General features: G+C 42.5%; 10 protein-coding genes across 29 annotated transcripts; 4 read left to right on the top strand and 6 right to left on the bottom strand.

Annotated features, from left to right (window-relative positions):
- Positions 1 to 11,271: 11,271 nt before the first annotated feature.
- Positions 11,272 to 23,148, top strand: LOC115174677 (elongation of very long chain fatty acids protein 4). Of its 6 annotated transcripts, none has more exons than XR_003871817.1 (8): positions 11,272 to 11,623; positions 16,178 to 16,273; positions 16,555 to 16,742; positions 18,685 to 18,765; positions 20,115 to 20,286; positions 20,483 to 20,610; positions 20,807 to 21,376; positions 21,416 to 23,148. XR_003871817.1 is itself a non-coding variant. In XM_029733450.1 (7 exons), exons 2-7 carry the CDS (start codon positions 16,207 to 16,209, stop codon positions 21,089 to 21,091), a joined length of 921 nt encoding a protein of 306 aa, XP_029589310.1. In that variant the 5' UTR covers positions 11,272 to 11,623; positions 16,178 to 16,206; the 3' UTR covers positions 21,092 to 23,148. The 6 variants fall into 6 exon arrangements, 1 of the variants encoding a protein (XP_029589310.1); XR_003871821.1 differs by having other exon boundaries at positions 20,807 to 21,776; positions 21,846 to 23,148; XR_003871819.1 differs by having other exon boundaries at positions 20,807 to 21,782; positions 21,846 to 23,148.
- A 4,579-nt stretch (positions 23,149 to 27,727) lies between these two features.
- Positions 27,728 to 32,323, top strand: LOC115174675 (protein SOGA3-like). Its single transcript, XM_029733445.1, has 8 exons — positions 27,728 to 28,501; positions 29,220 to 29,444; positions 29,688 to 29,846; positions 29,924 to 29,992; positions 30,117 to 30,386; positions 30,583 to 30,957; positions 31,145 to 31,765; positions 32,045 to 32,323. The coding sequence occupies exons 1-8, from the start codon at positions 28,355 to 28,357 to the stop codon at positions 32,153 to 32,155; spliced, it is 1,977 nt and encodes a 658-aa protein (XP_029589305.1). The 5' UTR covers positions 27,728 to 28,354; the 3' UTR covers positions 32,156 to 32,323.
- A 1,450-nt stretch (positions 32,324 to 33,773) lies between these two features.
- LOC115174676 (uncharacterized protein KIAA0408) lies at positions 33,774 to 39,970 on the top strand. Of its 2 annotated transcripts, none has more exons than XM_029733447.1 (6): positions 33,774 to 34,376; positions 36,019 to 36,329; positions 37,143 to 37,472; positions 37,908 to 37,990; positions 38,111 to 38,975; positions 39,045 to 39,970. In XM_029733447.1, the coding sequence occupies exons 2-6, from the start codon at positions 36,186 to 36,188 to the stop codon at positions 39,300 to 39,302; spliced, it is 1,680 nt and encodes a 559-aa protein (XP_029589307.1). In that variant the 5' UTR covers positions 33,774 to 34,376; positions 36,019 to 36,185; the 3' UTR covers positions 39,303 to 39,970. The 2 variants fall into 2 exon arrangements, with proteins under 2 accessions (XP_029589307.1, XP_029589306.1); XM_029733446.1 differs by having other exon boundaries at positions 37,881 to 37,990.
- Positions 39,971 to 65,079: 25,109 nt separating this feature from the next.
- On the bottom strand, positions 65,080 to 68,532 carry LOC115174673 (E3 ubiquitin-protein ligase rnf146). The gene is made up of 3 exons (XM_029733444.1): positions 68,245 to 68,532; positions 67,767 to 67,829; positions 65,080 to 67,483 (listed from the first exon to the last, which is right to left on the bottom strand). Exon 3 carries the CDS (start codon positions 67,480 to 67,482, stop codon positions 66,355 to 66,357), a length of 1,128 nt encoding a protein of 375 aa, XP_029589304.1. The 5' UTR covers position 67,483; positions 67,767 to 67,829; positions 68,245 to 68,532; the 3' UTR covers positions 65,080 to 66,354.
- An 8,832-nt stretch (positions 68,533 to 77,364) lies between these two features.
- On the bottom strand, positions 77,365 to 79,108 carry cenpw (centromere protein W). Its single transcript, XM_029733443.1, has 3 exons — positions 78,870 to 79,108; positions 78,552 to 78,665; positions 77,365 to 77,604 (listed from the first exon to the last, which is right to left on the bottom strand). Exons 1-3 carry the CDS (start codon positions 78,954 to 78,956, stop codon positions 77,578 to 77,580), a joined length of 228 nt encoding a protein of 75 aa, XP_029589303.1. The 5' UTR covers positions 78,957 to 79,108; the 3' UTR covers positions 77,365 to 77,577.
- Positions 79,109 to 81,375: 2,267 nt separating this feature from the next.
- On the bottom strand, positions 81,376 to 87,098 carry LOC115174356 (histidine triad nucleotide-binding protein 3-like). Of its 3 annotated transcripts, none has more exons than XM_029732882.1 (4): positions 86,884 to 87,098; positions 82,043 to 82,091; positions 81,752 to 81,878; positions 81,376 to 81,654 (listed from the first exon to the last, which is right to left on the bottom strand). In XM_029732882.1, the coding sequence occupies exons 1-4, from the start codon at positions 86,967 to 86,969 to the stop codon at positions 81,620 to 81,622; spliced, it is 297 nt and encodes a 98-aa protein (XP_029588742.1). In that variant the 5' UTR covers positions 86,970 to 87,098; the 3' UTR covers positions 81,376 to 81,619. The 3 variants fall into 3 exon arrangements, with proteins under 3 accessions (XP_029588742.1, XP_029588743.1, XP_029588744.1); XM_029732883.1 differs by lacking the exon at positions 86,884 to 87,098 and adding an exon at positions 86,257 to 86,278; XM_029732884.1 differs by lacking the exon at positions 86,884 to 87,098 and adding an exon at positions 83,035 to 83,272.
- Positions 87,099 to 103,154: 16,056 nt separating this feature from the next.
- Positions 103,155 to 123,973, bottom strand: LOC115174670 (nuclear receptor coactivator 7). 4 transcript variants are annotated; one of them, XM_029733436.1, is made up of 18 exons: positions 123,853 to 123,973; positions 123,283 to 123,400; positions 118,741 to 118,888; positions 117,353 to 117,516; positions 111,977 to 112,047; positions 111,589 to 111,696; positions 111,401 to 111,502; positions 111,181 to 111,306; positions 110,908 to 111,092; positions 110,289 to 110,443; positions 109,496 to 110,101; positions 109,257 to 109,419; positions 108,999 to 109,149; positions 108,673 to 108,801; positions 108,384 to 108,536; positions 108,208 to 108,303; positions 106,660 to 106,733; positions 103,155 to 105,005 (listed from the first exon to the last, which is right to left on the bottom strand). In XM_029733436.1, exons 3-18 carry the CDS (start codon positions 118,776 to 118,778, stop codon positions 104,870 to 104,872), a joined length of 2,457 nt encoding a protein of 818 aa, XP_029589296.1. In that variant the 5' UTR covers positions 118,779 to 118,888; positions 123,283 to 123,400; positions 123,853 to 123,973; the 3' UTR covers positions 103,155 to 104,869. The 4 variants fall into 4 exon arrangements, with proteins under 4 accessions (XP_029589296.1, XP_029589297.1, XP_029589299.1 ...); XM_029733437.1 differs by lacking the exon at positions 123,853 to 123,973 and adding an exon at positions 123,620 to 123,642; XM_029733439.1 differs by lacking the exon at positions 123,853 to 123,973 and having other exon boundaries at positions 110,289 to 110,410; positions 123,283 to 123,523.
- Positions 123,974 to 126,610: 2,637 nt separating this feature from the next.
- Positions 126,611 to 260,177, top strand: LOC115174669 (disheveled-associated activator of morphogenesis 1). 7 transcript variants are annotated; one of them, XM_029733430.1, is made up of 27 exons: positions 126,611 to 126,736; positions 157,379 to 157,533; positions 190,545 to 190,842; positions 204,074 to 204,163; positions 227,716 to 227,787; positions 229,343 to 229,437; positions 230,647 to 230,980; positions 231,872 to 231,982; positions 232,139 to 232,242; positions 232,350 to 232,416; positions 232,508 to 232,625; positions 233,216 to 233,354; positions 233,768 to 233,826; positions 234,515 to 234,702; positions 234,979 to 235,275; positions 235,970 to 236,077; positions 237,461 to 237,490; positions 238,073 to 238,173; positions 244,879 to 244,963; positions 245,350 to 245,456; positions 248,287 to 248,375; positions 248,511 to 248,679; positions 248,858 to 248,965; positions 253,729 to 253,789; positions 254,436 to 254,567; positions 256,315 to 256,485; positions 257,328 to 257,537. In XM_029733430.1, exons 3-27 carry the CDS (start codon positions 190,654 to 190,656, stop codon positions 257,535 to 257,537), a joined length of 3,234 nt encoding a protein of 1,077 aa, XP_029589290.1. In that variant the 5' UTR covers positions 126,611 to 126,736; positions 157,379 to 157,533; positions 190,545 to 190,653. The 7 variants fall into 7 exon arrangements, with proteins under 7 accessions (XP_029589290.1, XP_029589291.1, XP_029589289.1 ...); XM_029733431.1 differs by lacking the exon at positions 157,379 to 157,533 and adding an exon at positions 135,718 to 135,747; XM_029733429.1 differs by lacking the exon at positions 157,379 to 157,533.
- Positions 260,176 to 265,824, bottom strand: l3hypdh (trans-L-3-hydroxyproline dehydratase). 3 transcript variants are annotated; one of them, XM_029733440.1, is made up of 6 exons: positions 265,756 to 265,824; positions 262,957 to 263,428; positions 262,591 to 262,760; positions 262,346 to 262,468; positions 261,917 to 262,054; positions 260,176 to 261,412 (listed from the first exon to the last, which is right to left on the bottom strand). In XM_029733440.1, the coding sequence occupies exons 1-6, from the start codon at positions 265,786 to 265,788 to the stop codon at positions 261,287 to 261,289; spliced, it is 1,062 nt and encodes a 353-aa protein (XP_029589300.1). In that variant the 5' UTR covers positions 265,789 to 265,824; the 3' UTR covers positions 260,176 to 261,286. The 3 variants fall into 3 exon arrangements, with proteins under 3 accessions (XP_029589300.1, XP_029589302.1, XP_029589301.1); XM_029733442.1 differs by having other exon boundaries at positions 265,752 to 265,818; XM_029733441.1 differs by lacking the exon at positions 265,756 to 265,824 and adding an exon at positions 265,648 to 265,686.
- Positions 265,825 to 269,467: 3,643 nt separating this feature from the next.
- LOC115174668 (potassium channel subfamily K member 1) lies at positions 269,468 to 274,975 on the bottom strand. The gene is made up of 3 exons (XM_029733427.1): positions 274,318 to 274,975; positions 273,301 to 273,705; positions 269,468 to 271,475 (listed from the first exon to the last, which is right to left on the bottom strand). Exons 1-3 carry the CDS (start codon positions 274,652 to 274,654, stop codon positions 271,225 to 271,227), a joined length of 993 nt encoding a protein of 330 aa, XP_029589287.1. The 5' UTR covers positions 274,655 to 274,975; the 3' UTR covers positions 269,468 to 271,224.
- Between the last annotated feature and the right edge of the window lie 13,383 nt (positions 274,976 to 288,358).

Here is a 288,358-nt window from a genome sequence, read left to right as displayed (position 1 = left end):
GTCTGCCGATAAGAACGCGGTGTTTGACAGAGTCGAAAGCCTAGGCCAGGTCGATGAAGATGGCTGCACAGTAGTGTCTTTTATTGGTTATGATATCGTTTAGGACCTTGAGCGTGGCTGAGATGCACCCATGACCAGCTCGGAAACCAGATTGCATAGTGGAGAAGGTACGGTGGGATTCAAAATGGTCGGTGATCTGTTTGTTAACTTGTCTTTCGAAGATTTTAGAAAAGGCAGGGCAGGATGGATATAGGTCTAAAACAGTTTGGGTCTAGAGTGTCTCCCCCTTTGAAGAGGGGGATGAACGCGGCAGCGTTCCAATCTTTGGGTGATCTCAGGCGATACGAAAGACAGGTTGAACAGGCTAGTAATAGGGGTTGCAACAATTTCGGCGAATCATTTTAGAAAGAGAGGGTCCAGATTGTCTAGCCCAGCTGATTTGTAGGGATCCAGGTTTTGCAGCTCTTTCAGAACATCAGCCTTCTGGATTTGGGTGAAGGAGAAGGCGGGGGGGGGGCTTGGGCAAGTTGCTGCAGAGGGTGCAGAGCTGTTGGCCGGGGTAGGGGTAGCCAGGTGGAAAGCATGGCCAACCATAGAATAATGCTTATTGAAATTATCGATTATCGTAGATTTATCAGTGGTGACAGTGTTTCCTAGACTGAGTGCAGTGGGCAGCTGGGAGGAGGTGCTCTTATTCTCCATGGACTTTACAGTGTCCCAAAACTTTTTGGAATTAGTGCTACAGGATCAAAATTTCTGTTTGAAAAAGCTAGTCTTAGCTTTCCTAACTGACTGTGTATATTGGTTCCTGACTTCCCTGAAAAGGTACATATCGCGGGGGCTATTCGAACACCACAGGATGTTTTTGTGTTGGTCAAGGGCAGTCAAGTCTGGGGTGAACCAAGGGCTATATCTGTTCTTAGTTCTAAATTTTTCGAATGGGGCATGCTTATTTAAGATGGCGAGGAAAGCACTTTTAAAGAGAAACCAGACATCCTCTACTGATGGGATGAGGTCAATATCCTTCCAGGATACCCAGGCCAGGTCGATTAGAAAGGCCTGCTCGCTGCAGTGTTTTAGGGAGCGTTTGACAGTGATGAGGGGTGGTCGTTTGACCGGGACCCATCATGCACGCAGGCAATGAGGCAGTGACCGCTGAGGTTGGTCAGGATGATATCTAAGATGGTGCCCATGGTTACAGATTTAGGGTTGTACCTGGTAGGTTCCTTAATAATTTGTGTGAGATTGAGGGCATCTAGCTTAGATTGTAGGACGGCCAGGGTGTTAAGCATATCCCAGTTTAGGTCACCTAACAGTACGAACTCTGATGATAGATGGTGGGCAATCAATTCACATATGGTGTCCAGGGCACCGCTGGGGGCTGAAGGGGGTCTATAACAAGCGGCAACGGTGAGAGACTTTATAGTTAGGTAGCAACAACATTAGCTTAGTTTGCTGGTATTTTTATTTTTAATTGTTTTATTTAACCTTCATTTAACTAGGCAAGTCAGTTAAGAACAAATTCTTATTTACAATGACAGCCTACTCCGGCCAAACCCTGACGATGCTGGGCTAATTGTGCGCTAGTTGGCTTACATTAGCTATAGCCAGCACATGCCAAACAAGCTACTGCCACCTTGTGGCCTGGAGTATTTACACAAAGCAAATCGGAGGTAAAACTGGTTGGTATTCGGCCATGATTACTACAAATTTAGATAACTAACTTATCAATCTAAAAATTGTTAGCTGACATGGCTAATTGAGTGACTGTCAGTGACTTACAAAACAAGAGAAAAACTGCTGATGCACAAACAAATTTAGAACTTGCATCTTGTGTATTCTACTATTCGAACTCTCAACAGTAAGTTCAGACCCCGACTGAGTTTCTAAAAAATATTATTAAAAAATAATTTGGATCGGGAGCCCCCTAGCGGCCGCTTATACTTGGAGCCCGCCCTGGAGCAACTAACAGTCTGCTGTGATGTCTATGGTTGTCTTTTTCTGTTTGTTTGGTTTGAAGCCATTTGAAACAGTCCTTGAGCTACTGTATTTCCATAAATAGAATGTGTGGGCCAAAGTGTGGTGAGACTGCAGGTTGAACTGAACCACTCACCCTGAACTTTTCCAGAATGTTCCCCCTGAGAACGGCTTGAGATTTCTCCTGAACAGATTTTCCTATGAAACTCGTGAACCATACATTACAAATGAGAAAACCTTTTTCCACATTGAGAGAAAGAGAGTGTGTGTGTGTGTGTGTGTGTGTGTGTGTGTGTGTGTGTGTGTGTGTGTGTGTGTGTGTGTGTGTGTGTGTGTGTGTTCTGGGTAAATACTGTGGGGTCTGACAGGTATTGGGATAGCTGGTCATTGGTATGTGGGGTCTGACAGATATTGGGATAGCTGGTCATTGGGATGTGGGGTCTGACAGATATTGGGATAGCTGGTCATTGGGATGTGGGGTCTGACAGGTATTGGGATAGCTGGACATTGGGATGTGGGGTCTGACACGTATTGGGATAGCTGGTCATTGGGATGTGGGGTCTGACAGGTATTGGGATAGCTGGTCATTGGGATGTGGGGTCTGACAGGTATTGGGATAGCTGGTCATTGGAATGTGGGGTCTGACAGGTATTGGGATAGCTGGTCATTGGGAAATAGTGGTTGGTGTCTGCATGCTATGAAACCCCGACCCCATCCATAAGTCAATCCAAGTTCTTGATTATTCGTTATTGTGAAAAGACAAATGTAAGCTATCTGTAACAATGGATTCCCGGCCTAAAGAAAAGACAGAAAGATAATCGACCTGCTTGTGCAGACGACTCTGTAATCTCACTCTAGTCCTGAACTTAACCCTGTGAGCCAAGCAGCCAAACAGGAAGTGTGACAGTACGCATTAAAAGATTTATCTCCTTAACATTGACTGTGCCCTGAACCAGGGCCAGGGCTCAGTGATGTCGGGCTCTCTGTTCTCAACCCTTGGTCGAGCATGACGCTCACAATGCCAGGGATGTGGGTTTGATTCCATTGGGGGACCAGTATGGGAATAAATTATATGCACTCCCTACTGTAAGTTGCTCTGGATAAGAGCATCTGAAAAAATTACTTAAATGTAATGATCCAGGATCAGCTGTTCCTACCTTAATCAGAAACCCTGGGTCAGTTTTTTAAGAGCAAAAATTAAGCCCCAGGTTAAGTCCAGACAAGACCTTCACTTGCTGGGAAGTTTGGAAAGAATTAAAGGGACGATTCAACATAATTTGATATTGTGGAAGACTGTCTGCTATCCTCACAAACTTTTACAGATGCATAATTGAGAGCAACCTGTCGGGCTGCATCACGGCCTGGTACGTTAACTGCACTGCCCACAACCACAAGGCTCTCCAGAGGGTGGTGCGTTCTGCACAATGCATCACCGGGGGCAAACTACCTGCCCTCCAGGACACCTACAGCACCCAATGTCACAGGAAGGCCAAAAAGATCATCAAGGACAACAACCACCCGAGCAACTGCCTATTCACCCTGCTACCATCCAGAAGGCGAGGTCAGTACAGGTGCGTTAAGCTGGGACGGAGAGACTGAAAAACAGTTTCTATCTCAAGGCCATCAGACTGTCAAACAGCCATCACTAACACAAAGAGGCTGCTGCCTACATACAGACTTGAAATCATTGGCCACTTCCACAAATGGATCACTAGTCACTTTAATAATGCCACTTTAATAATGTTTACATGTCTTGCATTACTCATCTCATATGTGTACACTGTATTTTATACCATCTATTGCATCTAGCCTATGCCACTCTGTCATTGCTCATCCATATATTTATATGTACACTACCGTTCAAAAGTTTGGGGTCACTTAGAAAGTAGCTTGTTTTTTAAAGAAAAGCACATTTTTTGTCCATTAAAATAACATCAAATTGATCAGAAATACAGTGTAGACATTGTTAATGTTGTAAATGACTATCGTAGCTGGAAACAGCTGATTTTTAATGGAATATCTACATAGGTGTACAGAGGCCCATTATCAGCAACCATCACTCCTGTGTTCCAATGGCACCTTGTGTTAGCTAATCCAAGTTTATCATTTTAAAAGGCTAATTGATCATTAGAAAACCCTTCTGCAATTATTTTAGCACAGCTGACAACTGTTGTTCTGATTAAAGAAGCAATAAAACTGGCCTTCTTTAGACTAGTTTAGTATCTGGAGTATCAGCATTTGTGGGTTCGATTACAGGCTAAAAATGGCCAGAAACTCGTCAGTCTATTCTTGCTCTAAGAAATGAAGGGTATTCCATGTGAGAAATTGACAAGAAACTGAAGATCTCGTACAACCATGTGTACTACCCCCTTCACAGAACAGCGAAACAGACGCCTCACAAGTCCTCAACTGGCAGCTTCATTAAATAGTACCCGCAAAACACCAGTCTCAACGTCAACAGTGAACTGCCCTTCTGTAGGGTTGGAGGTCAAGAGACCAGGGGTGGCTGCTCCGTAGTCAAGTACCATGGTCTTGTAGTGGATGCTTCAACTGGAAGCCAGTGGAGTGTGCGGAGGTGCGGGCTGACATGGGAAAATTTGGGAAGGTTGAACAACAGGCGGGCTGCAGCATTCTGGGTAAGTTACAGGGGTTTGATGGCACAAGGGGGGAACTCAGACAACAGCGAGTTGCATTAGTCCAGACGGGAGATGACAAGTGCCTGGATTAGAACCTGTGCCCCATCCTTCATGCTTATTTGGCATGTGTTACCAGGTTAGAGAGGATTACAGGTGTCATGACAACATATAATTAGAACCATTTGAAATGGTACACCCAAAATGGCCACCAGTCCCACCACCAAAGAATATGTTGCTTTCAGTGGGAATGTACATTCTACTGGTTCTAGTTCTATGTATGACCCTACTTTGATGACGCTGGGTGGTGACCTTAATCGTAACTGGGTCGTAGGGCACTGGGTCGGTCCACGACAGAGCATCGCGGCGAGATTAATGCTAACACAATGTGACGGCGCTGAGAGGCTTAGATTACAAAAGGCGCGGGATTACCGACCGCTATACCACCGCGGCCAATGAAAAGTAATGACTGGGCACAACAAAAGTGGAGGAGCTAGAGAAGTGTAGGAATATAGATTGAAGAGAATCTTTACCCTCATAGGCTGTTGGTGAAATGCTTCTGTGCAAATCTGAGATTGTCTCAGTCCTGTTCGAAACAAAACTGTTTTACATACGAATCACCGTGAGGCACAGAGCAACTGTAAGCTTGTAAAAGAGCCTGTAATTGGGTTTCTCACAAGTGGAATTACACCGGGCAAGGACACCGCTAACGCATTACTCCCGTGTAATTGACTAACAATGGGGTTTTTACGGGTTGAGTTTGGTCGGGAAGGTTAGATAACTCCCTATTAGAGCCTATTCACTGCTGAGTCTGTGGTCTAACTAATTGTACAATAAACTGAACCCCTGAACCACAACATTTGGTTTTATGGATCTAACAGGCTAATGGCCACTGGCTTTGAGAAGGGAGCACACTATTGCTTATGAGAACCATTCGACCTCAAAGTCAAAATATTGAATAGTACTGCCTGTATGTAATCGTGACGTTTGAAACCTCAGAGTTGCTGTCTCCTGTTGAGATAATTTGTGATCTGGAACATACCACAATGGGTGGCAGACAATTTTTACAATTACAAATGGGGTGATTTCCCATGTTGCCCGTGTTTAAGTGCACTTTAATTTACGTTAACTTCATAATTACTCTGAGACCACACCATAGAGTTCACATCCCATCGTAGCACCGTTATTCAAATTGTTTAAAAAAATAATTGAATTTGGGTTGAGAGAGAGAGTGAGAGGGGGAGAGAGGAGAGAGAGAGAGAGTGGGGGGGATTGAAGAGGGAGGGTGAGAGAGATTCTTTATTCCCCACATCTGGGTATATCTGGCTGAGCCCTGAGAGAGGGTGTGGCTGTATGTCCTTACTGAGAGGTTGTTTGGGGACACCATGTTTTGTGTGTGTGTGTGTGCGTGTGCGTGTGTGTGTGTGTGTGTGTGTGTGTGTGTGTGGTGTCTGGGCGACTCAAGCTCAAATATTGCTTTAATGGGCTCTAGTAAAAAGCTCAATTATCCTCAAAAGGGCACAAGCTGTGGCCCTACACCACATCTAGAGTGCCACTTGTGAAAGAGCCATGCTACTGTATGGAGTCAGCTATTAAATAGCCCTAAAATCAATCAAATACATTTATAGTCAACAATTAAATATATATTAACTAAATCCATGATGCGGTCTAGGAAATTTCATATCAAGGCATATCAACTGTGTACTTGTCATGATACTTTGAAATAAAGCAGGACTCAACATTGGGAAATAGGCTAGTGACTACAGTGATTTACTGCTCCTTAGAGAATTATTTTAAGTGGCGCAAACATGTAGACGCATATGATAAACACCTGCAAACACAGATGTATGCATGGACGTGCCAATACAGGACACAGTCACACTCCCATACACACGTATGCACACAAAGAACCACGCACGCACACACACACATACCCCTGCATTGAGAAGGTATACATACACACACACTCAACCAAATCCCCCTAAGCCTGTAATTTCCTGGCTGCATGTGTTGAAAAAGAGGCTTGACTCAAACAGAACACATCTTTAGTGAGTTATCTTCAGCCTTATTCCTGTGAGTGCTATCATTCTCTCAGCCTCCTCACAGCTTCATCAACTCTTCCAGACACAACATGACCATGGACACACAACCACCACTAAACAACCCAGGGTGTGCGAGGGTGTGGGTGTGGGTGTGTGTTGGTGTGTTTGAAAGATATGGTTTATCCCAGCTGTTGAGTAGAGCCTGAGAAAAGTGTTGTCTCCCAGAAGACTGCAAAGTGTTTAATGATTATGTTTTTCTCCAGTAGTTAGTAATGTGTGCATGAAGAAAAAAAATCCCAGGTGCCCCCCACAATAACAGTGCCCTTCAGTGGAAAATTCCCTGTGCTGTAACCACCATTTCATAAAGTCTCCAAATGCTGGTTTGAGTGATCGCCTGCTTAGCAACCAAAACACAACAGGGCAACACTCGAGTCTCTCTGTATGACCCACTACACAGAGCATACATAACAGCTTTATGAGCAGGATATTGAGAGCTTATGAAGTGTTCACTAACTAATACCAGGATTTCATTATAGGTCATAGACCAGATGACCATTGTTATTATGTAATACAGGATACATAACAATGGGAAGTCGTTATGCCAAATGCTCCACAAAACACAATAGATCACATACAGGTAAAGGATCTTAATTTGATCATTCTAGTTGCTGAGAATTTTCCTGCACCGCAGCAAAAGCAGATGAGCTTTGTGATTTACAGAAATTCACTGAAAACCCACGCTAACACATGGTTATATTAACAGTGTTGCACTTTCCACGTAGCATACTTTTGGCCAGCTAATATAGCCTAACCACCAATGAAGCAGCATTATGCAATAAATGTTCAAATCCTGTTGCTGCAGGATTATTTTGTGACAATATAGGTCAAATTAAGATCCTACATCTGTAGACTGTGCTGTGCTGACTTGACATTTTTAACTGGGGTTGCTTCTCCTTTTACTAATGGCTAGTTTCACTCTTCACTCTTGTTATGTAATGCAACTGATGCCTGACTCAATAATTCACCAAGGTATACAGTGTACATACATGATCAACATCAGATGAAGTTGACTTTCCTATCTGGCAGTTTGAAATGCTCTGCACACCTTACAGACATATTCATGCATGACAAAACAGAGGAGAAGCCATCACACACACACTGGCTCTCTCTTAGTTACCAGGCTCTGTTTCTGTTTCTGTCCTTCATTTACCCACTTCTCCAGATTCTACCGTGCAGTTCTATGCGGCAGCCAGAATAGACATTCTGTAGACATAGCCTTAACACTGGTCAGGATTGAGATTAGGGTAGATAAAGTATTTCAGATATCTACAGTTATTCCGCTTTTGACGAAGACAGACTGATAGTTTTCGGCCAACATTTACATTCTCTGAACTCGAAGCACCCACTGGATAAATGCACTTCCAAAATATCCCTGAAATAACTGGACTCTGAACAGCTCTATATTTCAGTGAACCCTGCATTCCAGCCTATAAGAGACAGAACATACACCAGTGAATATCTACAGTAGCCATATAAACTACACCCTTTAGGATCCCATAGTACTTAATAAACCAGACTTTTTCAGCCCACTATTTGCTGCTCTCCCCAGTCTGCTGACCTCCCAGCAGGCATTTGAACAGGTGCCATGGTGCGGTTGCCATGGGTTACGGGAGCGCAGGCTTATAGTCATGACCCACCTGATTATGGGATACCTGCAGGGTCTCCTACACATACACCACATTCTGGATACACCAAGCACCAACGCTGCCAAGACCACAGGCCAACAACTGTGTGTTTATGTGTATATGCCTGCTCTGGTGTGTGTGTGTGTGTGTGTGTGTGTGTGTGTGTGTGTGTGTGTGTGTGTGTGTGTGTGTGTGTGGTCTTAGAGCCCAAACACTGCAGCCTGTGTGTATTGTATGAGAATGTGTGTTTGTTTGGGTTGGCAGCGATGCTGAGGCAGAGGCAGTTATGAAGGCTGTATATGGTCGACTGACAGTGAGAACAGGTGGACCTGTGGAACTTTGTCTTCCTTACTCTCTCACACTGATACACACACAAATAAACTCGGTCTCTCTTGCCACCTCCTTTCTGTCTCTCATATCTCTCTCCCTATCTTTCCCACTCACTCACTAACTCACTCTCACACCTGACTGGGGCATGGTCAGGTCTACATCTCTTTAATTAAGAAACATACACAAAAACACATGCACAAACACATGCACAAACTCATGCACACAAACACACACACACACACACACACACACACACACACACACACACACACACACACACACACACACACACACACACACACACACACACACACACACACATGGCTGTAGAGTCCTGCTGATGGCTCTTGTGCTTTTCCCAGTAAACAGATATGTGCATCATAGCAGGTAGCCTAGCGGATAAGAGAGTTGGCCAGTAACCAAAAGATTGCTGGTTTGAATCCATGAGCTGGCAAGGTGTAAAATCTGCCATTCTGCCCTTAATTAAGCAAGGCAGTTAACTCCCAACCAGAACTGCTCCCCGGTTGCCAATGACGTCGATTAAGGCAGCCCCCCCACACCTCTCTGATTCAGTTCGGTTGAATGCATTCCGTTGTGCAACTGACTAGGTATCCCCCTTCCCTGAGGGGAAATGAGAGAGATTTGTTCCTCAGGATCACCATACAGCACAGAAATACTGTGACCCATCATGGAGCTGCTTCCTCCTCCTCTCCTCTGGTCACCCACCTTCACAGAAGGAGGCGCAGCGTGTGTACTACTCAAATACTGCTTTGTTTACAAGCCATCAGACTGCTGAACACTTGAAGTGGTCTGACCACCTGCACTGACTCTCTGCACCTTAGCACACATGCACTCATGCACACACCCACACAGACATACACTCATCCACACACACATTCATACTACACACACATATCACACATACCTTATTATTTTTGCTAAATAGAGCACAATTCAAACACTTGCCACCCAACCTCCCTCCCCCAAAACATGTGTAAATATTGGACTATAAATTGTGCAATCCTGTATTATGCTAAAATGTTTATTCTATTCTAATGAGCCATTTACTTGATGTTCATATTCTTATATTTTATTATTTCTTATTGTTGTTGCATTGTCAAGAAGGAACTTGCAAGTAAGCATTTCGTTGTATGGTGTATACCATGTGTATCCTGTGCATACGACTAATACAACTTGAAACTAGCATAAAGTTTGGTTATCCTCAGAAGGGCACAAGCTGTGTGTGTGATGTGAATCTGTTGGATGTGTCACATTATATCACAATTAAATTGAAGACAATAATAGGTACTGTACACATGTTATGTAATATTTTCCCCTCCCTTAAATAGTGACTGAAGCAGGGCCTTGGACGTGGTTTGGACGTGGTTTGGAGAGGACAGTTGGAACATTAACATCACTAATGGAAAAGTACAAAATAACAGAGGTATAGAAATGAGAGTAAGAAAAGAAGAACTTCCTGCCTTTGGAACAGGGCTGGGCTACCGCATTTTGGGCCCTGTGGCACCAACTTACAGCAGGACCCCGAAGCACAAAAAATACAAATATAAATAGATTTTGGGGGGAAAACAGCTAACTTCCTGCATTTCAACACATTGGGCAGAGAAAAATTTGCAGTTTTTTAATGCTATTCTACACATTTTGCCATAAGGTTGAAAGAAAATGTTGCATTTTTAAAGCTAATTTCCTGCAATTCTACACATTTTGCCAATGTTTATGATGTGTTCATATGCTATCTGGGGAGCCCCTAACCTCCAGTGGTCCCCCAATCCAATTATTATTATTTTCAATCAAATAAATTCAAAGGGATCTTGGGCAAATACTTGAGAAGTATATGATATGATATATTCTGATATTAATTGAATATTCTGTTCAATAATTACCAGGCTTGGAGTGGAAAAGTTTTTTAGTTAATCTGGAGAATCACAAATAGGATTGAAAAAAATACAGCTTTAGGTTACACCAGAGAGTATGTAGGCCTACAGAAAACTCTGCTGCAACCAAATACTGTACAACCCAGCTGTACTTGTTGGGTATCAATTGATGGTGTGACACTTCCACCTAGTGACGAATTCAGAATATAGAGCAAAGTTGACCGACTCAGTAGAGTATAGGACACACTCTAAAGACAGATGGCTAAATGATTGACACCCTCTACCGGGACATTGGCACATACCCAAAAGCTATTTACAGCCGATGACCTATAGCCTATAATAGCAACAAATATTTGTTGTATAAACTCTAATTTAGTCTACCCAAATTGAAACATGAGAGCAATTAAGGAATCCCGAGGCTATGTCTGATAGAAAATGGCTCATAGCCTACGGCCTACTCTTAGTATGAATTAAAGCCAAAGCTGAATGAACAACACTAAATGAATTGCATTTTGGACATATAGCATGACCTACTAATGGGTGTCATCGAGGCCAAAAATGCATTATTGCAACAAATGCACTTATCCAGGAGGTTTCCTCACACATCGATGCGTAACAGCAGAGGTACCCATTTGTCATGCGCGTTCAAAGACTCCCCGCTTTTTCAAATCGAGTGGCTTCCGCATTCGCCTATCACTCAGCGAAGCTGAATGCGGGATACGGTGGATGTTGATTATCTCTATCATACAAAGGGGCCATCGGTCTGTCCAGTCAGTGCAGCGGCCCCTGTATTGAAATACCCGCATGCGCAGTGCCATCAGGCTGGTCGGGTATCCTAAGGATCTTAAGCGATGTGCTTGAGCAGCCAGCACGGACCTCATACATGATTTCTTTGGGATAGATTTCCGCTTGCCTTTGCATTTTTGCCAAATTTGGGGTTGATGTCTAATTGTCCGTATATCAGTGTTGGGGATCAGCGGCTATAACGGCAGAATACGGTCATTTAAAGGCGTTGGCCATCACATTGCACCGGATGTCAGTACACGCACCTAAATCTCGAGAAGGTATGTGGATATGTATTTTTCTCCATAAGGAAATGGTTAATACAGAAATGCTGAATCGTGTGCTTAGGCTATCATTCTTTAAATAGGTTATTTTGTGAACAAATTAGTACACAGCCTTGGAAAGTGTAGGCTTAGTCTTTTTTCATTAGTTATGCTTTGAGGAATTGAACCGTTCGTTACCTTCTCTTGCGTTCGTTTTCTTTATGCTAATCTGCCATCCCTTTTGGCTGAATTCATATCACCATAGTTATGTATTTTTCTAGACAATAAACTCAGACAGTGCTTAGACAATTGAATCACTTATTCACCCTTACTCTCTCCCCCGGCTCTCTCTTCCTAAGAAACAGTGAACTTATATTATGTGAGCATGCGTGACAGTAGCCCAGTGGCGGTTCAAGCTGGGACCAGTTGTACTGTTAGAGGGGCCAGTTACATTAGACGTTATTGTTGTCATATCGTTTTCTTCACTGCATTGCAGGCATTAGCAGGCAAAAGACCATGTTCATAATCATCATCGTTGCCACTGTCTAATAACGGATGTAAAAAAAAGAATGATAGCAAAACTTAGTTATGTAAAAATTATTTCATTCTCCACATTTAGGGGGCCACAAGGGGGTCCAAAATTGTTGTCACAGCCCCCCCCCCCCCCCCCCCCCCCCCCCCCAACTAACAACTTGCAGTAGCACGTTGTTAGAATATGATGAGTGGCATATAGGAAGGGACTGGATGCAGCCTATAAAATGTGTCTATAAAGTGTTTGATAAAATGTTCCCTATATGCTTTTGTATAAACTGTTAACCACATAATTTCCCATGTTCAGTCAACCACTCTTTGAAAATTCGCCATATGTGTGAACGCAAATAAGGGTCTAGTTCATAGGGGCAAGTTATCGCTTTAAATGATGCCCCTGCGAATGTGGGTCGCTCGGCGTTTGGACTTACGTCTAAGCTCGTAGAGCAATTGGATTTAAGCCTCTTGATCGCACCGCGCAAAACCTGCTGACACAAGCGTCCCGGTTCTTTGTGTGCTCTCATGCCCGTTTCCACGGGCGACCGGGCCTATTTGGGTGATTTTCTTTCTCTCTCCCATCCTCCCATTTCCTCTTCCGTTTTGAAAACGAAACTTAACCCCCATTGTCAGTGAATGTGTTTTTTTCAGGTTCCCCCAAACTCCCCAATAAGTTTTCACAAATGAATTAGACCTATTATGATCTTTAAGCCAATAAGATGATTCTAGTGTGTGGTTTACAACATGTTATAAACTGGGTGGTTCGAGCCCTGAATCTGATTGGCTGACGGCTGTGGTATATCAGACCATATACCATACGTTCCTAACCAGTTTATAATAGCAATAAGGCACCTCGGGGGGTTGGAATATATGGCTGATATACCACGGCCAAGTGCTGTGTCCAGGCACTCTGTGTTGCGTTGTGCGTAAGAACAGCCCTTAACCGTGGTATATTGGCCATGTACCACACCTCCTCGGGCCTTATTGCTTAATAATAACACTAGGCCAAATGAACACTAAGTTGCGGACATTGTCATGCTGAAACAGGAAAGGGCCTTCCCCAAACTGTTGCCAAGTTGGAAGCACAGAATCATCTAGAATGTCATTGTATGCTGTAGCGTTAAGATTTTCCTTCACTGGAACTAAGAGGCCTAACCCGAACCATGAATAACAGCCCCAGACATTATTCCTCCTCCACCAGATTTTACAGTTGGCACTATGCATTGGGACAGGTAGCATTCTCCTGGCATCCGCCAAACTTAGATTCGTCCGTCAGACTGCCAGAGGGTGAAGAGGGATTCGTCACTCCAGAGAACGTGTTTCCACTGCTCCAGAGTCCAATGGCGGCAAGCTTTCCACCACTCCAGCCGACGCTTGGCATTGCGCATGATGATCTTAGGCTTGTGTGCGGCAGCTTGGCCATGGAAACCCATTTCATGAAGCTCCCGACGAACAGTTCTTGTGTTGACATTGCTTCCAGAGACGATTTGGAACTCGGTAGTGAGTGTTGCAAAGGAGGCCAGATGATTTTTACGCGTTACACACTTCAGCACTCGCCGGTCCCGTTCTGTGAGCTTGTGGCTGAGCCGTTGTTGCTCCTAGAAGTTTCCACTTCACAATAACAGCACTTACAGCTGACCGGGGCAGGTCTAGCAGGGCACAAATTTGATGAGCTGACTTGTTGAAAAGGTGGCATCCTTTGCGGTGTCACGTTGAAAGTCACTGAGCTCTTCAGTAAGGTCATTCTACTGTCAATGTTTGACTATGGAGATTGCATGGCTGTGTGCTCGATTTTATACACCTGTCAGCAGTGAGTGTGGCTGAATTAGCCGAATCCACTAATTTGAAGGTGTGTCCACATACTTTTGTATATATAGTGCATCAACCTACGTGACATCGAAGAGAGCCAACCAGATTTCTGGTAGAGAATGTAGTGATGAGTACTAAAATGTGTACTGTATGTTGTTCTCTATGGTCTTTTATACACCCATTCAAATAAGGCTTGAGTAGCACACATTTAGGGAAAGGGGGATACCTAGTCAGTTGTCCAACTGAATGTATTCAACTGAAATGTGTCTTCCGCATTTAACCCAACCCCTCTGAATCAGAGAGGTGCGGGGGGCTGCCTTAATCGACATCCACGTCTTCGGCGCCCGGGGAACAGTGGGTTAACTGCCTTGCTCAGGGGCAGAACGACAGATTTTTACCTTGTCAGCTATTTACAAACAACTTTTAAATTCGCTTTTTATACAGAACAAAAATGTAAACGCAACATGCAACATTAGGCCCTAGTTTATGGATTTCACATGACTGGGAATACAGATATGCATATGTTGGTTACAGATACCTTCAAAAAAATGGGCCTCACAGTGGGCCTCAGGATCTGAACATTCAATTCTCTGCTAACAGCTCTGGTGGACATTCCTGCAGTCAGCATGCCAATTGCACGCTCCCTCAAAACTTGAGACATCTGTGGCATTGTGTTGTGACAAAACTGCACATTTTAAAGTGGCCTTTTATTATCCCCAGCACAAGGTGCACCTGTGTAATGATCATGCTGTTTAATCAGCTTATTGATATGCCACACCTGTCAGGTAGATGGATTATCTTGGCAAAGGAGAAATGCTCACTAACAGGGATGTAAACAAATTTCTGCACAAAATTTGAGAGGAATAAGCTTTTTGTCCGTATGGAACATTTCTGGGATCTTTACTTTCAGCTCATGAATCATGAAACCAACACTTTACATCTTGTCTTAGAACATGTGTGTGGGGGGGATGGGTAACCACAAAGACCTACTCTGTCCACACTGATCAGTTGTTTAGTCCTCTTGTAGATCTGTGCAATTAGTGTGAGGCTCGAAATAAACCCTGCACTAACAGTTTAGACCAGGGAATGTTCGTACGTATGGGTGATCCATGTCCAGAGTTTGGCAAACTCAGAGTTTGAACTTGATGTTAAAGGGATTCTTTGGGATTTGGGCCATTTTTACATCTCTAATTACAGTACGAAGGAAGTTAGAGGTAGTTTTGCGAGCCAATGCTAACTAGCGTTAGCGCAAAGACTGAAAGTCTATGGTATCTGCTAGCATACAGTACCAGTCATTCCGCTAACGCTAGTTAACAATTGCTCTAGTGCTAGTTAGCAACTTCCTTCAAACTGCATGCAGAGAAATAAAAATGGTATCCACGAGTTCATCTGACTCTGGGGAAGTAGAAAGGGCTAAAGTATCCGTTTGAAGTGATGCTCCAGAACTTTTGTATAATTTCAGCCAGTAGTTTTCAAATTGGTGCTCACGAGCCAAAACTAATCTCCATTTTTTGTGTACTACGTCATCCGTTTCATATGATATGTTAGGTCCTGCAAAATTATATATATACAGTACCAGTAAAAAGTTTAGACACACCCACTCATTCAAGGTTTTTTATTTATTTTTAGTATTTTCTACATTGTAGAATAATAGAAGACATCAAAACTATTAAATTACGCATATGGAATCATGTAGTAACTAAAAATAAGTGTTAAACAAATCAAAATATATGTTTATTTGAGATTCTTCTTTTTTGCAATTTGTATGATATGTTACAAATACAATTCGTACAATATGTTACGAATTTGTTGGGCTGCATCTTTAACTTCCTCAACATTACATTAAGGTTTTCAATTATCTAAAGGGGCTTAAGACGTCCGCATGCTTCCCAGCTGAAACAGTTTGGTAGAGTTCGTGCATATATTAGGACTACATTTTGTGACGTTTTTGTTCGTTTTGGACTTCAGTGAGGGCTTTTCCGGCTGTTCGGGCACACACATTTCTAAACCTCTTCGGTGATTGGTCAACACTAGGGATTCTTCAATAAAGTCTTTGTCATTCGACGAGAGACGACTCATTTTCATGCACATTCTTTCATAGAAAAAAAATACTGCACCAAAATTGCGTAACAATTATCTTTTCGGCAAAAACGTCAAAATTAATGACAGATTTCTTTAATTATCTTAGATTAATTTGGACTATTTTGAAGACTGGCTACTCTCTTTCTCTCACTGCAGCATAAGCAGGACCAAATCCAGACGCAGTCATGGAAGCTGTCACCCACTTTATGAATGACACGGTAGAGTTCTACAGATGGAGCCTTACTATAGCAGGTGAGTTAGTGCTGATTTCTCTCACATAGCAGGGACAGTCTGCTAATCTAACCACGCACACAAGCACAAACTCAGGTACGCATGGTTGCTTGTGTGAGTGTGTGTGTGCGCAGTACACACTATTAGAGCAATTCGGAGTACTGCAATTGAGTCTATCCTCCAGACACCATTGGTGCAACATTGTGTAGTCATACATTCAGACAGGATTCAGAGTCATACATTACATGTGTGTGTCTGTCATATGATCACTGCTGACATTAACTTTCCTGTCCCTCTCCTAGACAAACGAGTGGAGAAATGGCCGATGATGTCATCGCCCGCCCCCACCCTGGCCATCAGCTGTCTGTACTTGCTCTTCCTGTGGGTGGGGCCTAAGTACATGCAGAATCGAGAGCCTTTCGAGCTAAGGAAGACCCTCATAGTGTACAACTTCAGTATGGTGATACTCAACTTTTACATCGCCAAAGAGGTAACCAGCTCCATTCCTTTTACACCAAAAGTCAATAATGGCATGTTCCATTTATTTTCAGGTCATTGTCTATTTGGTTCCTAGGCCCTGTCCCTTCAGTGTCTACAGTTTGGAAACGGCTTCACACTGGGCACACACTGATTGAATCAACATTGTTTCCACAATTTCAACAAAATGACATTGAACCAATGTGGAATTGATGTCTGTACCCAGTAGGTTGATAGGTGATAGCAATATGACCTCTGCTTTAAGTTCATCTATTGTTCAGCAAGGTTGTGCCGTCACCGAATGGCTGATGTAGCATGCCATGTACCAACCCTGCCTGAATTCATTACTATACTCACATACCATACCTAGGACTGCACCTGTCAACCATCCACTACAGTTATACAGTTGAAGTTTACATACACCTTAGCCAAACACATTTAAACTCAGTTTCACAATTCCTGACATTTCATCCTAGTAAGAATTCCCTGTCTTAGGTCAGTTAGGATCACCACTTTATTTTAAGAATGTGAAATGTTAGAATAATAGTGGAGAGAATTATTTATTTCAGCATCACATTCTCAGTGGGTCAGAAGTTTACATACAGTCAATTAGTATTTGGTAGCATTGCCTTTACATTGTTTAACTTGGGTCAAACATTTCGGGTAGCCTTCCACAAGCTTCCCACAATAAGTTTGGTGAAGTTCGATACTTTTGTACCTGTTTCCTCCAGCATCTTCACAATTTCCTTTGCTGTTGTACTGGGATTGATTTGCACTTTTCGCACCAAAGTACGTTAATCTCTAGGAGACAGAACGCGTCTCCTCCCTGAGCGCTTATGACAGCTGCGTGGTCCCATGGTGTTTATACTTGCGTACTATCGTTTGTACAGATGAACGTGGTACCTTCAGGCGTTTGGAAACTGTTCCCAAGGATGAACCAGACTTGTGGAGGCCTACAATATTTTTTTCTGAGGTCTTGGCTGATTTCTTTTGATGTTCCCATGATGTCAAGCAAAGAGGCACTGAGTTTGAATGTAGGCCTTGAAATACATCCACAGATACACCTCCAATTGACTCAAATGATGTCAATTAGCCTATCAGAAGCTTCTAACGCCATGACATCATTTTCTGGAATTTTCCAAGCTGTGTAAAGGCACAATCAACTTAGTGTAGCTTAGTGCATGTAAACTTCTGACCCACTGGAATTGTGATATAGTGAATTATAAGTTAAATAATCTGTCTGTAAACAATTGTTGGAAAACTAGATGTCCTAACCGACTTGCCAAAACTATAGTTTATTAACAAGAAATTTGTGGAGTGGTTGAAAAACGAGTTTTAATGACTCCAATCTAAGTGTATGTAAACTTCAAACTTCAACTGTATATATATATAGTCCTTTTAGACCTGTAGACACAGAGGAAATAGGGTCTAGGGCACAACTCCAGTCCCCGACAGCTGCAGTGCTGCTGGTTTTCATTTCTCCCTGGCAATTGCTTCCACATCCCCGGCCCCCCCAAGGTGTAAATTGGTCTCTGTGGCCCTTGAGGACTGGTGGTGTGTATCCATGGTATAGAGACTTTTGTTTGGCACGCGGATCAATTAAGAAAACTCAGTCGGGGTGTTGTTACTGTTAGAATAGTAGAATACACCATTTCAAAATTGGTTATGCATTATCAGTTTTTCTCTTATGTCAGTCACTGACGGTCACTCAATTAGCCCATGTCAGCTAACAACAACATTTCTCTTAGATCCCCCAAAAGGCTAGGGGCCGGGTCTGAGTACATGTGTGGGTATGGATGTCGGTTCAGCGCAGACCCGTGAGCCACTGCGGGCCCTCATGAGGAGTTCCGATATTTATGTGGCCCCCACCCCAATCAAAGTCTAGAGGAAAGGGACTATCTCTAACATTGTGTTCGTAATGTTGTGCTGCTAACTTTGTATCTCTGTGGCCTCAGCTCCTCCTGGGTGCAAGAGCAGCGGGGTACAGCTACCTATGTCAACCTGTCAGCTACTCCAACGACGTCAACGAAGTCAGGGTGAGCAAACATGACACCCTACACTCTTTTTCTATACATTTTGTGAAAAGGCCAAGAGCTGGAGCTTGTCTGGTCATTCTGTTCATGAGCCAGCAAAGACTGGAAATATTTGCCTTCCAGCCTTCTAATTTATACAGGTTGGGTCTCCTGTATTTGAGGTGTAGAGTGAGGTCCAGCTTTAGCAGCATGTTGTTCTGTGTAAATCTAAGCAGCGGTACTGTAATCCTATTGTTAGGTTTAGTAGACTATCACTCTATTTGTGTGTGTGTGTAAGAGATAGAGAGAGGGAGAGGAGGAGAGGACAGAGGGGGCGTGACCTTTTGCATAAAGGGGAGGAGTTATTAGGTCTCACCACTTCTGAACCCACCCATAGCATGATGGCGTTACTGAGGGATATGGGTGACACTCAGGGCACTGTGGCACACAGCGTAACAATGTACATATTGCCAAAGCTTACTTTGGATATTTACAATATAAAAATAAATAAAAATGAGAATCAAAAATTGTCAACGGGACAACAGTAACAACAATAACCAACGGTCAATATAACCATACATTCAACAATAACAATAATCATACAGTTGAGGACATGTGCAGGTTTATTGGTCTGTCAGACACTGTCCCTCAACTTATGGCAGGCAGCAATGTAGTGCGCTGCCAACCCACAGCTCTCTGCGTCCTCCCCCAACAGGATGGGTAGCCTATCCTCATCAGAGAGGTCTTTAAAACCTTGAATAAGGGTTTCAAATTTGGGGAAATGACACTCTCTAATTGTTTTATATTTTTGACATTTTGTCAGGAAATGCAGCTCCGTCTCAGGTTCTGCTGTTGTGCAGTGGTTGCACAGCCTTTCCTCTACAGGGAGCCAGGTTTTCCTGTGTCTACCCTTCTCAATGGCAAGGCTGTGCTCACTGAGCCTGTACTTTGTCAAGGTTTTTCTAAGGTTTTGATCAGTAACCATGGTCAAATATTTAGCCATAGTGTACTGTCGATTTAGGGCCAGATAGCACTGCATTTTGCTTTGTGTTTGTGCTTGTGTTTCCCAATAAGCAATGTAGTTTTGTTTTGACTGTGTTGTAATTTGGTTTATTCTGATTGATTGGATGTTCTGGTCCTGAGGCTTCAGTGTGTTAGTAGTCTCTCTCTCTCTCTCTCTCTCTCTCTCTCTCTCTCTCTCTCTCTCTCTCTCTCTCTCTCTCTCTCTCTCAACCCAGTGAAATCCATAAAATCCTCTTCAATCCTCTTTAAAGCGTTTCAGGAAATTGGGAATCTTCATTGTCTTTGAGTTTTGAGTCCCTAAAACCAGATGGATTTGAGATAGCTCACTCCCTCCCTCTTCACGTTGGCAGATAGCGTCTGCTCTGTGGTGGTACTACATCTCTAAGGGAGTGGAGTATCTGGATACGGTGTTCTTCATCCTGAGGAGGAAGTTTAACCAGGTCAGCTTCCTCCATGTCTACCATCACTGCACCATGTTCATCCTCTGGTGGATCGGAATCAAGTGGGTCCCAGGAGGACAGTGTAAGTACCTAGGGGTATATTGTGTGTGTGTGTGTGTGTGTTATATATATATAGACATTTTCCCACCTGGATAATCTCCCCCCAGCACTGTCATTCTGTTCCGACAGGGGTGATGACATAACATGCTGACATACACTCCCAAGCAGCCTGTCCTGTATCCCCTCTGAACTACCTTTAACCTATATCCCCCTCACAGCGTTCTTTGGAGCAGGCATAAACTCATCCATCCATGTCCTGATGTATGGATACTATGGCCTGGCCGCTTTCGGACCCAAGATCCAGAAATTCCTCTGGTGGAAGAAATACCTGACCATCATTCAGATGGTAAGTCTCCCGGTTACTGTGGCCATAGCACAGCTGTTCAGGTAGTGTGTGATTGATACTGAAACACATCTTTGCATGTCAAAATATATTTCATTGTTTGGAGTGTGCAGTCTGACTCATTGATCAGGGATTATGTTGAGATTATGACATTCGGATTAAGCATGTCAGTTAAGCATGTGTCTTGTGTACATCACAGATCCAGTTCCACGTGACCATCGGCCATGCAGGCTACTCCCTCTACACTGGCTGCCCATTCCCCGCTTGGATGCAATGGGCCCTTATTGGCTACGCCGTCACCTTCATCATCCTATTCGGCAATTTCTACTACCAGACCTACCGGCGCACCCCACACTCCGCCCCCAAGGCGTCCAAGTCCGTCACCAACGGCATTTCCACAGCAACCAACGGCTACAACAAGTTAGAGGAGGTAGAAGAGAACGGGAAGAAGCAGCAGAAAAAGGGAAGAGCGAAGAGGGAGTGAGGAGGAAGAGGAGAGGACGGAGGGAGCCTCTGTCAAACCAATAGGAGGACCGTGGGGTGAAAGGGCAGGGGAGGTAGGGGGGTTCAGGGATGAAAGTTCAAAAGGCTGATGGGATTCCACTACACCCCTGCCCATGCAGGATGTTTTGAGGATGTGAATTGTGACCAACTTGCTGGTGAAGGTTTGTGTGTGTGTGTGTGTGTGTGTGTGGTGTGTGTGTGTGTGTATCAGGGGTTTGGTGAGGTTTGGGTATGGAGGGATAGGGGTGTGTGTGTGTGTGTGTGTGTATCAGGGGTTTGGTGAGGTTTGGGTATGGAGGGATAGGTGTGTGTGTGTGTGTGTGTGTGTGTGTGTGTGTGTGTGTGTGTGTGTGTGTGTGTGTGTGTGTGTGTGTGTGTGTGTGTGTGTATCAGGGGTTTGGTGAGGTTTGGGTATGGAGGGATAGGGGTGTGTGTGTGTGTGTGTGTGTGTGTGTGTGTGTGTGTGTGTGTGTGTGTGTGTGTGTGTGTGTGTGTGTGTGTGTATATCAGGGGTTTGGTGAGGTTTGGGTATGGAGGGATAGGGGTGTGTGTGTGTGTGTGTGTGTGTGTGTGTGTGTGTGTGTGTGTGTGTGTGTGTGTGTGTATCAGGGGTTTGGTGAGGTTTGGGTATGGAGGGATAGGGGTGTGTGTGTGTGTGTGTGTGTGTGTGTGTGTGTGTGTGTGTGTGTGTGTGTGTATCAGGGGTTTGGTGAGGTTTGGGTATGGAGGGATAGGGGTGTGTGTGTGTGTGTGTGTGTGTGTGTGTGTGTGTGTGTGTGTGTGTGTGTGTGTGTGTGTGTGTGTGTGTGTGTGTGTGTATATCAGGGGTTTGGTGAGGTTTGGGTATGGAGGTATAGGGGTGTGTGTGTGTGTGTGTGTGTGTGTATCAGGGGTTTGGTGAGGTTTGGGTATGGAGGGATAGGGGTGTGTGTGTGTGTGTGTGTGTGTGTGTGTGTGTGTGTGTGTGTGTGTGTGTGTGTGTGTGTGTGTGTATCAGGGGTTTGGGGACTTTTGGGTATGGAGGGATAGGGGTGGGAGGAGGGTGTTGATTGTCTATATAGTAGTTATTTTTTATAATATAAGAAAGTCGCTGCTCTTCGTGTAGAGTCTGTGCTCTGTCTCTTTACTTTGGGGTCCTGGTCGAAGATAGGACCATAAAAAGACCACAATCACAGAGACCACAGGGACTCAGCAGCCACAGTGTTTAAAACCAAAACTCCACCCATTTTGTACTTTTATTTGTTTAACTAAATGCTGATGTATTTTGTTGCATTGTAAATTAGATTCAATGAAATTTGTACCAAAGAGGGTTTCTTTTGCATTGGGCGATGAGTAAGCAAAATACTGGTGGGACATTATTAAGGATTAAACATGGTTTTAGGGAACAGGAGCTGTTCTCAATTCTATTTTTGTTCCTCTCTACGTGTCGCAGACACAATTGTGTCAGTACTTAAGTACCGGTCTACCTGTCTACCTGGAACACAGACTAACTGCAAGCCCCCTCTGCCATACACACCTGCCCTAACGTGTATAATATACACAAACACACACATTCCTGGAACGTGTGTCTGTGCGAGAGATTGAGGGAATGATGGGCACATTGAATGCATCGTAGTGAATCTATAGGGAGTTTGGGTGGCTAGTCATATGTGCAAGTCGTTAGTATATCATTATGGAGTTTGGGTGGGCAACATACTGTACATGGAAATTGGCTGACAAACACCTTTACTGCTAACTGAGTGTTTATCTATTTGTTTGGTTATTAAATTGGTTCTGTGCTTTGATATTGTTATTTTTGTTGTTGAGGTGGATCTCACGGATGTCCTGCGTTATTTTTCTCATTTTGTGCTGTGCAATGTAGCTACGGTGCAACTGAGAAACATGTCCAACTCAAGACAACATAAGAAGGACTGAGGGGGAAAGGGATATCTCATCTCAAAGGGCTTTAAAAAAAATACTATAGTCATTATTTTATTTAAATAAAACACATACAGCTACTGGCTGCAGGTACAACGGAAATAAAGAGGATGCCAACAACCCTAGTCTTTCTTTATGTGTATATTAGTGTCTATGTTACTGGATGGAAGTGTATCTTTATGTTTGTATGTTTTTGTCTTTTATTTAAGACAAAAAAACGAATACCTGATCAATCCAAAACTGAACCCTAATTTCCAAACGAAACCCTAAACCGTCAATATCCTCTTTCCTAACCCGAAGCCTGCTTAAAAACCCTTCTGTCACCCCAGTGGCGGTCGGCACTGTTTAAGATGAGGGAGGATGATTATTTTGTTTATCAACATGGCCTTATCTCTATTACAGCATATTGGATGACTGTCATTCATATTCCATTCACCCAGCTCAAAATCTAATTTTATTGGTCACATACACATGGTTGGTTAGCAGATGTTAATGCGAGTGTAGCGCAATGCTTGTGCTTCTAGTTCCGACAGTGCAGTAATATCTAACAAGTAATCTAATAATTCCCCAACAACTACCAAATACACACAAATCTAAAGGGGTGAATGAGAATATGTACTTATATATAAGTATATGGATGAGCGATGGCCAAGCGGCATAAGCAAGGTGCAATAGATTATATAAAATACAGTATATACAAGTGTAATGTAAGATAAGTAAACATTATTAAAGAGGCATTATTAAAAGTGGCATTGTTTAAAGTGGCCAGTGATTGGGTCTAAATGTAGGCAGCAGCCTCTCTGAGTTAGTGATTACCGTTTAACAGTCTGATGGCCTTGAGATAGAAGCTGTTTTTCAGTCTCTCGGTCCCAGCTTTGATGCACCTGTACTGACCTCGCCTTCTGGATGGTAGCAGTGTGAACAGGCAGTGGCTTGGGTGGTTGTTGTCCTTGATGATCTTTTTGGCCTTCCTGTGACATCGGGTGCTGTAGGTGTCATGGAGGGCAGGTAGTTTGCCCCAGGTGATGTAACATCGATAGGCATAGGCTACTATGTGATGCTTGAATTTCCCCTGTACCCATCATGAGGTTGCTACAACCTAGCCTATGAATTAAAGTTTACAACGTACGTGCACAGGTAGAGAGAATTTTGAATAATCAAGATGGCAGACAGTGACACATTCCACCTTGCACACTCTTGCCTGCATCTTGCTGATCTAGAGTGTAGTCATTAGTCCAACATTTGCAAACTAGAGTTTCTATTGGACAAATTCAGGTATGTTTATCCCCCTTTCGTTCCGTTTGCTTCCGTTTAAGAAACATTTTTTAACAGAATCGGTGCAATGAATACACCCCTGATCACACACAAAAACAGTTCACTTTTATAGCAACCACATACAAACAGCTCTTTGTATATATAATTACTTCTCACATCTATCTATGCTGTCTCCCCCTCGCAACTTTTCCCTTTGCTTGTGGACTTCAATGCACAACACATCAGCTGTCTGTGACCAGGCGAAAAAACCTTTCCAAGCCAAACCTTCATATCATGACCACTAACCGCACACAGCCTACATCGTTGTCACGTCATAGTCAACAAAGCTACTAGAACTAGAGCGTTAGTAAACCCGCTAAAATCATGCAGTACTTGTACAGTCTGCAGCAAGCAGTTTAGCAGTTACACCAGCGGGCCTTGGTGGCAATAACTTAATAAAACCAAAAGCTTACCTTGACTTGGAAGAGTTCCAGTGTTGAATAGCCATAGCCAGCTAGCTAACATAGCATCCCTCTCTGTTTGAGCTGGGTGTTTGTGTAGGCTAAACTAGCTAGCTGCATTTGATGCTAGCTAAGGAAGTGAAAGTGAAAAATATATATTCTTCGAAATATAGCTAGCTCTCGCTCTTTCTCGCGCTCTCTTTGTTCTCCTTTATTTTGGTAGAAATTAATTTGTCAACTACTCACCATATTTTATGCTCTGCAGTGCTAGCTAGCTGTAGCTTATGCTTTCAGTACTAAATTCATTCTCTGATCCTTTGATTGGGTGGACAACATGTCAGTTCATGCACCAAGAGCTCTGATATGTTGGAAGACGTCCTCCGGAAGTTGTCATAATTACTGTGAAAGTCTATGGAAGGAGATGAGCACCATGGGCCTCTTAGGTTTTGTATTGAAGTTAATGTACCCAGAGGAGGACAGAAGCTAACTGTCCTCCGGCTACACCATGGTGCTACCCTACAGAGAGCTGCTGAGGCTACTGTAGACCTTCATTGCAAAACAGTGGGTTTTAATCAATTATTTGGTGGAGAGAATATATTTAGTATAGGTTTATCTAAAAAGGATAACTTTTTTAATGTTTCACTCGTTCTATTTTTAGGAAATTCACTGAGGAGGATGGTCCTCCCCTTCCTCCTCTGAGGAGCCTCCACTTCTTCTCATCTCTGGCCCTGATGAGCAGGATTCCTCCACCTCTTCTCTCCTCTCCTGGCCCACCCTACCTCCCTCTCCCTCTGTCCCCTGGGTCAAGCAAATTCCTAGGAGTGACAGAGGTAGAGAGAGAGAGAGAGAGAGAGAGAGAGAGGCCTGTGTCTCTGGGGCTTGGCCAGACAGCTCTGCCCTAATCTGGGGGGGGGTAAATTGGCTTTAGCTGTAAAAGAGCTTATGCATACGTCACAAAGTGAGTTAACCCAGGAATTCAGGTCACTGTGGAAAAGAGGAGCCTTCTGTAATCTTCCTTTGGGTCGTTGACACTCACACATATGTACATACATCAAATCAAATTTTATTGGTCACTTACACATATTTAGCAGATGTCATTGCGGGTGTAGCGAGTTGCTTGTGTTCCTAGCTTGTGTTCCTACAGTCCAGTAGTATCTAACAATTCACAACAATACACACAATTCTAAAAGTAAAACAATGGAATTAAGAAATACCGGTATGCTTATACTATATACACACAGAGTTCACACACTGTCTCTTACACCCAATGCATAGACACATATGCAACATTCACACATGTTAACACACACACACAAAACTGCACATATGCAACACACACACATACTAGTCAGCTTCTGTGCCAAATGTTAACAGATACATGGAGAGGATTTTCACAAGACATCTAGTGACATCAGTGCTGACTCAATTTCCAGCCTCACTCCTAATGCTGTCACCGCCTTCCTCCTCATCTGCCTCTCTTTCATCAACACCTTTTTTCTGTTCCCCCTCCACAATCACCCTTCCTCCTATGGGAAGAAGAGGGATCTACATGAGCCGAGCTCTAAGAGGATTCCATCAGGGTCACTTAACACAGGTCACCATAACCTGTACTGCACTTGTGCTCTTAGCACTGCTCTGAACTCACACTAACTCACACTACCTCCTAACCACAGATCTAGGATCAGATTACCTACCCAATCTTAGCCTTAAACAAAAGATCTGACCCTGTATCAGTGTTGAGGGGGAAGTTCTAGCTTCATCCAAACTCACACTTGTGTAAGCTTTACACACACACCACCCATGATACTCTCATACAACCCCAGATTCAAACTGTCTGTCACCTGTCTGTCTGCCTTTGCCTGTCTGTCCAACTGTCCGTCCCTCTGTCTGTCTGTCTGTCTGTCTGTCTGTCTGTCTGTCTGTCTGTCCGTCCGTCCGTCCGTCCGTCCGTCCGTCCGTCCGTCTGTCCGTCTGTCACTCATCTCATTACCACTTATAACAACACCTTATTGTAACTAAGTTTGTTCATACAGTCAGTGTATCCTTGGCGACAACCTGTCTGCACACACAGATGATCCCTTTATGAAGGTACTGATAGGTGGATGGAGACCACCCTCCGATGGCCACAACATATCATTGCATGCACAATATGGGTTACTGAGTTCTTGAACTACTACCTAAGGCCTACTGGAGATACCTTGTAGCGGTTGGGAAAATAAGTAGAATACATTTGAAAGCAAAACAAAAACTATAGCCTATTCATTGTGTGCATGTTTTCAAGAAGTGTTGATGTAGACAGTAAAAAGGCTACAATGGGTTATTTACATTGGCCTGGAGAAAGATATTACATTGTTTGTTTCCTGGTTTGACGTTGACATCACCACGTCATGAATACTGTGTAGCTAGTCGTGCCCCTGCAGTGCCTATTGTGTCAGCATCTCTCTAGCCCTTTAGCACTGGGCTGAACCTGCACTTTCTCTCGCGGTAAGAAGCCTCATTCAAATAACACAGTGCGTTTGTTGACCATCTGTAGCCTAATATATTAACTCATGTTAGGCTATGTGCCATCTTTATTGAACAAAAGTTACAGAACTGTACAAAACTCGTTATATATAAACTATGCATGTATACATTTAATTGTATCACTTGTAGCCTATCACTAGGCTATACGTACTGAATAGTAGCCTAGCCTTGTATAGCCTAAATTAGATTCCCATTTGCCAATAAACAGAAGCCTATTGGCTTTGGGTCTTTTTCAAAGTCAATATTATTTCAATGTCATTCTGCAGACGTCATGTCCCTTTTGCATTTCAGCCAGAATTGCCATTTAAATGTTGGAATGTTGGAACTGGTTGACCATCATATTTAATTGCAACTTTTATCAACCGGATAGACCTAATATATCAAGACTTATATTATGTTTTTATTATTGCCATAACTAACAATCATACTTTGCAGTCACTTTGAGATGGGCGAGTGGAAAAGTCAAGGCTGGTGGGTGACACGACTGCCGCAAGCGGCGCTGCGGATTTTCCAGCGGCAGCAGCAGACAATAGCACAGGGAGGAGGCAGCATCGGGCTCCCTCTCCGGACAGAATCCGGGAATGCGCCTCAAAATCAGCCCCAAAATCCTCCGGCAGATCCAAAAATATAGTTTCAAAAGGAGGATCGAGGAATAAGGTAGTAAACGAGGGGCTTAGGACCGCTGTCGTGAGGGAGAAGGAGATCGAGAGATGCGACGTTGCAGCTGTTTACCCAGATGGTGCTGAAACGGATGCTGTCAATGCCAACAGGGTGGATGCTAGCAGAGAAGATACAGAGGAGATATTTCACCAGATTCTCAAACCCGTAGTTCGTCGTTAGGTGTATCCCTGCCTCAAAGGCCTGTCTTCCCAACATATTGGGTCATACCGGCTCAAGCACCGCGTGTTTGGTGAAAGGGATAACGAAGAAGCGGGGAAGTCGGTGAAAGCTTCAGCGGGCTACTGCAGGGACAGAAGCGGGGAATACGTGGGCTGCGGGCTGGGCCTTAGTCTGTGGAGCGAGGGTTGCTTGCTGACTGAACTCTGCACTTCCACCTACATAAGAAACTGAAGAGAAGCATCAGCAAGATGCACACGGCTGACAGCGCGGAGGCCGGGCCGGAGGCCGCGCCGGAACCGTCTACAGGGACCATAGAGGCGGAGTTCGTGACACAGCAAGACGAGGGCCTTGAGGACGAATTGGAGAGACTGGTGGATGAGAATGAAGATCTAAAGGTTTGGCATCACTGACATCCAATAATAGTCAATCTATACAAACACATTGTTTTTGCAGATCCAGTAACTGAACTGGTAGGCCACTTTTTGTTTGATAAGATTGAATTCAGGCCTATTCCCCAAAGTTTGGCATTACTAACATATGCTCATATATTCCAATGTAATCTTATATATATTAGCATAAGTGAAAAGGTAGGCTTATTTCGTGTTTGATGATAACACTGCAACTGACATAGTATAAATATTCCATGCATATTCCCCGAGGTTTATTATTAAGGATATACTGGAAAACTGTATGTTGATACAATGAAGCAAGCTTATTTTTTTAGCCCACTGGGTAGGCCAAGTGAACAGTTGTTATTCTTTCTGTAACATTTGCAAAGAACTGATGTAGAAATGTGCCTAGTTCCCTTGGTTTGTTATTGATGCTTGCGAAAGCTAAATGATTTAGGTAGCCCTATAGCTACAAGGCAAACCCCTCTTCCCTATTCAGAACAATGAATGGCACCATCCTGTGTTTAGCCTACTTCTATTCATTGATTGACATAATAATGAATAAGACCCTATTGATCGGTTCAGATTAGCTTGTCCCTATTCAATTACATCATCTTCAGAGGACCTAAACACTCTAACAATGCCAATAATGCTGAAGCGTGAGCCCGCGCCCCCTGTTGGCTACCAGTGCCTGATTGGCTGATCACTCATATTGATGTTCCAGATGGAGATCGAGGAGATGAGGACAGAGATGGATGAGATGCGTGACACCTTCTACGAGGAGGACACGTGCCAGCTGCAGGAAATGAGGCGCGAGCTGGAGCGAGCCAATAAGAACTGCCGGATCCTCCAGTACCGGCTGAGGAAGGCTGAGAGGAAGAAGCTGCGCTACGCCCAGACAGGAGAAATCGACGAGGAACTACTGAGGAGCCTGGAGCAGGACCTGAAGGTAGGGAGGGAGTGTGTGTGTGTGTGTGTGTGTGTGTGTGTGTGTGTGTGTGTGTGTGTGTGTGTGTGTGTGTGTGTGTGTGTGTGTGTGTGTGTGTGTGTGTGTGTGTGTGTGTGTGTGTGTGTGTGTGTCGGTAGGCTTGATGTTGAAACTAATTTTATTACTTGCTTAATGCACTGTCCATTCACCTCCATAATTAATTCAATCAACTTAAATCAATGTCCCTGATTCTGTTTAATGCAGGTAGCGAAGGATGTGTCTGTGAGACTGCACCATGAGCTGGAGAATGTGGAGGAGAAACGCACAAAGACAGAGGACGAAAACGAGAAACTGAGGCAGAAACTCATCGAGGTGGAGGTGACCAAACAGGCCCTTCAGAATGAGCTGGACAAAGTCAAGGAGGTAAGAACATTCACCCACATTATACAATCTATACAGCACATATTTTGCTGTAACACTCGTTATTCAATTCCCAACAGTCTCAGAAGAGAAGAGGAAGCAAGGAGGTTCAAAAGTCAGACAAGAAGTCTGCCCAGACCCCAACAGAGGTGAGGGATCACCATGAAATGCTTTTATAAAACAATAAAAAGTGTTTTTTCCAAACACGAGCGAGAGTTGTGTCTCCTGTACATCAGAACTGCATTATCTTCCTTCCAATTCCCCTTCTCTCAGGATGACAACGATGATCTCAAGTGCCAGCTGGCCTTCATCAAGGAAGAGGCTGTGTTGTTGAGGAAGAAGACAGCTAAGATCGACAAGGAGAAGGACCGTCTGGAGGCGGAGCTACAGAAGTACCGCTCCTTCTACGGGGACCTAGACAGCCCCCACCCCAAGGGTGAGGCCTGGGGACCCCCCACCACCCGTGAGTCCGAGCTGAAGCTGCGTCTGCGCCTGGTGGAGGAGGAGGCTAACATCCTGGGGAGGAAGATCGTGGAGCTGGAGGTGAGAGATACAGGATGTGATGCAGAGTGTTTGATGTAGGTTATGACATGAAAGAGACCAGGAAATAAGTTTGCACATGGGAACACACCTGTTCCAAGCATTTCTGCCTGTTCTGTTCAGAAGGTGCTTACAGAGAGAGGAAGATAGTGATTCATAACATAACTGACCAATCCGTCTTCATGTCATGTGTTTCCAGGTGGAGAACCGGGGTCTGAGGGCGGAGCTGGACGACCTCAGGGGTGAAGGGGAGGTAGAAGGCGGGTCCAGTGGGGGGGCTGTTGGCGGGATGGGGGCGGGCCGGGGCCATGGGGAGGCTATGACAGAGCTGAGGCAGCAGCTGCAGCTGGTGGAGGACGAGGCAGAGCTCCTGAGGAGGAACCTGGCCGACGCTGAGGATCACAACAAGAGAGTGACGGGAGAACTCAACAAGCTCAGGTTTAAGGCCGGGACCCACGAGGGAGGGGCAAGGCATGGAGGAGGGGCGGCAGGGGGAGTATGTTCGGAGAAGGCAGAGGCACTGCAGGAGGAACTGAAGACGGCCCGGCTACAGATTAATGATCTCAGTGGGAAGGTGAGTCAGTCTTCCACATTTGTTTTTCTGGTTTATTTCCGTGACCTTTAACATATATTGAAAGTCAAAATTGCTGTACAGACAATATGGTAAACAAAAAGGTATCGCTAGAATCAAAGATGAAAACAAAGATCAAACGTCATAAACATATCATGCCTCATTCAGCCAGTCCTATTCTCTCTCCCAGGTGATGCAGCTGCAGTATGAGAAGCGTGTTCTGCTCTCCAACATGCAGCGTTACGACCTGGCCTCCCACCTGGCCCTAAGGGGGGGCATCAGCCCTCGGGACAGTGATGCAGAGAGTGATGCAGGAGGGACCGGACCAAGCGGGCGCCGCGAAAGCGATGATGATGACTCCTCCTCTCGCCTCCTGCCCCCGCACCGCAAACGTGAGGGCCCAGTGGGCGGGGAGAGTGACTCGGACGAGGTGCGGAACCAAACCCGCTGCCTCACGCCTACCCGGGGTCTATATACCCCACCCCCTGAGACCGCCGCCCGCTTCCTGCCCCGCAACCTACGGGATCGCCAGCAGATGATTGACATTCGAGTGGAGGCGGAGCGTCTTGGCAGGACCATCGACCGGCTCATCGCCGACACGGCAACTATCATCGCAGAGGCACGGGTGTACGTTTCCAACAGCGACCTGTATGGGCGGGGTGAGGAGGAGGAGGAGGGCGGGAGGATCAGGGAGCATGAGCTGCTGTACAGGATCAATGCCCAGATGAAGGCCTTCAGGAAGGAGCTACAGGGCTTCATAGACAGACTGGAGGTGCCCAAACCTGAGGACAGGGAGGAGGAACCACTGTCGGTAAGTGTGTGTGTGTGTGTGTGTGTGTGTGTGTGTGTGTGTGCGTGCGCGTGCGCACGTGCGCACGTGCGCGTGCGTGCGTGCGTGCGTGCGTGTGTGTGTTTCTTAATTAAAGAGATGTAGACTTGACCATGCCTGTTTGGCTGTATCAACATAGTCTCTTCACTCGTCCGTCACCATTAAATATTCTGCTGACTTTATTCTCCTTCTTTCTCTGACCCTATTTTCCCTCTCGTTTCCCCTCTGTTGACACTCATGTTCTGTTCATCCTCTGCCCAGATGTTTCAGCCCATCATTTTACTCATCCTCATTCTAGTCTTATTCTCCTCCCACTCCTATGCCACCATCTTTAAACTTGTCTTTCTGTTTACCCTTTTCTTCGTCCTGTGATCCCGCCTCCCTCAATAGCATAGCCGCATCCTTTGTTTGTTTGTTTCTGTTATTTTTTTAAACATTTGTCGCCAAGGTCACCGAATGTACAGGAGCCTCCCTCTTCAAGCACAGGTCACAGTCACATAACAGGATATATGCTTAGGTTCAACACTGGAGACTACTTTTCCCACCACCCACCACTTCCTTCATCACCCCCAAGAAAAGGTGAGTTAGCATAACATCTGTTTTGCCCAATTCCAAAATCAAATCCTATAGCCATAGTCCCTACCTGCAAAGAAATGTTGTAGCCTATAGGTAGGCCACCATCATGTGGTAGTATATAAGAAATGTTATAGCCTATAGGTAGGCCACCATCATGTGGTAGTATATAAGAAATGTTATAGCCTATAGGTAGGCCACCATCATGTGGTAGTATATAAGAAATGTTATAGCCTATAGGTAGGCCACCATCATGTGGTAGTATATAAGAAATGTTGTAGCCTATAGGTAGGCCACCATCATGTGGTAGAATATAAGAAATGTTGTAGCCTATAGGTAGGCCACCATCATGTGGTAGAATATAAGAAATGTTGTAGCCTATAGGTAGGCCACCATCATGTGGTAGTATATAAGAAATGTTGTAGCCTATAGGTAGGACACCATCATGTGGTAGAATATAAGAAATGTTGTAGCCTATAGGTAGGCCACCATCATGTGGTAGTATATAAGAAATGTAGACCTACAATCTGATAGGGAAGGTGGAGTTTCCTCCTCATTGCTTACAAAAGTGTAAAAGATCAGATTTTAACCAAACAAGTAAATTGTGGTGATTCAGAACCATGGTCAACGACAATCAGAATTCCGATTCAGCACCTGTACAGCGAGGACAGCGACAATGCAAACGAAGAATGTTTGCCCTTAACTCAGTGTTTCCCAAACTCAATCCTCGGGACTCCAAGGGGTGCACGATTTTTGTCCTAACACTACATAGCTGATTCAAATGATAAAAGCTTGATTGATTGTTGATTATTTGAATCAGCTGTGAAGTGTTAGGGCAAAAACCAAAAAGTGCACCCGAGGACCGATTTTGTCAAACCCTGCCCTAACTATTTGATACGGACTCTGCAGAAGTCTGGGCATTCATACTTCTTGCGCTTTAATGCGGAGCTATATGGAGTCCTCTGCATTGTTACAACATTTGAGAGGCGCATGGCGTGGCTCTGGAGGCTTCGCAACTGCGTCACACCATCCATAAGACGCCTCCGACCACATTTTCAGATCAAGCATAACTTGGCTCATAGTGTGAGGATTCCCACATTCCTATCCACACCAAATATATTTTGGTTTTGAGCTATCAGATGCCTTTTGCAACACACTGTTTATGTCGACAAGTGCCCATCATGTCAGTGAACTATTTGGGTCTGAACCTAATGGGGGTCGCATGACGCGGGCGATGATATTGTGCAACCTTCATCAACAGCAATGGCAATGTCAAAATAAATAAACGGTAAAATAGTAGTGAAATTGGAGTAAAGTACCTGCCAATGCGCCAGATATAAAGTTTTTCGAGAAAAAAAACCGAATTAAAATAATGTTAGCGCAGGTGTCACATATAGGCTACATTTTGGCAATCAAAATTGTAAACAAATAAGAGTAGTTTGGAGTCACAAAACGAAATCTGCCAAGCACCCCAAAGCGGAGTGGCAACAGGAGTGCCTATTGGCTCAGAGCTCGGCAGCTGAAATAGCTATGCAAACAGTTTCCCTCTCTACATTGCTTTTTAATTATAGATAGGATGCGAGTGACGACAGTCGTCCCATCGAGACCTCAAATGCTGGAATAAATTTGACATTAAGATACTTGATCTTGGCTCCAGTGATGCGACGTAAATACGAGGTGCACTATAAAGCCTGGGTCCCTCTCTGGAACATAAGTTGTTTACCCTGAAAAAAGGTGCCTGCTCTGGACATAACCCTGCCCAGGCTTGACGAGAGAGGGCTCCTTTAAAATCCAATCCGCGGGACTTTACGTAATAGAACAGAGGCACAAAAGCGAAGATTTCGCAACAAGGGGATTGACTCGAGCCGTGGAAGCGCAGCCGCCACCGGGCAAACAGAGGGTCTGAAGAGGTTCACGGTGAATACCTTGGCTAGACTGAAATCAGGATGAAGTATCTGCCCCTGCGATATATCCTCAGCGATTAACAATACAATCGTCAAGGAGAATATTGAACAGCCAGGTAAGGCCACATGAAGAAGTTAATATTTAAATGTGTTTTATTTTATGGATATGGAGAGTTCCATTAAGTTTTGTTTTACGCATCTCTACAACTTGGGTTTCTAACAATAATTGGACATAATCATTGGACAAAGCACTTAATAAGGACAAGTAGTAAAATATAACATTGCAGATCCACTGTGGGCTTGATGTATTGGGTCACATTTCATCAACCTCTGCCTCCCCTTTGGGAGGCACCACCAAATAGGTTACATTGGGTCATGAGGGAATATATTTATCATAGGCCTATTAATATTCAAAACACACGCCATGCGTGTTTATTCTCGCTCTCGCTCTTTCTCTTTCTCTTTATCGCTCTCCAAGTTCTCGATGCATAGTTACAGGTTTGTATTATAAACATATCCGTACTCTTACATCACAATATGACTGGTTGGTGTTCGGGTACTTTCGAGGTGGTAAAAGCACATAATATATAACATTCGGTGGTAGCAAACCATCGGCCTTCTAAAATTACCTGATGTACTGTAATACATAAATAAAACGGTAGGCCTACGGAAACCCGTTTAAGCCAAGCCAATACGCGCCACTATGCAGCATTACGGCCAATTTTCGAGAGGTGAGTTGGTCATGCAGCATGCAGCCGAGTGCGAAATGAACTTATCGTTTAGCGGTGACACGGAGGGCACACATTTCCATTGTTCGCAACGTGTAACTGAAGGCGTAGAAGAAATGCGTCTTGCGGGTAACCTGTACGTGTTGAATAGTTGGGGGGTTGTATTCGACATACACCCCACTTTTGAAAAAATGGGGAATATGTCCTCATTAAAATGGTCCATGGCTGCAGATTGGAAGGTTTCCAAAGTTCCATTATAGAAAATTGGGAAGGACAGAGCGAAGCGTTGGAGCAGATAGGATAGTGACCAACAGCCAAATAGTGAGGTTGTCACCCTACACCAGGCCTTCCTTGGCATGTGTCACATAGGTATCTTAAAGGACTATGAAATATGGCTGGGAATACAGAGGGCTTGCCCAAAATGCTTTGAATCTTTCCACGAAATCCACAAAATGTATTTATTCAGATTAGATTCAGATTGTGTAATAGTCATTTGTACAGGGTTTCAGGTGTGACTGCAGGGTACAGTACAAATCTTAGGCTTCGAGCTCCAACATGCAGGACTAGTGAAATATAATAATGAAAATAGTAATAAAAACAATATAAATAGCACTATATACATAATAACAACTGGAACTGTGGCAGTGATGAATAAATAAATGACCATTGGGGTGGAGGCAGAGTATAGACTGTTGAGGGAGTGAGGTGGAATGACCATAGGGGGACAGCAGCATTACCATTGAGTGAAATACAAATAGAAAAGTACATATTTACAACTGCAACAGTGATGAATGTCATTGGGGTGGGGGTAGAGTAAAGTCTGTTGGGGGGGGGGGGGGGCAGGAGAAAGAATGTCCATGGGGGAGTAGCAGGTAAGGTAAGTGAGAGTTGAGGGTGGGGGGGTAGCAGGGAGAATGTCCATGGGGAGTAGACCCTTTGAGTCCATTTGTTTACTGGTTGACTAATGTACTCTAGTTCTCCCATGTCTTATCGTCCACAATAATCATCCCCATCCTCTCTTCCTTTGCAGTGTTCCGCTAACATTTCCACACCTTCAAGACAGAAAGACAAAAAGCTAGGAAGTTGAAAAAGAAAGGAAGTTAGGAAGTTTAAACAGAAGAAGGAAGAAGAAGTTGTGGTGGAAGAAAAGAAAGTTTGTGACAGGAAGTAAAAAGTTGCTGCAGGAAGCGGCCCAAAATGGCGGCCACAGAACTGCAGCGCGGTCTGGAGCAGGCTGGGCGGGGCTGGGGAACAGAGAAGGTGGAGCTTCTGGACAGCTTCGACTCAGAGATGCAGGAATGGGAGGACCAGCTGCAGGACATGCAGAGGAAGATAGAGGAGGTGAGTGGTCAACCACGGTCAGATGTGTTCCATCAAGGTCTAAAATAAAGTAAAACCTCATCCAAATACATGGGATAGTCCAAACATGGTCCAACATGCTCAAGCACAATTCTGACACAGTCAAACAAGATCCTAGGTAGAGTAACATTACCTGAAATGGGGTATCAGTAGTGTGAACATTTTCACTTTGAGATAGTGTCTTTCTCGTCTCGCACCCTTGGTCTTCCTTGAAGAGTGTTTAACTGGTTGTGTGTGTGTGTGTGTGTGTGTGTGTGTGTGTGTGTGTGTGTGTGTGTGTGTGTGTGTGTGTGTGTGTGTGTGTGTGTGTGTGTGTGTGTGTGTGTGTGTGTGTGTGTTATAATAATGTCGGAACCACGGCCCTTCTTCAGACCCCATGTCCCCTCTGGAGTAATGATACAGACAGATATTAACAAGCTAATTAAACTGTGATGTGCTGACAGACAGTCAGAACACTGTGAAAGATGATATTGGTGAATGCATTAAAGCTTAAAATAACGACGCAAGCACACGCTCCCTCCAACTGACATAACAAATGTGTAGATTATAAAAATAGTTGGGTTGTGTAACTATTTTGGGATGGCTATATGGATTGCGTAAACAAGGTTGACATTGTCGTACAGACTTGTTTTGTGTACATATTGTCTTGTAGCTGTATGTACGTTTAGGTTTTGGAACACGCCTAAGTTGTAAGTGTAAATAATTAGTCTAATTGGGGAATACAACTATTCCAACTTGTGTTCACGTTGTGAAAGTAGGTTTCTGACAACCATAATGTTTATGCTCCTATTTCAGCTTTACAATGAGGTGCAGGCTCGTAGAGGGGGAAATGATGTCACCATGGACAACAGCAAAAGTGATAGGATGCACCATGGCAATGGCTTCTGTGACCTGCCTGGCAGCCATAGCAACAGAACCAAGGACCACCCCAGAGCTGTTGTTGTGCCAAATCACTGTAGCAATGGTTGTAGTCATGGCCCCAGCGGTTACGGCGAACCCGTCAACCATCAGATTGGTGGCTATTATCCAAATTGCAATGGTGCGGTGGAACTTGAAGACTTGTTGCAGGATTATCTTGGACATGGTCACGGAAAGACCTGGAAGACCAACTCAGCTCTCAACAATGTGAGTAGCTACAGTAACTAAGGATTAAAGTTGATAGGCAGCCCCGTCCAAAAAAAACTATCTTTACCCTATGTCTCACCCCATTGGTGTTTGCAGATCCGAAAGAATCTGATGGGTGGAAGCAATATGGTAGAAACTCCACTTAGCTCATTGGAAGACTAGATGGGGCCACCACCATATTTATTATACCTATATTGTTCACTTCAAGTCTTCAAACATTTGAGGGGCAGGGCCTAAGCAGGGTTGTTTTCAGTAATAAACATTTAAATAGATTACATGTAACTGGCACGTGTCAATACTCCGCTGGAAAAAGCATCAGCCATGCCAGTGTGGCTGTATAGCTGAATTTGATATACTGTATCTTTGCTAGTTGCACTATTCTACATCACTGATTATTTCCCCTCCCAGGTAACCCTTGTCCCACTTCTCTCTCAGCATCTGAAGGAGATCACTAGAGGGAGCCAGGATCAGTCTGTGCACCAGGATGCGATGAAGAGGAGGCCCGTTGAGAATGAGCGGTAAGAAGGACCTCACTGATACTGAGATGACAAGATCATTTAGAGAGTAAAATCCACCTATACGATTTTGTATTTTAGTTATTTTACTCATTGAGTTATTTGCTTGTTAATCTGTTTTAGGATTGCTCAGGTGCGGTTTGCGGACGAGGAGGCTGAGAACAGGAAGAACAGAGTGTCACACAGAAAGAGTTCCCCCTGCAGGGACCTTAACAAGCCCCCTCTTAGACAGAGAGAAGGCCCTCCCGTACCCCCCCGCTCCACCTCCCAGGTGGCCTCATCTGAGCCTTCCCCAGCCCTCGACAGAAAGTCCCACCCCCCTGGGGTCCTTGTGGACAAGAAGTGTGGTAGCCCCTCGGTCCTCAGGAAGTTTGGGGCCATGCTCCAGAAGAACGAGGGGAAAACCCTCACCAACACCGGTGTGGTGACCAACCAGGTGCCTATCGAGAACAAGTGCCCCACCCCCGTCTGTCAGCGCAAAGAGCTGGGCGGCAGCAGGGTGCCTGGGCGCTTGCCTGTCCAGAAATGCCAGGCGGATTCCATCATGCTTACAGTGGAGATGGACCCCAGCAAAGAACGAGGATCTGGTGGGGCAGTGAGAGACTATAGGAGAGAGAGCCAGCTTGGTGAGGGTAGAGGCACCTCAATGGGTAGCTATGCTCACCCTAAAGGACCCCAGGCAGGGCGTCAGAGGAGGACCGAGGCCAAAGCAAGGGCCCTCGGAGGGGCAGACAGAGAGACAGACATTGGTCTTGTCCAGGGCGAGAGGGCCAGGAGGCCTGCATACCAGCCTAGGGAGCCCATACTGGACTACAGGAACTTGAGTGGGTCCCATGTTGGAGCTCAGAGGATTCAGAGGGGAGGGCCAGTTGCAGGTCAGAATAAGGACGATGGACTCATTGAGCTTCTGGATATGCTGGACATCGAGCACGAGTACAACTCCAGCCCCCGAGCCACAAAGACTGTCTACAGAAAGGACACACAGAAGGTGAGATAGGCATAGCAAACACACAAACACACAGTCTTGATCTGACCCACTCTTATCGTCTCTCTCCAGGTGAGCCCAGCCGAGTTGTCCCCAGCAACCCCGTCACTGAACTTCTCTCGTCCTGCCCGCCCAGCCAATCAACGCCCTCCATCCAGGTGGGCTAGCTGTGCTCCCACTGCCTTGATCTCTGCCCCCTCCGGTCCAATGTCCCGTGCCCCAAGCCCCTTGGCACACACCCCTAGCCCCATAGCAAGAACCCCAAGCCCCGCCCTAAAGCAGCAATCTTTCTGCTCCTATTTGCTCCACACCGAGACTGTCATCATGTGAGAGACATGTTCCCCGACCCCCTTTTAACCCCGCCTCCCCTCCCCCAAATCAACCCCACAGGACTCGGATGATATAGTCTGCCCTCTCTGGAAATACTAAAGAGTGTTCTTTCTATCCGTCTTGAAAAGAAGTGCTTGAAGAGATTTTCTATGAGATTACTTAGAATGACTTACACATATAAGAAACAAAATGGTTGACTCCTATTCAGTCTCCAGTGTTACTGTGGCCTTCCTTTCTCCTGTGCCAAACTTCTTTACTTTTTGTTTTTTTCACTTTTACTTCCCTTTCTTATATTCTTTTGTTTTCTCTTTATTTTTTATTGACGATTTTTGGATTGCTGTGTATAATGCGATACAGCATGGCCCCCTTACTTGCGAGTGCGTGTCCCTGTGTGTGTGTGTGTGTGTGTGTGTGTGTGTGTGTGTGTGTCAATCCTAATGAGTGCCATGTTGGCTTGTTTTTAAAAGCGAGTTGGCCGTGTCCTGTCACCACAGCAGCAACATGCTAACTGTCTATAGTGTGTTTTACTGTGTCATATTATCACAATAACGAATTTGAAAATGTTCACGTAACCATAGTAAGACATACAGTTATGACTATGTAATGCTTCTGCTGTCCTTTTTTCTCTCTTGATAATAAATAAACACGACAGTGCTTTAACAAACAGAGTTCGTCTATCTGTAGAAGTCTTGTTTGATGACTTATTTAATTGGTTGGGGGTGACGGGGTGTAGCTACTTTCATGTACCGACACTACAGAGATTCACTACCATGTTTACCCCATACTGAAAAAGTAATATATCGGAATATGGTTCAATAAAATAGAAATAGATTTAAGTACAGTACCAGTCAAAGTGTGGACACATCTACTCATTCCAGGGTTTTTCTTAATTTTTACTATTTTCTACAATGTAGAATGATAGTGAAGACATCAAAACTATGAAATAACACATGGAATCATGTAGTAAGTAGAAAAGGGTTAAACAAATCAACATTTATTTTGTATTTGAGATTCTTCAAGGTAGCCACCCTTCGCCTTGATGACAGCTTTGCACACTGTTCGCATTCTCTCAACAAGCTTCATGAGGTAGATACCTGGAATGCATTTCAATTAACTGTTGTGCTTTGTTAATTTGTGGAATGTCTTTCCTTCTTAATGCGTTTGAGCCAATCAGTTGTGTTGTGACAAGGTAGGGGGGGTGTACAGAAGATAGCCCTATTTGGTAAAATACCAAGTCCATATTATGGCAAGAACAATTCAAATTATCACGGCTCAGGCTAAGACCCAGTTGCAGACACAGGAGGCAGATAGTACGAGTCTCAGAGTTGATTAAAGTTCAAGGGGGAGGCAAAAGGTAAGTCTAGGCAGGAAAAGGGTCGTAATCCAAATCAGAGTCAGGCAGGTACAGGATGGCGGGCAGGGTCAGGGCAGACAGACAGACAGGTCAGAACTGGGAAGACTAAGAAAAACAAAAACTAGAGCACAGGAAACACGGGAACACGCTGGTAGGATTTGATGGGACAAGACGAACTGGAAATAGACAAACTGAAAACACAGGTATAAATACACAGGGAATAATGAGGGGAAATGGGAGACACCTGGTGGGGGGTGCAGACAAGCCCAAAGACAGGTGAAACGGATCAAGGTGTGACAACTGGCTCTCATGAGGACCGCCACAGGAAAGGAAGACCCAGAGTTACCTCTGCTGCAGAGGATAAGTTCAATAGAGTTACCAGCTGCAGAAATTGCAGCCCAAATAAATGCTTCACAGAGTTCAAGTAACAGACACATCTCAACATCAACTTTTCAGAGGAGACTGCGTGAATCAGGCCTTCATGGTCGAATTGCTGCAAAGAAACCACTACTAAAGGACACCAATAAGAAGAATAGACTTGCTTGGGCCAATAAACATGAGCAATGGACATTAGACCGGTGGAAATCTGTCCTTTTGTCTGATGAGTCCAAATTTGAGATTTTTGGTTCCAACCGCCGTGTCTTTGTGAGATGCAGAGTAGGTGAACAGATGATCTCTGCATGTGTGGTTCCCACTGTGAAGCATGGAGGAGGAGGTGTGATGGTGTTGGGGTGCTTTGCTGGTAACACAGTCTGTGATTTATTTAGGATTCAAGGCACACTTAACCAGCATAGCTACCACAGCATTCTGCAGCGATACGCCATCCCATCTGGTTTGTGCTTTGTGGGAATGGCTGTGTAAGGGCTATTTGACCAAGAGTGTGCAAAGCTGTCATCAAGGCAAAGGGTGGCTACTTTGAAGAATCTCAAATATAAAATATATTTTGATTTATTTAACACTTTGTTGGTTACTACATGATTCCATATGTGTTATTTCATAGTTTTGATGTCTTCACTATTATTCTAAAATGTGGAAAATAGTAAAAATAAAGAAAATCCCCGGAATGAGTAGGTATGTCCAAATTTTTGACTGGTACTGTATATTATTGTAATAGTTTTTTTTACACATACCTGTAGTGAAGCCGCTCAACATTTACATGACATTCAGTCAATCTAACAGACTCCCACCCAGAGTGACCCACAGAAGCAACCAGGGTCAACGCCCTGCCCAAGGGTACGTCAACAGATCTCCCGCCAAGTCAAAACAGGGACCCAAACCAGTGACCTATCGGCCACCAGCCCAAAATCTCAACCGCCAGGCCACCAACCCTCCAAGATGCCCCCACAGTTCCCTGACCGCTGTCCCTCAATCATCCAACCCCCCCCCTCCAAGCCACCAACAACCAACAAAATCAACAAAAGAGAAAAACTAAGTAAAACAACAATGTAAAAACAAAAGACATCAAGGACAACAAAAATCAAAACAGCAAGGACAACTGTATACGTTTCAGTGCATGTGTGGCACTATTTACATGTGTGTATGTGTGTGTGTCTGTGTGTGCACATGTGTGCGTTTGAATACGAGCATGTATATATTCATGTTTACACGCGTACAAGCACCTGCGCAGCATCAGCCTCAGGCAAACAGGCATTGGATGTAACAGCGTTGTCCCTCTTTCAGCACTTTAACATATGAGCTAATCTTTTCCCTTAAACTTATGTTAGTAAAATCTCAGTAAATAAAGGCCTATGGCCAAAATAATAGGGGGGTTATTTTAAGATAGTGTCTCAATCTCTCTCCTGTTACCAGGCAAGCTAACACAGACTGGGGTTGTGTGAGTGTAGACTTTTGGGGTCTCAGTATTGTTGGATGTGTTGTCATGGTCTGAGGTTCTCTCCTCATAAAACTGCATGAACAACCCCGAGGCTGTTTACCACTTTGTCTACAACTCAAGACACATTCAAGTGGGCCCTTTCTCTAACACACAAAAGGCCAAGGGAGGTAGTTACAGTGTGAAATGTCATGTTGTAGGGCTGCAGGGGCCCCACAACGCCTCAGCCGTCACCTTAACCCCCTCTGAAATGTTGCACCTCTGACTGAAATAGCAAGCGTGACGTTGTTTTGGTGCCAGAAATCTTAGCCTGCTGTCGATGGAGGTATAAATAAAGAGGAGGGGAGTGCTGCTGGTTCTCTCTCTCTTTTTCTCTCCACTTTCCTTCATTTCTCAGCGCTTGTATCTCTATCTCATCACTCTCTTTTCCCTCCCTCTCTGTCATTTATGTCTACTTCCCAGTCTCTGTTTAACCTCTACCATATCTCTGTACCAATTCTCCCACCTTGTTTATCTTTCTTCCCATTCACCCTATCCTTCACTCTCCAGTCTCCACCCCTCATGTTCTTATCTACTATCCCTATCCTCATCCTAACTCTCTCTCTGGAACTAGTTCAGTCTTTTCCTCTCCCTCTGTCTCAGAGCCCCTGTGTGTCTGACTGTGTGTAAATGAGAGGGAAGCTCACAGGCTGGCACCTTCCTGAGTTCCACACAGGGGTATTTTAACCAGGCCATCAATCTTGTGTCCTGTTTAGGCCCCCCACGGAATCAGAGCTGGCTGCTGATTTCACAACTACCCTACAGAGACAGAGAAAATACCCTGGTCACAGACAGAGGCACCTTACTTCATTCTTACAGTTTTTTTCATTCGCTTTGGTGCTATTTTCCCAAGTATGTGGTGAATCTTCAAAACTTTTAGTATAAAACTCCAAAGTGGTAACACATGTAACGCAGCCGGCCTCATTCAAAACCTCACTGTGTGTTTGTTTTGTTAGGAGACATCATTCACCACCTAACAATTGATCCAAAATACAAGTTTACATAAGTTTACATTTATTGAATCACCAAAACACTACAAAATTGTCACACCCTGATCTGTTTCACCTTTCTTTGTGATTGTCTGCAACCCCCTCCAGGTGTCGCCAATCTTCCCTATTATCCCCTGTGTATTTATATCTGTGTTCTCTGTTTGTCTGTTGCCAGTTCGTCTTGTTTGTTCAAGTCAACCAGCATTTTGTGTCTCAGCTCCTACTTTTTCCAATCTCTCTTTTCTCGCCCTCCTGGTTTTGACCCTTGCCTGTCCTGACTCCGAGCCCGCCTGCCTGACAACTCTGCCTGCCCCTGACCCTGAGTCTGCCTGCCGAGCTGTACCTTTGCTTCCCTCTGGATTACCGACCTCTGCCTTACCCTGACCCTGAGCTTGCCTGCCGCCCGGTACCATTGCCCCACCTCTGGTTTACTGACCCCTGCCTGCCTTGACCTGTCTATTACCTGCCCCTGTTGGAATATTAAACTATTGTTTATTCGATGTGGTCTGCATCTGGGTCTTACCTTCATACCTGATAGTACGAACTGGCCAAGACTGAACCAGCGGACCCGGACTAGCTGCGCAACATCGTCTCCTCCCAAGGAGCCTCCATTGGTTGACACGAGGAATTGCTTCGTGGGCTGATGGAGGGGGTCCAAATGTGAGATTTTTGGTTCCAACCGCCGTGTCTTTGTGAGATGCAGAGTATGATGAGCGGATGATCTCCGCATGTGTGGTTCCCACCGTGAAGCATAGAGGGGACACAGTCTGTGATTTATTTAGAATTCAAGCCACACTTAACCAGCATGGCTACCACAGCATTCTGCTGCAATACGTCATCCCATTTGGTTTGCGCTTAGTGAGACTACAGTATCATTTGTTTTTCAATGACCCAAACACACCTCCAGGCTGTGTAAGGGCTATTTTACTTTTTACTTTATTTTTGACTTTAGTTTATTTAGTAAATATTTTCTTAACTCTATTTCTTGAACTGCATTGTTGGTTAAGGGCTTGTAAGTACAGTGAGGGAAAAAAGTATTTGATCCCCTGCTGATTTTGTATGTTTGCCCACTGACAAAGAAATGATCAGTCTATAATTTTAATGGTAGGTTTATTTGAACAGTGAGAGACAGAATAACAACAAAAAAATCCAGAAAAACGCATGTCAAAAATGTTATAAATTGATTTTCATTTTAATGAGGGAAATAAGTATTAGGGAAAATCTAAGCCTTTGTAGTTTGCACGAGGATGTCCGTCGGGAGTTGGCCTGCAGGGACACCACCCTCACCTTTGACCAGCTGGTGGACCTCTCCATCCGGTTGGATAACCTGCTGGCTACCCGCGGACGTCCAGATCGGGGTCTGTCGATTCCATCCCCCAGCCCCACCGCTCCTACACCCATGGAGCTAGGAGGTGCTGCACTTAGGGCGACTGGAGGAGGGGCCGGTCCATGCACCATCTGTGGCCACAGAGGGCACACTGCCGGTCGGTGCAGGGAAGGTTCCTCTGGGACTCGAGGCAGCAGGCAGGGCACTCTCGTGTCACCCCAGGTGAGTCAGCACCAGGCTCACCCAGAGCCCTCTGTTGCACACATGTTTTTGTATATTCATTTTCCTGAGTTTTCCCCGCATTCCCAGCATAAGGCGCTCGTAGATTCAGGCACAGCTGGGAACTTTATTGACAGATCATTAGGGATCCCTATTATTCCAGTGGATATGCCCTTCCCAGTTCACGCCCTAGATAGTTGACCATTAGGGTCAGGGCTAATTAGGGAGGCCACCGCTCCGCTGGGCATGGTGACGCAGGAGGGTCACAAGGAGAGAATCAGTCTCTTCCTTATTGATTATCCTGCGTTTCCCGTGGTGCTGGGCCTACCCTGGTTGGCCTGTCATGACCCCACTATTTTGTGGCAACAGAGGGCTCTCACGGGGTGGTCACAAAGTGCTCAGGGAGGTGTTTAGGGGTTTCCATTGGTGCGACTACGGTGGAAAGTCCAGACCAGGTCTCCACTGTGCGCATCCCCTCTGAATATACCGATTTGGTTCTCACCTTCTGTAAGAAGAGTGCGACTCAATTACCACCCCATCGACAGGGGGATTGCGTGATAAATCTCCTGGTAGACGCAGCACTTCCCAGGAGTCACGTGTATCCCTTGTCACAGGATGAAACGGCGGCTATGGAAACGTATGTCTCCGAATCCCTGGGGCAGGGGTACATTTGGCCCTCCACTTCACTTGCCTCCTCGAGTTTCTTTTTTGTGAAGAAAAAGGATGGAGGTCTGCGACCGTGTATTGACTATTGAGGTATCAACCATATCACTGTTAGGTACAGTTACCCGCTACCTCTCATAGCCAGTGTGATTGAGTCAATGCACGGGGTGCGCTTCTTCACCAAATTGGATCTCAGGAGCGCTTACAACCGCTTACAACCTTGATGAATGCTCCATCAGTCTTCCAGGCCTTTGTAGACAAGATTTTCAGGGACTTGCACGGGCAGGATGTAGTGGTGTATATTGATGACATCCTGATATACTCCACTACACGCGCCGAGCATGTGTCCCTGGTGTGCAGGGTGCTTGGTCGACTGTTGTACGTCAAGGCTGAGAAATGTCTGTCCTTCCAACCGTCTCCTTCCTAGGGTACCGCATTTCCACTTCAGGGGTGGAGATGGAGAGTGACCACATTTCAGCCGCGGACATCGAGCGGGCGTTATGTACAGAGCCCACTCCCCTCCAATGTCCAGCTGGGCGTCTGTACGTTCCGTCTGCTGTCCACAACCATTTGATCTATTGGGCCCACATGTCACCCTCCTCTGGTCATCCGGGCATCGGTCGGACAGTGCGCTGTCTTAGTGGGAAGTACTGGTGGTCCACCTTGGCTAAGGACGTGAGGGTTTATGTTTCCTCCTGCTCGGTGTGCGCGCAATGCAAGGCCCCTGGGCACTTGCCCAGAGGGAAGTTACAACCCTTACCCATTCCACAACGGCCGTGGTCGCACCTGTTGGTGGATTTCCTGATGGATCTTCCACCCTCACAGGGTAACACCACGATCCTGGTCGTTGTGGATTGGTTTTCTAAGTCCTGCCGTCTCCTCCCTTTGCCCGGTCTCCCTACGACCCTACAGACTGCGGAGGCCCTCTTTACACATGTCTTCCAGCACTATGGGGTGTCTGAGGATGTAGTATCTGATCAAGGTCCCCAGTTCACGTCAAGGGTCTGGAGGGCGTTCATGGAACGTTATGGGGTCTCGGTCAGCCTTACCTCGGGTTTTCACCCCGAGAGTAACGGGCAGGTGGAGAGAGTGAACCAGGATGTGGGTAGGTTTCTGCGGTCTTATTTCCAGGACCGGCCGGTGGAGTGGGCGGCGTTCGTGCCCTGGGCAGAGATGGCCCAGAACTCGCTCCGCCACTCCTCCACTATCCTTTCCCCCTTCCAGTGCATACTGGGGTACCAGCCGGTTCTGGCGCCTTGGCATCAGAGCCAGATCGAGGCTCCTGCGGTGGACGACTGGTTTAGGTGTGCTGAGGAGACATGGGACGCCGCTCATGTGCACCTTCAGCGGGCTGTGAGACGCCAGAAAATCAGCACAGATCGCCACCGCAGTGAGGCCCCAGTGTTCGCACCGGGGGATCGGGTCTGCCTCTTGACCCGAAACCTGCCTCTCCGCCTGCCCTGCCGGAAGCTGGGCCCACGGTTTGTGGGGCCATTCAAAGTCCTGAAGAGACTGAACGAGGTTTGTTACAGGTTACAGCTTCCCCCCAATTACTGTATTAACCCCTCGTTCCATGTGTCTCTCCTCAGGCCGGTGGTGGCTGGTCCACTCCAGGAGTCTGAGGTGCGGGAGGTTCCTCCGCCCTCTCTGGACATCGAGGGGGCCCCGGCGTATGCAGTTCGATCCATACTGGATTCGAGGCGTCCCCGAGGTCGGTGTCGGCGCGCTGCTGGAGCCGCGCGTCGGGGGGGGGGGTACTGTCACAACTTACGCCGAAGTCGGTCCCCCTTGTTCGGGCGGCGTTCGGCGGTCGAAGTCACCAGTTTTCTAGCCATCGCTGATCCACCTTTCATTTTCCATTTGTTTTGTCTTTGTTTTCTACACACCTGGTTTCATTCCCCAATTACATGTTCATGTATTTAACCCTCTGTTTCCCCCATGTTTTTGTGTGTGATTGTTTCTATGTTCATTCGGTACGTTATGGCTGGTTTTCGATGGGTGCTGTTTTCACCCGTGCGTAATTGATTACTGTTTTTTTTTGGTCAAGTGTATTGTTACCTTGTGCCTGTATTTTGAGTAAAGTACGTTGTTCACTCATTCTGCTCTCCTGCGCCTGACTTCATGCACCAGCTACACCCACCTTCTGACAGTCTTGGTGGTTCCAAACTTCTTCCATTTAAGAATTATGGAGGCCACTGTGTTCTTGGGGACTTTCAATACTGCAGATATTTTTTGGTACCCTTCCCCAGATCTGTGCCTCGACACAGTTCTGTCTCGGAGCTCTACAGACAATTCCTTCAACCTCATGGCTTAGTTTTTGCTCTGACATGCACTGTCAACTGTGGGACCTTATATAGACAGGTGTGTGCTTTTCCAAGTCATGTCCAATCAATTGAATTTACCACAGATGGACTCCAATCAAGTTGTAGAAACATCTCGAGGATGATCAATGGGAACAGGATGCACCTGAGCTCAATTTCGCGTCTCATAGCAAAGGGTCTGAATACTTATGTAAATAAGGTATTTTATTTTCAATAAATGTGCATAAATGTCTAAAAACTTGGTTTCACTTTGTCATTATGTGTCACGAGTGCTATCTTCAAATTCCCTGTCATAGATTAGCCAAGGCGCAGCGTGCCGGTAGTTCCACATCTTTTATTGGTGAACTCGAACAAAACCAGAAAACAGGTGAAAACTGAAACAAACGTGACGTTCTGGGGCTGCTCACACACAGCTGCACAAAAATAAGATCCCACGAAAACACAGGGAAAAACAGGCTGCCTAAGCATGGCTTCCAATCAGAGACAACAATAGACAGCTGCCTCTGATTGGAAACTATACCCGGCCAAAACATAGAAACAAAATCATAGAATGCCCACCCACCTTTCACATCCTGGCCTAGTTAAACAGAGAAAACACAGCTCTCCTAGGTCAGAGCGTAACATTATGGGGTATTGTGTGTAGATAGAAAAAGGTTGTAATGTAATAAAATGCGGAAAAAGTCAAGGGGTCTGAATACTTTCCAAATGCACTGTATATAGTGTATGTATGCATACAGTAGACACATCCGTTTAAAATCTACAGGTTTACAAAACAGTGAATATCTGTTACGGTAGGTAATAGTGAAATGTATTTTAACATGAGAATGAGAAGACAATCAAACCAAAATTGCAATGTGAAACATTCTTGATGAAACACTGATTACGTTTGGTGAAAATGTGACAGTATGCTTTTGTGTGTTGTACTTAGTCAATTGAAAATGTGCTTGAAGTTTTAAGACATCTGCCTTTTTGGTGATATGTTTTGACCTTTTTATTTATAAGTTGTGAAGATTTACCACATACTTGTGAAGATTGCACTAAAAGGTTTGAACAAAAATGAAGTCTCTCCCTACTCTTCTTCCTTCTTTCTTAGCTCTACACCTTTCTCTCTCCCGCACTCCCTTTCCCTCACCATTCCTCTATTTCTCTCCCCGTCACTTCCTAATTCTCTATCTCTCCCTTCATCTCCCTGTCTGTCTCTTCCTTCCTTCCTCTCTCTCCCTTTCTGCCACTCTCTCCCTCTTTCCTGGCCCATGGCGTAATGAAGGACAGAGACAGGCAGGCTGAGGGCACACCGTGCTCCCTGCTGGGTATTTGTGAGGAGGAGCAGGTGGAGCAAGAGAGGACACATGACCAACCCAGAGGGGAACAGAACAGTAAAGGCCTACGAGCACAGACAGCTGAACGGTAGCCATGGTTCCATTGACGTCACCACAGGTCTTGTGAACACACCAAGTTATCACAAAGTAACCCCGGGGCACAGATTACACCCCATCATAAAAGCATTTTACATAACCCTGCCAAAGAGTTAGTGCAAGAGTATGCACACACGTATGCACATGACTCACACACACGCACGCACGCGCACGCACGCACACACACACACACACACACACACACACACACACACACACACACACACACACACACACACACACACACACATACACACACACACACACACACACACACACACACACACACTTACCGACAGTGGTTCCTCCTCACATACTGTAGGCCATAGCCAAACACTTGACATGCTAATGTCTTTGTACACTAGAGGTTGGCATTAAAGTTCCTAATGATTCATTATACATTGTGTGTATGTATATATATTTATATATATATATACCTTGTATCTGTGCTTTCCCTCCTGAGTTATATTTGAAGTTGGAACATATGTGTGTGTCAGTGTGGCTGTGGTTGTTTTGGGAAGAGTAATAAAATATGAGCACACACAGATTCCCTGTGCTGGTACCTGTTCTGTTCCTCGAAGTCAAAAGAGGAGCTAACCAATCTGAGCAGATTTCTTGATCACACTCCTTGGCCGGTTTCAAACCAAAACGCATACAACACATTTGCCACTGCAGAGGTGTGGTCAAGTGGGGAGATAGAAGGTGGGATAAATGTTGTTATTCGTTTTTAATTGGTTGACGCATCCGTGTTAAACCAGCACGTCAAAAGTTGAGACCTCCTCAGCTTTTCTAAAGGACATTGCAGCACAAACCTAGATCCTCCCAAGAGGCATTACTAAACCATTGAGTTGGCTGTGGTTTTGACACATCATAGACAGGCCCCAGGGGAACAGAGGTGACAACGAAGGTGCTGGTGGTGTCTGAGATGCACCAGTGTAACTCGCGCTCCAGCTCTGTCGTCTCTTCCCTCGCTGCCCTTCCTCCCTCTTTCTGTCCCCTCTCCCATACTCTCTCTGTCTTTCTCTCTTCCACCATCCCTACCTCTCTTTCCTTACTCATACTGTAGGACCTCTGCAGGAGGCCTGTGGTGACAACAGCATGTGTCAGTCCTCTACTGTGACAGCCTAGAAATAGATATTTAACTGCCACTTAAACGTGTGTGTGTGTGTGTGTGTGCGTGCGTGCGTGCGTGCGTGTGTGTGTGTGTTTGTGTTTGTGTGTGCTCACATGTGAATGGGGAGAGTTGTAGCATGTTTAAAACATCAGGAATGAAAAAAACAGCATAGACCAGCATTAGTCTCGGATATCCCCACCCTTGGAGCATCGTAACCCTGAAGCATTCAAAGATTTAAGCCGTCTGGCTCGAGAGACTAGACCAGCATAGGCTGGTCATGCTGGTCACCAGCATTTACTGATATGCTGGTGACTAGTGCTGGTTTTCTGGTGACCAGCCTTTGCTGTGTTTTGGACACTGATGACCAGCCTTCGCTGTGTTTTGGACACTGGTGACCAGCCTACGCTGTGTGTTGGACACTGGTGACCAGCCTTCGCTGTGTGTTGGACACTGGTGACCAGCCTTCGCTGTGTTTTGGACACTGGTGACCAGCCTTCGCTGTGTTTTGGACACTGGTGACCAGCCTTCGCTGTGTTTTGAACACTGGTGACCAGCCTTTGCTGTGTTTTGGTGAACTGCACATCACTACATGCTGCGTCAGTCAGTTTTGAGAGGCGCCTGTTTGCGACGGGTTGGTGCTGGTGTGCACTATGTTCATCCAAATAAATGACAACTTCATTATTTCATGGGAAATTATCATCTTGGACTGTTCATACTAGTTAAAAAACGATGTGTTAGCTGTGTTGGCCATACAGGTCTGTTACAATACATTAATATAGGGCCTTACTTTGAGGGCTTAGATTTTCCCTAATTCACTGGCCACATCAGGCCTGCAAATCACATTATTCTGGCTTGCAAGTGATGTTTAATTTCTATTGGAATCCAGCCAGAGTGGGTATATCTAACAATTTGAACTTTTATTCACCCACAATATGCATCCCGAATCAAATCAAATCAAACTTTATTTGTCACATGTGCCGAATACAGCAAGTGTAGACTTTACCGTGAAATGCTTACTTACAAGCCCTTAACCAACAGTGCAGTTCAAGAAGAGTTAAGAAAATATTTACCAAATAAACTAAAGTAAAAAATAATAAAAAGTAACACAATAACATAACAATAACGAGGCTATATACAGGGGGTACCGGTACCGAGTCAGTGTGCGGGGGTAGAGGTTAGAGGTAATTTGTACATGTAGGTAGGGGTGAAGTGATTATGCATAGATAATAAACAGCGAGTAGCTGCAGTGTACAAAACAAATGTGGGGGGGTCAATGTAATAGTCCGGTGGCCATTTGATTCATTGTTCAGCAGTCTTATAGCTTGGTGGAAGAAGCTGTTAACCTGTCAAGGTATAGGGGGCAGTATTTTCGATTTTGGATGAAAAGCGTGCCCAGAGTAAACTGCCTAATACTCGGGCTCAGAGTCAAATATTTGCATATAATTAGTAGATTTGGATAGAAAACACTCTGAAGTTTCTAAAACTGTTTGAATGATGTCTGTGAGTATAACAGAACTCATATGGCAGGCAAAAACCTGAGAAAAATCCAAACTACAGAATTGAAGTTCTTCTTTTGAATCCCTATCGAAACTACAGTGTCTGTGGGGTCACGTTGCACTTCTTAAGGCTTCCATTGGCTGTCAACAGCCTTCAGAACGTTTTTTTCATCCTTCTCCTGTTACTGGGCAGATAATAGTAGCTCAGTCAATGAGTGGACTGCCTGGGACCAGTGAGTTGTTTACTGCGCAGGCACGTTTGGCGCGCCCCTCCTTATTTTTCTCCTGGAATGAATACGCTATTATCCGGTTGGAATATTATCGCATTTCTACGTTAAAAAATACCCTAAAGATTGATTGTAAACAACGTTTGACATGTTTCTACGAACGGTAATGGAACATTTGACTTTTCGTCTCTGGTACTGCGCTCGTGCGTTATGCCTTTGGATAGTGATCTTAACGCACGAACAAAACGGAAGTATTTGGACATAAATATGGAGTATTTCGAACAAAAATAACATTTCTTATGTAAGTAGGAGTCCTCGGAGTGCATTCTGACGAAGATCAGCAAAGGTAAGAGAATATTTATAATACTAATTCAGAGTTTTGTTGATGCCAGAACTTGGCGGGTAGCTGTATAGCTTGCTTCGATGGCTGAGCTATGTACTCAGAATATTGAAAAATGTGCTTTCTCCGTAAAGTTATTTTGAAATCTGACAAAGCGGTTGCGTCAAGGAGTAGTGTATCTATAATTCTTTCAATAACTGTTGTAAATTTTATCAACGTTTATGATGAGCATTTTTGTAAATTGATGTGCACATTCACCGGCAGTTTTGGTGGGAATACATTTTCTGAAAATCACGCGCCAATGTAAAATGCTGTTTTTGGATATAAATATGAACTTTATCGAGCAAAACATACATGTATTGTATAACATGAAGTCCTATGAGTGCCATCTGATGAAGATCATCAAAGGTTAGTGAATATTTTAACTGTACTTTTGTTTTTTATGATGCATGTCCTTGCTTGGAAAATGGCTGTGTGGATTTTCTTGTGAAGTTTATGTCCTAACATAATCTAATTGTATGCTTTCGCCGTAAAGCCTTTTTGAAATCGGACAATGTGGTTAGATTAACGAGAGTCTTATCTTTAAAATGGTGTAAAATAGTTGATTGTTTGAGAAAATGAAATTATGAGACTTTTGCTGTTTTGAATTTCACGCCATGCTATTTCACTGGCTGTTGAATAGTGTGGGACGGTCACGCCCCACCTATCCCAGAGAAGTTAAGGAGCTTTTTGGTCCTAGATTTGGCACTCCGGTACCGCTTGCCTTGCGGTAGCAGAGAAAACAGTCTATGACTTGGGTGACTGGAGTCTCAGACAATGTTATGGGCTTTCCTCTGACACCGCCTCCTGAATTGCAGGAAGCTTGGCCCCAGTGTTGTAATGGGCCGTACGCACTATACTCTGTCTCCTGAGGGGGAAAAGGTTTTGTCGTGCCCTCTTCACGACTGTCTTGGTGTGTTTGGACCGTGATAGATTGTTGGTGATGTGGACACCAAGGTACTTGAAACTCTCGACCCGTTCCACTACAGCCCAGTTGATGTTAATGGGGGCCTGTTCGACCCGCCTTTTCCTGTAGTCCATGATCAGCGCCTTTGCGCCACTGAGGGAGAGGTTGTTGTCCTGGCACCACACTGCCAGTTCTCTGACCTCCTCCCTGTGTCATCGTTGTCGGTAATCAGGCCTACCACTGTTGTGTCGTCAACAAACTTAATGATGGTGTTGGAGTCATGTTTGGCCACGCCGTCGTGGGTGAACAGGGAGCACAGGAGGGAACTAAGTACACACCCCTGAGGGGTCCCAGTGTTGATGATCAGCGTGGCAGACATGTTGTTGCCTACCCTTACCACCTGGGGGCGCCCCGTCAGGAAGTCCAGGATCCAGTTGCAGAGAGAGCTGTTTAGTCCCAGGGTCCTTAGCTTAGTGATGAGCTTCGTGGGCACTATGGTGTTGAACGCTGAGCTGTAGTCAATGAACAGCATTCTCACATAGGTGTTTCTTTTGTCCAGCTGGGAAAGGGCAGTGTGGAGTGCAATAGAGATTGCATCATCTGTGAATCTGTTGGGGCGGTATGCGAATTGGAGTGGATCTAGGGTATCCGGGAGGATGCTGATGTGAGCCATGACCAGCCTTTCAAAGCACTTCATGGTTACCGATGTGAGTGCTACGGGGCGGTAATCATTGAGGCAGATTACCTTCACTTCCTTGGGCACAGGGACTATGGTGGTCTGCTTGAAACATGTAGGTATTACAAACTCAGTCAGGGAGAGGTTGAAAATGTCAGTGAAGAAACTTGCCAGTTGATCCGCGCATGCTTTGAGTACACGTCCTGGTAATTCATCTGGTCCCTTAGCCAAATACATTTAAACTCAGTTTTTCACAATTTCTGACATTTAATCCTAGTAAAAATTCCCTGTTTTAGGTCAATTAGGATTACCACTTTATTTTAAGAATATGAAATGCCAGAATAATAGTAGAGAGAATTATTTATTTCAGCTTTTATTTCTTTCATCACATTCCCAGTGGGTCAGACATTTACATACACTCAATTATTATTTGGTAGCAATGCCTTTAAATTGTTTAACTTAGGTCAAACGTTTCAGGTAGCCTTCCACAAGCTTCCCACAATAAGTTGGGTGAATTTTGGCCCATTCCTCCTGACAGAGCTGGCGTAACCGAGTCAGGTTTGTAGTCCTCCTTGCTCACACACGCTTTTTCAGTTCTGCCCACAAATTTTCTATGGGATTGAGGTCAGGGCTTTGTGATGGCCACTCCAATACCTTGACTTTGTTGTCCTTAAGCATTTTGCCACAACTTTGGAAGTATGCTTGGGGTCATTGTCCATTTGGAAGACCCATTTGCGACCAAGCTTTAACCTGACTGATGTCTTGAGATGTTGCTTCAATATATCCACATAATGCCATCTATTTTGTGAAGTGCACCAGTCCCTCCTGCAGCAGAGCACCCCCACAACATGATGCTGCCACCCCCGTGCTTCACGGTTGGGATTGTGTTCTTCGGCATGCAAGCCTCCCCCTTTTTCCTCCTAACATCACAATGGTCATTATGGCCAAACAGTTCTATTTTTGTTTCATCAGACCAGAAGACATTTCCCCAAATAGTACGATCTTTGTCCCCATGTGCAGTTGCAAACCGGAGTTTTTTTTTTTATGGCTGTTTTGGAGCAGTGGCTTCTTCCTTGCTGAGCGGCCTTTCAGGTTATGTCGATATAGGACTCGTTTTACTGTGGATATAGATATTTTTGTACCTGTTTCCTCCAGCATCTTCACAATGTCCTTTGCTGTTGTTCTGGGATTGATTTGCACTTTCATACCAAAGTACGTTCATCTCTAGGAGACAGAACGCATCTCCTTCCTGAGCTGTATGACGGCTGCATGGTCCCATGGTGTTTATACTTGCGTACTATTGTTTTTACAGATGAACGTGGTACCTTCAGGCATTTGGAAATTGCTCCCAAGGATGAACCAGACTTGTGGAGGTCTACAATTTTTTTTCTGAGATCTTGGCTGCTTTCTTTTGATTTTCCCATGATGTCATGCAAAGAGGCACTGATTTTGAAGGTAGGCCTTGAAATACATCCACAGTTACACCTCCAATTCACTCAAATGATGTCAATTAGCCTATCAGAAGCTTCTAAAGCCGTGACATCATTTTCTGGAATTTTCCAAGCTGTTTAAAGGCACAGGCAACTTACTGTATGTTTACTTCTGACACACTGGAATTGCGATACAGTGAATTATAAGTGAAATAATCTGTCTGTAAACAATTGTTGGAAAATTGCACAAAGTGCAATGACTTGGAGAAGCATTAATGACTTGGAGAAGATCTGCAAAGAGGAGTGGGACAAAATCCCTCCTGAGATGTGTGCAAACCTGGTGGCCAACTGCAAGAAACGTCTGACCTCTGTGATTCCCAACAAGGGTTTTGCCACCAAGTACTAAGTCATGTTTTGCAGAGAGGTCAAATACTTATTTCCCTCATTAAAATGCAAATCAATTTATAACATTTTTGACATGCGTTTTTCTGGATTTTTTTGTTGTTATTCTGTCTCTCACTGTTCAAATAAACCTACCATTAAAATTATAGACTGATCATTTCTTTGTCAGTGGGCAAACGTACAAAATCAGCAGGGGATCAAATACTTTTTTCCCTCACTGTGTAAAACATTTAATGAAACGCAGCCTAACGTGATCAGAAATCACAACTAGCTAGCATGTCACAGCAATGAAGAATTCAGTGTGTGCGCGTTCAAGCGAAGGGCGAGGGGGGGGGGGGATTCTGGCGGGGTGAGCTTTTCGGCACAACACCGGTACCTCAGAGCTCCCCAGGTCACCCCCCTCTTACGCTCACTTTCTATTCTGGCACCTCCCGATTTACATATTAAGCACTGAGGACAAGACATTTATGAGCATAGGATGGTGATCATAGCTGCGGGGGGACATAGTGTATGATAGTTATTCATGTCTGTAGTGGCACCGTTTTTACAGTGTGATGCCTAGGGAGAGGTATTAATGGTGTGAAGCCGATGGTGGTTACAGTAGAATGAGGTCATGCTGGCTCCTGTTCGGGCGAGACTACAGACACGTCTGTGAATCTGACTACATCCATGTCTGTCCTACCACTGGAAATAGGCTACCAACAACCACACACACATGCACATACACACACGTGCACACACACATGTACTAATGCATGCACACACACGTACACAAACTTACAAAACCAAACTCTTACCTAATGGAAATGTGTTTTTATTAGATGGAGTAGATAAATCGACCAGAATAGAATGGATTAGTTCAAACATGTATTAATGTAGCAACACGTCATAACTCACATCATAAGTAGCATACAGCCCCTAGGCATTAAACAATAAATAACAACCCCATCCTGAGCAAAAACAAGGTCACAAATAATAATTGACAGACAAAAAATTGTGCCCTCTGAACTCCTGGGTGGGAGACAGACAGACGGGAGTGATCCAACTATTCCTGGTGGATTGAGTGTTGTATCCTGGTTTATTTTGTGCAGAGAGAGGGGGGATATTACAGGGTGTAGACTAGACAGGTCATAAGAGAGTTATGTCTACATACATAACTGTTGTCTCCCCTCTGTCTGTGTATATATATATATATATATACTACCGTTCAAAAGTTTGGGGTCACTTAGAAATGTCCTTGTTTTTGACAGAAAATTACATTTTTTGTCCTTTAAAATAACATCAAATTGATCAGAAATACAGTGTAGACATTGTTAATGTTGTAAATGACTATTGTAGCTGGAAATGGCAGATTTTTTTATGGAATATCTACATAGGCGTACAGTGGCCCATTATCAGCAACCATCACTCCTGTGTTCCAATGGCACGTTGTGTTAGCTAATCCAAGTTTATCAGTTTAAAAGGCTAATTGATCATTAAAAAACCCTTTTGCAATTATGTTAGCACAGCTGAAAACTGCTGTTCTGATTAAAGAAGCAATAAAACTGGCCTTCTTTAGACTAGTTGAGTATCTGGAGCATCAGCATTTGTGGGTTCGATTACAGGCTCAAAATGGCCAGAAACAAAGTACTTTCATCTGAAACTCGCCCGCCTATTCTTGTTCTGAGAAATGAAGGCTATTCCATGCGAGGAAAAGAAACTGAAGATCTCGTACAACGCTGTGTAAAGAAAGCCAGTTTTATAGCTTCTTTAATCAGGACAACAGTTTTCGACTGTGCTAACATAATTGCAAAAGGGTTTTCTAATGATCAATTTACCTTTTAAAATTATAAACTTGGATTAGCTAACATAACGTGCCATTGGAACACAGGAGTGATGGTTGCTGATAATGGGTTTCCAGCTACAATAGTTATTTACAACATTAACAATGTCTACATTGTATTTCTGATCAATTTGATGTTATTTTAATGGGCAAAAAATGTGCTTTTCTTTCAAAATCAAGGACATTTCTAAGTGACCCCAAACTTTTGAATGGTAGTGTACATATATATATATATATATATATATATATATATATATATATATAAATTCATTTATTTAACTAGGCAAGTCAGTTAAGAACAAATTCTTATTGTCAATGACGGCCTAGGAACAGTGGGCTAACTGCCTTGTTCAGGGGCAGAACGACAGATTTTTACCGTGTCAGCTCGGGGATTCGCTCTTGCAACCTCTCTAACCACTAGGCTACCTGCCACCCCAATATATACAGACAGAGGGGAGACAACAGTTATGTATGTAGACATAACTCTCCAATGACCTGTCTAGTCTACACCCTGTAATATCCCCCCTCTCTCTGCACAAAATAAACCAGGATACAACACTCAATCCACCAGGAATAGTTGGATCACTCCCGTCTGTCTGTCTCCCACCCAGGAGTTCAGAGGGCACAATTGTTTGTCTGTCAATTATTATTTGTGACCTTGTTTTTGCTCAGGATGGGGTTGTTATTTCTTGTTTAATGCCTAGGAGCTGTATGCTACTTATGATGTGAGTTATGACGTGTTGCTACATTAATACATGTTTGAACTAATCCATTCTATTCTGGTCGATTTATCTACTCCATCTAATAAAAACACATTTCCATTAGGTAAGAGTCTGGTTTTGTAAGTTTGTGTACGTGTGTGTGCATGCATTAGTACATGTGTGTGTGCACGTGTGTGTATGTGCATGTGTGTGTGGTTGTTGGTAGCCTATTTCCAGTGGTAGGACAGACATGGATGTAGTCAGATTCACAGACGTGTCTGTAGTCTCACCCGAACAGGAGCCAGCATGACCTCATTCTACTGTAACCACCATCGGCTTCACACCATTAATGCCTCTCCCTAGGCATCACACTGTAAAAACGGTGCCACTACAGACATGAATAACTATCATACACTATGTCCCCCCGCAGCTATGATCACCATCCTATGCTCATAAATGTCTTGTCCTCAGTGCTTAATATGTAAATCGGGAGGTGCCAGAATAAAAAGTGAGCGCGAGAGGGGGGTGACCTGGGGAGCTCTGAGGTACCGGGAAATCATCTTGCATGCATATAATCACATTTGCGTGGTGGTCTAGACTAGAGCAGTAGAAAAGAGGCGCTTGCAAAATGTATTTTGTAAACTAGGGTCCGGGAAAAATTGGGCCTTTATAAAGCATTTCATGCAATTCTATGTAATTTTTACATGTTTCAGGGCTATGTCTGGTCTTGTGTACATACATACCCAAAATGAACTCTCTCACCCAGGACTCTTTCATCATCCCTCTCTCCTTCCATCCTCCCTCCCTCCCTCTTTTTCCATCCCTTCCTCTCCATTGCTCTCTCTTACTTTCTTATTATATCATGCTCTTGCTCTACCTCTACTCTCCATCCCTCCCTCTCTTCTTCCTGTCTCTCATCACTCTCTTTCTCACTCTCTCATCTTACTGTCTCCTTCTCTCACCCCCTTCCACTCCAGCCACCTCTCTCTTTCTCTCTCCATCATCGCTCTTTCTTCACCTCTCTTTTTCTCTCCCTATGTATCTTTCACATTGCCACAATACGACCCCAGGGTGTGGCATTTCTATATGTATCCCGCAGTTACCATAATAACATCCCTGATATTCCATTTACACTCCCCTCTGTATTTATTTCAACAGTGAAGCCAAAATGTGTAAATGTGTCTCTGTACTCCAGTATTTTGGATTTGATATCAAATGTTTCATATAGAATATCACCTTTTATGGTATTTTTATACACATCTGTTTTGCCATTTAGAAATGAAATCCCTTTTGGATTATGTTTTGCACAATAGGGACTGAATGGTGAATAATGTATTGTCATTTTGGAGTCACTTTTATTGTAAATAAGAATAGAAGATGTTTCTGAACATTAATGTGGATGCTACTATGATTATGGATAATCATGAATGAATTGTGAATAAGAGTGAGAAAGTTACAGAACAACAAAGATTATACCCCCCCAAAAAGTCGTACCTCTCACCATTACCAAAAACAGGGGAGGTGAACATTTTTGGGGGAAGAGGGGTATGATCCTATTGGGCAAAACATAATCTGAAGCACAACCAAAACAAACTGCAAATGCATCCAATAAGTTTGCAGAGTCACATGCTTGATGTAGTCATTGCGTGCTAGGAATATGGGACCAAATACTAAACTTTTTACTACTTTAATACACTATAAGTGAAGTTGTCCAAATACTTACGAAAGAAAAACATACTTAAATCGGGGGACTAGATACATGAAGTGCTTTCATTTCTAAATGGTAAAACAGATACAGTTGAAGTTGGAAATGTACATACACCTTAGCCAAATACATTTAAACTCAGTTTTTCACAATTTCTGACATTTAATCCTAGTAAAAATTCCCTGTCTTAGGTCAGTTAGGATCACCACTTTATTTTAAGAATGTGAAATGTCAGAATAATAGTAGAGAGAATGATTTATTTCAGCTTGTATTTCTTTCATCACATTCCCAGTGGGTCAGAAGTTTACATACACTCAATTAGTATTTGGTAGCATTGCCTTTAAATTGTTTAACTTAGGTCAAACGTTTCAGGTAGCCTTCCACAAGCTTCCCACAATAAGTTGGGTGAATTTTGGCTCATCCCTCCTGACAGAGCTGGTGTAACTGAGTCAGGTTTGTAGGCCTCCTTGCTCGCACACACTTTTTCAGTTCTGCCCACAGATTTTCAATAGGATTGAGATCAGGGCTTTGTGATGGTCACTCCAATACCTTGACTTTGTTTTCCTTAAGCCATTTTGCCACAACTTTGGAAGTATGCTTGGGGTCATTGTCCATTTGGAAGACCCATTTGCGACCAAGCTTTAACTTCCTGACTGATGTCTTAAGATGTTGCTTCAATATATCCACATCATTTTCCTACCTCATGATGCTATCTATTTTGTGAAGTGCACCAGTCCCTCCTGCAGCAGAGCACCCCCACAACATGATGCTGCCATCCCCGTGCTTCACGGTTGGGATGGTATTCTTCGGCTTGCAAGCCTCCCCCTTTTTTCCTCCAAACAAAACGATGGTCATTATGGCCAAACAGTTCTATTTTTGTTTCATCAGACCAGAGGACATTTCTCCAAAAAGTACGATTTTTGTCCCCATGTGCAGTTGCAAACCGTAGTCTGGCTTTTTTATGGCAGTTTTGGAGCAGTGGCTTCTTCCTTGCTGAGCGGCCTTTCAAGTTATGTCGATATAGGACTCGTTTTACTGTGGATATGGATACTTTTGTACCTGTTTCCTCCAGCATCTTCACAAGGTCCTTTGCTGTTGTTCTGGGATTAATTTGCACTTTTCACACCAAAGTACGTTCATCTCCAGGAGACAGAACGCGTCTCCTCCCTGAGCTGTATGACGGCTTCGTGGTCCCATGGTGTTTATACTTGCGTACTATTGTTTGTACAGATGAACATGGTACCTTCAGGCATTTGGAAATTGCTCCCAAGGATGAACCAGACTTGTGGAGGTCTACAATTTTTTTCTGAGGTCTTGGCTGCTTTCTTTTGGTTTTCCCATGATGTCAAGCAAAGAGGCACTGAGTTTGAGGGTAGGCCTAGAAATACATCCGCAGGTACACCTCCAATTGACTCAAATGATGTCATTTAGCCTATCAGAAGCTTCTAACGCCATGACATAATTTTCTGGAATTTTCCAAGCTTTTTAAAGGCACAATCAACTTAGTGTATGTAAACTTCTGACCCACTGGAATTGTGATACAGTGAATTATAAATGAAATAATCTGTCTGTAAACAATTGTTGGAAAAATGACTCATGTCATGCACAAAGCAGATGTCCTAACCAACTTGCCAAAACTATAGTTTGTTAACAAGGCATTTGTGGAGTGGTTGAAAATTAGTTTTAATGACTCCAACCTAAGTGTAAACTTCCGACTTCAACTGTATGTATGAAAATGTGTGTGACTGTGCTATCACATCTTTGAAAAACATTCATACAGAATTGTATTAACTCAAAGAGGAAATTTTACATAACCCATTTCTATTTGCATTGGGCCAACATACCGTGGCTGGAAATGCATTCATTAACATTTAGAAATCCATATAAGTATAAACAGAATGTCTTAGAACACATACAGTACGTCATGGTGTTCAATGTATGCAGGTATACTGGTGAATTATTACCTAATGGTATATACACTGACTGTACAAAACATTAGGAACACCTGCTCTTTCCATGACATAGACTGACCAGGTGAATCCAGGTGAAAGCTATGATCCCTTATTGATGTCACCTGTTAAATCCACTTCAATCAGTGTAGATGAAGGGGAGGAGACAGGTTAAAGAAGGATTTTTAAGCTTTGAGACAATTGAGAAATTGATTGTGTATGTGTGCCATTCCGAGGGGGAATGGGCAAGCCAACATATTTAAGTGCCTTTAAACGGGGTATGGTAGTAGGTGCCAGGCACGTCGGTTTGAGTGTGTTAAGAACTGCAACACTGCTGGGTTTTTCACGCTCAACAGTTTGCCATGTGTATCAAGAACGGTCCACCACCCAAAGGACATCCAGCCAACTTTACACAACTGTGGGAAGCATTGGAGTCAACATGTAGAGTCCATGCCCCAATGAGTGTTCCTAATGTTTTGTACACTCAGTGTAATTCCTGTTGCTGGAGGCGCCTCTCATTAAGCTTGGGGATGACCGAGCGACACCACTGAGTCACGAGCAGCGATAGGACCAAACAGACTGTAGCCACGGAAGCGCCCACCGACATCACCACAGACAGTGGCATCTGGTGGATGTCTTTGAGCAGGGCAAAGCTGCTGAGATGACTGCAGGAACACATGTGTGGATGGAGTTAGAAACCACTGAGACACAGCCTCGCCTTGACCACTTTTTCTACTTAGGAATATGTGTGACATCTATCACGTTTGAATTGAGTGTGCACATAGCTACTGACAGATTTAAGAAGTTTTACATTGCAATCTCTGCTTGCTCATTTCTCCTTTGACCAATAAACACAGGCGTGCTGGTGCCCATCACCGGGCTTTAGGTGTGTGAAGGTAAGAATGACCGGTTGGCGCAGCCTTGTTTTTTTGGGGTTGCTAACGGATACAGTAACCACTCTGGAGCCAAGTTTTTAATTGTTTTTAAATCCATTGGCCAAAGTCTGAAGACCTTTGTAACTGAGTAGAGTAACAAAGGCATTGCCTGGGCAGGTGTCTCCGTTGCGGTTTCCCAGGTGGTGTCGAGTTGGGTGTTCTCATTGGTCAGGCTGACCAGCCCACTGTGTGGAGTCCAGTCCCCCCTGACAACAAGCTCCACCTCTGTGTGGTTGGTCCTGATCCTGGTTGTGGTTGCGGTGTTTCTCAGCTGAGGACTTACTTCTAAAATCACTTCTCCAGTCAACCGCTCCCCTTTTGCTCCAGACTTATTCAGCAACAACCAGTTCTGTCTCAACAGAGACAAAAGACTGCCAAAGCCTGGCAAAGCCTGTCCAGGTGTAGCCTGCTGTGGTCGATACAGCTCACAATTCAGCTTTGTACACCCAGCATGTTTGTTGCCATAGTTACTGAACCCAGGGGGGCACTGGCTCTGGTAGGTGCTCTCCAGATTCTGACAGGTTCCCCTCTTTCTGCAGAACAACTTGTCTGTCTTACACTCGTCCAGTTCCACATATCGTTCTGATGCACTCTTCTCTGCTATGAACCCAGGTTGACACTCACAGCAGTAGCCACCATTGGTGTTGAGGCAAGCCAAATAGGCCCTACAGATGGTCGGCTTGTCCACGCACTCATCGATATCCACACACCGGGTGTGGTCCTTGCCATAGTAAATTAATCCACTGGGACATTGACACGATTCGCAGCTGAACAGATTGCACCAAAACTATCCTGCTGCTAAGTCATTCTGTATGGCCAGGAGAAGGAGGAATAGAGTAACTCCCATGCTTCAATCCAGACCCAGACAAGTAGTGTCTCTGTCGTGCAAAGGTTTCAGCTTCATACTTTATGAAAAGAGAAGTCATTGAGTTTGTCCCATGCCTCCAAGTAACCAAAGGTTAACCATCTTTGTCAACCGCTTTTTCTCAACAACTTCCACTTAATTTCCTAATTTGTCATCTTTCATCTGAATGAGGAAGTCTCTTGGTAGAGCATCTCCCATCACTTCCACCTACTGACGTTGATTTTACAGTCACTATCTCTACTTAGGAATATGTGTGACATCTATCACGTTTGAATTAAGTATGCACATAGCTACTGACAGATTAAAGAAGCTTTAATTCGCAATCTCTGCTTGCTCATTTCCATGCTCCACCCCTGATGTATAGAACCTGTGTGCATATTTGTGATCTTGTTGTAATTTCAAATACCTTCCATTCAGTAGTTTAAACTCTCTTGACTTGTTTTGCACTTGAAATTTGTTTCATGGCTGCAAAAAGGCAAGAAAGACACAAAAAAAATAATATTGGTGTCAAGATGGGGATCTACAGTATAATTGTGAGTTAGCAGAACTGTTGTGGCCAGGCTTACAGTGACCGCTTACAACGACCTTGTGCCATCTTGTGTTGTTGCCATAGGTCTCCCTTCGTGTAGTAGGGTGATGTCTCTCTAGTCGTGATGTGATTTGTTTCCACTGTCTGCCTGCTGATGTATCTGTGTTGTTGCTAGTGTAAAAGTGTCTTCCGTCTGTGTTGTCCGTCGTCTTACTTGTAGTTTGTAATCCCCGCCCCCTGGCCCACAGTGCCAGGTCGTCATTGTAAATAAGAATTTGTTGTTTAATTGACCTGCCTGGTCAAATAAAGGTACACAAGACCTTGTGGGTCTAGTCATGATGCCGAGTCACAATGCTGATCCACGATGCAAATTGAACATACAGTATCACCTAAAGCCATAATGCATAAGTACTAGCTATCCCTTTCAAATAAATTGTCAAATTACGGTTAAGTTACCCACAACATCGAACTCGTGACTTCAATTAAGGTCAAATAATAGACAATTTATTGTTTTGATAAAACATCACAGTTAAACAAGAAAGACGACACACGGAAGTTAAATCGTATTAAGTAAAAGTCAAAAATACTTTTTAAAACATGGCAATAAACAATTGACAGAAGAGTATCAAAATAATAGGTTCAAAGTTCAGACAACTCAAATACTCATGATCAGGTGTGTGTACAATGCATCTTCCATCCAGTTTTCATAGTATCTTCAGCATCTTTTCTCAACATCTTCATTTGTTTCATCTTTCATGAGGAAGTACTTCGTAAAAAATCTCCAATCACTTCTTCCTACTTCTACCTGTCTTTGTAGGTCACCTTTTCTTCTTAGGAATGTGTGTGACATCTATCACGTTTGAATTAAGTATGCACATAGCTACTGACAGATTAAAGAAGCTTTAATTCGCAATCTCTGCTTGCTCATTTCCATGCTCCACCCCTGATGTATAGAACCTGTGTGCATATTTGTGATCGTGATGTAATTTCAAATACCTTCCATTCAGTAGTTACAAGTGTTCTCACTTGTTTTGCACTTGACATTTGTTTCAATGGCTGCAAACAAGCAAGAAAGACACAGTATGTCTTCCTATTGGTGGCTTGGCGAGTTCTGTGTCAAGATGGAGATCTATGGGGTGGGTTTGCAGAACTGGCCAAGCTTACAGTGACCTCTTGTGGGTCCTAATAAAATACCAAACAAAAGGTGCTATTTAAGGTACTTAATTGTTACCCAGAAATAATTTGATATTGAGATAAAAACAGCGGCATTGGACATTTAAGAAACATATTATATTAATCTGGAATATGACTTCAATACACACACTGACTCATGCACGCTCAATGGAGATGTTAGAACAATCATTACAGTAAACAGCCATGTACCGACAAAACAAGATTTTTTGCCTCCTGTTAGAGATGGGATGCTACATTTAAAAGGTTAAGTCATCTCCAAACCTCAAATCTTTATAATTTCACAATTTCTCTGTAGCCTATTAAGGCTGACCATGCCTTTTGGTACTAACACAGGCTTAAATGGTTAGTGGCAGAGAGTGGAACAGTATGGGCTATTTTATTATGTGTGCTATTTTGCATAATCTTACTGGCTGACGTATTATAAATTAGCCTATGTTGCTGTATATGTAATGCAAATGGCTGATCTGGTGTCTTCCACTGGGTTATTCAATACCACCATGGGCATGGAGTGAATTTGTTTTTTGCTGAGCCGGTTGAGTGCAGAGACAGTGGTCCAGTTGTGGTCACACCTCAGTGACAGTGCATTGACCGTCAGGGCTGCGTGAGCGCACACTGAGGCCTCCGCTGGAGGACCCACCACCAGGTGGCAGTCTATCAGGCTGGACCTCCCTGAGCCGGCGCTGTAGGAGTCTATGTCTGGGCCTCCGTCGAGACCCAACTTCTCGTCCCCCCCTATCCCACCCCCGCCCTACTTCATCACCACCACCATCCTCATCCTCACTGCTACCAGATGCTGACTCGTACACCTGGCTTATTCTTGAAGCTACCTCTTCATTCTCCTCTTCCTCCCCCTCTGGTTGGCTGATGAGGAGCTGGGACAGAGAGTCTTCAAGGGACATGGAGGCTGCGGTGGCAGGGTGGGCCCCAAGGACTGTGGGGGGTCTGACTGGAGGAGCCGGGATGACAACCCCTAAGCCCCCCGCCTGCGACCGTCCAGTCACATCCTCCCCATCAGCAGAGCTTGGCCGTTCCACTGTTGCCGCTGTGACCGGAACAGCTGCCACGGCAACAACTGGCGGGGTGGGGTCAGGGTCCAGTCTGAGTCCGGCCACGCCCTTTTTGGGAATGTCTACCACATCACGCTTCATGCGTCGGCGGCGACCGTGCTCGTTGCGGCGGTACTGCACCATGTTCTCCAGGTCAGCCACGTACAGGAAGCCAGCAATCAGCATCTCGGCGCTCTTCCTGCCCTTGGCGAAAGCGTCCTCCAGCTCACGGCTGGTCCTCTCGTCATACTGCCACCAGCCGTTCCTCCCCTCATAGTACCATGCATGGTCTCCCCCAGCGCTCCCCGGCCCGGTTCCTCGCCCTCCTGAGGCTGCTGCCTTCAGCTCCTCTGGGGACAGCAGAGTGGGATGCTCCAGGAAGTCCTCAGGTACTTCCTGTCGGCAAAGAGCGCAGCGCTTGCTGTGCCAGGAGGCTCCTTTGACGCACAGGAAACAGAAAACGTGGCGGCAGGGCAGGCGAACCGGGTGGACACAGGTCTGGAGGCAGATGGCACACTCCGGCACGGGGTTGGCCGAGGGGGTAGGTGAGCTGGGGGAGTCACCAGTGAAGGCGTCCCCTCCGTCTTCCACCTTTGAGGAGGACACAGAGTCCACTGAGTGGTCCACCTCGCCACAGCTCGCCATGCTGAGGGGAGACACAGCAAGTTAGGCAAATGCTGAGACAGACAAACAAACCTGCTGCCTAATTTTACTCTATTATCAAAATCTGGATATTCAAGATTGAAGCTTCATAGGATTAGCAATAATCTTGTCACCCTGGAGAATCAAATAACAAAGCTGTCATGAGATATTAAATTATCAATAGGCCTAAATATCTCAATTTGAATTTCAGACGATTTAGCTAGAATCTTTTAAATCACAATCTTATTTCAAAAATTTCTATGATGGAAAATAAATTATCTCCTTACTGTTTCAAGTGCAGTTACTGGGATGTCATCAGGATCAATTCTGTATTCTCTCAAAGTGCCTCTCTATGGAAAAAGATTGTTGAAAAGATGATATGGACTCTGCACTCTTTCCCAGAGTTATTGTAAAACTGGTAACTCGCTTCTCACTATCTGTTTTGCGCAACAAAAACAAAGCCTGCCAAAGTTAGCTAGCCAGCTAGCTAACAAGACTAACTATACAGTATTTCGCTATAACGTTATTAGCTATCTTGCTAATCGAAAGAGAACATAAGTGCATTATAGAATTAATAGAAAAACTGTCCATACAAAATATATGTAGTTACTAAACAGACACATCGATAGTATGATTTTGTCGTCATTAAACTAGCTAGCTATTTCTTGTAACGTTAGCTTGCTAGCATCGGAGGCCCAGTTGTCAAAAGTGACAGACACACCCCTTGACTGTTTTCTCACTTGGGTGAATTTCATCCATACTCACCTGTCATAAATACTGTTTGCACTTCGCTCAGTGACGTAGCTATTTAGACAGTTCACAAAATAGATGCTACCAAAACAAAGCAAAATAGTGGCGTTCTTCCTCTTTCAGAGAGGAAAAGGCGAAGCGAGAGGTTTTACTCTGAACAAAATCTGTCAAGAAAATAAGCCCACGAAGTGAGACATTTTTGTGTAGACGCCAATGAGAGGGTGTCGAATTTGGTCAACAAAAATGTAATTGTTAATTTGTCTCGTGAGGCTTATTTGATTGAATTTAAGTTTTGTATTGGTTATGTTGTTACGAAAGCACTGATATAAGTGGACACATGTTACATTTTGCCAACTTAAAAAAACACGACTTTATATCCGAGTTGTGTTTATTGCCATAGAGATGGATAGAGAACATGGACATAACCCGTTTTAGCATGGACATTGCGATTGCGGGCTTCCACCATTTTAAAGTAGTCAACTGGGTGGGGATTGTTATGAGTTGGGAGCAAGCAGCCAATGAAGAGGACAATCGACTCCATTAAAATGGGCATGGCTTCACTGCCCATGCTGTCACAGACGCGAAGGTACAGATACAAAAATGAGTCCTGTATCTATCTCTATGGCCTGTTGTTCACACTCATTGGCTAGAATGGTCCCACCTGATGTCACCTCCCGCCTGTCTTCCATCTTTGAGGACATGTATTTCCATTGTTAGAGCGGTCACTCGAATATCTTGTCAATATAAAAGACAATATTTGCCCATTGCTACTATATACAGCCATAGAGCTCGCCAGTTTGTCAGTTTGTAACGCTAAAACCGGAAACGACTTACCTCTAGTTCGTTCAGAATGGGAAAGAATAGGGTTTTGGGATAAACGGCGAATATAAGGTCTGAGGTAAGCACAGGCTTATACGTTTTGTTCTATGAGAGAATAGAAATTAGTTAACATTACCTTTATGAATTCGGAAGACTTTGTGTTTTTTTAATTACATAAATGCTTCAAAATTCACAAAAAGTGACGTTATCTGATGAAGATTATCTAATAGAACAATATTTATAAAATCTCCTGTATACCACAGACCTTATTTTTGGTCTTTATCCACAATCCCTACAAAAACACCATTCATTTCTGCATAGACTTTGTCCAATGAACCATGGTGGAGTTAGTGCCTACAAAAATACGCCATTACTATTTATCTCTACTTGCAAAGGGAGGTCATATCCATTTTTGAAAATTTTTATAAGCTATAGAAATCTTTGGAAAAGGCTTGCCACCTAAAAACAAAGTTCTTTGGTTCATTTTTTAATTCAGTCATTTGTAAAAACAATATAATTGACATTAACATCTCCAACACAAACAAACCAATGTGGGACCATACAAAAGATTTGAATCATAAAACGGCATCATTAGGTTCAATTTGACTTGATATATAGAGAAATGCTACACTTGTAGAACAAGTAGACTAGCCACTGTCATGATGATGATAGAAACAAAAAAAGAATCTGAAAGGACAGTTTGCTTTCTGCACACTGCTTAATTCAGTCCATAACAATTTAGTGACTTGTTTCCTGGAATGGATTGTTGAGGTAACATGTTGTAATAAACCCACAATGTTGGATGCCCATTATTATACAGCAGATGATAGAGGAATAAACTGCTGCACACCGTCTTGACTACAGGGAAGACTGAGTTTGAGTTCTGGCCCCATCATTAAGGTCTCTCTCTCAACCCAGTAAATCCAGTCCTCCATCTGTCCATCCAAATGTTATATCGATGCAACCATCCATTAGGCCCGCAGTCAGTGTTCCAATTAATCCCAAAGATGTTCGATGGGGTTGAGGTCAGGGCTCTATGCAGGCCAGTCAAGTTCTTCCACAACAATCTTGAAAAAACATTTCTGTATGGACCTCGCTTAGTGCACGGGCATTGTCACACTGAAACAGGAAATGGCCTTCCCCATACTGTTGCCACAAATTTGGATGCACAGAATCATCTAGAATGTCATTGTATGCTGTAGCGTTAAAATTTCCCTTCACTGGAACTAAGGTTCCTAGCCCGAACCATAAAACAGCCCCAGACCATTATTCATACTCCACCGAACTTTACAGTTGGCACTATGCATTGGGGCAGGTAGCGTTCTCCTGGCCAAACCCTGATTAGTCCGTCGGACTGCCAGAAGATGAAGCATGATTCATCACTCCAGAGAACGCGTTTCCACTGCTCCAGAGCCCAATGGCGGCAATCTTTACACCATTCCAGCCGACACTTGGCAATGTGGTGATCTTAGGTTTGTGTGTGGCTGCTCGGCCATGGAAACCAATTTCATGAAGCTCCCGACGAACAGTTCTTGTGCTGACTTTGCTTCCATTTGCAGTTTGGAACTTGTTAGTGAGTGTTGCAACCGAGGACAGATTATTTTTACATCACGCGTCGATCCTGTTCTGTGAGCTTGTGTGGCCTACCACTTCGCGGCTGAGCCGTTGTTCCTCCTAGACGTTTCCACTTCACAATAATAGCAGTTACAGTTGACCGGGGAAGCTCTAGCAGGGCAGAAATTTGACGAACTGACTTGTTGGAATCCTTGTTGGAATCCATCCTATGACGGTGCCACGTTGAAAGTCATTGAGCTCTTCAGTAAGGCCATTCTACTGCCAATGTTTGTCTATGGAGATTGCATGGTTGTGCGCTCCATTTTATACACCTTTCAGCAACAGGTTTGGCTGAAACAGCTGAATCCACTAATTTGGGGTGTCCACATACTGTTGTATATAATGTATGTGGAAAAATGTCAATAGAAAGGACTTTGATCACCAGTATTCCTTGACTCTTCCTCCTTTTGATGACACACTTTCTCCAATCTGTGACATGGGGGCAGGTGTTGCCGTACAGGGTGGGGTGCCGTAGGACCTCTCGTCTTTGTACCTCCTCAAACTTTCTGTAGACTCGTGTCCTCCCTCTCCGAAAGCAGGCACCCCAGACTCCCCATTCACAAAAAGAGAGAGAGAGAGAGAAAGATAGAGAGAGAATATACACACAAATTAGCATTGTAATGTGATCAATGATCTATTGGAATGGGTCATGTACAGAGATGGGGAAGAGCAGGGAATGTATAACCTTGAGGAATGCACTCCATGAGCTGTCCCTCAAGCACCCCCCGGCAGGCAGGTATGATGGCACTGGCCATGTAGGAGGTACAGTCCTGCTCTACAGCTGGTGCAGGTGTTCCTTGTCACACACACCTCAGAGCCCATTGGACACTCTGGGACTAAGGGACACAGAGGTTAGAGACCCATTTCTGTAGAGATATCTCTTTCTACTGTACAGTGCCTTCTGAAATTATTCAAACCCCTTGACTTTTTCTACATTTGTTACATTACAGCCTTATTCTAAAATGGATTAAATAGATTTGTTCCTCATCAATCTATACACAATACCCCATAATGACAAAGAAAAAGGAGTTTTTAATTTGTAGCAAATTTATTAAAGCACCTTTGGCAGCGATTACAGCCTCATGTCTTCTTAAGAATGACGATACAAGCTTGGCACACCTGTATTTGGGGAGTTTCTCCCATTCTTCTCTGCAGATCCTCTCAAGCTCGGTCAGGTTGGATGGCGAGCGTCGCTGCACAGCTATTTTCAGGTCTCTCCAGAGATGTTCAATCGGGTTCAAGTCCAGGCTCTGGCAGGGCCACTCAAGGACATTCAGGGACTTGTCCTGAAGCCACTTCTGCATTGTCTTGGCTGTGTGCTTAGAGTCGTTGTCCTGTTGGAAGGTAAACCTTCGCCCCAGTCTGAGGTCCTGAGCACTCTAGAGAAGGTTTTCATCAAGGAACTCTCTGTACTTTGCACCATTCATCTTTCCCTCGATCCTAACTAGTCTCCCAGTCCCTGCCGCTGAAAAACATCCCCACAGGGATGGTGCCTGGTTTCCTCCAGATGTGACGCTTGGCATTCAGGCCAAAGAGTTCAATCCTGGTTTCATCAGACCAGAGAATCTTGTTTCTCATGGTCTGAGAGTCTTTCACTGAGGAGTGGCTTCCAACTGACCACTCTACCATAAATGCCTGATTGGTGGAGCGCTGCAGAGATGGTTTTCCTTCTGAAAGGTTCTCCCATCTCCACAAAGAAACTCTGGAGATCTGTCAGAGTGACCATCGGGTTCTTGGTGGTTCCAAACTTCTTCCATTTAAGAATGATGGAGGTCACTGTGTTCTTGGGGACCTTCAATGCTGCAGACATTTTTTGGTACCCTTCCCCAGACTGTGCCTCAACACAATCCTGTCTCGGAGCTCTATGGACAATCCTTTTGAACTCATGGCTTAGTTTTTGCTCTGACATGCACTGTCAACTGTGGAACCTCATATAGACAGGTGTGTGCCTTTCCAAATAATGTTCAATCAATTGAATTTACCACAGGTGGACTCCAATCAAGTTTTAGAAACAGCTCAATGATGATCAATGAAAGCAGCGGATGCACCGGAGCTCAATTTCGAGTCTCATAGCAAAGGGTCTGAATACTTAAATAAATAAGTGTTTCTGGTTTTTATTTTTAATACATTTGCAAACATTTCTAAAAACCTGTTTTCACTTTGTCATTATGGGGTATTGTGTGTGGATTGCTGAGGAAAAAAAGTAATTTAATAAATTTTAGAATAAAGCTGTAACATAACAAAATGTGGAAAAAGTCAAGGGGTCTGAATACTTTCCGATGGCACTGTAAATATGTTCTGTACATCGGTCTACTTCCACAATGTGTGATCTTCAAGATGGGTCACTCAACCGAGACTTCTCTTCTCTGTGTCACGGAGGCTCTCCGCACTGCCAAAGCTGGCTGACTCTCAACTGTTCTCATTCTCCGAGATCTATCCACTGCCTTCGACACCGTGAACCATCAGATCCTCTTCTCCACCCTCTCAGGGCTGGGTGTCTCAGGCTCTGCACACTCTTAGATTGCATCCTACCTGTGTCTGCACCACATACTCTCCCTACTGGTGTCACCCAGGGCTTGGGTCTAAGCCCTCTCTTCTCGCCATACACCAAGTCAGTCAGCTCCGTCATATCCTCACATAGTCTCTCCTATCATTGATATGTGGACAATACTCACCTACTTTTCTCCTTTCCCCCTTCTAACACCCAGGTAGCCTGGCAGATATCTCAGCTTGGATGTCGGCCCACCACCTCAAGATCAACCTCGACACGACAGAGCTGCTCTTCCTCCAGGGGAAGGCCTGCCCGCTCAAAGAACTCTCCATCATGGTTGACAACTCCACAGTGTCACCATCCCAGAGTGCAAAGAACCTTGGTGTGACCCTGGACAACACCTGGTCGTTCTCTGCTAACATCAATGCAGTGACTCGCTCCTGCAGGTTCATGCTCTACAACATCTGTATAGTACAAGCCTACCTCACACAAGAAGTAGTGCAGGTCCTAATCCAGGCACTTGTGATCTCCTGTCTGGACTACTGCAACTCGCTGTTGGCTGGGCTCGCCGCTGGTGCCATCTAACCCCTGCATCTTATTCAGAATGCTGCAGGCCGCCTGGTTCTCAACCTTCCCAAGTTCTCCCATGTCACCTAGCTCCTCTGCACACTCCACTGGCTTCCAGTCAAAGCTCGTATCCACTACACGACTTACAAAATGTACAAATTAAGCACTGGTTTTGGGTCAGGCCCTCGGGGCAGCTGTCCTCACACTTCCCCCTGTACAGGTAGTGGCCTGGTTGGCAGCGAGTGCAGAAGTTCCTGTTGAAGCAGGAAACACAGTCCTCCCTGCACTCCAAGACACAAACAGGGACCATGGTTAGAGTGGACGTGTCGGTTGACTACTTACAGTTGAAGTCGGAAGTTTACATACACCTTAGCCAAATACATTTAAACTCAGTTTTTCACAATTTCTGACATTTAATCCTAGTAAAAATTCCCTGTCTTAGGTCAGTTAGGATCACCACTTTATTTTAAGAATGTGAAATGTCAGAATAATAGTAGAGAGAATGATTTATTTCAGCTTTTAATTCTTTCATCACATTCCCAGTGGGTCAGAAGTTTACATACACTCAATGAGTATTTGGTAGCATTGCCTTTAAATTGTTTAACTTGGGTCAAACGTTTCAGGTAGCCTTCCACAAGCTTCCCACAATAAGTTGGGTGAATTTTGGCCCATTCCTCCTGACAGAGCTGGTGTAACTGAGTCAGGTCTGTAGGCCTCCTTGCTCGCACACGCTTTTTCAGTTCTGCCCACACATTTTCTATAGGATTGAGTTCAGGGCTTTGTGATGGCCACTCCAATACCTTGACTTTGTTTTCCTTAAGCCATTTTTCCACAACTTTGGAAGTATGCTTGGGGTCATTGTTCATTTGGAAGAACCATTTGCGACCAAGCTTTAACTTCCTGACTGATGTCTTGAGATGTTGCTTCAATATATCCACATAATTTTCCTACCTTATGATGCCATCTATTTTGTGAAGTACACCAGGCCCTCCTGCAGCAAAGCACCCCCACAACATGATGCTGCCACCCCCATGCTTCACGGTTGGGATGGTGTTCTTCAGCTTGCAAGCATCCTCCTTTTTCCTCCAAACATAACGATGGTCATTATGGACAAGCAGTTCTATTTTTGTTTCATCAGACCAGAGAACATTTCTCCAAAAAGTACGATCTTTGTCCCCATGTGCAGTTGCAAACCGTAGTCTGGCTTTTTTATGGCGGTTTTGGAGCAGTGGCTTCTTCCTTGCTGAGCGGCCTTTCAGGTTATGTCGATATAGGACTTGTTTTACTGTGGATATAGATACTTTTGTACCCGTTTCCTCCAGCATCTTCACAAGGTCCTTTGCTGTTGTTCTGGGATTGATTTGCACTTTTCGCACCAAAGTACATTCATCTCTAGGAGACAGAACGCGTTTCCTTCCTGAGCGGTATGACGGCTGTGCGGTCCCATGGTGTTTATACTTGCGTACTATTGTTTGTACAGATGAACGTGGTACCTTCAGGCGTTTGGAAATTGCTCCTAAGGATGAACCAGACTTGTGGAGGTCTACAATTGTTTTTCTGAGGTCTTGGCTGATTACTTTAGATGTTCCCATGATGTCAAGCAAAGAGGCACTGGGTTTGAAGGTAGGCCTTGAAATACATCCACAGGTACACCTCCAATCGACTCAAATGATGCCAATTAGCCTATCAGAAGCTTCTAACGCCATGACATAATTTTCTGGAATTTTCCAAGCTGTTTAAAGGCACAGTCAACTTAGTGTATGTAAACTTCTGACCCACTGGAATTGTGATACAGTGAATTATATGTGAAATAATCTGTCTGTAAACAATTGTTGGAAAAATTACTTGTGTCATGCACAAAGCAGATGTACTAACTGATTTGCCAAAACTATCGTTTGTTAACAAGAAATTTGTGGAGTGGTTGAAAATTAGTTTTAATGACTCCAACCTAAGTGTATGTAAACTTCCAACATCAACCGTACAGTATGTCTGTGTGGTGGATGTCTTGAGTAATACTGTCTGTTAATAAGATCCATGAAGTGCAGAATCCAAATCAGAAATTATCTGAATTAGCATTTTACCCTCTTTGGAATTAAGGTTATATTAAAGTTGGTAGCTGGATGGACACCACAGTGGGGGCAGCCACGCTCAAATGCATGTGCTTTTCAGCAGGGGAGGGGGAGAAGAATAACATATACTCTACAGCCCCTACTTCTGGTTTCTGGAAAGTGTCAAAAACAGTGTCAGCAGGAGCTTTCAGAGGGTTGACGTTGGAGTGGATTCATTTGTTAGAGACGAGACCCAAAGACGCTGGCAGACAGGGGAGCTAGACGAGTCGAAGAACAAATTGAGTAGGTGCTCCCATACACTTTCTCACACTCCTACATATTTCTACATTACAGAAGAGATTCGTATTTTTTCCCCAGTGAAATTACAAAAATGTTAGCAGGCTCAAGAAAAAGATAACATTGATATTTAGATAAAATAACAGACCTCCCTCTTCTAGCTGTACAAGTAATCTGTCTTGCAGTGTAGGAAAAATATAGTTTTTTCCTTTCCAGTTCCCACTGAATGTCATGTTTTGTCGGTTTTGCCCTACATCTACACCTGGATACTGAACAGTGACAGCTGCTCTGCTATAACTGTCTGAGCAGTGCAGTGGGGGGGGCGCCTATCAGAGGCAGACACTGGGACTGTCAGAGGGTCAAAGGTCCGACAGGTGGGGTTACACACCCAGAAACCCCATGCTAACTGTGAATAGAAACAAGGAGAGGCTAAGCTCGCTGGAACACCAAATCAGATTCACCAAATCTGTAAACAATCACTAGAGAAAGGCTCTATAAGAGATCGCTACCAGATTAGTTTGTCTGCTTGGGTATTTTGATTGGAGTGCTAAGAACGCACTCACATGAAAACACATGCCACACAAGTCAAGTGCCATGGCTTCAGAAACCCCTCTGTAGTAAAAGATGAGTGGGATAACATCTTGACATGCGGATAATGTATGTAGCGTGAATAGGCAAGGAATTTTGGAGGAGTCTTGGGGGCAGGCCAATGCCTGGTCTTTGAAGCATTCAGCCTGCAGCTCTGACCACCGTGACCAACTGTTGATGACAGAGAATATAGGCCTGAGGATGAGGCTCTAGGGTTTCATAAATGCTAGCTGGCTACCGCCTTCGTGACAAGGAAACCGATAGAAGGCACTGTGTGCCAAAACGTTGGTTTAACCATTCAATTGTTGGGAGCATACTGTACATAGTGTGCAACTGTCTTAATTAAATTTTTTACAAAGGAAGACATTATTGACATTGAACACCAACTGTACTGGCCAGAGTACTAAAGAGCATCTTACACTGAGTATACCAAACATTAGGAACACCTTCCTAATATTCAGGGACACGGACTTTATAAAGGTGTCGAAAGCGTTTCACAGGGATGTTGGCCCATGTTGACTCCAATGCTTCCCACAGTTGTGTCAAGTTGTCTGGATGATGGTAGCCTTGGCGCCAGTCTCGGTATTTTGTGTCACTCCTCTCAAAAATAAGTACATTTCTCTGACAGTGAACTAGGCTAGTATAACAGGAAAAAAACATTCTAGTCAGCTTGATGGAACATGGCAGGGACAACAAGGCCAACACCAGAGATAGATCTACAGAACACAACATTTAATTGGACAATTGGACTAAAAATCTCTGTGCATTGTGGAAATACAAAATGACAGACAAAACAGATAAAATGCATACAGACACAAACTAGAGACCAAAGAAAAGTAAAAAAATATAGGTTCAATATATAATTCAGGCCAATCTGACAAAATCAGTTGTTGAATCATGTTCTTGTGGAAAGGTCTCTCCTCTTCACCCTCGGGCTTGTTTCAGCAGTTTCTAAGGAAAGACAAGAAATCATCATTGACATTTGGAAAGTAGCATGATAAAGTCATGAAACTTAAGACAATCCTCTGGCAAATGAACTGAAGGAATAGGACATCTCAATGTAGGATATCCATTAATCCACATGACTCGACTATAGCGATATTTGCCAACGTGTACCTGTCCGGCGACACTTTTCCCACGTCGGAGAGCATATCCTTGGATTGTTCCGAGGAAATTGTTATTTGTGTCGCCAAGCAGTGCCCAGAAAATAATTGCATCCCATTGTTAGAAGCTACCCCCCGCCCAAATCAAAACCAAATGTGGATTCCATGCTGTGTCTTGCTTAGCTTGCTCACGTGTGTCTTGCCCATACATAAAATGGATGCATGCTTGACTACATCACTTCTGCTAAATGGCATATTATTATGATTATGTTTTTAGCACGCACACCTGTCTGTTTCACACCTGTTTGTCTAGCTAATAAGCCTCGCAATTGGGCAGCATGTTTGGTTTGGAGGGGGGAGGGGTAGCATCTAACAATTGGATTGAATTCTTTCCTTGGTACTGCTTGGCGATGCAAACAACGATTTCCTATCAGAACCATCCACAGATATTTGTATTTGTCCACGTTGCTAAACAGGCACAGGTAGGCAAACATCTCATGCCACTCCAAAGGTATGCCCTAAGACAGAATATTACAGTTTAAATAACTATACAGCAACCACAGACATTTGCCCCTGTCTATAAAATATATTTTTTCAAAGGTTTTTTACAATTCAAAAGCCTCTCCTGCCTCATCTATTGTTATGTACTGATCTGAAAACCCATCACATTAGCGGGAATTTGCTTTCACCTGTCCAGGTTATTTCAGATCAGTGCTGATGAAGGAGAGAAAGACCCTTTAGCCCATTGATATGCACCCCGTGTTCTGCACCCCATGTTGCTGGGAATCCCCATACCTTGGATACTGCTTTGACGTGGTGTGCTTTGATAGTAGCCGATTTCTCCTCAAAAGCTTTCGTCCTCGCCTCTTCTGCGAGGCTATGCAGAAATAGCAGCACGTTCAGCTCAACCTAAGAGGGACATTCAAATTCAGGCACTGAAACACGTGAAAATTAGAGAACTATCCTACTAGCTAGGTTAAGTTACACAGCTACTATAACGCTAGCTGTATTGCATGTTTACCTGCGCTTGAAAGCTGTTCATTTTAAAACAGTATTGTAACGTTTAGCCTAGCTAATGTTAGCTAGCTACGAGAGCATTTTCAACAAACGTACCATTGCATCTGCGGCTGTGCCTATACGAATGTTGTCTTTCTTCTTCATTAGAGACTTTAATGTAGCCTTGGGTACCCTTTTCAACATATTGCCAAATTTGTTGTTAGCAACATTAGCTAGTTATCCTCAACACGGTGACAGTTGTTTGTTTCCGTTTTTCAATCTCCCGCTTTGCTCACTACCGGCGCATAATGTGACGTCAGGATTTTAAATAATGCTCAATGTTTTGCTTATTATTGGTTCTCTCAATTTAAAATATAAATTTTATATTTGTTTAGTTGAGGTGATGGCCATCTAATGCTGCATTCATAGCCAAGTGGGAAGGTGGTAATTACCAGTTAAGAAGTCATAAATACCAGTTGGATGCATTCAAGTGCTTTGAACTAGTTGAGAAACGCCGATTCGATAATGGCAAACAAGCTGCGTCAACCATAAACTAAAAGTACATCAATCATGCGTGTAAAAAATGTGAATGTTCAAAAACATATTAATAGAGTACTTTTTATAAATAATGTTTTGTTGTTTTTACGCACTGACTTTTGATGGGAAAATCACATTTTGTTTTTATTGACATGAACATTTCTCGCCAATTGGATGGAAACCTAGCTATAGACACCACAGGAGGTTGGTGGGCTCATGGTAATGGCTGAAGCGGAATAGGTGGAGTGGTATCAAATACATCAAACACATGGTTTGAGCCCTCCTCCCCTCAGCAGCCTCCACTGATAGACACCCTAGAGTGTGCTTGTCCAGTGTCACTTTGATTATGCCTGCACATCATGTTTCACCAGCAGCCCTAAATATCTAAAGAAGAAGCTTCAGACCAGCCAAAACAAGACATGTACTTAAACTCCCTCCTGATACTCATATGGAGGTCAAGCATTTTAAGCAGCTAGGTTGGCTATCTGTGGAAAAAATAGTAGTATTAATTCAACTTGATCTGGTCCACAGAATTATCACAGACTCAGCCCCCAGGTACCTATCCAACTATTTTTAAATTTGTTAGATGTCCACCAGCATAATACCGGAGCCAGAGACTTGAATATTCACTTTTTGAAATATAAGAGTCTATCTGGTAAAAACAAGTTTTTATATACTGGCGCTGTTGAGTGGAACAAACTACCACAGCAACTCAAAGCCATACCAACCATAACCACTTTTAAAAAGAATGTCAAATTATGACTAATGTGTGGACACTAGCACCTTTTTTCATCTTTATCTCTGTAATGTGTCTGTATATCTGTATTTCTGTAATGTGTCTGTATTATGTAATGTGTCTATTATGTAATGTGTCTGGATATCTGTAATGTGTCTATATCTATGTAATTGTATATGCATTTATCTATAAAATAGGGACCACAATGGAAATAACTCCCCAACTTTATTGCACAATCCCAGTCCCTTTTAAAAATCTTTGTACTGTATGTATTTTGTTTTACTGACAAATAAAATGAATCAATCCAAACTGTGTAGCAACCATTTGATGAAAAAGTTTAATGCCATTCTGAGATTGTCAAGTCAAGCCTTCGATACTGGGTAGGCCTACCAGGTAGTCAGGGATGTATTTTCTGTTTGTCGAGATTTATTGTGGCGTTGAAAACGCAAACCATGATATTAAAGTGCCCAAAGTCGGTATGCTTTGTTTATTGGTTGTGTGGTGTATTGGCACAGAAACCTGTTGCAAAAATGTACAAAACATTAAGAACACCTGCTCTTTCCATGACACAGACTGACTAGGCGAATCCAGGTGAAAGCTATGATCCCTTATTGATGTCAGTTGTTAAATCCACTTCAAATCAGTGTAGATGAAGTAGGAGGGGATGAGACAGGTTAAAGAAGGATTTGTAAGCCTTGAGACATGGATTGTGTATGTGTGCCATTCAGAGAATGAATGGGCAAGACAGAAGATTTAAGTGCCTTTGAACAGGGTATGGTAGTAGGTGCCAGGCGCACCGGTTTGTGTCAAGAACTGCAATGCTGCTGGGTTTTTCACACTCAACAGTTTCTCGTGTGTATCAAGAATGGTCCACCACCCAATGCACATCCAGCCAACTTGACACAACTGTGGGAAGCATTGGAGTCAACATGGGCCACCATCCTTGTGGAACGCTTTTGAGACCTTGTAGAATCCATGCCCCGACGAATTGTTCTGAGGGCAATTCAATATTAGGAAGGTGTTCTTAATGTTTTGTACAGGGAGAGTGAGCTCGTCCGTGGTGGTAGCCTAACCTTCTGGCCCGTAGCCCTGCGTGGCATCGGCTGTGCCAGAAAAGCATGAAGGGGCAAAGTCGATATCCATGTTTATAAACACAAGGTCACTACAGTTATTGTTATTTCTGGTCGTAAACATTCTTTAGAGTTAATTCTATGAGGGGGGAGGGTGTGCAATTTTTGTTTTACAGTACAAGGGGAGTGTCAAGTGAAAATATTTTTTACATTGGGGAGAGCGGTGCATTTTTTGTTGTTTTTGACACCTTGAGTTGTACAAGCCCCCCCCCCCCCCTTAGTGTACTATCCCTTAGTGTATAATAATAAATGCATATCGTAACACCCCATCAGAACTTACAAAAATACAGAGGCTTAGTAAAAACATAAATAGAACTAAACCAGTCCTTCAGATTAGTGACCGTGCATGTCAAGTATAAGGCGGGAATGCAGCCACTGCCAGCCATGTCAGAGTTGTGACATGGATCTTGGAAGCCCAGTGCTGTTGTGTCCTGCTAAACCAGGTATATTCTTATTTGACCTGGTTATGGGTCCTCAGCTGCTGAACCATTCTGTCCATCTACAATAGAGCAAAGACACATTTGAATGTGGTAAACATAGACATAAAAATGAAGAACCCCCAATGGTGAAGTGGGAGGGGTTACTGCTCCACTCACGGTAATGAACCAATAGGATTGCGGCCCATAGTGACTGAGTGACCTGATGCTCATCTGACTGGCAGGAGCGATGACGTGGAGATGGAGGTGAGGGACTGAGGAGAAGGGGGGCATGTGGAACCCCATCCTATGGAGGACAAAACAAGGGAACCAGTTAGGAGCCTCAGAATTGCAACACATATGGGTGTGTACTCTAAATCTATAAGGCTGAGGTCAGAATTAGTCAGTGTGCTCTGTCTCAATGACATGACTAATCATAATGTAGACCTTTACATCATCCAGGTCTGTCACCTTTTTCTTCCTTCTGCAATATTCTTTCCAATCTCCTCCATCCTCTCCACTGCAAATAACAAACAGCCTATCAATACTCATGTGATTGTGTCCACAGCATATCAGAGGATAAAATATGGGTTTATCTCCAATTAATTTGTGCTTCTATATTTGTATTTTATACATTTAATTAATGTTTTAGGTAATCTCAAGAGGTTATAGAAAAAAAATGACTACAGTAAGTGCCTATAGACGGGTTGGTTGTTTAGCAACAAAAACAACACGTTCACAACTCTGGGGCAAAACAGACGCGGTTGGCTTGGAATGCAAACTATATTCCGTCTCAATTGTTTATTGAAAACATTAATAAATGTGCTCAATGAGCACTTGTTGTCTCTCAAATACATCGTTAGAGTTGTTTGTTAGCTAGCGAATTTTTGCCATATTAGCATAGACGTGGCATCAGTCAAAACACCTCAAACAAGATATGGTATCAAGAACAAGATAAAAACCAGCTGAAACAAGCCAGCTACGATTCCCCACATGGCAGCTTCTTGTCATTGTTGTTAGCTATCTGGCCATCCAGAATCACATCAACACATGGACTTCTGCCCCATTGATGAGTGTACATCGTTTGTAATGTTGTCAGCTAACTCATCTTTAAAGTGTCAAATAAAGTAACAGGGTTGACGATTTCATCTTAAATCAGCCATAAATCCACTTTTTTTATTATTATTTTTTTTTACATATGTAGCCTATCCATCTATGGGTAACAGGGTTGACGTGTTATGCTCGACCCGCTCAGTTATACACCACAAAACAACAGAAAATGGTCAAAAAGTGTAAAACCATCTCACCTGCTTTTACACTATTATTGTACTATTAGATATTCAATGTTTATTTGGAAAAATATATATATACAAAAAAAGGAATAGTTTCACCATATTAAAACGAGAGTTCAGTTCAGGTAACAGGGTTAATCTTAAAATGAGGGACAGGTTGTTGTTTTTTACCTTAAAGAGCAACTGAACATGCCGATTGGCACATGTGTTTGTCTGTTGCTCGTTAGAAAAACGAGACTTCAGTCTTGGAGGTGTGTTTCCTGACCGATCCGTGTTTGGTTAATGATGTTTGTCCCCAATGAGACACTACAGATGCAGAAACCTATTTCACTTCCTCAAAATCCCCAGAATGAATCTAAGATAACTGTAAGAAATCTATAATTAATTTTGATGTTTTTGCAGAGGATGTTTCAGTTGCACAATTTTACATCTAACTAAGGTGTTTGGTGCAGTAATTAGGGTTGCACATTTTGGGGAATATTCAGAGGTGGAAACCTTCCGTGGGAATTAACGGGAATATATGTGAATTAACGGGAATATATGGGAATTAATGGAAATATATGCAAATTAATATGAATACCATTTAAATGTAGATGCTTTTTGCATTGGATATATTTACCATATCATATGGAGACAGAAACATAAAGCTTTTACCTTATCATAAGTAGACATAATTGCAAATGATTAAATCCTTCCAATAGAAAAAAAATGCAATTACGAATTGAACTTTAATTAAAATAGTTGACTCTTCACATGGGATGATTTCACTGAACAACAAAAGAAAGGGAATATTGAAGGATCCCAATGATCCATCGCATCTCCCAAAAATGTTTTCAACATACATCTGTAAAATGATAGACTAGAAACTAAAGCTTTGGTTGTCTTCCTCTCAGGCTTCTATGTCTTCTCCCTGGACCTCTTCAATGTCCACCTCTTGAACATCAGACTGAGGCCTCATCTTCACTGTCACTTTCCAACCTGGTTGAGGATGGCTTGTTGTCGGGCTCAAAAAGCCTCAAATTTGACCGGATGGCCACCAATTTTTCAACCCTTGTATTGGTCAGCCTGTTGTGTGCTTTGGTGTGTGTGTTCCCAAACAAGGACCAGTTGCGCTCTGAGGTGGCTGATGTTGGTGGGATTTGGAGGATGATGGAGACAAGAGAGGAAAGAGCCTCGGATCCACAAAGTCCCTTCCACCAGGTGGCTGATGAGATAGGTTGGCATGATTGCCATATTGCATCTCCATCCCAAAGCCCTTGCTTGGAAGTGTACTTCGCCAGACTGCCATGAACCTTGCCCTCATCCAGGCCAAGATGTCGAGACACGGAGGTGATGACACCATCGGCCTTGTTGATCTCTGCACCAGACAGGATGCTCTTGCCAGCATACTTGGGGTCCAACATGTATGCTGCGACGTGTATGGGCTTCAGGCAGAAGTCTTCACACTTTTTTGATGTATTTCAGAACTGCAGTTTCCTCTGCTTGGAGCAACAGTGAAGTGGGCAGGGCAGTACAGATTTATTCTCTTACATCTGCAAGCAGAGTCTGAACATCAGACAGGATAGCATAATGTCCCTCAATCCTTACAATGGCTACTGCTATAGGTTTCAGGAGTTTCAGGCTGCTTACCACTCTCCCAAAATACATCATCCAGGAGGATCCTCTTGATGGGGCTGTCCATATCGGCAGACTGTGATATGGCCATTTCTTGGAGAGACTCCTTCCCCTCCAGGAGATTGTCAAACATGATGACAACACCACCCCAATGGGGTTTGCTGGGCAGCTTTCAATGTGGTGCTCTTATTTTTCTCACTTTGCTTGGTGAGGTAGATTGCTGCTATAACTTGATGACCCTTCACATACCTAACCATTTCCTTGGCTCTCTTGTAGAATGTATCCATTGTTTTCAGGGCCATGATGTCCTTGAGGAGCAGATTCAATGCATGAGCAGCACAGCCAATGGGTGGGATGTGAGAGTAGGACTCCTCCACTTTAGACCAAGCAGCCTTCATGTTCGCAGCATTGTCTGTCACCAGTGCAAATACCTTCTGTGGTCCAAGGTCATTGATGACTGCCTTCAGCTCATCTGCAATGTAGAGACCGGTGTGTCTGTTGTCCTTTGTGTCTGTGCTCTTGTAGAATACTGGTTGAGGGGTGGAGATGATGTAGTTAATTATTCCTTGCCCACGAACATTCGACCACCCATCAGAGATGATTGCAATACAGTCTGCTTTCTCTATGATTTGCTTGACCTTCACTTGAACTCTGTTGAACTCTGCATCCAGAAAATGAGTAGATAAAGCATGTCTGGTTCGATGGGTGTATGCTGGACGAAGAACATTCAGAAATCTCTTCCAATACACATTGCCTGTGAGCATCAATGGTGAAGCAGTTGCATACACAGCTCGAGCAAGACATTCATCAGCATTTCTCTTACTACGTTCCTCCATTGAGTCAAAAAACTTCTGATTCCAGGAGGACCATGAGCTGTTGCTATCGATAAGGTGTCTGATTCATCATTTTCACCTCGAATAGAAGTAGAGGGACTTTTGTCAGAGGTTGCTTGTTGTGAGCACTGAGGGAACTTGGTGCACTTGGCCAGATGATTCTGCATCTTTGTTGCATTCTTCACATATGATTTGGCACAGTATTTGCAAATGTACTGTCATGGTGCTGATAAGAGATGGACCAAGGCACAGCATTTGTTGAGTTCCACATATTTATTTAAAGTGAAACTTATTCAACCAAAACAATAAACACACTGTGACTACGTGGTGTAACAAGAACCACCACAAACAAACAATATCCCACAAACACAGGTGGGGAAAAATGGCTACCTAAATATGATCCCCAATTAGAGGCAACGATTACCAGCTGCCTCTAATTGGGAACCATACAAAACACCAACATAGAAATATTGAACTAGAACACCCCCTAGTCACGCCCTGACCTACTACACCCTAGAGAACCAAGGGCTCTCTATGGTCAGGGCGTGGTGTACACAGCTTTTCCTTCTACATTAGCTGCAGTGAAATGTCTCCACACCAGATAGTGACCGTGGCATTTTCTTGTAAAGATTAGAAAAAAATGAGTAAAAAAAACCTAATACAATTCCATGTACAGATAAATAGTTAAGCAGTTAGATTAAACAACTCCTTTGTAAGATAAATGTTTTAAAATGAAACATGTATGGAACAGGTGAATTAACACTCCTCAGTTAGCAGGCTTAAGCAAGCTAAAACCCACATGGTAGCAAAAACGAATTAGCAGAAATTGTTTACAAGTTAGAAATTATTTAAGCACACTTTGCTGTAGGCTACTATTTACTAGTTAACACAAAATCATGTCATATAAAATATATTCACCCTACCCAGTATTGTAATCAAAACTTACCAGAAAGCATGTAGTCAGTGGCTCAGACAGTGTAGTAGTGTGGGCTCAATAGCATCTCATTAGTGTGCAAGATCTTGAGAATCAGCTGCACATGTGAAGAAAGAATGCACTGTGCATGCAGAGGGTTGCAATTCCATTGAATTGGGGATATTTTGGTTAAACTGTCACAAGACCTAGAATTGAAGATTCACTGTTATAAGTTAGCTTTTTTGATGAATTTAATCAAAATTCTCAAAATTCTCGGGCTTAACTTCCCATGGAAAATTCCGGAAATTTACCGGAAAGTTTCCGACCCTTTGCAACCCTATGCAGTATTTCTCAAGTAAAGAAATGCACAAGGTTTGGTAACAGAATGACGACACAAACAGCACAAACCATTCTGTTACGAAACTTCTTCAAGTGCATTTATTTTTGTAAAGATTTCTGTGGAAATTGTTAAAAGTAGTCCTTGTGCATACAGTTGTATGGTTTGTTTAACTTGTTACCGTGGAATTTTCCATATGCATTTAGATCTTCTTGAGTTATGTACAGTGTTTTTAAGGAAACTACAGAGTTGTTTTGATATACAGTACATTATGTACAATGAGTGAATTTTGCAGCAGATGGTGGTAACAAACTGTGGCATACCTGTGTTTTGTTTCAATCAAAGCAAATATTTTGCCTAGTGCCACGTCCTGTTGAGTTTTCGCCGCATGAGAGAAAAAGGCAACCATTCGCACAATTATCCAAAAATTTCATAACAAATTAGGTCGTGTTTTTGTCTTACAGTAACGTTATTCTATGATATTATATTGACAGCCACTCAGAAAAAGCCCTTTTCTTCAACTTTATTAAACGACCTCACAACTTTTTTAAACAAGCACCATTCGCCAGAATAGCTTGTTTTCGGGGCAGCCGAACAAGTAGAGCAAACAGTGTGCATAAAGTAGAGAATCCTGCACATGTGCAGAAGCTACAGATTTTGGGAAGAGGGTTCAAGAGAAAACTATGTGCAAGTGACGTCATCCTAAATCATACTTCCAGGGTCATGTCCCAGGTCTTTTGAATGGGCTTTGATTATATAATCAAATTCATGAAAATGTGGTCTCAGATATATATACAATTCTATTAGTATTCATGTATTGATTTACTCCAATGCCTTTAATCAAGATATTTGGCGTTCATGAATTAAGACATCTACGAAAGTTAGAAAAGACTTATGAACTACATCTCCTGCAGCTGTTGTTAGCATGCTGGAGTGTGCCTGCTCGAGCTAAGGACTTACAGGATAGTAAGAACCCATTAATTACTAGCCAAAATCTTTCAACTTGAAGATCTTTTTCTCCAAGTCGAAACACTGCCATGTTAAAATGTTTGCACCATGGTGACGGCGCGGGATATGGTTCAAAAACGTACCTCAATCCAGGGTGGAAGATGTTGCTATACTTCTAATTATCCCATTATCCAGAGTAACAAATCGATAAGATTGAAATACTGCTAGTTTTTAATTAAACTGCTTTTTTCATCCTCATGCTAGGCTAGCTAATGCTAAAACAACCCATTGGATTCCACAACACTTCTGGTAGCTACTCACCCCAATGCTAGGCGTAGCATTTTCATGGAATCCAATGGGCTGCTTTTGACTGCAGAAAAATAGGAATCTCTAAAGTTGTCGCAAGTGATGCAGGCATAGCCTCGCAAGGCCGCCTGAACTCTCGAGTTTACATGTTCACTACAAGGGAGCAAGGGAACTTGCCCATCGTTTCTTTGGTTGTCAACAGGCTTGTGGCTATTGTAGTCTTTTGACTGTAGAAAAACAGGAATCTCTAAATTTGTTCTAGGTGAGGCAGCCATGCGAGGGAGGTGGCAGCTGCTCCAGCGCAATCCATCATCTGAGCAATGGAGCACAGCCACAGCAGCCATTGGATTGGTTGAAATGGGAAATGTCACCAATTGCGGGACAATTTGAAGAGCGTTGGAAGTTCTCAATATCTCTCTGTTCAACTGCAGTCGGATGATGTGCTTTTTGACAGGTAAGTGTTCAAAATGTTTTATTTAGCTAAAGCTTAGCTACATTTCTACTGTTGTTGGTGTGATAAGGTGGCGCCGACGGAGATGGTCGACATCTTATGTGCTTCAACCCGACTTTGCTACTTTGTGACTTTTTTGTGTTTATCCTTAATTTTTTGCTACAGAAAGCTCACACCATTATCACCTATGACCGCCAAGTACTTTTGAACTACGAAACGACAGCAACTAACCTCGATTTTGACCAAAATTGGGGCTCACTTCATCTCCCACTCAGCTGTTCCCTTGTTTACACCGGACCCTAACCCATTGTTCTGGATACCCAAGCGCCACAAGCAAAGAAGCGGAAGGAGGGCTGGAGTCCTTGTTAGACTCAGACGCAGAGAAAATCGTCCAACACTCCCATTTTATTGGCAAATTTCCAGTCACTTGAGAACAAGATGGATGTGATCCGTTCAAAAGTTTCCTAACAACGGAACCTGAAAAGCTGTAATATTCAATGCTTTTCAGAAACTTGATTGTTGGGCGATATGGACACACTGTAATACTCAAGGGTTTCTCCATGGTTTGTGTGCCTTCTTTGTAAACAACAACTGGTGCACTGCTTCAAGTGTGAAGGAACTGTCCAGAAGTCTTGAGCTGTACAGGGCCATAAACAAACAAGAAAATGCTCACCCTGAGGCAGCGTTTTCAGTGAGCAACACGTCTCCTGCACCACAAGAGGCACTAGCACTGGACCAATTTTACGCTACCCACAGAAACACATACAAGGCCTTACCTCGTCCTCCCTTCGGCAAGTCAGACAATGACTCCATCCTCCTGCTTCCTGTTTACAAGCAAAAACTCAAACAGGAGCTACCAGTGACGCGCTTAGTACGGAAGTGGTCTGACGAAGCGGATACTTAAGCTACAATACTGCTTCGCTAGCACAGACTGGAATATGTTCAATGATTCATCCGATAACATTGAGGAGTTTACCACGTCAGTCATGCGTTTTATCAATAAGTCATTGACGACGTCCCCACAGTGACCAAACATACGTACCCTAACCAAAAGCCATGGATTACAGCTCCTGCTGTCCCGGACGACAGTGTGATCTGGCTCTCCATGGCCGATGTGAGTAAGATTTTTAAACAGGTTAACACTAGTATGGCTGCTAGGCCCGACGGAATACCAGGACGCGTTCTCAGACCATGCGCTGACCAGCTGGCTAGTGTCTTCACTGAGATTTTCAACATCTCCTTGTCCCAGTCTGTAATCCCAACATGTTTCAAGGAGAACACCATTGTCCATGTTCCTATGTAACCTGCCTAAACAGCAGGTAGCACTCACATCTGTAACCATGAAATGCTTTCTTGAAAGGCTGGTCATGGCACATATCAACACCATCATCCCAGATACACTGGACCCACACCATTTCTAATACAGTCCCAACAGATCCACAGATGATGCAATCTCTATTGCATCTATTGTAATGGCTCAATATAGTTCCTTAAGACTTAGATAAACTTAAATAAGTGGAATTTAATTTGTGGTTTAATTTTGGTAGATGTTATTTACAATAATCTTTAAGGGTGCCATTAATTGTGAAACCTTGATTTGGAGGACATTGATTTTTAATTAAATCAATAAATTATTTTAGTTGGTTCCATTGAAACATTAATAAAGTACAGTATTTCTCACATGTTGGTATTTTGAGTTAATCTCTATAATTATATTGTTTATATTTGTTTAAGCATTGTTTGTGCATTGCCAGTGAGGGGTGCCAGTAATTTTGGAGCCCACTGTAGATACAAAACAGTAAGGGCCCCAGGATCAAGCCTTGTGGGACCCCCTGTCGGACCACAAATGTGTCTGAACTACTAGGACCGATGACTACAAACTCGTAGAGATCAGTGAGATGTCCAGGATCAGTGAGATGTCCAGTCCAGGACAGTGTCTGACAGGCCCAGGAGCTTCTCCATGCTTTCCAGCAGGATGGTGTGGCTGACCATGACGAATACAGCACTGAGGTCCAGCAGTAGGAGGACGCTGGTAGCCCCAGAGTCAGAATTCACAAGAAGATCATTGGTGACCCTTACCGGGGAAGTCTCTGTGCTTTGTCTAGCTCTGAAACCCGATTGGAAGGGTTTGAGTTGGTTGTGAGTGGTGAGATGTTTTTGGAATTGGCTAGAAACAGCACGTTCAAGGAGCTTACTCAGGAAGGGCAGGTTTGAGGGCATAAAAATGTCAATCAGCATGTGGCCATGTAGTCTAGTGGTTAGAGCGCTTGGCCAGCAACCAGATCCTGAGCTGACGAGGTAAAAATGTGTCGTTCTGCCCCTGAAAATGCTAGTTAATCCACTGTTCCCCTGTAGGCCCTCATTATAAATAAGAATTTGTTCTTAAATGACTTGCTTAGTTAAATAAAGGTCTAAAAAAAAATCTGTTCTGAATTCGCTTCGTGCACATGTGCGCCCAGCTATAGCCTGTCCCGAGCTTGTTTTCCCTGGATTCCTTCACTGAACTATGCTAGTTTTTGTCATCATTGCCAAACTTCATAAATACTGCACCCTCAACTTCAAAACTTCTTTGCTAGATACACAATCATGTAACTAAGAAATTAGCTGAAAATAAACGTGAAAATTATTTATTGTTTTGTTGAATAGTCATAACTGCTTTGAGTCATCTGTCGCGTCATAAGACAATGGTGGCGAATGATATCATTGCAGATCAAAGTTCCATTTTGAGATCCACCAGGGTCATTGGCGTATGGTTACATGGAACCCAAACTGGCTGTGCGCGTGCGCCATCATGCATAAAGATGTTTTGTCCCCCGACACCAAACGCGATCACGACACGCAGGTTAAAATATCAAAACAAACTCTGAACCAATTATATTAATTTGGGGACAGGTCGAAAAGCATTAATCATTTATGGCAATTTAGCTAGTTCGCTTGCACTTGCTAGCTAATTTGTCCTATTTAGCTAGCTTGCTATTGCTAGCTAATTTGTCCTGGGATATAAACATTGAGTTATTTTACCTGAAATGCACAAGGTCCTCTACTCCTCCAATTAATCCACACATAAAATGGTCAAGCGAATTGTTTCTAGTCATCTCTCTTCCTTCCAGGCTTTTTCGTCTCTTGACTTTATATTGTGATTGGCAACTTTCATAAATTAGGTGCATTACCGCCACTGACCTCGTTCGTCTTTCAGTCACCCACGTGGGTATAACCAATGAGGAGAATGGCACGTGGGTACCTGCTTCTATAAACCAATGAAGAGATGGGAGAGGCAGGACTTGCAGCACGATCTGCGTCAGAAATAGAACTGACTTCTATTTTAGCCCTTGGCAACGCAGACACTCGTTGTTGCGCGCGAGCAGTGTGGGTGCGATGCGAGCGGTGTGGTCAGCCTGTTAGCTGGACGTTTCTGATTGGTTTTGGAACTGTGACAAGGGGTAGCCTCTCCCCGCTTGGCTTGATGGGATATGTAGGGATATGTACATAGTCTTGTACCCTTAACTTTTTTTTCAACTGACTATCGTATTTGTTGATGAAATTGGAATCCAGGAATGTCACGAGTTAATTGACACAAGAAAACTACGAGAAAATATCAATTCTACAGAGCGCCAATGGCTACCATGAATTGCTAAATTACTTCCAGACATGAAGGGTCCGCAGAATTCCTCCTCGGCACTATATGCAGTCTAGTACATCTACAGTGGGATTTCAACTGTTTATTGTCAAATTAATTATTTATTGTCTTTTGTTGAATTCGTGTAATGACATTCCAACCTTTAGCTTTATCCAGTCCAATTATGGCATTTATCCATTATTTGTATCATATCCGTTTGCTTCGGTTTCAATGGGGGACTTTTATTTTGGAGGTGAACCGGCAATTCCACTACTGAAGTGTATTAATTACGGAAACCATTGACCATTTAACCACAGATAGATGAGACAGATATTTCACTGGATGTATAAATGTGAGACATCCGGTTGGCGTTTTCTCTCACTACCAAATATGGCAGTGGGAGAAGATTGAGCAAGATGGATTTTGGCCAACATTCTGCAAATTTTCTCATAAATGAAACATTTGATCTCCATACAGTTTTCTGTTTCCAAAACTAGAATCTATAACAAACAGAGTACACTAAGTTTAGTAGACTTGAATTACCTAATTGTTTATAGAGATTACTTTGTTTAGGACAAGTTCACTAGATAGTGGGCGTTTTCCTAATGAACTTCATGCATATCCAGTAAGGCACAAATGGTCTTCATCCTCTTCTTGGCCGTAGCTAGCTTGTCCCAAGTAGATATCTAGATGGCTAGCTAATTTACATACAAAAAACAACAACAAAAAAACGTACTTGGCTTAAATAGCTAGAAATCGATATCTTTGCAAGTTCTCCCACTACTAGTACTCCTTCTGTGAATAAAAAAAAACAGACTTTGAAAGGTATGTAATAAATAATGAGAAGATGCATTTGGAGTAATTGCGTGGTGAGGCACACGTCGTTGGCTGTGTAATCAGCGGTGTGCTGTATTCATGACTACCCATCGATTCAATCACCAAAGCAATGATCACTGATAGATAAAACATGCTAGCTACTAGTAATGAAACAAATCTATAGCTGGGTTTAACACAACTAGCATTAGGCAGCATCGCTAGCTAACGTTAGTTTACCAATGTGCCCAGGCCATCCCAGGGTATGCTGCACAATCAATAGAAGCCCTCATTTGTGACACTGGGCCATTGCAAAGTAATTCATCGAGATGGAGAACACCATTAAGTACCTCATATTATGGGAGATGTCTGTAAAACATTGTATAGGCAACTACGTATGTTCTGTTGCCCTATGATCAAATTAAGTAAGAATACCACACAATATAGTATACTATAATTGAATGCATCTTCAGAAAATAGACAACTCAAAGGTTGTACATTTATTAAATGCCTGGTAACATGGTGAAAAATATAGAACATATGGAAACCATGAAAGTAGAGCATTTGATCACAACCTGGAAGAACACATTGAGCATGCATCCCCTCAATAGGAAAATGGTCCATAAAAGAAAGACATACACCATGTGTAGCATTAGAGCAGAGCTTCAACATATCAATCAGGTTTAAGAGAGCAGCAACTGAAAATGTTTCAATGGATAAAGTGGGGTCTTTATTGTAATGTTTCATAGGATAGGATAAAGTGTGTGTCTTTATTCGAGTGTTTCATAGGACAGGATAAAGTGTGGGTCTTTTCTAATGTTTCATAGGACAGCAAAGTAGAACATCTTTGATTTAACAATCCGCATGGTCGAAAGAAAGCAGATGTTTCCATTTTTCAGGGATACAGTATTTTAAACTTAGCTTCCATTTCCCCTGAAAAACTGATGTGGGAACCAGTGCTCTAGCCAGAATTCATTGGTGCAGAATTTCAGAAATTTGGGTGGGCCAAAAATTATAAAAATAAAGATGATTATTCTTTTTTGGGGGACAGCAGATAACTTCATGCAATTTTGCCATGGGGAGAAGAGAAAAGCTATAAAACTGCAGTTATCTCATCCTATTCTACACATTTTGCCATGAGGCTGAGAGAAAATGTTGCTGTTCTAAAGCAAATTTCCTGCAATTGTACACATTTTGCCAACAGGCAGAGGAAAGATGGTGTATCAATACACCCAGTTACTACAAAGATACAGGCATCCCTCCTAACTCAGATGCCATAGAGGAATGAAACCGCTCAGGGATTTCACCATAAGGCCAATGGTGACTTTAAAACAGTTAGAGTGTAATGGCTGTGATAGGAGAAAACTGAGGATGGATCAACAATATTGTACTTACTCCACAATACTAACCGAATTGACAGAGTGAAAAGAAGGAAGCCTGTACAGAATAAAAAATATTCCAAAACGTGCATCCTGTTTGCATCAAAGCACTAAAGTAATACTGCAAAAAAAATTGGCAAAGCAATTACTTTTTGGTCCTGAATGCAAAGTGTTATGTTTCGGACAAATCCAATACAACACATTACTGAGTACCACTCCCCATATTTTCAAGCACAGTGGTGGCTGCAACATATTATGGGTATGCTTGTAATCGTTATAGACTGGGGAGTTTTTCAGGATAAAAAAGAAATGGAATGGAGCTAAGCACAGGCAAAATCCAAGAGGGAAACATGGTTCAGTCTGCTTTCCACCAGACACTGGGAGATTAATTAACCTTTCAGCAGTACAATAACCTAAGGCCAAATCTACACTGGAGTTGCTTACCAAGAAGGCAGTTAAATGTCCCTGAGTAGCTAAATTACAGTTTTGACTTAAAGGAAAACTCCACCCAAAAACTACACTGCTCAAAAAAATAAAGGGAACACTAAAATAACACATCCTAGATCTGAATGAATGAAATAATCTTATTAAATACTTTTTTCTTTACATAGTTGAATGTGCTGACAACAAAATCACACAAAAATAATCAATGGAAATCCAATTTATCAACCCATGGAGGTCTGGATTTGGAGTCACACCCAAAATTAAAGTGGAAAACCACACTACAGGCTGATCCAACTTTGATGTAATGTCCTTAAAACAAGTCAAAATGAGGCTCAGTAGTGTGTGTGGCCTCCACGTGCCTGTATGACCTCCCTACAATGCCTGGGCATGCTCCTGATGAGGTGGCGGATGGTCTCCTGAGGGATCTCCTCCCAGACCTGGACTAAAGCATCCGCCAACTCCTGGACAGTCTGTTGTGCAACGTGGCGTTGGTGGATGGAGCGAGACATGATGTCCCAGATGTGCTCAATTGGATTCAGGTCTGGGGAATGGGCGGGCCAGTCCATAGCATCAATGCCTTCCTCTTGCAGGAACTGCTGACACACCCCAGCCACATGAGGTCTAGCATTGTCTTGCATTAGGAGGAACCCAGGGCCAACCGCACCACCATATGGTCTCACAAGGGGTCTGAGGATCTCATCTCGGTACCTAATGGCAGTCAGGCTACCTCTGGCGAGCACATGGAGGGCTGTGCGGCCCCCCAAAGAAATGCCACCCCACACCATGACTGACCCACCGCCAAACCGGTCATGCTGGAGGATGTTGCAGGCAGCAGAACGTTGTCCACGGCGTCTCCAGACTCTGTCACATGTGCTCAGTGTGAACCTGCTTTCATCTGTGAAGAGCACTGGGCGCCGGTGGTGAATTTGCCAATCTTGGTGTTCTCTGGCAAATGCCAAACGTCCTGCACGGTGTTGGGCTGTAAGCACAACCCCCACCTGTGGACGTCGGGCCCTTATACCACCCTCATGGAGTCTGTTTCTGACCGTTTGAGCAGACACATGCACATTTGTGGCCTGCTGGAGGTCATTTTGCAGGGCTCTGGCAGTGCTCCTCCTGGTCCTCCTTGCACAAAGGCGGAGGTAGCGGTCCTGCTGCTGGGTTGTTGCCCTCCTACGGCCTCCTCTACGTCTCCTGATGTACTGGCCTGTCTCCTGGTAGCGCCTCCATGCTCTGGACACTACGCTGACAGACACAGCAAACCTTCTTGCCACAGCTCGCATTGATGTGCCATCCTGGATGAGCTGCACTACCTGAGCCACTTGTGTGGGTTGTAGACTCCGTCTCATGCTACCACTAGAGTGAAAGCACCGCCAGCATTCAAAAGTGACCAAAACATCAGCCAGGAAGCATAGGAACTGAGAAGTGGTCTGTGGTCACCACTCCTTTATTGGGGGTATCTTGCTAATTGCCTATAATTTCCAACTCTTGTCTATTCCATTTTCACAACAGCATGTGAAATGTATTGTCAATCAGTGTTGCTTCCTAAGTGGACAGTTTGATTTCACAGAAGTGTGATTGACATGGAGTTACATTTGTGTTGTTTAAGTGTATAATTTGGTATTTGTGTTATTAGTCCATTGTTTACATAAACCCAAAATGTTTTGCATGTCAGCACTCAAATTTTCAAGATATGTAACTTTCAAAATACAGAAATCAGCAAAACATTGTAAAACAAGTAAAGCGCATATAATTTTTATTAATTTTTTCAATCTGATTGCGTGGGCCTGGCTCCCCAGTTGGAGGGCCTACACCCCTGGTGGGAACTCTGCTCAGGAATCGTTTTATGCCTGCTACAGGGCCAGGGTTCTGGTCTAGAAGCACAGTTTTAACCGCTCCTAAAGTTTTGCTTCAGTACTGCAGTTTAACTGACACCAGGCCCAGAAAGACAATTTCCATAGACGGCCACATAGAAAGTCAGATTAGAAAATTCCTAATAAGACACTTTAGTCATCACCTTTGTGCACAAAACAATGAATAAAATAATTCTCACTGAGGTCTTTTTTTTCTTCAGCAATCACAGCCGCAGAGATTAACATTTTACATTCATCCAATGTCTGCCATGTAATGATGTCATCACTGCTCACGCAGCGCACTGAGTGCTAGTCCATATAAACCGTATGCAACCCGGATATAGACGGTCCATGAGAATGTGAGTAGATTACCTTGAAAAACAATGGTCAGACATCTTGGATGCAATGTCCAGTTCTTATTTGTATTTATTATGGATCCCCATTAGCTGCTACCAAGGCAGCAGCTACTCTTCCTTGGGTCCAGCAAAATTAAGGCAGTTATACAATTTTAAAAACATTACAATACATTCACAACAGATTTCACAAAACATTAAGTGTGTACCCTCAAGCTACTACATATCTACAACACAAAATCCATGTTATCGTGTGTTTGTATGCATGTGTCTGTGCCTATGTTTGTGTTGCTTCATTGTCCCACTGTTCCATAAGGTGTATTTTTATCAGTTTTTTAAATCGTAATTTTACTGCTTGCATGAGTTACTTGATGTGGAATAGAGTTCCATGTAGTCATGGCTCTATGTAGTACTGTGCACCTCCCATAGTCTGTTCTGGACTTGGGGACTGTGAAGAGACCTCTGGTGGCATGTCTTGTGGGGTATGCGTGTGTGTCCGAGCTGTGTGCCAGTAGTTTAGACAGACAGCTCGGGGCATTCAACATGTCAATACCTCTCATAAATAAAAGTAGTGATGAAGTCAATCTCTCCTCCACTTTGAGCCAGGAGAGATTCAAATCAAATCAAATTGTATTGGTCACATGGCCGAATACAACAAGCCCTTAACCAACAATGCAATTCAAGAAGTAGAGTTAAGAAAATATTTAGTAAATAAAGTAAAAAGAAAATAGGAAAAAAAGTAACACAGGAAGTAACACAAGATATGTACATAACAATAACGAGGCTATATACAGTGTCGGAGGAAACACCATACAACTGGCGACCGTGTCAGCGTGCATGCACCCGGCCTGATACAGGAGTCGCTAGAGTGCGATGGGACAAGAACATCCCGGTCGGCCAAATCCTCCCCTAACCCGGACGACGCTGGGCCAATTGTGCACTGCATCAATGGGTCTCCTGGTCGCGGCCGGCTGCGATACAGCCCGGGTCTGTAACGACGCCTCAAGTAGTTGCTGGTAGCTAAAAAGTAGTAAGTAGTTGAAAAGTTGCTAAAGTTGTCAGTGATGAAATTCAAACTTACAACCTTTTGAGTTGCTAGACATTGGTGTTATACTCCTACCCATCCCACCACCCTTATTTCATCTTTGCCTTGAGTATCCATCTGTCTTATGTAACCATATCAAATATACAGTGGTCAGAAATAGTTTGTGAACCCTTTGGAATTACCTGGATTTCTGCATAAATTACTCATCAAATTTGATCTGATATTCATCTAAGTCACAACAATAGACAAACACAGTGTGCTTATACTAATAACACACATTTTTCTTGTCTATATTGAATACATCATTTAAACATTCACAGTGTAGGTTGGAAGCATGTGAACCCCTAGGCTAATGACTTCTCCAAAAGTTAATTGGAGTCAGGAGTCAGCTAACCTGGAGTCCAATCAATGAAACGAGATTGGAGATGTTGGTTAGAGCTGCCTTGCCCTTTAAAAAACACTCACAACATTTGATTTTGCCATTCACAAGAAGTATTGCCTAATGTGAACCATGCCTCCAACAAAAGAGATCTCAGAAGACCTAAGATTACGAATTGTTGACTTGCATAAAGCTGGAAAGGGTTACAAAAGTATCTCTAAAAGCCTTGATGTTCATCAGTCCACGGTAAGACAAATTGTCTATAAATGGAGAAAGTTCAGCACTGTTGCTACTCTCCCTCATCTGAGATTCCCAAAGATTGGAAAGCTGCCGCGGTCATCCCCCTCTTCAAAGGGGGAGACACTCTAGACCCAAACTGCAACAGACCTATATCTATCCGACCCTGCCTTTCTAAGGTCTTCGAAAGCCAAGTTAAAAAACAGATTACCGACCATTTCGAATCCCACCGTACCTTCTCCGCTATGCAATCTGGTTTCAGAGCTGGTCATTGGTGCACCTCAGCCACGCTCAAGGTCTTAAACGATATCATAACTGCCATCGATAAGAGACATTACTGTGCAGCCGTATTCATCGACCTGGCCAAGGCTTTTCAATCACCACATTCTTATCGGCAGACTAAACAGCCTTGGTTTCCCAAATGACTGCCTTGCCTGGTTCACCAACTACTTCTCTGACAGAGTTCAGTGTGTCAAATCGGAGGGCCTGTTGTCCGGACCTCTGGCAGTCTCTATAGGGGTGCCACAGGGTTCAATTCTCGGGCCGACTCTCTTCTCTGTATAGATCAATGATGTCGCTCTTGATGCTGGTGATTCTCTGATCCACCTCTACGCAGACGACACCATTCTGTATACTTCTGTCCCTTCTTTGGACACTGTTAACTAACCTCCAGATGAGCTTCAATGCCATACAACTCTCCTTCCGTGGCCTCCAACTCCTCTTAAATGCAAGTAAAACCAAATGCATGCTCTTCAACTGATCGCTGCCCACACCTGCCCGCCCGCCCAGCATCACTACTCTGGACGGTTCTGACTTAAAATATGTGGACAACTACAAATACCTAGGTGTCTGGTTAGACTGCAAACTCTCCTTCCAGACTCACATTAAGCATCTCCAATCCAAAATTAAATCTAGAATCGGCTTCCTATTTCGCAACAAAGCATCCTTCACTCATGCTGTCAAACATACCCTCGTAAAACTGACCATTCTACCGATCCTCGACTTTGGCGATGTCATTTACAAAATAGCCGCCAACACTCTACTCAACAAATTGGATGCAGTCTATCACAGTGCCATCCGTTTTGTCACCAAAGCCCCATATACTACCCACCGCTGCGACCTGTACGCTCTCGTTGGCTGGCCCTCGCTTCATACTTGTCGCCAAACCCACTGGCTTCAGGTCATCTACAAGTCTCTGATAGGTAAGGCCCCGCCTTATCTCAGCTCACTGGTCACCATAGCAGCACCCATGTAGCACACGCTCCAGCAGGTATAGCTCTCTAGTCACCCCCAAAGCCAATTCCTACTTTGGCCGCCTTTCCTTCCAGTTCTCTGCTGCCAATGACTGGAATGAATTGCGAAAATCACTGAAGCTGGAGACTCTTACCGCCCTCACTAGCTTTACCAGCTGTCTGAGCAGCTCACAGATCACTGCACCTGTACATAGTCCATCTGTAAATAGCCCATCCAACTACCTCATCCCCATACTGTATGTATTTATTTATCTTGCTCCTTTGCACCCCTGTATCTCTACTTGCACATTCATCCTCTGCACATAAATTACTCTGTCTAATTGGTATATTGTAATTACTTTGCCACCATGGCCTATTTATTGCCTTACCTCCCTTTTTCTTACCTCATTTGCACACACTGTATATAGATTTTCTTCAACTGTATTATTGACTGTGTGTTTTGTTTATTCCATGTGTAACACTGTGTTGTTGTATGTGTCGAACTGCTTTGCTTTATTCTTGGCAGGTCGCAGTTGTAAATGAGAACTTGTTCTCAACTTGCCTACCTGGCTAAATAAAGGTGAAATAAAAGGAGTGGCGGTCTTGCAAAGACGACTGCAAGAGCACAGCGCAGAATGTTCAGTGAGGTTAAGAAGAATCCTAGTGTCAGCTAAAGACTTACAGAAATCTCTGGAACATGCTAACATCTCTGTTGATGAGTCTGATACGTAAAACACTAAACAATAATGGTGTTCATGGGAGGACACCACGGAAGAAGCCACTGCTGTCCAAACCTGGATGCACCTGGATGTTCCACAGCACTACTGGCAAAATATTCTGTGGACAGATGAAACTACATTTGAGTTGTTTGGAAGGAACACACAACACTGTGTGGAGAAAAAAAGGCACAGCACACCAACATCAAAACATCATCCCAATTGTAAAGTATGGTGGAGGGAGCATCATGGTTTGGGGCTGCTTTGCTGCCACAGGGCCTGGACAGCTTGCTATCATCGACGGAAAAATTAATTTCCAAGTTTATCAAGACATTTTGCAGGAGAATGTTAGGCTATCTGTCCGCCAATTGAAGCTAAACAGAAGTTGGGTGATGCAACAGGACAACGACCCAAAACAAAGAAGTAAATCAACAACAGAATGTTTCAACAGAAGAAAATACCCTTTCTGGAGTGGGCCAGACAGAATCCTGATCTCAAACCGATTGAGATGCTGTGGCATGACCTCAAGAGAGCAGTTCACACCAGACATCCCAAGAATATTGCTGAACTGAAACAGTTTTGTAAAGAGGAATGGTCCAAAATTCCTCCTGACCGTTGTGCAGGTCTGATCCGCAACTACAGAAAATGTTTGGTTGAGGTTATTGCTGCCAAAGGAGGGTCAACCAGTTATTAAATCCAAGGGTTCACATACTTTTTTCACCCTGCACTGTGAATGTTTACACGGTGTGTTCAATAAAGACATGAAAATGTATAATTGTTTTTGTGTTATTAGTTTAAGCAGACTGTGTTTGTCTATTTTTGTGACCTAGATGATCAGATGAAATTTGATGACCAATTTATGCAGAAATCCAGGTATTTCCAAAGGGTTCACATACTTTTTCTTGCCACTGTACATATCATACTAAATGAGTCTCGGATTTACGTACAGAATAATATGAAATGCTCTGAGACCAGGTTTCCCTCATATGTTCTATTGAGAACAGTCTGGGACTCGTTGATTCCTTCTCAAATATATTTTAGTTAAATCAGACGAAAGTAACTGGAATACACTGGTCTCAAATATAACTACGTTACACAGAACCACGGCGGACCCATTGTAAAATTAGGCTTTTCTCCATATTGAAACGTGTCCAAGTGAATTATGCCTAGCTCTGCCCACTCAAGTGTGGTTTACGAAGTGTTGGAAATAAATCTTATCTTCACATTCCAACCGATCGAGTTCTCACCACTCCGTCCTGGATCCATGGCAGAGTCCTCCTTCCTGCTGGGCTGACTTAGTTGCTCTATGTTTGTCTGCTTTGTATAGCTCCCGGATCTTATGATAGTTTATGCAGTATTGCCCTGTTTATAAGAACTATAGTGTAGTAGTCAATGAAAGGTTGCGGCAAGTCGAGTCCTACACAACCCCCGGGCATAAAGGTGTCTTTTGTCATGTTTCCCATCTGGTGTAAGGAAATAACCCAGCTCAACAGACAAATCAAATGTTATTTGTCACATACGCCGATTACAACAGCTGTAGACCTTAGGGGGGATGTTTACTTAACCAACAATGCAGTTAAGAAAAAAACAAGTATTAAAGTATTTACTAAATATACTGAAGTAAACAAAGAAAATAGAAAAATACCAAAATAATTAAAGAGCAACAATAAAATAACAGTAACGAGGCTATATACAGGGGGTACCGGTACAGAGTCATTGTGCGGGGGTACAGGTTAGGCAAGGTAATTGAGGTAATATGTACATGTAGGTAGAAGTAAAATGACTTTGCATAGATAAGAGTAGCGGGGGGGGGGGGGGGGGGGGGGGGGGGTCAATGCAAATAGTCCAGGTAGCTATTTGGTTAGCAGTTCAGGAGTCTTATGGCTTGGGGGTAGAAGTGGTTAAGAAGCCTTTTGGACCTAGACTTGGCACTCCGGTACCGCTTGCTGTGTAGTAGCAAAGAGAACAGTCTATGACTAGGGTGGCTGGAGTCTTTGGCAATTTTTAGGGCCTTCCTCTGACACGGCCTGGTATAGAGGTCCTGGATGGCAGGAAGCTTGGTCCAGTTATGTACTGTTCCGTACGCACTGCCCTTGATAGTGCTTTGCGGTCGGAGGCAGAGCAGTTGCCAAACCAGGCGGTGATGCAACCAGTCAGGATGCTCTCGATGGTGGGTTTTTGGTGTGTTTGGATCATGACAGTTCGTTGGTGATGTGGACACCAAGAAACTTGAAGCACTCAACCTGCTCCACTCCAGCCCCGTCGATGAGAATGGTGGCGTGCTCGGCCCTCCTTTTCTTGTAGTCCACGATCAAGACAAAGGAGATGATCGCGTTGATGGTTATCCTGGCACCACTGCCAGGTCTCGTGACCTCCTCCCTATAGGCTGTCTCATCTGCAAACTTAATGCTGATGTTGGTCATGCTTGGCTATGCAGTCATGGGTGAACAGGGAATATAGGAGAGGACTGAGCATGCACCCGAGGGGCCCCCGTGTTGAGGATCATGCGTGGCAGATGTTGTTGCCTACCCTTACCACCTGGGGGCAGCTCGCCAGGAAGTCCAGAATCCAGTTTTAGAAGGTGTTTAGTCCCAGGGGCCTTAGCTTAGTGATGAGCTTTGAGGGCACTATGGTGTTGAACGCTGAGCTGTCAATGAATAGCATTCAAGCACCTACACCTGCTAGATGTTGAGCAATTTTATAAATCCTAAACTATTTTGAAACAGTCAGCTTTGCCTATAGTAAATGTGCCTATGTAGCCTACCTAAAAGTAAATAAGCAAACCTTGGAAAAGGAAGCAAGAGGATGTGGGGGAAAAAGTCTCAGGCCGGAATCGTATTATGTTTATTATTTAGTTTTAAACATAACAATACAATAAATATCCTCAGTGATACTCACCTATAATATGACAGTTTTGGATTCACAGGAAATAACACTTTAGGAACATTCACAGTGAGAACAACACTCAACATCTATTACACAGAAACAAACAAAGCCACACCTATAAGGATTTGTGAATAGTAGGATGCAGAAAGGGGAATGTCATATTTAAGCAGTATTGTCTGTATTACAGTTACAGTATTTTCTGTATATCATGCAGTAGGTCTAGTCAGCTCATGGTAACTTGAGACAGAAACAAACACTCCATTTATCAACATTGGTCTGGAAAACAGTGGTATAAGATCTCAACAGAACACGTTAAGAAAAAAACTAATGGTATATCCCCTTCTTTCCCGACATTTCAGTAGTCACCGGTCCTTCCCTTATGTAGTGGCAGAAAATGACAATAGTGACAGGTTTATACACAAACAAATGATTGATGTTAATTCCACAGACCAGACCAATCAACTTGGAGTTATTGAACTGTCTTACTTCCCTTGGCTCATGTGTTCTAATGAACACTTGAGTAGACTAAACTCTCACTCTACTTACAGAAACACACCTTTAAAACAAAAGAGAAGGTACAGTTGGTCAAAGATGTGACAGACTAATACTGCCTTGAGATTCTTCAATCTATTTAGTGCTTGGATGTATCAACCTTGTGGCCAATCACAGGACTTACCTAAAAACAGAAAACAAAACACATTCACCAAAAAATAAAATTCTGTAACAAAGTGAAACTATTTCAAAAATCATACATTCTTTGCACAAAAATCATAAGAAAAATTATAAAATGTGATAAACAAAACAGATACAAAAGTAAAATAAAACGACATTTGGTCATTGCAAAACCCCCTTTATGTTCCCTTCTTAGTTGACAGTTGTTTTGGAAAGCGAGACATGGAATGCTCTGAAATGCAATGTAACATTCTCATTAAGTCTATTTAGGACTGGAGACATAAGAACAAGACAACCTTCAGTCAAGGTAAGCCTCTTCTTTGTAAACAATTACTCCTATATTTAGTGGTTTTGGGGCAGATGTGTTTTGGAAGAGAAATTAGTCACAAAATGCCTACCTAAAACTTCTAACCTTTCGCCTTTCACATAAGTTTTTTCCCCTGACATGTTACGAACTTATCAACAGGAATATTCTGATTTGCTGCGTTTGTAGAGAATTGATGGTCGTGTTTACTCACCTGTAACCAGATACCTTGTTCCTTTTTGATGTGCATTGCACCCACTAGCCACATCCCTAATACAACAATCTCACATATCATTGCCTGTTTTGATATTGTGTTTGAAATTAACTCATGACTGATTCCGTTAGCTAGGACAATTGCAGGACAATCGCCTCTTTGATCCTCCAGGAACATGTCGCTCTTCTCCAACTGGGTAGAAGTTTTGAGTTCTGTAGGCAGGCTGCATGCTGGGATAGCTGTGGGTGGCATAAGGCAGCCAATAGAGTAAGAGGGAAATACACCAGCCACAGCTTCTCACACCTCTGCCACCCTCAGGACAAACCACATCAAACCAGCTGTCATAAACCATGACACACCATCAGCTTCCCATTCTGGTAGAGTAAGGGGTGGGCGTTGAAGCTAGGTCCTGGTCTCCCCCCGGGTGGGTTTTGGAGGGGACTGGAGGAGGTGGAGGGAGGTTACTCGAATGCCCAGACCTCCACACTGTGGATGATGAAGTCTTTCTGGGTAGAGAGGGGCTGGTTGTGGAAAGTGGCACAGCTGGAGGTGGTGCCGTGATACAGGTCAGCATCCAGCCACAGCCCTATCTGACCTCTAGATGGAGGGAAGGAGAAAGAGAGACAGGGAAAAGTCAGAGACTCATAACTACAAGTTGACTTCAACAGAAAGAGAGAGCAGGTCCCGCAAAGATAGTCTCACATTGCTCAACCACATACAGTACCGTCAGAACATATTCACACCACATACAGTACCGTCAGAACATATTCACACCCCTTGACTTTTTCCATCTGTTGTTACAGCCGGAATAAAATGATTAAATTGAGATTGTGTGTAGGGCAGTGACACACAATATCCCATACTTTCAAAGTGGAATTATGTTTTTGAAATTCGACAAATTAATTAAATGAAAAGCTGAAATGTCTTGAGTCAACCCCTTTATGATGTCAAGCCTAAATAAGTTCAGGAGTAAAAATGTGCTTAACAAGTCACATAAGTTGCATGGACTCCCTGTGTGAAAGTGTTTAACATGATTTTTGAATAACTACCTCATCTCTGTAGCCCACATATACAGTTAATTGTAAGGTCCCTCAGTAGAACATGAATTTCAAGCACAGATTCAACCACAAAGACCAGGGAGGTTTTTCAATGCCTCGCAATGAAGGGCACCTATTGTTAGATAGGTAAAAAAATAAAGCAGACATTGAATATCCGTTTCAGCATGGTGAAGTTATTAATTACAATTTGGATGGTGTATCAATACACCAAGTCACTTCAAGGATACAAACGTCCTTCCTAACTCAGTTTCTGTAGAGGAAGGAAACCACTCAGCAATTTCTCCATGAGGACAATGGTGACTTTAAAACAGTTAGAGTTTAATGGCTGTGATAAGAGAAAACTGAGGATGGATCAACAACATTGTACTTACTCCACAAGGCTAACCTAAATGACAGAGTGAAAAGAAGGAAGCCTGTACAGAATAAAAAATATTCCAAAACGTGCATCCTGTTTGCAATAAGGCACTAAAGTAAAACTGAAAACAATGTGGCAAAGAAATGCACCAAACATATCACTGAGTACCACTCTTCATATTTTCAGGAATGGTGGTGGCTGCATCATGTCATGTGTATGTGTGTCATCGGCAAGGACTAGGGAGTTTTTTAGGATAAAAAGAAACGGAATAGCGCTACGCACAGGAAAATCCTAGAGGAAAACCTGGTTCAGTCTGCTTTCCAACAGACACTGGGAGACAAATTCACCTTTCAGCAAGACAATAGCCTAAAACACAAGGCCAAATATACACTGGAGTTGCTTACCAAGATGACATTGAATGTTCCTGAGTGGCCTAATTAGTTTTGACTCAAACTCTATGGCAAGACTTAAATGGCTGACTAGGAATGATCAACAACCAACTTGACAGAGCTTGAAGATTTTTTTGAAAGAATGTGCAAATATTGTACAATCCAGGTGTGCAAAGCTCCTAGAGACTTACCCAAAAAGACTGAGCTGTACTCGCTGCCAAAGGTGATTCTAACATGTATTGACTCAGGGGTGTAAATACTTATGTAGATTTTACATTTCTGTATTTCACTTTCAATACATTTGCTAACATTTCTAAAAACATGTTTAGATGGGGGAGAAGAAAATGATGTTACATCCATTTTGAATACAGGCTATAACACAAAATGTGGAATAAGTCAAGGGTATTATGAATACTTTCTGAAGGGACTGTATATTCAAATACACTCACCCTCCTCCTCCCATCTGAAGAGAATCTATGTTGCCTTTCACAAAGTAGGAGTTCTCCCCAGTCCAGCGGTAAACCTGAGCAAAGGAAAAGCAACCCACATCAAGTCAGGCAGCGAAGCAATGACAGAGGTCATATGAATAGTAAAACGTAAACTACTGTTCAAAAGTTTGGGGTCACTTAAAAATGTCCTTGTTTTTGAAAGAAAAGCACATTTTTTTTGTCCATTAAAATAACATCAAATTGATCAGAAATACAGTGTAGACATTATTAATGTTGTAAATGACTATTGTAGCTGGAAACGGCAGATTTTTTATGGAATATCTACATAGGCGTACAGAGGCCCATTATCAGCAACCATCATTTTTGTGTTCCAAAGGCACCTTAAATTAGACAATCCAAGTTTATCATTTTAAAAGGCTAATTGATCATGAGAAAACATATTTGCAAAAGAATTAGCACAGCTGAAAACTGTTGTTCTGATTAAAGAAGCAACAAAACTGGCCTTCTTTAGACTAGTTGAGTATCTGGAACATCAGCATTTGTGGGTTCGATTACAAGTTCAAAATGGCCAGAAACAAAGTACTTTCTTCTGAAACTCGTCAGTCTATTCTTGTTCTGAGAAATGAAGGCTATTCCATGCGAGAAATTGCCAAGAAACTGAAGATCTCGTACAACACTGTACTACTCCCTTCACAAAACAACGCAAACGGTCTCTAACCAGAAGAAAATAAGATGGGCAAAAAAACAGACACTGGACAGAGGAAGATTGGAAAAAAGTGTTATGGACAGACAAATCTAAGTTTGAGGTGTTCAGATCACATTCGCGAGACAGAAAAAATAAAGATGCTGGAGGAGTGCTTGACGCCATCTGTCAAGCATGGTGTAGGCAATGATGGTCTGGGCGTGCTTTGGTGGTGGTAAAGTGGGAGATTTGTACAGGGTAAAAGGGATCTTGAAGGAGGAAGGCTATCACTCAATTTTGCAACGCCATGCCATACACTGGACGGCCCTTAATTGGAGCCAATTTCCTCCAACAACAGGACAATGACCCAAAGCACAGCTCCAAACTATGCAATAACTATATAGGGAAGAAGCAGTCAGCTGGTATTCTGTCTATAATGGAGTGGCCAGCACAGTCACTAGATCTCAACCCTATTGAGCTATTGTGGGAGCAGCTTGACCGTATGGTACGTAAGAAGTGCCCATCAAGCCAATCCAATTTGTGGGAGGTGCTTCAGGAAGCATGGGGTGAAATCTCTTCAGATTAAGTCAACAAATTGACAACTAGAATGCCAAAGGTCTGCAAGGCTGTAATTGATGCAAATGGAGGATTCATTGACGAAAGCAAAGTTTGAAGGACACAATTACCTCAATTTAAAATCATTATTTATAACCTTGTCACTGTCTTGACTCTTTCCTATTCATTTTGCAACTCATTTCATGTATGTTTTCATGGAAAACAAGGACATTTCTAAGTGACCCCAAACTTTTGAACGGTAGTGTAGGTATGTGGATACAACACAGAGTATAAATGAGATTATGTCTGACCTTGATTTCAGGGCAGAAACTGAAGAGGAAGGTCTCTCCCGTGCCATAGCAGTGCTCACTTACTCTGAAGGGATGGGTGGAGTATCCCCCAAACAACTGGGAGGGGGGAGATAAAGAGAGCGAATAAAACTCAAGAGCCCAATACATATTGAGCACCATGTGCAGTGTGTGAGTACCTGGCTGTCCATGTCTTTGATGACCAGTAGCACAGGGCTGTCCACCTCTAATAGGCTCCTGTACAGGGTCTTTAGGCTGGTCCCGTGTTCCACCGTACTGTAAGCCAGTCGCCATGGATACCCCTGCACCCGCGCTGGCAGCCGACACGCAAGCTGTGAGGAGAGAGACACGTGATTCAGTGTGTAAATGTGTATTTCGGAGTTTGTGTGCAGGTTGTGTAGGTGAAGTCACACTGGGTATGTTTTCTTGATTGAAAGTGTTTTGTGTGTCATGGCATTTGTGTGTTACCTTCTCTATGTGTGTGTCCTGCAGCAGAGCGCTGGGGTCACTGAGCATGGGCAGTAGATCCCCAAAAGGCTCCTCCCCCTCATAGCTGCCAAAACTCTGCCTGCGCTTCGCCTCGTTGATGGTGATTATCTACGAACACAACCATGTACGGTCAGACACCTCAACCGTACAGTCAAAACATACTAAACTCAATGCATGGTTAAAACATTGAACACAGCTTGGGCCAAACACAAAAAAAACGCATACAACCACAAAGTCACAAAACACTTGACCTCAATGCGAACATACAACACCACACAGACCGAGGTCATGCCGTGTGAACGCACCTCCCAGCTGCGAGAAGACTTGGGGTCACTGAAGAAGTTATCGATCATGTTGAGCTCGTCCTTCTCCACAACCACGAAGCCCTGCTCCCTGGCCTCCTTACCATACACGTCAGGAGACCACTGGACAAAGAACGCATACAGGTGGTCCACCCTGAAACACACCACATTTATGTTTTAGAACCATCAACATTTATAGCATTGTGAATACACCCCAGTTCTCAAAGAGGTTGTGACTGTTCTCATTGGTTGACCTCTCACCTCTCCTGGGGCACAGCAAACCAGTATTCTGGCTGCTTTCCTCGCGTGTGGGCGGGGCTGGATGTCCGGCCAATGATGAAGGACTTCCTCATGGGCTTGCCCACCTTGAAGCAAAGGAACATGGGCGGGGTCTTACTCTTCTCCTCTGTGGAGAGCAGCATATCTGCAGAGAGAGAGAGAAATGTAATATTGAAACAATGCAATACAAGAAACCGCACAAACCGCTTGTGAACACTCACTTTGGATGGGTGCCTGCATCCTCTCCAGCAGCCAAGACTTCACCTCCGCCTTGTTGCTCCTCTTTCGCTTTTCTTCCTCACTCAGCCGCTCCTCTGCAGGGCTGGGTTCCTGAGAACTACATTTCCCCGAAGCCGCAGCAGTGTCACTCAAGCTCAGCTTCCTGTTTTGGTCCATTGCTGATTCTGAGTGGTCGCTAACACTGTTCACCAGTTGCCCTGAAGAGTTCCCGTCTTTGGCTTGGCGTGTGGCTAGGCTAGCAGGCTTCTCCTTCAACAGTTCACCGTCTTTCTCAGTCTCTGAAAGGACAGGCAGTGATTGGGTCGTTTCCTCGATGGAGCTGTTCTGTACCAGTCCTTCGTCCTCCTCCTCTCCTCTCTGCGAGGTCAGTGGAACTGGGTCAGAGAGGGACTGGTCCTGGGACTCCACCTGTTTAGGGGAACTAGATCCTGGGAGCTCTCCCCGCTGGTCCTGGCTGGTAGCAATGGCAGGTGATCTGGATCCACTCATTGGTTCCTCAGCGCTCCCGTTCAAGGGAAGCTCCAGCTCTGTGAAACCCTCGTCTGATGGAGACTGGTCTGCTGGCTCACACTCTGCCCTCTCTATGACTGGGATATAAGAAACCATGAGGTATTACAAAAATTCTAAATAATGCTTAAATTATTATTCTGCATAAGCCATTTGGTTTTGATTTCTCTTAAACTACACATGTATAATGATTCACTATGATGTATATTGATTTTCTGATTCATCCTGATCCAATACAAGTCATTGTGCGTCATCTCTCAGTCATACCCATCTCTGACAGGGCAGAGTCGATGTCGTCCAGGACGATGGGTCGTTTGGGATCCAGCGCCTCGTAGCGGCTGAAGGGGTTGAGGTCACGCTCTGAGGGCAGCTCCTCCCACTCCCCGGGCCTATACAGAGGACACAGATCCTGGGGTAGGTCTCTGTGCGGACCAGGAGTCAGGGGGCACCACACGCACATCACAACGGAGGATGGGAAAATTTTAACAAATCATATATGAACAAAATGAAAATGCAACTCAAAAATAGAACACAAATAAAATAATTCAAAAAAGGCTAAATAATAATACTAACTAAACAACAATGAACCAGTACAAAATGAAACAGAAAAATGAATGGAGAGTCATGTCTGCCCCTACAATCTGGTACAGGAAACCCTATAGCATGAGCTCGGCAAATCAGTTAACATTTTCACCTCCGAAGGAGAAGAAAGAAAGAACATGGGAGATTGCAGAAAGAGGAAGACAGACAGAATGCAACACTTGACAAATAAGCAAGAAAAGTAAGGTTAAGATAAGATCAAGAAAGCGGGAAAAGGGATTAAATAGGGAGTGAAAGATGAATTGACAGTGCGAAAGAATCTCAGGATGCCAGGGTGGGTCCTTACGACGGCAGCGCGTCCTTCAGCTTCATGCGGGAGATGTCGTTGTAGAGGGCCACAGACACCACCTCCTCCATTGGGCAGATCAGGCCGTACTCCTCACAGCCGTGCTCAATCACCAGGGGGTCCGACTTGTGAGGGTCAAACATGATGTTGTTGGGCGTCACGATCATCACCCCTCCCACCACACCCTGGGAGACAATAAAAGACATGAGTTTGAATCTCTGTTGCTGTGGTGGTTGTTTTCATCTCAAAATGGCCTCCGGCGTGGCCACTCACCATTCCGTCAGTGAAGTACTTGCAGCTCATCTTGATGAACTTGACAATGGCGGGGTTCTCATCCTCAGACGGGGGAGACCGCTCACGTCGTAACGGTCTTACTGACCTGCCGCTGAAGTCTCCATCCTGTAACATTGCCAGGCAGCAGGGATGAGCGCAGAACTAAGATCAAATTGATTACTTTAGTCTGGGTTGTTCTTATCAAGGATAACTGACTTACCTGTGACACCTTCTCTGATAGATCTTTGATGGAGGTGGGGTCAGAGGAACCCACAGACTGAGATTCGGCTTCCGATTGGCCCACGTCAGGAACAAATAGCTTCTGCAAGGGTTACGGACAGGCTTGTTTGCCAATCAGAAAGCCAAGATTGACAGCAGGAAGTGGTGTGTTAAGTGCTGAAAGCTCACCTGTCCCGGATAGACACTGCGGGAAAAGAGGCGGTTGAGCTGCACCAATTTGTTGGGGGTGATGTTGAACTTCAGAGCAATGCTGTTTAGAGATTCTTGGGGTCCCACCTGCAACATGAAGTTACATCCTTGGTAAATGTTTATTACCAAAAGTATCAATCTATCCAAGCCAAAATGCAGCACGAAAGACTAAATTAGAAAGCAGAAACCTTGACTCCCTGAATAGCATGCAACCTATTTGCTATATTATTTCATTACAAAAATGTAAAAAAATTTAGGAAAGCAATGTGGACAAACCTAAGTTAGAGTCTGAGTCAGAACCCCATGTGGGAGTTGTAGTGTCAGAGGGTGGAGGTAGTGAGGCATTGCATAGGCAGCCTGTACTCACAGTATACTCCACTGTCCCGGGGGGCCTCCTCTTCTCTTTCTTGGCCTGGCTGCTCATGTTGTTGCTGTCATCTGAAAGAGAGAGAAATAGGTCAGTGACACAGTATAGAGATGATAGCCTGAAAACAGCAAAAACAATTATTGCTCCGTTCATTCAGAAACACAAATGCATGTATACACAAAAACTAGCGCACACCGCTTTAAATTGAATTATATTAAAAGCATAACCCTTGCTCGCAAACACACACGGCTAGCTAGTATCCTAGTGAACTCTCTACACTACAGTCATAGTCAGCACTTCTAATGAACTGGCTCTGGCAATAAGAACACCCTCCCCCTACTTCCTCTACTCCAGCTCCTCTATAGAAACTGGAGGAATGACTCAGCATTGTACAGCAGGCTGTGAAGAGTCCAGCTGTGGGTCACTGTACATCCACACAGAATTTACCACTGGTAAAAGCGGTCACTTACTCATTACGGTCTTTGTACTAACTAGTGGCTGGTAGCTTTATCAGATCAAGAAAGTCACAATATAGATTAAAAAAAGTTGCTCTGTTAATGCAGTGTAGGCCTACATAGACTCCTTAGTCAGCGCATAACTAGGATGACTACCTTTTCAGATTTAATAACATGTTTGTATGGTCATTACGCAACATCCTCGGGATTAAAAAGGCTGCAGACTAGCAATGTATAGTGAGTGTATGGAGTAAAAAAGTAGCTTGCTTAATGTGTCAACTAAATGGCTCTGTCTCGCCAGAGAGGAGACTCATTGCTAGGCAACTCACAGACACAGGCTGCAGCAGTGGAGCAGAGGGAGAGAGGAGCAGCACTCAGCAGCTAAGCTAGCAGTAGCAAACAAAAAAGCTTCAGAATTTCACTACTGGTTTTCATATCAACTTTCTTCGTTGTCCAGAAGCCAAAAGGGACAATCCTAGTCATTAAACACCTGTCCTAGTTGTTGCATATTTAGATTTTCCCTCTAAGTTTATAACGAAGATCAGGGTTTTCTGTAAAGAAAAGTTTATTTATTATAAATAATAATTAGGGGCTGCCCATGTCCAAACAGTAAATAGAAAATCATTTTAGGGGTAAACATAAATGACTAAAACCAAATATAAAGTATGTAGAAAATATAATGGACCTTTAAGATGATTTTTGAGAACCAACAATCACCAAAAGCTTGACATTCAGGTACATCTAAAATGTAAAAAAATATGCATTTGAGTATATTTATCATGGCATGGGGATCCCATTGATTGTGCTATAATGTTTGAGTCACTCAGATCGCATGAGCCATGGCAAAATGTGTAGAATTACAGGAAATGAGCTTTAAAAACAGCTACATTTTGTCACTGCGGCCAACAGGAGGGCCTCTAAAATTTCTAATCAGCGACAGCACCAGTGGCCACGCCCCCCACACCATGACTGGATGTTCTTTGGGTGGTGGACCCAGAAAAAAACTATGGAAATGTTAATCTGTCACATGAAACGACTCACATCATGTGTCTGAGGGCAGTATATTCCCGCAAATACATTTTTGCAAATGTTGTTTACTTCAAATTTTATTTGTCACTTCGTAAACAACAGGTGTGGACTAACAGTGAAATGCTTACTTACGGGCCTCTCCCAACAATGCAGAGAGAAAGAAAATATAGAAATAATAGAAAAGTAAAGCATATAAAAGTATTAAGACACATTGATTAACAATACCATGGCTATATACAAGGGGTATCAGTACCGAGTCCATGTGCAGGGGTACGAGGAAGTTGAGGTAGATCAATATGTACTTATAAACTAGGAATAAAGTGACAGATATTAGTAAACAGTAGCAACAGTGTATGTGATGAGTCAAAAAAAATGTTGTGAAAAAAGGGTCAATGCAGATTGTTAAATAGTTAACCAAATAGCTACCCAGACTAACTATTTATCAGTCTTATGGCTTGGTGGTAGTAGCTGTTCAGGGTCCTGTTGGTTCCAGACTTGGTTTATCGGTACCGCTTGCCGTGCGGTAGCAAAGAGAACAGTCTATGACTTGGGTGGCTGCAGTCTGACAATTTTTTGTGACGTACCATCCGCACTACCTTCTGTAGGGCTTTGTGGTCGGATCCCAAGCAGTTGCCCATACCAACGCAGCCAGTCAACATGCTCTCAATGGTGCAGCTGTAGAACTTTGAGGATCTGAGGGCCCATGCTGAATGGTTTTAGCCTCCTGAGGAAGAGGCATTGTCGTGCCCTCTTCACAACTCTGTTAGTGTGTTTGGACAATGATAATTCCTTAGTGATGTGGACACAGAGGAACTTGAAGATCTGGCACCTTCCCATTTTGTCTTCAGAACTGCCTCAATTCATTGGGGCATGGACTCTACAAGGTGTTAAAAGCATTCCACAGGGATGCTGGCCCATGTTGACTCCAATGCATCCCACAATTGTGTCAAGTTGACTGGATGTCCTTTGGGTGGTAGACCATTCTTGATACACACGGGAAACTGTTCAACGTGGAAAAACCCAGCAGCGTTGCACTTCTTTACACAAACCAGTGCGCCTGGCACCTACTACTAAACTCAGCAAAAAAAGAAAACGTCCCCTTTTCAGGACCCTGTCTTTCAAAGATAATTCATAAAAATCCAAATAACTTCACTGTAAAGGGTTTAAACAGTGTTTCCCATGCTTGTTCAATGAACCATAAACAATTAATGAACATGCACCTGTGGAACGGTCGTTAAGACACTAACAGCTTACAGACGGTAAGCAATTAAGGTCACAGTTATGAAAACTTAGGACACTAAAGAGGACACTACTGACTCTGAAAAACACCAAAAGAAAGATGCCCAGGGTCCCTGCTCATCTGCGTGAACGTGCCTTAAGCATGCTGCAAGGAGGCATGAGGACTGCAGATGTGCCCAGGGCAATAAATTGCAATGTCCGTACTGTGAGACCCCTAAGAAAGCGCTACAGGGAGATATTGTCCTCGCAGTGGCAGACCACGTGTAACAACACCTGCACATGATCGGTACACCCGAACATCACACCTGCGGGACAGGTACAAGATGGCAACAACAACTGCCCGAGTTACACCAGAAATGCACAATCCCCCCATCAGTGCTCAGACTGTCCGCAATAGGCTGAGAGAGGCTGGACTGAGGGCTTGTAGGCCTGTTGTAAGGCAGATCCTCACCAGACATCACCGGCAACAATGTCGCCTATGGACACAAACCCACTGTCGCTGGACCAGACAGGACTGGCAAAAAGTGCTCTTCACTGACGAGTCGCAGTTTTGTCTCACCATGGGTGATGGTCGGATTCACGTTTATCGTCAAAGGAATGAGCGTTACACCGAGGCCTGAACTCTGGAGCGGGATCAATTTGGAGGTGGAGGGTCCGTCATGGTCTGGGGCGGTGTGTCACAACATCATCGGACTGAGCTCGTTTTCATTGCAGGCAATCTCAACGCTGTGTGTTACAGGGAAGACATCCTCCTCACTCATGTGGTACCCTTCCTGCAGGCTCACCCTGACATGACCCTCCAGCATGACAATGCTCATTCTGTGCGTGATTTCATGCAAGACAGGAATGTCAGTGTTCTGCCATGGCCAGCGAAGAGCCCAGATCTCAATCCCATTGAGCCCGTCTGGGATCTGTTGGATCGGAGGGTGAGGGCTAGGGCCATTCCCCCAGAAATGTCTGGGAACTTGCAGGTGCCTTGGTGGAAGAGTGGGGTAACATCTCACAGGAAGAATGGCAAATCTGGTGCAGTCCATGAGGAGGAGATGCACTGCAGTACTTAATGCAGCTGGTGGCCACACCAGATACTGACTGTTACTTTTGACCCCCCCTTTGTTCAGGGACACATTATTCCATTTCTGTTAGTCACATGTCTGTGGAACTTCTTCAGTTTGTCTCAGTTGTTTAATTTTATGTTCATACAAATATTTACATGTTAAGTTTGCTAAAAATAAACGCAGTTGACAGTGAGAGGACGTTTCTTTTTTTGCTGAGTTTATATCCCGTTCAAAAGGCACTTAAATATTTTGTCTTGCCAATTCACCCTCTGGAATGGCACACATACACAATCAATGTCTCAATTGTCTCAAGGCTTAAAAATCCTTCTTTAACCTGTCCCCTCCCCTTCATCTACACTGATTGAAGTGGATTTAACAAGTGACATCAATAAGGGAACATAGCTTTAACCTTGATTCACCTGGTCAGTCTGTCATGGAAAGAGCAGTTGTCCTTAAAAGGAAAAAATCCACCATTCCTTTAAAATATGAGCATTTTTTGCTAACAAATGTTTAATTTTCCCTTTATAATAAGGTTGGTAGCAACATGGAAAATCGTTGAAATCTGTTGCAGGTCAAGTCGACTACAAAATCCACAATGCAATGATCTCGCTACGGGCTGGCTTGCTAGCAAACGTAGTTAAACACAACAACCAAAGACAATACCAGCATGTAAAGTAGGTAGTTAGCTGTCCACAATCTCATGTTCAACCTGCAGATCGATGTGCCTCACAGAGTGGAGTCTGAATCCAATGAATGAAGGAACGTATAATGCCTCACCCAGCAGACTGTGGTCCAATCGTGTTCACGGTCATGCACGGTCAAGTTAATCGTTACGCAATCCCTTCTCAAAGTCAGTGTATGTCAAGAAACGCTCCTATTTTCCTCGAAAGTAGAGAATGTCAAGATTCCAAAGCTATATGATATTACATATAGCAAGTTAATTATCTCACATCTCAGAAAAGATTTGTAATGTTGTACTTATTGTTGATGAAATTTGTGTTAATGTTGGGTTTTTGAGCTAGCGACCAATAAACTCCCATTCACGTCTTGTCCCAGAATCGCCCAGAATGAACCACGCGGCCCATTGGCGTATCATGGGCAACATTTCCCATGGACTGCGTGGTGCATTCTGGGCGATTCTGGGACAAGACGTGAATGGGAGTTTATTGGACTCGCGGCACTGTTCCAACATCTAGTGGAAAGCTTTCCCAGAAGAGTGGAGGCTGTTATAGCAGCAAAGGGGAGACCAACTCCATATTAATGCCCATGATTTTGGAATGAGAAGTTTGATGAGACGGTGTCCACACACTTTTGGTCATGTAGTGCACTTCTGACCCTTTGTTAATGTGCCCCTGTGCCTATAGAAAGGTTGTGTGTGTGGTGCGGCCTTCCCTGTGGCTCAGTCGGTAGAGCATGGTGTTTGCAACACCAGCATGGTGTGTGCAACACCAGGGTTGTGGGTTCGATTCCCACGGGGGGCCAGTACCACAAAAAAAAACGTTTTTAAATGAAATGTATGCTTTCACTACTGTAAGTCGCTCTGGATAAGAGCGTCTGCTAAATGACTAAAATGTAAATGTAAAATGTGCGTGTTTTACCTAAACCTTCAGGTGGGTTTGGTTTTATCCTCTCCTGAGGGTCAGAAAAAGCAGGGAGGGATGGGCAGGAGATGACGGGCGTTTTTAAGGACGAATCCGACGGGTTCTGCTCAGCCATAGCCTTCTCTGATTGGCTCTGTTTGAGCTGTCGCCGTCTCTTCAACCTGAGGATATGGAGAGAGGGGTGGTCAATCTGTTTACTTCCAATCAGGCTTATGAACATTGGATTTCACTACTAATGAAAGTTTCCTGTTCGGCTGTGAAAAACTCAAAAACAGAAATCCAAAACATCACTGTCTTTTGCTTGCCCACTTTCTCTGCTCCTCTGTCCTTTTCCCTGATTAATTATTGATAGATCAGGTGGTGATGTCATGGCGTCTCCCACCCCCGCCTGCCTGGGTTCATTAACAGGGGAAGCTGCAGCTAACTAAGCCGACATGGCAGCATGTAGCTCTAGAGTCGGATTGAAATGGATTGTAAACAAGGTCCTGGCTGTGTGCGCCCAGTATAGAAAAAGCTAGAGAAAATTCAAGGAAAACAGCTGCTGTACAGGCAAAGGACATGTGAAAATGGAGAAGCAGACGACTAAAGAGAGAGCTTGACAGCGACAGAGTAATGGAGGAGCACTGGATCAATAGGTTTGGAGAGAAGACAGACAGATACAGTTCTGGCCTTCAAATAGCCTCTCTTCCATTACAAACACAGCAGCAGACCATACACACATCTGGTAAACGTTTCTGGATTCCACCAACAAATTCCACACAGCACACTCCTGTTTCACACAGGGACATTAACAAGAGCGGAATGTAGAGATTTCCTTTGGCGCTTTACCTTTTTATCCCCCTCTTGCTTTCTCTCTATCCTGGTAGCAGAGGAATAGCTAGTCTGCCTGCGTACTCATTCAAGCGCAGCAAAACAAACAACTCGTCCAAAAACAGCAGCAACCTCCTTATTCCAGGAGTAGACAGAGCCAGGATCTCAAGCATACATCATCACTACTGGATGTCTCATGCTTCAGCTACTTACAGGGATAGAAATCCAGTCGGCTACTCTACTGTGCCTGAGCATTGACGCATAACTCTATTGCATCAGTGCTAGTATCAGGTGTACCCAGTGCAGTGAGGGCCAGATGGCTACAGAGCACTACTCAGTGAACACAATGCCAGTCAGAGTAAAAGTGGACAGTCACTCAATGCACCGTAACAAACAACGGCATAGTGGGACGTCAGTTAGTGGTGCTACAAAACATCCCGTCCTCCCTCAAATCGCTATGCACACAGGGAAGCAAAACTGTTGCCACATGCTGGTAACACTAAAACCCACTTCACAGGCTCTCTAAAGACGCAACACTGTAAAAGAGGCTATACACAGAAGAACCTTTCACTTACCTGGCAAAGTAGCCCGGCTTCCTGTCTCTCTTCTCCATCAGTGCGGTATCCTAAAGCTGCATGCACCCCAACACACACACGCTCCGAGCCTGTGGGCACAACGTCCTAATGATCCCGCTCTTCTCCCTTTCCACAATCTTCCCACTTCCTTATCATGGGGGAGAAGAAAAAAAAGTATTGAAGGGAATTAGCTAAATATCTGCATACCAAACAGCAAGCCAAAGACGCCAACCGAGCTGACTGAAGGTTAATGCCACAGCGTAGTCAGAGTGCTGAAATCAAATGAGCATTAGTCATGCTGTTCAGCTGATACAATCTAATCTACTGGTCAGAGGATATTTGTTTTGGTCGTAGTTGCAGTCTATAGTGAAATACTTGCGCTCCGAGCACCAACAGCGTAGGTGTGAACGAAGCAAAAAATATATACATATTTACAACTGTGACATAATAATGTCCATTGGGGTGTGGGCGGGGTAGATATCTGTTGGGGGATGACGACAACTACTGGTGGATATTCAGCAGCCTGATGGTCTGGGGGTACAAGCTATAGGCCAGTCTGTTAGTTTTAGCCATGATGCTCCTATATTGCCTGTGGCTGAGTGATGGGTGGCTGAGGTCCCTGATGATATTCTTAGCCTCCCTGCGACACCTGGTGTTGTAGGTGTCCTGGAGGGCAGGCAGTGTGCACCCAATGGTGCGTTGGGCTGAGCGTACCACCCTCTGTCGTGCCTTGCGATCAGCGGCGGTGGAGTTACCAAGCTGTGATGCAGCCCGACAGTATGCTTGATGATGCTCCCATAGAACACTGAGGGTCCTCGGGGACAGACCGAATTTCTTCAGCCTCCTGAGGTTAAAGATTCGCTACCGTGCCTTCATCACGGGGTCTGTGTTGTTTGACTGTTTCAGCTCCTTGGATGTGTACACCAGGGAACTTTTTGACCGTCTCCACATTGATGAGGATGGGGGCATGCCCAGCCTGGTTCCTCCTTTAGTCCACAATCAGCTCCTTTGTTTTGCTGATGTTGAGAGGTTGTTTACCTGGCACCACACGGTCAGAGTGCCTACTTTCTCCCCGTAGGCAAATCAGGCCTACTACTGTCGTGTCATCAGTGAACTTGATGATGGAGCTGTGTGAGTCCACGCAGTAGTGGGTATACAGCGAATACAGGAGGGGACTGAGGACACACCCTTGTGGGGCCCCATGTTGAGGATCAGTGAGGTAATGTTGCCTACCTTCACCAGCTGGGGGCTCCCTGTCAGAAATGTCAGGACCCAGTAGCATAGGGAGGTAAGTCCCAGGGCTGTGAGCATTGTGGTGAGCTTAGAGGGCACTATGGTCTTGAAGGTCGAGCGGTAGTCGATGAACAGCATTCTCACATATGCATTCTTCTTGTCCAGGTGGGTGAGGGCAGTGTGCAGTGCAATGGTGATTGCGTAGTCCGTGGATCTTTTGGGCAGTAGGCAAATTGGAGGGTCAAGTGTGTCGGGGAGGGAGGAGGTGACCTACTCATTGACTAGCCTGTTGAAGAACTTCATTACATGAGAGATACTGGTCGGTAGTCATTCAGTTACATTCTCTTTCTTGGGCACAGGAATGATGGTGGCCATCTTGAAGCAAGTGTGAATAACGGCCTGAGCTAGAGATTTAAAATGTCAGAAAACACAACAGCTAGTTGGTCTGCACATGTTCTGAGGCTAGGAATGTCGTCTGGGCCGGCAGCCTTGTGTGGGTTTACACGATTGAATGACTTACAGTGGGGGGGAAAGTATTTGATCCCCTGCTGATTTTGTACATTTGCCCACTTACAAAGAAATTATCAGTCTATAATTTTAATTGTAGGTTCATTTGAACAGTGAGAGAAAGAATAACAAAAAAAATCCAGAAAAACACATGTCAAAAATGTTATAAAATGATTTGCATTTTAATGAGGGAAATAAGTACTTGACCCCTCTGCAAAACATGACTTAGTACTTGGTGGCAAAACCCTTGTTGGCAATCACGGAGGTCAGATGTTTCTTGTAGTTGGCCACCAGGTTTGCACACATCTCAGGAGGGATTTTGTCCCACTCCTCTTTGCAGATCTTCTCAAGTCATTAAGGTTGAGGCTGACGTTTGGCAACTCGAACCTTCAGCTCCCTCCACAGATTTTCTATGGGATTAAGGTCTGGAGACTGGCTAGGCCACTCCAGGACCTTGATGAGCTTCTTCTGGAGCCACTCCTTTGTTGCCTTGGCCGTGTGTTTTGGGTCATTGTTATGCTGGAATACCCATCCACGACCCATTTTCAATGCCCTGGCTGAGGGAAGGATGTTCTCACCCAAGATTTGACAGTACATGGCCCCGTCCATCGTCCCTTTGATGCGGTGAAGTTGTCCTGTCCCCTTAGCAGAAAAACACCCCCAAAGCATGTTTCCACCTCCATGTTTGACGGTGGAGATGGTGTTCTTGGGGTCATAGGCAGCATTCCTCCTCCTCCAAACACGGCGAGTTGAGTTGATGCCAAAGAGCTCCATTTTGGTCTCATCTGACCACAACACTTTCACCCAGTTGTCCTCTGAATCATTCAGATGTTCATTGGCAAACTTCAGACAGGCATGTATATGTATTCTTGAGCAGGGGGACCTGGCGGGCGCTGCAGGATTTCAGTCCTTCACGGCGTAGTGTGTTACCAATTGTTTTCTTGGTGACTATGGTCCCAGCTGCCTTGAGATCATTGACAAGATCCTCCCGTGTAGTTCTGGGCTGATTCCTCACCGTTCTCATGATCATTGCAACCCCACGAGGTGAGATCTTGCATGGAGCCCCAGGCCGAGGGATATTGACAGTTCTTTTGTGTTTCTTACATTTGCGAATAATCGCACCAAATGTTGTCACCTTCTCACCATGCTGCTTGGCGATGGTCTTGTAGCCCATTCCAGCCTTGTGTAGGTCTACAATCTTGTCCCTGACATCCTTGGAGAGCTCTTTGGTCTTGGTCATGGTGGAGAGTTTGGAATCTGATTGACTGATTGCTTCTGTGGACAGGTGTCTTTTTTACAGGTAACAAGCTGCGGTTAGGAGCACTCCCTTTAAGAGTGTGCTCCTAATCTCAGCTCGTTACCTGTATAAAAGACACCTGGGAGCCAGAAATCTTTCGGATTGAGAGGGGGTCAAATACTTATTTCCCTAATTAAAATGCAAATCAATTTATAACATTTTTGACATGCGTTTTTCTGGATTTATTTGTTGTTATTCTGTCTCTCACTGTTCAAATAAACCTACCATTAAAATGATAGACTGATCCTTTCTTTAACAGTGGGAAAACGTACAAAATCAGCAGGGGATCAAATACTTTCCCCCCCACTGTACATACGCCCTCCGTGGTGACCTTAAGCACGTAGCCTCGTGGTCCTCAGGGGCTCTCTGCAGCTCAGAGTCGTTTTCACAAAGCGTGACAAAAATACGTTTCGCTCGTCCGGTAGGGCGGCGTTGGTGTCCACGACCTAACTGGGTTTCTTTTTGTAATCCGTGATGTTTAGAAGCCACATACACCGAGTATCCAAACCGCTTAATTTCTCCTCCATGTTGTACCTATACTTGTGTCTCGTCATCTTGATTTATCTGCATAGGTCATATTTGTACTGTTTAACCATGCAATTGTCCCTGGTCACCTTGCCGTATTTCTAAGCAGCATCTCTCTCCTTCAGTTTCTCATCAATCCACAGTTTAAGTTTTGAAAGACACCATCGGTTTCACATTATCTATGCAATTTTCCATGAATCCAGTGACTGACTCAGTAGCAGCACATCCCTTGGCTTCCTAAAGAAAATGACCCTAGTCATTCTGCTCACAATTTGACTTAGCTACCACCCTTCAGTCTTTTCCAGTTGCATGTTACCATCGTGGTTGCAATTACATTGTCTCATGCAGTTAATGTTTGCCATGTTATCTGCTAATTTGCAAAGCATACTGCATAGCTTATCAGTCTCAAATCCCAGTGTGTGTGAGTTTAATATTTGCCTTTTGATTAGTGGGTGGGTATGAATAGGTGATTATGGGTGCATATTATCCTGAACCACTGCAACAGCTCACAATGAAAAGCTTGGCAAACGGCTGTAGTAACCAATGTTTTATTATACACATTGGTAGTAACTGAGCAACTGCATTAGATCTCAAGGTGATACTGACTACTCTCTTCAAGACAGGGCATCTCCTTTAGCTAACTAGGTACTTTATACAATACATTTTTTTATGACTGTAGCTAACAAGTGCAGCAGAAATTAAACAGCCAACATTGAGCCTTTGATATTGGCAAACAAAATATATCTAGTGTCAAATAGCTAGCTAAACAACAACACGAAAAACCGTTAGCTCAAATGTTCCTTTCCGTTAACAGTTATCGTTCGCTAACTAAATTACTGTTGACGTAGTAACTAGCTAACCTCGAATTAGAACTAGCTACGTTAACTTACTAGGTAGCTAGTCAGGGTTGCTAGCTTATACATGCTAAAGCTAGCTTTAACAGCTAACTAACGTTGCCTAGTTAAGTTAACGTTACCCACCGTGTTTCTAGCTACATCCTTTGCTTTGGCTGCTTCGCTTGTTTCTGGTGCAGTAATACCGAGATGTAACCTTATGCAACCGGAGTCTACTGACTGTCTGGATGGATGCTGCGTGAAACTGTGGAGAGAGAGAGGGGACACTTTCAGCTATGCAGAAGGGACAAGGTCCACACACAACTGACAGCTGAGCTGATGCTGGCTCAGCACGTTAACGCTAGCCTAGCTTCGTCAAAGATTACGTTGTCTGTGGCTGCGTAGGCACATTTATTAGCCAGTTTGTTAACGAGCCTTGCTATCCGGGATCCTTGGGACGTCCCTACCCTAAACCCTAACGTACCTTTACCATAACCATTTCAGCTACATTTCAACTTCAATGGCGGCAGGGACGTTCGAAGCCTACCAGATAGCATTCAGGCGCGTGGTTATCCTTTGACAACCACATTATAAATGAACGCGAGATACGATTTCCAAATAGTGGACATGCACGCATAAAACGTTTACATATATCATCCAATGTTAGCTACATTTTCATACTTCGAACACAAATACAACCTATTCAGTTTACCTTACCTCATGCCATGGTATTTTCAACCTTTTTCTGATTACGAATGCACAGCGCCCTCTGGTGCTAGAATAATCACCTGAGGAACAAACGTAAATGAATCACATCACATTAAACATAACAATCTTCAGAACTGACTTTGTCAAAGAAACAAAATAACAATGGCCATACAACGATTTTGAACAAACATGACGTGGGACATGCCAAAATGTAGCCCAAACGGTCGCCAGATGGCCCTATTATTCCTTTTACGTCATTTGTAATAATAGTGCCATGCCATCTGGCGGCTGGTTAGGCTAGCCAAAATGGGGGTTTTCATAGAAACAACTAATTTTTTAATGAAAACACACCACTATTGGATTTTTTTTCAACATGGTTTAGTTAGAGCTTAGATGCATGTGATCCAACCGTACAATGTTGTGTTTTATCCAGATTTACACACAATGTCCACAGTTGACGCCATCGCACTGCCCTATCCCATCTGGACAAGAGGAATACCTAGAGGAATATCATTGACTACCACGCATGTCTCCAACTCAATCATCAAGTTTGCAGATGACACAACAGTGGTAGGCCTGATTACCAACAACGATGAGACATCCTACAGGGAGGAGAAGAGGGCCCAGGTGGAGTGGTGCCAGGAAAATAACCTCTCTCTCAACGTCAACAAAACGCAGGAGTTTATCGTGGACTTCAGGAGACTGCAGTGGGAGCATGCCCCCATCCACATCGACGGGGCAGCAGTGGAGAAGGTGGAAAGCGTCAAGTTCCTCGGTGTACACCACTGACAATCTGAAATGGTCCACCCACACAGACAGTGTGGTGAACAAGGCGCAACAGCACCTCTTCAACCTCAGGAAGCTGAAGAAATTCAGCATTGCCCCAAAAACCCTCACTAACATCTACAGATGCACCATTGAGAGTATCCTGTTTGGCTGCATCACCGCCTGGTACGGCAACAGCCCCGAATGCATCCGCAGGACTCTCTTCTTCAGCCGAATTTCTTCAGTCTGCTCAACACATCACCGGGGGCACACTGCCTGCCCTCCAGGACATCTACAGCACCTGGTATCACAGGAAAGCCAAGAAAATCATCAAGGACCTCAGCCACCCGAGCCACAGCCTGTTCACCCCGCTACTATCCAGAACACAAGGTCAGTACAGGTGCATCAAAGCTGGGACTGAGAGACTGAAAAACAGCTTCTATCTCAACGCCATCAGAATGTTAAATAGTCAACACTAGCTGGTACCCTGCCCTGAACTTTAGTCACTGTCACTTGCCAGCTACCACCCGGTTACTCTACCATGCACCTTAGAGGCTGCTGCCCTATGTACATAGTAATAGAACACTGGTCACTTTAATAATGGAATATTAGTCACTTTAATAATGTTTACATACTGTTTTACCCATTTCATATGTATATACTGTATATTCTAGTCAAGGCCTATCCTGTTTAACTATTGCTGTACATATGCTATTCTATCCTACATATTCTTCAGATATGCTACATATTCTATCCATATATCCCATATATCCCAACACACACACACACTAATATTTCTATATTTCTGAATTCCATTATTGCACTTTTTTAGATTTGTGTATATTATTGTGTATTGCTAGATATAACTGCACTGCTGGAAGTAGGAACACAAGCATTTTGCAACATCCACAAAAACATCTGCTAAATATGTGTATGCGACCAATAACATTTGATTTGAAAGACACCATTTGTGGAATAACCTAAAAGCTGTATGGCTAAAAGAGGCCATGTTGAATTTTAAAAAAAAAACATTACAAGAAAGCTTATTGGATAATTATTTTATTTCACAACCCAGCTCCCTCAGTAGAGGTTCTTGTAGACAGATTGAATGATCAATATACTGTATTTTGCAATGCATTATACATTTCTTTAAAATTGCAGGTTGTGAAAATATGAAATCGTTTGATTAGTTTGGCAATAAATTGACTTGAGATAGTAAGCAAGTTCTACAACTACTTTGGTGTTGTTACTAACTTATAAACAAGAACATACTGTCATAATATTCAGACCAGATAGCCAAACATAAAAATATAGTTTTATTGATTATTATAATAGGGATTTTAGCCTAGGTATTTTGATAAACCTGGGAAAATATATCAAAAGCCACAACAGAAAGAGATAGCAGTGAGGTGATTCGATTAACCTGTCTCGGGCGCCCGGGTAGACGTGTTTTACACCGGGTGAAAGTTGATTGCATTCGTTTTGTAACAGGGCTGCCTCCCGGGCGAAGCCAGGTGCCCCGCTCAAAGCCCACGGCGAATTCGGCTCAAACTATGCTGCCTTGTTGACAACATGGCCGAGTGGCGCAAGATTACTGATCGATTTGAGAATGGTGCTCCTCACCGTTTTTGCCCGTTATCCCGTTATGACGTATAACGGGCCATAGACCGGTGCCCTGCTGCTTAGCATAATCGAATCCGCCCAGTGAAGCTCTTTAAGGGTAAATAATATTATGTTTTTGTAATACTCACGAGAGAATGCTAGATGGTAGCATTGGCCAACTACAGTTCCCTGAAAACGTTCATCTCTATAAGCATGCACATTGGCTTTTTGATAATCGCAAAGGGGATGATGTCACTGGGACAATCTCTATTGATTCTCCTCGCGTCCTCTCTCCTCTCATATCTCCTCGCCTCCTTCTCAAAACCGATTGGAGGATAAGGTCAGAAGGGCGGGACCTCTTTTTTTGTTTTTAATCCAATGGTTTTTGAGTAGGAGGCGAGGAGAATGCCTATGCAATTGAGATTATCCCAAAAATACTGAGTCTACGGGTAGCTCAATATTAAACAGTATATTGTTTGCTGGGAGTACTTGTGGATATCGTCAGAAAAATGTGCACCCACACGAGGTAAGAATGCTTTTGGTGCAGACTTTTGAGCGAGTTTGTTGAATACGCTCATGCATCCGTGCAGAACCTTCGATAGGCCCCTTAGAAATTCTATTGTGCTGTTTGTCTTGCAGAAAGAGGCAGTGACACCGGCTAGAATGATCAGAGACTATTGAATGTAGGACGCATTTCATTATGTTGATGTGTAACGTGGTTACATCCTGCGTATTATTTTTTTGTTGATGTGTTAACTTTTTCTTTGCTCATATTTCCCCAACTTGTATACCTAGTGTTGTAGTTCGACGCTCACGAGAGCCTCTGTGATCAATTGTTTATTATCAAGTTTCGATGTCGTTCGAGTTGGCAAAGCCTGTCAGTAATTTGCAAGTGCTGTTTTCATCTCATGTATGATAAACACCCACGTAGGCTAGCCTACTCAATTGGTTCACTAGCTAGCAGATTGTAACGGGCTAATTTGATGCTCCATTAGCCGTTACAGGTTAGGTACTGTTTGGCGTAGCAGAGGAGACTGGTACATACCGGTAGTTTGTCCGGGTAGCTATTGGTTAACTATCTGCATTGACCCTTTTTATCGTTACCTCTGACTCATCACATACGCTGCTGCTACTGTTTAGTATCTATCCTGTTGTCTAGTCACTTGCTTTCGGAAAGTATTCAGACACCTTGACTTTTTCCACATTTTGTTACGTTACAGCCTTATTCTAAAATTGATTTAAAATAATAATAATCCTCAGCGATTTACACACAATACCCCAATGACAAAGCAGAAAAAAACAGGTACCTTACTTACGTAAGTATTTGCTATGGGACTCGAAATTGAGCTCAGCTGTATCCTGTTTCCATTGATCACCCTTGAGCTGTTTCTACAACTTGATTGGAGTCCACCTGTGGTACATTCAATTGATTGGACATTGACTTGGAAAGGCACACACCTGTCTATGTAAGTTGACAGTGCATATCAGAGCAAAAACCAAACCATGAGGTCAAAGGGATTGTCCATAGAGCTCTGAGACAGGATTGTGTCGAGGCACAGATCTGGGGAACGGTACCAAAACATGTCTGCAGCATTGAAGGTCCCCAAGAACAGTGGCCTCCATCATTCTTAAATTGAAGAAGTTTGGAACCGCCAAGACTTTCCCTAGAGCTGGCCGCTTGGCCAAACTGAGCAATCAGGGGAGAAGGGCCTTGGTCAGGGAGGTGACCAAGAACCGATGGTCACTCTGACAGAGTTCCTCTGTGGAGATGGTTGTCCTTCTGGAAGTTTCTCCCATCTCTGCAGCACTCCACCAATCAGGCCTTTATGGTAGAGTGGCGAGACGGGAGCCACTCCTCAGTAAAAGGCACATGACAGCCGGCTTGGTGTTTGCCAAAAGGCACCTAAAGACTCTTAGACAATGAGAAACAAGATTCTCTGGTCTGATGAAACCAAGATTGAACTCTTTGGCTTGAATGCCAAGCGTCAGTCTGGAGGAATGGCACCATCCCTATGGTGATGCATGGGTGGCAGCATCATGCTGTGAGGATGTTTTTCAGGGACTGGGAGACTACTCAGGATCGATGCAAAGTACAGAGATCCTTGATGAAAACCTGCTACAGGGCTCTCAGGACCTCAGACTGGGGCAAAGGTTCGCCTTCCAACAGGACAATGACCCAAAGCACACAGCCAAGACAATGCATGAGTGGCTTCGGGACAAGTCTCTGAATGTCCTTGAGTGGCCCAGACTTGAACCCGATCGAACATCTCTGGAGAGACCTGAAAATCGCTGTGCAGCGACGCTCCCCATCCAACCGGACAGAGTTTGATAGGATCTGCAGAGAAGAATGGGAGAAACTCTCCAAATACATGTGCCAAACTTGTTGCGTCATACCCAACACACTCAATTCTTTAATTGCTGCCAAAGGTGCTTCAACAAAGTACTGAGTAAAGTTTTTTTATATATAAATTAGCAAGAAATTCGAGACAAGTTTTAGCTTTGTCATTGTGGGTTATTGTGTCTAGATGAGGGGGAAAAAACATTTTAATACGTCACAGCCTTATTCTAAAATGTGGAAAAATTAAAGATCTGAATACTTTCTGAAGGCACTGTATGTACAGTGGGGGGAAAAAAGTATTTGATCCCCTGCTGATTTTGTGCGTTTGCCCACTTACAAAGAAATGATCAGTCTAATTTTAATGGTAGGTTTATTTGAACAGTGAGAGACAGAATAACAACAAAATAATCCAGAAAAACGCATGTCAAAAATGTTATAAAATGATTAGCATTTTAATGAGGGAAATAAGTATTTGACCCCTTTGCAAAACATGACTTAGTACTTGGTGGCAAAACCCTTGTTGGCAATCACAGAGGTCAGACGTTTCTTGTAGTTGGCCACCACATTTGCACACATCTTAGGAGGGATTTTGTCCCATTCCTCTTTGCAGATCTTCTCCAAGTCATTAAGGTTTCGAGGCTGACGTTTGGCAACTCGAACCTTCAGCTCCCTCCACAGATTTTCTATGGGATTAAGGTCTGGAGACAGGCTAGGCCACTCCAGGACCTTAATGTGCTTCTTCTTGAGCCACTCCTTTGTTGCCTTGGCTGTGTGTTTTGGGTCATTGTCATGCTGGAATACCCATTTTCAATGTCCTGGCTGAGGGAAGGATGTTCTCACCCAAGATTTGACAGTACATGGCCCTGTCCATCGTCCCTTTGATGCGGTGAAGTTGTCCTGTCCCCTTAGCAGAAAAACACCCCCTTAGCATAATGTTTCCACCTCCATGTTTGACGGTGGAGATGGTGTTCTTCTGGTCATAGGCAGCATTCCTCCTCCTCCAAACACGGCGAGTTGAGTTGATGCCAAAGAGCTCCATTTTGGTCTCATCTGACCACAACACTTTCACCCAGTTGTCCTCTGAATCATTCAGATGTTCATTGGCAAACTTCAGATGGGCATGTATATGTATTCTTGAGCAGGGGGACCTTGCGGGCGCTGCAGGATTTCAGTCCTTCACGGCGTAGTGTGTTACCAATTGTTTTCTTGGTGACTATGGTCCCAGCTGCATTGAAATCATTGACAAGATCCTTCCGTGTAGTTCTGGGCTGATTCCTCACCGTTCTCATGATCATTGCAACCCCACGAGGTGAGATCTTGCATGGAGCCCCAGGCCGAGGGAGATTGACAGTTCTTTTGTGTTTCTTCCATTTGCGAATAATCGCACCAAATGTTGTCGCCTTCTCACCAAGCTGCTTGGCGATGGTCTTGTATCCCATTCCAGCCTTGTGTAGGTCTACAATCTTGTCCCTGACATCCTTGGCGAGCTCTTTGGTCTTGGCCATGGTGGAGAGTTTGGAATCTGCTTGATTGATTGCTTCTGTGGACAGGTCTTTTTTACAGGTAACAAGCTGCGGTTAGGAGCACTCCCTTTAAGAGTGTGCTCCTAATCTCAGCTCGTTACCTGTATAAAAGACACCTGGGAGCCAGAAATCTTTCTGATTGAGAGGGGGTCAAATACTTATTTCCCTCATTAAAATGCAAATCAATTTATAACATTTTTGACATGTGTATTTCTGGATATTTTTGTTGTTATTCTGTCTCTCACTGTTCAAATAAACCTACCATTAAAATTATAGACTGATCCTTTCTTTTATTAGTGGGCAAACGTACAAAATCAGCAGGGGATCAAATACTTTTTTCCCCCACTGTACATCTCTACCTCAATTACCTCGTACCCATGCACATCGACTCGGTACTGGTACCCCGTGTATATAGCAAAGTTATCATTACTCATTGTATATTTATTCCTCATGCTATTATTATTATTATTATTATTATTATTATTATTATTATTATTATTATTTTTATTTCTCTCTCCATTGTTGGGAAGAGCCCGTAAGTAAGCATTTCATCATTAGTCTACACCTGTTGTTTACAAAGCATGTGACAACATTATTATTTTTTTGACCTGTATGAGATGGAACACGGGATATCCCGCGGATTTCTTACTAAAGCCTGCAAGTCTATTCCGGTTTGGTGGACAATTTATTAGCAGAGCTGGAGAAAATGTAACGGCAATTTACTCATGTCCGGCGACCTACTGAAAGGTAGGTGATCGTCAGCAGCCTTGGATATCTTGGTGTTTTCTGTATACATGTATTCAGCTTATTTTTAGATGGTGTGGTGCTTTAAACTGAATACATTTTGCAAGCCATTTCAGTCTTGGTTACATAAGGGAATAGGCCCAGAGGCCCACAGCAGTTTATGAAATCATCTTGGTATCATCAGTGCAATATTTTATTAAGTGCAGTGAAGGTTAGTAGGCTATTATGGCTGCACGGTTCAAAAAACATTATCATACATTTTATATTCTGTGGTTTTCAGTGATCTTTCATACCTCTAAATGGGCATCAGTGAATGTACTATATGAGATGTAGGTCTGTGGCTTGGCACACACCCCTAAATCACCCATTCATGTCCTGTGTCTCAAGGATTGTGTGTAATGGAGTTCGCTACAGTATGCCTTGGTGTGGATACAGTTTTTCTTCTGAAATATACAAGCCATCTATACACCTCATGACCAAGTCTATGAATCACATGCTAAAAAGTAGTAGACTAGTAAATTCTATGCTTATAGAATGAGCAGTCACTCGATGACTAGACCCTGGCTACCAACGAAGGTGCAGGGCTCTTTTTAGAGTGATGATTATATAACTTTTCTCTATAGAGTCTCAAGGTTCCTCTCCTGAGCACAGCCATTGCCACCTGTCTCTATTAATTTCTTCTTCTGACAGACAGCTCATTGGAGATGCTCTCAGAAAGGTCAGGCTCCTTAAAGCCCCTGATTCGACTGTTTAGAGTATTTATAACCAATACCCCTTTCTCCTTATCCTGTGTGCGCCTCCGGGCCAGTCGCCATGGCAACTGGCTCGACCTTGGGAAAGTGGGGAGGGGAAAGGGAGCAATGCGGGGATGCTCTCTCTATCTTCCACAGGCTCCATTCCACTCCATTCAACTGCCTGGCCTTGAGTCGTAGGGCTGGATTAGCCGGACAATAGCAGGAAAATCTGCAGGAAAATCCATCTGCAGTGACTGCCTAGTACTGCTTAGTACTGCTTCTGTTCAGAGACTTTGCTCTGTTTGGTTCCCTTGTCATTTATGCGAAAGGAGGAGGAACAGTACAAGAAAATTGTGTTTTCATGCCCCTGTTTGTATAAGAGTGCAGGTCGCGATTTCTGCCCCAACACTGAGGGAGAGCATCTTTGGGAGAATAAGGAAGAATGGGGGCACTTATTGACGTTCATCGTGTTGTTGCCACAGGGGATTGCTACTGAGATACCTTTTTTTCAGTTATTTTATAGAGATTGAACTGAGATGTTGTATACTTATAAGGCAGTAGTTTTTAAAGTAGCGCTCAAGTGCCTGAAAGGGTCCCCAAAAATTGTGTACAATGACATCACGTCATTGTTCTCAAGCCCCCATCGGGTGCACAAAGACAGTACATTTTTTGGGGGGAAATAACTGTGGTGTCCATGTTGGGCTCGCCCCGCAACCTCATTGGACAATACTCTGCCGACCTGATCCCGCCGCCCACTTTAACCTTGCAACCTTATTGGCCATAATTCCACCTGCAAATCAACATTGTCCATCAGTTCGGTTGTTGCAGGCGTATTCTAGTAGTTGCATGCATGATCTCATGAGAATAGAATGGCAAGCGAATGTGATAATGTAATTTTATACAATGGAAATGTTATACTTTTATATGTTGGTATAAAATGTTCTACTCCATGAAAGGTGTGTGTTGATTATAGCGTATGCCTACGTGATGAATTATGATCGCTGGCAATCAACAGCTGCAGTGTTGCCTATTGGATAATCTCATATCATGGAATATGTGTGAAAGTTTATAAAGACAAGGTGCACACATGGGATTATTTGTTTTGGATGGATGGTTGACACAACAAAGGTAGAGTTGTATTTTCTAAAAAGTGGGTGAAAGTTTGCGGTATACATTTCTCGATCACATAAGTTATGCATGTTGTGTCACGATTCATGAACGGTATAAATGGATGGACGTACCCCTGGCAAAAACCTTAGTCTATTGTGCAAAACTTTCCTAAATTCTAACAAAATACACCAGCGATACCATTTAGGAGATACAGGTTGTGAGCATAGTGTTTCTGATCTGGTTGACAATCATCTTCCAATGTATTTGTCTGGCTACAATGCCATCTTTCCAGAGAAATGCATTGAAAGAGTAATGAAACTACTACCAAGGTTTAATAGATTAGAAAACATTCAAACTTATGATGCATGATTTGATCAATGTATTTTCACTGTTATCAAAATAACTAAGGGTAAGTGCATGCAGCCAGGAAAGGCTTCTTGCTTCAGAGCATGCATTCACGACATGACAGGGATGAGCGTGCAGATCTGATGCACTAAAGGATGCCAGGTTTGAATGTTTCTCCGCTGGGAGAGGACTGTAGATAATGTAATAAATCATGTGTCAATGTATGCATAATGTAATAAACCATCTACAGTCCTCACCAAGTCCAAAAATGGGATCTTTAAAAAAAATTACGAGAGAATTTGACATTAAATTCATAAATGGATATTCCCAACAATGACTGATAACACATAGCGGGGGCTACAAAGTGGACTTTCTAATGGGTGCATACTCCAGTCTATCATTGTTGGTCCTGGAGCCATTGAGTACTGGACTACACTCCTGTTGAACATCAGAGTAGACACCTAAGTAGTGTGCTTGTTAAAAGCAGAAGACACATTTCAGTTGAATGCAGTCAGTTGTACAACTGACTAGGTATCCCCCTTTCCCTTGTTTCAGAGTATAAGAGCTTTAACCCATTTCAAGTTAGCCAGAGCAACAATGCTCTCATTTCTCAAAATGTGGATGTTTGGGCCATCCACTTTCATAATGTATTGAGACTTTATGAAACAACAGTGGTTCTCTGACACCAGAGTTGAGAAACCCTGATAAATAGTGGAACATTTCTAAGTGATTTAGCAGGTGATGTATGGCACTACTACATCTGACTGGTGTTTTAGTACTACAGCAGTTTCAGAGGACCAACATTGTGCAGGCCCACCATACCCTATGCGATAGGACCCTGTTGGCAATGGAAACAACAATGGGCCTGTGTGGCTGTTTGAATGTCTCTTTCTCTGCCCAGTGTGCTTCACTTGGGACAGACAATGGTTTCATTTAGCATCACTTATCCACTGAGTCCCTGTCTGTCACCAGGGTGCTCCCACCACACCCTGCCCTCGCTCTGTCTCGCCTTGTCCGCTTGGGACTGACGGACCAGACACTGAATTGACCACACCTGGCCCTAAGATGGGAGAACACTTTAGGGATACTTCGTAAACAAATAATATTTAGAGAATATATTGAAACAATGGTCTTGCCTTGACAAAGGCACTTACCCTAATTTTCTCCAGGGTGCCGTACTACTATGGCTGACCCTGTAAAACAACACATTTCACTGTACCCATCTTTTTTTTGCCTCGACGCAAGCATATAAGGAATTTAGCTCATCTGGTATGCTTGGGTCACTGGCAGCTCATGGCTGGGTTTCCTTTTATGATCTGTGATTGTTGGATGTGGCAGTGTTTGCAAACCCTCTCTTATTCCTGTATTGACGTTTCCACTGTTTGTTGGCTTATTAGTGTCCCACTCTTGAAAGTGGCAGCTCTAGTCTCTAGCTCAGTGTGGATGTTTCCTGTAGTCCATGGCTTCTGGTTGGGATATGTACGTCATTTTGATGATGACTTCGTCGATGCACTTATTAATGAAGCCAGGGATTTATGTGGTAAACTCCTCAATCAAATCAAATTTATTTATATAGCCCTTCGTACATCAGCTGAAATCTCAAAGTGCTGTACAGAAACCCAGCCTAAAACCCCAAACAGCAAGCAATGCATGTGAAAGAAGCACGGTGGCTGGGAAAAACTCCCTAGGAAAAACTCCTGAGAAAGGCCAAAAACCTAGGAAGAAACCTAGAGAGGAACCAGGCTATGAGGGGTGGCCAGTCCTCTTCTGGCTGTGCCGGGTGGATATTATAACAGAACATGGTCAAGATGTTAAAATGTTCGTAAATGACCAGCATGGTCAAATAATAATAATCATAGTAATTGTCGAGGGTGCAACAAGCACGTCCGGTGAACAGGTCAGGGTTCCGTAGCCGCAGGCAGAACAGTTGAAACTGGAGCAGCAGCATGGCCAGGTGGACTGGGGACAGCAAGGAGTCATCATGCCAGGTAGTCCCGAGGCATGGTCCTAGGGCTCAGGTCCTCCGAGAGAAAGAAAGAAAGAGAGAGAATTAGAGAGAGCATATTTACATTCACACAGGACACCGGATAAGACAAGAGAATACTCCAGATGTAACAGACTGACCCTAGCCCCCCGACACATAAACTACTGCAGCATAAATACTGGAGGCTGAGACAGGAGGGATCAGAAGACACTGTGGCCCCATCCGATGATACCCCCGGACAGGGCCAAACAGGCAGGATATAACCCCACCCACTTTGCCAAAGCACAGCCCCCACACCACTAGAGGGATATCTACAACCACCAACTTACCGTCCGAAGACAAGGCCGAGTATAGCCCACAAAGATCTCCGCCACGGCACAACCCAAGGGGGGGGCGCCAACCCAGACAGGAAGACCACCAATGCAATCAGATGAATCCCGGAACATATTCCAGTCTGTGCTAGCAAAACAGTCCTGTAGCTTTGCATCCGCTTCATCCGACCTCTTCCGTATTGAGCGAATAACTGGTACTTCCTGTTTTGAGATTTTGCTTTAAGCAGGAATTAGGAGGATAGAGTTATGGTCAGATTTACTAAATGGAGTGCGAGCGAGAGCTTTGTATGCGAGGGAGGGAGAGCTTTGTTTACGTCTCTGTGTGTGGGTTAAATGTGATCTAGAGGTGTGTGTTTTTTTTCTTCTTTTTTTTCTTCCCCCCCCTCCCCGGCTCCAGTTGCACAGGTGACATGCTGGTAAAAATAAGGTAAGAGGGATTTCAGTTCCGCTGTATTAAAATCACCGCTAGGAGCGTCACCTCTGGATGTGCATTTTCTTGTTTGCTTATGTCCCTATACAGCTCATTAAGTGTGATCTTAGTGACAGCATCAGTTTGTGGTGGTAAATAGACAGCTATGAAAAATATAGCTAAACTATTTTTGCGTGTCACATGCATGTAGTTTTTGTGACCCCAAGATGGAGACGGGCTAGAATTTTTGCCAAAACTTGCCTATTTTGTTAGTGAACGGTCTTGACCTCTGTCAATCGGCACCACACCCATGTTAATACTGTACATGGCATATGGGCCTGTTACTTTTGTATACAGAACGTGGAGGAAAAGTAGAGTAGTTCTTGTCTTGTTCTTCCATTTTGTTTCCCTCCGATCACGCTCTGTTCTTTGCAGCTAAAATAGGATTATGCACCAAGCCGGGTGACTGTAATTACCTCTGATTTCTGCCCCGCCTCACCCTCCCCCTCTGCTATTTTCTCCTCCATCTCCCTCATTTTTCTCTTCAATTGCACTGTTTGTTTGCATTCATGTGGAAGTATCATTATTACAAGCTCTGCAGGAGAGCTTAGCTTGACTGAGCTGTTTTATCTGGACTCTCCCAGCAATTTAGGCCTAGATTATATTTGCGTCTTTTTCTTTTACCATTGTTTGATGCTATAGACTAATTTCTTGAATTACTGATATAATTTTAGCCCTATTAAATGTTGCTATGAAAAGATTACCAAAAAAACTATTGTCTTTTAGAAATGCTGGTATTTGATTTTCTAGGCCGCATGATTTTCCGTCTTTTCTGCAAATTGGTAGTGCGGTTATGAATTGCCTAAACTTAAACGTGAACATGCATGACTTATTTGCCTGGCTTCCCAAACCCCTTCAGCTGGCCAAACTCTACAACACGCCCAGGGACATAAGTTTCTTCTCTGCAATGAGTCTTGAGCTGAGTACCTCCCCGACGATTTCTAGAATGTCAATCCATTCTAGACCTTCCGATTGGTCCCAGAAACCAATGGGTTGGGCCAGAGCAGAACAAACTTGGGAAAAGCGGTGTTTTGAAAATGTGTCATGGGTTAGAGATGATCCAATCTCTGACTTTGTTTTGTACAACACCCCTCGTTTGACGTCCCCACAAACAACTTCAATGATGGCAGTCTCCGACTGAAGTATGTAGCGAACGATAGAGCAGTGGAAGAATTTGGTTTGAGTCGTCAGGCAAATGAGATATACATTGCCTTGCAAAAGTATTAATCTCCCTTCGCATTTTTCCTATTTTGTTGCATTACAACCTCATTTTAAATGGATTATTATTTGGATTTCCTGTGATGGACATACACAAAATAGTCCAAATTGGTGAAGTGAAATTAAATAAAATAACTTGTTTAAAAAAAGAAATTTAAAAAAGTGGTGGATAATATGTATTCGCCCCTAAATAAGATCTGGTGCAACTAATTACCTTCAGAAGTCACACAATTAGTTAAATAAAGTTGACCTGTGTGCAGTCTGTCACATGATCTCAGTACATATACACCTGTTCTGAAAAGGCCCCAGAGTCTGCAACACCACTAAGCAAGGGGCACCACCAAGCAAGTGGCTCTCCAAACAGGTCAGGGACAAAGTTGTGGAGAAGTCCAGATCAGGGTTGAGTTATAAAAAAAAAAAAAAGATCTGAAACTTTGAACATCCCACTGAGCACCGTTAAATCTAGAGGTCGACCGATTTAATCGGAAGGCTGATTTTAATTAGGGACGATTTCAAGTTTTCATAACAACCGGTAATCGGCATTTTTAGACACCGATCATGGCCTATTTTATTGCACTCCACGAGGCGACTGCGTGGCAGGCTGACTACCTGTTATGCAAGTGCAGCAAGGAGCCAAGGTAAGGTGCTAGCTAGCATTAAACGTATCTTTATAAAAAAACAATCTTAACATAATCGATAGTTAACTACACATGGTTGATATTACTAGTTTATCTAGCTTGTCCTGCGTTGCATATAATCAATGTGGTGCCTGTTAATTTATCATTGAATCACAGCCTACTTCGCCAAACGGGTGATGATTTAACAAGCGCATTCGCGAACAAAGCACTGTCGTTGCACCAATGTGTACCTAAACATCAACGCCTTTCTTAAAATCAATACACAAGTATATATTTTTAAACCTGCATATTTAGTTAACCTCTCTGGGAAATGTGGGACGCTAGCGTGAAATAGCAGGGCGCCAAATTCAAAACAACAAAAATCACATAATTCAAATTCCTCAAACATACAACTATTATATCCCATTTTAAAGATGCACTTCTCGTTAATCCAACCACATTTTGAAATCGGACAAAGGCTTTACGGCGAAAGCATAACATTAGCTTCCTTGTGGCTCAGTTGGTAGAGCATGGTGTTTGCAACGCCGGGGTTGTGGGTTCGATTCCCACGGGGGGCCAGCACAAAAAAAAAAAAATGCATGAAATGTATGCATTCAATGTATGCATTCAAATGTATGCATTCAGAGCATCTGCTAAAATGACAAAAAAAATTAGATTATGTTAGGACAGCGCCGAGACGAAAAACCACAAGGAGAGGCGTCACAAAACCCAGAAATACAGCTAAAATTAATCACTAACCTTTGATCTTCATCAGATGGCACTCATAGGACTTCATGTTACACAATACGTGTATGTTTTGCTCGATAAAGTTCATATTTATATCCAAAAACCCCCCATTTTACATTGGCGTGTAATGTTCAGAAATGTTTTGCCTCCCAAAACTTCCGGTGAATGAGCACATCAATTTACAGAAATACTCATCATAAACGTTGATAAAATATTAAACTGTTATACAAAGAATTATAGATACACTTCTCCTTAATGCAACCGCTGTGTCAGATTTCAAAAAAACTTTACAGCGAAAGCACACTTTGCAATAATCTGAGTACGGCGCTCAGACGACGACAACAACAACAACAAGCAATACAGATACCTGCCATTTTGGAGTAAACTAAAATCAGAAATTGCATTATAAATATTCACTTACCTTTGATCTTCATCAGAATGCACTCCCAGGAATCCCAGTTCCACAATAAATGTTTGTTTTGTTCGATAAAGTCCATAATTTATGTCCAAATACCTCCTTTTTGTTAGAGCGTTTAGTCCACTGCTCCAAATGCAGGAAGCGCGCGCGAAAAGTCAAAGTTATATTTACGTTCATAGAAACGATGTATAGCATCAATCTTTAGGATGTTTTCATCATAAATCTTCCATAATATTCCAACCGGACGATTCCTTTGTCTTCAAAAAAGAAAAGGAACACAGCTAACTCTCACGTGAGGGCGCGCCACTGAACTCAGGTCATTTTCTCAGTCGTCAACTTCCAGGAGCTCTTATTCGCTCCCCTTTCACAATAGAAGCCTGAAACGACTTCTAAAGACTGTTGACATCTAGTGGAAGCCTTAGGAAGTGCAATCTGACCCCACAGACACTGGATATTCGATAGGCATTCACTTGAAATCTACAAACCTCAGAATTCCCACTTCCTGGTTGGATTTTTCTCAGGTTTTCACCTGCCATATGAGTCCTGTTATACTCAGACATTATTTTAACAGTTTTGGAAACTTCAGAGTGTTTTCTATGCAAATCTACTAATTATATGCATATGCATAGCTTCTGGGCCTGAGTAACAGGCAGTTTACTCTGGGAACGCTTTTCATCCCAACTTTCCAAAGAGTTAATTTATGGGAGTTGTCGTGCTCAAACTCCTGGTTATGGGGGACCTTGTATGTGTCCAAAAGAGCTCTTCTCAAGTCTTTGCTGCTGCTTGGTGTTAATTAGCACCCTAGGGACCCAACCCACTGTTTTGTGCATTAGCTTACAATTTCAATAACCTTGTGGAGGACGTGGACACTCCAAGTTCAAATGGGGCTTTTCCTACCTTCCATGGAGGCAGAAATTCTTCAATGTCCCCCTTCTTTCAACTTGAGCCTCACCAGATGTGAGGCTTTCTCGCTTGACGCGATCAAATAAATGCCTGACTGGTTCGGAATGTGAGTTTTTGGCGTTGATGGTGCAGTTCGGAATTTGAAACTCCTGAAAATGGGTGTAGGCCGGGGTACTTTGGATTGCCTTCCATAAATTTGCTCAGAATTCTGCAACTCCTGGTGTGGTAAATAATTGCAGTCTCTCCATCGAACCTGTCTAAACAGAAACTTATTGAATATCATTAACATATTATGGCAATTCCACAGCAACTGAATTGCGTCGAATCAGATTTTTCACTCAAATGTATACCAAACAAACTTTGAAATCAATGTTTTTTTATCAAACCATACAACTATATGCACAAGTACTACTTTTAACAATTTACAGTTGAACATTTAAAAAAAAAAATTATAAAAAAAAAAAAACCTTTACTGGAAGAACTGTACAGATGTAAAGTTTGGTAACAGAATTTCAGTAAAATCTCCCTGTTTTTTAATATGACCACATTTTCCCTAAATATCTGCCCCAAATTAAGATTCAAAGATGGCTGCAGAAAGAATGGGGTGACACCTTGACTTATAAAAAAAAATGTTATTGAACTACATTAAATTAAGTGGATTTATAAGCCTTAACAGTATTGCAGTAATGGGATTTTATAATTTGCATAATCTCTACTTCACAGAAATGCATTATTATGGATATTAATGTCATTCTCTTTATGGTGATGTATCCTAAATAGGTACACAAAGGCATACCTATGCAATATCCTCCTTTGTATATTTGGGTATTCTATAACTAATTGTTAGGTCTACCTTTACTTGTTACTTCTGTGAAATATTATTACCCTTATGAGGGAGAGAAACTTGAAAATATGTTAAACTTACACAAGGCAAATAATTTATCCAAAACGAAATATGTGTTTATTTGTTGGCAGGGGTCTATACTTTCCATTTCTAATACTTTTCTAAGACTTTTTCTGCTAGATGTTTTCTAAGACCCCTTTTCCATCTGTTTGACCAGAAATCAAAGCCTTTGCTTATTCCTAATTATTTATGATGCCATCATTTATACAAAATATAGACTCTTACCTAATAGTTGACGCCAGATTTGACATGTTTCTATGAACTTGGTGCTCAAGGGTCCTTTTACATGGAAATGACAGTTAGTCTTGGAAGACTAGCCCTTGGTGGGCTCAAAGAGATCCAAACAAACAAACAAACATTTAAAATTTTGGACAGCGAATGTAAGCCAATTCAACCAATTCGAACCCCAAAATACTTCACCAATCTGTGTGGATAGAGCAGGCAAAATAGTTGTTTACATGCGTGATGGACAAACAAGTGTAGCCTATGGCGAAAGATGTGACTGAAATTTTAAGGGTGGGGAGAGAGCGAGAGGGTTGATGAGCAGGCTTGACGTGCTCACATCTTATGACATGAATTAGGTCCACAGAATTATACCTAGGATGAGTGGCTTCTATGAAAGAACTTTGAATGTCCTTTGAGCTAACAAGCTTGTGTGTGCAGAGCGGCACCAGAATTAACACATCTTACCTTTTTTTTTTTTTTTTTTTAGTTTATGCTTCGGAGGTAGCCTAAACACGCACACACATCTGCAAAGATTTTCAGCTTGCAGGCAGACGCTAGAGTACATTTCTGAGTGACAGTGAGGGCTTTGCATAGGCACTTTGTTGCGTTTTTTGAGGGACTAGAAAAAAAATGCCTTCAACGTAAAATAAAGTTATTAAGCAGTTTCCATGCTTTTAATATAACGGTTCTGTTATCGAACAGTATGGATCACTTTCGTTCCTGGTTCTGTTCCATGATTAAAAATATTCTCGGTTCTATTTCCTGAATCACTTCCAACCCTTGATAGAATTAGTGTTATTTTTGGTACTTCTGTCAAATGTGTCACACAGATCAAGCCTGTCCATCAGCGCAGCCGACCCCTTATCAAAGTGCACACTTACTCATTGCTAGCCTGTACTGGGAGTCTGAGCTGCATCATGTTGGCTCCCCACTCAGTTTAGGTATGTTGAAACTGTTAAGTACTGTTTGCAAAACAGTGTCCGTAAAGATTACAACACTTTACAATGGAAGATAGTGATCAGCGACAAGTGCTTTTTGAGTTTGGTTCATTTATAAAAATTATAATCATGTTTTTTGGTTTTGATTGTATTTTTTTTTTACATATTAAATGCATTATGAAATATTTTAGAGCTTTTTAATGGAAATTCCAAAGCCAAAAATAGTGAACATTCAATTGCCAAAACAGAAAATATTCCATTGTCTCTGTCAGGTCCACATTGGGTAGACATCAATAGAAAAATTGGAAATTACTCAAATAATACAATTTATATTATTTACTCATTTTTATTAGATTACTTTATCATCTGATCTCTGCTCAGGCAGAGGCAGCCAAACAGCCAGACAATGTTCTCTGTTCTCCCCATACTGTAGGCTATTGTCTTTAGTCATCCTACTTAGCTAGGCTAGCCTGGCTAAGCATGCTGCAGAGCTGTCTGACAATCATTTTACTAGTTCTTAAAAGTAGATGAGGCATACTTTCACAAACTGTCTCCCTCTCATAGTTGTCTACATTCCTCTCTCATGTGGTCTGTGTGTGTCTAACATAGCAGGCGTAAAAGTAGATCCATCTCAGACAGCCGGAAAAAAACAGGCAAAATGGATTTTGGTCATTGTAGTTCATTACGCTGAACTAGGTTGACTATTTGCTTAATTAAAACTCACTTCAGCCCAGCATCCCACGTAGTTCTTCACAGGATTTATCTCATGAAGGATTTGATTTCTCTCTATAGAAACAGCGCATTGGGCTCACAAAATGGACCGACATCAGTCAATTAGTAGTTAATAACACCACAAAAAAACGATATGACGGTTAATTGCTCAGCACTAATGGAAGAAGACACTGGTAGCTTCCAGCTTTGTAGGTTAACTTTCCTTGCTAGCTGACAGCTAAAACTAACATCACTTCACTACCCTAGTACTTTGTTTGTGATTGAATATGCAAACCATAATGCAAAATATGCTGATCTCGAAGCTGAACACCACCAAAATGAACTTATTCGGTCTCTTTCATGTCTCTCCCAAAGATTATCTGTTGCCTCAGCAAACTGACTGCCTCATGAATGATGTCATTACTGGTTAAAGAGAGCATATTTTTATAAAAGAAGCTACTTCTATGCCGTTGTTGATCAGTATCATAAAATAAGTCTCAAATGGAACGGGAAATATATTTTTTGGTTATCTGTAGCTCCAAGAAATCAGCCAAAACAAGCTTTAACCCAATGGATGCACTCCTATTGAATATGCGTTCACCTGTATTGTGGATAGGCCTAGGCTACATCTTGATTTACCATTTATCAATAGATTTACCATTCAAATAAATCATTACAATTATGTAGTTTGCTACTCGAATCTCAAAAGATGCCCAACTATTGAACAGAGCAGTGGCTGAGTTTCTATCTGGACCAAGTGTCATTTGGTGATTTTTGGCTAAAATGCCTGGTGTCGAAGTCAAATTCTGGAATCCTGACAACACTAGTAGATAGCCTTGCGGCGACACCCCAATTGTAAAGAAACTCAGGTAGCATTACTCTCTGAGTGAGTGCTCTATCCTTACACACAGAGTGGTGAGAGCACATGTCCCAAAAGAAATGCGTCGCATGGTCGTTTTTAGGTATTTTGGAAGCCATTCAGCCCTGTCGTGTTGAAAAGGACGGAATTCCAATTTGAGCAGCAGCAGCTGAACATGAGCTCCTACAAATATTGAAATTTACATGGTTTTTAGAGTGAAGTACATCGGAAAAAATCTAAAGAAAACTGCAAGACTGAATAGGAGAAAAAACAAGCAACAAAGAAGATAGTAACTTTTTTTCAAAAGCCTATTTTTCATAAAATTGTAGTTATCTTAGCTAGCTGAATTGTTTACCAGTTGCTAAGCAGTTGCTAGGGACTCTTTTGGAAGAAGCTAGCTAGCTAACGAAGAATAACAAAGAATATCTAGTTAACAGAAGAAAAGAAAGAGAAAATCAGGACAGAAGAAAAAGGATATCAAAGTGAAACAGTTCTCTAAAGACACGAGACAATAATACAAGAAACAACACTTCTGTAGCTTGTCAACTATGTGTCTGTCTATCCCTGTTCTCTCCCCTCTGCACAGGCCATACAAACGCTTCACACCGCGTGGCCGCTGCCACTCTAACCTGGTGGTCCCAGCGCGCACGACCCACGTGGAGTTCCAGGTCTCCGGCAGCCTCTGGAACTGCCGGTCTGCGGCCAACAAGGCTGAGTTCATCTCAGCCTATGCTACCCTCCAGTCCCTAGACTTCCTGGCGCTGACGGAAACATGGATTACCACAGATAACACTGCTACTCCTACTGCTCTCTCCTCGTCTGCCCACGTATTCTCGCATACCCCTAGAGCATCGAGCCAGCGGGGTGGTGGCACTGGAATCCTCATCTCTCCCAAGTGGACATTCTCTCTTTCTCCCCTGACCCATCTGTCTATCTCCTCATTTGAATTCCATGCTGTCACAGTTACCAGCCCTTTCAAGCTTAACATCCTTATCATTTATCGCCCTCCAGGTTCCCTTGGAGAGTTCATCAATGAGCTTGACGCCTTGATAAGTTCCTTTCCTGAGGATGGCTCACCTATCACAGTTCTGGGTGACTTTAACCTCCCCACGTCTACCTTTGACTCATTCCTCTCTGCCTCCTCCTTTCCACTCCTCTCCTCTTTTGACCTCACCCTCTCACCTTCCCCCCCTACTCACAAGGCAGGCAATACGCTTGACCTCCATCTTTACTAGATGCTGTTCTTCCACTAATCTCATTGCAACTCCCCTCCAAATCTCCGACCACTACCTTGTATCCTTTTCCCTCTCGCTCTCATCCAACACTTCTCACTCTGCCCCTACTCGGATAGTATTGCGCCGTCCCAACCTTCGCTCTCTCTCTCCCGCTACTCTCTCCTCTTCCATCCTATCATCTCTTCCCTCTGCTCAAACCTTCTCCAACCTATCTCCTGATTCTGCCTCCTCTCCTCCCTTTGATTTTCTCTGTCCCCTATCCTCCAGGCCGGCTCGGTCCTCCCCTCCTGCTCCGTGGCTCGACGACTCACTGCGAGCTCACAGAACAGGGCTCCGGGCAGCCGAGCGGAAATGGAGGAAAACTCGCCTCCCTGCGGACCTGGCATCCTTTCACTCCCTCCTCTCTACATTCTCCTCTTCTGTCTCTGCTGCTAAAGCCACTTCTACCACTCTAAATTCCAAGCATCTGCCTCTAACCCTAGGAAGCTCTTTGCTACCTTCTCCTCCCTCCTGAATCCTCCTCCCCCCCTCCCTCTCTGCGGATGACTTCGTCAACCATTTTGAAAAGAAGGTTGACGATATCCGATCCTCGTTTGCTAAGTCAAACGACACCGCTGGTCCTGCTCACACTGCCCTACCCTGTGCTTTGACCTCTTTCTCCCCTCTCTCTCCAGATGAAATCTCGCGTCTTGTGACGGCCGGCCGCCCAACAACCTGCCCACTTTACCCTATCCCCTCCTCTCTTCTCCAGACCATTTCCGGAGACCTTCACACCTCGCTCATCAACTCATCCTTGACCGCTGGCTACGTCCCTTCCGTCTTCAAGAGAGCGAGAGTTGCACCCCTTCTGAAAAAACCTACACTCGATCCCTCCCATGTCAACAACTACAGACCAGTATCCCTTCTTTCTTTTCTCTCCAAAACTCTTGAACGTGCCGTCCTTGGCCAGCTCTCCTGCTATCTCTCTCAGAATGACCTTCTTGATCCTAATCAGTCAGGTTTCAAGACTGGGCATTCAACTGAGACTGCTCTTCTCTGTGTCACGGAGGCTCTCCGCACTGCTAAAGCTAACTCTCTCTCCTCTGCTCTCATCCTTCTAGACCTATCTGCTGCCTTTTGATACTGTGAACCATCAGATCCTCCTCTCCACCCTCTCCGAGTTGTGGCTAAACTTGCTGGGTGTCTAAATAGCTAGCCCTGTGATGCCGGGCTATCTACTTAGAATATTGCAAAATGTGCTTTCACCGAAAAGCTATTTTAAAATCGGACATATCGAGTGCATAGAGGAGTTCTGTATCTATAATTCTTAAAATAATTGTTATGCTTTTTGTGAACGTTTATCGTGAGTAATTTAGTAAATTCGCCAGACGTTTGCGGGGGGTATGCTAGCTCTGAACGTCACATGCTAATGTAAAAAGCTGTTTTTTTATATAAATATGAACTTGATTGAACAAAACATGCATGTATTGTATAACATAATGTCCTAGGTGTGTCATCTGATGAAGATCATCAAAGGTTAGTGCTGCATTTAGCTGTCTTCTGGGTTTTTGTGACATTATATGCTAGCTTGAAAAATGGGTGTCTGATTATTTCTGGCTGGGTACTCTGCTGACATAATCTAATGTTTTGCTTTCGTTGTAAAGCCTTTTTGAAATCGGACAGTGTGGTTAGATTAACGAGAGTCTTGTCTTTAAAATGCTGTAAAATAGTCATATGTTTGAGAAATTGAAGTAATAGCATTTCTAAGGTATTTGAATAACATGCCACAGGATTCCACTGGCTGTTACGTAGGTGGGACGATTTGGTGCCACCTACCCTAGAGAGGTTAAATCGGCCAATAAATCGGTAGCGGCTTTTTTTTGGTCCTCCAATAATCGGTATCGGCGTTGAAAAATCATAATCGGTCGTCCTCTAATAAGCTCAAGTCTACATGCTAGTGAGTAGCGGGCTAATCTTTTATATTTAAAGTCTGTCCATTTTAGATATGTGCTTGCTAACAAGGTAGAACAGTTTAACTGTTATGAATACACCCTCCTGTCAGTCTCCAACTGTTTGAACAACAGCCTGTTCACTTTGTTAAGATTATTGAAATCAAGTTGCCTACCTGATGAGAAGATGCTTATTTCTCAGAATGAGAACGATTCACCCGTAAATAGCACACTTCTCCAGCATGCCAGTGGCCATCGAATGTGAGCATTTGCCCACTGAAGTCAGTTACGATGGCATAATTTTTCAGTTGTGTAAACACTTCGTTTCATCAGCTGTCAGGGTGGCTGTTTTCAAACGATCCCGCAGGTGAAGAAGCCGGACGTTGAGGTCCTGGGCTTGCGTGGTTACACGTGGTTGTGAGGTCAGTTGGACATATTGCCAAATTCTCTGAAACGACATTGGAGAGAACTTGTGGTAGAGAAATTAACATTCAATTCTCTGACAACAGCTCTGGGGGACATTCCTGCAGTCAGCTTGGCAATTGCACGCTCCCTGAATACTTGAGACATCTGTAGCATTGTGTTGTGTGACCAAACTGCACATTTTATAGTGGCCTTTTACTGCCCCCAGCATAAGGTGCACCTGTGTAATGATCATGCTGTTTAATCAGCTTCTTGATATGCCACACCTATCAGGTGGATGGATTATCTTGGCAAAGGAGAAATGCTCATTAACAGGGAAGTAAACAGATTTGTCCACAAAATCTGAAATATGTTTTTGTGCATATGGAACATTTCTATGATCTTTGATTTCAGCTCATGGAACATGGGACCAACACTTTACATGTTGCATTTACAGTTGAAGTCGAAGTTTACATGCACCTTAGCCAAATACATTTAAACTCAGATTTTCACAATTCCTGACATTTAATCCTATTAAAAATGCCCTGTCTTAGGTCAGTTAGGATCACCACTTTATTTTAAGGAAGTGAAATGTCAGAATAATAATAGAGAGAATGATTTATTTCAGCTTTTATTTCTTTCATCACAAAAGTTTACATACGCTCAATTAGTATTTGGTTGCATTCGGGTAGCCTTCCACAAGCTTCCCACAATAAGTTGTGTGAATTTTGGCCCATTCATCCTGACAAAGCTGGTGTAACTGAGTCAGGTTTGTAGGCCTCCTTGCTCGCACACACTTTTTCAGTTCTGCCCACACATTTTCTATAGGATTGAGGTCAGGGCTTTGTGATGGCCACTCCAATACCTTGACTTTGTTGTCCTTAAGCCATTTTGCCACAACTTTGGAAGTATGCTTTGGGTCATTGTTCATTTGGAAGACCCATTTGCGACCAAGCTTTAACTTCCTGACTGATGTCTTGAGATGTTGCTTCAATATAGCCACATAATTTTCCTTCCTCATGACGCCATCTATTTTGTTAAGTGCACCAGTCCCTCAAGCAGCAAAGCACCCCCACAACATTATGCTGCCATCCCTGTGCTTCACAGTCGGGATGGTGTTCTTCAGCATGCAAGCCTCCCCCTTTTTCCTCCAAACATAAAGATGGTCATTATGGCCAAACACTTCTATTTTTTTTCATCAGACTAGAGGACATTTCTCCAAATAGTACGATCTCTGCAGTTACAAACCATAGTCTGGCTTTTCTATGGCGGTTTTGGAGCAGTGGCTTCCTGAGCAGCCTTTCAGGTTATGTTGATATAGGACTCGTTTTACTGTGGATATAGATAGTTTTGTACCCGTTTCTTCCAGCATCTTCACAAGGTCCTTTGCTGTTGTTCTGGGATTGATTTTCACTTTTCGCACCAAAGTACGTTCATCAGTATGAAAAAAATAATAATAATGCATGAAATGTATGCAATGTAAGTCGCTCTGGATAAGAGCGTCTGCTAAATGACTAAAATGTAAATGTAAATCTGTAGGAGACAACACGTCTCCTTCCTGAGCGGTATGACGGCTGCATGGGCCCATGGTGTTTATACTTGCGCACTATTGTTTGTACAGATGAACGCGGTACCTTAAGGCATTTGTAAATTGCTCCCAAGGATGAACCAGACTTTTGGAGGTCTACAATTGTTTTTCTGAGGTCTTGGCTGATTACTTTAGATTTTCTTATGATGTCAAGCAAAGAGGCACTGAGTTTGAATGTAGGCCTTGAAATACATCCACAGGTACACCTCCAATTGACTCAAATTATGTCAATTAGCTTATCAGAAGCTTCTAAAGCCATGACATAATTTTCTGGAATTTTCCAAGATGTTTAAAGGCACACTCAACTTAGTGCATGTAAACTTCTGACCCACTGGAATTGTGATACAGTGGATTATAAATGAAATAATCTGTTTGTAAACAATTGTTGGAAAAATTTCTTGTATCATGCACAAAGTAGATGTCCTAACCAACTTGCCAAAATGATAGTTTGTTAACAAGAAATGTGTGGAGTGGTTGAAAAACGAGTTTTAATGACTCATTACATACACAATGTAAGTGTATGTAAACTTCTGACTTCAAGTGTATATTTTTGTTCTGTGTACATTTTGAATGTAAATTCTCAATGCGTAGGATGTGTGGTTTCCTCCTGGAAGCCATGACTTGTTAGGTTCTCAGTCAGTACGTACGTGCCTGTCAGATTCCTTTATCATTAGATTTTCCCATCGGAAGACCATCCCCTCTCTCAACAGCAAGAGATGCCTCATGTTTTGCCACCATGCTTTTTTCTACTTTGCTTCCACACCTGTTTGTTCACCTTTCTTTTGTTACCTGTGACAAGGCATTGTCTTGTTCGTCATTGTTTGCGACAGCAACATCTGACACAGGGAACTACGTGTGCAGAGAGTAAGCTTCAAACAAGAAATCAGCCTCTTTGGGTTAAGAGGACAGAGAGTATAAGGGTCATGGGGCCATTTGTTCCCCCTGGATTCCAAAAAGCCCTTCCTTGTTATAAAAGGCTTTCCCCCCACATTTGAAGGATTTGATATCTTCACCATATGTCTGGTTTGATAGTCATTGGGTTTCTCCGGGCCATTTTCAGAAAAATGACGAGACAGGAGGCATCATCCAATTACCAAAAGTGCTTCAGCAGCAACACAGATTACCTTGGCTTGTCCTGAACCCTGCTGCTATTCAGGGCCCTGAAATTTACAGTATTCCGCTAGTTATTGGTGCGATGACTGATGCTGGAAAAGAGGCCCTTTTTTATTTGAAAACTTTGCTCTGTCGGGAAAGCACTAGATTTCATGTGTCTTCGGGGTAAAGGGAGCAACATGGCGGCAGGTTTGAACACTCATAAATCTTCTTTCTGTCTACCGCTTACTCTTATGGTGAAATAGAAAATGAAGGGATATTAATTTGCTCAGCGCTTGAACTGATTGTCCCCACCAGACCCCTTCTGATTGGTTTCCCATTAAGATTGGAGGTGTTTTGAATTAAGTGGATTATGCAACCATTAAGTCCACATGTAGGCTAGCCCAGTGATTATCTCAAAACTGATGTACCATGTGTATTCTTTTCATTACCTGGCCTTCAGTTTTTGTCCATTCCCTATTCCTGGGTATTCAGCACCAGCGTAAAGATACTGTAGGTACTCTGTCATGTCTTACAATAACCCTGAAAAAATATATAGTTTGCTCAACTTGTCTCCAGTTCAGGATGTGCTTGTGGTATTTTCTTAATTATTATCTAGAGTTGCTCAGTTGTTTACCTGTAATTTGTTTTCTGTCAGTGGCACTGTTCTTTGGAATATTTTGACATGCCATTCGATTTGAAGGAGGAATACTTTTTGCAAGTGTGGTCAATAGTACAAGAAAAAAGGATGTGGAACACTAGCTACACTGACCAAAATGAGCTGCGTCACCAGCAACCTGTGTACAGCTCTTGAAACGGGGAACAGAATGTCGTGCAGTTCAGAGCATTTTCTCCTTCACTCTGAAGGGGATATGAGCAGCCTTTGAGTTTACTCTCTTAAATCTGCAAAATGCAACTTTTTGGGCGACCTGATAAAATTCACATAAAAATGTGAGTTATAGATCTGTCATTGAAAACAAGTCTAAGAAGCAGTAGAACTGTTCTATGTGCCCTATTCTTCCTGTTCTTAAGTTTCGTTTTCATGTCTTACTTTTGGTTTTGTATGCCAGGAAAAATATATTTCAGTGTTTTAGACGGTTCAATGATTTTCTAAACTTTAGTTGCTTATTTTATCACACAAACTGAAATTAGGAAAACTATTAGAATTTTTGCAACCAGGAAATGGCCCCCTCTGATCATATCATGCTGATGTTCATGCTTGTGTGGCTTACTAGGTATCTATGAACTTGAAGAGGGTGAAGTGAAAGGGCAAAAGGACAAGATCTCATTGCTTTGTTTCCTCGCAACCTGTCATGTATGTTCCTTGCAACTCTTCTGCTTTTTAATGTTAGTAATGCACTTTCTTGGTTAAACGCAAATAACACACCCAAAAGTCTTCACATATTCCCAAGAGAAGTAACCCTTGTAGCTGCACTCTACTTTATACTACTATAAATATACTGGAGATGCAGAAATGGGTGACCCATGTAATAGTTTTTTTGTGCCACTGAAATTCTTAGATGTGTCCTTGAGTCAAAGGCACAGGATGTTCTAGTTCTGGTGTAACTGTGCCACCCGCTCTGGTTTCACTTCAGTGGAGGCACTTCAAGGACCTGCAAAAACACATACAAATATCAGACTGTTTTAGTTCTTTGAATAGGGAAAATAGTTTGGTAGTCTTTTTAAATGTTAAGCATCTTTAATGTCGGCCACGTCCCAGGAATGTAGTTAAGCAGTTTCACAATTAATCCAAAATACTTTATGGACCGTAGCCTACTTCCTAAAGGGTTACATGTGTGCCAGCTTTTATCTCTGACTCTGTTGTTTTTATAAAGAATTGTATTTAATCAAGAGAAAAATTTGACTTGAATCGGCATCCCTGTGGAGTGCTCAAGTATGCAGATTTGGAAACAATGCAGTTTCCGTGTGTAAACTGTCTGTAAAGCTCATCTCATAATCGACTGGGCTTCCCGAACAGGATAATGTAAAATTAAATGTTTATTTTAAGTGACAAATGGAATGCAGAGGGCCTTCGCTAAAGAGATCAGGGTGACTCCAACAGTCTAGCAATGTAGCACTATTGACACAACCATTCAATTGTAGGGTTATAAGCACAAATATTTTTCATTGAAATTCCCCTTTTAAGAGGGTTGCAGCAACTCCCTCTCCACTGCAGTCTGTGTCAAACGATGGCCTGTTTTAAGTGTCACTTTGTCCCCAAGCGACAGTTGCTCTGCCAGAGAAGCCAGAAGCAGAACCAAGGCCTAGATTACCATGATAATGAACAAATAATTCACAAATGAACAGCTTGCAGAGCCCTGGCGATGAGGAGAGGGCGTGCACCACTAACACCCAGCGCAAACAAAGAGTGGTGGTCGGGTGGGGGTGGGGGGGGGGGGGGGGGGGTCAGCTGGCTCCAGTGAAGCCGTGACAAGACCATGGGGGTGATAAGGGGCTTGGTGTATGCATTTCATAACTAGGAAGTCCCTGTTCGAAGTCTGTCTCCAGGTCACACAATTGTAGCTAAAGGATGGAGTGCAGATATTGGCCTTGGGTAGAATGCTATGGAATTTAGGCTGTATTCAGGTTACGCTGGGATCACACGGAAAGGGATGCTTTCATGGTGCCGGAGCTTTCAGTTGACAATGTTCGATGCAGCAGTTAATCTGGGCTGCGTCAGCGACATTTCATACTACTTCTTCTGAGATTATTAGCCTTTCCTACAACTAGTCTGAGGGCATTTAGCCTTTACTCCCATTTGTTTTTTGTCATGTTATTTAGAGAAGAAGAACCAACAATTGACACGTGCTGTAATCCATTCTGACGAGTGTTTCCTTAGAAACCAAACACAATGGTAGTCTCCAGCAGGTCAGGGAATGGGTTGAGGCGAGCAGACCGTTGTCAGCAGGGGATTATCTGTAACTGTTTGGAGGAGCATTAACTGCTTTGCACTGCTCTCAAGCAAAATGGTGACCTACCTAGCAGACAACAAACTCTTGTTCGGATATGTTGTTGAGCCTGAGGGAGCTTCTTATAACTGAATGAGGACAATGGTCGAGTCCCAATACCCGTACTTGCGTTCTAAATAGTAGCTATTATGGGTATGCTAAAAAAGTTAAGGTACTGTATGTGAAATTTCAAACATTTTGTATGCTTTAAATGCCAGGATGTCATTTTGGGTTTTCATCTAGTATAATTTAATGCACACTTTTGAGGAAGAGAATCGTCTTTCGAGACTCGCATGCATTTGACAACAGCTGATAATCAGCTGACGGGACGCGCTGTACCAAAATGAACAAAGGTGGGAATCAACAGAATTGTGCATAAGATGGCGCATTCTCAGTAGGATGAGCCTTGCATGCTGATATTTGTTGCTTAGTGTATTAGTTTTTACTAAACAGTATGTTCTAAATTAGTACACAGTATTGAATTTAATTTATTTTGTGTAACAGACATATTCAACAAAATATACAATGTGGACCCAGAGGATATCACTTGAAAGTAGAGGTTACAAGCTTGCTGCCACCTACCACCGCTCAGTCAGACTGCTCTATCAAACCATAGACTTAGTTATAACATAATAACACACAGAAATACGAGCCTTAGGTCATTAATATGGTCGAATCCGGAAACTATCATCTCGAAAACAAAACGTTTTTTCTTTCAGTGAAATACGGAACCGTTCCATATTTTATCAAATGGGCAACAACCCCAAGTCTAAATATTGCTGTTACATTGCACAACCTTCAATGTTATGTCATAATTATGTAAAATTTGGCAAATTAGTTCGCAACGAACCAGATGGCCCAAAATGTTGCATATACCCTGACTCTGCGTGCAATGAACGCAAGAGAGGTGACACAATTTCCCTAGTTAATATTGCCTGCAAACATGAATTTCTTTTAACTAAATATGCAAGTTTAAAAAAATATATACTTCTGTGTATTGTTTTTAAGAAATGCATTGATGTTTATGGTTAGGTACATTCGTGAAACGATGGTGCTTTTTTCACGAATGCACTTTTGTTAGATCATCCCCCGTTTGGCGAAGTAGGCTGTGATGATAAATTAACAGGCACCGCATTCATTATATGCAACGCAGGACAAGCTAGTTAACTACACATGGTTGATGATATTACTAAGTTAACTAGTGATTATGTGAAGATTGATTTTTTTTTTTTTATAAGATAAGTTTAATGCCAGCTAGCAACTTACCTTGGCTCCTTGCTGCACTCGCGTAACAGGTGGCAAGCCAGCCACGCAGTTTCCTCGTGGAATGCAATGTAATCGGCGTCCAAAAATGCCGATTACCGATTGTTATGAAAAACTTGAAATCGGCCCTAATTAATCGGCCATGCTGATTAATTGGTCAACCTCTACTTGAAAGTATTAATTAAAACACTTGTTTCCAAAGTTGGTTAAAATGGTCGATGGTTAAAACTGTAACGCATATAATGATTAAAAGGCAAGACAAAACTACAAACAACCATAAATTGACAAGGTAAAAATCTGTTGTTCTGCCCCTGAATTTGTTCCTAGGCCATCATTGAAAATAAGAATTTATTCTTAACTGACTTGCCAAGTTAAATAAAGGTAAAAAAAAAAAAAAATATTCATTTATATTGACATCCTTAAAAGTGACACTATTCACTGCACTTTTCCCTAACCTTAAAAATGAACCATTGCATTCATGTGAAATTAAAATCTATTAATTGCACAGCATACCTATTATTCATATAAATACACCTGACCAGCAGTAGGGGGCACAATGGGCAGTGGAGTGGTTTCCCTATTTTAGACAACCTTGTCCAAATTAAAACCTTTTCCTGGTTTTTAAACTGAAAAAGTAGAAATAGCTTTAAGTAAATATACTGAACAAAAATATGAACGCAACATTTAAAGTGTTGTTCCCATGTTTCGTGAGCTGAAATTAAAGATGGCAGAAATTGTCCATACGCACAAAAAAGCTTATTTCTCAAAAAAAGAACTTTGCCAAGATAATCCATCCACCTGACAGGTGTGGAATATCAAGAAGCTGATTAAACAGTATGGCCATTACACAGGTGGATCTTGTGCTGGGTACAATAAAAGGCCACTGGCATGCGGGAAAAGTGTTTGCATATCTGAATTCCCAGTCATGTGAAATCCATAGATTAGGGCGTAATTAATTTTTTTCAATTGACTGATTTCCTTATATTAACTGTAACTCAGTAAAATCTTTGAAATTGTTGTGTTTAACATTTTTGTTCAGTGTAGTAGGCAAGACCTCTCTCTCCCTCTATTAACCCACCTCACTTTCCCCATTTACTTTTTTATTTCATTCTCCTCTCTTCTATATAGGTCTTTATCCTTCTCTGCCTTTCTCTTTCAGAATCATGTGTCCCTTCCCTCATTTCTCTACCATTGCTGTTTATTTTACAGTGCGGGATCCTTTTCTTGGTTACACCTTTTGAAATGTGATGATACTTTTAAGTTGTAGTTATTATAGGAATTCTAGCACAATTTCTCTCGCTACCATTTGTATTTCATATACCTTTGACTATTTGATGTTCTTATAGGCACTATAGTATTGCCAGTGTAACAGTATAGCTTCCGCCCCTACCTGGGCTCAAACCAGGAACACATCGACAACAGCCACCCTCGAAGCATCGTTACCCATCGCTCCACAAAAACTACTTCAAGGTCTCAGAGCGAGTGACGTCACCGATTGAAACGCTATTAGCGCGGACCCCGCTAACTAGCTAGCCATTTCACATCGGTTACACCAGCCTAATCTCGGGACTTGATAGGCTTGAAGTCATAAACAGCTCAATGCTTGAAGCACAGCGAAGAGCTGCTGGCAAACGCACGAAAGTGCTGTTTGGATGAATGCTTACGAGCCTGTTGCTGCCTACCACTGCTCAGTCAGACTGCTCTATCAAATCATAGACTTAGTTATAACATAACACACAGAAATACGAGCCTTAGGTCATTAATATTGTCAAATCCGGAAACTATAATTTCGAAAACAAAATGTTTATTCTTTCAGTGAAATACGGAACCGTTATGTAATTCATCTAACGGGTGGCATGCCTTAAGTCTAGATATTGCTGTTACATTGCACAACCTTCAATGTTATGACATAATTATGTACAATTCTAGAAAATTAATTACGGTCTTTGTTAGGAATAAATGGTCTTCACACAGTTCGCAACGAGCCAGGCGGCCCAAACTGCTGCATATACCCTGACTGCTTACATGGAACGCAAGAGAAGTGACACAATTTCCCTAGTTAAAAGAAATTCATGTTAGCAAGCAATATTAACTAAATATGCAGGTTTAAAAATATATACTTGTGTATTAATTTTTAAGAAAGGCATTGATGTTTATGGTTAGGTACACATTGGTGCAACGACAGTGCTTCTTTCGAATGCGCTTGTTAAATCATCACCCGTTTGGCGAAGTAGGCTGTGATTCACTGATAAATTAACTGGCACCACATCGATTATATGCAACGCAGGACAAGCTAGATAAACTAGTAATATCAACCATGTGTAGTTAATTAATGATTATGTGAAGATAGTTTTTTATAAGATACGTTTAATGCTAGCTAGCAACTTACCTTGGCTTCTTGCTGCACTCGCGTAACAGGTAGTCAGCCTGCCACGCAGTCGCCTCGTGGAGTGCAATGTAATCGGCCACAATCGGTGTCCAAAAATGCAGATTACCGTTTTGTTATGAAAACTTGAAATCGGCCATTCCGATTAATCGGTCGACTTCTAGTTGGAATATAATAGTGGACACTTTGAATACAGTGTTTGACATGACAATGAATGGATAAATGCCAGGGAGGAGTTATTGTGGCAGGGAACCCTATAATCTTTGGCTACATTTGAATGTTTTCTCTTAGCTGCTTCATGTAGCAAACATATTGATGCTTCGCCAATTCCTCTTTTGATTTAGAAGATACCGTTGCACAAACCACATGCTGATTTAGGTCTACACCATCGCTGGTATTATCAGGCTGTATAGCCAGTTTGCTCTGACTCAGTACATTTATTAGCCAGCTAGCCAGCCAGCTAACTAGCGATTAGCATTAGCCGTTTATCATGATTTAGGCCCAACTTGCTAAGAAAAGACAAACTATCCATTTGAAGATGTAATAAACACAAACTAATAGTGTAATTATAGAGCTCTAGTGGATTTATATTAAGAAGCAAAGTGAAAACCGCATCGTTGTCATCAACATTTGTTGCATGTGCTGCATTAACCATACATACTGAACGCAAGTATCTTGTGGTCGAGGAACAACAAATGTGTTCCTTGAGGTGCGGGGCTAGGTCTGTGGAAAGAAAGTGGCATGAAGAGCGAGAGCGATGACTGAAGTAGCGAGGAGTAAACTATAAAAATTGACATTACACACGGTGTATCACATTTAACAAACCAAACATTCAAATACCGTTATAGAAGGTAAAGTAAAAACCCCAAAACCAGTCCATACATCAATACCGGTATATCGTAAAATATGGTATACTGCCCAGCCCTTCTGCGAGGCATAATGTAGATTGTGTGTGCTATTGTGTATGCACTTCTGTGTGTAGTACATCAGAGACTTATCCTATTACACAGCGGGTGGCCTCATCAACATCCTCCCAATATCCTTTCCTCCACCTCTCTCTCCCTCATAAAAACAAAACATGCAGAATTTTGTGACCAGCTGTCCCAAAATTATTAGTCTTGATTTTCGTCTTGTGAATCTGGTGAAGTAGAGGTTATGAAGAAGAGACAGTATATTTACTATCACCTCATTGCCTCTTGTTTTTCAGATTTAAATGTGACACACTTTGAGCTTGGGTTGTTCCACCTCAAAGGAGCTCAAGAAAGAGGATTTTGACACCATCTCAGATTGTTCCTAAACAGTCACTAGGTTCACTGGGAATACATTACATAGTGTGGTGGCAACATTTGGGGAAAGGGAAAGGTAAGCTGTTGTAATTTTTAAATGTTTATGTTCTGTGATGAGGGGGCTGTCTAAGAAATGCAGTTTAATGCCATTGTGTTCTAGAACTGTTTCTTGTATAAACTAACTTATGTAAACAATATAATTGTATTATCACCTCCCGATATGAGGGACATGCAACCATCTCCGCTGTGAGTGTCTTCCCTGATCTCCCCTGCAGCTGCTTGATTAAAGGTTCATTATTATTCTCCAATAATCTCTTCCTACTCTTTGGATAGAGTTTTCCACAACATTAGTATGAAGAAACAATACTCCAAGCCACAGCTTCATACTATTTTTCAGACATAGAGAACTGACACTGGCCATTGGGATAGGATTGGTTTGGGGGAACCGTCTGTGGCTTGCCTGTTTTTAAAAAATTTTTTATTCCTTATGTTTTAATCATTGTTGGGAAGAAGTCTAGTCCAAATCGGATGTTGGGTACTATATTTAATATTATATGAATCCAATCAATTAAAATGGGCAATATGGGTGCAATCAATGAACTTAAACAATGAAATTATAATTAAACAAAATAATGATACAGGAATTCTTATCTTGTCTAACTGCAGAAACAATTTCAGAACAATCTGAGATGGTGGGTGTCAAGGCTTGCTGAAATGACATGGAATGACCCGATATGCAGCTTGATTAAATAGTACCCGCAAAACACCAGTCTCAACGTCAACAGTGAAGCGGTGACTCTGTGATGCTGACCTTCTAGGCAGAGTTGCAAAGAAAAAGCCATATCTCAGACTGGCCAATAAAAATAAAATATTTAGATGGGCAAAAGAACAGACACTGGACAGAGGAACTCTGCCTAGAAGGCCAGCATCCCGGAGTCGCCTCGTCACTGTTGACGTTGAGACTAGAGGTCGACCGATTATGATTTTTCAACGCCGATCCCGATATATTGGAGGACCCAAAAAAGCCGATACCGATTTAATCGGCCGATTTTAAAATAAATAAAAAATATAACTTTTATATTTAGAAAACATCAATTTGGTTTAAATAATGCAAAAACAAAGTGTTGGAGAAGAAAGTAAAAGTGCAATATGTGCCATGTAAGAAAGCTAAAGTTTAAGTGCCTTGCTCAGAACATGGGAACATATAAAAGCTGGTGGTTCCTTTTAACATGAGTCTTCAATATTCCCAGGTAAGAAGTTTTAGGTTGTAGTTATTATAGGACTATTTCTCTCTCTACGATTTGTATTTCATATACCTTTGACTATTGGATGTTCTTATAGGCACTTTAGTATTGCCAGTGTAACAGTATAGCTTGCGTCTCTCTCCTCGCTCCTACCTGGGCTCGAACCAGGAACACATCAACAACAGCCACCCTCGAAGCAGCGTTACCCATGCAGAGCAAGGGGAACAACCACTCCTAAGTCTCAGAGCGAGTGACGTTTGAAACGCTATTAGCGCGCACCCCGCTAACTAGCTAGCCATTTCACATCGGTTACACCAGCCTAATCTCGGGAGTTGATAGGTTTGAAGTCATAAACAGCGCAATGCTTGAAGCATTGCGAAGAGCTGCTGGCAAAACGCACGAAAGTGCTGTTTGAATGAATGCTTACAAGCCTGCTGGTGCCTACCATCGCTCAGTCAGACTGCTCTATCAAATATCAAATCATAGACTTAATTATAACATAATAACACACAGAAATACGAGCCTTTGGTCATTAATATGGTCAAATCCGGAAACTATCATCTTGAAAACAAAACGTTTATTCTTTCAGTGAAATACGGAACCGTTCCGTATTTTATCTAACGGGTGGCATCCCTAAGTCTAAATATTCCTGTTACATTGCACAACCTTCAATGTTATGTCATAATTACGTAAAATTCTGGCAAATTAGTTTGCAACGAGCCAGGCGGCCCAAACTGTTGCATATACCCTGACTCTGCGTGCAATGAACGCAAGAGAAGTGACACAATTTCACCTGGTTAATATTGCCTGATTTCTTTTAGCTAAATATGCAGGTTTAAAAATATATACTTGTGTATTGATTTTAAGAAAGGCATTGATGTTTATGGTTAGGTACACGTTGGAGCAATGGGAGTCCTTTTTCGCGAATGCGCACCGCATCGATTAAATGCAACGCAGGACACGCTAGATAAAATTGTAATATCATCAACCATGTGTAGTTAACTAGTGATTATGATTGATTGTTTTTTATAAGATAAGTTTAATGCTAGCTAGCAACTTACCTTGGCTTCTTACTGCATTTGCGTAATAGGCAGGCTCCTCGTGGAGCGCAATGTGGTTAGAGCGTTGGACTAGTTAACCGTAAGGTTGCAAGATTGAACCCCCTAGCTGACAAGGTAAAAATCTGTCGTTCTGCCCTTGAACAAGGCAGTTAACCCACCATTCCTAGGCCGTCATTGAAAGTAAGAATTTGTTCTTAACTGACTTGACTAGTTAAAATAAAAATAAATCGGCCAAATCGGTGTCCAAAAATACCCTTGTCCGATTTACGAAAACCTGAAATCGGCCCTAATTAATCGGCCATTCCGATTTAATCGGTCGACCTCTAGTTGAGACTGGTGTTTTCCAGGGACTATTTAATCAAGCTGCCAGTTGAAGACTTGAGAGGCGTCTGTTTCTCAAACTAGACACTCTAATGTACTTGTCCTCTGGCTCAGTTCTGTACCGGGGCCTCCCAGTCTTTTTTCTATTCTGGTTAGAGACAGTTTGTGCTGTTCTGTGAAGGGGGTAGTACACAACGTTGTATGAGATCTATGGTTTCTTCGCAACTTCTCGCATGGAATAGCCTTCATTTCTCAGAAGAAGAACAGAAAGACGAGTTTTAAAAAAGTACTTTGTTTCTGGCCATTTTGAGCCTGTAATCGAACCCACAAATGCTGATGCTCCAGATACTCAATTAGTCTTTTTATTGCTGCTTTAAATCGGCACAACAGTTTTCAGCTGTGCTAACACATAATTGCAAAAGGGTTTGCTAATGATCAATTAGCCTTTTAAAATGATACATTTGGATTAGCTAACACAACGTGCCATTGGATCACAGGAGTGATGGTTGCTTATAAATGTAGATATTCCGTTAAAAAATCATCCGTTTCCAGCTACAATAGTCATTTACAACATTAACAATGTCTACACTGTATTTCTGATCAATTTGATGTTATTTTAATGGACAAAAAAAAGTGCTTTTCTTTCAAAAACAGACGTTTTTAACTTCTCTAGGGTAGGGGGCAGGATTCAGAATTCTGGATGAAAAGCGTGCCCAAATTAAACTCCCTGCTACTCGGGCCCAGAAGGTAGGATATGCATATTATTAGTAGATTTGGATAGAAAACACTCTGAAGTTTCTAAAACGGTTTGAATTATGTCTGTGAGTATAACAGAACTCATATGGCAGGCAAAAACATGAGAAAAATCCAACCAGGAAGTGGGAAATCTGAGGCTTGTAGTTGTTTCAAGTGATTGCCTTTACAGTATACAGTGACTTAGGGTTCATTTTGCACTTCCCAAGGCTTCCACTAGATGTCAACAGTCTTTAGAATGTTGTTTCAGGCTTTTACAGTGAACAGAGAGCGAACGAGAAGGCCGGGAAGTTGGTGACTCAGAAAAGAATGAGTTCAGTGGCGCGCATTCACGTGAGAGGTAGCTGTGTTCCATTACATTTTTGAAGACATTGGAATCGTCCGGTTGGAATATTATTGAAGATTTATGTTAAAAACCTCTTACGACGCCGAGTTTGACAATAGCCAGTGAAAAATCAGAGCGCCATATTCAAAACCACAAATCTAATAATTTCTATTTCTCAAACATAGGACTATTTTACACCATTTTATAGATCGAGCAAAACATACATGTATTGTGTAACATGAAGTCCTATGAGTGCCATCTGAAGATCATCAAAGGTTAGTGCTTAATTTTTGCTGTATTTCTGGTTTTTGTGACGACTCTCCTTGCTTGGAAAATGGCTGTTTGGTTTTTCTTGTCAAGGTGATGTACTAACATAATCTAATGCTATGCTTGCTCCGTAAAGCCTTTTTGAAATAGGACAATGTGGTTGGATTAACGAGAATCTTATCTTTAAAATGGGATATAATAGTTGTATGTTTGAGGAATTTGAATTATGACATTTTTGTCCTTTTGAATTTGGCGCCCTGCTATTTCACTGGCTGTTGAATAGTGTGTCCCGCAGGTGGGACGGTCACGTCCCACATACCCAAGAGAGGTTTTAAGTGACCCCAAACTTTTGAACGGTAGCGTATGTGTTTTTTTCCCACCCTGTCCCCTCACCCGCTTTAACCCTTCAACTACAATTGTGCCAGACGTGTTGTTAAAACAGAGGCACATCGTGAGGTGTCTGTCCTCTGGTGCAGGACGTGTGTGTGTGTGTGTGTGTGTGTGAGACATGCTGACCAAACCGGACGCGCACACATTGCTTCTGGTGTGGGTGAACAAAATCAATCAGGACATGCAGGTTGAAATATCAAAACAAACTGTGAACCAATTATATTAATTTGGGGACAGGTCAAAAAGCATTAAACATTTATGGAAATGTAGCTAGCTAGCTTACTGTTGCTAGCTAATTTGTCCTGGTATATAAACATTGGGTTGTTATTTTACCTGAAATGCACAAGTTCCTCAACTCCGACAATTAATCCACAGATAAAACGGTAAACTGAATTAGTTTCTCGTCGTCTTTCCTCCATCCTTAAGGCTTCTTTTTCTTCTTTGGACTTTATATGGCGGTTGGCAACAAACTTTACAGCATTACCACAACCTACCGGAGTGTGGACCTTAGTTCATTTTTCAATCACCCACGTGGGTATATACTGCATGTATGTGTATGAACATGTATGTGTTCATGTTTTTTGCAATGCTCGCGCACATGACGCAAGTGGTGTGGTCTGCATGTTAGAGTAGGAATTGGAACAGAGAGCATTTGCATGGTGGTATTAAGTGGTCAAGCCAAGAGGCCATCGAGACAGCATCAATCAGTGGTCACTCTGTCAGTGAGCTTTTACACCCAGAAACTTGTTTTATCATCACATGACATGTATACAGCCATATTGTTTTAGCCTCCTAAAGTACAATTTTGATAGCCCATGTCTGTCTAGTCAAAAAAGGAGTCATGCCATTCGATCAATTTCCTACTATGGCCAATACTTGATTATAAACTGGGTGGTTCGATCCCTGAATGCTGATTGGCTGACAGCCGAAGGTATATCAGACCGTATACCACGGTATGACAAAACCATTTATTTTTACTACTCTAATTACTTTGGTAACCAGTTTATAATAGCAATAAGGCACCTCTGGGGTTGGAATATATGGCCAATATACCACGGCTAAGGGCTGTATCAGGTATTCTGCGTTGCATTGTGCATAAGAACAGCCCTTAGCCGTAGTATATTGGCCATATACCACACCTCCTCGGCCTTATTGCTTTATTATATCTCTCAGGATATGCATAGGCCTAAATTCCCATGAATTCTTAATTGAGATCTGGCTGAGGATCAAGTACATGTTATGATAGTCTTTTTGTCTGCCCTCTCTCATTCTCTCCACAAATCAGCAATGGTTGCTTGAGCTCTTCATAGCATTGAGGCACATCTGGGGGGGATCAACAAGTTAGGCCCTAAACCAGAACTGTTAACCCCCAAATTCCATAAATCCAGTGCAAGCACGTTCCCCAACAGCTGCAGCCCTTTGCCTTGCTCTTTCCTTTCTCCCATTAAAAGTTTGGAATTCCTTAATGCACAACACATCAAGCAAAGCTCCCATGGAAGGACGTCTCTTTTGAAACATAATGTGCGAGCCAGACAGGCACTAAGTATGTTTTGTGTGGTTGATGTACCTTGCCAGCTTAGAATTGGTTCATTGATTTGATTTTGATTTCATCCTTTATTTAGCCAGGTAAGTCATTGAGAACAAATTCAATAACAACCTTGTTAATTATTTAGATTAAGCAGTTCAACTGGAAAGTATTTCACGTCCCTATATCAGATAGCAGAATCCAGATTTTGCCAAGGCTGTCCTCTGAGTTGGAGAGGACAATCAGGAAAGCCTAAAACCTTTTGAGGTGACCACCAATGCAAATAGACTGGGATCCTCTGAAAGTTAAATACACAAGCTCCCTCCCCTCTCTTCTACTCATATTTCCCACTCTCAATCGCTCCCTCTTTCCCATTCTCACTTTATCTTTCTTTTGAAGTTCAAAAGACAGCTGCATGGAATAAAATGCTATTTTGACCACGAACAGGAGGAGCAGTTGCTTTTCTCCTTTTTGTTTTGGATCCCAGATTTAAAAAGCGGTGCTCCCTGCCTTGGCGAGATAGCGGCCCTTTTTTTCACAGCTCCAGTTGTTCAGTGGCATTCAGGGTAGATTACAGGACAAAATGCGTGGCAAGGCTCCTCGTGGGGTGTCCGGAGTGATGCCAGGCGGAAATTACAAGGCCCTTAGGCCTTCCCACCCCTCTTAACACAACCCTCTCTACGCCAAGCTTTTAATTTGTGATCACGATGCTCCCAAATTAGGGGGGCTGTATTGATGGAATTTGTGGATACGGCCCATCCCTGAATTCACCACTCCTTTTGGTTTGGAATGGGACAACTGGGCTTTTATGTAGAACCCCCCCACACATGATGCACACCCCCACATAGTTTAGTGGTTAAGTGTACTTGGTTCAGAGGCAGGGCACATATCAGACTTTACTCAATGGAACTTTACCCCCTCCTCCCGGATCGTTAGTTGCCCCTCACACTGCAGAGCAGAAGCCCAGAGAGAGTCAGGGCCGCTCTCCATGAAACCGGACCTGTGTGTTATTCCAGCTGCAGTCGGCCCTTTTCAGAGGCGGCATCCCAGAACAAGATAACTCCTTGTGTTATCCATTGGTTCAACACATGCCCTTTGCTTTAGGTACATCGGTTACATGACTATATTGCTACTAGCACAACCTGGTTTCAAAAAACAGATAAAGTAACACCTCATGGCACAACGCCTCTCCCCTATTTGACCTAGATAGTTTGTGTGTATGCATTGATATCTAGGCTAAGTGTGCCTTTTTAAAAATGTATGTAGTACTGTCCTTGAGCAGTTCTTGTCTATTGATGTTCTGTATTATGTTTTGTGTGGACCCCAGGAAGAGTAGCTGCTGCTTTTGCAACAGTTAATGGGGATCCTAATAAAATACCAAATAAGTATTCAGACCCCTTGACTTTTTCCACATTTTGTTACATTACAGCCTTACTCTAAAATGGATTAAATAAAACAAAATGTCTCATCAATCAACACGCAATACTCCCTAACAAATATTTGCACATTTTATAAAGAAACATCACATTTGCATAAGTATTCAGTACTTTGTTGAAGCACCTTCGGCAGCGATTACAGCCTCGAATTTTCTTGGATATGATGCTACAAGCTGGGCACACTGGTATTTGGAGAGTTTCTCCCATTCTCAAGCTCTGTCAGTTTGGATGGGGAGTGTCACTGCACAGCTATTTCCAGGTCTCTCCAGAGATGTTCGATCAGGTTCAAGTCCAGGCTCTGGCTGGGCCCCTCAAGGACATTCAGAGACTTGTCCCGAAGTCATTCCTGCATTGTCTTGGCTGTGTGCTTAGTTTCGTTGTCCTGTTGGAAGGTGAACTTTCACCACAGTCTGCGGTCCTGAGTGCTCTGGAGCAGGTTTTCATCAAGGAGCTCTCTGCTCCATTCATCTTTGCCTCGATCCTGACTAGTCTCCCAGTCCCTGCCGCTGAAAAACATCCCCACAGCATGATACTGCCACCACCATGCTTCACCGTAGGGATGGTGCCAGGTTTCCTCCAGACATGACATTTGGAATTCAGGCCAAAGAGTTCAATCCTGGTTTCATCAAAACAGAGAATCCTGTTTTCTCCTGGTCTGAGAGTACTTTAGGTGCCTTTTGGCAAACTCCAAGCGGACTATCGTGTGACTTTTTACTGAGTGGCTTCCGTCTGGCCAGAGATGGTTGTCCTTCTGGAAGGTTCTCCCATCTCCATAGAGGAACTCTCAAGCTCTGTCAGAGTGACCATCGGAATCTTGGTCACCTCCCTGACCAAGACCCTTCTCCCCCGATTGCTCAGTTTGGCCAGACGGCCAGCTCAAGGAAGAGTCTTGGTGGTTCCAAACTTCTTCCATTTAAGACTGATGGAGGCCACTGTGTTCTTGGGGACCTTCAATGCTGCAGAAATGTTTTGGTACCCTTCCCCAGATCTGTACCTCGACACAATCCTGTCTCAGAGCTGTACAGACAATTCCTTTGACCTCATGGCTGATTTTTGCTCTGAAATGCACTGTCAACTGTGTGACCTTTTTATATAGACAGGTGTATGCCTTTCCAAATCATGTCCAATTAATTGAATTTGCTACAGGTGGACTCCAAGTTGTAGAAACATCTCAAGGATGATCAATGGAAACAGGATGCACATGAGCTCAATTTTGAGTCACGTTACAAAGGGTCTGAATACTTATTTATTAAATAAGGTATTTCTAAAAACCTGGTTTTGCTTAGTCATTATTTGGTATTGTGTGTAGATTGAGGGAAACAAACCATTAAAGCCAACAAATAAAAACACATTGCAGCCCGCAGGTAGAAAATATCCTAATTAAAAATAAATATCCTATAAATCACATTGGCTACCCATGGCCTGTCTGCAAGGAACTTGAAACATGGTATTAACTTGGTCCAGCCCTGAAGCCCGTGCTCGCAAAGTTGCATAAAATATTCTGGGCCCTCAGTTTCCTGCGCCAGTGAGCTCCGGACAGACAGACAAAGCTGTAGGCTATTTGCGCAAGGGATAAGAAGTAATCAGGTAGTCCTATTTTATGACTTTTCCACCGGATCAGAGAATGGTTATTATTATTATTTTTTTTAACCCTTTCATGCGGAATGGTTATCAAAAGGGAGAGAGCTGGAAAGATTTTTCAGATAGGCTACGTTGAGGAACGCCTCAACTGGCAGCTTCATTAAATACTACCCGCAAAACACCAGTCTCAACGTCAACAGTGAAGAGGCGACTTTGGGATGCTGGCCTTCTAGGCAGTGTTCCTCTCTCCAGTGTCTGTGTTCTTTTGCCCATCTTAATCTTTTGTTTTTATTGGCCAGTCTGAGATATGGGTTTTCTTTGCAACTCTGCCTAGAGGGCCAGCATCCCGGAGTCGCCTCTTCACTGTTGACGTTGAGACTGGTGTTTTGGGGGTACTATTTAATCAAGCTGCAAGTTGAGGACTTGTAAGCCGTCTGTTTCTCAAACTAGACACACTAATGTACTTGTCCTCTGGCTCAGTTGTGTACCGGGGCCTCCCAGTCCTCTTTCTATTCTGGTTAGAGCCAGTTTGTGCTGTTCTGTGAAGGGAGTAGTAAACAGCGTTGTATGAGATCTTCAGTTTCTTGGCAATTTCTCGCATTTTAATGGGCAAAAAATGCGTTTCTTTTAAAAACAAGGAAATTTCTAAGTGACCACAAACGTGTGTGTGTGTGTGTGTGTGTGTGTGTGTGTGTGTGTGTGTGTGTGTGAGATTTAATATATGTATGTGTGTATATACATTCGTGCAACGATTGTGCTTTTTTCGCAAATGTGCTTTTGTTAAATCATCCCCCGTTTGGAGAAGTTGGCTGTCTATGTTAGGAAGAAATAGTCTTCACACAGTTCGCAACGAGCCAGGCGGCCCAAACTGCTGCATATACCCTAGAAGTGACACAATTTCCCTAGTTAAAATAAATTAATGTTACCTTGGCCCCTTGCTGCACTCGCATAACAGGTAGTCAGCCTGCCACGCAGTCTCCTCGGCCCTAATTTTATTTCACCTTTATTTAACCAGGTAGGCAAGTTGAGAACAAGTTCTCATTTACAATTGCGACCTGGCCAAGAAAAAGCAAAGCAGTTCGACAACATACTCCATGTGTTACTGTGTTTTTGTAAAACAACATACAATCAATGATACAGTAGAAAAAAATAAGACTATATACAATGTGAGCAAATGATGTGAGATAAGGGAGGTGAAGGCAAAAAAGGCCATGGTGGCAGAGTAAATAAAGTATAGCAAGTAAAACACTGGAATGGTAGATTTGTTATTTGAAGAAAGTTCAAAGTTAAAATATAAATAATATGGTGCAAAGGAGCTAAATAAAATAAATAAAGTAGGGGAAGAGGTAGTAGTTTGGGCTAAATTATAGATGGGCTATGTACAGGTGCAGTGATCTAGGAGCTGCTCTGATAGCTGGTGCTTAAAGCTAGTGAGGGAGATAAGTGTTTCCAGTTTCAGAGATTTTTGTAGTTCGTTCCAGTCATTGGCAGCAGAGAACTGGAAGGAGAGACGACCAAAGAAGGAGTTGGCTTTAGGGGTGACCAGAGAGATATACCTGCTGGAGCGCGTGCTACAGGTGGGTGCTGTTATGGTGACCAGTGAGCGGAGATAAGGGGGGACTTTACCTAGCAGGGTCTTGTAGATGACCTGGAGCCAATGTATTTGGCGACGATTATAAAGCGAAGGCCAGCCAACGAGAGCGTACAGGTCGCAGTGGTGGGTAGTATATGGGGCTTTGGTGACAAAATGGATGGCACTGTGATAGATTGCATCCAGCTTGTTGAGTAGGGTATTGGAGGCTATTTTGTAAATGACATCGCCGAAGTCGAGGATTGGTAGGATGGTCAGTTTTACGAGGGTAAGTTTGGCAGCATGAGTGAAGGACGCTTTGTTGCGAAATAGGAAGCCAATTCTAGATTTAACTTTGGATTGGAGATGATTGATGTGAGTCTGGAGGGAGAGTTTACAGTCTAACCAGACACCTAGGTATTTGTAGTTGTCCACAAATTCTAAGTCAGAACCGTCCAGAGTAGTGATGCTGGACAGGTGGGCAGGTGCAGGCAGCGATCGGTTGAAGAGCATGCATTTAGTTTTACTTGTATTTAGGAGCAGTTGGAGACCACGGAAGGAGAATTGTATGGCATTGAAGCTCGTCTGGAGGGTTGTTAACACAGTGTCCAAAGAAGGGCCAGAAGTATACAGAATGGTGTCGTCTGCCTAGAGGTGGATCAGAGATTCACCAGCAGCAAGAGCGACATCATTGATGTATACAGAGAAAAGAGTTGGCCCAAGAATTTAACCCAGTGGTACCCCCATAGACTGCCAGAGGTCCGGACAGCAGGCCCTCCGATTTGATACACTGAACTGTAGGGTCCCCTATTGGAACTGACATGTAATTGACCCCCAACTCAAGCTGTGTACATTCTGCCCCAAGCGTACTCCCGTCCCTCCCCGACATACTCAACCCTCTCCAATTCACCTACCACGGAAGACGCAATCGCCATGACCTGGAGCAGGTCACGTTCTGTGAGCTTGTGTGGCCTACCACTTGGCGGCTGAGCCGTTGTTGCTCATAGATGTTTCCACTACACAATAACCACACTTACAGTTGACCAGGGCAGCTCTAGGAGGGCAGAAATTTGTTAGAAAGGTGGCATCCTATGATGGTGCCACGTTGAATGTCACTGAGCTCTTTAGTAAGGCCATTCTACTGCCAATGTTTGTCTAGAGATTACATGGCTGTGTGCTTGATTTTATACACCTGTCGGCAACGGGTGTGGCTGAAATAGCCGAATTCACCAATTTGGAGGGGTGTCCACATACTTTGTATATATTGTTGAGTTGCTCTCTTTTTATAACAGGGTATGTAGGAAATTGTATGATTACATTTTTTCACCCTATTGATGCCAAGTGTCAAACAACACTTTTTTTCAATCATATTTTGTTGGGGGGGGGCAGGCTCACAGAGCTTGTTTTGCCACTCACAGCTGTCCCAAACTGTTTCTTATAAAGTTGACTGCGTAATGAAGAAAATAGGTTGGTGGTATAGGCACATGTACAGTCCCCACCATATGTATTTGGACAGTGAAACCATAAACGTTTAACTTTTTGGCTCTATCCATACTGCTGGAATTGTCCTTATGGTAATAGTTTTCTTTACCATTTTGTTCTGTTCTTAAGAGGGAGCCATTTTTGGTCCCGGGGGCACTTTTTGACATGCCAAAAGCATGTTTACAGTTAATTAAAACAACAACCTGTCCAAAGAAGGAACCTCTGTAGAGGAAGGGTTCCGCTAGCGTGTGTGTGTAATGATCCCAAATACACTACCGGTCAAAAGTTTTACAACACCTACTCATTCAAGGGTTTTTCTTCATTTTTAAAAATGTTTTACATTGTAGAATAATAGTGACTACATCAAAACTATGAAATAACACGTGGAATAATGTAGTAAGAAAAAATGTGTTAAACAAATCAAAATATATTTGAGATTCTTCAAAGTAGCCACCCTTTGCCTTGATGACAGCTTTGCACACTCTTGGCATTCTCTCAACCAGCTTCACCTGGAATGCTTTTTCAACAGTCTTGAAGGAGTTCCAACATCTGCTGAGCACTCATTGGCTGCTTTTCCTTCACTCTGCGGTCCGACACTCTGCTGTCTCATCCAAAACCATCTCAATTTGGTTGAAGTCGGGGGATTGTGGAGGCCAGGTCATTTGATGCAGCACTCCATCACTCTCCTTCTTGGTCAAATAACCATTACACAGCCTGGAGGTGTGTTGGGTCACTGTTCTATTGAAAAACAAATGATAGTCCTACTAAGTGCAAACCAGATGGGATGGTGTATCGCTGCAGAATACTGTGGTAGCTTTCTGGTTAAATGTGGCTTGAATTCTAAATAAATCACTGCCAGTGTCACCAGCAAATCACCCCATAACACCCCCTCCTCTATGCTTTACGGTGGGAAATATACAAGCAGAGATCTTCCGTTCACCCACACCGTGTCTCACAAAGACACGGCGGTTGGAACCAAAAGTCTCAAATTTGGACTCAAATTTCCACCGGTCTAATGTCCATTGCTGGTGTTTCTTAGCCCAAGCAAGTCTCATCTTCGTAGTGGTTTCTTTGCAACAATTTGACCATGAAGGCCTGATTCACACAGTCTCCTCTGAACAGTTGATGTTGAGATGTGTCTGTTACTTGAACTCTGTAGCAATTCTTTGGGCTGCAATTTCTGAGGCTGGTAACTCTAACGAACGTATCTTCTGCAGCAGAGGTAACGCTGGGTCTTCCATTCCTGTGGCGGTCCTCATGAGAGCCAGTTTCATCATAGCGCTTGATGGTTTTTGCAACTGCACTTGAAGAAACTTTCAAAGTTCTTAATCTTCCGTATTGACTGACCTTCATGTCTTAAACTAATGATTGGCTGTCATTTCTCTTTGCTTATTTGAGCTGTTTTTGCCATATTATGGCCTCGGTCTTTTACCAAATAGGCCTTCTGTATACCACCCCCCCCCCCCTAACTTGTCACAACACAACTGATTGGCTCAAACACATTAATTTGTGGAATTTCTTTCCTTTACTTTTTAAGAAGGCACACCTGTTAATTGAAATGCATTCCAGGTGACTACCTCATGAAGCTGGTTGAGAGAATGCCAAGAGTGTGCAAAGCTGTCAACAAGGTAAAGAAAGAGTGGCTACTTTTTTGAAGAATCTCAAATATAAAATATAATTCGATTTGTTTGACACACTTTTGGTTATGCCATTTAATGGTTTTTATGTTTTCACTATTATTCTACAATGTATAAAATAGTAAAAAAGAAAATCATTTGTCACTATTATTCTATTTGTCACTATTATTCTACAATGTAGAAAATAGTAATAAAGAAAAAAAAAACTTGAATGAGTAGGTGTTCTAAAACTTTTGACCAGTAGTGTACGTACATACCCATCCACATTATTTAGTAACATTATCTATTGCTATATTTTTTACTCCCTCACTGACACTCAGTCCTCTCTCCTCCACTCTCTTGCTCACACTCTGACACACACACATACACACACACACACACACACACACACACACACACACACACACACAGGCTCACACCTAGGCTTCGTTTTCTCACAACCCTTCTCTAAACAAACCCTAAACACTTTAGCAAACCATAAGGGAGTTAAACTGCCTGAGTCCTATAATGGTTCTGGCTGTTGAAAAGGGGTGTGGTCTAAAGCCAGTAACATCTGTGCCTTTACCCTCAGCCCCCACAGCATGCTGGTGGAACAGAGCGAGAGAGGGGAGGGAGAGAGATTATGACGTAGCGAGGCAGGGATGGACCATTTGTTTTCGCAAATTCTCAGGAATAGTAGGGAGAGGCTGCATTTGCCGGCCGGCTTGGGGAAGATCAGGAACGTCTTCTTTTGCTGTGTGCTGTTAACCTCCCACAAACCGGGCTCTGGGAATACATCCAACCAGAGCTGGCCTATATTCTTCCTCCCTTTCATTGTGGACAACCCTTGGGGAATTTTGTCACTTGAGGCTTTTTAATCATGTGCTGAGATCCAATCAGTGTGTTACCTGGATACTGACGGCTCCCAGAAACAGTCTTTCGCTGGTAAGCTGTGATGGAAGCAGCTCTGTAGTAATGTGCGTGTGCAAAACTGGATACTGCAGCAGCGTGGACTCTTAAAGGGGATACAGCAACTCTCTCACTCACTTCAATAGGGGGTAAGAAAATGCTAAATTTGATATCCCACCATTCTCCCCCGTAATGAAGTGAGAGAAATGGGGTTGAGCATTGTCCAGTCAGCGAGCCTGTCTGTTATCTCTGCCGATAGGATGGTGTGATGCCAGCATGTGATTGTTACCTCTGCGAGGGGTGTAGGCCTTGATGGACTGTTAACCCTTCAGTTGGCTATCTCACTCAGTGTGTTATTCCACTCGCTGGGAGGTGTGACTGCTTGTATAATTAATTGGGAGGTGGCGGTTTGTGGGGGGGGGGGTGCCTTGGGCAGTTCGTAATGTAGAGATCTCTCCTCTGCATGCGGGGGAATGCCCCGTAATGACAAGCTTCGTCTAGAGATGTGCTGAGGCGGCGGGACAAAAATGCTCCAACCTCAGTTTTCTGTATCAGAGTATGCAGCCTTAGAGCAGAGGTGTGTGTGTGTGTGTGTGTGTGTGTGTGTGTGTGTGTGTGTGTTTTTATCGGGGGGGGGGGGGGGGGCAATGCAGATAAGGAGGTCAATGAAATGGAAAGTCACCTTGAAAAGAGAAGTCTCTTCAAGCGGTCTCTCTCCCAGGCATGCTATTTTCCACTCTTCATATGGTCTCTCTCAATTAATGTTGCTTTATCAACATGCCCATAGGAGATGCAGCAAATCCAAGGAACAAATAGTTCAACTTAATGCCTACGTAGATGTAACATGGCGAGATAGTTTCAATCCCTTTCACTAACAGTTGAGAATGGTGGTGCAGACTCCTGTGTGACCTAGCTCCAATGTGTGTGCAGCCCTTCCTCTGGTTTCCATCCCTCTCCTCACCTCCCCTCCTCTGCCCCTGCCCCATCAGTCTGTAATGTTAAGCTGTGTGTGTGTATGAGAGTGGGATCCCCAAGCTGGTTGTCATGGCAGTTCCTAGAACTCATCAGTCCATCCATCCAGACAGTACATCTATCCATTTTGGGGGTATTTTTAAAACCCCATCAAAACATTTAAAGTAAGATACTAAACATCCATACTTTCGTGTGAGATATGACAGAGAATTAGACCTTTACTAGTTTTTAAGCCAATATGTAGGCGTGGCCTCTGCTTAGGGAGTGGTTGCCTTCTCAAATCCAATTTGCTTTGAATCCTTAAAGCTGTGTTTGATTTTGTCTGGCGAATTTGGAAGAAATAACTTTTCTCCCCACAAATGACAACAAACGGAGGATTAAAGAAAAGGCAATATGTGGAATATGAGATTTTAAATAATACACAAAGCTTTAACTAGTCACCCAGCTGGCGTTGTCAAGGCAACTGAGGCATCGTGAGGATTCTGCCGTTTGAAACTGTACATTGCAGGATAAGATGGTGTCTCATGGAGACATAACATGCACAGCTTGAGCTACTCCAGGAAGTGATGTTGCAGGCTATCTCAGTGCTGGCTTCTCTCACTGAGTAACTCTAGTTGAAGGCCAACCGGGTACTGCAGGCTAACTAAATTATCCTTATAACTTCCGTGTGCGATTTTTAAGAAGCTGTTCAAGGACATGCGTCTGGTGTATTAGAAGCAATTATTGGTACCTTGATTGTCTTCGCACATTTTTTTTTTATTTACACAAAGATTGACAATGAAGATCCTGTTTTCTGCTAACAATAACTGCAGGACCGCAGTAGGTCTTGAACTTCTATGGCTTCAATGAGAGGGGGCAGTCATTCTCCCCTGGATCTGCCTATGTATTGTACACAGAATTGCTTTGAAATAGTGCTCAATAGTTGCATGAATGGTGTCCAGTTTAGTGGATTGGAAAACCAGAGAATATGTTGTTTGGGATTCAAATGAGCAATTTGTGAGCTTTTCTAAGGGTCCAGTTCAAAGCTCCAAGGATTCCCCCTGACTCCACCTGTTTTCTTTCTCTTTCCTTTTTGCCCTCTCCCTTCATAGGCCCTTTGGCCAGGACAAACACACTGCCTGGATGACACCCACCTGACCAAGCATGTTAGGACACTAATGTCCTTCCCTACTATTTGCACTAATCTTACAGTTATGGCCTTGTTTAAGGTGGTCCTTTGCCAAAAACTATATTAAGAAAACCCTATGAAATATGTCATGAAGACATTGTGACAACAAGCAACCCCCCTGTTTAAGTCTTCGGGGAGTGTGGAAAGGATAGACTATTGTCTCTCTGCATTGGAATTTTAATATCTGGAGGACTTTGCTTGTAATGAATCTCTAGAGGCATGTCAAGTAATGCAGTTTTAATGTTTGCTTAAAGTGAAGGAATTTAGGAGAACAGTCATTTTTGGAGTCATGGGTGCACACTAGGGCTGGGAATTGCCGATATGATATGTATTGCGGTTCTCAAGATTCTATATGTATTGCGTTTCGATACTGCGATATGATGTTCTAAACATATTGCTCGCCACATGTCTGCTGCGGAGGTACAAGAGAGAGTCATGAGAACAAGTTTTGATCAGTCATGGAGATAAAAGTGCTGAAAACAAATTGGCTTCAGAATTTGAAAAGAAGATGGAAAACAAGCTATGGAGGAAAAATACTGGAGTTATGGTGCCAACTACTGCAAAAATAATATTGTGATATTGCTAAAATAATATTCCGATATGTAACTGTTTCCCCGTCCAATCACTACTTGTAAGCTACCTACTGTTGAAGTCGGAAGTTTACATACACTTAGGTTGGAGTCATTAAAACTCGTTTTTCAACTATTCCACACATTTCTTGTTAACAAACTTTGGCAAGTCGGTTAGGACATCTACTTTGTGCATGATACAAGTCATTTTTCCAACTATTGTTTACAGACAGATTATTTCACTTCACTTGTATCACAATTCAAGTGGGTCAGAAGTTTACATACGCTAAGTTGACTGTGCGTTTAAACAGCTTGGAAAATTCCAGAAAGTGATGTCATGGCTGTAGAAGCTTCTGATAGGCTAATTGACATAATTTGAGTCAATTGGAGGTGTACCTGTGGATGTATTTCAAGGCCTACCTTCAAACTCAGTGCCTCTTTGCTTGACATCATGGGAAAATCAAAAGAAATCGGCCAAGACCTCAGGAAAAACATTGCAGACGTCCACAAGTCTGGTTCATCCTTGGGAGCAATTTCCAAACGCCTGAAGGTACCACGTTCATCTGTACAAACAAGAGTACGCAAGTATAAACACCATGGGACCACACAGCTGTCATACCGCTCAGGAAGGAGACGCGTTCTGTCTCCTAGAGATGAATGTACTTTGGTGCGAAAAGTGCAAATCAATCCCAGAACAACAGCAAAGGACCTTGTGAATATGCTGGAGGAAACAGGTACAAAAGTATGTATATCCACAGTAAAGTCCTATATCGACATAACCTGAAAGGCCGCTCAGCAAGGAAGAAGCCACTGCTCCAAAACTGCCATAAAAAAGCCAGACTACGGTTTGCAACTGCACATGGGGAGAAATATCGTACTTTTTGGAGAAATGTCCTCTGGTCTGATGAAACAAAAATACAACTGTTTGGCCATAATGACCATTGTTATGTTTGGAGGAAAAAGGGGGATGTTTGCAAGCCGAGGAACACAAGCCTGGGGGAGGCAACATAATGTTGTGGGGGTGCATTGCTACAGGAGGGACTGGTGCACTTCGCAAAAATAGATGGCATCATGAGGGAGGAAAATTATGTGGATTTATTGAAGCAACATCTCAAGACATCAATCAGGAAGTTAAAGCTTGGTCGCAAATGGGTCTTCCAAATGGACAATGACCCCAAGCATACTTCCAAAGTTGTGGCAAAATGGCTTAAGGACAACAAAGTCAAGGTATTGGAGTGGCCATCACAAAGCCCTGACCTCAATCCTATAGAAAATGTGTGGGCAGAACTAAAAAAGTGTGTGCGAGCAAGGAAGCCAACAAACCTGACTCAGTTACTCCAGCTCTGTCAGGAGGAATGGGCCAAAATTCACCCAACTTATTGTGGGAAGCTTTTGGAAGGCTACCTGAAACGTTTGACCTAAGTTAAACAATTTAAAGGCAATGCTACCAAATACTAATTGAGTGTATGTAAACTTCTGACCCACTGGGAATGTGATGAAAGAAATAAAAGCAGAAATAAATCATTCTGTCTACTATTATTCTCACATTTCACGTTCTTAATATAGAGTGGTGATCCTAACTGACCTAAGACAGGGAATATTTACTAGGGTTAAATGTCAGGAATTGTGAAAAACTGAGTTTAAATGTATTTGGCTAAGGTGTATGTAAACTTCCGACTTCAACTGTAGGTATAACTAGCTAGCTACTAGCTAGTTCAATTTCTCTCACGATTATAAGGCCAACAACATTTTTATAAAAACAGCATATTATTTAACTAAAAGTTTAACTGTGTTAGGCCAGTCGGTAGTTTATCCAGGGTCAGTGATACATAGATCAACCATGTGTTGTCAATGGGGAACAACTGCAACCTTTTTGCAAGCAACATTGCTAAAATAAGATGAACCTCATGTCATCTGTAATGCTAATCTCCATATTTTATTTTTTTAATATATTTGAATCATGTAGCAGACGCTCTTATCCTGAGCGACTTGCAGGAGCAATTAGGGTTAAGTGCCTTCCTCAAGGGCACCGACAGATTTTTTTCACTTAGTTCGAATCAACGAGCCGACTAACGGCCTTTCGGTAACTGGCCCAACGCTCTTAACCGCTAAGCTACCTGTACTTCATTTACAAGGGTTGGATTTGCACTAAACAATTTTGTATGTCAACACGTGCTGTGTATGGTTTGCCTCAAATACATTGTCTACTGGTGTTATTTTAAATCGAGAACCTATAGCTCAACATTTAGACTGAGTTTAGCTATTCTCTGCTTCAGATGAGAGGCCCAGTAATGCCATAATACTGTAGTTCTATGGCTGCATTGGCAATGCATGCCATATGATAAGCTGCAAAATGGATTGCCATATCTTAATACTGAGAGAGGGTGACAATCAAATAAAACAGAGTTGAGATCTTACAACTAGATAAAAATGAAATGTTTATTTGAGAAACACATACATTAGAGACAATCCCTTCCCCACTTTATTGCAGGATTGTGATCTGATTGATCAACATTGACACTAGTTCATTTTGAATAATTTGTTGAACAATTCAAACAAGTTTAAACACTTAACTTCAAAGAATCAACACTTCATCACTTCAAAATGTACAAATAAGCTAACTTTTATGGAAAGATAATAACATATCTTAGTCTAAACAACAATAGATAATTGAGAAATAACATGTAGGCATCATTTCAGGTGAACAAAAAAAAAAGTCCATACCAGCAGTGGCCAACCTTGCTCCACTGATCCCTGATCTACATGGTGAACAGACTTCTATTCCAGCCCAGCAATAGCACACTCATAAGTTTTAATAAGTTGGATTAGGTGTGTTATTGCTGGGCTAAAACAGAACCCTGCAGACCCGAGCAGCATTTGCTTACATAGGTAGGCCTATACATATAACCCATGGCATATAGGATATACTCTTAGTCTCTTGAGACATCTATTGGGACTACTCTCTTCATCTGCAAACAGGCTGTCACAGCTTTCCATAGGAGGACAGAAAACGTCACAAAGAAACAGGCTTCATTATACTACAATTAGATAGCAACATAATATTTCAGTGCTATTACTGGATCTCTCCGTACTCAAAGTTTTCCCCTCTAGGGACTGTAACTGGAGAATCTTTTCATAATGTCCTCCCACAAAATTACCTGCCTTACCCATACAAAAAAAATTGTAGTTTCGAAACTGCAGTAAAAGTGCAGTAACTGCAAGTCGACTGGCATTTTGGGCGCAGTAATTGCAGAAGAAATGCAGTGTACTGCAGTTCTACTGCACTGTAACTGCAGTTACACTACAAAATTGCTGCAGTAAAAAAAGTTGTTTTGTATGCAGTATTTGCAGCATACTGCAATTATACTGCACTCTGACTGCAACTTTCTTTTGTAAGGGTATCCTGTAGCCTACACCCTCACTTTACTGACAGCTGGAGCTGCAATCTCACCCTTTTAGACGGCTGTTATCTACAAATGCATTTAGAGACTGTTAATAATTTACAATGATTACATCAAAAGAACTACCTATTAGCTAGCTAACTAGCTGATGACATTTAATTCACTTAGTTAAACCGTGTGTATAGTTAGCTAGCTAGCAGCTGATTTGAGTTAGCTTAGTAAGTGGCCTACTGTAGCCAGCTAGCTAATAATACATCTTGTTTTTACATTTAAAAAATGTATTTACTTACTTGAATAGGTTCTCCCACTGCTATTTATTTCGTTTTTGTAAGGACAATCTTCCAGATTTTGTGACGCACATAACACCCAGCACCGCTTCTACGGGCGGGTTCTTGAAATGTAACATCCAATACAAATTTTGCCGCAGGGAGCCAGTGGACCATTTTAAACCGTTTTGGCAATACAAAATTCTCCAAAACACGAGACTACCTTGTATGTAACAATGCCACATGGTTATTTTAATTTAATTTTGAACAAGCCTTTTTAGTGTTAACATTTTTTAACATATTACTCTCACAAGTATTTGAGTACTAACATCAATTTGAATATTCTAATAACCGCACCATCCCTAATATGAATGATATTTAGGGAGTCACCAGAGCACTTCAGGCCAGGTTTACTTTCAAAGCAGTTAAACCTCTGTACCGAACGCTTGCCATTTCTTTAACCTCAATTTGAAGGTCGACCTGGGGAAGAATGCAAACTCATCGCAGTGAAGTTTAGACTGGGGGGTGGACGACAGGTCTTGTTGAGATTGACAACCCTGCCCGTCTTTCAGCCAGCTCTTTTATCCTCACTCCCTCAATTGCCCCAGTCAGGAGGGAATGTGGAATTTGACCCGTGTTGAGTTTACCCGAGAACCTGATTTTGTCTTTTACTCACGCTGTGTGACCACAGTGGGCAAATGCACTGTCCTTACCATGGCTCTGTAAGGGGAAAGACTAGGGCTGGCTTTATACTCAAATAAACATACTCTAACCAGTTTGATACTTCACCACGCACCGTACAGAGGTCTCCATGTGGAACACAAGCTCAGACCATATGCCATGCATTCGTTTTGGAGCTCAGCTCATACTCTCTGGAAAACAACAGTCTTTGGATAAATGGAGTTCCTTCCCTTACAAAAAAGTTTGCAGTTTAGAGTGCAGTATAACTGCAGTATGCTACAAATTCTGTCCAACATTTGTAATTTTTTTACTGCAGTATTTTGCCATTTTAAAAAGGCAATTGTTTTTGTAATGGGTCTTCATATTGTTGTTCTTCACCTCCTAGATATGATCACATACTGTACTCTGCAGTATCAGTCCCTAGGTAACTTTTCAGTGTACTACAGCTGCCTAGTCCAGCCTTGACTATATACAATTGTGGAGTTTAGAACCGTCGGTCGTAGTTGGCCAGGGAAATAAATGCATTTTCTCGTCCTAGGTCATGACACTAAGTGTTGATGACTGAACTGTTGCCCCATTGATGTGTTCTCGGTTAAAGACGGCCTTAAGCCATTTACCCAAATCAAATGGGTTTTTCCCAACAGTCACTGATTCACCTAACACTAGCCAAAGTCAATTCCAAGCAAAACTTCCTTCCTTTCTCTCTCTCTCTCTCTCTCTCTCTGTCCTTCTCTCTTTGTTAATCCAGTAATCTGAGAAGGATCTCAGACGCCACTCCCATAAACACCTTGGGCTTTCGCCCATGTGACATTCACACTTCAGAGACACTGCTCCCCTGTCACATCAATACACACAAACACTTTCATAAGAACTCTGTTACTTTTGTGTTCGGGGCTTGCCATACACTCACAAGAGACTCACGTGTGCAATTATGTTATACTCTACAAACTCGGGGTTAGTCCCCTTTTAAAACGGACCAAATTGCTGTTATGGTAACGTAGTACATAGTGTTATAGCTTATGTATTTACAGCACTTAGTTGTTTGAGTCAGAAGTCTAGGGTTATATCCATATTAGGTGTACAGTTTGTTGCTTTATTAAAGGAAAAGTTCATATTTATCCAACCAAATTTACCGGACCCATATGCATTGGGTGCGTAACCTGATTATGGCGTCCACCCAGGATGCTCAGAATGACAGAAAGAAATAGCCTATTCCAAACAGACTGGGACAGTTGTGGGACAATAGATCCCAAATTCACACAACCTGTAGACCTACATCCTAAAAACATTAAAAAACAATGGTGCTCATGCAACAGATCAGAACGTTTAGCTTAAAATGTTGACAAACTATTATTTCTTAATATTATAAGCGCAGCAATGTACACAAGGCAGTAGGTTACGTGCAAATGTTCCTGCAATTAGCAGGAAAATATAATTGTCAAAAGGGCACCACATATGCAAGCTGTTTCATGAGATGGAGATGAAAATAGCAATTAGAAATTTAGAAAGAGGGGAGATCTGAAAGTACAACAACTAGCATGGTTTGCTAATATGACTAGGATTGTGTCTTTGGCTTCTGGACAATGAAAGAAAGTTGATTTGAAAACCAATAGAACATGAGAGAATTAGCTACAGGCTTCAATGGCATATGGATGTATTTTATAAAATAATTGCCTTCATGTTTGGTTGGATTTTGGCTAAGCTACTTTGAAGCAAGGTAAGACATGCCTCACAATAAAGTAGTCATATTTTCAGGTTTTTAAAGTATGTTTTCAAAATGTATACTGCATCCAGCTCATTGCAAAGTGGTGTGACACGCTGAAGCCTGCTTAGTTGCCTATGCATTTGAATGGCGAATGGGAAGTGTGCTTCAATTACCATTTTGAGAAATAAAAATTGATATTTTTCATCGTGGCCATAAACTGTTTTTAAGATGTGATTGCATTTAGAATTGTTGCGCAATGATTGGGCTTATAAAAGCACATTTCACTCTATCAGCAACAAACAAGCTGTTTTGAGCTGTAGCAGCAGCTCTTACGCTTCGACTGGTATTCCAATCAATGAATGTGCTAAAATGCATTTTCACATTTGGCTGGCCCCAATTTTATTTATCGTTTTTTCTGGGGGGTTTTAATCGGCCAAAAGCCGGCTATTAACGGCTAATGGAAACCCTGTTCCAGACACTTTTTGGGTGAGTTTGCATGGTTTTGAGAAACTTACCCCAACCGGCAATAGACTTCCTCATGCTCATTCTGCATTGCCAGGACGTGGATAAAACATGAACAAAAGCTCCAAAAACACCCAAATACGGCCTTTTAGGAAGGGCAACGCTCTTAGTATAGGCTAGTGATGCAGGTCTTTAGATGTTGTGGACATGAAATTGTGTCATTTCGAACTTTATCCGCAACGTTATTTCCTTGTGCTGGACTCAAGCGATACTTTTCTGTGTGAGCATGCGCTCACCGACGCTTTAGCCACTAGCCAAGCCATTGATTTTTGTGTTCACCTTCAGATTGAATTGCAAGCAGAAGTGCATGTTGAGTGAGCCAAAGTCAACGTGATGTCATGACATGTCTTGTGGAAAGAGGAGCAAATGGGATGCCATTTAATCTCTCGATGCCCCAGAGGACCAGAAACTGAAAATACACTAACTTCCCCTTTTCCCGACGGTAGCCGACTCGTCGGACCAGACTGGATTAATGAATCAAATATCAGTTTCTGGTCCAGGGAAGGGATGAAGGAAGACTGAGTTTTGAACATACGCTAATCGGGCTGTGCACTTAAGATGGTAACGTCTTTTCATAATGGAATGGAAGGAATGGTTATAAGCGATATGGAGACGAAGTCCTCTCCTTGTTTTTACCCATAAAGGTTATCTGGCACAGTGTTTGAAGCTTGAGCAAGCCAAGAGATAAAACAGAACATCTCAAAGAAACTGAGCGAGGCAGGGGAGAGAGGAAGGGGATCGAGGGAGAGAGAAGAAGCAAGTGAGAGCCCGATGAAAGAGGAGAGCGAGAAGAGGGTTGGTTATGTGAGAGCGGATGAAAGAGGAGAGCGAGAAGGGGGTTGGTTATGTGAGAGCGGGAGCCAGAAGGGAGGGAGGCCGCTGGAGTGAAGGTGCCAGCTCTCGTTTGATGTGTGTAGCACAGCAGGCCTCCTTTGTGGGGTTGCCTCCAGACTGCCAGCGATGATACACCTCTGTCCACATTCATCCATCACCTTCCTTAGTCAGGTACATGGTTTAGGAACGTGAGCACCACCCACGTTTAGGGCTATTCTCTTCTGTTTATTTTCTCTGCAAGACCTAATATAGGTGAAGGCTTCTTGGGCTTAATCTCAGATACAAGTACTGTATGTAATGTGCCCTTGTCTCAAGCTGCAAAGATTTGATTGTACTCTACACAGAAACTCCGCACCAAGCCAGGAGTAGACTTGCGCATCAGAATAAGAATTCGTTTTTGGTTAGTTTGTGGAATTGTGTTTTTGTGTGCATGTATCGAAAAGAGCGATGTTATTGCAAGTAATAATGTGGTCAAGAGTGTGGGAGAACTAGTAATATGAGGTGAGAGTAGCTGATAGGTGTTGTTGTGTTGAAGTTGTTCAGGGTCATTGAGCACTCCAAAATATGAGTGGAATGTGATCCTGTCTTGACAAGCCAATGGGAGGGGGGGGAACTTGACCGCTTCACATACAACCTTATAGAGGGGCAAGTTCAGGGGCCAGAGTCGGGTTAATGAAATGACTGTAAACATGCAAACCCTCTGAGGTTTACGGTGACATTACTGCTAATCTGGCGCACACAGACTCTCTCTCCCTCGTTTCACACTCCCTTTATTACATTCCCCCACCCCCACATTCTCCCACAATTTTTCACACTCTCCTGCTTTTGCACTCACGCTCTTTAAAACTCACAAGGTCTCCCAACTAGAGGTCCAAAAAAGCCCATGGAAAGCAGACCCAAACAGACCCATGCCCATTTGGATGTAAGAGACTCATTCAGATCTGAGAGTAGAACGAAATGGGGAAATAAACCCCTGACCTGGCGTAGCCAGTGCCATCAATGTCATGCCCTTTAAATAGCAGGGGGAAAAAATCATTGTCAACATTCATAACAGTTATAGTCTATGATGATATCGTCTACATCAGGGGTATCAAATAATGATAATGAACCTACATTTATACAGTTTATTGACTGTGTTCAGCTCGCTAATAATCACTGGAATTAAACTACCGTAATTTCCGGACTATTAAGCACACCTGAATATAAGCCCCACCCACTGAATTTAACAAATATATATATTTTGAACATAAATAAGCCGCACATGTCAATTACACAGGCTTTAACGAAACACGGCTTGTAACAAAAAATAAAAAATTTGCAGTAAGCTTTAGTTGTCTTTTTGCACTGAGTCAATTCCTCACGCTGCTGTTTCCAACGTCTTATCATCGACTCATTAAGACCAAGCTCCCATGCAGCAGCTCTATTTCCTTTTCCAACAGCCAAATCAATCGCCTTCAACTTGAAAGCTGCATCATATTCATTTCTCCGTGTGTTTGCCATGACGAGGGTGACAAAATGACTACCGTAATCAGAATGATGGGAAGTTTGAGAGCACTCGATTTAATCTAAACAGTAAACAAAAAGTTGTTTGACCTTAACCCGTTCGGCAATTTCATTGGTCTAATGAAAGCTTCATGCCGCCAAAAAACTGAGCACGTCACAGAATGTGTTTTTTTTTTTTGTTAAAGAAAAATTGAAAGCGGGAAAAATCCATATTAGCCGCGTCATTGTTTAAGCCGCGGGTTTCAAAGCGTGGGAAAAAAGTTGCGGCTTATAGTCCGGAATTTACGGTAGACAGGCGGGAGTATAGAAAATTCCAAAACGATAGAGAACTATCCATGTTTTGCAAATTTGGATGGCGAGGAAATGTAACCAATTTTCAGTGTGGCCTTTCAGAACTCGTTGATGAACGAATACAGCCCCCTGGGGCAAAATTTAGTTTGACACCCCTGGTCTATATGAATGCAGCTGCAACTGTATTGAAGCCATTGGACGCAGTTTATTATGGCGCAATACGCTTTATTACGTGCAACAGGTTCAGTACACATCACTGTATTCTGTATCAGAAAGTAGGCTGGGCCTCTTGAAGTCTTGTACATAGATGCATTGCACTCTTTTTGTTTAAAGCCCTTTTGCACAAACCTCCATCCTACTTTACTTCATTGTTAACCTATAGATGTACAAACTACTAGACCTGGTCTCAGGGATGGCTCACTCTAGAGATCTCTATTGAGTAAGGTAAATCTGCTTTCAGTTTCTTTGCACCCCATGTATGGAATGATCGACAGAGTTCCCTGCAACTTGATGTTATGGTGCCTCTGGGGCAGTTCCAATTGTTGATTTAAGGACCTCTTTGCTGAGGAATGTGATCATTTTCCCTGTGGAAATAAACTTTATAAAAATGAATGTGAAAAATAAACGACTGATATTGGCCAAATGAGCCAGAGTTGCGTGTCCCTAAAGACTACCTATAACAAATTACAAAAAAAAAACAATTCCTTATGTTTCGATGTGAAGTATATTTAAAACTTTAGCCTATTGAACTCGCACAGTCAAGTGAAAGGGTCACACTCTGGAGGCCTGTCATCGTTGAGCTTGTCCTACTCAATTTAAGACTGTTGTTGTGTGTCTTAATCTCCTCTGCCTTATGAGCATCAATATAGTGTACTGTATCTAAATAAATAGGCTTTGACTGTCTTAAAATGGCTGGTGGCATTTGGGTATCTTTGGACACACTTTTGTCTGTCTCTTTCTTTTGGGTATCCTGTATCTGAGTATTTAACTATTACCACAGAGAGATTATTGTTTTGGCAGACTCAATAGTACTGTTTTTTTGTGTGTTTGTCAGATGTGTTTCTGAACTGCTCAGTACCAATGAGGTGGTACCACAAAACCATTTCTCCAAACCACCCCTTTTGGTTAAACCACAATATCACAGGTCATAAGTTCAGCCAAGAGGACCGGGTGTCCAAGACTCTGGAGCAAATATAGCTTCCACAGGGATGAAGTTGGTAGAATATGTAAATGCACCAAAGACTATACAAAGGGATAGTAGGAATCGTTTCCAGATGCTTTGCTCTGGCTTTAAGAGTCCAGCTTGCTCCCATTTGGACTTGAGTCTGCTTCAAACATGCACCTGCGCACTGCACTTGTACTCAACAATAAATTACAGTTTGTTGTTGCAGCGATCGTTCAGAGCCACACTTTCTGCTGCTGGATTGAAGTGCTTGATCACGGAGGTCCAGCAGGGACTAGAGACAGCTGCTGACAGATCTCTCGCTCGTTCGCCGCATGTTTTGGCCATGTTTTGATGCTGCTGTGCTGCGGGCAGGAAAGCATGGTGACCCTTGACTGCTTGCACAGTTCGGGTGGCGGCCAGACCATATTTTTTTTCTCTCACTGGTATTGGGCAGTATCCATGTCAGGATGTTCCACACAACCCTATTGGAGCATCGAGAGATGCACAGCTAGATCACAGCCGGTCGTTCTGTGGTGGACTGCCCCAAAAGGAGGGGTTGTGTTTGAAAACTTGTCGACATTGGTGAACTTTCTTATCCCTCAGCAATATTTTAGCATCCCTCATTGCTTGAATGAGACCGATTTGCATTCACAATCATATGTACATAAGGAATGTTTTTTGTGATTTTTTGTTGTTGTTCGAATCTCTACTAAGAATGTGTACAAAAATTCTGAGTGCTCTAATACGTAACATTATGCAAAGGTGCTTACTCTTTTCACTTAAAGATTATAGGATCACAGTGTCAAGTGTAGACAGGTCGTGTCTACACTTGATACTTACATGTGACTTCAGCTATCAGAATGCGAAGATCACATTGAAAAGACAGGTGTAGACGCAAAAAGGTTGCTTTCTGGTCTGATGCGTTCAGACCAATTAGTGAGTAATTGCAGGCAGCCTGATCAAATGGATAGCACTGACATCACGGATACTGGCATTGATTTGAGATAAGTAAACTGTGATTTATATCAGTGTTCTCTCTATCTTACAATGTCGATTGGGCTGAAGCTGTCTAGTAGTGTGCATCGTCTAGCGTTAGCTTAGTGTGGTTATCTAAGTGTTTACGGAAGGACTATTGAGATACTTAGCTACATGACATTTGTGCTAGCTGACAATTAAAGAGAAGCTGAATGGGCAAAGCTAGCTTCATTGATTCACTATTAATGGCAATCATGTAATGTTAGCTATCTACAGAGTCGGTTGTTGCTTGCCTTTTGTTTAGATCATTTCAAACGAGGCCGCGAAACTGCGCATCTCCCTTGGTTCGTGGCATGGCAGGCACGAGCGAACTCCCTGTTCACGGGGATTCCCTCTAGCGTTCTTCTCTCGCACTCATTTACTTTGTCACAGGGAAGGTCCGAACTCTGACCAATCAGCACGGCTTTGAGTGTTGCTAGGTTACTCGTGGGCGTGGTTTTGCACCAAGTTTGGCGTGGATAAGAAGGCGCGGTCAGGGACGTGTGCTGATTTCTCCTCTGTCTGGATGCAATACAGTGGGCGACGTCATCAGCACTCCTCCCACAAGTCTCCAGAAAATGTGTGTTTTGGGACCGAGAGGTACCTTTTCATTATAACGTTGGAAGAAATACATGTGATTAATGTGTTTGCTGGCCTCATAAATGCTAGCCAGCTAGCTAATATTTAGGAAAAAAGTTGTTTTGTTTGGCTAGAGTTATGCTAACTTCTTTGCAATCCCTTTAGCGTTGCTTGCTGACTAGTTAGCTACAGTAGTTAGCTACTGCCATCAGTTTTTGTGTTATCATATTTTGCCTATTCCACCGTTTGTAGAATGCATACTGGCATTTGAATATAGCACAGGAAAAGGGAATCCGGACACAATGGACACAGACACATTTAAGTGTAGATGCATGACGCGTTCGGGATTCCATGATCAGAACACTATGATCAGAATACTAAAGCTGCATGAACTGTCATGTCTAGACATGGCCTGAGCGCAGTCTGACAGTTTTTTTTTTTAAAGAAGAGGCAGCTGGGAATTCCTCCCCGGCGTCAGATTAGCTGAGATTTGAGGTTCAGCTGTGCCACTGTGGTGTGGCCAGAAGTCTGTCAGGCATCTATGCCAGGACAGCCCTGGCCCCCTCAGAGGAAATGTGGACGATTCCCTCTGAGACCCTACATTTACTCTATTGTGTATAACTTTACCACTCAGGACTCCACCTTCTACAACTTGAAATGTTTTCCTTGCCCCATGCTTTGTCCTTGCAAACTCATTATCTGGGCTACACTGACACATTCACCGAGGTGAGGTGAAACCCTACCGTGTTTTTCCAACAATTGTCCACAGCCCTCGGGCTAAGCAGCTGGGCTGAGATACCATACCGCCGCCCTCACCTCTGTCATTATACCCTCACTCTGCACAGGTGTGCACTCCCTGCTTCTGCATGAGTAATGCTACACTTGTGGATCACCCTGCTGTGTTACACCACTTGAACTTTCTGGCTGACTGGATGAACTGTGGGGTGGTGTGATCCTTTAGTTGTTAATGGCAAATCTCATCCGTGCGTGTACAGGAAAATGAATCTGAAATATAGGCTCAACCCACTCAGTAAAGCTACACAGGGTTCATGTCCCCACAGAGCAACGCCTGGAATGCTCCCATTTTTGTTTTGCGACAAATGTGGGAACAGACGTTAGCACAGGGCTATGTGAGGCATGGCTTGAGCCCATATAGCCAGGTGTTGTTTACCCAGCATCTTCTGCTGGCATAAGACTGCGTCTCTGAAGTGTGCACATTTCAGCAGCTCTGAGTGAGGCGGTGACCTCTGCCCCATGTCTTGGCCCGCCCTGTGATAAAATCTCTGATCCTAGACTGGTGTATGGCTATAGACAGTAGCACAGTGGTAGTGAAATTTGTTACAAGCTCAAAGGGCTATCATAGATTGTAGCTGAGACAGCTGACCCGTATAACTTTCTGGAGGACTTGGGGAGGCATACTATGGAAGTATAAAGAAAATGATATTTTTGCCTATATTAGCGATTCCAGCATTATGGATGTGACATTTGCATGCAAAATCACAAATTGAATGTCTCACATAATGGACTAACAAAACATAAATTAAAATGTTGACGTATGTGTCTCTAGTACCCCTTGGGGGGAGTGTATACCCCAAAAAACTGGCTCCTAAATATAAGCATGTTGGATAAAAAATAAAAAAAAAAGCTTTACGGGAGACTTAACTTATTAGAAAACTATTGCGTTTAACTCTCTTAGGTTAAAACATTCATAGCCATTTTGAAGGAAAAGATTTGTCATATCCATTATTACTTTAGAGAGGAAATACGATCGCTATGGATGTTACGCTCTTTGTTATGGATGTGACAGTCTGAAATAGTCGGATTTCGCGATCATAATCGATTAGTTGTCATCTGGAATGTTTTAAAAATGTCAGCAGAAGGCGGAGTACTTTAGGGTTACATTATTACAGGTAGCCAGAATAGTATATACTACATAGGCTAAGGACAGGAAGGCAACATACCCTAATGGGTAAAACATTTTTTTTATCTTCACATGCATCGAAATTGTCCTCGGACAGTTGAATGTAGACACACATTTTAGATTTTTTTTATTTTTATGTATTATGCCTTTTCTGAAATATTCCAATAAAACATGCAAATGAGGCAATATACTGTACAAACGCTTACACCGCCAATACACGTTTAGGGACAATGGATGAAGTCAGCATATTTTGGGTGTGTTTAATTTGAATAACACAATCTAGGAATATTCACAGATTGTGGATAAACACCTATCAAAAATCTATCACGAAGCTACTGCCATGTGTGAGAAATGCATTTAAGAAAATCTTACCTAGAACACAGAATTTTCATGATATCAACAATTTGCTGCTTCGAAAGTCTGGAGAGTATTTCTCAGAAGCACACAAAATGTGGTGCATGCACATGCTTCTGAAGCCAAGAATATGATGCATCCGTATCCATCTAATCCACAACCGTTGTGGATGTGACTATATCATAATGCTGAAAAAGGATACTGACAATGAAAGGATACCAATTATAAACCATATAAAACCTTAATGGAAGTTGGCTTTACAGAGTAAGTTTCAAGATGATCTGATGAAAGGTGCATGTTTTACAAAAACTTTTCATTTTCCTAAAAGACTGTAGAACTCTCAAATAAAACTCAGGACAGTTCAATGTAGTATTATGATGTCAACTTCATAACAAACACTGGGGGACAGCTGTAAGTGGGGAAAGAAATAGAAGATCTGTGAGCCCTTTCCAAAAGCCATGAAATATGATTGACTGAAAAGCCTTATTTGAGACTTGGCATCCTACTCCGTAATGGCCAAAATTAATCAAATTTCTTACTAAAACTGGTGAACTAAAGCATTCACTCAAACAAATAATTACAAATGTGGTGTCATTTGGAAATGAATAACTATTTTTGCAATCTCAAGTTGACTTTCCCACAGAATTGACCATATGCAATTTTTCTTTCTTACACAACATTGTCTCTGTTTCTTTCCCCCATAAAAATGACAGACATATATTACGTGCGTGATATTACCGTATCTCTAGAATTTTCATTAGCATTGAGCAGCTGTTGTGGTTTGATTAAGTTATATAGCACCTGTGCTCAGAAGGCCTGAGGTTGAAATGCATTTATGAACCATATGTCTGTGGTGTTTCTCATGCTCTTCACTGACTGTTTTAGACCTCTACACGTGCAACTTCTAGACTGCAATGACCACTGTGATTATTATTATTTGACCCTGCTGGTCATCTGTGAACGTTTGAACATATTGGCCATGTTCTGTTATAATCTCCACCCGGCACAGCCAGAAGAGGATTGGCCAGCCCTCAGAGCCTGGTTCCTCTCTAGGTTTCTTCCTAGGTTCCTGCCTTTCTAGGGAGTTTTTGCCTAGCCACTGTGCTTCTACATCTGCATTGCTTGCTGTTTGGGGTTTTAGGTTGGGTTTCTGTACAGCACTGTGTGACATCGGTTGATGTAAAAAGGGCTTTATGAATAAATTTGATTGAAATTTGATTGAACACAATCGTTACGTCCTGGGAGGAAAGCTGATGCTTCCCGAGGGAGAGGGTCTACATTTCACCTACCATCTGCTTTTTACCCTGTGTTGTAAATCAATACAAGTGGCTGTGCATTTACAACCAGTGAAATGCGATAGTGTGCCACCCCTTTGATTTTTATTAACAGACACCTCTTTAAATATTCACATTTTAAGTGTGAGGTTTCTATCAAGCCACTAAAAGCCTTTTTAATTATGGCTATTTTTCTGTGATTTGGCTCAGAAAATCTCTGGCCCTTGCTAACTATAAGTTTTTTCCTCGTCAGGAAAAAAGAATTGGGCCTAGAGTAGGAAAAAACCCTAGCCCTACTTATGATCAATGCATGCTGTGTAAGCCAGGGATGTTGTATTGTTTAGATATTGTGTTTAACCCAGTCTTCTCTGTTTTTGTACCGTCACAGGGCTCTCTAAAGGAGTTGAAACACCGAGGTAGAGGAGGCAGGTGTTGCAGAAAGAGCCTCACCCCCTTCTCCCCCCAAACCTGAACCCTCTGCTGCACCAGCGGTAGCCATGGCCCCCCGGAAGCGTGGTGGTGGCGGCGGCGCCGGAATCTCCTTCATCTTCTGCTGCTTCCAGAGTGGCAGCGACCACCCAGAGATCACCTACCAGCTGCGTGAGGACTTCGCCCTGCAGACCATGGAGCCTTCACTGCCCATGCCAGGCTATGATGAGCTGGACGGCATGTTCTCCGAGTTGGTGGTACGTAGCGACCGGAGTGTCCTTTTTGGTATTATTGTCAAGATTTATCTTCTTCACATGGGCCACAGTTGAAAATGAGCTATGTTGCTAGCTTGGGTTTAATACTCCGGGTCGCTATTCACAATTTCCTCACTGTGGAGGAAAACACGGGGGACTTCTCATAAACCACATGCAAAAAAAAGCCTACATTTACATGTTGCTTATGAGTGAGTTTCACACTACTTTTGGATTGTAAGGTTTGAATATCCTGCTTAATATAATGTTTTTGTAATCGTCGCCAATCAACTGCATTAAACTTAAATCACTTCAACTACAACCAGTAAAATGCTCTTCATGATGTGAATAGCAATTCGGAGTATAGCTTACTTTCGTTGTGCAATCATTTTCCTCTCGTCTCAGTTTAGCTGCCTTTTCTCATCCTTTCAGTCTGTTCTCACTTCTTTAATCTGCCATCCACTGCCTATGAGGTCCTCTGACATGGTTGCCACACTTATGCAGGCCGCCACCAGATCGTTTTGCACATCAATAGACCCCTATTGAGAGGCCCTGTGTCTCGGCCTCCTCCTTCTGCTAATTGCTTGTTTTTGTCTGGCCTGCCCTCCCTCTCTCCAGCCTGGATTGAATAAGTGGAGTGTGACGACAAAGGGGGCTTCCAGTCGCTATGTTTTCACTGAGGGATAGACACAAGCCATCCACTTGCCCGATAAACCCTAATTTGTCTGGGTCGGAGGTAATTTAGTGAAAAAGCATTAAAAGATCAGGGCTGGCAGGGAGATTGGCAGCCACCTATAAAATACCATTACCTTATTTAACAGATTTATATTCTGCTCAACTGTCGACATTAAGGGGATTGTTTGCGCTTGTATAATGAGGGCAACCAAGTTGGTTGTCCCTGTAGTCTTGAACATCTTTTATCTCGGGTGTCCTTTCCCTTGTGACTAGTGACAAGCTCGTGACCACTACCCTGGCATTGGTCATGGGGCTAGAAAGTATGAAGGAAACTGTTTGAGACTATTCCAGCAGCATTTAGTCTTCCGTCTAGGGATCAGCCAGGCCCGATCCTGCTTAGCTTTAGAGGCAAGCCAACAGAGCTGTAGGGTGGTATTTAGTATGTTGACTCGAAATAAAACGAAAGATTGTCCCCTTCATGAAAGCTAATTATAATATTAATGTATAACAATGCAGCAGTCATTATCCTTGTAGAACCTGAATTGATTCCTTGAGTCAAATAGATAGATTGTAGATGGTGAGGCATTCTATTCTCTTGTTGTAATTTAATTCAGTCCGCATGCCACGGCCACAGTAACAATTCTGTCCTTTGTCTTTTGGGTTGTTACACGAAGTCTCTTGAGTAGTGTAACTTGGTAAAAAAAAGATATATATAATCTTATAATTTTAACATTCTGTCATAAAGAGCACATCAACTTAATAAAAAAACATGTTTTCCCATCTCAAGAGATTAAGAATAAAAATGACTGAAGTCGAATCAAATTGTATTTGTCACAAACACATGGTTAGCAGATGTTAATGCGAGTGTAGCGAAATGCTTGTAGTAAGTGCCTAATGAAGTAACAGGTTTGACCTTAATGGGGTTGACGATTTCACCTTAAATCAGAGCTAAATAGTGACAGGAGGAATGGAAGCTTGTTGTGTTCAACAGGGAGAGGCAATTAAATGCAAGTCTTAAACATTTCTTTCCATGGGTAACAGGGTTGACGTGTTAAGCTCAACCCGCTCAGTTTTCCACCACAAAACACCAGAAAATGCCCAAAAAGAGTAGAACCATCTCACCTGCTTTTATACTGATTTTACTATTAGATGTTTGTTTCTTAAAAAAATATATATTTCAAGAGGAATAGTTTCACCACAATAAAATGAGAGTTCAGTTCATATAACACGATTGACGTTAAAATGAGGGACAGTTATTTATTTTTATGAATCACGAATTGAAATGAATAACATCCAGAAAGGACTTTGTCAAAGTAACAATATAACTTTACAATGATGGTGAAAACTTGGAGGAGTTTGTTGACCTACTTAACCCCCAATCTTCCTAGAGTTAAGAGGGTAGGTACACAGAGGGACATGCCAAAATGCAGAATTGTAGCAAGTCTTTATTCATGTAAAACAAAGCCCATATATAATGTTTTATGTGGTCTATCTTAAAGGGCTTTTAAAATTCAATATCGGTGCACACTTTCTACTTAATATATCAAAGGGATGCAAAAGGCCTCATTTCGCAGAACGACCCTTTTGAGTCGCTAAGTTGAATCACAGGGCATATGAATTGAGTAGCCATCGGCCTTATAACTAGCGTAGAGCCTGTGCTAACACGGTTAGGAAAACTAAAATGGACATGTATTTTACGGCACTTTCACTGCGTCTTTTTAATGTTTTGTGTCTGAAGGCGGATGCTGAATAAATGTGGGGATTTTCCCAAAGGCTATAGTGTTCCTTGGTGGAGGCTCTGAGACGCTTTTCTGAATGACAGGTCTGGCGACTTCACTGAGCAGCTCACAGAGCATGGAGACATTGCCAGTCCCATCTTAGATTGGGTCAGAACATCTTTAGACCTCAATGGCAAGCTGCGTGCTGTTGTCTCTAGCCATGAATGTCGCATGGAAGCATCTTGTAATGTATCGTTGTAATCTGTATTTTCTTTTACAATGTCCAAAATGTTGCATCCCATGCAACAAGTGCTGTTTTGTGGAGAGAAAATACATTAAACATAGTAGTACTGATAATTAGGCTTTGCCTTTATAGGGCCAAATAGACTCTTCCCTGGGGAACGAAAGAGAGTAACCTAATTGTTCTTCTGAACTACAGCTGTACCTCAAAAGGAATACCATATTAGGGAAATACTGGAAGAGCCATAAACTGTATGCTTAATGTTAAACTCAGATTAATTTGGGATTTAAAAGGCCAACCAACTAGAGCCGTGTCTTTTCTTGGTCTTTATAAATGGAATAAAGCAAACTGTCATATTAAAATATATTTAGACCTTGATTCAAGGAAACCTACCTCAGCAATGTTTATGCAGTTCCTTTGTTTATGCAACGAGCTACTGCCAGGCAGCAAAGTCTTATTCTGAAACTGGAAGCATCGTACGAAGAGCCTTCTTTGTCTGTACTCAACACAAAACCACACAGATTTTATTTGATCTACAGGAAAAATGGGTTTGTTTATGTGCTACCACAGAAATCAAAACGCATCCGGACAGGATTCAATTGGACATGTAGCAATGCACAGACATAAGCAGTGACATAAGTAAAAGTGTGAGTCTTTGTTGCTGTATTTTTCTTCAAATGTCTATTGCTGTACGTCTAAGAGTGAAATTGATTGTTAGAATTTTCAGGCATTGTTTTTGGCTTGTCTGTATCTTGTTATCTCTAGCACTATATGGTAGTTGATTCAGAACAGCCCCCTTCCTGATGGCCCTAGGAGGACAGGCTACTGGAGCTAGGTAGGAGAGGCCTATCTGGTGAGGTCATCTAGAGGCCTTCAGCCTCACACTACTCATCAGCTTGTAGCTTGGCTATTCCCTGCCTTATGACAGTTAACTTAAGCTCTATTGGCTCTGGTTTCCCTCAACATGCTATCTTTCATAGCAATCGTTTATACACAACATGGGAACTCTCTGGCCCTGTACACATAGTCTGCATAAAGCCCACTAAGGCCATTGCCAGACGTCTGTCATGGCAGGCACCTTTTGAACGTCTCCCCCCGTCCCCCCAGCAGTATTCCCAAGGAAGTAAACCCTAGAATTTCTCCCTGCGATAATAAATAACATGTTTAATGACCATGACACATCGCAATGAAGATCAGATGACTCTGATGAATGTGTTATGTTGCTAGTGTTAACACACACCTAAACTATAGATCTTGATATGTAAGGCTATAATCCTCTATCATTTTAATCTTATCAATGGATTTGTTTGAAATTAAATGAAATGTAACTCTTTCCTTATTACTGTGGTAAGAACATTTGTGCCTGTCGTAAGTCTAAGTGTAGAAGCAAATCCTTGTCTAGGGTTAGCGACTATTATACAATATGTATGAGGCTCAGTTGACCGAGTCCTGTCTTTGATCAGCGGCATGTTGACGGGAGTGCTGTCAGGTGAGCTTGAAATAGAGGTTGGTTGATGGAGCTTTGGGTTCCTGTCTGCCATTTTCGTTTTTGTTTACACAGCTAAAGCTCTGAAATGGAGATGGCCTTTGGGAAGCATTACACTAGCTTGTTATCGTTATGCTAGTACTTCAGATGAACCGGCTTGGCTGGTCAGCTTTGCATACGAATGACATGCAAAGCCAACCAGAGCCGACAATGACATACTTCTAGTTTAGAACAAGTATAACCTGTTACTATGACTGCCTCCACAGGGTAACACAGGCAAATAATACTAAATTACTTTAATGTAATTGTCCTACATTTTAGAATGCAAGCACTGTTTTAAGCATTGCACAACTATTTGCAATGCATTGGCCACCACCTAACCAGAAATAGATGTCCTACAGCTGAAGTCGGAGGTTTACATACACTTAGGTTAGGTCAACCACTCCACAAATTTCTTGTTAACAAAATATCCTTTTGGCAAGTCGGTTAGGACATCTACTTTGTGCATGACACAAGTAATTTTTCCAACAATTGTTTACAGACAGATTATTTGACTTATAATTCATACACTAAATTGACTGTGCCTTTTAACACCTTGGAAAATTCCAGAAAATTATGTCATGGCTTTAGAAGCTTCTGATAGGCTAATTGACATAATTTGAGTCAATTGGAGGTGTACCTGTGGATGTATTTCAAGGCCTACCTTCAAACTCTGTGCCTCTTTGCTTGACATCATGGGAAAATCAAAAGAAATCAGCCAAGACCTCAGAAAAAAATTGTAAACCTCCACAAGTCAGTTTCATCCTTGGGAGCAATTTCCAAATGCCTGAAGGTATCACGTTCATCTGTACAAACAATAATGCGCAAGTATAAACACCATGGGACCACGCAGCCATGATACCGCTCAGGAAGGAGACGCGTTCTGTCGCAATATAAGTGTATATATTGTGATGTATATTTTGGGCACATTTGACGTTGTTGGTAATTGTTGACAACAGACTAAGACCATATAATTTATAATAAATAATGAACCTTGTGTTTATATATTTGTATGAAAAGGTCTGTTGAAAAAGTACTATAAGCTAGCAAAACAATGCACTTTGGTTCTGTCTCCTGGTGCAATTTGGTGCGAAAAGTGCAAATCAATCCCAGAACAACAGCAAAGGACCTTGTGAAGATGCTGGAGGAAACGGGTACAAAAGTATCTATATCCACAGTAAAACGTATCTATATCCAAAGTCCTATATCGACATAACCTGAAAGGCCGGAAGAAGGAAGAAGCCACTGCTCCAAAACCGCCGTAAAAAAGCCAGACTACAGTTTGCAACTGCACATGGGGACAAATATCGTACTTTTTGGAGAAATGTCCTCTGGTCTGATGAAACAAAAATAGAACTGTTTGGCCGTAATGACCATCGTTATGTTTGGAGGAAAAGGGAGGAGGCTTGCAAGCCTAAGAACACCATCCCAACCGTGAAGCCCGGGGATGGCAGCATCATGTTGTGGGGGTGCTTTGCTGCAGGAGGGACTGGTGCACTTCACAAACTAGGGGGAGGAAAATTATGTGGATATATTGAAGCAACATCTCAAGACATCAGTCAGGAAGTTAAAGCTTGGTCGCAAATGGGTCTTCCAAATGGACAATGACCCCAAGCATACTTCCAAAGTTGTGACAAAATGGCTTAAGGACAACAAAGTCAAGGAGTGGCCATCACAATGCCCTGACCTCAATCCTATAGAAAATTTGTGGGCAGAACTGAAAAAGCATGTGCGAGTAAGGAGGCTTACAGACCTGACTCAGTTACACCAGCTCTGTCAGGAGGAATGGGCCAAAATTCACCCAACTTATTGTGGGAAGCTTGTGGAAGGCTACCTGAAACGTTTGACCCAAGATAAACAATTTAAAGGCAATGCTACCAAATACTAATTGAGTGTATGTAAACTTCTGACCCACTGGGAATGTGATGAAAGAAATAAAAGCTGAAATAAATAATTCTCTCTACTATTATTCTGACATTTCACATTCTTAAAATAAAGTGGTGATCCTAACTGACCTAAGACGGGGCATTTTTACTAGGATTAAATGTCAGGAATTGTGTAAAACTGAGTTTTTCAATGTATTTGGCTAAGGTGTATGTAAACTTCCGACTTCAACTGTATATGCGAAGTTCACTGAAATGCTGCTAACAGTACCACAATTCCACACACAACAAACTGAGCATTAATTTGACACTATCAATGAACATTGATTCTCTCGTTTTAATAAGGTCTGCTCTGTTCTACATTTTGGGAGTTGAGACAAAAAAAATGTATTTTTTTTAAAAGGTTAATTTCTCGTCTATTACAGTAAAATGTCTCTAAGCGTTTCTGTTGAACCAAACCTCGTGTAAATAGCAAGTTTAAACTTTTTCCTCTCTGACAACAAGCAGTTATCTTTCATCGTTGTTGTTGTGAGTGACAGGGGGAGGGGCTTGGTGTCTGTGTGTGAGTGGGAAAGTGCACATAAAAATAAAATAAACATATTGATTCTTGCGATACGGGCATTTGGAACATCGCACTGAAACATACATTGGAATTAATTTTATATATCGCCCAGCCATAACATGACGCTATTAATCTTGCACCCAAAACATCTGGCTTGCGTCTGATTTGGCTTGCTTGTTACACAACAGCGCAGGTACTAATTTAACAATTCCACGGGTCCGCCACTGCCCGTAGCTGAAAAATACTTCAGAGGAAGAGCTCCTCCACCCACCCTGCATCCCTTCCCAGTGGCTCCCTGCCCAGATAGGAACCCTATGAACACATGCGAGACAGTGTTCAGTTCCAGAGAGAGCGCCTGTTTGCTGCAAATGTGGTTGCATGCAGAAATTATAGTTGAATAGTCGAGCTGACTCTCTCACACCCCACCACACCCCTCCGCCCCAAGAAGACCATATGGCTACACACATTTTCTACACAGACTTGCATGCATGCATGCTCTGACATAGTTAGTACTCACAAACAGTGCACATATATATATATATATATATATATATATATATATATATATATATATATGACACACACATATATACAGACACACAGACACTATTGAATTAACATGACATTTTAATCATTTGACAGACTCGGGCTAAGACTGACTTACAATAAGTATATCCTGGCTTTGTTGATCACTTTGTTCACTGAGGTAGGAAGTCTTTCTAGGATAAAATACATTTAGAGAACAATGCATTCTCTAGTCTTGTTGTTGTCGGTGTTGCTATCACAGGTTTGTGGCAAAGATTTAGTTCTGCAGTACCTGATGAAAGACTCATTTTGATTCATACAATGCAGTAGGTTTTCTTTCAGGACAGTCATAAAACTGTAGCTCACTGGCCTGTGGTCATTTGCATGCAAGTTCAATCTTGATTGTTGTTACTGAAAATCATGGTATTTTTCCTCACATGACCAGGACCCGTATCCACAAAACATCAAAGATGCTTGAAGATCTAGACAAACAGAAAGCCACAGGACTGGATAACATCCCAGCTAGATTCCTGAGTGATGCTACTGATTGTAACAGACCTTATGTAACACACATCATCAACCTTTCCATTCAACATGAAAGGTATCACGAGTCGAAGAGTTCCTTTATTCAAGAAAGGAAGCAAAGTTGAACAAGGGAACTACAGACCAGTGTCAATCTTGGGTGTGTTGTCAAAGGTTTTAGAAAAATCACTCCATGAACAGATCATCATAAAGTACAATGATGACCATAACATTTTATATGACCTTCAGTCCGGTTGTAGACAATCTTATTCTACCAATACCTGTTTACTATACTTGACAGAAAAGCATTTGATACTTTGAACCATGATATGTTGTTGTACAAACTGAAAGCAATTGATTTTTGCACTAACTCCTTATTATGGGTGAAGTCATACCTAACTGATAGGGTCCAAAGGGTGGATGCTAAGGAGATAAACTGTGGTGTCCTCCAGGGGAGCATTTTGGGGCCTTTGCTTTTTTTTTGCTCTACATAAATGACATGGATTCTGCCTGTTCATGCCCTCTGTTCCTGTATGCAGATGATTCTGCCCTCTTGGTTTCACATAAGAATAAGGAGATTGTTGAAAACACCCTAAGCTGCGAAATGACTAAAGTCAGTAAGTGGTTATCCGACAACAAACTGTCTCTGCATTAAGGCAAGACGGAAGGTATCATGTTTGGTTCCAAAAACAAAGTGAGAAACCTTTCCAACTTCTCAAGTGTGATGGTGAAGGGAAAAGGCTCTGTTACATACTTGGGATGTGAACACATGACCGATGAACCCAGGGCTCTGATTGTGAATGTTCAGTCCAGGACAAAGATCCTGGCAAGGGTAGCCAAGTTCGTGGATACAGAGACTATGAGAACCACGGCAACATCTCTGATACATTGCCACTATGACTATGCTTGTATCTCATGGTTCAGTGGCATAAAAAAAACTCTGAAGTACAAACTTCAAATGGCCCAAAACAAACTAATGAGAATTATACTTAAGCTCAGCCCGTGGATGCACATTTGTCCTAATCATTGCAGGGAACTGAACTGGCTTCCAGTTGATCTCCGGGTGGTGCAGATCAAACTGTTGATGGTTGTTAAAGTTGTACATGACCTTTCCCCCAGTTACCTGTCTGGCTATTTTAATTTCATTAGAGACTCTCATAGCCATCACACCAGAGCCAGTGTTTCCAATATCAGACTGCTGCGCTATTGGAGCATGGCAGGAAAAAGCTTTTTCCTTAACCCTGGTGCAGAGGAATGGAATGGTGTACCAAACCATATAAAATCTATCCCTACGCTAGGGAGTTTTAAGATAAACCTTAAGAAATGGTTTATGGGCAAAATGCTTTAAAACTGCACAGGCTTAAAGAAAGTTTAATTGTTTTCCATGAACGTTACATGGTAATCTATGCTATTCCTTTTACAGTTTCCTCCCTATTGATGAGATGTATTTTGTATTCATGTGGGCCACAATAGAAATGCGTTTTAAAACTTTTTTGTGTCATACTCAATGATTTTAATGGCATAGTATTGTATCCACATGCGTGGTTGTGTTGTTTTGAAATGGTCAAATAAATCGAATAAAAACTTCTCAGAAAAGGATCAAACCTGTTTTAACACTAAAATAACGAACAGCTTTCACCTTGCGGGTTCTGGGTCCTTCATAACCATGGTATGCCACTCTATGTTAACTTTGATTTTAGTTCAACATAAATTATAGCCCTTTCAAACATTGTATGCAACTTTAGAAATCGTCAAATGACTTGATCAGAATTGGTCAAATTTTTTTTTTTTTTAAACACCAAACAAGAATGGTGTTCATGGAAGGAAACCATGGAAGAAGCCACTGCTGTCCAAAAAAAACATTGCTGCACATCTGAAGTTTGCAAAAGTGTCCCTGGATGTTCCACAGCACTACTGGCAAAATATTCTGTGGACAGATGAAACTACAGTTGAGTTGTTTGGAAGGAACACCCATCACTGTGTGGAGAAAAAGAAGCACAGCACACCAACATCAAAACCTCATCCCAACTGTAAAGTATGGTGGAGGGAGCATCATGGTTTTGGGCTGCCTCAGGGCCTGGACAGCTTGCTCTCATCGATGGAAAAATTAATTTCCAAGTTTATCAAGACATTTGGCAGGAGAATGTTAAGCTATCTGTCCGCCAATTGAAGCTAAACAGAAGTTGGGTGATGCAACAGGACAACACCCCAAAACAAAGAAGTAAATCAACAACAGAATGGCTTCAACAGAAGAAAACACACCTTCTGGACTGACCTCAACCTGATTGAGATGCTGTGGCATGACCTCGAGAGCAGTTCACATCCCAAGAATATTGCTGAACTGAGCCAGTTTTGTAAAGAGGAATGGTCCAAAATTCCTCCTGACCGTTGTGCAGGTCTGATCCGCAACTACAGAAAACGTTTGGTTGAGGTTATTGCTGCCAAAGGAGAGTCAACCAGTTATTAAATACAAGGGTTCACATACTTTTCCCACCCTGCACTGTGAATGTTTACACGGTGTTCAATAAAGACATGAACGTATAATTGTTTTTGTGTTAGTTTAAGCAGACTGTGTTTGTCTATTGTTGTGACCTAGATTCAGATCAGATCAGCTGTTTCAGCCACACCCGTTGCTGCCAGGTATATAAAATCGAGCATACAGCCATGCAATCTCTATAGACACCTTTCCAACAAGTCAGTTTGTCATATTTCTGCCCTCATAGTGCTTCCCCAGTCAACTGTAAGTGCTGTTATTGTGTAGTGGAAACGTCTATGAGCAACAACGGCTCAGCCGTGAAGTGGTAGGCCACATAAGCTCACAGAACGGGATCACCGAGTACTGAAGTACTAAAAATAATCTGTCCACGGTTGCAACACTCACTACCTAGTTCTAAACTGCAAATGAAAGCAACGTCAGCACAAGAACGGTTCGTAGGGAGCTTCACGAAATGTGTTTCCATGGCCAAGCAGCCGCACACCAGCCTTAGATTACCGTGCACAATCCCAAGCATTGGTTGGAATGGTGTAAAGCTTGCCCCATTGGACTCTGAAGCAGTGAAAATGCGTTCTCTGGAGTGATGAATCACGCTTCACCATCTGGCAGTCCGATGAACAAACCTGTGTTTGACGGATGCCAGGAGAACGCTATCTGCCCCAATACATAGTGCCAACTGTAAAGTTTGGTGGAGGATGAATAATGGTCTGGGGCTGTGGTTCGAGCTAGGGCAGCATATCAATGACATTCTAGACAATTCTGTGCTGTTTGGGGAATGCCCGTTCCTGTTTCAGCATGACAATGCCCCCGTGCACAAAGTGAGGTCCATATAGAAATGGTTTGTTGAGATCGGTGTGGAAGAACTTGACTGGCCTGCACAGAGCCCTGACCTCAATCTCATCAAACACCTTTGGGATGAATTGGAACGCTGACTGCGAGCCAGGCCTAATTGCCCAACATCAGTGCCCGACCTCACTAATGCTCTTGTGGCTGAATGGAATCAAGTCCCCGCAGCAAGGTTCCTACATCTAGTGGAAAGCCTTCCCAGAAGAGTGGAGGCTGTTATAGCAGCAAAGGGCGGACCAACTCTATATTAATGCCCATAACTTAGGAATTAGATGTACTTTTGGTCATGTAGTGTTCCTTCAATTGCCCAATTTTGACATTTTTTAACAACGGCATGTTGTGCTCCAAATGGATAACTTGAAATAACATGATGTAGGTCATTAAATAATCGAAAGAAAAGGTGCTTATTTATTAGCCTAGTGGTTATAAGGATTTAGGTATATCATGTGAAATGGGCCTTGTGAAACCATCGTCAAAAGCACGAGATACTGTTGCATGTAGGTCTAGATTATTTATCGATTGATCATATTGAAATATCTAAACATTATTTTAACTACTCCAAAGCAATTGCATGTGGTGCAGGAACCACTGACTCGCTTTAACGAAAAAAGTTAAACATTACTTAAACTTAACCCCATGCATTGCACTGTGGTTCTTCTCAGACAATAAAAAAAAATTATATTTCAAAACAGTCGCACTTCATTATTTCTACCGCACACCAATTCATGTTGTTACTCCTATGACCAGAAAATGTGAAATATTCCTCTATTAAGAAAGACAAGACGCTAATAATGACGCAAGTCTGTCGATACACTATGTAGTGCGAGTGGATAGGGAGAAACGTGAACTCACAGCTGCTCTTTGCTGTATTCGCTGGCAGTCTCTCGCTAGTCATGGTTTTATACGTTTTGAAATCTCACAGTATGAACTTCGCTGTGGGCTCATGGAAGCTGCATGGGGATCTGCGATATCTGATTGGCCAGCGGTAGGCCTATAGGTGCACTTGATTCGCTCTCAGGGTTCGTTGGGTAGGCGTAGTTTGTTCATTTAAGACACTTGAAATGGTTTAAAATGTGATCACTTCGACTACCCGGCACACAAGGCAGCAATCAAGTGCACATTTTAAAAATAAAGAAAAGCCCTTGAATAAATACCCCCCCCCCACCCACACACACACTTCCTAATATTGTGTTGTACCCCCCTTTGCCCTCAGAACAGCCTCAATTTGTCGGGGCATGGACTCTACAAGGTGTCGAAAGCGTTCCGCAGGGATGGTGGCCCATTTTGACTCACTCCAATGCTTCCCACAGTTGTGTCAAGTTGGCTGGATGTCCTTTGGGCAGTGGACCATTCTTGATACACATGGAAAACTGAGCCTGAAAAACCCAGCAGCGTTGAGGTTCTTGAAACAAATGTGTGCGCCTGGCAGCTACTACCATATCCCATTCAAAGGCACCATTCAATGTCATTTTAGGCAAAAAAAAATTTAAAGGGTCCGAACCTTAAGAGGTTTTAACAAGTGACATCAATAAGGGGTCGTAGTATTCATCTGGTTCGTCTGTCATGGAAAGAGCAGGTGTCCTTAATATTTTGTACACTCAGTGTAAATGAGCCAATTTAGCATTCGTTGTCTGTAATGGGTATGATACATTAGGCATTGTTGCTCACTGTTTGCATATAGATAAATGCACAAAAAAAAAAATCCAGTGCCACCCATGTTCAAAGAATAGCTTTTTATTTTAATTTGAGTACTCAAAAAATAATAATGCGAGTACTCGACCAGTCAAAGGTAAAATGCCCATCCGTACTCCTGTGGCACCTGTACGATCGGCAGCATCACTCAAGAACCAAGGTGTCTTTTTGTTTGTCATGATCTTGAAGCATCTTTGCAACATCTGAAATTGAAACCTGGGAAAAGGCAAACTGTCCTTCGAAGATGCCCTTGGCTGAATAATAGGTTTGAGTATGAGGGTTTCCAAATTCTACAGAGCATTCTCTGAGTTGGTCAACAAGGTTGCTGGCAATGGTGGTGAAAAACTCACTAAAATGATCAGCCACCTGTTACTGTTTTCTACAAGTTGTATTCCACATTAATGTACAACTGTGAATTATATATTGTCTACACGTTAATTAATCAATAAGGGTTTGTGTGTAGATTATATTTACTGTATTTTTAGGCTACTCACACAGACCCATTTTCTCTCTCCATCTCTCCCCCTTTCCCCACTCACTCTCTCTCTCTGCAGGATGAACTTGACCTCACAGAGAAACACAGGGAGGCCATGTTCAACCTGCCTGCAGAGAAAAAATGGCAGATCTACTGCAGCAAGAAAAAGGTAAGGTTTTCTGACCGCATCATTGTGTGCTTGTCATGTAATTCAAGTGTGTCTGCGTGCATATCCTCTCTAGGGTATGTGGGACGAAATCGTCCCACCTACTCGACAGCCAGTGGAATCCCGTGGCGCGTTATTCAAATACCTTATAAATGCTATTACTTCAATTTCTCAAACATATGACTATTTTACACCATTTTAAAGACAAGACTCTCGTTAATCTAACCACACTGTCCGATTTCAAAAAGGCTTTACAACGAAAGCAAAACATTAGATTATGTCAGCAGAGTACCCAGCCAGAAATAATCAGACACCCATTTTTCAAGCTAGCATATAATCTCACATAAACCCAAACCACAGCTAAATGCAGCACTAACCTTTGATGATCTTCATCAGATGACACTTCTCGGACATTATGTTATACAATACATGCATGTTTTGTTCAATCAAGTTCATATTTATATCAAAAACCAGCTTTTTACATTAGCATGTGACGTTCAGAACTAGCATACCCACCGCAAACTTTCCGGGGAATTTACTAAATTACTCACGATAAACGTTCACAAAAAACATAACAATTATTTTAAGAATTATAGATACAGAACTCCTTTATGCAATCGCTATGTCTGATTTTAAAATAGCTTTTCGGCAAAAGCACATTTTGCAATATTCTGAGTAGATAGCCCAGCCATCACGGGCTAGCTAATTTGACACCCACCAAGTTTGGCCCTCACCAAACTCCTATTTACTATTTGAAAAGTTTGATTACCTTTGCTGTTCATCGTCAGAATGCACTCCCAGGACTTCTACTTCAATAACAAATTTTGGTTTGGTTCAAAATAATCCATAGTTATGTTCAAATATCCTCTGTTTTGTTCGTGCGTTCAAGACACTATCCGAAGGGTGACACGCCCGACACGTTTCGTGACAAAAAAATTCTAAATATTCCATTACCGTACTTCGAAGCATGTCAACCGCTGTTTAAAATAAATTTTTATGCGATTTTTCTCGTAAAAAAGCGATAATATTCTGACCGGGAAACCCTGTTTACGTTCAAAGAGAGAAAATAAAAACATAGTGTCGCCTCGTGCACGCGCCTCAGTCTCATTGTTCTCTGATCGACCATTATCCAAATGCGCTACTGTTTTTCAGCCAGGGCCTGCAAAGACATCATTCACATCACCGGTTTGCTGCCTTCTGAGAGCCTATGGGAGCCGTAGGAAGTGTCACGTTACAGCAGAGATCCTCAGTTTTCAATAAAGAGAGTGTAGAAGCCCAAGAAATGGTCAGAGAGGGCGCTTCCTGTAAGGAATCTTCTCAGGTTTTTGCCTGCCATATGAGTTCTGTTATACTCACAGACACCATTCAAACAGTTTTAGAAACTTTAGGGTGTTTTCTACCCAAAGCCAATAATTATATGCATATTCTAGTTTCTGGGCAGGAGTAATAACCAGATGAAATCGGGTACGTTTTTTATCCGGCCGTGCAAATACTGCCCCCTACCCTAGAGAGGATATGCATGTTTGTGTCAGTCTCCCTGTTGTAGTAATCTTGGTATAAGTGCAATTCTGTGCCCCATTAGAGGGCATAATGCAAGTCCAAGCATCTTGCCCTTTTAGCTTAACCAATCCATCACTGGTTAATTTCAACAGAAGCCTGCACCAACTTCTCCAAAACATTTTAGAGGACCACTTCACTTAATGAAGATGTTCTCAGCAAAGCATCTAATCTCTTTAACCAAAGAGCTGCAGTGAATAAATCTCTCATCGAGTGGAATGGCCCACAATATTAATATGCCCCCCTCCCCCTGTACCGGTCATAATAAATCTTGCTAAAGTTTCTCAGTCGCCTGATGCAGTGCAAGGGTTTCAATCAGCTAAAATGCAGGATAGCCGCTTTCTGTGGAGAAAAGTCTGTAAGAGGATGTCTAGTATTTTCTTGTACTCTTTGACCCCTATGAGAGGTTGTTTGGGTGGAGCCTGTTGCCATTTAGAGATGCTGCCCATCTGGCAAAGAACAGTCAGCTGTAGGTCATCCCCGCACTTTAGTTGTTTTAAGGCCATGGCGAAGTGCAGGATACCCTTAACCAGTTGGAGGCTGTGTAGGTTGCACAAATTTGTTGCTATATACCATCGTTAACTCCAGGTGATGAGGCAGGGGAGTTGAATTCGCTGACCAGGATAATACACAAAATGAACCATCCTGCAGGGATGACCGCACAGCTGCTTTTCCAAAGACTTCAGCTGTAGAATTGTCCGTGCTGGTATTCTCAGCTGTAGAATTGTCCGTGCTGGTATTCTAAAAGTCCAGATAATTTGGAAGATTTATAATCGTAGGTAAAAGGATATATTAACTGCATGAGTTTTTGTGATATGAATTGTATTTGGTCTGAGCTGTATTTGGTTTAATGCTCTTTAAGGGAGACCGGAGTTTGACACAAGATGATAGATCGCTCAATGTCTGGAATGGAGTATGATAGTGGTGAGAGACAGCTTAGTTTTGTTGGAGTAATAACTTAGAAAATATGGTTTGTATTCTCACAGTGAGTCTAGGGAGTTGATAAGGACACGCCACATTTCACATCCAGTCACAACTGGTGACCTCATCAGCTTTTTGACATGTATTCTCTCTGACCCCATCCACACTCTGCTTGCTTACTGCTGGACTTTTTGGACTCTCGTCTTGGGACATAAATGACCTTTCCATGACCTGTCTGTACAACTCATCCTCAAGCATTGGCTGATGGTCCTTTTTATATGGACAATAAAACCCCTACACTGCCTCTTTCATATCCAATGTTTGTCACTTGCTTACTGAGTTTAGGCTTGTTCAAACAACAGGTTGCCATGGTTTAATTCCAGGACCTTTCGAAGCCGCATGATCCTGGGAAAATTATTTGGAAGAAAGAACTGCCTCCCTCCTTAGCCCGAAGATGGATGACTCCACTGTTTAGAGTAGCAGTATGCATATTCTGTTTGTCACATGCTGCTTTAAGGTATTAATATTATCTTGACAAGGAAGCTGGGGAGCAGGTAGCCTAGTGGTTAGAGCGTTGGGCCAGTAACTGAAAGGTTGCTAGTTCAAATCCCTGAGCTGACAAGGTAAAAGTCTGCCGTTCTGCCCCTGAACAAGGCAGTTTAACCCACTGTTCCTAGGCCGTCATTGTAAATAAGAATTTGTTCTTAACTGACTTGCTTAGTTAAATAAAGGTAAAAAAAATAACCCCACCCCTCATTCTCTGCAGCCTCACCAAACACAAGCTTTAACTCTCTTCGACGCTCTGGAAAGGCGAGGTGGCCATTTTATCTGATGCTTCCCATCAGCCTCCAACAATTAGGATTTTAATTTGGTCCAGATGGCAGGCAGACAACAAGTTCTCCACTGTAATGTCGGAGCAAATAGTCAGGGGGCCGGAACATGATCATAATAATTTGTACACTTCAAATTTACCACAACTAAATGCAAAATGACGTTGTATTTGAAAATAAAATCATTTCATACCCTGATTACATTGAGACACGATCTCATTTGTGAGAGAACTTGGAAACAGATTTTCTAAATTAAGCTCTCTCACTCTAGATAGTTTGTTAGTTAGTTAGTTTGGGGACACTTATAAATGTCCTTGTTTTTGAAAGAAAAGCAAGGTTTGGTCAGCATGTCACACACACACACAAGCCTTAACGTGTCCTGTACCAGAGGACAGACGCCTGAAGTTGTGCCTCTGTTTTAACAACATGTCTGCCACGGTTGTGGTTGAATGGTTAATGCGGGTGAGGGGACAGGGTGAAAAAAAAACCCACATACGCTACCATTCAAAACTTTGGGGTCACTTAGCTTTTCTTTCAAAAACAAGGACATTTCTATTTTTTTTTGGTCTATTAAAATAACATAAAATTGATCACAATTACAGTGTAGACATTGTTAATATTGTAAATGACTATTGTAGCTGGAAACGGCAGATTTTTTTATTTTTATGGAATATCTACATTTATCAGCAACCATCACTTTGTGTTAGCTAATCCAAGTTTATAATTTTAAAAGGCTAATTGATCATTAGAGAACCCTTTTGCAATTATGTTAGCACAGCTGAAAACGGTTGTTCTGATTTAAAGAAGCAATAAAACTGGCCTTCTCTAGACTAGTTGAGTATCTGGAGCATCAGTATTTGTGGGTTTAATTACAGGCTCAAAATGGTCAGGAACAAATAACTTTCTTCTGAAACTCGTTAGTCTATTCTTGTTCTGAGAAATGAAGGCTATTCCATGTGAGAAATTGGCAAGAAACTGAGGATCTCATACAGCGCTGTGTACTACTTTCGCAGAACAGCGCAAACTGGCTCTAACCAGAATAGAAAGAGGAGTGGGAGGCCCCAGTACAGAACTGAGCCAGAGGACATGTACATTGGAGTGTCTAGTTTGAGAAACAGACTTCTTACAAGTCCTCAAGTGGCAGCTTCATTAAATAGTATCCACAAAACACCAGTCTCAACGTCAACAGTGAAGAGACAAATCTGGGATGCTGGCCTTCTAGGCAGAGTTGCAAATTAAAAGCTATATCTCAGACTGGCCAATAATAAAAAAATATATATATTAAAATGGGCAAAAGAACACAGACACTGAACAGAGGAAGATTGGAAAGAAGTGGTATGGACAAGCAAATCTAAGTTTGAGGTGTTCGGATCACAAAGAACAACATTCGTGAGATGCAGAAAAAATGAAAAGATGCTGGAGGAGCGCTTGACGCCATCTGTCAAGCATGGTGGAGGCAATGATGGTCTGGGGGTGCTTTGGTGGTGGTAAAGTTGGAGATTTGCACAGGGTAAAAGGGATCTTGAAGAAGGAAGGCTATCACTCCATTTTGCAACACCATGCCATACACTGTGGATGGCGCTTAATTGGAGCCAATTTCCTCCTACAACAGGACAATGACCCAAAGCACAGCTCCAAACTATGCAATAACTATTTAGGGAAGAAGCAGTCAGCTGGATTTTCTGTCTATAATGGAATGGTAAGCACAGTCACTGGATCTCAACCCTATTGAGCTGTTGTAGGAGCAGCTTGACCGTATGGTACATAAGAAGTGCCCATTAAGCCAATCCAATTTATGGGAGGTGCTTCTGGAAGTATGGGGTGAAATCTCTTCAGATTACCTCAACAAATTGACAACTAGAATGCCAAATGTCTGCAAGGCTGTAATTGCTGCAAATAGAGGATTCTTTGACGAAAGCAAAGTTTGAAGGACACACTTATTATTTCAATTAAGAATAATTATTTATAACCTTGCCAACGTCTATATTTCCTATTCATTTTGCAACTCATTTCATGTATGTTTTCATGGAAAACAAGGAAATTTCTAAGTGACCCCAAACTTTTGAACGTGTGTATGTATGTATGTATGTATGTATGTATGTATGTATGTATGTATGTATGTATGTATGTATGTATGTATGTATGTATGTATGTATGTATGTATGTATGTATGTATGTATGTATGTATGTATGTGTATATATACATACACATACATGCACATACAGTTGAAGTCATACGTTTTTCAACCACTCCACAAATTTCTTGTTAACAAACTATAGTTTTGGTAATCTGGAAGGTTTGCAACTGCACATGGGGACAAAGATAGTACTTTTTGGGGAAATATCCCCTGGTCTGATGAAACAAAAATAGAACTGTTTGGCCATTGACCATCGTTATGTTTGGAGGAAAAAGGGGGATGCTTGCAAGCCGAAGAATACAATCCCAACCGTGAAGCACGGGGGTGGCAGCATCATGTTGTGGGAGTGCATTGCTGCAGGAGGGATTGGTGCACTTCATAAAATAGATAATTTCCCTTCCTCATGATGTTATGTGGATATATTGAAGCAACATCTCAAGACATCAATCAGGAAGTTTAAGCTTGGTTGCAGATGGGTCTTCCAAATGGACCCCAATCATACTTCCAAAGTTGTGGCAAAATGACTTAAGGACAACAAAGTCAAAATATTGGAGTGGCCATCACAAAGCACTGACCTCAACCCTATAGAAAATTTGTGGGCAGAACTGAAAAAGCGTGTGCGAGCAAGGAGGCCTACAAACCTTACTCAGTTACACCAACTCAGTCAGGGGGAATGGGCAAAAATTCACCAAACTTATTGTGGGAAGCTTGTGTAACGCTACCCAAAAAGTTTGACCCAAGTTAAACAATTTAAAGGCAATGCTACCAAATACTAATTGAGTGTATGTCAACTTATGACCCACTGGGAATGTGATGAAAGAAAGAAAAGCTGAAATAAATCATTCTCTCTACTATTATTCTGACATTTCACATTCTTAAAATAAAGTGGTGATCCTACCTGACCTAAGACAGGGAATTGTTACTAGTATTAAATGTCAGGAATTGTGAAACTGAGTTTAAATCTATTTGGCTAAGGTCTATGTAAACTTCCGACTTCAAGTGTGTGTGTGTGTGTGTGTGTGTGTGTGTGTGTGTGTGTGTGTGTGTGTATATAGATATAGATCTAGATCTATAGATAGTTTGGACACCTACTGATTTTTTTTTATTTTTTTACTATTTTCTACCGTGTAGAATAATAGTGAAGACATCAAAACTATAAAATAGCCTATATGGAATCATGTAGTAACCAAAAAAGTGTTAAACAAATCGAAGTATATTTGAGATTCTTCAAAGTAGTCACCCTTTCCCTTGACAGCTTTGCACACTCTTGGCATTCTCTCAACCAGCTTCATGAGGTCACCTGGAATGCATTTCAATTAACGTGTGCCTTGTTAAAAGTTAATTTGCATAATTTCTTTCCTTAACTTCTCTGGGCTAGGTGGGACGTGACCGTCCCACACTATTCAACAGCCAGTGAAATAGCATGGCGCGAAATACAAAACAGCAAAAATCTCATAATGTCATTTTTTCAAACAATCAACTATTTTACAGCATTTTAAAGATAAGACTCTTCTTAATCTAACCACATTGTCCGATTTCAAAAAGGCTTTACGGCGAAAGGATAACATTAGATTATGTTAGGACATAAACTTCACAAGAAAATCCACACAGCCATTTTCCAAGCAAGGACATGCATCACAAAAACCAAAAGTACAGCTAAAATATTCACCAACCTTTGATCTTCATCAGATGGCACTCATAGGACTTCATGTTATACAATACATGTATGTTTTGCTCGATAAAGTTCATATTTATATCCAAAAACAGCATTTTACATTGGCGTGTGATGTTCAGAAAATGTATTTCCACCAAAACTACCGGTGAATGTGCACATCAATTTACAAAAATACTCATCATAAACGTTGATAAAATTTACAACAGTTATTGAAAGAATTATAGATACACTACTCCTTGACACAACCGCTTTGTCAGATTTCAAAATAACTTTACGGAGAAAGCACATTGTTCAATATTCTGAGTACATAGCTCAGCCATCGAAGCAAGCTATACAGCTACCTGCCAAGTTCTGTCATCAACAAAACTTTGAATTAGTATTATAAATATTCTCTTACCTTTGCTGATCTTCATCAGAATGCACTCCAAGGACTCATACTTCCACAATAAATGTTTGTTTTGTTCAAAATACTTCATATTTATGTCCAAATACCTCCGTTTTGTTCGTGCGTTCAGATCACTATCCAAAGGCATAACGCGCGAGTGCAGTACCAGAGACGAAAAGTCAAAATGTTCCATTACCGGTCGTAGAAACATGTCAAACGTTTACAATCAATCCTTAGGGTATTTTTAACATAAAACGTCGATAATATTCCAACCGGACGATAGCGTATTCATTCAAGAAGAAAAAGGAGTGGCTCGCGCATCACCAAGCCCTTTGTCCTCAGGCAGTCCACTCATTGACTGAGCTACTATTCTCTGCCCAGTAACAGGAGAAGGATGGAAAATCTTTCTGTAGGCTGTTGACAGCCAATGGAAGCCTTAGGAAGTGCAACGTGACCCCACAGACACTGTAGTTTAGATAGGGATTCAAAAGAAGAACTACAATTCTCAGATTTCCACACTTCCTGGTTGGATTTTTCTCAGGTTTTTGCCTGCCATATGAGTTCTGTTATACTCACAGACATCATTCAAACAGTTTTAGAAACTTCAGAGTGTTTTCTATCCAAATCTACTAATAATGTGCAAATATTTGACTCTGGGCCTGAGTATTAGGCAGTTGACTCTGGGCACGCTTTTCATCCGAAATCGAAAATACCCTAAAAAGTTAATGTGTTTTAGCCAATCAGTTGTGTTGTGACAAGGTAGGGGTGGTATACAGAAGAAAGCCCTATTTGGTAAAACACCAAGTCCATATAATGGCAAGAACAGCTCAAATAAGTAAAGAGAAACAACAGTCCGTCATTACTTTAAGACATGAAGGTCAGTCGATACAGAAAATTTCAAGAACTTTGAAAGCTTCTTCAAGTGCAGTTGAAAAAACCATCAAGCACTATGATGAAACTGGCTCTCTTGAGGACTACCACAGGAAAGTAAGACCAAGAGTTACCTCTGTTGCAAAGGATAAGTTCATTAGAGTTAACTGCACCTCAGATTGCAGCCCAAATAAATGCTTCACAGAGTTCAGACACATCTCAACATCAACTGTTCAGAGGACACTGCGTGAATCAGGCCTTCATGGTTGAATTGCTGCAAAGAAACCGATACTAAAGGACACCAATAATAAGAAGAGACTTGCTTTGGCCAAGAAACACGAGCAATGGACATTAGACCGGTGGAAATCTGTCCTTTTTGTCTGAGTCCAAATTTGAGATTTTTGATTCCAACCTCCGTATCTTTGTGAGACGCAAAGTAGGTTAACGGATGATCTCCGCGTATGTGGTTCCCACCGTGAAGCATGGAGGAGGTGTGATAGTGTGGGGGGCTTTGCTGGTGACACTGTCTGTGATTTCTTTAGAATTCAAGGCAGACTTAACCAGCATGGCTACCAAAGCATTCTGCAGTGATACACAGTCCCACTAAGTGCAAACCAGATGGGATGATCATCTGTTTTTCAACAGGACAGTGACCCAACACACCTCCAGACTGTGTAAGGGCTGTTTGACCAAGAAGGAGAGTGATGGAGTGCTGCATCAGATGACACAATCACTCGACCTCAACCCAATTGAGATGGTTTGGGATGAGTTGGACTGCAGAGTGAAGGAAAAGCAGCCAACACATGCTCAGCGATTGTGGGAATTCCTTCAAGACTGTTGGAAAGCATTCCAGGGGATTCTGGTTGAGAGAATGCCAATAGTGTGCAAAGCTGTCATCAAGGCAAAGGGTGGCTACTTTGAAGAATATGAAAGATATTTTGATTTGTTTAACACTTTTTTTGGTTACTACATGATTCCATATGTGTTATTTCATAGTTTTGATGTCTTCACTATTATTCTACAATGTGGAGAATGGTAAAAAAAAAAATAAGAAAAACCCTTGAATGAGTAGGTGTGTCAACTTTTGACTGGTTGTGTGTTTCTGCCAATCACATAAGTTGCATGGACTGTCTCTTTGTGCAATGATAGTGTTTAACATTATTTTTGAATGACTACCTCATCTCTGTAAGGTCTCTCAGTCGAGCAGTGAATTTCAAACACAAATTCAAGAACAAAGACCAGGGAGATTTTCCAATGCCTCGCGAAGAAGGGCACCTATTGGTAGATGGCTTAAAAAAAGGAGAATGTATTATCCCTTTGAGCATGGTGATGTTTTTAATTGCACTTTGGATGGTGTATCAATACACCAAGTCTCTCAAAGATACAGGATTCCTTCCTAACTCAGTTGCCGGAGAGGATGGGAACCGATCAGGCATTTCACCATAAGGCTAATGGTGACTTTAAAACAGAGAGTTTAATGGCTGTGATATTAGAAATCTGAGGATGGATCATTGTAGTTACTCCACTATACTAACCTTAATGACAAAGTCAAAAGAAGGAAGACGGTACAGAATAAAAATATTCCAAAACATGCATCCTGTTTGTAACAAGGCACTAAAGTAATACTTTTTTTTAAATGTGGCAAAGCAATTAACTTTTTGTCCTGAATACAAAGTGTTATGTTTGGGTCAAATCCAATACAACACAATAAGCACCACTCTCCATATTTTCAAGCATAGTGGTGGCTGTATCATGTTATGGGTATGCTTGTAATCGTTAAGGAATGGGGAGTTTTTCAGAACAAAATAAACAGAATGGAGCTAAGCACAGGCAAAATCCTAGAGGAAAACCTGGTTCAGTCTGCTTTCCACCAGACACTGGGAGATGAATGTACCTTTCAGCAGGTCAATAACTGAAAGCACAAGGCCAAATCGACACTGGAGTTGCTTACCAAGAAGACAGTGAATGTTCCTGAGTGGCCGAGTTGTTAGTTTTGATTTAAATCTACTTGAAAATCTAGAATTTTGAAAAGAATAATGGGCAAATATTGCTTAGTGCAGATGTGCAAAACTCTTAGACTTAACCAGAAAGACTCACAGCTGTAATCGCTGCCAAAGGTGCTTCTACAAAGTGTTGACTCGGGTGTGAATTCTTATGTAAATAAGATATTTCTGTATTTCATTTTCAATAAGCATTTCTAAAATCATGTTTTCACTTTGTCATTATGCGGTATTGTGTGTAGATGGGTTAGAAAACATCTATTTAATACATTTTTATTCAGGCTGTAACACAACAAAATGTGGAGTAAGTCAAGAGGAATTCATACTTTTTGAAGGCACTGTAGATGGTGCTGTGATTCCTTGGCAGAATACACTGGGTCTATTATCGATTGAGTGATGAAGATTGCGGTGACTAGCAGTGAAATATTTGTCCAATAGATAGCAATAGTAATGGCCTCTTTTTGTAGGCAATAACGGAGGCTAACTCCGCCATGGCTTGTTGGCCAAAGGCTATGGGGAAATGAATGGGAGTTTGAGTTTTTTGTTGATAAACTGTTAAAATTAAGTTGGTGGTAAACACAGGCTTAGGAGATCTTATGTTGTTTTTTGGGGGGGAGGGGGGTTGATTATCTTCATCAGCTAATGTCACTTTTTATACATTTTGAAGCATTTATGGAAATCAAAATAAGCACATAAAGGGGGTGGCAGGTAGCCTAGTGGTTAGAGCGTTGGGCCAGTAACCGAAAGGTTGCTGGATCAAATCCCCGAGCTGACAAGGTAAAAATCTTTTGTTCTTCCCCTGAACAAGGCAGTTACTTTTTAAAATAAATTAAAGGCTTAATAATTCATTAAGGTCATGTTAACTGACTGATATTATATTTTAGAACAAACGTATATCTCCTAAACCTGTGTTAACCTCAGACCTTATTTTTGCCATTCATCCCAAAATCCCATTCTTTCCCCATTTCATTTCCCCCATAGGAATCAATGGCGAATGAACCAAAGGTAAATAATGCTAACTAATTTCAGTTTTTTTTTTTAGGATTACAAGCTGGCGGGCTCTATTACCTTCTGTCCATTTTCTCTCATGCTTCATATGTGAAAGGCTATGCGGAGATGTATTGTGGATGGACGGTAATATACATGGCTGTCTTTTGTTAGATCTACCTAGCCCTCTGCTTAGTGTGCCTATCACCATATTGCTAATATCCAGTCCATTCAGATCTGTGAGGAAGAACTCGTACTCTGCTTCTCCCGCTTTTTACTTTTCGATTATGGACGGGTCTCTCTTGCTCTGCTCTTGTGCAGGCCAGGTTGGTCACTGTGGTCTGCCCAGCATTGTGGAATGCTCATTCATTCCACATGTAAATGATGTGGGGGAGAAACTCTACATTTTAACATTGCCTTCAGCATCCCATGAACGGGAGGCCAGTGGGAGATTCTGATTGCCTTACCCTACGCCGCTCCCTACTCGGCCATATGCAGTGTCACTCTCTCCCCTAACTAGTTATAGCTGTATAGTGTAAACTTATGCTGTGCCTATGAGTGTGTAATTATGCATTTCTTAGGCTGACCCATGCCAGACCTAGGCTGCAGACTTTTAAAGAGTCGGCTTGTGATTTCCCTCACACCTCCTTACATAGTCGGGCAGATAAAACGCGATTGTCCACTCCTGACGGCGAAACTACTTACACTACTGCATGTGTCGTGCCCCAATTAGTGGCCTAATTAAGAATCATCTTGGGGCCTGGACTAGCCTAAATGGGTCTCGCTACATCTGAAAACAAGCCAAAAATGTCTCCATACCCTCATTATTATAAATGTGAGAAATGCTTGCAGTTGCACTTTATCCAACCTGCTTTCCCTTCACTATGTTGCTTTTATTCTTCTCTCTTTCTCTCCCTATTTCACTTGATTCTTTCTGTATGTTTGCTTAGCTGTGGTCCGAGGAAGAGTGGATCAGCAGGACTTTGCTGGGATTTTTTACCCGTGTTGCAGTGAGGATCAAAGCAGGGTAGTGTGTTTGGGCACAATTAATCAGCAGAGTTGGAGGAGGATAAACCCCTAGAGCCAGTGTGGAGGAAGGGGAAGCGGAGAGAGGGGATGGATGGATGGCCTTTGGGAGGTAGTTGGCCGCGGAGAGAGGGGAGTCTTGGCAGCGGGACGTCAGTAATGCAGACTCAGCAGTGAGCCTGGCCCGGGCCCAGCTAGCAAGGGCTTGGCATGGCTCCCCAAAGGCCTAAAGCTCACAGACAGAGCGGGTGGGGGGTTGTAAGGGAAGTGCTCAGTCGTCCAAAGCAAACAGGAAAGCCTCCCTTGGCAGGTGCAGCTTTTGTTTTCGAGGGAGAGGGGGATGAGGGAGGAGGTACTCCTTTCTCAGTCCCCCCTTCACAGCCAGCCAGTTCATTATGGAGCCTTTGTGTTCCAGAGGACTTCGATACGGTAACAGTTATCCAGTAAACACGATCCCCCGCAAGTTCCGCAGAACAAGCAGCGGATGGTAGGCTAGCAGCGGATGGTAGGCTAGCAGCGGATGGTAGGCTAGCAGCGGATGGTAGGCTAGCAGCGGCGCTGTCTCTCTGAATGAATTTAATATTTACTTTGGTTCGGCCACCTGAATTGATGAGGTCATGCTGGAGAGCATCAATCTCTTTCCACATTTAATTTAATATGGTTTCCTCTGTATTTGTAACTGTTAATCAGGAGGTGCCCTGCTTAGCTGCTCTGTTAGCAGGGGATCTACAGTTGAAACACACAAAATGAAGGATGCTTGTTTTTTTCAATTCAAATATTTTTATATATTTTTTTTTATTTTTTTATTTTATTTATTTTTTGTCAAATTCACTTTGCACTTTGGCAATCTGCTTTAAAAATTATTATAGTTACCTCCCTGGGTGCACTAACTACAGTAGGCACAATACCACTCAATTTTGTTCCAGATTCTGGATTATGTCCTAGGTGAAAGTACACATGTACACCCACACTCACACACAGAGGCATACCACAGATTGTTTGGGTGAAGGAAGTTTTGTTTTGCTATACGGAATCCTGTGTATTTGCTGTTATTTTAGTTTGTCAACTTTCTTGTCAGCCCTAGACTATGGCGACATAATCTATATGAACACAGCTGCCACTTCTTTAACACTACAACCGCTGGGCCTCGAGGGACCCCCCCCCCCTTCAAACTAATGAGCAGTCATTTTGACAGCAAAATTCTAGCAGTGTAATTAATACATTCATATATGCTATTGCAAAAATTATCAGTTGGTTGTGTTTATGACGATCTTAGGTAACATTAGAATACATTTTTAATAATGTTTTTATAACACAATAGTATTCTCATTAGTTTTACTGTAGGCTATTATGTAAAAAAAAAAACAAGTTCAAGTTTTCAATCAGTTTTATTTGTGGAGTACATTTGTTACAACTATGAAACAAAACACGTATGTGTTGGAACACGGTAACAGCTTCTTGACAACCACACCAATTATAAAAAGCCCAACCACCAAGACGCACGTTCAGCAAGACGCACGGTCAAATAATGAAAACATCAGAAGCCTAAACATCATTATAAGCGCCAATTGTGCTTGATAAAGTGAAAATCAGCACAAAACTAATAATGGCATTACAAAAGCAATAATATCATTATAATTTGACAGCTGTCGATATTCTGATAATCTGACCGTAGCATTGTCACCGTCATGTTCTATCCAACCAATGTCATCCTTTCCTGTTTCCTGTCTCACCGTTTCATTTGTTGGTGGCACGGGCACCTGCTCAGTGCGCACGGTTCTGGCCTCAGAGGTGAAGGTTCAGAATTAGAAGAAGAATCATCAGAAATGTCATGATTCATTTCTTCCCCACCATCTGATTGGTTTTCATTCAGGTTTTGTAGTAGCGCTAACGCGGCATGTGCATCCATTCTTCTTGGTCTTCTTGCCATTGTAAATTGCTCACTCTCTCACTCTGTACTCCAAGTAGGGCAGAGTAGAATAATAAGACTGCTTGGATTCAATGGACTGATGTAGGGTACATTCATTTTGAGATTACAATTAGAATAGATCAATACAATAAAATGGCCCACCTTGTTCTTCATTCACAATTGGTGATTACTCAATTATGCATAATTCACTTCCCCTCGCTCATCAACTCACGCATTCTCCCCCTTTCTCCCCATCATACTTTACTTCATTTATTTGTTATGTGTGAAATTAGTTTTGGTTCAGTTTCGAGGCAATTATCAATGTGAATATCCACTGGGCACAGCGAGAAGGTGTGGAGCAGGCCTTACTGTCGGGGGAAGGAGGGACAATGGGGGAAAACCATTTAAAAAAATATCACATGCCCTCCTAAAACTGGGTAGAACTCACATTTTGTTGGTGATATTAACATTCTAACAACAGTGTGTTTATATAGACTTATTTAGGAAAAGTCAAGGATGGCGTGAGGCATGACTTAAAAAATAACACAGTAATAAATTGTTTTTAATTAATGAGCAATCAAAATGACTGCTTCCTGTTGTTAAAAACCATTGGATAGTTTATCATAGCGCTCTACGCTTTATTATGGGTGACTGATAAAACTACCATACTGTGTTACCTCACATCACTCCTAATTTACAGAAGTACAAAATACATTACTCATTCACAGGAATGGCTAACTCTTCAAATTCCTAGTCGCCAACGATTTAGCCTTTAGTTCTTATGAGCCACATACTTGAACACATTTCAGAATACCTTACGATTGGATGCACTAGTGTTTAAAAAAAATAATAATATTAAAATAAAATGTGTGTATATATATATATATATATATATATAATTTTTATTTTTCCTTATTATTTACGTTGTGTTTTCTGCATTTTTATGAAGCAGGGCTCCCTTGAAAGAGACCTTGGTCGCAATGGGATATCCCTGATATAAATAAAGGTTAAATAAATAAACGTTATGATGCTCCCACCAGCTCTCTGTAGTTAACTGCCAATGCCAGAAAACCACCAGCTGTCATGGTTTGGGGGGGACCCTCATTTCAGGTCTCAGATTAGGTAAAGTCACTGTGCAAAGCTAGGCTAGCTATGACTAGCTGAACTACGCTACACGAGACAAACACTCTGGCATATACACTACATGACCAAAAGTATGTGGACACCTGCTCGTTGAACATCTCATTCCAAAATCATGGGCATTAATATGGAATTGGTCCCCCCTTTGCTACTATAAACGCCTCCACTCTTCTGGGAAGGCTTTCCACTTGATGTTGGAACATTGCTGCATGGACTTGCTTCCATTCAGCCATGAGCATTGGTGAGGTCAGGCACTGATGTTGGGCAATTAGGCCTGGCTCGCAGTTGGCGTTCCAATTCATCCCATAGGTGTTTGATAGGGTTGCGGTCAGGGCTTTGCAGGCCAGTCAAGTTCTTACACACTGATCTCGACAAACCATTTCTGTATGGACCTCGCTTTGTGCCTGGGGGGCACATTGACATGCTAAAAAGGAAAGGGCCTTCCCCAAATTGTTGCCATAAAGTTGGAAGCACAGAATCATCTAGAATGTCATTGTATGCTGTAGCGTTAATATTTCCCTTCACTGGAACTAAGAGGCCTAGCCCGAACCATGAGAAGCAGTTACAGACCATTATTCCTCCTCCACCAAACTTTAAAGTTGGCACTTTAAGGTTTGGAAGCTCCCGAAGAAACAGTTATTGTGCTGGCGTTGCTTCCAGAGGCAGTTTGGAACTCAGTAGTTAGTGTTGCAACCGAGGACAGACTATTGTTAGGTGCTATGCACTTCAGCACTCAGTGGTCCCATTCTGTAAGCTTGGGTGTCCACATACTTTTGTATTTATAGTAGAGGTCGACTGATGATGATTTTTCAACACCGATACCGATTTATTGGAGGATAATAAAAAAAAATTAAAATTAATCGGCCGATTTTTATTTTTTATTTCTTTTATTTGTTTTTTTTTTAAATGTATTTGTAATAATGGCAATTACAACAATACTGAATGAACACTTATTTTAACTTAATATAATACATCAATAAAATCAATTTCGCCTCAAATAAATAATGAAACATGTTCAATTTGGTTTAAATAATGTAAAACAAAGTGTTGGAGAAGAAAGTAAAAGTGCAATATGTGCCATTTAAGAAAGATAATGTTTAAGTGCCTTGCTCAGAACATATGAAAGCTGGTGGTTCCTTTTAACATAAGTCTTCAATATTCCCAGGTAAGAAGTTTTAGGTTGTAGTTATTATAAGAATTATAGGACTATTTCTCTCTATATGATTTGTATTTCATATACCTTTGACTATTGGATATTCTTATAGGCACTTTAGTATTGCCAGTGTAATATTATAGCTTCCGTCCCTCTCCTCGCTCCTACCTGGGCTCGAACCAGGAACACATCGACAACAGCCACCCTCGAAGCAGCGTTACCCATGCAGAGCAAGGGGAACAACTACTCCAAGTCTCAGAGCGAGTGACATTTGAAATGCTATTAGCGTGCACCCGCTAACTAGCTAGCCATTTCACATCGGTTACACCAGCCTAATCTTGGGAGTTGATAAGCTTGAAGGGGTGGGTATAATTTGTGGAACGTTCCAACAGGAATCTGTTCCAAAAAACGTAAAGTAAAAGGTTGCCAACCAACAACGCATACAAAGTAGCAACGCATACAAACCTAGCTAACTAGCTGCCGAATAGGCATCAACTCACCACATAGCTTATTCTTAATGTTTGTCCATAGGCAACCAGAGGGAGGACAGACATTTTTCGGAATAAACGTGATGAGTGAAAAACACAATGAAATAGACCACTCCCTACCCGGTATCTTATTCTGCCGCTATACATTTACATTTACATTTAAGTCATTTAGCAGACGCTCTTATCCAGAGCGACTTACAAATTGGTGCATTCACCTTAAGATACAACTTTGTATGCGTTGTTTTTTGGCAACCTTGTTATTTACGAAGTTTTTGGAATAGATTCCTGTTGGAACGTTCCACAAATTATACCCACCCGGCTTGAAGTCATAAACAGCTTGAAGCACAGCGAAGAGCTGCTGGCAAAACGCACAAAAGTGCTGTTTGAATGAATGCTTACGAGCCTGCTGCTGCCTACAACCACTCAGTCAGGCTGCTCTATCAAATATCAAATCATAGACTTAATTATAACATAATAACACACAGAAATACGAGCCTTAGGTCAGTAATATGGTCGAATCCGGAAACTATCATCTCAAAAACAAAACGTTTTTTCTTTCAGTGAAATACGGAACCGTTCCGTATTTTATCTAACGGGTGGCATCCCTAAGTCTAAATATTCCTGTTACATTGCACAACCTTCAATGTTATGTCATAATTATGGCAAATTCTGGCAAATGAGTTCGCAACAAGCCATGCGGCCCAAACTGTTGCATATACCCTGACTGCGTGCAATGAACCCAAGAGAAGTGACACAATTTCATGTTAGCAGGCAATGTTAACTAAATAATCTATAAATCTATACTTGTGTATTGATTTTAAAGAAAGGCATTGATGTTTATGGTTAGGTACATTGGTGCAACGACAGTGCTTTTTTCGCAAATGCGCTTGTTAAATCAACACCCGTTTGTCAAAGTAGGCTGTGATTCAATGAGAAATTAACAGGCACCGCATCGATTATATGCAACGCAGGACACGTTAGATAAACTAGTAATATCATCAACCATGTGTAGTTAACTAGTGATTATGTTAAGATTGATAGTTTTTTCTAAGATAGGTTTAATGCTAGCTAGCAACTTACCTTGGCTTCTTGCTGCCCTCGCGTAACAGGTAGTCAGCCTGCCATGCAGGCTCCTCGTGGAGTGCAATGTAAGGCAGGTGGTTAGAGCGTTGGACTAGTAACCGGAAGGTTGCAAAAACGAATCCCCGAATTCCCCCTGAACAAGGCAGTTAACCCCCGTTCCTAGGCCGTCATTGAAAATAAGAATGTGTTCTTAATCTGACTTGCCTAGTTAAATAAAGGTGTACAAATTTTTTTTATAATAAATAAACGTAAAAAATCCGCAAATTGGTGGCCAAAAATACAGATTACCGATTTGAAATCAGCCCTAATTAATCGGCCATTCCGATTAATCCGTCGACCTCTAATTTATAGTGTATGTAAATCTTTGTAAGCCCATGCTGGTCAACATGACCTTGAAGGGAGGTTGAGGGCTGCTGGCCACCAATGTGTTTTTCCATCTTAAGGTCAGTGCTGGAGGTGCCGGATAGAGACGGCAGTTTTTAACCAGATTTCCAATAAAATTCCAATAAAATCATTTAAAAAAGCAGACAGCTTAGAGTTCACTCAAAGTTAACAATGAACTGCACAAGATCAAATCTGTCTCGACTAATGCAATATGTAGCACATTATGTATGGAGTAAACAACAATGTTGGCCAATATTGGATTTGAGGTTGGTTCGTTTTTTTGTTTTCATTTTTTTTTAATATATATAATCACGGTTTTTGATTTCTGATTGTCTGAGCAATTGTATTTGTATAAAATAATATAATTTTCCAAATGTTTTGAGCTCAGTATTATCATTTATTGTATACAGTCATTTTGGCTCATCTTTATCAAGGCTGCCAATCATTTTGGAGGTGACTGTAGGTTGTATGCCATTTGGTTTGCCTACTTGTAGTCCCAAAACTGAAATGGAGCAGAGACTCAAAGTAGGACAATGCAGATAAGGGGGCCTAGTTTATCTTCAACTCGTCTCTGAGAACTGTGGCCCAGAACACAGAGGAAGAAAACAAAACCTTTTATGTTCATAGATTGTTCCTGGCTACATACGAAAGCACAAGCTTGATGAAAACCTTGGGAGAATTGTGAATGAATGCTCAAGTTGTGCATTGGGGACATTGCTCAAATTTGGCAGGCTATATCTGCTTTGCAGGGCTGTTGTCCATTAATTACAGTGGGCTCCAAAAGTATTGGGACAGTGACTGTTGTCATTTTGGCTCTGTACTCCAGCACTTTGGATTTCAAATGATACACTGACTATGAGGTTAAAGTGCAGACTATCAGCCTTAATTTGAAGGTATTTTCGGGTGAACTTAAAGCACTTTTTGTACATAGTTCCCACCCCCATTTTAGGGGACCAAAAGTATGTATTGGGACAAATTCACTTGTGTATTAAAATAGTCAAAAGTTCTGTATTTGGTTCCATATTATTGGTATGCAATGATTACATAAAGCTTATTACTAGCACGCAATGAGCATATTCCTAGCACGCAATGATTACATCATGCTTGGGACTCTACAAACTTGTTGAATGCATTGGCTGTTTGTAGAGTCCCAAGCATGATGTAATCATCGCGTGCTAGGAATATGGGACTAAATAGTAAACTTTTGACGACTTTAAGACACACATAAGTGAATTTGTCCCAATACTTTTGGTCCCCTAAAATGGCGGGACTATGTACAAAAAGTGATGTCATTTCTAAACGGTTCACACACTATGAATGAAAATGCCATAAAATTAAAGGACAAATCCACCCAGAGCCACTAATTTGTTTAATTTACAGTGTTAAATAACACTATGTGAGAACAATCATTTTTGTGTACAAATATTTAATTTTGGTGTTATAAGGTTGTTAGCAACATGGAAAATCGTAGATGAAATCTGTTGCACCTCAAGTCGACTGCAAAATCCGCAATGGGCTGGCTAGCTAGCTAGCAAACGTGGCTACAAACAATAGTAACAAAGCTAGTTAGCTGTAAAATCGTCTAAACAAACTGCACTATAAATTTAGGAGTCTACAATCTCTCCATGTTCAACCTGCAGATCAATGTGCCTCACAGAGTGGAGTCTAACATTCGCAACGGCAGATATACTTTTAAGGAGATGGGAAACGTTACCTACGTTAATGGACTGCATGGTGCATTCTGGTCGATTCTGGGACAAGACGTGAATGGGAGTTTATTGGACGCTAGCTCAAAAACCCAGCATTAGCATGAATTACAAATCTTTTCTGAGATGTGAGATAATTCACTTGCTATCTGTAGCATTGTATAGCTTTGGAATCGTGACATTACGTACTTTCGAGGGAAATAGGCACATTTCTCAACACAAACTCAGCAAAAAAAGAAACGCCCCCTTTTCAGGACCCTGTCTTTCAAAGATAATTCATAAAAATCCAAATAACGTCACAATATCTTCATTGTAAAGGGTTTAAACAGTGTTTCCCATGCTTGTTCAATGAACCATAAACAATTAATGAACATGCACCTGTGGAACGGTCGTTAAGACACCTACAGCTTATAGACGGTAGGCAATTAAGGTCACAGTTATGAAAACTTAGGACACTAAAGAGGCCTTTCTACTGACTCTGGAAAAACACCAAAAGAAAGATGCCCAGGGTCCCTGCTCATCTGTGTGAACGTGCCTTAGGCATGCTGCAAGGAGGCATGAGGACTGCAGATGTGACCAGGGCAATAAATTGCAATGTCCGTACTGGGAGACGCCTAAGACAGCGCTACAGGGAGACATGACGGACAGCTGATCATCCTCGCAGTGGCAGACCACTTGTAACAACACCTGCACAGGATCGGTACATCCGAACATCACACCTGCGGGACAGGTACAGGATGGCAACAACAACTGCCCGAGTTACACCAGGAACGCACAATCCCTCCATCAGTGCTCAGACTGTGTGCAATAAGCTGAGAGAGGCTGGACCGAGGGCTTGTATGAGCACAAACCCACCGTCGCTGGACCAGACAGGACTGGCAAAAAGTGCTCTTCACTGATGAGTCGCTGCTTTGTCTAACCAGGGGTGATGGTCGGATTCTCGTTTATCGTCGAAGGAATGAGCGTTACACCGAGGCCTGTACTCTGGAGCGGGATTGATTTGGAGGTGGAGGGTCCATCATGGTCTGAGGCAGTGTGTCACAGCATCATCGGACTGAGCCTGTTGTCATTGCAGGCAATCTCAACACTGTGCGTTACAGGGAAGACATCCTCCTCATGTGGTACCCTTCCTGCAGACTCATCCTGACATGACCCTCCAGCATAACAATGCCACCAGCCATACTGCTCGTTCTGTGCGTGATTTCCTGCAAGACAGTAATGTCAGTGTTTTGCCATGGCCAGCGAAGAGCCCGGATCTCAATCCCATTGAGCTCGTCTGGGACCTGTTGGATCGGAGGGTGAGGGCTAAGGCCATTCCCCCCCTGAAATGTCCGGGAACTTGCAGGTGCCTTGGTGGAAGAGTGGGGTAACATCTCACAGCAAGAACGGGCAAATCTGTTGCAGTCCATGAGGAGGAGATGCACTGCAGTATGTAATGCAGCTGGTGGCCACCAGATACTGACTGTTACTTTTGATTTTGACCCCCTCCTTTGTTCAGGGACACATTCCATTTCTGTTAGTCACATGTCTGTGGAATTTGTTCAGTTTATGTCTCAGTTGTTGAATCTTGATAGGTTCATACAAATATTTACACATGTTATGTTTGCTGAAAATAAACGCAGTTGACAGTGGGAGGACATTTTTTTTTGTTGCTGAGTTTACATTGACTTTGAGGATTGCGTAACTATTAGCCTAGCGACAACGTGAACGCGATTGGTCGATAGTCTGCTTAGTGGGGCGATATACGTTCCTTTGTTCATTGGATCTCTTTTCTATAATATCTCTGACAAATGCACCATACAATGCACCCTGGACTAAAGAGGCAGACAAATAGGAGAAATGTGCTAGACCTTTCATTAAATTACACATTTCTCGAGGTAGGAATATCACAAAAATATGATGAATGGCTCATTTGAGAGAAGACATCCTCCTGAGTTATGACGTTGGCCAGTATTGAAATCTGACATATATGATAGACGTTTTCGTGATCTAAAAGCTGTATTCCTATGAAGTACCAGTGTAGTAAGAGCGATTTAGCACGGTGCTACGTAATACAGGACGGATTTATCACTGTCCGAACGCCAATAACTCGGATACACATGAAAACTTGAAATGACCCAGGGAATCGATAGAACATCACTCACAGATGCATATAAAAACATAGAGCATTCAAAATGGGTGAACCTTTCCTTTAAGGCTGACATTCTGCACTTTCACCTCAGTCATTGTATCATTTCAAATCCAAAGTGCTGGAGTACAGATCCTAAACAACAACAAAATTGTCACTGGCCCAATACTTTTGGAGCTCACTGTAATTAATGGACTTCAGTCCTGCAAGGCAGATGTAGCCTGCCAAATTCGAGAAATGTCCCCAATGCACAACTTGAACATTCGTTCACTAATCTCCTAAGGTTTTAATCAAGCTTGTGCTTTCGTATGTAGCCAGGCAGAATCTATGGCCATAAAGGTTGGTTTTCTTCCTCTGTGTTCTGGGCCACAGTTCTCAGTGACGAGTTGATGATAAACTAGGCCCCCTTATCGGCACTGTCCTACTTTGTCTCTGCTCTGTTTCAGTTTGGACTATTCATATATTCACTATACTAGATCTATTCTGTTTCTTGTGTCAAGTTGTGTGAGTGTGTTTGTGCTCATATTTTTTTGTGTTTATGTTGTGTGTTTTTGTGTCTGTGCACACATGCCTGTTTAGGTCAGTGTAAATTGTGTGTAAATTAGGTAATTTACTCTCAGGGCTCTGAATGGGGTTGACAAATCTGTTGTTGAAATGCTACATTTGTTTCTGTTTTCAAGAGGATATCCTTGTCGTGATGGCTGCAATGGCATGTGAAATGTGTTATTCCTATGGTTCTCATTCAGAATATATAATTCCCACATTGTGTTATGAGCATTTTATTCCAACTATACAATTCCCACTAATTTCATGCTTTACGTTACTTTCATCATTCTACCTACCCTGTTATTGTTGAGGATGTTCTCAGCTTAAGTAGGCCACATGATTTATTGGAGTCATGATGATTAAAAACAATTTGCTTCCATTACTGTGTTTTGTTCTCAACTCCTCTGTGCTCCCGGTCTCTTTATAAGTCTCCTGCTGTGTCCAGCGTGAAGTGTGCACACTTTCTTGCATGGACTTAACAATGGTGGAAACTCAGTCCGGCCATTGCTTACACCAATCATTTGAGATTGTACAAGTGCACCCTTCTGGAAAATGATGGAGAATTTGGACGCAGCCCCAGTGGACGACTCTAAACCGACCAAACACATACTCTCTTCTCCTCTTTTTAGGAACAAGAGGAGAACAAAGGTGCAACCAGCTGGCCAGAGTATTACATTGACCAGCTCAATTCCATGGCTGCCGTAAGTAATGACTCCTTGTCATTCTTTACTCTTGGTCTCTTGACTATGATTTTGTATCAATCTCTGTCATTGACACTTCCAAAGTGAGTGTAGAGTCTACTGTGGTACTGAATTTCACACTCCTTAAACAGATCTGTAAGAGACTTGACTGTCAAATATGAACATTTAACTTTATCATTTACATGCTTGATATCAGTGATCCTAAAACCTGATATGCAGGTTTATGTCCCAGCTTAGTGGCATCACACCTGATTCAACTGATCTCCTGAGCTGGGACTAAAGCTTTGAATACACTGCGACACTGAATGGCTAAAAGCTGCGGGTGGCCGTCCTATTTGCTGTCGCTGCAGTGTGTTATAGGGACCACTCAGTTGCACTCGGCCGTCCATGGTTCTGGTGTGCGTTTCCTATAAAAGTTGCAGTACTGCGGCTTTCCAAGAGCAGGATGGAGGGTCACTGTGTCTATACCAACTTTTGCACTGATTTGAGATTATCCTTGATTGAAGCCTGATCAGGTAATAAAAAGCATGTGCAGTAACTTAAATGATTCCTAAATTCTCAATGTACGAAACAAATGCAAACAGTTATAATTACATCGGTAATCTGTAGCTCCTCTCAGATCAATCCTAAATCAGATTAACTCTGCATTCATGTTAGATTAAAATGTAATCGCAGAGGACCGCAATTGTCAGCATTTTAACTCCTGGCACGTGCTATGTTGATATGTTTTTGGTAATAATATTGCAGTTTTGGCAGGTGCAAGAGGTTCTGGGTAAGTTCCAAAGAAAGACAGGCAATATCTAGCACAGGCATGCCTCAGGCCTAGACACATCCAGCCGACTCAACTATCTAGAACGGTTCCTTTTGGATTCAAACAGCCGAGCAAAAACCTGGCACAGATTCGAGACCTTTCTCTTTTATCTGAAGGGCACGTTCTCCACTACACTTCATTTATATTAAAAGCCACTGAACACAGAAATTGCTGGCACATGCTGGGAGGCTTGTTATGGGATCCAAACATGGAGTCCCTTTCAGGTGCTCGTTCCCCAGCTGTTCCATACGCTTGATAAGCAGCATTGGTTTTTAGCTGCACATGTGCAAAAAGCGTAAAGACATTTAAGCAATTTGGGCAAGCAAAATAATAAGATTTCCACTAATTAAATACATGAATTATACACATTGATTTCGAATATGACTTACAGTACAAATACCTTCATCAGTTTAGTACAACTTTTCTACCTTTTTATGTAACCAAATAACGAAAGACCTATTACTTCATGTTTTACTTAATGTTTTTGTTGTATTTATGTATGAATCGAACCATGCTTAAACAGTAATGTTGCTCTCATAGAATGTCATCCATTGAGCACTACAGATGCACTGTATCGTGGAAATATCATGGGATGCATTTGCTCCATTGTCTCTGTTTCTATTGGTACTGTTCACAGTTAGTGTGGCTTGAAAATACAGCACCCGGCTCAAGGAGTAGTCTAACAAATTCACAGCATTTGACTTGTTCAAACAGCTTTGGTAACGCTATATTTATGTTGCACAGAGGAAGACACTCCTTGCCCTGGAGAAGGAAGATGAGGAGGAGAGGAACAAAACGATAGAGAGCCTGAAGACTGCTTTGCGGACGCAACCCATGAGGTGCCCTGGCTCTCAAACGTCCATACACTTCACTGTACAGTGCATGCAGTCGCTAAAGAAACTCATTTACATAGACTTATATACACACACCCTCTTCAAAAATGACCTGTAGCTACCATACATAGAATAAACACAGGAGGGAACAGGATTGTTTTCTGAAATGAATTTCATTATACAAACGCTTACAGACACGCCACACACACCCTTCTCTCTATTTCCATGCACTCTAACTTCATTTTTTTTGTACTCTCATAGAATATACTCATAGCACACCAGAGCTTTGAATTACAATAACTGACATAACAGGGCCCTACAGGGAGTAATTGCCATTGGAGTTACAGACCTATAGAAGTGTATATGCAGACCAGAATGAACAACAACGACCCAGTAATTCATCACTGTACTGTAGATGGCTCGGCTTGAACACCACTCTTGGATATTGTCACACATGTCATAAATGATATGGTCCTTCTGCTGCGCTAGTTACAGTACAAATGCTATGTGGAGCAGTTATGTAACTGCTCTTAATAAAAGTAGGCTTTATTATTCTAACGCTTCAGGCAGTCCTTCCCAGAACACCTAATCTTTCATTCAAATCACCTATTATGTCGTTAATCATACTTACTGCTGTGGGGCAGTAACCTGGGTAGCGTTCATTGCAACGTCTAATGTTTTGAAATGGAAAATGAATATGAGTGTTTCTTATTGGCCAAGTCCAGTTAGACCCCTCCCTGTTTGTTTGTTTTTCTTCCGTTTGGTGCCTAATGAACACGACCCAGATTGATCTGCTGATTGAACATATGGTGTCCCTCTGGCTGCATTGTGTGTAGCATGTTTTTTTGTCTCTTTCACATTAGTATGCGTTGCACTGTTTAATGAGACCTGAAGATCAGGTGTCAGACTTTCACCCTCAGGGGTTATGGTGGCACTTGGTCACTTACAGGCCTTTTATTTCTTCAGGCCTTTGTTTTTTAACAACTTTGATAACACACACAGAGGTTGACCATTTTCTCAGCATGTCAGACCTAATTACTATTTTGGGTATTTCCAGTGCGTAGGATTATAGTCTTTATACCCTATTTCAAGTGGAAGTAATGACAATTACTTACTACATGAGATCCCATAGACTAGCCTCTTTGCTCCAACTGGCACTTGCACTTTTAACTTAGTTTTTTTATTGATATCCCGTTTCCCCATGACCTTCCTCAGGTTTGTGACTAGGTTCATTGACCTAGATGGCCTGACCTGTATCCTCAACTTCCTGAAGACCATGGACTATGAGACGACCGAGTCGCAGATCCACACTTCGCTCATCGGCTGCATCAAGGCCCTGATGAACAACTCCCAGGGGCGCGCCCATGTGCTCTCGCACTCGGAAAGCATCAACATCATTGCCCAGAGTTTGGCCACCGAGAACGTCAAGACCAAGGTGGCGGTGCTGGAGATCATGGGCGCTGTGTGCCTTGTGCCTGGCGGGCATCGGAAGATCCTGGAGGCCATGCTGCACTACCAGCGCTTCGCCTGTGAGAGGACACGCTTCCAGGTGGGCAAGGGGAGGGTTATGAATTCATATTTTAGTCACCGTTAGCAACCTATCCCCTTAATTGTATTGAATGAACATTCCGTACCATTTAATATTGTAACATTTTGACTTTTGGCTGGGTTATATACACTGAGTGTACAAAACATCCAGGTGAAAGCTATGATACCTTATTGATGTAATTTGTTAAATACACTTCAATCAGTGTAGATGAAGGGGAGGTGACCGGTTAAAGATGGATCTTTAAGCCTGGGGACAATTGAGACATGGATTGTGTATGTGTGCCATTCAGACGGTGAATGGGCAAGACAAAAGATTTAAGTGCCTTTGAACGGGGTATGGTAGTAGGTGCCAGGCGCACCGGTTTGTCTCAAGAACTGCAACGCTGCTGGGTTTTTCACACTCAACAGTTTCCCTAGTGTATCAAGAATGGTCCTCCACCCAAATGACAACCAACCAACTTGACACTACTGTGGGAAACATTGGAGTCAACATGGGCCAGCATCCCTGTAGAACACTTTAGACACCTTGTATAGTCCATGCCCTGGTGAATTGAGGCTGTTCTGAGGGCTAAAGGGGGTGCAACTCTATATTAGGAAGGTGTTCCTAATGTTTTGTACACTCAGTATATAGTAGACACCCAATTATAGGTATTCATTTCAGCGCTTTCACAAGAAGGTTTGAATAATGTAATATTTCCTTAAAACATCCGCCCTTTATTCAAATACACGATTGGCTGGCCATTTGCAACAGTAAACGCTTTACATTGGCTAAAGTGGTTTGGCTCCAATGATTTGTGCAACTTTTTTTTGCAATATAAATTGTGTCTACAATATGATTGCTCTCTGAACGACGAGCCATAGCTGTGGTCATCTCCTCTCCTTCACCACCCAGACCCTGCTGAACGATCTGGACCGGAGTACAGGTCGATACCGGGATGAGGTCAACCTGAAGACAGCCATCATGTCCTTTATCAATGCTGTCCTCAGCCAAGGCGCCGGAGAGGTAAAATTAGCCGTCAACCTTTGCATCGCTTGTCTCCTAACTCCACACTTGCACCATACTTCAATTTGATTTTCTCTTCAATCGAACTTGTGCTGCACCTCAATCTGACTTAACTTTATTGACACCTACTCTTGATCCTCCATCTTATGTTCCCAGGCCAGTTTAGAGTTCCGCATCCACCTCCGTTACGAGTTCCTGATGCTAGGAATTCAGCCAGTCATTGACAAACTTCGCTCCCATGACAACTCCACGTTAGACCGGTGAGTTGGAGCCCAGTTCCCGTTAACCTGAATTGTGACACAAGTCCCTTTTTCCTCTTGATCTCTGACCATGAATGCCCCTATTCATTTTACTTCATCTCCCCCAGGCATTTGGATTACTTTGAAATGCTGCGCAATGAGGACGAGCTAACTATGTCAAGACGTTTTGAGTCGGTAAGTAAAAACTTCTTGTTTCATTCCTGAATTCCATCGTTGTTTGTGCTTGATAAGGACTGTGACTTGTCAACGTGTTCTCTTTTTCCAGGTGCACATAGACACTAAAAGTGCTTCCCAGGTATTTGACCTCATCCGGAAGAAGATGAACCACACTGACGCATACCCTCACTTTATCTCCGTCCTGCACCACTGTCTCCTCATGCCTCGTAAGTGCTCCCTGCCGCATTCCTGACCTGCTGCTAACGTTGACCCTGGTCAGTAAGAATTTAGCGCTGTGACTTTGGCAGTTACCCAGAATATTGTGTTTCCCTATTCCAGTCAGTGGAGGCTGCTGGGGGGAGGATGCCTCATAATAACGGCTGGAATGGAGCGAATGGAATGGCATCAAACACATGGAAACCATGTGTTTGACGTATTTGATACCATTCCACTGATTCCGCTCTAGCCATTACCACGAGCCCGTCCTCCCCAATTAAGGTGCCAGTCAACCTCCCATGATTCCAGTAGAACTGACCTGCTGTCTTCTTCCTGCTAGCTGTGTGTGTGCAGGTGCAGGCGTGTGGGTGTGCACGCGTTTGGGTGTGCATGTGTCTGTGCACTTTAAATGAATTTTTATCTGTATGAGGATCTGCCTGCAAACCAAGACAGCATCTTGCCCTCTAGCCACACTCTGTATAAATCAATTGTGCATACCTCTTTCTGTCCTTAGCTAAGTATCTACTTGTGCAGAGAGGCCTCTTCTACTCGACGACTTCTCTGTATCAGCTGTATTTGATGATCTCACTGTCCCCCCCAGATAAAAGGAGTGGGAACACAGTGCAGTATTGGCTGCTGCTGGACCGCATCGTCCAGCAGATGGTCCTGCAGAACGACAAGGGCCACGACCCCGACGTCACACCCCTTGAGAACTTCAACGTTAAGAACGTGGTGCGGATGTGAGTGCTCTCCATGTAACCCCTTAAGATGACAAGGAAGAGAGGGAGCACGTCCTGCTTGAGCTCAACTTACTGGGATGAGCTGGGATGATATAGGCCTAGGAAAGACATGAAAATTCATAATTTAACTGTCAAATGAAATAATTTCCAAACTGACCCTCCAATCAATTCTTCAATACTGTAGGGAACCTCAGTCCCTTGGAGGCTTCTTAGAAAATGTATTTAAAATCTGTTAGTCGGCACCGCTTCAGTATGAAAACTGTATTTTAATTCCCATAATAGCAATGAGCTCAGCTCCATTTCCACAGGATTGATTGTTTGCATGTTGTCTTTCACATAAGTCAATGCATCAGTCATAGAATGCTCACATTGAGGACCCTCCGGTAACTTTGTTTGTGTGTCTCTCCTTACAGGCTGGTCAATGAAAATGAGGTCAAGCAGTGGAAAGAGCAGGCGGAGAAAATGCGAAAAGGTCAGTTTCATGTTTTGAGCTGCTTCTTTGTGAAACACTGCCCTTTGGCTCTATTGCACATTTTAAAAAAAGGCCACAAAGAAATCGACAGCATGTAATTTACACTTCACATGGAAGGGATTGACTACTTTCAATATGTACAAATAATACAAATCGGCAGGGATGGTTTTTCAGAGGATGCCAATTAAATGGTACCGTTCTCCACAGTTGTGAAGCTCTGAATGTGTTCATCTTAATGCCTGTAAGCTTTATGCTTATCAGGTGAATTGGACTGCTGTGGATATGAATATAGCTACTTGCTGGTCAGCCAACACAAGATTTGAATCTTTTATTGTGTATTCGTATCTCTTGTAGCTCACCTATTGGATTAGTAGTCTTTGAAGAGACCTCTACCTCACCAGTAGCACATTGATCCAGTCACTGCCTACTATTGGCCCATATGTTACCCTGCCCCTGTTAGATCTATCAGAAATAACAGCACACAACCATCTTCTGAGCCACCCTGTGGTCCCATGGGTTGATTGCAACAAAGGTTGTGATTTCACATTTCAACACGGTCAACTCGGGAAATGATTAGAAAATGATCATAGAAAGGAACGAGCGATATCCAAATGTCCTAATTGAATTGAGTTGAAACGCAACCGAACCTGTTCACACTCACAACATAACCTCCAACCCCATTGGGCAGAGCACCACGAGCTCCAGCAGAAGTTTGAGAAGAAGGAGCGCGAGTGTGACGCCAAGACCCAGGAGAAGGAGGACATGATGCAGACCCTCAACAAGATGAAGGAGAAGCTAGAGAAGGAGAGCACCGAGCACAAGGCGGTCAAGCAGCAAGTGGCTGATCTCTCTCTCCAGCTCCACGACCTCAGCTCTGTACGTCACCCTTCAACTCCTTCAGACTTATACAAAAAAATGTCCCCAAATATGCCTTAATGTAGATTCATTATGTTTCATCAAGATTCATTTACTGTTAGATTTACAGTACATTATAGAAGGCACCTAAAGTAAATTACTGCATGGGTCTCTGATGCAACTAATGTTTCGACATAAAATTGAAAGAGAACGATAAGCTAAGGCATGAAATACGATTCATTAAGATAAGTGATGGTGCATTGTCTTTATCTGTGTATTTTCCCCCAACATTTCCAGAGACCGGTCGCCAGTGTCCCAGGCGGTCCCCCCTTCATCCCTGGCCCCCCTGGTGGGCCTCTCCCACCCCCCCCTCCCCCAGGAGGCATGATGCTCCCTCCCCCACCACCCCCAGGGGGTATGATGCCCCCTCCACCACCCCCACCTCCAGGTGGTCCCCCGCCTCCTTTTGGACGGCCACCCATGGGAGGGATACCTCCTCCCCCTGGGGCACCCCTGGGGTCCACCCTCAAGAAGAAGAACATCCCCCAGCCATCCAACCCACTCAAATCTTTCAACTGGGCCAAGCTGGCTGAGGTGAGAGTGCATGGGTTTGAACAGGGTCATGTTCATTAGAGATCAAACAGAAGTCAACGGACTGAAACAGGGTGAGACTACCTAGACTTGTCCAATAAGGAACTCGTTTTTGTTCTCTTGCAAAACATTTGAAACCAGTTTCCGTTGCCTGCCCTAAAGAACATGACCCTGGTAATTCCCTACAGAGTCAATTTGACCTCCTCTTTGTCACCATTGATAGCGAAAGTTAGTCTGTGTAACCTGCAGACAATATTTTGATCCCTGAAAGTTTCGGTTTACAAAGGGAGAATGTTACTTTTTTCCCAGTTATTCAAGTGCACTTAGAATGGCGAACCAGATGAAAACGTTCCCGTATGTTCTGGGAATGTTCTTGTTAGCGTTTAAGATGATTCTAGATTAGCTCCTATAAGGGATTATTCTTCTGTTGCCAACTTTGAATAACATACTCTTGTGTTAGGCCTTGGTGATTGAACTATGGCTGCTGGAGATTGCTTACAGAACATATTGAGGATACTGAAAGCCAGGGTTGGGGTCAATTCCATCTCAAATCAGTCATTTCAGGAGGTGAACTGAAATGTTCCTCTTTGCTTGGAATTTCAGTTTATTTCTTTGAATTGAAATGGAATTGACCCCAACCCTTCTGAAAGCACCACCTCAAAAAATGTAAATACAATTCTCCCACTCTCCATCCCAGAATAAATTGGAGGGCACTGTATGGACAGAAGTGGACGACGGGAAGGTTTTTAAAATTCTCGACCTGGAGGACATTGAGAAGACCTTCTCGGCCTACCAGAGGCAACAGGTACTGTACTGCGGCCAAGTGTTCTCGCTGGTCCTGCTGATCAAGAGAATAGTTTTATTGAGCCCCCAACATGTATCCATCCTCCACCCTTTTTCTTCTTATTCCCTTCTCGTTAGAAATAAAGCACCAATACAAAACATGACTTCACTCATGCTGATTATTTGCCGTCTCACAAATGTAGAGTAATACCATATTGTTTGGCTAGTGTGCAGTTTAATGGCATTTGACATTACTAAGTAACATAAAAGCCTTGCATGTATGAGTAACAGAAATACAAAAGAGCACTGACTACAGTATTTAAGGTTTCTTAGCATACACTGTCATAACCTTTTTATGATGCTAGAGTATCAATGTAAAATATCTTAAACACGTAAAGACACGTAAAGATTGAGTTTGGCCCTTAGTGCCTGCAGCTTAGTATTACCTAATACTGCAACACTGATGTTTGTGGGATGATGCAAACAGATCACTATAGTGTCGTCAGGGGAAACCGAGGGACTTTTGTGTTAACAAACATTTGCAGACCTTGTCCTTAACCCCTGATGAAATTGGACCCAGGGCTACTAAAAGCATCAGCTAGTTAGCGCATCAGCTAGTTAGCGCATCAGCTAGTTAGCGCATCAGCTAGTTAGCGCATCAGCTAGTTAGCGCATCAGCTAGTTAGCGCATCAGCTAGTTAGCACATAAGCCACAAACACAGGGAATAGCTCTTCTCTCACTACTCACTGGCCCTCTGTATGGAATGCAAATTTGCTTGAGTTCACCTTGATCATACTAATACAAGAGATTTGGTCACAATGTAGCCTAGGTTTTCATTCTGCGGTATTTAAATCAGGGGTGTCGAGCAATGAAGCCCAACGTCTGATTTAATATGGCCTCCATGTGTGTCCCCATCGCTAGTTTCTTTGCATGTTTAAAAAGAATTGATTTGAATTAAAAAAATAAATTGAAATCTAAAAACATCAGTGAATTCATAGTTAACGCTCTGTTGTAGATGAGGCCGCTCTCACATTTGCCTTAACATTTTGACATCCCTGGTCTAAATGAACATTATGACAAACATATCACGCTCAACTGACTCCAATGTTACCATATTTGTTTTGCCTGTGACTCACGCTAACACCCGCACCTCATGATCAGCTCACACGCATGCACGCAAACACACATAGACAGTTGGCAATTTCCCAGCCCCCAACCGACACCCATCTCTTATGGCCCATCAGCCTTTGCTTGCCTACGCCAGTCACACTCCCACTTCACTCATCACTGATGTCCTGTATGAGCTTGTTTCTATTTGTTTGTTTGTTTTGGCCTGGATTCACCCAACTGCGCTATCATTATAACGACTGCCCACATCTTCCTTGCTTCTTGCCTGCGTTCTAGGACTTCTTTATGGTCAATAACAGCAAACAGGTGAGTTCATTCATTTCCACACCCAAAATGGTGTGGCACTTTTTTCATCCTCCTCTTCTATCATTTAGAACATTTTGCTTTCCTTATCTTATCCTCTTGACATCTTCATCCTCTTGAAAATATATTTATCTTCAGTAGACAATATGAAGAAATAATTATAGCTTATGGTTTCCATAAATCAACAAGATCATTTTGTACGTTGCAGTAGTTTAGGCTTAGAAACTGTTTGGTTTTTTTTCTGTGAAGGAAATACCCTCTTATTTTAAAGTATGTAAAAAAAAAAAATAATCTCTAACAAATCCCATGAGAGAATGTCCATTCACTCTTAATGCGACTTGTCTTTTTTAAATGTAGTGTATGTCTGTGTCTGTTACTGTGTGTTCGCACACGTAGGTGCCTGTGTCTGTATTCCTCCATGTATTTGCTTGTTTTTCTTGTCTGTCTTTTCGTAAGTTTGTGTCTCGTATTTGTACGTTTGTCTTTCTTTACTTTTTCTGGATGTGTGTAATGTATTCCTGCTGTTGCTCCTAGTTAAGATACCTACCATTCTGAAATGCCTCTCCTCTGAACGACTCTCCACAGAAAGAGAGTGAGGATTCGGACTCCTTGAGCTCCAAGAAGGTCAAGGAGCTCTCGGTCATCGATGGCCGTCGAGCCCAGAACTGTAATATCCTCCTGTTGCGGTGAGTGTGTGAATACTAGCAGTCAGAAACTGGGCCATGCTATTGAGGTCATTTCCTGTTCTGATGAGAGTAACATATTAGCACTGCAATGTCATATGCCGTTGATGGGAAATACTGTTTGTCTAATTATGATTTGATCCTGATGTCAGTGAGTAGGCTTTCTTCTTTGCGTCATTCTTCTCTTTCAATGCAGTCTCCAGTGAATCGTGGGACTTTCTCATAATCAAAACATTCTCTCTTTCTTTACCCAAGGCTAATCTTGAAAATCCGGAACTAAACTATTGCGTAATTGTGTCAGATGGTCGATTAGGTATGAGGGAATATGTATGAGAGAAGATACTAATGAGACTAGCGAAGTCTCCACCCCCCGACATGGAAACTCTCAGCCAAAGCCCCCTTTTGATGAATGTTCACTTTACAGAGAAAGTTTCAAGTTTTACAAAAACTTTTCCTTAAAAACATGCTACAATATGGCAGCATATTGATGATTACATCTTCACTAATGTGTGGTTAGTTAGCAGATTGTTTTGCCCCAATGCAATGTGTAGAAGGAGTCATGCTTGTGCTACTGCAAAATCCTAAATTGCAACAGATAAAATTAACCTACAAAATATATGTAAAAAAAATTAATTTAATTTTAAATCGCTGTGTTTAAATTTAAAAAAAAAAAAATCAGTTCAGAGACGTAGGCTACATCATGTCAGTCAAATTGGTTGAGGGTTCAGAAGAAGGTGCGTAAAGAGAGAAGCGGGAGGGTGAGCAGAAGCTACTTAAAAATTAAAAATGTGTGCGGCAGACAGACATTCAAGGTGATAATGCTTCATGTATGTCATTGTTTTTAAAATACATTGAGAGTAGACGTTACTTGGAGACAAATTCCTGTCTCTCAAAACTTGACTGAAACAACATGAAACAGCTCTGTTAGCAGAGCTGCTGTGATTTCTCAATGATCGAATGTGGTCTGGTATCATTAGTAAGCCACACATATTCACACAGAGGGGAACTTTTAATTTAATCAAGACCAATCTGACTCAAAACGACCATGAAACAAGCCTAAATGGAACCCACTACTTCTAATGCTTCCTTTTTGGGTGTTCAAATCGGGTTGTCCCACATCAAGGCGATTTTATTAAGAGTTTAGTGGAGGAGGACCATTCAGTTGTGATGCAAGAGTAATGGTTTAGCTCAGGAGGAGAGATGGTTGTGTTTTTAGTTTTCCTGGTTATGAACTCCGGTCAATAATTACTCTCTATATGGGAGCTTAGACCACTTCTAACAATTTATTGAAAGGGTGTGGTTTTGCAAGAGTTGATCGTAGGAGTACAACTTATTTTTTTCCAAAAGCTAGGAGGTTGTGGTTTCTCAGTCAGAGGATGTGGTGTGATATGAAGAAGTTTCTCCATAGCTAGCTTTTATTTTACAATGTGTTTATTAGGTTTCCCAAGTAAAAACTGTACACACACACACACACACACACACACACACTAAACTAGCTCCCGTTACAGTCTGGCCCATCTCGCAATTCACAATCCCAGTGTCAAAGGGCTGTGACACAGAATTCTAGCTAAAATCAACCGCCCCTCCTATATATATTTCATTTAATGGTTTTTAATGGGCTTCAAAAAGCCTTTAACAGAGACCACCCATGCGGACGCTCTCCAAAGGGATTGAATGGAGTACTATGATCCCTTTGAAGTGGGTGCCCTCAGAAGACGGAAGCCTGATTTTTGAGGAGCAAACATGATCTGTGGAACAGCTGTGGTCAATGCCATTTAAAGACACCAGAGACAAAGATGCTCCCATCAATGGGCAGTCTAGTAAGCAGTAGGACAAGTAGAATTATATTTTAGAAAATACAATGTCATTTTGCTCTTAAAAGATCTACATAAACAGATAATAACAGTTGTATTTGGAGTTTGGCATTTAGCAGATCGACAAACTCAGCAAAAAAAGAAACGTCCTCTCACTGTCAACTGCGTAAATATTTGTATGAACATAACAAGATTCAACAACTGAGACATAAACTGAACAAGTTCCACAGACATGTAACTAACAGAAATTGAATAATGTGTCCCTGAACAAAGGGGGGTTCAAAATCAAAAGTAACAGTCAATATCTGGTGTGGCCACCAGCTGCATTAAGTACTGCAGTAGATCTCCTCCTCATGGACTGCACCAGATTTGCCAGTTTTTGCTGTGAGATGTTACCCCACTCTTCCACCAAGGCACCTGCAAGTTCCCGGACATTTCTGAGGGGAATGGCCCTAGCCCTCACCCTCCGATCCAACAGGTCCCAGACGTGCTCAATGGGATTGAGATCTGGGCTCTTCGCTGGCCATGGCAGAGCACTAACATTCCTCTCTTGCAGGAAATCATGCGCAGAATGAGCAGTATGGCTGGTGGCATTGTTATGCTGGAGGGTTATGTCAGGATGAGCCTGCAGGAAGGGTACCACATGAGGGAGAAGGATGTCTTCCCTGTAACGCACAGCGTTGAGATTGCCTGCAATGACAACAAGCTCAGTCCGATGATGCTGTGACACACCGCCCCAGACCATGACGGATCCTCCACCTCGATCCTGCTCCAGAGTACAGGCATCGGTGTAACGCTCATTCCTTCAATGATAAACGCGAATCTGACCATCACCCCTGGTTAGACAAAACCGCGACTCGTCAGTGAAGAGCGCTTTTTGCCAGTCCTGTCTGGTCCAGTGATGGTGGGTTTATGTTCATAGGCGACGTTGTTGTCTGGTGAGGACCTATCTTACAATAGGCCTACAGGCCCTCAGTCCAGCCTCTCTCAGCCTATTGCACACAGTCTGAGCACTGTTGGAAGGATTGTGCGTTCCTGGTGTAACTCGGGCAGTTGTTGTTGCCATCCTGTACCTGTCCCGCAGGTGTGATTTCCGGATGTACCGATCATGTGCAGGTGTTGTTACATGTGGTCTGCCACTGCGAGGATGATCAGCTGTCCTTCCTGTCTCCTTGTAGCACTGTCTTAGGCGTCTCACAGTACAGACATTGCAATTTATTGCCCTGGCCACATCTGCAGTCCGCATGCCTAAGGCACGTTCGCACAGATGAGCAGGGACCCTGGGCATCTTTCTTTTGGTGTTTTTCAGAGTCAGTAGAAAGGCCTCTTTAGTGTCCTACATTTTCATAACTGTGACCTTAATTGCCCACTGTCTGTAAGCTGTTAGTGTCTTAGCGACCGTTCCACAGGTTCATGTTCATGAATTGTTTATGGTTCATTGAACAAGCATGGGAAACAGTGTTTAAACCCTTTACAATGAAGATCTGTGAAGTTATTTGGATTTTTACGAATTATCTTTGAAAGACAGGGTCCTGAAAAAGGGCTCTTTCTTTTTTTGCTGAGTTTACTTTATTGAACTTGCATGTACGCTCCTGTTAGAGTCCCGGGGAGAAAATGGCCTGCTTAGCAACATAAGTTAACCTCTATGGGACCGGCGGGACGAATTCGTCCCACCTACGTAACAGCCAGTTGAATCCTGTGGCGCGATTTTTAAAACGTTTGAAATACTATTACTTATTTCTCAAACATATGACTATTTTACAGCTATTTAAAGACAAGACTCTCGTTAATCTAACCACACTGTCCGATTTCAAAAAGGCTTTACAACGAAAGCAAAACATTAGATTATGTCAGGAGAGTGCCCAGCCAGAAATAATCAGACACCCATTTTTCAAGCTAGCATATAATGTCACATAAACCCAAACCACAGCTAAATGCAGCACTAACCTTTTATGATCTTCATCAGATGACAAACCTAGGACATTATGTTATACAATACATGCATGTCTGTTCAATCAAGTTCATATTTATATCAAAAAACAGCTTTTTACATTAGCATGTGACGTTCAGAAAAAGCATACCCCCCGCAAACTTCCGGGGAATTTACTAACAATTTGCTAAATTACTCACGATAAACGTTCACAAAAAGCATAACAATTATTTTAAGAATTATAGATACATTACTCCTCTATGCACTCGATATGTCCGATTTTAAAATAGCTTTTCGGATGAAGCACATTTTGCAATATTCTAAGTACATAGCCCGGCATCACAGGGCTAGCTATTTAGACACCCAGCAAGATTAGCCTTGACCAAAATCATATTTACTATAAGAAAAATGGTCTTACCTTTCCTGTTCTTTGTCAGAATGCACTCCCAGGACTTCTACTTCAATAACAAATGTAGGTTTGGTCCCAAATAATCCATCGTTATATCCAAACAGCGGCGTTTTGTTCGTGCGTTCTAGACACTATCAGAATTGTAAATCACGGTCGTGCGCATGGCGCAGAACGTGACAAAAAAATTCTAAATATTCCATTACCGTACTTCGAAGCATGTCAACCGCTGTTCAAAATCAATTTTTATGCAATTTATCTCATAGAAAAGCGATAATATTCCGACCGGGAATCTGCAATTAGCTAAACAGCCGAAAGAAAATACTCCACAGGGGAGAATCGCGCACACGCCTAATTCTATTGTCCTCTGATGTGACACTTGGAAAAGAGGATTCTGTGTTTCAGCCTGAGGCTGCCTCGTCATCGTTCAGGTTTTTCCCGGGTTCTGAGAGCCTATTGGAGCCCTAGGAATTGTCACGTTACAGCTAAGATCCTGACTCTTCAATAAACAGAAGCAAGAACAACAACACCTTGTCAGACAGGGTACTTCCTGCATGAAACCTTCTCAGGTTTTTGCCTGCCATAGGAGTTCTGTTATACTCACAGACACCATTCAAACAGTTTTAGAAACTTTAGGGTGTTTTCAATCCAAACCTGAACAATAATATGCATATTCTAGCTTCTGAGTTGGTGTAGGAGGCAGTTAAAAATGGGCACATATTTTTTCAAAAATTCTCAATACTGCCCCCTAGCCCCAACAAGTTAATTGTTTTAGCAACAACCATATTATAATAATAAGGGGCGGTAGGTAGCCTAGTGGTTAGAGCGTTGGAAAGGTTGCTAGATCGATTCCCCGAGCTGACATGATAAAAATCGGTTGTTCTGCCCAGGAACAAGGCAGTTTACCCAGTGTTCCTAAGCCGTGATTGTAAATAAGAATGTGTTCTTGCCTAGTTAAATAAAGGTAAAAAAAATAATAATAATAATACTTTTGTGTTTGGTCTAAAATGGCAGGGGCAGGTGCGATTTCAGCAATGGAGTTCATATAAGTGTTCTGTGCATTTAAGTTCTCAGGCGACAATGTGCTGTCTGCCAAGGCAGGTTTTCTTTGACATAGAAATTGCTCTGGTCCTGTTTTCCGAGACTTCCTGTTTCCCCACTCTCTGCCTTTCCTCCTCTTCTGTTTATGAATATTCATGATGGTATGAATATTCATGACTCTCGACATAGAACCCGTCGGGTGATTGGTTGAGCCTTCTTGAGTGCGTGAAATTACACAAATACAAATGTTTTGCTGGATTTTTCCGCCGGCATGAGCAGTTAGCACCAACAAAAAGACTTGTGAAACCCAGCTTCAGTTTAATGAGAAAATGAATTAGGAAATAAATAAAAGCCTATAGTATACCAATCTATTTTTGTTTCACTGTCCGATCATTGTAAAAAATATACATATATCACTAACTGTTATTTTTATCTTTCCACAAACTGTCTGGTATGTGTTGCATGATATGACCAAGTTAACCCAAAGAATAGGTCATGCATTCACGATGAGTTAGTGGCGACTGCCTGGCCAGTAAGTTAGCTAGCTGAATAGCTATATTTCTGTAATTAGCTATGCTCCTAAATGTGGTGGTCAGTGGATGAACTAACAATGAGTTGAAGTAGCCACTAGTTATTGCTGCCTGTGTTAAACCTGTTGGCTAATGTGTAGCCCATGAGCTCTTGAGACTAGTAGTGATGTGCCGTTCGTAAAAGCGTTATTTTTGACTGAGTTGTTCATTTTGTAGTTTAACCTGCTGGCCCGAAATGACTGATGCGGGATTAATACACGCGGCTCCGGAGACATGCTCCGACCAACAACTAAAATACATCATCAATAACAGTAAAGAAAATATATTGTTCTTTGTGCTAGAATAAATGGCATTAATTGAATGTTATGGACACAGCTTTGTAGAAGCAAAACATGCACACATTCTACTCAACAAAATTGAATTTGTGATAAGCCATGGCTTTAGAATACTTTTGAAAGACATGTCTGAAAACACAAACCGGTTAGGAAGTGCCAGGAACTGGAAACTGGCAATAAGGCAAAGTTAAGTTGGCAGTGTTTCTCATTGTGGTCTGGGGAAATGATTTTCCCACAGTTTACTTTACTTTTCCTGTGGTTTGAAGTTCAGTGTTGCAGGCTAAATTTGAATTATACATTTAGTATGATCTATTTGTTTAGGTTGAGGCTTCGTGGCACTTCTTGTTGACGTGCTCTTGACATCAAAGTAGAAGCTGAGGCATATTCCAATTGAATCTTAGAAATGCTTAAAACGAATTATGTTAGTGATATTTAAATTCTATCAACATCAGCGTGTTAAATGCGCACATATATTAAGGTCAAGAATGGGCGGAACAACTTTCACAATGGCAGAGTTATTTGAATTTACAAATCAGATGACGCCTCAAAAACAGTTAAAGTATTAATGATGGTTCTAGTGTTAGTTCCTGTAGTTGATTTGAGTTTTCCTGTGGGTTGAAAGTGGCTGACATCTCCTGTGATTGTCGTCTAGGCTGAAGCTGTCCAATGAGGAGATGAAGAGGGCTATCTTGACCATGGATGAACAGGAGGACCTCCCCAAGGACATGCTGGAGCAGGTGAGTCTATGGCAAAATCACATAGGCTTGAAACAGTAAACTTGCACACCTAAATGTGCTTCCAGGTGCATAGAGCAAAACATATACTTGTTAAAAAGAAAAACTCCAGCACACCGGTAATCGGTATGCTCCAATGTCACATGGGCTGACAATTTCTGTTTCTCAGTGAGCAAAATCAAATAGATGAGATTTCAAACAGACAGGATGCATCTTTGGATTACATCCACATAAATGATCACCGCCATTTCATAAACATCATAAAAAGAGAGGTTTAAGATTCCATTGCAATATTGTAAGTGATATGGTAGATTTATGTCAGTGCAATGTTTAGCTATGCTACATATGTTGCTAGTGAATGGCCAGTCACTTTCATGGCTCCTCCTCAGATGCTGAAGTTTATTCCAGAAAAGAGTGACGTGGACCTCCTGGAGGAGCACAAGCATGAGCTGGACCGCATGGCCAAGGCTGACCGCTTCCTTTATGAGATGAGCAGGTAGGATGATCTGAGAGAGAGAAGTAGACCAAGGGCCTGATTCGATAAAATGTGTTTTAGCAATATACTTCCTTTTTTTTTTTTACACAATTCTTCCAACTTGCATCGGTGATGGTCGAGGGTTTGAACCTGAACCCGCTGTGCTACAAGTCCATGTTAAGCTCGTTAAGTTAAGACTCAACATTATCTTGGTGAGCTCACAAGTCTACAGGTCATAGGCAAGCTAACTTACTCGTTACAAGAGCTTGGTTCCCATGTTCTCACATTCCCACAGAAATGGATGATTCCCACCATTACTTAAAAACAGAACAAGTCCCATGTTGAGAAGGGGGGGGGGGGTGTTTTATTCTCACCGTCTCAGAGAGGAGCCAACGACATCATAGTATTTCGACCTGTTCCTGCCAGTGTATCTCGCTGTTTAGTCTATGCACTGTAAGTCACTGTTGACCAAAAAGTCTGCTAAATGAATTTAGACACAGGGAACTTCCCTGCTTAGACCACCCACCCTAAAGCCTGACTTGAGTTCGCTGCCTAGCTGTCGTTCTTAAGAATATTTGGCAATTACTGCAACAGTGACAGAGCAGTAGTAGAGCCCTGTTAGCTAGTGATGGGGCGGGGATCGATACAGTTACATATCCCAATATTATTTTGGATGATATTAGGACGATATTTGACTCCAAGTATCAATATTATTTTGCTACTGTAGGTAGAGTTAACAAGCGCTAGTCGGTTGTACAGTCCCTGTGCCAAAACTTTCATCCTATTGCTTGTTCTCCCTCTTCTTTTTAAAGTGAGCCAACATGCTTTCGGGACTATTACACTACATGACCAAAAATATGTGGACACCTGCTCGTTGAACATTTCATTCCAAAATCATGGACGTTAATATGGAGTTGGTCCCCCCTTTGCTGCTATAAGAGCTTCCAGTCTTTTGGGAAGGATTTCCACTACATTTACATTTTAAATTTTAGTCATTTAGCAGACGCTCTTATCCAGAGCGACTTACAGTAGTAGATGCATACATTTCATACAATTTCATAATTTTTTTTTTTTTCTGTGCTGGCCCCCCGTGCGAATCGAACCCACAACCCTGGTGTTGCAAACACCATGCTCTACCAACTGAGCTACAGGGAAGGCTAGATGTTGGAACATTTCTGCGGCTACTTGCTTCCATTCAGCCACGAGCATTAGTGAGGTCGGGTGCTGATGTTGGGCGATTAGGCCTGGCTCGCAGTCGGCGTTCTAATTAAGGTTGAGGTCATTGCTCTGTGCAGGCCAGTCAAGTTCTTCCACACCGATCTCGACAAACCATTTCTGTATGGACCGCGCTTTGTGCATGGGGGCATTGTCATGGCGAAACAGGAAAGGGCCTGCCACAAGCTGTTGCCACAAAGTTGGAAGCACAGAATCGTGTAGTATGTCATTGTATGCTGTAGCGTTAATATTTCCCTTCACTGGAACTAAGGGGCCTAGCCCGAACCATGAAAAACAGCCCCAGACCATTATTCCTCCTCCACCTAACTTTTCAGTTGGCACTATGCATTCAGGCAGGTAGCGTTCTGCTGGCATCCATCAAACCCAGATTAGTCTGTAGGACTGCCAGATGGTGAAGCGTAATTCATCATTCCAGAGAATGCGTTTCCACTGCTCCAGAGTCCAATGGCAGCGAGCTTTACACCACACCAGCTGACGCTTGGCATTGCGCACGGTGATCTTAGGCTTGTGTGCAGCTGCTTGGCCATGGAAACCCATTTCATGAAGCTCCCGATTTAACCGTTCTTATGCTGATGTTGCTTCCAGAGGCAGTTTGGAACTCTGTAGTGAGTGTCGCAGCTGAGGACAGATGATTTTTACACGCTTCAGCCTTCTACCGTCCCGTTCTGTGAGCTTGTGTGGCCTACCAGTCCATATACTTTTATATATACTGTATAGTGTATTTCCCTGACTGTTCAAAACGTGTTTTCTCATGCTCTCTCTTCTCTCTCTGCAGCATACATATAGTGAGCAATATGTTTGGAACATCAAATCGCAATTAATCCGCAGTATTTAATTGAAATACAAAGAGAATTGTGAGAATCTTAAAAGTTGCAATACATATCGTATTGGCACCTAAGTATCTTGATAATATTGTGAAGTCCCTGGCAATTCCCAGGCTTACTGTTAACTGTGTTGGATATAACCACAAGAACGACACTCTTTCTTCATCAATATGTTCTCAACCCAAACAGGAAACTCGTCATAGATGCACAACAGCCTCATGTCCCAGTCGGGCAATCATAAAACAAACAAGGAGCACATGCCCATGGAAACTACACTCCCTCTTTATTAGACACCATAAAAATGAATTGTGTAATAGTGTTTTTCCCCATTCTGTGTTTGGAGACGTGGGGTGCTTCTTTCCAGGAACTGGCTTTGTCCTTCAACCATAGTCCAACTAATGTTTTGGTTTCTGAGAGCCCTGTAGCCAAGGCGACCCCCCCCCCCCCCCCGGCACTGAAGTGTGGATAGCTACGCCCTAGTGATGAGTTCAGCCAAATGGGTCGCTCTGTGTTTGCTCTGCCTTCCTTCAACAATCCATCTTAGTATCTCACGTCTAGCCAGCCAACGCCGAGATGGTTATCCGACCATATCAATAGGGATGAGGGCTTCTTCCTTTTTTATCTGACTTAGATAACAACATCTTGTCATGTTTCCAATGTGACCTGGGCAATTTTGTATCCTATATCTGACTTTTTCCCAACCTCCTTTCAGGACATATCAATTTCATTCGCTTACTTTTTTTGCACTTTTTAATAATCCATCTCTCTTTCTCTCCCTCTTTTGCTCAAAGGATAAACCACTACCAACAGAAGCTACAGTCGCTGTACTTCAAAAAGAAGTTTGCAGAGACGATTGCAGGGGTCAAACCCAAAGTAGAAGGTGTGTGTGATTGTATGGGGCTTCTTGGCAAACCCTTACATAAAAAAACTCAAAAACTCACAATGAGGTCCACTGTATACACACATGTGAAGTACCCTACAGTTCAGGTGTCTGTTTTGTTTCTTCGCTCCTCAGCTCTGATCAAGGCCTCCAAAGAGGTGCTGCACAGCCGCAATCTGAAGCAGCTGCTGGAGGTGGTGCTGGCCTTTGGGAACTACATGAACAAAGGCCAGAGGGGCAATGCCTATGGCTTCAAAGTGTCCTCTCTCAACAAGATCGCAGACACAAAGTCGAGCATAGACAAGTAAGAGGAAGAACTGTAATTAAAATGACGAGTGTGATGAGTTCGCTTTAGTGATACGCTCTATGAAGCAACCTGTTTGCATGTGTTGTATGGAGTGGTGTCATTATATGGGTGTGTGCATATGTGACCCATGCTATGGTACTAGTGCTGAAAGTATCTATTGTCTATGCGCATGCAGGAACATCACCCTCCTCCACTACCTGATCACCATCCTGGAGAAGAAGTACCCCAAAGTCCTAATGTTCCAGGAGGACCTGCAGAGTGTGCCGGAAGCCGCTAAAGTCAAGTAGGTCGAGCCACAAAGACACCCTCCACATGTACAGCTCTCCAGTGTTTAGATCTATGGGCCCTTGTTGTATACTCTCATTAAATGTCTTTAGGAAATGGTTTTCAGTAGTCTATCAGTCCCATTGAGTTAACATTCACCCTGTAGGTCACACAAGCCATTGTAGACACTGCTAAAGCACAAACTTCTCAATGTTGCCAACTGGGATTTAGGGGAACAGTTGTTCAGAATATTTACTTTTCCTTAAAGGTGGAGATGATTAGTGAAGATAATATAATACTGAGTGTACAAAACATTATGAACATCTGCTCTTTCCATGACAGACTGACCAGGTGAATCCAGGTGAAAGCTAGGATCTCATATTGACGTCACTTGTTAAATCCACAAGCAGTGTAGATGAAGAGGAGGAGACATGTTAAAGAAGGCTTTTTAAGCCTTGAGACATGGATTGTGTATCTGTGCCATTCAGATGGTGAATGGGCAAGACAAAAGATTTAAGTGCCTTTGAACAGAGTATGGTAGTAGGTGCCAGGCGCACCGGTTTGAGTGTGTCAAGAACTGCAATTCTGCTCAGCAATTTACGCTCAACAATTTCTTGTGTGTATCAAGAATAGCCCACCACCCAAAGGGCATCCAGCCAACTTGACACCACTGTGGGAAGCATTGGAGTCAACATTGGCCAGCATTCCTGTGGAACGCTTTCGACACCTTGTGGAGTCCGTGCGTTGACGAATTGAGGCTGTTCTGAGGGCAAACGGGAGGGGTGCAACTCAATATTAGGAGTGTGTTCTTAATGTTTTGTACTCTGTGTAAAGACCATTTAGCAGAAGCTTTAATCCAAAAAGACTTAAAGTCATGCCTGCATACATGTATGGGTGGTCCTGGGAATCGAACCCACCTCCCTGGCATTTACAAGCGCTATTGTTCTGCCGACTGATCTACAAAGCTATTCTGACCATAAGAATGGTGTGGTGAACTTCCAGCGCCTTTGTGTCTGCATAAGTAGCATCAGATCCATTAATTTATTTCTAAATACATGGCTCTGAGTAGCATCACTCAAGTGGGTGCTACACAGTGTTAGTGGAAAGAAGTGGCTAGCCAGCTAACCCTCTAGGCTAGCCAGCTAACCCTCTAGGCTAGCCAGCTAACCCTCTAGGTTAGCGGGCTAACCATCTAGGCTAGCCGGCTAACCATCTAGGCTAGCCGGCTAACCATCTAGGCTAGCCGGCTAACCATCTAGGCTAGCCGGCTAACCATCTAGGCTAGCCGGCTAACCATCTAGGCTAGCCAGCTAACCATCTACGAAGGCAGAGTCAGGAGGATGTGAGGGGATGGTGAGGTGCATTGCACCGGCTGCCAAGCTGACTCTCTCTAACTCTGACTGACTGGCTACCTCAGACATCAACGCTTCCTCCGCTCTCAATACCAACTGAACTGCTTCAACTCCCATTACCATCCTTCAGCTCCTGACTGACTTACTGATTTTAAAATTGTTTTTGTCTAAGTTACTTGTTTGTTTTGTGTACTGTAATTCAGCTTTTAGCTGTCAAGTACGGCCTACGGTAGTAATAATAATAAACTACTACTAATAACAAGGTTAGCGAATGACAACAATATCAAAATGTACGTCAACACCAATATTAATGACAACAGAACATTAACGCTAATGACAGCAAAACAGAAACACAATTTGACTTGCTTGCAAAGGCCTGCCATAGTATGTGTACTAATGCTAAGGCAGACTCTGTGCTATAATGGCCACCATCTCCAAAACACCTCACCACAGTTCGATTTGATCATGTACAGTGCCTTCAGAAAGTATTCACACCCCTTGACCTTTTCCACATGTTGTTGTGCTACAGCCTGAATTTAAAATGGCCTACACACAATTCCCCATAATGTCAGTGGAATTAGGTTTTTGTACAAATTAATAAAAAATAAAAAGCTGAAATGTATTCAACCCCTTTGTTATTGCTACACTAAGATGGACTCCCTCTGTGTGCAATTATAGTGTTTAACTACATTTTTTTAATGACGACCTCATTTCTGTACAACATATACAATTATCTGTAAGGTCCCTCAATTGAGCAGTGAAATTCAAATACAGATTCAACCACAAAGACCAGAGAGGTTTTCCAATGTCTCGCAAAGAAGGGCACCTATTGGTAGATAAAAAAGAAAATAAGCAGACATTTAATATCCCTTTGATCATGGTGAAGTTAGTGATTGCACTTTGGATGGTGTATCAATACACCCAGTCATTTCAAAGATACAGGCGTCCTTCCTAACTCAGTTGCCGGAGAGGAAGGAAACCGCTAAGGGATTTCACCATGAGGCCAATATGAACTTTAAATCAGTTAGAGTTTAATGGCTGTGATAGGAAAAAAATGAGGATGGATCAACAACAAATATTCCAAAACATGCATCTTGTTTGCAATAAGGCGCTAAAGTAAAACTTTTAATGTGGCAAAGAAATTAACTTTGCGCCCTGAATACAAAGTGTTTTGTTTGGGGCAAATCCAACACATCACTGAGTACCACTCTTCATATTTTCAAGCATAGTGGTGCATCATGTTATGGGTATGCTTGTCATCGGCAAGGACTAGATCTGTTTTTTGGGGGGGATAAACATAAATGGAATAGAGCTAAGCACAGGCAAAATCCTAGAGGAAAACTTGGTTTAGTCTGCTTTCCAACAGACACTGGGAGACAAATTAACCTTTCAGCAGGACAATAACCTAAAACACAAGGCCAAATATACACTGGAGTTGCTTACCAATGTGACATTGAATGTTCCTGAGTGGCCTAGTTAGATTTTCAAGCCGATTTTAAGTAAAAACTATCTGAAAATGATTGTCTAGCAATGATCAACAACCTTGACAGAGCTTGAAGGATTAAAAAAATTAAATAATGTGCAAAGCACTTAGACGCTTACCCAGAAAGACTCACAGCTGGAATCACTGCCAAAGGGGATTCTAACATATTGACTTAGTGTTGAATATATTAGTGTTTTATTTTTCATATATATGTCAATTCCAACATTTGTAAAAAAAAAAAAAAAAAGAATATTTATTCTACTTTGACATTAGAGTATTTTGTGTAGATAGTTGACAAAAAAATGACAAATTTAATCAATTTTAATCCCACCTTGTAACACAACAAAATGAGGAAAAAGTCAAGAGGTTAGAATACTTTCTGAAGGCACTGTAGCTGTTGTGTCTATAAGCTTTACCCCAGCACAGCTTTCATTGTAGTAAGTTAATGAGGCGAGGGGCGATTGTAGTGGATAAGTTTGAATGTATGTGTGTCAGTGAATGGGCTTTTTTACTACTGGTCCTATGAGTCAGCCTTGCGTCATCTAAGAATGTGCTACGTCTTTTAGCCCAGAGGAACGGATGTTTGTGTGTGTTTGTGTGATTGGATCAGTTGCACTCCACAATGCTTCAATTGTAGATATCTGAATTAATGGCTCTTTTGAACACACACACACACACACACACTCATTGATGTCATTCCACGTGATTGTGTGTAGTAGAAACATACAAAAAGTGTTTTTTTCCTCATTCACTCATAGAACTCGTGAGCAGTGTTCTGCAAGGCCACACCACACACAAGTCGTCCAGGTCCCGAGGCAGCAAAGCATCCCCAAACCATCACACTACCACCACCATTCTTGACCATTGGTATGAGGTTCTTACTGTGGAATGCAGTGTTTGGTTTTTGCCAGGCATAATGGGACCCATGTCGTCCAAAAAGTTATACTTTTGAATCATCTGGCCATAGAACTTGAGTCTTGATGATCATCCAGGTGCTTTTTTGGCAAACTTGAGTCAACGTTTTGGACAGGATGGGTCCTATTATGTCTGGCCAAAACCAAACGCTGCATTCCACAGAAAGAACCTCATACCAATGTTCAAGCATGGCAGTGGTGTAGTGTGATGGTTTGAGAATGATTTGCTGCCCCAGAACCTGGATGACTTGCCTTAATAGAAGGACCCATGAATTCTGCTCTGTATCAGAGAATTCTACAGGAGAATTTCAGGCCATCTGTCTGTGAGCTGAAGCGCAGCAAGACAATGATCCGAAACACACAAATGGCTAAAATGGCTAAAAAGCAACACATATGAAGTTTTGGAATGGCCTAGTCAACGTCCAGACGTAATCCCAATTGAGATTTTGTGGCAGGATCTGAAACGAGCAGTTCCTGTTTGAAAACCTACAAATGTCACTGAGTTAAAGCAGTTCTGCATGCAAGTGTGCCAAAATTCCTCCACAGCGATGTGAGAGACTGATCAACAACTACAGGAAGCATGTGGTTGTAGTCATTGTAGCTGAAGGTGGCACAACCAGTTATTGCGTGTAAGGGGGCAATTACTTTTTCACACAGGGGAATTGGGTGTTGCATAACTTTGTTAATTAAGAAAAAAAATACCGTATACATTTTTGTTATTGTAAACTCCCGTGCCCTTTATCTAATTGTAGGTTTTGGTGGAAGATCTGATAAAATTCAGTATCAAAAATATGAAAAAATAGAGACTTAGAAAGGGGTGAAATGCTTTTTCACTACACTGTATTTCTAGATTGAAACAGTTCTAACTAGGCTAACACCATGCATGTGAGTTGGTAGTGTGATGTTGTGTGAACATTTTGTGAGAACTAGTTTGAATGTTGAGAAATGGAACTTTGCAATTGAAGAGCTCTCTTGAGGATTTAATCTCTCTCTCTCTCTCTCTCTCTCTCTCTCTCTCTCTCTCTCTCTGTAGCATGACTGAGCTGGAAAAGGAAATCAATAACTTGCGCAGTGGCTTGAAAAACGTTGAGTGTGTGAGTACAGTAATTGGCCCGGTCTTCATCCTAATTCCCTCGCTGTCATCGCTTTTTCTACCAATCCACATATTTTCCTCATTCATGACCCTTTTTTTTTCTCTTATTTTCTTTCTCTTGTCCTCTTTCTCTTGGTCTCTATGATTGTTTTCTCAATTCATAGTACGTCACTCCCAATGGTATGTGGATCAGGTTGAGCTCAATTCTATTTCCATTCCAGTCAATTCAGAAAGTACACCAAATTCCAATTCCACATTTTCCTCAGTGAAAAGCATTGATGAGAATTAATTGGAATTTCAGTGTACTTTTTGAATTGACTGGAATTGAAATTGAAGTAATAATAGCTGTAGTCAGTAGCAACCCTGATGTGGACTATCCTGCCACCAAGGGAACCACTGAATATTCTCCCAGGTATCATAGTCCATATCATTGTCAGACCTAAAGCAAGAGATCGTTTTGTTTGAGAGCAAATTGAACAGAGCAATTGGAAAAGTAGACTGGAATTCTAGGGATATCACTTCTAATTATTAAAAGGTAAAAAAGCAAACAATGGGTGACCAAGTTAACTGCAAATTTCTTCCCCTCTGTTCTGTCACTCACTTTTTCTGTCTCTCTCTCTCTCTGTCCTTTTCTTTCGCTCTGTCAGGAGTTGGAGTTCCAGAAGAAGCGGCCCCAGGAGGTGGGTGATAAGTTTGTGTCAGTGGTGAGCCAGTTCATCACTGTGGCCAGCTTCAGCTTCTCGGATGTGGAGGATTCTCTCACCGAGGCCAAAGAGCTGGTGAGTGTGTGTGTGTGTGTGTGTGTGTGTGTGTGTGTGTGTGTGTGTGTGTGTGTGTGTGTGTGTGTGTGTGTGTGTGTGTGTGTGTGTGTGTGTGTGTGTTTATAGGGCCATGTGGGAGTCTAAAAAGCTGTACTTCCATGTCCATGCCTACCTGAGTATCTGACTGTGACAGTCTTTAGTCTCTGATTGTGTTAGGGGAGTTTGTATGCGTGCCGTGTGTGCAGCAGATTAGGGCTGCCTCAGTTTCCTCACAAGGTACAGTAGCTGTTGAAACAGGCCTCCGTGACCCCCTGGCCACCCCCTGCGAGGTGTGAGAGTAACATCAGCACACAGCATGCTGGGAGCTTCCTGTGCTGCCGCCCCTGGCTTCATTATTGGTCCCTAGGGGGCCTCAGGAGACTGGGAGAGGAAACACGCCTGGAAATGCTGGCTCTGGCTCCAATTAAACTGTTGCATTTTTATATAACATGCAGAATTGTGTACTTTTTGCTATAGAGGGTTAATGTTTGCTCTCAGATGTTAAATATGTTTAGGTGGCGCTGTGCAGATCCTCTGGCCACAGAATATCTCTAGTTGTAGTGAGCCATATACACCAGACCCAAACAGACACAAAATTCCCCTCTCCCCCAACCCCATCACACCACCCACCGGCACCTGTGGCGTTGCATGCCTCATATGGCAGTGATGTACTCGCATCAAAGGCATAGTAGGAAGAGCAAAGTTAACGCTGCCCCCCACTTCACCCCATACACTACGACAAACACACACGCACCCAGTTCTCATTTCTGCCCTAGGCCCAGGTTCAACAGCTGTAATCAGTAGCACATGAAATGGAAGTTAATGAGGGCTTCAAAGCCTTGCTGCTGCTGCTCCGCTACTAAGGGAGCAGGACATCACAGTTTTACAGCAGAACGGGACCCTAACCGCCACTGTCGTTGTTGTGTTTGTTGTTTTCAAACCCGAGCATTAGAAGGCTTCCTTCCTTCTTTTAATGGCGTGCTAATAATATGACACCAAACACATAGAATCAAGGGTAGTGGGTCAAAGAAAAGGAGCTGACATTACTACAGACTCATTTACTGTCGTTATACGTCTGGAGAATCTGCGATGTTCTCACGGATACATGGTTAGGACTTGTTTTGTCCTTTTGGTTTTTGCAAGCTATCCTCAATGCAGTTGTTTGTGATGGGTGGTGGTTCTGTGTGGCTACAGTTGTTGTTCTGAATAAATGACATTGTCTAGTAGCTGTTCTGTGTGTGTCTGTGCTTGCGTTGGTTGGTTGGTTGCAAAGCCTTAGCGCTGGCCTGTATTTTGGCCCTCCTGCTGCACCATAAAGCTGATAAACGGTTTGCCGTAATGGCACTGTTGTTGATTCTGGAGTAACATCCTCTGGTTACGCCGGTCACACTATGATTTAAACACGTCTTGGGAAATGCTCTGATATAGATACAGTATATACTACTATGGTCAATATGCTCTCATTTCATCTCCGGTCAATATACTCACCTTTCTTCTACAATGCTCTCAGTGGTAATGTAAACCAATGTTTGGCCAAGAACAAATGCCTGTGTGGATTAGAAATAACTATATACACACTACCAGAAATAGCAGTACTAAAAATCACAACATATAGCCAGAAATGGATGTATGCACACATTTATCTCGTGTCAGGTGTGGTTGCAATAAAAAAAAAACTGTTCTAGGGTCAGTGAATGTTTTAGTTAATCTCTTCTCAATCCCAAAGTTCCTGAGGGCGGTGAAGCATTTTGGTGAAGATGCCGGGAAGATGCAGCCGGATGAGTTCTTTGGCATCTTCGACCAGTTTCTGGGGTCGTTTGCAGAGGCGCGTCAGGAAAATGAGAATATGCGCCGGCGCAAGGATGAGGAGGAGCGCAGGGCAAAAATGGAAACTCAGGTGTGTACATACCTGCTAATCCTGAATTTCATTAAGATTTCCCCTGACAATTCTCCCTTATTTCAATATCTGTGTGCTGTTTTGATGTCGCATTTAGTGCTGAAGATCGCAACCTCATTTCATTATGGATTTAGGTTACAGCTGTATTATCAAAACCAATAATCACATTTTGATTACATCAGATATGTCACCAGGGCAATTTTCAGATTTTACATTTTTGTACCTTAAAAGTGTTTTTGAGTAACCAATTTCATATTCCATGCCTTTTGCTGATTAGATTGCGTAACATGCATTAGGAGAGATCTGTAGGGATACATTTCAGATTAATGGGAAAGATTGGTCCCATCCAAAATCAGCTTTCCCTCTGAGTCCTTCAACCTGTTCATCTGGCAAAAATCCTGATGTCCTTTCATTCAAGTACAGAAATCAGATAAAAAGCTCAATTAGATTAAGAAATGTGCGTCATGCACAGAATACTTGGACATCAGTCTTTTTCATCAGGATATTGGGCTGGATGTGGTGCCACTGCTGGTACAAGCCTGGCACACCCTAGCCCATTTGCTTGTGAACACACTTGACAATGGATAACCCAGCTACAGTCTAACACTCCCCGTGGCTCAAGATCATCTTGGAATGTTTAATGCCAGTTTGACTGAGACGTGGAACGTAGTCAATATGCAGAACACAAGGTTGACAGGAGGAAATTAGGTGCTTTATGAAAAATATCACATCAGCTGTTGTCGTTACACCTTTATAGGAATAGACCTTTTTCTTCCCCCACGTGTTTTCTGTCATGATCTCTCCATGTTTCCATCTACCCTACGTTTCTCTCTCTCTCTCAGCTGAAGGAGCAGAGAGAGAAGGAGCGGAAGGCACGGAAAGCGAAGGCCAGCGGCGAGGACGACGGCGGAGAGTTTGACGACCTGGTGTCGGCACTGCGCTCCGGCGAGGTCTTCGACAAGGACCTGTCCAAGATGAAACGCAACCGCAAGCGCATCAACAGCCAGCCAGATACTGGCAGGGAGCGGCCAGTCACCAAGCTCAACTTCTGAGAGGTCCGGCCCCCTGCCCAGCCCTCCATCCTTTGATCCACCCACTGCCCATCTCACAAGCCTATCAACTCAGACAACCCAGCCATCCACAGGCTGCTTCACCCCTCCTTTTGCCCTATACTGTCATCTGGTGGAAAACGTTGGGAGTGCACATTCTTGACCCAACAGAGAAATGGTTCCACTCATCACAGTATAAAGTTCTGAAACATTTTGAGACATGTCAGGCTGTTAACCTCTTGAGGTCTGTAGGAGGCACCACTTCCATTGAAAACGTTGCTACTATGTGACAATAGGAGCAATTGATGAATGTGACCCAGGATAGTGAATGTTGCAAGGTGGTCTACTGTTCTTCCCCCAAGATGGAACAGAAGGATAAAATGGATATAGACGTTTGTCTGGAAATGAATAACCAAATAAACAGAGTTTGAGGTGGAAGAAGTTTATTAAAACCAGGAAGAGGCCTCTGACAACGCGTGTTATTTGTATTTCAGAATGTATCAAAATGGCAGGATGGACTGACAACACTATCGTGTGGTCACCTGGGGCGTCATTTATAACCGTTGCGTAAATTTCACCCAATTCCTGCGTGCACCATTTCTGAGAAGTCTGCAAACGTACAAAATAATGAGATTTATAAATGTAGCGCACGCCTTACATACATGTATCCTGTTATAAATCAGACCTGTCGTAAAATGGGGACAATAACGGCCTTTTATTTACTGTATCATTTGGAACTATTGGCATTAGGCCACGGCATGCAAAATACGAATTGTTGTTCGATATTTACTTTATCAATAGATTATTGGGTTTCTATTTCCTGCCTTGGTATAGACTCAGATTAAATAGGCAATGATGTCGCGCTCCTATCGCACAAAAAAACGTTAGCCTGCCCATACGGTCTATTATTTTGCATAAACTACCGGTCTATTTACTATGTTGGCAGAATGTTTTAAACTTTAGCAATAATTTATGCTGTATCTGGAAAAGCACTGTGTCCGTTTCTGGAAGAGGAAACAATGGCAAATTGTCGTGGACCTGTCAATTCAACAATGTTTTGCATCGACTTTTCCTCACAACCTAAATATACTAATAATAATATATGCCATTTAGCAGACGCTTTTATCCAAATCTACTTTAATGCGTGCATACATGTCAAGTATGAGTGGTCCTGGGGATCGAACTCACTGATCTGGCAGAGCAAACGCCATGCTCTACAAACTGCCCTACAGAGGAGCACAAATAGGATAGGTTGCCAGTTCGAGTTGTAAAACATTGTAGAGCAGGCTGCCAAAGAATTATGTAATTACAGTAGTCCTATTTCAATGTAAAAGATCTGTATGCCGATATTATAAACCGCGCTCCCTATAATATTGCAAAACATATAGCCTATCTGTTTACGATGCTACTAGGCCCAATGAAATGGATGATGCGCATGGTCATTTGTTCTATGTCCTTCGGGAATATGAACCCATCACGGCCATAAAAGGTGAGGAATATATTCTACAATGGTTATGAAAATCAATAGGAAAAATATTCCTATGTCTAATTATTTTAATTCTAAAATTAAAGGGGATTTTCGCTCTTCTCACTAATGGCAAATGACTGCATTCTTGGTAATATGTTTTCCAGTTTGTTTATGAATATGCTTTTCATATCGCCATTTGCAGAAAATACTTGGTTGCGATACAATATTTCAACCACTAGCAGATGTACGTATGCATGGTGTAAAGTTAGCGACGAGGAGAGCACATTCTCCGTTTAAATTGCATTTTTTTTGCCTGAAAACTGGCACGCACACATTTTGTACATACGCACGGTTTATAAATGAGGCCCCTCGACTGCTGTGGAAAGTCTATTTGCTCAGACCTCATCTGATATATACACCTTTATAGCCCATGTAACCTGTGGAAACATATTCTATGTCTGGATGGAATTGATCTGCTTCCAATGACATTGTAGCTTCACTAAACAACCCCCAAATTCATGCTGGAGCATGCTCATTCATGCTTGAACAGACACTATTCATGCTGTGTTTTTAATGGCATAATCATTGGGCAGACTGAAATGTACAGGAAACACAATTTTTCAAGGCTGGGTGTTGGAACGACATTTGGACTTGGAAGAGAAATCCAAAACCAGTGGAAGATGTATGTTGATCAACTATAGTTGATGATAAAGAGGACATTTTACAGAGTGGACAAACTTTGTTTCATTTTTTTTTCCTGCTGGAATGGGCAATTTTGTATGTGGTGATTTTCTAGATTATTAACGCCCAACGTAACCAGGGATCTGAGTGAATAATTACAGGACAGGAAAATACTTTGTTGTTATCCAACAGCCTTGTCTGGCATTTCACAAAACTGTAGACGCTCATGTCAGACTATGCATACAGTACATACAATGTTGGTTGTTTGTCCCCCCCATATTTCATGTTGTATGTAATTAATTTAAAACCATATCCAGTCAATGCAATACTACTCAACCATTATGTCCCTTTCACAGGAGTGCCCTCCTCCAGAGTTTAACTGTGTGGCAAGTTCTCGTTCCCAATTTGAGATGCCTCCATTGGGCTTCTATAATTTAAATATGGCCTTCCATTTTATGATAGAGTTAAAGTTAATAAATGGGGGAAAAAATGCAGGTTGTGGTATTTTTTTATTTCAAATCAAGGTGAAAATAACATTGTAAAATGGCCCAATCACAGCTAAATGTGTCTATGAATGGATACATGCTTTTTTAAATTACATACATCAGCCTCCTTCATAGTCACTTGACTACTTTAGCAGAAAATGTTTGTATAGCACCATCTTGAGGCCAATATGTGATATTACCCAATATGTTCCCCCTTGGCTTTGTAGCACTTCTGGCATGACACTTACATTGATTTGCACATCACCTTAAAGGGAGGCTGAACTGACTGATTTCACCACAGTTTTCCTCCTCATAGGAAATGTGACTCTGTCATGAGGGTGTGGTTTATAATAATATATGCCATTTAGCAGATGGTTTAAAGTGTGCATACCGCAGGTTGGTGCACCTTAATTGGGGAGGACAGGCTCGTGGAAATGGCTGGAGTGGAATGGTATCAAACACAGGGTCTTCCTGATGTTGTAGGCACAATGCATTGGTAATGAAGAGGGATGTTTTTTCATCCAATACAACTGTTGGATTTTCAAATACAAACAGTGGGAGGTCTCAACCCCCCAGGGGGAAAAAATTATGTTTGAGAGAATCAAAGTTCAAATTTTTTTGTGTGTATATTGCACCAACAAACTGACTCCTGTCCAGACCAGTGTGTCACAGCTCTCCCATCGCTGTGCACCAGGCGTTGACTGGGCATGACTGAAATCCAAACCCAATCCTCAAATATCCAAGAAATCTGAGATTGTTTCCTTAAAAATACTGACTTTATGACCAAAGTTGGCCTACTTAACACTTTTTAGTCAGTTTTGTGTTTATGACCACTACAGGACAGGAACAAACTTTGTTATATTGGACACCTGCTCATGGAAGTTGGCATTAACCATGCAGATGTTTGAGGGAATTCCAACATCCTTGTCTGCCATTTCACAAAACTGTGGAGGCTCATGTCAGACTCTGTGCATACAGTGCATACAATATTTATGACCGTTACCGATGCCACATAGGCCTTCAACGAGAGATGGGTTTTTTTTACAATTTATTTGTAATCTGATATGGTGCTTTGCTTGGATGGAGATGTACTCAAAAGTTGTTGTGGACAGCTGCTCCTATTTCAGCAGGAAACCATGTTTTAGCTTGTCGTCACTTTCCTGCACAAAGCTGGCCACGCCAGTGTAGTGTGCTCTGCCAGCCACCTCAACCACCACAGCCTTGAAGTCTCCACATGTGGTTTCCTGTGCAAGATGGAGAGAAACGTAATTGGGTGCATTCCAGGTAGACCATTATAGAACTTTGTTTATGCTTTAAATAGAATCTGCATAAAACTGAGTTTACCATACGTTTACTGTACTAGTTTGGGGTAAGCTTTTGTGTGTGTGTGTGTGTGTGTGTGTGTGTCAAATATCTTTGCAATCATTGCACCAATTATTCAGCGATGTCAACTGCAGAAAGCAGCAACAAGTCAGTGGCCTTCGATCAAAATGCTGTGTTTTGCAAAGTCGCAGTTATCAGTATTTCTCCCCCCCATGTACAGTATGCTCTTATTTGCTCCTCTGCACCTGCAGCACTATCAAGTCTGCATAGTGCATACAGACCTTCTGCTATCCTGAAATTAACATCAATATAACAAGACAAATCATACATTTGAGATACCATTGTGTTAATGAAACAAAGCTTAATTGAAAACTTCCAAAAAGGCTTTGAGAGGCATGAAAAGATATTGGAGACAACCCTAGTACCTGAACAGCTTTGCCAGTGAACAGAGATCCTGTGGCCCCGCTCTGGAAGGTCCTAGTCTGGTTGAGTTGGATGAGGCCTTTATGGTACTGGAGAGCCACACGGGCAGTGACCCCTGAACCTGTAGGGCTTCTGTCCACCTAGCCCATGTGACGTGTCAGAGAACCAAAAAGGAAACAAAATCAGACCACATTAATGAAAGAAGTCTTGCTATAGTTGCAATTAACTTGGAACTCTTCTAATTTGAATATCAAAGGACTTATTTACAAATCACTGTCTACTGTCTCCAATGTTTATCTATGCTTGCCTTTTACTTTTCTTTTAAACCTTACTTCAAATCATATGGTGATATGACCGGTAGCATAGGTATCATGCACAGTGGCTTCTGTTGAAGGCGACTGTACCGTGGCAGGATTTAAAGTTAGTTGTACCTGGGCATCTGCAAACACACACATGTTAGCAGTGGGCTCTTGGGAATAGGCATCTTTTCCATCCGTGAGGATGGTGCCATAGAGGAAGGCTAGGTCCTCACTGGTTGGGTGGTGCAGTTTTACCTAGGGGAACCACACATTCACAGGGTTATTAATCTCCTAGGTTGAAGGATTCAGGACATTGAGGTGAACATTGAGTGGCCGTTAAACTGCAAATTTACAGTTGGGCTAGAACAAATCTTTACCTGAGATTTGACAGAGTTGGTCACTGCAGTAGCTGCATCCACCAGATCCCTGGTCTTGGACTTGTTGATGTCCAGGCCAAATCTCTCTGCCCTTACAAATGCGTAGAATGCTCCTCCGTAGCTTATATCAACAGTGACTTCATCATGCCCAGGCACAGCAACAATTACATCTGACAAAAATAGATTTAGCCTTGATAGCCAAAGGCAACCAGCAGCCAGCAGTGTAAAGTAATTTGAGATGGTGATACCTTGTATTCTACTAGAGTCCGTGTTCAATTATCAACACAGATCCATATTTCCTCATTGCAACTCTATATGCAATATTACTATGTATTGAAATGCTTGTCAGCAAAGAATGTAACTTACCTGTCGCAAATGCAAACGCGGGAACACTGTGGAACCTCACCCCTCCGGTTTTACCGTTGGAGTACTCCACAAATGCCTTAACCAGGCCACATGGACAGTGGATATTCACCTGCGTCTCTGGCGACCTCGGCTCTTGAACAAGTTTGTAGTCTACAGCGAACCTCCCAAGAGCGATGACTGCGTGGCCACACATGGTACTGTAACCTTCGTTGTGCATGAAAAGAACCCCCAAGTCGGCTTCAGGTATCTCACTCTCCACGATCAGGGCTCCGTACATGTCATAGTGTCCTCTTGGTTCGAACATCAACACTCTCCGTAGGTAGTCCAGATTCTCTCTCACGTAGCGTCGTTTGGATAGCACACCCTCGCCCTTTACCTCTGGGTAACCACTAAGGATAATGCGCAAAGGCTCTCCACCCGTGTGCATGTCAACCACAGAGAGTACCGATCCTTCGTGGGGTGGAAGCTCCATCTGATTTCAACAAAAACATTCAACCAGAAGGTTTGCATGCAATTTTCTGTGGTGTAATAATTGATCACTAGGTAATGTGAATGCAACAATATCATCCAATGGGTTTATCTACCTCAGGTTAGGGCCCTGTGTTTTGCCAATTATATAACACAGTAATATTTTATCCTGTATTTGAAGCCTAATCCAGAAATTAGAACTACATAAAAAAAATTCAAACAATTGTCTGAGGTTTGTGCTGGACCATCTGACATGAAAATGGGACAGTTTGATGAAAACGCTTTAAATTAAAGTTAAAATATAGCAGGGTTGGGGTTAATTCCACTAATTCAATTCCCTCTCCCTGTAAATTCCATTTAATTCAAATTCCAGGTCAGTCTTTGAATTCAGAGATGGGGGTGGGGAGTGGCGAACTTAACGATGTCACAACAACTTGGCAGTGGGTTCAGAACAACGATGACAAAAACTATACAAAAATATATACACTGAGTATATAAAACATTAAAATCCAGGTGAAAGCTATGATCCCTTATTGATGTCACTTGTTAAATCCACTTTAATCAGATGAAGGGGAGGAGACAGGTTAAAGAAGGATTTTTAAGCCTTGAGTGGGCAAGACAAAAGATTGAAGTCCCTTTGAGCGGGATATGGTAGTACAGTAGGTGCCAGGCGTACCGGTTTGTGTCAAGAACTGCAACGCTGCTGGGTTTGTCACGCTCAGTTTACCGTGTGTATCCAGAATGGTACACCACCCAAAGGACATCCAGCCAACTTCACACAACTGTGGGAAGCAATGGAGTCAACATGGGCCAGCATCCCTGTGGAACGCTTTCGACATCTTTATAGAGTCCATGCCTCAACAAATTGAAGCTGTTCTGAGGGCAAAAGGGGGGGGCGTAACTCAATATTAGGAAGGTGTTCCTAATGTTTGGTATACTCCGTGTATATACCACCAGGAGGCAGGAAACAGGAGGCAGGTACTCAGGCACAGATAGACCCTTATCTGTGCACATGCCTGTCCCCTCCTGAACATCAGTCTCCCCCCACCCACGAGACTGATTTTACCCTCCCTCGTCTTATTACGGCAATTCTATGGTAACGGAATTACATACTCAGATTTTTCACTTTAAAATGTATACCAAACAAAAACCATTTGATTTAAAATATGAAAAAAACAATAGAGTTCTGTGCACAAGGACTACTTCCAACAATTTCCACAGAATATTTTACAAAAACACTTTCACAGGAAGAACTGTGCAGATACAGTTTGGTAACAGAACAAAACTAAAGGAGATTTTGCTGTTAGATGTCTCAAATTGAGGGAGTGTGCAATTTGCATGCTGACTGCAAGAATGTCCACCAGAGCTGTTGCTAGAAATGTAATGTTCATTGCGCTACCATAAGCCACCTACGTAATTTTAGAGAATTTGGCAGTACGTCCAACTGCAGACCACGTGTATGGCGTTGTTGGCAAACAGTTTGATGTCAACGTTGTAAAAAGAGTGCCCCATAGTGGCGGTGGGGTTATGGTATGGGCAGGCAGGCATAAGCTACGTACAATGAACACAACTGCATTTTAGCTATGGCAATTTGAATGCACAGAGATGTCATGACGAGATCCTGAGGCACATTGTGGTGCCATTCATCCACCGCCATCACCTCATGTTTCAGCATGATAATACACAGCCCCATGTCGAAAGGATCTGTACACCAGTCCTGGAAGCTGAAAATGTCCCAGTTCTTCCATGGCCTGCATACTCAGACGTGCCACCCATTGAGCACGTTTGGGATGCTCTGGATCGACGTGTACGACTGCGCATTCCAGTTCCCGCAATATCCATCAACTTCACTCAGCCATTGAAGAGGAGTGGGGCAACATTCCACAGGCCACAATCAACAGCCTGATCAACTAACTTAATGCTAAAGATATGTGTGGCCCTGCATGAGGCAAATGGTGGTCACGCCACAGACTGACTGGTTTTCTGATCCACGCCCTTACCTTTTTTTTTTAAGGTATCTATGACCAACAGATTCATATCTGTATTCCTAGTCATGTTAAATCCATAGATTTAGGGCCTAACAAATTAATTTCAATTGATATATTTACTTATATGAACTGCAACTCAGTAAAATCTTTGAAATTGTTGCATGTTGCGTTTATATTTTTGTTCAGTTCAGAATGAAGTGTATTGAATTGAGTAAAAAAAAATTAAAACACCTACGGATAGACCGTAAGGGCACACCATTCAAAACAGTTTTTCAAGGTAGCCTATGAAGTTAAAAGTAGTTCGAACTATGCTATTAGGCCATGCGTAGAGTTGTTTACCTACTTTCTTTGATCCAATCCTGCTATTTAGATTCATGGAACTCTACTTAAATTTCCGTTCCTTTCCTTCCGGTATTCAAATGAAAACTTCAAAATAAAAGTCAAAACATTTTATTTTTTTTATCAATGGCTTCTAATATTATTATTTCAAGCAAATGTGATAAATGATTAATGAAAACAAGAAGAATTTGGGATTTCAACTCAATTATTTCATACCAATAAGAACAAATTCAATATTGAGACTGGTATTTATAGGCCTGTAGCAGTGGTGTCACGTGATATTTCCAGCAGGCGGCGCTGTTAACTTTCCAAAGACCTTGATTCCATTTGAGACAATATTACATTGCAAACTCTACTACATCCAAACTCAATAGGAAATGATTGGGTACTGGTGTGGATAGACGAAATCAACATGCATATGCATGGCTGGTTTGAGGCGGGTGATTACACTGTTTACACGAAACAGTATCCCTTTCTGAAGGTCATGGATGCATTCGAGCGGATCACGTTTGTCAAGTCCTTCACCATCGTTGGTCACCGTCTTTCAAAGTGTGTTGCATTCTGGGGCATTTTTTTTGGACTTACTCCTACATGTCGACTGCATGAACGTTTACAAAAATAATGTGATCAAAGGTCATGACTGCAGCCGTGAATCCCAAAGTGTTGTGACGAAACTCTAAGGATGACTTAACAGAGAGTGGCGATGGGCTTTAATAAACACATTAATTTACGGACACACTCCAGACTTGAATGATGCAATTCATTTTCCACTTTTAAATAATAAAACGAATGAAATAGTTTTACAAAATATTAACCTCTGTAACCGTTAAACATTTAATTTGGGAAGTATATCTGTTAAATGTGTCAAGTCTCGAAATCAGACATATAAGCATGTGGCACATAATTAGACACTCCTCTCCATTCTTTTGGATTCAATTGTGCAAACTCCAAACATGCAGTGCTTGTTGTGATAACACTTCGCTCTGAAACCTGCAGTCTTGCAGTCTAGATCATTTTTACTCCCTCAGCTTTGGGACACTTGTGCAGATGGCAAAGGCACACGTGGACGCTCAAATGGAAGGCTAAAGTGATTTGTGATTCAGCCCAAGTTCTGTAGTTGCTTTTCAACAACTTCATCCTGTAGCCATCACCTGCATTGTGGGAGGCTCTATTGTCAACAAATCATAGTTTTTTGTTTGTTTGACCAATGCGAACGTGACCAAAGACAAGACTGAAATGCAGTGGTGTAAAAAGTACCCAATTGTCATAATTGAGTAAAAGTAAAGATATCTTAAGAGAAAATGACTCAAGTAAAATTGAAAGTCACTCAGTAAAATACTACTTGAGTAAAAGTCTAAAAGTATTTGTTTTTAAATATACTTAAGTATAAAAAGTACATATAATTGCTAAAATATATTTAAGTATCAAAAGTAAAAGTATACAACATTTCAAATTCCTTAAATTAAACAAACCAGGCTGCACCATTTTCTTGTGTTTTTTTTATTTACAGATAGCCAGGGGCACACTCCATAACTCAGACATCATTTACAAAGCATTCAAAATGTAAGGAGTACTTTTGGGTGTCAGGGAAAATGTATGCCGTAAAAAGTACAGTTTCTTTAGAAAAGTGGTGAAGTAAAAGCTCTCAAAAATATAAATAGTAATGTACAGATACCCCCAAAACGACTTAATTAGTATTAAAGTATTTTTACTAGACTACTTTACACCATTGCTGAAATGGAACCAATTTGTTGCGATTCATGTATCACGATTCATACATCCAATAACAAGCACCGAGACCTGTTGACAGAGCGACTTTTCAGGATTTTACATGTTGTGGTGTTCGCCTGCAAAGTTGTTTCCGCGGTCGCAAAAAGCTAAATTAACATAACACGAACTGAATTAAATGTAAAGGGTTAAATGTAAGAGGCATTGAAAATAGAACGCTTGCGGTACGCTCAGTGCTCAGTTGTCATTTCACAATGGTAAACTTGTTTTTGTGAGAAATCTTTAAAAAACATCACATTTTGAAAAGCGGATACTAAAATATGAAAATACTACATGTCATGTCTAAAAATCTATATCCATCTTTCCTCTATAATGTTTTATGTCCTCCAGATTCGAGAAGAAAGCTGACGAGTTTAATGGAGGGGGCCTGTCACTGTCAGGTAGCCTTATAATTCTTGCACAACATCCAGCCTAATTGATTTAATGGTATTTTCCAGATTTTTGAACACTTTTTTCTTCATTGATTTAGTCACCCTAATTTTGTCCATTCTCCAGTAACTTTTGAACGAATTATGATAGAGACTTGAGGTTTGGACTATGGCTTTTCTTAGAGGAGTATCTACACAACAAACACACAGTATGTTACCCATTTGTCAAAAGAAGCGTTTTTGATTGAACACCCTAAACATTATATCAAATGTGTGTGTGTATATATATATACACACTACCAGTCAAAAGTTTTAGAACACCTACTCATTCAAGGGTTTTTCTTTATTTTTACTATTTTCTACATTGTAGAATAATAGTGAAGACATCAAAACTATGAAATAACACATGGAATCATGTAGTAACCAAAAAAGGGTTAAACAAATCAAACTATATTTTATATTTGAGATTCTTCAAATAGCCACCCTTTGCCTTGACAGCTTTGCACACTATTGGCATTCTCTCAATCAGCTTCACCTGGAATGCTTTTCCAACAGTCTTGAAGGAGTTCCCACATATGCTGAGCACTTGTTGGCTGCTTTTCCTTCACTCTGCGGTCTGACTCATCCCAAACCATCTCAATTTGGTTGAGGTCGGGGGATTGTGGAGGCCAATCATCTGATGCAGCACTCCATCACTCTCCTTCTTGGTAAAATAGACCTTACACATCCTGGAGGTGTGTTGAGTCATTTACCTGTTGAAAAACAAATGATAGTCCCACTAAGCCCAAACCAGATGGGATGGCGTATCACTGCAGAATGCTGTGGTAGCCATGCTGGTTGTGTGCCTTGAATTCTAAATAAATCACAGTGTCACCAGCAAAGCAAAGCAACCCACACCTAAACACCTCCTCCTCCATGCTTTACGGTGGGAAATATACAAGCAGAGATCCTCCATTCACCCACACCGCACTCACAAAGACACGGCGGTTGGAACCAAAAATCTCCAATTTGGACTCCATACCAAAGGACAAATTTCCACCGGTCTAATGTCCATTGCTCGTATTTTTTGGCCGAAGCAAGTCTTTTCTTATTATTGGTGTCCTTCAGTAGTTGTTTCTTTGCAGCAATTCGACCATGAAAGCCTGATTCACACAGTCTCCTCGGAACAGTTGATGCTGAGCTGTGTCTGTTACTTGAACTCTGTGAAACATTTATTTGGGCTGCAATTTCTGAGGCCGAATTAATTTCCCCATAGGCTTGGCCAACGAGCCTTGGCGGAGTTAGTGCCTACAAAAAAAACGCCATTACCATTGCTCTCTATGAGCACTGTGACAACCAATCGGTCTGACAACCAACCTTGGTCTCCCCCTTCTCCATGTGCTTTACATACGAAACTTTGTTTTGAGCAGACTTCGACAGCTGCTTTGAACAGGGCACCCGGCTCACACCCCAACCCTCACCCGGGAGGCTGCATGATTTCAAAACGTGCAATCACTTTTCACCTGTGATATCATGCCGTGTGTGTAGGTGGCAGGGAAGTCAGGCGCAGGAGAATCAAACTGGTATAAATGGAGTAGTTTAATAACGTAAAACAAAACCTCCAAAACCAAAGTACATAATAAAATAAATGTGGGTACAAGAACCCGTCACGCACTAATCGAATATCATGAGCATAACAACAAACAATCTCTGACAAGGACATGAGGGGAAACAGAGGGTTAAATACACAACATGTAATTAATGGGATTGGAAACAGGTGTGTAGGAAGACAAGACAAAACCAATGTAAAATGAAAAATGGATCAATGATGGCTAGAAGACCGGTGATGTCGACCGCCGAGCACCGCCCGAACAAGGAGAGGCATCGACTTCGGCAGAAGTCGTGACATGTGAGGAAGCCTTGGCATAGAGCTCTGTAAATATTGTACATATTTCTTGCAATTGTGAAGTGTTTTTACATATTTTTTCTTTTTTTAAATACTTTTGGGGGGTTTTGATAACCAGTTGAGGGTTAAGCAAAAATATCTGGTGGTGACCTGTGGAATTGCATGACTGACGATGGCAAGTCTGTTTGACTTGGCTAGCTGGCTAATCTAATTTGAATAACATTTTCATTTTAGTCATTTAGCAGACGCTCTTATTCAGAGCGACTTACAGTAGTGAATGCATACATTTCATAATTTTTTTCCCCCGTACCGGTCCTCCGTGGGAATCGAACCCACAACCCTGGCGTTGCAAACACCATGCTCTACCAACTGAGCCACACGGGATTAATGCATCAACACCTGATCAATACAGCACCGGCTTTTTATTCCACCTGCTTCTGTTTCTGGAAGGATGTTGACTGTGGTGTGAGGAGATGACAGAGGCTTGACTTGTAGGACACTGTTACTGATTACTGCTGAGGTGTGGTGGTCTCTCAGGCTCTTATATCTGCCGAAGCATCACCCAGGTAGGTGCTACACATTCGGTGGTGGATGTTCCAGCCTACCTACAGAGGAGTAGCTGTGAACTTCAGACACACAGGTGCCTGATGCAAAACTCCGGGCCTGTCTGTCTGACTGATGTTTCTCCCTCCCTGGCAGTACCATCAACGCCACTACCACTCAAGCTATACCTTTACTGAATTGCATTATTTAGCTGTGGGACACTATCTCCCATGAAATGCCAACTCCCAGAATATATATATTTTTTTTAAGTGACAGATTGGGAGATCCTGGTCTAGAGTAATCACAATCCCACAACACACTGGTTAGCCACACATCTCTCATTCAAACTGTATAGCTAATTTGCTTGAATGAGGAAGTGTAGAGCACCAAAAACCACCCTGCTCACAAGACAGGGGCATACAATACCCCCCCCCCCCCCCCCACACACACACACACACCCACATACACACACATTATGGGTGCGCTCGTTTTGCATTGTCTAGTTGGTGGAGATTTCACTTTAGCACCAATGGAATGGTCTACTTTAAAATGTGCAAATTCCGCCCAACCAAAGCACTAGGTGATGCAAAAAGAATGTGCCCAACAGCTGGGAGGTTGCTGGTTCAAACCCCGGACCAGGCGACACAAAAATGGGAATGGAACTGAACTGGCAGATGGAAGGCTGCTGGTTTCTGATCCTATATACCATCCCTTGAGCAAGACATTTTAACCCCCCACAATGGCTCTCCTTTCAGGGGCGCTGCATTGCGGCTGCATCTCAACGTGTGTGTGTGTGTGTGTGTGTGTGTGTGTGTGAGAGAGAGGAGGGGCATAAGGCAGAAGACAAATTTCCATTCTCATCAATACACAGTGAAGTATCTATTTTATTCTATTGCCAGGGGGTGTTGTCCTGGCGGAGGGAGGCAGCCTGGGCGGACACTGAGGAGAAGGTCAGCTGATCAGTTAGGTGGTCAGTCATTTGATCATGTTCTGTGCTGCTAAACTCCTCCTGGTCTCTGGTCTCTGACTCTGGAGCATTATTTTCTCTGTAGAATCTCTTCCTGAAGCTCTTCAGCTGTGGCAGCTCACAACACGTCTCCACCACCACCAACAGACACACCAAGCCCAGCAACAGGTACACTAACACAGAGGGAGAGTGACGAGAAACGGGGGAGAATAAGATTAATCACACATGAACCTGATATAGTAATTCATTGGTGGTTCTGTTATGGTTATAGTAACTTACAAGTGATGGCTAGACTATAGCATGTGGTTGGGGTTATGATTGTGTTATTATTAGGGCTGTCAGAGTTAATAAGTTAACTCGAGTTAACTTTTTGTAATTTTAGTGCCCTATAATTTTTTATCGTGATTAATCACCTTGTCTGTAACCCTTCTAAATACACTGACAACATCCCAAATACCCAATCTATACAGCTAAAAACAACAATGCAAGCTAAAAACAAGTTCACTTTGAGGTTAAATAAAGTATTTTTTCAATTTATCTAATTTTGCTAACCATTACCTTAGACCAAATCATGTCATCAATATATTTTTTTTAATTATGAAAAATCTTAATTTCTGCTTAATTTAAGCAAATTCAGAATTAATCATGATTAATCACAGCAAATCCTGGAAATAACTTAGCGTTTGACCGCCCTAGTTATTATGGTTAGTTTATGGTTATTATAACTCATGATACCCCGATGAAGAGTGCTTGCTGTCAAAATGTTATTACATCAATTATTGCATCGGAGCTACTCCAGTGGAGCCAGTGGTGTAAAGTACTAAAGTAAGTAAAAAATACTTTAACATACTACTTATGTCGTTTTTTGGGGGGTATCTGTAATTTACTTGACTATTTATATTTTTGACAACTTTTACTTTTACTCATTTTTACATTTACATTTGAGTCATTTAGCAGATGCTCTTATCCAGAGCGACTTACAGTAGTGAATGCATTTCATACATTTAACCGTACTGGTTTTTCCGTACTGGTTACTCCACTGCATTCCTAACGAAAATAATGTACATTTTTACTCCACACATTTTCCTTGACACCCAAAAGTACTCTTTACATTTCGAATGCTTAGCAGGACAGGAAAATGGTCAAATTCACACACTTATCAAGAGAACATCCCTGGTCATCCCTACTAAACACAAATGCTTGGTTTGTAAATTATGTCTGAGTGTTGGGAGTGTGCCCCTGGCTATCCGTAAATTAATATAAGGAATGTGAAATGATTTATACTTTTACTTTAGATACTTAAGTATATTTTAGCAATTATATTGACTTTTAATACTTAATTATATTTAAAACCAAATACTTTTACTCGAGTAGTATTGTACTGGGTGACTTTCACTTTTACTTGAGTCATTTTCTATTAAGGTATCTTTACTTTTACTTAAGTATGATAATTGGGTACTTTTTCCACCGCTGAGTGATGTTTCCATTTTGAAAAATAACTTATAGGACATGGCTAAAGACTGTAGTGCACCGTACTTTGGGGTCATGGTCAGTGTTGCATCATGGATAGTAGGGCTGGTTATAACAGTGGTAGTGCAGCTACCCCACCCCTCGCAAAAAGACTGCACATTCGCCAAAGCCAGAATCACGTGACCTTCACCACCTTCATGTATTACACCAAGGATTCTGCATTTAGGTGCTAGATTGCCAACTTACATCTACGAAACATCCATCCACCTGAAGTATAGAACCTCCGAAATTGAGAATCAATCATGAAACAGTGTGCACTCTTTTTTTATACACTGTATACACTTAAGGTGACATCAAACTGCATTGAACAGATTATATTTCTCATCTATGGAATCTATTGTTGCATGGCAGTAGGGCAGGCGATCTATCTTGCTTTTTCATTAGTATCTTTGACAAGGTAAATAGCAGTGAGGGCTGGGGTTCACGGCTTTGCTATGGTTAGGTTATGGTTGTGTTATAGTAACTTACGTGTAATAGCCAGCTTATATAGCGTGCGGTGAGAGTTGGGAACGGTATTGTGAGTCTCTCCAGGTACATAGTCTCCTAGGCCAATTGTAGTTAGCGAGATGAAGCAGAAGTAGAGGGACTCCAGGTAGCTCCATAGAGGCTCCAGCCTGCAGAACACTACCGCTGGTAGGAGGAAGAGGAGCAGTGCTGCAACAACGGATAGACATGCCGCATGGACAGCGGCAAACTTTGGTTTGGACACGCCCCATCGCAGGTGAAGGTACGCCACAGGCCGGCGTGTCACCAGGACCATAATTCTTTGTACCAGGGCGGAAAGGAAGAGGAGAGTGACGGGGATTCCGAGGAGAGAGTAGAACACACAGAATGCCTTTCCTCCATCTGACAGTGGTACAGTGTGACCATAGCCTGCAACAACACGCACACACACATCTTTTTAAATGTAATACCTATCCTGGAGGCTGACAGCCTGGCTCAGGTACATTTATCCACTTTCACTGAAAATATATATATATATTTAGCAGAATTAGAGATATTGAATTTTGCCATTAGTTCCCCTTCAAAGAAATAAGGTGTATGATGCTGCTGATTACATTTAGAGTCTATTTGTTTATTCATAGGAAGGCTTGAAATGGCCATGCATAGTACTTTGGTGGGGTTTAAAACGTTTTTGCCTGTGCTACAGACATATCAGTCCACTAATACAGGACTAGTAAAGGCCGAGTGCATTACTTTGTGAACAAGAAAATATATATATATTATTCTGATTTTTCAGGAGGTGCTGCAGCACCCTCAGCATCCCTACTTATCCATGGAAGGGGTACATTGAAAGGGGTACATTGACCTGACACTTCAAACAACCCATAAGCTGCAGGCTTATTAAATTCATCTTAATGTTTTCACAGTTATCTAGTAGTGATCCTGCTTTGTGATACCCATCTTGAGAAGGTGAAACAAACTTTAAATAACTACATTTTAGCAACGGTTAAAAATCACACTGACCAACCCACCTAAACCTACCTGTGGTGGTTAGAACTGTGCTGGTAAAGAACAGAGAGGAGATGAAGTCCCAGTTGTTTTCGCTAGCGTTACCGAGCACCGACACGCCGTAGTTATTGGCATGCAGCGCGCGGGTCAGAAGCTCCTCGAGCCGTTCGTCAGACACGCACGCGTTGTCCCAGAGAAACTTTTTCCGGGCGGTCTCCAGCTCTTCGCGCAGCCGTTGCTCATATGGAAGCTCAACGGCGGAGAAGACCCATGCGCCAAGAATCAGGTAGAGCGCATAGCCTGACAACAGCAATGCGAAACTCAGCTCTGACCGGTGTCGTTCCACCAGACACGCGCACTGGCGGTACATTCTGAAACTGGACCTGACTTACAACTGTTTCTTTCAAATTCTGTGATGCGGTCAATTTATTATGTCTAATTTTCACATTACTGATAGTTGATATCGATGAGAGTTAATATCTAAAAGTATTCTGTCCAGATGGTGTGATCTTCTTTTCCTCATTCCATGATACAACCCTAGTCAAGGTGACGCGCGACCTGTCCTGAGGACGGGACTCGTGACGTCGTTGGTTCTCACTGGACCAGGTAGGCTTTACAGGAGAGGTGTGTGGTTGCAGGGCAGCCGGTCTTGCCGGTTGGGGCTGGTTGTTATCACTCTGTTGCTCTAGTGCATGACAGGGAAAAGGCTATAAGGGCCCGCCTGTCGCCTAAACCAATATTTAATTTCAGAATGTGTTATGGCAAGGGTTAGCTTTAGGTTTTGGCTAGTCGGTTTAAGCGCAAGCTGTGTCCTTATAGTCTCTCCTGCATGACAGCATTTTTAACGCACACACCCAAAACCCTATTTCGTAATTAAATACATTGTTGGTTAAAACAATGTTGTATATACAGTATATATAACAATTGTATTTTTTTGTATGCCCATTCCTGCCTACACCTTTCTTCCCCCACTAGATGGAGGCAGAATACGTATATTTTTGACCTGTGATTGAGACAGGTGTATTGGAAGATATTGTCTGAATTCTCATTTAAACAATTCGTTTGTTACTTTACATTCACATCAGGCAATTCAATTGAAGCCATCTGTAGGTGGCCCACCAAAAAATATGTTAACAATGAAACAAATGCATCACATGGCAGCACTTTGATTGTTATGATCTGTACTAGTGCTCAAGGAAAACCATTCCATAAAAATGTTCTTTAAGCATTATCTCTTTATAAAGTATCTTAAAAAGGCAATCTGGGATTTGAAAAACAACAAAATTGCAATTTATTTATTTAACCTTTATTTCAACAGGGAATCATATTGAGATTCATGTCTCTTTTTTAAATGAGCCCTATAGAATAATCTAAAAATACACATTTAAAATATGAAGTGCAATCAATAAATAGTAATACAATCAATCAAAACAGTAAGTATAACCTTGCATGAGCCTTGGCTTGTGCGAGAGAGAAAGGCTCCTGCCCTATGAGCCGATCTCCTGTTTCTGTAGCGAGAGGCAGCTTGATGTACAAGTACACCCCTTGGACAGGAGGCTAGTCTATCGCAGGGTCCAACCTGGTCTCAGAGCATTTCGTAATATTCTGTACATAAATCTGAGACACTCCATGTAGTATGATACTATATGTTATGTTTGGTATGGTTACACAAGACAGATGGTTACTTAAGGCAAAAACAAAAGTAGGGTGGTTGGTCAGGGTGGATGGGTAGGCGTATAATGCGAACATCTCGCAACCCAAATGTTGCATATTCAAATCTCATCACGGACAACGTTAGCTAATTAGCAACTACCTACTACTTTTCAGCTAACCCTTCCCCTCTCCCTAACCTTAACCCTTTAACCTAACTCCTAACCCTTAGCTTAGATAACGTTAGCCACCTAGCTAACGTTAGCATTAGCCACCCAGCTAACGTTAGCCACAACAAATTGGAATTCGTAACATATACTTTTTCAAATTCGTAACATATTGTATGAATTTCAATTCTTAACATATTGTACGAATTGCAATTCGTAACATATCATACGAAATGGATGATGGACATGCACAAATGAATACATACCATACGAAACATAACATATACTAATTGGAGTATCCCAGAATTATATTTACTATGTTACGTCTACCCCTGAGTCCAGGTTGAAAATCGAGACATGAAGTTTCATATAGTTTACAGTAACAATGAAAGTTCAAGTTATTGCTATTGTAGCCACCGTGCATAGCCCTTTCTTGCAGTCAAATGACCTAGTGGCCTAATGGGTGGAATGTGATTCATATTTTACATAATTTCATAATTAATAAACATTATTTCAAAAAACCTGTTGAAAGTCCGGTGTTTCTATGTCAAACAATTTTGTTATATTTCCTTTGTGACGTATATAAAGTGTAATATTGGGATGCAAACTCAAAATGTAATACATTTCAACTGTTACATTACATATCTGACATGGTACATTTGTTTTCTTTTTTTAAAGCCCATAACCATGTGTGTGAGGTGTATACTTTTGTTTCAAAGTAGGTTTGTTTAAGACTACATAGAAACACTGACCCTGATTTAGCCCACTGCAGTAAAAGGTTAAGGCTTGGATTACAGTATCAGGCAAAGGCACAACTACATGAAAGGCAGTGTCAGACATGCACTAAGGACCAAAAAAGAATGTCTCTAAAACCTAACACATGAAATGTTCTGGAAGGCATGTTCCTCAATTCTTATAAAAAGCCACAGATGTCTATGATATGCTTTCTTCTTTACTCCTAACCTTAATGTGCAGAGCACTAAGGACATTGGAGATAAGGCAAGAGCAATGTGAGGAAGTAGGCAAATGACACTCATAAGAGTATAAATAGGCGAGGTGAGGAGTCATTATGCAAAACATCAGCTAAGTTGCTTAGCGATGAGCAGGGAGGGTAGGTCTTGCGAGCTGTTGGATAGGCAACCAGCCAAGGCGCTGTTTTGCATGCTGTTCGGAAGAAACATACAAAATGCAAGGGGATATCTAGGAGATGCTGTATGACAACATTGTATCCAGTGAAAACACATCATAAGGCACTGAACACCATACAATGGACATGACTGCCTGACCTTGATACTGAAGGCCATTTAAGAACACTGGTTAAGAAGTTGAGGTAATGTAGGATCTGACTAACTAAGAATTTGCATCAGCAAAGCCTTGCACATTTTCGAAATCAGGAATTTTGAGTTAGTCTCTCTAGTGTCTAGTGTGAACAGACATACAGTATAGGGGTGGTTTACTGGACACAGATTAAGCCTAGTTCTGGACTGAAAGTGAAAGGTAGCCTAGTGGGTAAGAGTGTTGGGTCAGTAACAGAAAGGTTGCTGGTTCAAATCCCTGAGCTGACTAGGTTAAACATCTGTTGATGGGTCCTTGAGCAAGGCACTTAACCCTAATTACTCTCACAAGTTGCTCTGGATAAGAGCCTCTGCTAAAATATAAAAAGGATTCTGAATGTAGAATCTCCATTGAAAGTGCTCTTTAGTCCAAGACATTTCACTATTGGCATAAAGCTTGAAATACACAATAAGTGCATGCATTGACACACTCTCTCTCCTCACACACACTTGGTGAACATTTCCTAAAAATCCTGTAATTTGAGACGTAGCCTAGCCTATAGTCCATGGTTGGTTACACTAACATTACAGCGGGTAATGACTCATTATTACACTGTAAGGTTACTTCGGGTTAGGATTAGGCTTAGGTTTGATGCTAGGGTAAGGCTTGAACCGGAATGTGGACATGAAGCTAGGTTAGACTTGCGGTTGAGGCTAAAGTTAGGGTTGAACTGGATGCAAATTGCTCAAGGACCACGGTTGATTCGTCTGTGAAGATGACGTCATTGAATGTCTCGCCAGCTTTGATCCAAGCCTGGGCCTGCAGGATGCAAAGTTCTTGGTTTGTCAGACAAATCATCGGGTCGAAACTACAGAACGGTTTAAAACAAGCAAACACATGGTTAATGTTCGAAAATATATATATATATATATATATATATTAAAAAAACATGTCTTACTGAGCCTTTCTATAAGTCCACACAAGTTTCTTCTACTGTCTTTGGATTGTGATTAGAGCGATGTTGATGTTGTGCCGTGATGCCATCAGATTACAGATGGCCTTTGCCGATCGCTCATCATCTTCATTCAATAGTCTCGCTGTAAATGGAATACAATGTCAAAATGTGCAGCATACAGTAAAGACCAGCAGTTGATTTATTTAAGCATTATTTTTAGCATTTTTAGGCCAATTTTACAGTAATGTTGCCTACTGTGGCCTACCTGTTCATAGACCACTGTAATCGATGGGGGCTCAGGGCGGTACCATTCTGCTCATCTGATGAAGGTGCACATGGATCAGATTCAAACCTTGAAGAACGAGATCGAGTCATTGAAGGCAGACCAGCAGAAAGAGAAACATTATCTGAGGGCAGAGATACAGCCGACAGCTGATGCATTAGTCCAGAGCCAGGCGGCATTGGCGGAGAGTCAGGCGGAGAATGGCGAGGAACGAGATGGAGTCACAATCCATGCCAGGCACACCTGTGAGCTCTGGAACTCCACCTCCGACAGGCAGAGTCAACATACCTGGCAGGTTCATCAGGTCATCAGTTCACCCTGACATTTCCATTCCTCTTCTGACAACAGAACTTTACCAACTGCTCACCAGGCAAAGCAAGGACCATCTGGACCTTTATGCTGTTCTGCTATAGCCTAAAAAACAAATGCAGGTGGCTTATATCTTCAAAATGCTTTAAATGCTTTATTATCCAAGTCCAAATGTAAAAGCATATACTGTACAGTACTGCATTTCTTCATCAGCGTCTTTATGCTTTCGCTAATAAAATAATAATAAAAATACTCTTTCAAAATGCCAATGTTTTTATTTAGTTATGGATCCATAATGAATTACTGTGGGAATAAATATCACTGAATTACATAAATATTGGAACAAAGTTGTCTAATAAGGTAAACAAATTGTTGCTTACTGGAAAATACTCTTTCAAACACACACGTCACGTTGGACAGAACCATTATGACTATTAGAAGGGCTATATTTTGGCATTTATATGCGTGCGGTGCACAATGGGGCCCAGCGTTTCTCTCCCTCTAAAAACAGAAATAAATGTTTTGGCCTTTACAAATATTATTTTGGTCTTTATTCAGATTACCATCGCTCACTTTCTTTTCTTTTTTTTTAAACGAAATAACCTCTAAAATATTGTTATATATTATCAAGTTGATGGCACAGTCATATAGCCGGCACCTTCATAAAGCTGAGTGACTCACTCATTCATGGCTTTGGATCAAAATAAATAAGTACCAACATTCTTTCTGATAGTCTTTAATAAAGACATTTTTGGTTATCCTGACCTGGACACCATGTACAGCATTATAATAGCCCATTATAGGCTATTAGCAGGACAATACACCTTTACCAACACCTCTCTGTATTTTGATACTTTGTGGAAGGGGCCTCCGGAGTGGATGGGGGCTCTCGCAGTGCAAAATGCATTGCTACAGATGCAGGTTCGATACCCATGCCGGCCGCCACCGGGAGACCCGTGAGGCAGCTTTTGGTTTTATTTTATAATCCTCCTATCCTCTATATGTAATTACTGGCAGAGAGTCACGTCATATTTGTTGATATACCGTAGGCAACATGAGTCTTACTAGTGTTGAGTAATGTGCTGTTAAAAGTGGTGTAGGTCTTATTTATTTAAAGAGCATATTGATGTTCGAAGCAATAGGATTTGAAGCAATAGCCTACAACTATTTTAGCACCATTTCACGCTGCTCTGAGACAAGCATGGGGACTGGTCTTGATAAAACAATGAGATTTTATTTTCACTGAATCTCTGTTTGGATATTGGTTAGACTACAATTATGGTGTAGAAATGTTATGCTCTTAGTGTAATCTTTATTTAACTAGGCAAGTCAGTTAAGAACAAATTCTTATTTACAAGGACAGCCTACTCCTTCCTCCCCATCGGAGAATTGAACCTCGGTCTCCCGCGTGCCCGCACGACACGGGGATTCTTTAGCTAAATAGCCCAGTACTGTAGCCTACTCACGACCGTCACGTTGTACAGCACCATATTTTCCGTTCCATCCTTAAGGAAACCCAGAGGGTTTTTCATTTTTCTTGGAATAGAAACACCATAATATTAATCAAAATAATTAAGCAAGATTTCTTAAAATCAGTCAGGTTATTTGTGGAGGGATAGGTTTCCAGAGATGGGACCAAGTCATTGTTTTACAAGTCACAAGTAAGTCTCAAGTTTTAGCACTCAAGTCCCAAGTCAAGTCCCAAGTCAAGACAGGCAAGTCCGAGTCAAGTCTCAAGTCAAGACCAACAAGTCTCAAGTCGAGTTTTGAGTCCTAAACAAGTCATAATGTACTCTTCACCAAATGTACAGTTGAAGTTGGAGGTTTACATACACTTAGGTTTCAGGCATTAAAACACGATTTTCAGAAACTCCACAAATTTCTTGTTAACAAACTATAGTTTTGGCAAGTCGGTTAGGACATCTACTTTGTGCATGACACAAGTAATTTTTCCAACAATTGTTTACAGACAGATTATTTCACTTATAATTCACTGTATCACAATTCAAGTGGGTCAGAAGTTTACATGCATTAAGTTGACTGTGCCATTAAATAGCTTAGAAAATTCCAGAAAATGATGTCATGGCTTTAGAAGCTTCTGATAGGCAAATTGACATCATTTGAGTCAATTGGAGGTGTACCTGTGGATGTATTTCAAGGCCTACCTTCAAACTCAGTGCCTCTTTGGTTAACATCATGGGAAAATCAAAAGAAATCAGCCAAGACCTCAGAAAAAAATTGTAGACCTCCACAAGTCTGGTTCATCCTTGGGAGCAATTTCCAAATGCCTGAAGGTACCACATTCATCTGTACAAACAATAGTACGCAAGTATAAAAACCATGGGACCACGCAGCCGTCATACCGCTCAGGAAGGAGACACATTCTGTCTCCTAGAGAGGAACGTACTTTGTTGCGAAAAGTGAAAATCAATCCCAGAACAACAGCAATGGACCTTGTGAAGAAGCTGGAGGGAACTGGTACAAAAGTATCTATATCCACAGTAAAAAAGAGTCCTATATCGATATAACCTGAAAGGCCACTCAGCAAGGAAGAAGCCACTGCTGCAAAACCGCCATAAAAAAGCCAAACTACGGTTTGCAACTGCACATGGGGACAAAGATCATACTTTTTGGAGAAATATCCTCTGGTCTGATGAAACAAAAATAGAACTGTTTGGCCATAATGACCATCATTATGTTTGGAGGAAAAGGGGGGATGGCTTGCAAGCCGAAGAACAACATCCCAACCATGAAGCACGGGGGTGGCAACATCATGTTGTAGGGGTGCTTTGCAGCAGGAGGGACTGGTGCACTTCACAAAATAGATGGCATCATGAGGTAGGAAAATTATGTTGATATATTGAAGCATAATCTCAAGACATCAGTCAGGAAGTTAAAGCTTGGTCGCAAATGGATCTTCCAAATGGACAATAACCCCAAGCATACTTTCAAAGTTGTGGCAAATTGGCTTAAGGACAACAAAGTCAAGGTATTGGAGTGGCCATCACAAAGCACTGACCTCATTCCTATAGAAAATTTGTGGGCAGAACTGAAAAAGCGAGTGCGAGCAAGGAGGCCTACAAAACCTGACTCAGTTACACCAGCTTTGTCAGGAGGAATGGGCCAACATTCACCCAACTTATTGTGGGAAGCTTGTGGAAGGCTACCTGAAACATTTGACCCAAGTTAAACAATTTAAAGGCAATGCTGAGTTTAAATGTATTTGGCGAAGGTGTATGTTAACTTCCGACTTCAACTGTAATACCATTTCATATTTTGAACAGGAGTAATAGTTAGTATATTACATTTACACAAATCATGAATGCTTTTAAAAATATATTTATTACTTTCCAAATAAACGTTATATTTCCATGTAAATACATGGTAGCCATAAGAAAGATCCCCCCCCCCCCCAATAGCGATCGCCTATCGAGGATGGCTATTGGGTGCAATTGGGCAATGTAGGCTTGTACACAATCGCCCAACCTTACACACACACACACACACACACACACACACACACACACACTGTGTGTGTGGTTACAGTAGGCTAACATATGTCAATGGCTTTAGGAACAGCAGTAATATCAGGGAGGATTTAGGCTACCAACTGCCTAGCCAGTTGTAGCTCAATCTTGGGTGCAATGATCATGTTCCCGCACTGACTGACTGTGTGAAGGCTCATTGATTTAACGTTACGTTAGCCAACATGCTACACTAGCAAAGTTATGAATGATATAGCTGTCGGCTCTATTAGCCATGACTTACCGTTCTTTGTGCAGCTTCAAATGTCGAACAAAGTTAGAAGTTGTTGCGCCTCTGTCTGTCATTTTCTTCCCGCATGTTTTGCAAGTTGCAATCCGTTTTTTGTTGATACAGCAGTCTTTATATCCGAAAATAATAATTTTGGGTATCATCTTTCCAAGGGCTCCATCTGAATTTACCCGCCGACGTTCCTCTGCACTGCCACGCGCAACTTTTTATCAGCTGGCACAATTTTATTGGCTGCTGTCCGATTCAAACTGTAATCTGTTAAATGAAGAGTTGATGCGCTGCACACTTTTTTAAATAGCATCATTTTTAATATTTGGGCTTGGGGAGTGTATCAAGTCAGTTCGAGTCAAAAGGCTCAAGTCCAAGTTAAGTCACGAGTCACTGGTGTTGAAGTCAAAGTCGAGTTGCATGTCATCATATTTGTAACTCTAGTCTGACTCGAGTCCAAGTCATGTGACTCGAGTCCACACCTCTGTAGGTTTCTACCAATAACCATTTTCATCTGAAGAACCCTTCTTTGATGATTCTTTTGGTGGCAAGAAGGATTCTTTGGAATGCAAGTGTTCTACATCTGAATAAGCTTTTATTGTAATTTTTTTCTTTACTTTAAATAGTGCCTGAGCATTAATGTTTACCTCAGTGTTTAAACTTTAACATCAGGACTTTGAGTAATCTGATACATTTAAAAAGATAGGTGTGAACATGTTTAAAACCATACCTATATGGGAATATACAGTGCATTCGGAAAGTATTCAGACGCCTTGACTTTTTCCACATTTTGATATGTTACAACCTTATTCTAAAATTGACTAAATAAATATTTATCACCCTCAATCTACACACAATACCCCATAATGACAAAGCAAAAACAGGTTTTTATACATTTTTGCACATTTATTAAAAATATAAAACAGAAATACCTTCTTTACATAAGTATTCAGACCCTTTGCTATGAGACTTGGAATTGAGCTCAAGTACATCTTGTTTCCATTGATCATCCTTGAGGTGTTTCTACAACTTGATTGGAGTCTACCTGTGATAAATTCATTTGATTGGACATGTTTTTGAAGGGCACAAACCTGTGTATATAAGGTGCAACAGTTGACAATGCATGTCAGAGCAAAATCCAAGCCATGAGGTCGAAGGAATTGTCTGTAGAGCTCCGAGACAGGATTGTGTCGAGGCACAGATCTGGGGAAGAACACCAAAAAATGTCTGCAGCATTGAAGGTCCCCAAGAACACAGTGGCTTCCATCATTCCTAAATGGAGCCACCAAGACTATTCCTTGAGCTGGCCACCCGGCCAAAAAGGGCCTTGGTCTGGGAGGTGACCAAGAAGCCGATGGTCACTCTGACAGAGCTCCAGAGTTCCTCTGTGGAGATGTGAAAACTTTCCAGAAGGACAACCATCTCTGCAGCACTCCACCAATCAGGCCTTTATGGAGAGTGGCCAGACGGAAGCCACTCATCAGTAAAAGGCACATGACAGCCCGCTTGGAGTTTGCCAGAAGGCACCTAAATACTCTCAGACCATGAAAACCAAGATTCTCTGGTCTGATGAACCCAAGATTGAACTCTTTGGCCTGAATGCCAAGTGTCATGTCTGGAGGAAACCTGGGACCATTACTAAGGTGAAGCATGGTGGTGGCAGCATCATGCTGTGGGGATGTTTTTCAGCGGCAGGGACTGGGAGACTAGTCAGGATCGAGGGAAAGATGAACGGAGCAAAGTACAGAGAGATACTTGATGAAAACCTGCCCCAGAGCGCTCAAGACCTGTGGTGAAGGTTCACCTTCCAACAGGACAACGACCCTAAACACACAGCCAAGCCAACGCAGGAGTGGCTTCGGGACAAGTCTCAATGTCCTTGAGTGGCCCAGCCAGAGCTCGGACTTGAACTTGATCGAACATCTCTGGAGAGACCTGAAAATAGCTGTGCAGCGACACTCCCCATCCAACCTGACAGAGCTTGAGAGGGTCTGCAGAGAAGAATGGGAGAAACTCCCCAAATACAGGTGTGCCAAGTTTGTAGCGTCATACCCTAGAAGACCCGAGACCATAATCGCTGCCAAAGGTGCTTCAACAAACTACTGAGTAAAGGGCCTCAATACTTATGTAAATGTCATATTTCAGCTTTTTATGTTTAATAACTTTGCGAAAATTCCTAAAAACCAGTTTTTGCTTTGTCATTATGGGGTATTGTGTGTAGATGGACGAGGGGGGAAAATCTATTTAATAAATTTTAGAATAAGGCTGTAACGTAACAAAATGTGGAAAAAGTCAATGGTTATGAATACTATCTGGTATTTTTGGATGAGAATTTTCTTGTTGGCTTATGGGGACTTTAATGCAGGCAAACTGAAATCAGTTTTACCTAATTTCTACCAGCATGTCACATGTGCAACCAGAGGAAAAACAACTCTAGACCACCTTTACTCCATACACAGAGATGCATACAAAGCTCTCTCCCGCCCTCCATTTGGCAAATCTGACCATAATTCTAACCTCCTGATTCTTGCAAAAACTAAAACAGGAAGTACCAGTGATTTGCTCAATATTGAAGTGGTCAGATGACGCAGATGCTACGCAACAGGACTGTTTTGCTAGCACAGACTGGAATATGTTCCGGGATTCATCCAATTACATTGAGGAGTATACCACCTTAGTCATCGGCTTCATCAATAAGTGCATCAACGACGACGTCGTCCAAACAGTGACCATACGTACATATCCCAACCAGAACCCATGGATTACAGGCAACATCCACATTGAGCTAAAGGCTAGAGCTGCCGCTTTCAAGGAACAGGACACTAATCTGGACGCTTATAAGAAATCCCTCAGACGAACCATCAAACAAGCAAAGTGTCTATAGAGGATTAAGATTGAATCCTACTACAGCGGCTCTGACACTCGTCGGATGTGGCAGTGCTCGAAAACTATTACGGACTACCAAGGGAAACCCAGAAGCGAGCTGCCCAGTAGCGTGAACCAACCAGACAAGCTAAATGCATTTTATACTTGCTTCGAGGCAAGCAACACTGAAGCATGCATGAGAGCACCAGCTGTTCTGGATGACTGTGTGATAACGCTCTCGGTAGCCGATGTGAGAAAGACCTTTACACAGGTCAACATTCACAAAGCCACAGGGCCAGATGGATTACCAGGAGGTGTACTCAAAGCATGCGCAGATCAACTGGCAAGTGTCTTCACTGACATGTTCAACCTCTCCCTGACCGAGTTTGTAATGCCTACATGTTTCAAGCAGACCACTGTAGTCCCTGTGCCCAAGGAAGCGAAGGTAACCTGCCTAAATGATTACCGCCCCGTAGCACTCATATTGGAAGCCATGAAGTACTTTGAAAGGCTGGTCATGGCTCACATCAACACCATTATCCTGGAAACCCTAGACCCACTCCAATTCACATACCGCCCCAACAGATCCACAAATGACGGAATCTCAATCGTACTCCACACTGCCCTTTCCCACCTGGACCAAAGGAACACCTATGTGAGAATGATGTTCATTGACTACAGCTCAGCGTTCAACACCATAGTGCCCACAAAGCTCATCACTAAGCTAAGGATCCTGGGACTAAACACCTCCCTCTGCACCTGGATCCTAGACTTCCTGACGGGCCGCCCCCAGGTGGTAAGGGTAGGCAACAACATTTATGCCACGCTAATCCTCAACACTGGGGCCCCTCAGGGGTTTGTACTTAGTCCCCTCCTGTACTCCTTGTTCACCCACAACTGCGTGGCCAAACACGACTGCAACACCATTATTAGGTTTGCTGACGACACAATAGAAGTAGGCGTGATCACCGACAAAGATGAGACAGCCTATAGGGAAGAGTTAAGAGACCCGACAGTGTGGTGGCAGGACAACAGCCTCTCCCTCAATGTGAGCAAGACAAAGGAGCTGATCGTGGACTACAGGAAAAGGCGGGCCGAACAGGCGCCCATTAACATCGACTGCGTTGTAGTTGAGCGGGTCGAGAGTTTCAAGTTCCTTGGTGTCCACATCACCAACAAACTATCATGGTCCAAACACACCAAGACAGCTATGAAGAGGGCACGACAACACTTTTCCCCCTCAGGAGAATAAAAAGATTTGGCATGGGTCCCCAGATCCTCAAAAATTAAACAGCTGCACCATCGAGAGCATCCTGACCGGTTGCATCACTGCCTGGTATGGCAACTGCTCGGCATCTGACCGTAAGGCGCTACAGAGGGTAATGCATGCGGCCCAGTACATCACTGGGGCAAAGCTTCCTGCCGTCCAGGACCTATATAATAGGCAGTGTCAGAGGAAAGCCCGAAAAATAGTCAGAGACTCCAGTCACCCAAGTGATAGACTGTTGTCTCTGCCACCGCACGGCAAGCAGTACCGGAGAGCCAAGTCTAGGACCAAAAGGCTCATTAACAGCTTCTACCCCCAAGCCATAAGACTGCAGAACAATTAATCAAATGGCCTCTGGACTATTTACACTGACACCCCTCCCCCCTCCATTTGTTTTGTACACTGCTGCTACTTGCTGTTTATTATCTATACATAGTCACTTCACCCCTACCTACATGTACAAATTACCTTGACTAACCTGTACCCCCGCACATTTATTCGGTACCCCCTGTATATAGCCTCATTATTGTTATTTTATTGTGTTACTTTTTATTATTTTTTACTTCAGTTTATTATTTTTTACTTCAGTTTATATGGTAAATATTTTCTTAACTCTTCTTGAATTGCACTGTTGGTTAAGGGCTTGTAAGTAAGCATTTCACGGTAAGGTCTACACTTGTTGTATTCGGCACATGTGACAAATAACATTTAATTTGATTTGAACCAGCAGTGTCTTGTACGTGTATTCTACACAGCAAATTGGCCAATTTTACCTTGTGTTGATTTTTCTGTGTAAAATTTCTAGTGTTGATTCATACATTAAGTTAATTTAACACTCAGTGGTATAAAATAATCCCAGTGTTGGTGTTAATGACCAGGGTTGAGTGTGATTGTGTCGTTTTTACTGTGTGTAGTGTAAAACCAGTCCCTCCAGGATTTCGCGATATACCCATCACCGCAGTACAATTTCAACCAATCACCACACATTTACCACATGATATGGTTCAATCAAGCCACACGTCAACAAACTTTCTCTCATCAGCGCATTTTCGAGACAAATTGGATAAAATCATTGCATTTGCCATGCAAAATGACAGACTTGCTGTAGCAAAATAAAGCTCTTTTGCCTGCAAATATCACAGAAAATCCCGCAAAATCCTGGGGGATTGTAAAACCATTTAAAACCAATCCCATCAATATCGTATTTCCTAGCATGCTCTATTGCTGGTTGATTTTCAGAATTGTTTGTTTCAATATCTGTGTTTTTGCATGTACATTGATTGTTTGATTATGCCACACAAAGATAAATAACATACATTTATAATTCTAATACTTATCCTATCTGTTAGTAGTTGGACTTATTGCACACGTTACTGAGATGGTTGTTCCATTTAGATGATTTAGGTCATGCGTATCAAACTCATTCCATGGAGGGCTTAGTGTTTGTTGGTAATTAATTTTTCCTTTCAATTAAGACCTAGACAACCAGCTGAGTAGGGATTCTATGAAGAACACTAAATAGACCTCTCTGAAAAGGGTTT

The sequence above is a fragment of the Salmo trutta genome, chromosome 35, assembly GCF_901001165.1.
Source record: "Salmo trutta chromosome 35, fSalTru1.1, whole genome shotgun sequence".
NCBI classification, from domain to species: Eukaryota; Metazoa; Chordata; class Actinopteri; order Salmoniformes; family Salmonidae; genus Salmo; species Salmo trutta.
The sequence above is the reverse complement of the archived record's forward strand: the minus strand, read 5'-3'. Positions and strand labels throughout refer to the sequence as shown.

Excerpts from the sequence above, each read along its gene's own strand:
- LOC115174677 (XM_029733450.1), top strand. The coding sequence starts at position 16,207 with ATGGAAGCTGTCACCCACTTTATGAATGACACGGTAGAGTTCTACAGA. Across the intron at positions 16,274-16,554 it reads ATGGAGCCTTACTATAGCAG|ACAAACGAGTGGAGAAATGG; the intron begins GTGAGTTAGTGC and ends TCCCTCTCCTAG. Across the intron at positions 20,287-20,482 it reads GTGGGTCCCAGGAGGACAGT|CGTTCTTTGGAGCAGGCATA; the intron begins GTAAGTACCTAG and ends TCCCCCTCACAG.
- LOC115174675 (XM_029733445.1), top strand. The coding sequence starts at position 28,355 with ATGCACACGGCTGACAGCGCGGAGGCCGGGCCGGAGGCCGCGCCGGAA. Across the intron at positions 29,445-29,687 it reads GCCTGGAGCAGGACCTGAAG|GTAGCGAAGGATGTGTCTGT; the intron begins GTAGGGAGGGAG and ends TGTTTAATGCAG. Across the intron at positions 30,387-30,582 it reads GGAAGATCGTGGAGCTGGAG|GTGGAGAACCGGGGTCTGAG; the intron begins GTGAGAGATACA and ends ATGTGTTTCCAG.
- LOC115174676 (XM_029733446.1), top strand. The coding sequence starts at position 36,186 with ATGGCGGCCACAGAACTGCAGCGCGGTCTGGAGCAGGCTGGGCGGGGC. Across the intron at positions 36,330-37,142 it reads TGCAGAGGAAGATAGAGGAG|CTTTACAATGAGGTGCAGGC; the intron begins GTGAGTGGTCAA and ends CTCCTATTTCAG. Across the intron at positions 38,976-39,044 it reads ACAGAAAGGACACACAGAAG|GTGAGCCCAGCCGAGTTGTC; the intron begins GTGAGATAGGCA and ends GTCTCTCTCCAG.
- LOC115174673 (XM_029733444.1), bottom strand. The coding sequence starts at position 67,482 with ATGGCGAGCTGTGGCGAGGTGGACCACTCAGTGGACTCTGTGTCCTCC.
- cenpw (XM_029733443.1), bottom strand. The coding sequence starts at position 78,956 with ATGTTGAAAAGGGTACCCAAGGCTACATTAAAGTCTCTAATGAAGAAG. Across the intron at positions 78,666-78,869 it reads GCACAGCCGCAGATGCAATG|GTTGAGCTGAACGTGCTGCT; the intron begins GTACGTTTGTTG and ends TGTCCCTCTTAG. Across the intron at positions 77,605-78,551 it reads ACGTCAAAGCAGTATCCAAG|AAACTGCTGAAACAAGCCCG; the intron begins GTATGGGGATTC and ends GTCTTTCCTTAG.
- LOC115174356 (XM_029732882.1), bottom strand. The coding sequence starts at position 86,969 with ATGGTTGCCTTTTTCTCTCATGCGGCGAAAACTCAACAGGACGTGGCA. Across the intron at positions 82,092-86,883 it reads TTGATTGAAACAAAACACAG|TGGAGAGGATGGAGGAGATT; the intron begins GTATGCCACAGT and ends TGTTATTTGCAG. Across the intron at positions 81,655-81,751 it reads AATCCTATTGGTTCATTACC|ATGGACAGAATGGTTCAGCA; the intron begins GTGAGTGGAGCA and ends GCTCTATTGTAG.
- LOC115174670 (XM_029733436.1), bottom strand. The coding sequence starts at position 118,778 with ATGGAGAAGAGAGACAGGAAGCCGGGCTACTTTGCCAG. Across the intron at positions 110,444-110,907 it reads CTGAAGGACGCGCTGCCGTC|AGACCTACCCCAGGATCTGT; the intron begins GTAAGGACCCAC and ends TGGTCCGCACAG. Across the intron at positions 105,006-106,659 it reads CTTCAGATGGGAGGAGGAGG|AGGTCAGATAGGGCTGTGGC; the intron begins GTGAGTGTATTT and ends CCCTCCATCTAG.
- LOC115174669 (XM_029733433.1), top strand. The coding sequence starts at position 190,654 with ATGGCCCCCCGGAAGCGTGGTGGTGGCGGCGGCGCCGGAATCTCCTTC. Across the intron at positions 227,788-229,342 it reads AGCTCAATTCCATGGCTGCC|AGGAAGACACTCCTTGCCCT; the intron begins GTAAGTAATGAC and ends TATGTTGCACAG. Across the intron at positions 236,078-237,460 it reads CGGCCTACCAGAGGCAACAG|GACTTCTTTATGGTCAATAA; the intron begins GTACTGTACTGC and ends CCTGCGTTCTAG.
- l3hypdh (XM_029733440.1), bottom strand. The coding sequence starts at position 265,788 with ATGAATCTAAATAGCAGGATTGGATCAAAGAAA. Across the intron at positions 262,469-262,590 it reads CCAACTCTGTCAAATCTCAG|GTAAAACTGCACCACCCAAC; the intron begins GTAAAGATTTGT and ends TGGTTCCCCTAG. Across the intron at positions 262,055-262,345 it reads GTGTGTTTGCAGATGCCCAG|GTGGACAGAAGCCCTACAGG; the intron begins GTACAACTAACT and ends CACATGGGCTAG.
- LOC115174668 (XM_029733427.1), bottom strand. The coding sequence starts at position 274,654 with ATGTACCGCCAGTGCGCGTGTCTGGTGGAACGACACCGGTCAGAGCTG. Across the intron at positions 273,706-274,317 it reads CACAGTTCTAACCACCACAG|GCTATGGTCACACTGTACCA; the intron begins GTAGGTTTAGGT and ends GTGTTGTTGCAG. Across the intron at positions 271,476-273,300 it reads ATATAAGCTGGCTATTACAC|TGTACCTGTTGCTGGGCTTG; the intron begins GTAAGTTACTAT and ends CCTCTGTGTTAG.